The sequence below is a fragment of the Catharus ustulatus genome, chromosome 7 (assembly GCF_009819885.2).
Source record: "Catharus ustulatus isolate bCatUst1 chromosome 7, bCatUst1.pri.v2, whole genome shotgun sequence".
Classification (NCBI taxonomy): Eukaryota; Metazoa; Chordata; class Aves; order Passeriformes; family Turdidae; genus Catharus; species Catharus ustulatus.
This window is the reverse complement of record NC_046227.1, coordinates 2,910,242-3,154,034: the sequence shown is the minus strand read 5'-3', so window position 1 is coordinate 3,154,034 and position 243,793 is coordinate 2,910,242. Positions and strand designations below refer to the sequence as shown.

Here is a 243,793-nt window from a genome sequence, read left to right as displayed (position 1 = left end):
CCTCGTTCTGTGCCAGTTTATCTGCACAAAACCCCAAAGCACATCAATCCCATGGGCTGCTCCACTTATTAATGAGCCCTGCTTTTAGTGAAGAGCAATGACTCAGTCTGCCATAAGTGATAAGATACTCAGCTACTCAAATCTAGCAGATGCTAATGAAAACTGTACCTGCTCTACCTGCTGTGTGAAGTTCTAAGGGCTCTACAGGGCACAGGACCTCCAGCAGCAATGGTTACAGAGAACAGCTCCCCTCCTCTGCAGAAGCAGCTCTTGGTGTAATACACCATCTTCACAGCTGCACTGAGCTCACAGAACAGTGCTTGCATTTACCTGTTGAGATAGGCATGGGATATGCACTTATTCTGCAGCCAAGCTTACGGCACACACCAAAGCTCCATCATTGCAAGCAGGACAAAAACAAACACACAGAACTTATGTACTAACCAACAGCCATCATTCTTATTGTGTGTTATTCCAAGACAGCATTTCTCCATTACAAATTCATAAGCTAAGATACAAAACATTACATAAGTGCACACAGTCAGGGGCATAAGATTCTGACAATAATTTATGAGCCATTATGAGAAATACTTTAACAAATCTGAAATAATCAAACATTGATCCAGTGTAGCCAGCTGCTTAGATACAACTGTGCAAAGTGAAGCACAATTCTTTTGTGATCACTGTTGTTTTCTCTTTAAAGTAACCATGAGAGCAACCATCTAAATTTACAAAAATATTTATTATAATAATTAAGTAAGGATCTCAATGCTAAAAGCCTTCAGAAAATAGAACTGGATTCTAGTTACATGTTTACAAGCATGGATGAGGACAGAAATAAAGCATCAATCTTTTTACAAATAAGTAAATTTTTAGACCAAGATTTTTAAATACAGTGTTCTCAGAAGTGAGCTTCCAGATGAATTCAGGTCATTTGTTTAACTCTGATTTCAACAAAACTTATCCCATGCTAAGAATTTCCAGCAAAATTCAGTTTTAAGAAGTTTTAATAAATGTCACACATCACCTGACATGTCTGCACAGATTCAAATGCATGGAATCCTTTCTATTCAAAACTATAAATTCTGGCCTGGGAAATCTTGATAAATACAGTAGATGTTGATCAATGGATGTTAAACACACCATAAATGGGGTCATGCTCAATTGCTGACAAAGGGCTGGTTCAAATCAAGAAAGCAAAAGGTTTCATTTTGCAAAATCCCAGTTACAAAATGTCAGTGATTATTTATTAAGCATTAAGTTCAATGCAAAAATAAAGCATATTAAATACGCCAAGCACACTTTTCAATCCTCTCCTTCACTGTACATTCATTTATTCCAGCATATCAGTCACCTTAATAACTCACTTAAATGCTCAAAGCTCTCCTGAATCCCAAACAGAAAAGCCAGCTTCAGAGCAATTTGCCAGAGCATCCCAGCTGCCCAAGACTGAAGGGATGCTATCTGCTGTTCACTGGACAGGCAGGAGCTGAAATGCCAGCACACAGTCTATGAGCCAGCTGGAGGGGGCCATCCACACCTTGCCCTGGCGGATTTTGTCTGGCTGGAACTTGGAAGCCACGTCATAGATGACATACTGAGTGCAGAGCCTCTGGTCAGAGGTGGGCTCTGCATGGTAGGCCACGGTGTTGATGGTCTGTGTCACATCACTGTCTGGTTTGGGCTGCCTCAGCAGGACCTGGCCACCTGCTGCCTTCACCAGCTCCAGCAGATCACTCTTCTTGTGCTGTTTGAAAGGTCCCAAAAAATAGAAGTAGCACCCATCAAACAATTTAGGCAGCTGTGTGGAAGGAAAAAAAGCCAAGCATGAATACTTGAATACTTCACAATTGAACAGAGAGGAAAAAAGTGGAAAGGAAAAATCAGAGCATACAAAACCCCTGCAATTTAAAATAACCACCACTGGAAACTAGAGCAGTAACTTCACCTGCAAGGTTCTCCGGGTAAGTATGCAACAAAGAAAAGCTTGTTTATGTGGTAAATTCTTACTTCTGTTTAAATACTTTCCAGCACAACAGGGTTTGAACTATGAGTTAGGAATATTTAGAGCTACTGTTAAAATGCAGTTAATAAATTGTGCAGTGTAATCCAGCAAGTAACCGGGAATGAACCCAGTTAAATGTAAAAAAGGCCCTGAATGGAAACAAATAGTAATAAAACCATTTTTCTTTCAGAACTATGTTCTAAAGCTGAGCAGAGAAGCACATCACTTCCTGTCCCATCAGAGAGTAATACAGTGCAATACAGTGTTCCCCTGACAAGGTTACAGCAACATCTCCCCTAATGGAGAAAAATGACAGCTTTATGGGTGGTTCACAGCTCTTTGGATCACCTTGCACATAATCACATTTTCTGTACAAGACCACATTAAAATTTTACATCTCCTGCACCTTTGCATGTGGCAAAGGGCAGAGCTGCCCAGCCCCAGGTGATTAATCCAGGCTGTGTGGAGCAGTAAAACCCACCAGCTGCTCCCTGTTGAGCCGCCCTCGCCGGGGGCCACCTTGCACCTCGTACTTCTCTTCTTGTTCTCGGACTGAGCTCTGCAGACAGGCTTGGACCCCTACAAAAAACACAGCAAGGCAGGCAAAAGTTAGACACCCTAGGCTTTAAGAGAGGCTTGCATGGCATGTCATTTATGGACTAAGGAGTTGTGCTAAAATAAAATTATTACAGTGAAAAACATGACATTCACAAAGCAGCAAAGCTTAGCAATTTGCTTTTAAAACCTGAAAAAAAAAAATTTACAACAGCGCCTGAAGATGCAAGTGAGATGGTGAGAAGTAATACTGCACTAAAATCAGTGCTATAAACACCAGGAATTATTAGCTCTTCCTCTTACCCTCTAAAGGTCAACCACTTAATGTCAAATGTCCAACTGCTGATGACTGGGAAGCTCACAGGCAGCGTGCGGAGCCAACGCGGCAGTTACGGAATGGACACAATTGCCTGATAAAGAGCAATTACAAGGCAAGCACAGAGCTGCTTCTGAGCAGCCAGGGCCTCAAATAACAAATCAGATGGGATTTCAAGGTCTCCAGGATCAGCACGAACTGGAGATTTATGCTGGGGTTTAACAGTGGCATTTGTTTCTGTTAGCACTGCTGCATAATGAGATTGTCTTTTGGAGTCAACATGTTTTTACCTTGTTTTAAGGGCAGTTATTTTTTCCAGTGGAGAAAGCACTGATGGTAATGCATTGCTAACGTCCATAAAATGCAGTGCCTGACCTCACTCTGGGGAGAGGAATTGCTGTGGTCACCCATTCAAGGATGGAACATTTTGCCTGCACGTACACCTTCCAGTCATTAATAAGAATTGCCCAGGAAAAAGTTTGTGAAGCTGATTTTGAAAATGGTTCCACGAGGATTTACAATGTGGCCAGGGCTGTAACTTTTATAGCACCTCACTCCTTGCACAATTCAGGCAACTTATTTGCACTGGGAAAGTAGGAAACTCACAGTATATAAAAACCATAAACTGAAACAAATCAGAAGAGAACTGGGGGGGGTTGACCCTAAAAAGGGAGAAATCCCAAGGCTATGAAGAGAAATATTACTGACAAAGGCACTTGGATGCCATGGCAGTAAGTAGCCAAAGGACAGGAATATCTAATCTGGAGAGATCTTGGAAGAAACTCGCAGTAATTTGCTGTCAGTTCATACAAACTCACAAAATGCAATGGGAATCCACATTTTAGGAAGTAGAAGTCCTTCAATGTGCTTACATCAAAAAAGATAAACCCCTACAGAAAATTACAAGTGGCTGAATACTGCAGCAAATATCTCCTGTACAAGTATCAGATTGATTATTTGCACTTGTTCATTCCTTCAAGGAAAATTAACATGAACTAGAAGGGCAAACCCAGTCATGGATTTTCCAGAACGGCAACTTACATATTCATTATTGATAACAGCAATGAATACTGATAACTTAATTTCAGTACTCATAACTGGAAAATAAATCTAAAAGCTATTTCACATTTTATTTATTTTAAATCACCACAATTCAACAAGACTTCCTGTGCCAATGTGCCTCTAACTTACACTGTTATTCTTTCCCTCCAAGGAAATACAGATATTAATGGGTGCCAGCCACTTACCATAAAGGAAGAAGTCTCATCTAACGTTAACAACAGAACTGTCCATTCATTAAGAGCATGTTTTATGTCAATCCACCATCAAAAGCTCGATTTCAAGGACTTTCACTACAGACATGAGGTTTTTATACAATAAGTACATCACAAATTGAGCATCCAGTGCCAGCATCAGTAAATGAAGCAAATGTGATACAAAAGTAATAAAAGATTGAATGAATACAAAAGACTACAATGTCTTTTTGAACTGCTGCTTGCCTGAAAAAAAACATGAAGTCAGGGAAGTGACTAATGTTAGTGGAGTGTTGATGTCACAGAATGCAAAATCAGTGAGGTCTGTCTTGCAAACACTCAGCAGTCCATTCCACACTGCCAGGTCCTCCAAGGAGTTCCTTGTCACAGGTAATTACAATCCTCCAGGAGGGCCCCAAGAGAGACTCATCCACCTGTGTCCTGTTCTCACTGTGCCCACAAGAGCACAAGGCAGACAGCTGTTTGCTGGAGAAACTGGAAACATGCAAACAGCCAGGATGCATGATCAGCATTCTTCTTAATTTCAGATTTTCTTTCCCACCTAAAAACAGGCCAGAGCTGTGTCTTAACAGGTTTGTGACACAAAAGCTGTGTTTTCTACATAGCATAAAAAGCCAAGAGCATAAATTCTCAGTGCCCAGATGTTTTCCTTCAATATAAATATTTTAAGAGGTGACACACACAGACACCTCCATGGAGCAACAGACTCTGGGTTTTTTTGGTTATGGAAAAAGAGCACATTTTCAACTAGTGAACATATTTTTCATACAAGATCTAGAAGGAGAGCTTGCTCTGACACATGGGTGTCAGTAGCAACCAGTGTTTGAAGAAGGTGCTTACAACACTGAGGGGAACAGCCAAGGATTATCTATCCATGGAGGAAGAATTCCTGACTAGAAGGAGGAAAGCAAAATAATGTAAGTGATGGAGACCAGTATGGCCTTTAACTGCAGATTTTGTTCAGACTGATTTGTTGCCAAGTGGCTCCTTTCTCCTTCAATGACTCCTGTATGCTACAGAGTTTGTATTAAAGAATTAACTAAGTCAAGTATCAGAACAATAAAAAAAAACAAAAGGGAAACATGTCCCTGTTCTCATATTTGAGATAAAATGACAGAGGGCTCAGGTTCAAGCTGTTTTTCTACCTAATTCAATATTCATTTGCCTAAACAAAAGGTTATTTTCCTTAAACTTTCCTAAAAATTTAGTGTCAAGCCACCACTTGCTCCTAGATCTCTAAATCTCCATGATCACTTCCAGGTGCAGTGAATCCTAACGGATGCAATAGCCAAGTGAGGCTGTCAAAGACAACATAATCAGCTCTGGTTGTGTTATGGTGTCATTTGGAAGCAGCAGGGGTGTGCAAGTTTTACCATTCTTCCAGGAGATGGTACAACCACCACAAGATGATCTAGTACTAAAAATAATAATATCCCAATTTCACACTTGAAAGTAGGGATGCAAGCAGCAGGTTACAGCACACTGCAGGCCCTTCCAACATGGTTAGTTTTTTTTACTGATAGGGATTTTATTTTCTGTGAAAACTGAGTGTTGAGTCCATTCAGTATAGCCCAGGTCTTTTCCTCCAGAAGCATTATTAATTTTAAAGCTGCTAATGTGTAAAAGTGGCTGGATAACAAGACAGTTCCCTTTTAATGGTCTCTTCACAACTCACTATCATCCTGATTAAGAGGACATATAAAAGGAAATAAAACTCCCTACTTTACTCCCAGGTATATCAGTCTCCTACTTTCACAGGAACTTTTCCAGAAGCTCTTCTGACCTTCCATCACTTAAGTCAAAATCCCCCTTTGATTTCAAACAGGAGGCATGTTTAATTGACTCCCAAGAGGTATCAGACTCTGATTTCTTTAGCACCACCCTGAAAAGCCACCAGTGAGAACCTGATGCCAAGGCACCAGTCCAATGAATGGACTGGAAAAAAAAGAGTTGCTGCTATTCTAATTAAAAAAATTACCATGACACCATCTCCCTTCTGAAACTGAGATGGACACCTGAAGTACTTCGGCAAAAAAAACATTCAAATCAGAAGTGAATCTCAGAAGAACAAGGACAGCCCTAAAGAAGGTTTCTGAAAATGGAAGGGAACCTAAACTTTCTTTTGAGAAGACACCTGTAATTTTAGGAGGAGGCAGAGATCAGCACTGTGTTGTTTCCCTCCACACATTAGCAATCTGTGCATTCTTGACCAGCAAGCCTGACTAAAAATCTAGTCTGTTCTGGTCTAACATAAGACCATTCAACTTGCACAGGGTCTCAGCCAATCCTGATTTATTCCTTAACACTGCTGCCAATAGGAATTTTGGACCATCTAAGTTTGAAGCTGTTCAAGTTTGTCAGTGTTCTCTTTCTTAGAGAGAGGAGGGTGATTATTACAACTACACATTAATGGCCCTTTAGTTTAATCTCAGCAGCTGGATCAATCACCCATGAAAGGGCAAGACTTGCATGAATGTAAGTGGCATTTCAGTTCTCAGGGAGCAGAGCTGCCTTGCAGTGCCAAGGTCAGTGTTCAGGCATGGATGGATAAGGCTGGCCTGCCACACCACCACTGTGGGGCCAGATCCTGGGGCACAGGCTCATGCAGAGCTCTGCCCTAGCAATTCAGGGCATCACTAAAGAGCTGATTCCACACTTGCAAGTTTTAGGCATAAACAAGGTCATTTGCACCAAATTTTAGCAAAACCCAAACCTGCATTAAAGTCTCTAGAAAACATGGCAGAAAGTTTTAGCTGAATGCATCTCCATTTAGCTTGGTGCTACCACATTTGGCAAGCAGAGCATTGCTCAGCTCATTTTTTCCCCTCATTAACAAGATCAGTGAAGTATCATTGCTTACACACATCCTGATTACCTCACTGAGCACCTGCCCCCTGCCCTGTCACCTTCCAGGTCAAAAGAGCAAGCAGGTTAACAGGGTTAACTCTAATTGACCTTTGATACAAGTGCAGTGCTAGCACTGGAAATAAAAGAAATCATTATTTGCCAAATTTAAGATCAGAGCCCTCTAATCCTTATTCATGTAAGTCTTATTGGTTTGTAATGAAACTAACTGCATCAGCAGAAACAATTTGAGGAGTATGAAGTACAAAAAAAAAATAACTTGGTTGCCAAGAACAAGTTGTAATCACTCACAGATACCCAGGGGTATCTCTCAGTAACTCAATTAGCCTTAGTGGAGTTTTGTTGGATTTGCATTAATAAAGCAAAGAGCAGCAGGGGTTAGTCCCAAAAATATCTTAGAATGCCTACAAGTAATTTAGGAATACATGATAGCAACAAAGAGGAAATACTACACGTCCAAGATCTAGTAGAGACTGCAACTGATACTTCCTTAGCTCAGCCTCATGGGTTTTAAAACTTACATGCAGACTGAGTAAACCCTGGTGGGATGTTTTTTTTTCCTAGAAAAAGAAGAAATCTGGACTGAAAGCTTTAGGGGAATTTGGCATGGCTGGCTTCAATTTGTTTTCATAAACAGCATTACTGGCCTCAAAGAATTTTTACACTGTCTCTTATATGCTTATAAAGTGACTTCAGACTCACAGATTTCCATGGAGTGAGGTAGAGATCTCCTTGGTGAAACAAGAGCAGTCTGTTTTCTCATGCAAATGACACAAGAGCTGCAGAGACTGAAGTGCATCTGCTTAAGAATGGTAGTTTAGTAGTTAATCCAGGTGATATTTATTGAACACAATGGAACAGATCCTTAGGAAGTCCTGAAACATTCCCAAAAGCTGGGAGCATGTGATTTGAAAATGATTCCTTCACTTGGAGCCCCAGGTGTCCTATCTTCTTTGGGAAAAACCACTGCTGGCTACAGCTGTTTTCTAGAGTGATCAAAGTGAGGCAGCCCTTCCTAAGGTCAGGTTAAATTCCCTCAGGAGGGCTCATCCTCTGGACCCCATCACAGCTTTTTAATAAGTGAGGTTGTATTTCCTGTCCTCTTCCTTACAAAGGGCTTCCTTAATGCAAGGTTTTCTTCAAACCAGAAGCCAGCTGGAACAAAGGGCTCCACAAACATGGAAAACTGAGTGCCTGGATGACACAGAACAGAGGGAGCTTTGGAAACATCAAGGTTTCCTTTTCTTCTAGGCCTTATTTCAAACCAACCCACTTCCAATGTCTGCAGACACCACACTGAAGGTATCCTCATGCCCATCCTCTCATCTGCACACCCCAGCAGCTCCACAGTGTAAAACTGGAGTGCAGAAGTTCTGTCCCTGCTGATTTGAAGCACTGCCCTCAGCTGCACACCCAATACAACCAGAACCTGCACTTTAGAGAGTTCTAGAGCCTCTCAGAGCTTTTGTAGGAGGCAGCTGAAGAAGTTTCCAAGTCCAAAAAGAGCATTAAACACCACTGATCAAAAGTTTTGGGTGTTTCAAGGAGGGAGGACTTTGCTGAGAATCAGCCAGCTACCTAAAAGATGTTTATGCATGAAAGAGAGGCAGTCCAGCCTGAGGAGCAGTCAGCTCAAGCAGCTTTGCACTCCTCTGCTCTCACAGCCTAAACAAGGATGGGCATAGAAAATTCAGAATGATGTTTTCACCTTGAAATGTCAGTCATGCACTCCCCTGGCTCTTCCAGTCAACTCCCTGTTGCTGTGAGTCCTTACAGGAAAAGCAGCTTTTTCTGCCTCCTTATAATGATCAGAGCTGAATCATTGCTGCTGCTCTAGGTAAGCAAAGCAGAGGAAGGAATGAGCAATCAGATGCTTAGAATTCTGCCAGACATTTCACTGCCAGGACTGACACAAGCTTGTTTCAATGCATATCATTACTGAGATCATTTTTCATTCCCTGCTTTAACAGATGACAATAACTTTAAGAAAAAAAACAAGCTGAAAAGCTATTAAAGACTTCTGCAGGTTTTAATTACACTGTTCTATGCTCCACATAAAGCTTAGAGGAAATACAGTGATACTTGAATCTTTGTCTCAGCCCACTTGCAGAAGGATAATGACTCGCCACTTCGTCCCCTATTACCATCCCAGAAATAATAAAGGCAATAAAACAATGAAACCAGTGAAAGATATGGCCAAGGGCAAGGAGCACTGTGGCAACACTGCCTCAATTCAATTCTGTGCTGCCTTGGAAGTGGATGTACTGCTGACAGTGTGTTATATACAGAAAAGGTGGGAAAGCAAGCAGTAACACAAAATTTTTCTTCTGTGAAGATCTAATATTGCTCAGTGGTGACATCCTTTCATCCTAATCTCCCACCTGAAGACAAAAGGGAGTCCAAAACTGAGGATACCTACTTAAATCTTGGCTCTCCAACACTCAGCTGGAAAATTCCACATTAGCTCTCTACCAATATGGAGGGATGCTGGAGATGTGTATGGACACATGGAAACAGGAATATCATAGAATAACCCAAGAGAAGGAAACTGCTTTTTATGAGAGAAAGATTCACAGCCTGCTCTAACAGAAGAGTTAAACAAGAGACTCTCAAATGAAATACTGTTTTTGCAAGCTTGTGCTGTTTTTTAAGAAGTGGTATAATGTGTAGGCTATAAATATAACTTTAGGGATAACAGTCAAATGCAGCTTACCTTGTAGTAAAAAAAATTCAAACACTCCCTTATGCATAGTCAGCATTTCATTAAGTGCCTCACTGAGCTTTGTTTTTTCAAATATTTTAGTGAATTTTTTCAACATGAATTCACTTTAAGTGAATGGTTTAGAACAGTGAACCGTAAACAACTTCCTAAATTTATTACATAACCAGAACATGCACATACTTTTGGAAGTTTATTTGCATCACATTTAGGGAAACTTATCCAAACAGAAGTCAAAAAGCCACGATAAATGGCAATAAAAAGGAAAAGCAAGGACCTCTTTTTCCAAGACAAATGTTTGATCAGCAGGAGTCCCATTATTTGTTATAACAATCTTTAACTTGTAATGACTCTGAAGAAGACTGATAACAGACTGGTGGGAACAGATGGAGTGGTGCTGTTAATTATAGGCACTTAGCTGCATCAGACCCCGTGAGTTATTGCTAGCATTTCTCACTAGGGAGGAGAATCACTCGCTTTTAAGTAGTATGTTGCTTACTAAGCTGGGAGCATTAGCAGTCAGGATTGTACTAATCAGTACCAACAGCATAAAACTCAGCTGTGAAAAAACCCCTTAAAAATATTCCCTGAACAACCCCTGCACTGTGTTGCTTTTTTTTTTTTTCTTTTCCAATCACTTCTAAATATGAAAGTTCTTCCATGAAGATTTCAGTTCAGGTCTCACTAATGAAATCTCCCCTAGCACTCAGAAGTTTTCTAAGCATCTAACTAGCAGGAAGATGAAATGAAATAAAGAAAGCACTTAGGATAGAATGCATGCAAAGCTTCTGAGCTGAGTGAAGGGACTCACCACAGAAACAGAGTCTTTAGTCTTAAAAAGAATTTAAAAAGCATGGAACAAAATGTCTGAAGTCAAATGAACACCCAGAGTCCAGGGTGATGCTGTGCTTTAGTTTGCAGCTTCTGAGGCTTTGCACAGTGTCTTCATAAACATTAGTGACCAGAAAATTCAGAATATTAAAGAATCCTTATGTTCTGATGTTTAGTCACATAGTAGAAAACTGGAATGAAATCTGTCTGCAATGTTTCCATGGGTAATTAACTCATTTGTAGTGTACTTATTAGCTAAAGGGACTTAGCCATAAAGGTCAAGGGGAAGAAGATGGGTTTTGCAACTACTATGAAAGCAGATACTAAGAAATACCAGAATAAATAAATAAAGAACTCCAAATTTAGGGTCTAAGTCCACAGAACAGCTGTATAAAAAAAAGCATGCACTGTATAAACAGAAATTACAGACTCCATGAAACATGACTTGCATGCTGACTTGGGTTAGAAGTTACAATCTTCAACAGAGGAGCTTGTATGTAAACATAAGCTCACTTCCCACAGGCCTTGAGCACATATCCCAAGCAAAGGATCCTCTCAATTTCAAAGCAAACTGCTCATAACAACGACTAGAATTCAATAAAATCCTTCCTTCTCTCCCAGGGTATCTTCCATAATCTCCCAAATCAGTTTTAACATAGCAGTGAAGAAATTCACTCCCCTATTGATACCTAGGCTATGACCTATCCAACACACCTCACAATGAAATGCACTCATTTACCAAGTAGCAGTTATAGTTCATTAAATATATTCAATCAAGTTTCTAGTCATTCATGAGATTTGAAAACAATCTCTTGCACTTTGTGTCAAGATGGCATGGATATTAGGGCAGTTGTAAAAAAAAAAAAAAAAGTTTTTCTGGAATCCCATCTACAATTCCTGGTTAAAAACCCCAAGGAGTCCCACATACTTCATACTTACATTCAAACTTGAGGACCCAACATCCAGTCAGAAGAGCCATCATGCATTTGACAGTAGTTGGCATTGGAACATCAGGGATAACAAGATGAGTTACTAGGAGAAAGATTACATCAGTAAAAACCAAAAGCACAGAAAAGTCAGAACCATGCCTGGCTGAAGAGCCATCAATCATTATTTAAAGACTAAACAGACTATAATAATTTATCAGCCACTCTTTCCACCACAAGGAGGTGATTTTTGAGACTATAAGCCAGTAGTAGAAGAGCTATTACAAATTTTGTGGGTTTCAAAATACCCTTGCTGTGAAAAAGGGAACTCATGGGTTTATAGTTCTGTACTTAAATCTTCAGATGAGGACAGCATTTTTTTTTCAATCCTTTTAGAATTATATTTAACTCTAACAGGAATCTTACTACAGGATCTCACTGCTTTAATACAAAGCTAACAGAACTCCACTCAAAATTCTGGAGTAGTAATCCAGAAGTAAAAGATGGTAGGGGGAAATTACCTTAGCATTTTGCTCACAAGTACTCCAAAGAAAAACTAACAAGAGGGATTAAGATAATGTTCCTGCCCTCAAAGAGGGGAAAAGAACTCCACCAAACCTCATAACTTGAGTTCACCAATCTTAATGGAGAATAGAATCTGAAGGAAGGTAGCATGTGAGAAGACATGTAAATTTTAATCTTCTCTCAAGGCACCATCTGCTCACTTCTGGAGTGTAAAAACTTTACAGGATGTCTCACACTAGCAGAGACCTTAAAGTTGGTAAAAGAGGTGTAAAGAGAAGAGGTCTCTGAGGAGACTTTGGGATTTTAAATAATAGACAATAAACTGCCAAACTGTGACTCCCCCAGAAACTTCTTGCCCTGCTAGCCAGACAAGCTTTATATGTGTTTACATGCAAAACACACCATCACTGCACTCCAGCTACAACTCAGGGATTTCAGAAACTGCACTTCCCAGGAGCAATAAAAAAAATCCTGTTGCAGGTACTATCTTAAATGATGAAGTGCAGAACTGCAGTTACTTATATTTGGACAGAGACATTTCAACAAGACTCCTTACCTCTGCTGTTAAATTCAGTGCACCTCTGGGCCTTCAGGACTGTTGCTAATTTGTTCAGCAATTTCTGCTGCTCTGCACTAAGATTGCTCCCCAGTATACCAAGGGGTCCATTTCTTGGCTGGCTGGAGCTCAGTGCCTGCATGAACAGAAAATTCTGCAATAAGCTGAATATTTGGGGACATAAGGAAAGCAACTTACTGGACAGCTTTCTTTTTCAAGAATAAGCATTTTGAAACACAGTTCATGACAAGCTTAGTGGACAGACAGGGTCCATGAGTAAATCTCCATGTAAAAAAGCAACTCCACAGGAAAAAACTTCCCATTAGAGGTACTTAATTTAGCTTATGCAGGTACCAAAACACCTCATGGATCAGCTTTTCTTCCCTTGCCCTCTTTGGTGCTTTTTAAAGAGCTGGTAGAACACTGTGTAAACAGCCTGGCAAACTGAAGTGTTGAAAGAGAAAAAAAATCCCAATTAAGTAGTAAAACCTCCTACTTTTAGCAAAATATTAACAACAGATATGGGATTGAGTAACCTATATAACAAATATCTGCATTTCCTTTTAGTAAAATGTTCCTAATACTTGGCCCTGTAAGCAACCAATGCTTAAGTGGGATTTTTTATGTGGGTAGTATTAAGGCAAAGTAAGAGGAGCTTTATACAGACATGGGCTGGATACTTCAGTTCCTGGATTTCCCTAAATACTCCAGATTGCATAGCACAGACACAGCTTTGAGATCCAGTTACCCCACAGCCTCAGGCTCTGGATCAAGTCATCCATGTGAGCCAGCAGTCATCCCCTGGCACACACTCACCCCAAGGCAAATGCAAATACTAAAATGGTTTGTTTGGCACAGAGGAGTTACATCTTACATTTGCTGCAGGTGGAAGGAACAGCCACGTTAGTCCTGGTTTAGCTGCAACAGTTTAGTTTTGGCCACTGGGTGCCTTGCTACCCCAATAAAGAGGGATCATTGCAGGCTGTAGAGGCTGGAGTAGATATGGACTGCTTCTATCAGCCAGCTCAGCTTCATCCTCATTCATTAGGAAGCACAAAGCATTTCACAACACAGTAACTTGTAAGGTCTGAGTACCTGGTTACAAGTCCTGAGAAGTCTTTGTCCAAGAGAGGAGAAAAACAAAAAACCCAGAACAAATTGCCAAAAGCTATTTTTTACTGCTGAGCTGATATTTTCATTGTTGGACAAAGGATGATAGTGGAACAGTCTTTTAAAGGCACACAAAAAGCACCTGGAACAAAAAGACTGCTGCATGCAGTTTGGAAAGTAGAACAAATTTAGATATGCAGAAAAACAACATCAATAGCAAAGTTCAAGCACTGATACTTGAGGAATAACACAGGCTCATTCTCCTGTAATAAAACCACATTACAAGAAACATCTTTTGTCTTCCCAGATAAAGCTGCAGCACAGAACTTCATAGCTTGTCAGTGTTCCACATACATCCTAGAAATACTGTCCCAGACAGCTTCCTAGCCTGTTTTAATCTCCATGTAATGTACTGTACTTACATCCCAGCCTTCAATATTTAAAGGAAGAACTCATGGCTTGTTGTTTTGTTAAAAAGCAAAACACAAAAACAAACCCACACAGACATTTACCTCAGAGAGCTGCTTAAGTGAAAATGATTCATTCTTCGCTGGTAACATTAGCACAGATTTCATCTTTTCACTTTCTGCATAGTCCACAGGCCGCAGACCAAATATATTACTGGCAAAACAAGCACAGATGGGTTTAAGTAAATAAAATGTGACTTGATTCTTAACTAACCAGGCATATTAGCTGGGTAGCTTTCCCTCCCACTTTCTTATTAATATGTAATTTCAGCTAAAAGCACAAAGCTGCAAGTAAGAATTGCATCCAAGACAGATGGATACTGAATTACAAGCTGTTGCATTCGGCTGAGGAGTAAGGGATGTTCAGACCAGAATGTTCAGTTAAATAAACCACAGTCCTTATTAGTCTGTTTCAAGATGCACTTTGATATCATTTGCAAGACCCAGAAATTTCAGCTTTAATCTTTCATTGCACTCATATAACCAAGAAATGTATGTTTGGCTTATCCATTTGCCATAAAAGACATGTCAGAAGACTCTGTACTATATTAAACATGGGAGCTTGATGTGGTTGTGCTTTTATGGGAAAAGCTATCTGCCTCCTACTTGGGAATCACAGCCCCTTTGTACTTCCAAAATCTGAGTATGCATCTCATCTCATTTTCCTTCAGTGAGCTGCTCCACAGAACACATTATAGCCAATTCAGTCAGATTTTAGTTGGTTTGCCAATTTTGTTGAAAGCTATTGATTGTAGGTGGCACCTCACAGTTACTAGTTGTGCTTCCAGACTGATTTCCTCTTTTAGCACTCCTCAGACAGAGGTGATTGCTATAAACACAGCAAGCTCAGCCATGGCTTCAATTTCTTCTTCACACGATTTTGCTGCTGCAGGACAGCAGCGAGGGGAAGAGAGCCTGAAATTGCAGAACAGGTATCACTGCCATTAGCAATCAGGAGCCTCTGCCAGCACTCTGGGGAAATACTCTGCTTGCTCTGCCCTTTGTGAGAATAATGGCTCTTGCAGCTGATCCTCTTGTGCCTACCTCACGCAGCTCTGGCCCTCCAAAGGCACAGTAACAGCTCATTATGGAGGGGAAGCTTGTCATGAGAACAAAGCCCTGACTCAGTGTCTGAAAGCTGGCAAGCTTAGTCATCAAACAATGAAACATTTAAAGAGGTCACAAGACCACTGCAGCTTTGAAGAGCTCTCTCTTGGCCTCACATTTCTGTGCAGAGCAGGAATCCAGGAAGCTTGACAGGGAATCCCACATAAGGCCATGACCCAATCCAGCCCAAAGAGCAGCTCAGATTATTAAGTCTCCACTCCGACTGAACTGGGAGGCTTTGGCCAGCGTTAAGCAGAAAGATAAATCTGACCTCAGCATCCTTCTGTGCCCCTGGCTGAGCACTGCTCACTAACACAGACCCTGGGGAAAACAGCAATCCACAAAACCCCCCAGAAAAGAGTCCAGGATGTTATTTTACACTTCTACCAATCCCAAGCTTTTCTGTGCTACTAATGAGCCTTGTGCAGGCATAATACAAACTCTGCAGACTGAAAGATAATTGGTTAAATCTCTGCCCAGCCTGGGAGTTGCAGCCCATTAAATATTGTCATGCTGTTCCTGCTTTGTCATGCATCATCAGGGTAGCTCTTGCCCTTTCTTTAAATAAGGCCAATATTCAACTCAAACTGCTGCAAGATAAAGTTCCTTTGAACAATGCAGCCAGAGGTGGGGGGGAAAGATATATACACATATCATCAAACACCCCAAAAATCCCCTTTAGACTGGCTGGCTGGCCTTTCACTGAGAGCTAAGCAGAGGGAGGAAATCCCTGCATGTCAGTAGTAGAGATTTAGGATTGCTTTTCCCTCCAAAGGCACAGTAAGGTTCTTGACTGTTGGAAAAAACTCATGAATGTTTACCATAGAAAAATACATAGACCATCCCAGTTAAATATAAAACATTTTTTTGCCAATTAAACTGTACCAATACAAGCTCCAGCTCCTCCTTCTGTATTCACTTACGATTTTTTAAACAGTTTTAAGCTTGTTTGAGTTGCTTCTTACTAGAGTGCTGTAATATGCTGTCCCATCACTATGCAGCATTGAAGAATGAAAGGATATTTACTGCATGTTAGGGTGGCACAGTTAAATTGTGACAAACTTTGGAGCTGAGGTCTGAAAAGGAACACCAGCACAAGAGATGGTTTAAGAGTTTAGAATATTTGCAACTAAGCAATTGTTGAGCTTAAGGAGTGAGAAAATGTAGCTGAAACAGGAGAAAAGAGGGTTTACATAATGAAAACCAATACAAGGAACACATCCTAACAACAGATTTTCAAGTAGGATAGTGTTGAAATTTACTTTTCAAAGAGAAGGGATGAAATCCACACTTGTACTTTTTTAGTAAGGCAGAGGAATGGGAAACAGAAGCTTTAAGGAAATGGTGCTCACATCCATCTTTATCCAACCTAGCTGACCAAGGGAAACCATCCACCTTGCTCAGAGTAAAAGAAGAATTTTAATCCAACATTCAAAATCAAATTAGACATGCACATTGCATCCACCTAAGACACCTAACAGTGTTTTCAGAAATACCAATAACTGTGTGTTCCTCCTACAAATCTGGGTTTGTTGGGAATGGGTCCAGTGCACATGGCGAGTTCCACACTCAGCAGGAAGACGCAACTGTTTCTGCTGGAGAGAAATCAGTGAGGTGCTTAAACTGGAATACAAGGTCCCCAAGGCATCCTTCTTTCTACCAGAATGAAAGTGGGCTTTCTGGAAGTTTTTCTAAACATTGAAGAGTCAGATGTACCCTTGGGTGCAAGCAGCCTCCTATTAGGCAGTCATCAAGGTACTGAATAGTCAGTAGGGGGCTGTTAGAGGCAGAACAAATCCAATCCAAGAGCAGGATGGCTGTGCTGAGAACAAAGAGGAGCCCAGTGAAGAGCAACTCAACCAAATCCGAGTATGATTTTCCGTGAAAGGACATAACACTTTGTAATTCTTTGTAATCAGGACTTGTAAGTTGCTCTACACACCAAGTTTGGCCCCAGCCCCACAGAAGAGTTCAGTAGTGAATGGAAATCCTGCAGCCAGGTCTCAGTGCACTGCTCACCAACTCCAACGTGGAAATCTCACTGGCTCAGGGCTCTCCAGGCAGCACCTGGATTTTGAGTGTGCTATGCAGAAACCTTTCCTGAACCTGGCAGAGGGAAGAAAACCTAATCTGTGTAGCCAGAAAGACCATCCAAACAGAGGCAGGATTTTAATTAACCTACTGTCAGCAGGAAGTTCAACATACTGTCTTGCACTTAGGCAGCAAAGACCTGCACTACCTGACTCAGAATAAGGAGACAAAGTTATATCAGTGTCATGGCTCTAATGCCTCCTGGAATGACTGCAGGTTATAATCATTTTTGTCCCTGTGCCATTCATAATTGAGGACCATAGTTTACCCCTTAAGCATTCCCACAGGTTTGTTCAGAGTCAGACTCACAACTACTACACCTAAAAAAATAGAGCAAGATGACAGTTTTTACTAAACTTATTGTGCATGAAGAACTGGCAAGTCAGCCCATTTGAGTGAAAGCATTTAGGAAGTACTGTGAAATTGCAAACGCACAGATCTAATTTTTCAAATCACTTGGCTTGCTGTGAAGCAAAGAAAAAAAAAAAGAGACAGAATTCAAGCATGTTGAAAAAAGCCATAAAAATAAAAATTAGTTATGTGTAGGAGATTAATGCCAAAAAATTAACAGGACCAGTAGGACAATTAATAGGTCCACTGGTCCATATAATATTTTTCATTGGTAGTTTGTATCTCTCCCACTCAGTGAAAACTTCAATGAAGTTGTGGACAACTGAAGTGCCACAACTATTAAATCTCACAGATTTCCAAAAATAAGTTTTGCCAAGGAATAAGGAAATCCCAGGACGAATTTCTGGCAAATGAGGAAGCCCTCATCTGTTCTTGTTTGGTCCAAAAGATATGTGGCTGCTTGCTGTTATATAGAGTTGTTTCTCAGTGCACTACAAATTAACATGAAAGGAGAAAAACACAGCCTGAAAGGCACTTGGAATGTGCCCACTTGATGAGTTTGTGAATATCTGATATCTAAATATGAAATGACAAAGTCTCAGCTCTTTGGATGGGGCTCACCCACTGAGGTCTCTCAGGATAGATCCTACATCCCTCCACAGACCAGTGGATCTTACCTGCCTTTGGACCTGTCAGTCATTACTGCACACCTTTAAAATAAATTTCACCATGCTAAATTTCAAAACTACTGCTCTAAGCAGGCTGTTCAACACAAGCTCTGGTTTTATTCCACTAGATTAACTCTTCAACACACAAGGGACATTAAGACACAAAACTGAGTTAATTCTGCTGTTAAGACAGCAGCAAGACATCAGTCATGTCTGTGAGGTTTCATGCTATATACTTCATGGTGTCCCAAGTAACATTTGAATGCATTTGTCATGTTCACATTTTAGCTTAGCTCAAGTAAAACACTTAAGTAACCACAGTGAACTAATCAAACTTTCCTTCCCACTCCTGTGAGATAAAGAAGGATCACTTTATCCCACCATATTAAGGAGGGCCCTCTCCTTGGCTGAAAGTTAATTCATTGTGAGTCCAAAGAGCCTACAAAAGGACTGGAAAGGGTTTTATACACCAAAGAGAAAAAAAAGTGCACTAAAATTAGTCCAATTTATCCATTTGACAAAATTGATTTGGTATAGTCTTAGCTCACACATTGCACACCTCTCAAGTTAAGGCACTCCTCAAGAAAATAAACCCTGGAGATGCAAGTTCTACTCATCACTGCTTCAATTTCTACTGTAAAAAACCTAAAATAATAAGGTGAAGGTGAGTGTCAAGTACAAAGAGACCAATTATAACAAGCCATAATGAAATGAACTATAATTGCACCATTATGAAGTGATCAGCCTGTTCTCAACTCCTGTTTTTAAAACTGTGGTCTGTTGCTTTCAGGGATCTAGGGAAAAAAAAGTCACTGAAGAAAAACAAGTTTCTTATCAGATGTGATTCCATTATAAGGATACTTGCATCCACTAGGAAAATAGAATTAACTAAACTTTCTATATGCAAGAAGGTTCAAGCCCACTCACCTAGACAAATCCAACCACTGCTTAATTAGGACTCCAACAGGCAGAGGCTGCAAAACCACCCTGGTAAGATTTGCAAAGTCTTGGTCCAGGGAAAGACCACAGCGCCATTCACTGCTGGAAGGTACTGGGGCACAGGAGGGAAGGGAGGCATCCTCAGCAGGCTCACACTGCTCTTGTTTCTATTGTTTCTTGACAGTGTTTGGAAGAGGTCAGCAGAGCAAGCCTGAATACTTTGCTTGTACATCTATTTCTCTGTGGCTCTAATGCTCTCCATAAAAATAGGGGAGGGGAAACACCATCCCCTTTCCATCATCACAGCAATTGCAGCACACAGAGTGGCATTTCAGCCAGAGATAGAGAGCCCAGAGAAGATCTGGAAGCCTCAGTTATTCCAGGAGGGATGGACAGGACTGAATTTGTGCCACAGCACCCAGACAAATCACACAAAGATTAACGGCAGCTAAATTTCTTCTCGGAGATTTTAACTGAACATTATCTGCATTCAGTGAAAAGTTAAAGCAGGGCTTAAGGTTTACATAAACCTCCCCTTCCCTGATTAAAAAGGCTCTGTTTCAACAGAGTCATGCTTGCTCATGTAGAATGAGCTGAAAGATGTTCAGCTTGACCCCAGTTTGTGCGAGCACATGCAGCAGAGACCGAGGCTAAGAGGAGCCCTGCAGAGCCCACTGCTGGCATCTGGAGCCTGGGCTGTGCAAACCCACCAGAGCTGAAACCCTGCCACAACCTGGCAGCAAAGCTGTTGGCTGCGCTGTGCTTTCAGACAACGTGCTCAGTGTGACACAACCAGCTCCTCCTACTCAAGTGGCCTGGAAATCTCTGAAGCTGGCAGCTTTTCCAGGTGCACTGATTCTTGCTGCTTAAGAACAAAGTGAAGATGAGATCCTTGTTTCACTTTTCCATGCTGAAGTCTTGAGAGTTTGTTGCTTTGTTTTGGTTTTTTCTTGTTGTTTTTAAAACTAATATATTCAAGATTAGGACTGTATGAAAAGCCTATGCTTTCCCACAAAGCACCTTAATTCTGTAAGCTTCAAGAGTGTGAATATTGAGAGCTGAAGTCATTAAGCTGAATTTGTTTGTGGCTTCCACAGAAACTTGTATCATGCTAGACTTTAGCCTGTTGTGTTGCTGCACACACACCCCTATAGACAACTCACACTGGACTCAAATTTATACACACAGGCCCTGGCCCAACAACAGCACAACACCCAAAATTACATTTAGTCCCTAGAATACCAACAGGTTGCAGGGTTATTCATAGACAAAGCACCTCCTACATACAAATGCCAAAATCTTCAGGAGACTTAGCTGTATACAAGAGTCAAGTGAAAATACTACTTAGTTTTTTTTTTTAATTAAAAGGTATATCAAGGATTAGTGCTTTGATCTAGAAAGGAAAAAATTTAAATTCCCAAATCTCAGCTTGTGTCAATTTATGAAAACAGAATAAACTGGAGCAAAATGCCTTCTGCTAGCAAGTAGTGTAGTAAAAGTAGAGACAAAAAACAGCTGTAGCAGTTCAAAACTCATCTAGCTCAGCATCTCAGAGCTGACAGCAGCTATAACAAGATGCCAACAGGAAAGTGCAAGATTAGGGTGAGCATATGTTGTTACTTTCCTAGTACAGTCTCCAGTACTCCAGCTATCTGTGACTCAGGCATCCTGAGAAAAGCCAACCGGAAAGGAAACACCTACCTGGAAAAGGAGGATGTAAGCACAGCCGAGCACACATTAACACCCACCCCCTCACCTCATACAAACCACATTCATCACTAGCTGTGCTCCACACTCACTGAACACCCACTCAGGATGTGTGTACTCACACTGCATCCCGGCAGGCGCCGTGCTGGAGCAGCAGCTCCACGATGGCCTGGTGGCCGTTCCTGGCCGCGTCGTGCAGGGGGGAGTCGTTCTGGTAGCCCGTGGTGTTCACCAGCGCCCGGTGCTGCAGCAGCAGCTCCACCACGTCCCTGTGCCCGTGGTTACACGCCTCGTGCTGGGGGAAAAGCCACAGGGGAGACTCAGGGGGAGCACAGCTCACAGCAGGGCTCCTCTCACAGCAGCTCGCTCAGTCCAAGGACACGGCGTCACATTCCTGACAGGAACCAACCTGGGAACCCAGCACTGACAAAAGGAACTGAGAAGAACTGAACAAAGGCCAACTGTGTGCAAATCAGAGCACAGGGAAAGGAACAAAACCCTCCAGATTACAGGCTAGCAGGAGTATTCTGCAGGAGAGGAAGCAGTCATGGTTGAAAAGAAGTTTTTGTTTATTTTCTGTAATTCAATCAAGCAATTTTTTCACTTCACTACTTGATGTATTTCCAAACCACTGAGGATATTAGGAACCCATTAAATACAAACATTGTTTGGAATTGATCATTTTCAAGTTATCCTAGCTATATTTTCTGCATTTGCAGAGTCACAGGCTGATGGATTTTGTGGCCTGCCTTACACCCCAGCCAAGGAGAATGACACCTGGGCAGGTCAGTGGCTGCTGATGAATTCTTTTAACCTTGTTTATCATCCCTTGTTCACTTTGCATAATTCTCTGTCACCTTAATGTGTGTGAAGGGAACTAAAATATGAGAGGAATGGAGGGATGAAGAGAAATCTGCTTAGAAGGCAGATGACAGAAGCTCTCAACACTCACCAGTGGTGTCCAGCCAGCATTATCTTTGATATTGGGATCTGCCCCATTTTTCAGCAGCTGCTCCACAGCTGCTAAGTCACCCTAAGCAGGAAAAAACACATTTAAGAAAAAGTGATGAAGAAAACACACAGATAAAACACAAATCTGAGAGCACCCCAATTATAAATTTAGCTGCAATAAAAATGTAATGATATATGCCTTCCATGTAGATATTGTCAGGGTAACAAAAGCTCAACTGATGTGGAGACCACAGTTAATCATTGCTGCTCATTTAAAACCACCCACACAGACATTTTACACAAATACATATTCCTAGATAAAAACTATGCATGTAACAGAGTTAATTCAACATAACTGGAAAAGTTTGTGCTAACTGCAATCTGTCCACTACCCTCAAACTGCAAGGATTAAAGTCAGGAATGTTTATTGAGGATTTTCTCATACTTCAGACTAGATTTTCTTCAAGCTAATCTAAATAACTGCTGAAAACATAGGTGAAATAAATTAATAAACCAAACATGCTTCTAGAAATTGGTTTTCTGTGAAAGAAAAGGAGCTTTATTCAACACTGCAATTACTACTTTATGTTGAATCTCACTGACTCTTTCTCTGACAATTATCTACCAAAACAGTTTTAATTTGCTTTTTGGAAAAATGCTATATTCAGCTTTTACTGCAGGCAAGGAGGTGTGGAAAGGGTGGAAACTAAAGGCTAAGGAAAAGAGGCTGAATAGAGATGAGGCAAAGGAAGCAAAAGGGCAGAATTTGTGAATCAGAGGTTCTGACACCCTGAAAAACAAAGTTGGTAATAAGATTGGAGCACATCCAGATGCAGCTATAAATAGCAAAGGAGAAGGTGCCTGTGGAAGGCAAGGAGATCTCTGCAGAGCAGGCCTCAATTCTCATTATTTTAGGGAAAATAATGGGGTTTCAAGACATCTGCTGACACTTTGCACCAGGGTACTGAGAAACTGGAATGTGGCTCTTGCCAAGGCCAAGTATACAATACAAAAAAAGATCTGAAGGAGAGAAAATTTAATCCATTCTATATATCAAGTTCAATGCCTTTAAGTAGTGTAAAATCAAGGAATTTCTAGGTGCTACTCACAGCATGACTTAGAAAATGTGAGAGAATATTATATTAAGCTTTAAATACAATAAAACCAAACTTAATCCGATTTTGTTACCAAAAAACTCTTTGAAAAAAATAAAATAGCTTTAATCTTTACTCTTTAAGTTAGAAAAAATATTGAGACAGACTGCTCTGCAAAAATAAATCCAGCAAGCAACAACTGCAAACTCAAAATTCACCGAAATAACGCTGAGGCTCAATGGCTTTACAACCACCCAGCAAAATTCACACATCAGAGATAAATCTCATGCATTACATTCACAACCTGGATGTCCCAGCAAAATGTTACCTTTCAAAGCAATTAAAGGATTCCAGCAGCAGCATATTCTTTATGGCTGCAAGGTAACAGACATCCATCAAAGTTGGGAGGTTACTCAGAGCAGCCAAGACAGCGCTCAGCATTAAGATCCTTCCCGACAGAGAGAACACACAATTATCTATAATGAGCGAGAGCTGAGCTTATCATTTAAAGTTCAGTTTGCAAACATGTTCTGCAAAGGGTTTGACATTTCAGGAGCACTGCTTTAAAGCAGGAAGCACAGCTAATAATTTGTGTGGGCATCAGATACTATCACAGCTTTTCAGATCAGTTCTGTGAGCATTGATTTGTGAAACGTCGCTGTGGCTCCATCAAAGGAAACGCTGCTGGTGAGGACACCAGGACTGACAACATCCCCTGACTTAAAGCCAGGCCCACGTCAAAATTAGCAAATTGGTGTTTTGCTGCTTACAGAAGATAAATATTGTCATCACGTCATCTGTAAATGGAACCCGCTCCCTACAACCAGCACGGAGCACTGAGAGTGACAGCAAGGAGGGAAAGCTGTCATGAGCTGTAAAGTGACTGGATGGGTGCTGCCAATCAGGATTACAAGAGAGATGTTAACAAAACAGAGCCAGGAGATTGGGCCTTTTGTGTCCTCAGAGGCTCTTCTGGCAGTCACCAGAACGTGAAGATTTAGCTAAAAAAGGCAGAAGACGAAATTTCAAGTGGCAGATCATTAACAGACATGTTATCACGTCCCTCCTGCAAGCAGGACCACAATTACAGAATCATTTTGGTTGGAAAAGACCTCTAAGATCATCACATCCAACCATAGATGCCTCTGACATTTGCCTGGATCTTCCATAGTCTGGTAACAGATTTAGATGACAAATCAAGCCAAATAACTGTGATCCAAGAGTGAAAAAAAAAAAAAAAAAAGTGGTTTGGTTATTTTTTACATCGGCCACATCTATCAAAGTTGATGGAAATGCTAACATTCATAAGCTAATAAATGCTTTGCTGAACTCTAAACTAAGAACAAGGAGCATGTAGGTGCAAATCCCAGGCACATACATAACAATCCCATGTCTTCCTTCCACAAGACAGTGGGAGAAACTACACCTATCAGTATGGAATGACTAATTCCAACATGGTTTGACTAACACTGAAATGAATTCTGTACATTAGCAGGAAGATCACCAGTCTCCACTAAGAAGCCATAACCACAAGGAGAGAGCAGTCTGCAGCAGCAGAAGGAACAGAGTTAAGTGGAGACACTTCTCATTCAGAAATGGAGAACAAGGCAAACACCAGGTGGAAAAATGTTCCTACCATTAAGAATTCACAGGCAAGTGTTTATTTTGAAATCTAATTATCAATGAAGGATTACATCCAGCTCTTGAAGAGGCAGGAGCTACTGCAGAATGCAGAATTATCCATTTGGAACAAACAAAGCTCAGGACATTTCATGCTCATAACAAAGCTCAGCTGCAGTGACAAGGCACTAAAGCCACGGTTTGCTCTTCCTCGGCTTTCCCTGGAGCTGGGGAAGGCAGAGAAGCAGGAAAGGCACTGGGGCCATCTGTTGGCAGAGCTGGAGCCGGCGGTGGATGAGACAGAGGAGAGCATTTACACAGCTTTAGCACTTCCTCCTCCCCAACAGAATTTAGTTCCTGCAGCCACACTTGGCACAAGCCCAGAAAACCATCTCTACTTGGCTCACACAAGGTTGTTGGAGGTTTGTTTTTTTCTTTTCCCTCAAGTCCTGACTTTAATATATATGGTTAAAAACTGCAAGTGTCCTATCAAGTCCTATTCTACAGGAGGTTTTTTTCCCCGTTTTGCCCTTTACAATTTCCATTAATCAAGGTATTTTTCACTGAAAAGTCAAATTGCTAAATAAAAACTTATTCTACCAGAAAACATCATCTACCAGTTAATGAGAGAGATCCAACTAATTAGAATAGTACATGAAGATGAAGCTAAAAACTTGTACCACTTCAACCAAATATTTATTATTTACAAATTTAGTCAAGCAATATTTAGGTCAAACAAATGAACCAAAAAGACCCCCTTTCAAACACAATGCCATGTGCTTGTTCAAGCTGTGGGGGAACTAGATTTTTTTACAACTCATAAACGTTCAAGGAGGACAAATATGAATTAAAGAGCTTATAGGAATTTTGAGCTCTTTCCAGGATCCTGCAAGTTTCTCATCTCAATACCCTCCTAATGAATTTTCTACACAGCAGACCATTCCCTAATAACAAACATACAAGAAGTTATGTTTAACTTTTAATAAAAAGAAGACATGCAAGAAGTTACCCAGCCTCAGAAACAAGACAAGTACCAACCAAGCATTATTGGAAAAGAAATGGTAGCTTGTTTCCAGCTTTCCAAATCAGCACTTGGGAAGATGGATTGCTTTGACTCACGGCCAGTTTCCATATTGTCAAGTCCTGCATTTGAAACCATTGCATTATTTCACATTTGCCTTGACCTCCTTTCTCCAGGAGGTGAGATGTCCTTCTGGGACCCATCTCTCAAGCATGACACACACAGATCCAGCACCAAAAGCAGGGAAGTGCACAGCTAACTAGGTCAGACACCTGAAAACAAGATTTAAAAGCCATCCTGATGCTTGCCATCACATGCTCACAAAACCACACCTCTGCTCTCCTTCTTGATGTGTCCTCAACTGCTAACAAAGCAATAGGAGCACTCTCACAGGCTCAGAAGGAATTACTTTACTGTGTTCATTATAATGACCATGAAGCGTTCAGCACAGCAGGCTAGCCAAGGTCCTCTGTTACCCTGCTGTGTTCAGTTCTCTGTCCCTCTCCCTGTGCACAGTTCTGCTGTGCTCTGCCCCATCACTTCCCTTAGCAAAGCAGGAGAAGCTCAGGCACCACCCAGGCCTGAAATGCAGTGCCAAGGAACTGGGGGGTTCTTCTCTCCACAGCAGATTAGGACTCTGCACTAGTGGCCCTGTGCTGTGATTTAATTGCCATGGAAGAGCTGTTCCTGAGAACAATTTGTTCTCTTACTGTAAAAAATTCCCACGTGGAAGGGCTGTGGAATCTCCCACTAGTTCAGGATTTCCAGAGTTGAATGGGTCACATTTTGTATTTTAACTAATTGGGATTTTCACCTTCAACGACTATAAAGATAAACTTGACTGCTGTTTCTACAGGAAGAGTCACATTAATTTTCATTTCACTAAGCTCATCCACACTAGAACCTTTCCTGAGAACCATTTTGACTTCAGTGAAATAATAACTAGTAGTAGTAGTAAATGGGGACAATCCCTTAGAATCATTAGAAACAGCACAACACTCTTACTTTTCATGCCTGCTGATGTTGTTTATGATCTCTTTTAAATAAAAGGGAGAATTCAGTTAGCTTTAATTAACTTCTGGGTATTAGAACCTAACAGCTAATAAAAATAATACAGATTTGTTTTTGTAATTAATGAAGTCCCAGAGAATTAGACTTCATTTTACTCTGAGGGAGGATGGCAGCTACAAGTCTGTTTCCCTTCACACATACGGAAAAACACTACTGGCTGTGAAAACAAGAAAAAAAGTGCCCATAAAACAAAACTAGAAGAGAAATGCTTCTTTCAGAAAAAATAACAATAACTCAGAACTGATATGAAGGAAAAAAAAGGCAAATCAAACCTAAACCCCACACTGAGAATATAGGGATAAAGCCTGGTATTTTCCAAGACCAGTCTGGCAAAATACTTTCAACAGGTCATAAAGGGTCCCTGCAAGTTGAAAGATCATAACCAAGAGATCACTTTCCTTGTGTTATTTTAGTTCCTTTTCAAAGCAAACTTTGGGATCACCCTGAAGCCCTACCTAGCTGCACAAGCCTTTGCTAATGAGCACCTCAATAAATACAGAGCTGCTGGATAAAAACCTCAACAGACCTAATGAGGAACAGAAGCCATTTCCCTTTTCCTCAATAATTATAAACATCAAAAGACAACACCAACAGGAACTCACACACAGGACAGAAAAAGCCCATCCCACTCCCCACACTCCAGCTGGAAGTCAGCTTTTTTTTTGGGTGTACCAATGCTAGTAAGGAGTGCCAGCAACACCACTGAACTTCATGAATCAAAACCACATTTATCCTTTTTGTCTACAGCATGAACTGTTTAATTTTTCCTCATTTATATTTCAAATGCTTTGCAATGAAAAACCACCTTATTGGCATATCAGCAATATGCCAATACTCCAAGTCTCAACAAGGGGCAGGGATGCTGTTTCCTTAGATGAAATACCTGCATTCCACAGAGGCATTATGCACACTGCTGGAAACCATACCTGTGTGGAAACTTGTCAAGGCAGATCCATTTTTTTCAGAACTAGTCACTCATGACTGTATTCATTACAAATTCCCAGAAAATCATGGAAGGGTAATTTGTAAACAGTGTTTTAATAAAGAGGAATATGCAGGACTTATGACAAGAAGTAACAAGAGATCTCTCTTCAAAGCTCTTGAGTCCTGTGAGGACGACGTTTCATTTTCTCCCCCCAAATTCCACATTAATGACATCAAATACAAGACTTGAACTCAGCTCAGCTGACACTTCCATTTAAAAAGGTCTAATGCAGCAGGAGTGGCTTATTAGAATGCCTTTGAAAGAGGACACAGTTATTTATCAAGAACAGCCTCTGTCTCACCAGACAGAAGTGCTGTATAAATGTCAGGTGCTTAAAGAGAAATCAATTCTTCCAGTATATGCAGTTTATTAACCACACAGCATTTGTATTTTCTGATTTAGCACAAAGTACATTTAAATTGCCAGACTACAAACTCTTTGAAACGACCTCTCAGAAGGGAGCTGCCAGGAGTGGCACATGTTTTACCCAGCCTTTACAAGTAAGGGGCAAGGGCAGCCCCTGCAAAGAGCAAAGCCATGAAGCTCAACCACACCAGGAACTGGGTAAGATATTAAGAGCATAATGAGTGATAGCTGTCATTCCAACAATAATATTGATCTAACATGAAACTGAGAACAGCCCAACTCTGTTCCTTCTCTCCAGAGCACAGGGCTCAGCATGGGAATCACAGCAAGCTCGTTCCCCTTGAGCCAACACTTGCACTAGATGGTGGATCTCAACACTTACGTATCAGTTAACTCATGTTTCAGAGTTATAACTCAGATCTTGTCCTGAGTTACCAGCTCAGACTGAACTATCAAGGTCACTCAGTGAGATCTGAAATACTTCCTAAACCCCTTATGACAAATCATAGCTTTCTGGCACACAAGGCCAACACATTGAAATGCTTATCACTTCCTAGAACTCACAGGTGTAACTGACACTGCACTGCTTTGAGTTTCCAAGTGCAATCACCTTTGATCATTCCAACAGTCATTTCTTTATGAAATCACAGAATCAGGTTGGAAACTTCCCAATAAACCTAGAAGAAAGATCACAAAATGAGATTTCCCTCCCTGACATAGGATGTTCTGAACTAACTGGTTTCCAGAATATTTTTGAAACAACATTGTCTTTTTATAAAAGCTGAACTAGAAGATGGTGGTCCTACCTTGATGGAAGCAACATGGAGCAAAGTCTCTCCCTTGTAATTTCTTCTGGCAATTGGGTTGACCCCAGGGGATCTCAACACAGAAGGACTGAGTGCTGTTGCTACTTGACTGCAAGTCTTAGAAGTGGATGGGGTAGAGGGACACTCTGAGAGGGAAGGACTGCTTATTGCTTGAAGGGCTGCAGATCTTGTCTTCATTCCAGTGTCAGTGGGTTTGGATGTAGAGGAGGAAATCTTAACTGGTGTCTGATCAGTGGCTGGGGAGATGGGGGAGCCCTGCAGTGACTCCTCTAGGCCATTGGCCTGCCTGCCTGACTCCCCAGGAATGTTCCCCTCACTTCTCCTTGCTCTTTTGGACTGAGGAGTACCCTGAAGTATGGACTGCTTCCTTCCACGTTTCAAAGGTGTAACTTCATTTGCTATTGACAGCAATGTTTCTGCAGCATTTTTTTCCTTGCTATCTTCTGCAGAGCACACAACCTCACTGTTATCTTTCTTCTCTGAGGATTCTACCTGTGGTGGAACTGCCACATCCTCTGTATTACTGCTGGAGTCAGCTTTCTTTACAGACTCCTGCTGAGATCTTTCTTCAGGACTCTTTGGTTCCTGAGTGCACAGCACTACTGGCTGACTGCAGATGGTCACACACTTTTGCTTGGGAGTCTTCTCCTCAGCTCTTTTCTGCTCAGGTTTCTCTAAGCTCCACTTTTTGTTAATGTCTGCTAGTTGTTTCTTCTTCATCTTCTTACTCTGCTTCTGGGTTGGTCTTTTTGTCGGCTTGGAGGGCTTTTCGTCAGGAGGGGAAGGAAAGAAATCATAAACTGAAGATGTGTCTTGACTAAGGGCACTGCTTTTAGTCTCAGCAGGACTCCTGTTCACCACACATCGAATCTTCCTGCTTCTTGGGCTGAACCACATTTTTATCTGCTCCTTGTTGCTCTTTTTTCCTATGTTTGAGTCAGTCGGTGTGCATGTAACTTCTGCTGAATCTAAGTGCATGAGGAAAGAGTAAAAAAATTATGGAGTACTCTTCAGAACCTCACAAAGCAAGAAAAGATCATAACAACTGCAAGAATTGATGAAGCGTTATTAAATACAATCTGTGAGTGCCTTCATTCCTTCTGAGAAGACACACACAGTGACTTTAAAATCCCTGGCAAGGCCACATGCCGCTCTGGAGCTCAGATCCCAGTGCAGCTACAGCTGTCCATCAGCCAAGTGAGCATCCTGGCAGAGAAACTCCTTCAGCAGCCTGGGTTCACCACACAGAACGTGCTCAGAAGAGCTCAGAGCAGGTCAGAAAGGACAGAAGCTGGTGTTCTCACCGAGCTTTCCTTGGAAACAGGTTTAACAAAGAGGCGTGTGCATACACAAAAGAGCACAGAAACAATTTTCTAAGGAGGTATTTATGGTTCATCCAAAGATGAAAAGGAAAAACAGCTGTAAGCAAGCAAAAACAATATCCTTATAAAAACACCAACATTCTGAGAAATTTTGACTGATTCCACAGACACAGCAGATGAACCAGAGGAATATCTAGAAAATCTGTAAGCAACTGTGTCCTGTCATTTGATCCTTAACTCCAGGTAGCAAATAATTGCAAGGAAGCTAAGCATTTTGATGATCTCAAACATTTCTTTAAGAACATGCAGTGGAGCAATTTTATAAATCATATTAGTAGAGCACATTCCAAAGCAATGACCAGGATGATGGAGGAATATCCTGCACTCCCAGCACACAAAATAACAGCTGAGAACAAGGACTGAGGACATGAATACTGTCCTCAATGGCTTAAGAATAAATTGAGGTGTATGAAGTGTTCTCAAAGTTAGATACTAATTTAATTTGACACAAAAGAACTATAGCAGGGTTTTTACCAATTCCTTCATTCTGAACTGGTGTTATTTTAGGTTATTTGGACAAGTCCTCCAAAGTAAATGCACAACTCATTCTTCCTGCTGCCTCAAACCTCAGGGACTACCACTCACAAAAGTCTTGGTGATTTATAGCAATCAAACACAAAACCAAAATGAATTTTGTTTTTGGGTTTTTTTGAAGCAGCAGTGAGCCCAAGATTAGAAGGGAGGGGAGGGTTTTAAGCGTTTTTAAAATAAACTAAACAAAGTCTCAATTATTAAAAGTGACAGACACTCACTGCAACAATCTATCACTTTCACTTCAGAACATTAAATTTCTATGGCTAATTTATTATCTCCACACTTTCTCTTTTATTTTTGGTGTTGGTAACTACAGCCTGTTTTTCACAGCAAGCTGGGATAAGCTCATAGCAGCAAACACGCTGGTTCTAATCCCTTAGTCACAAAAAAGTGCATTTGAAACTCCACAGAAAAGAGAACTGTGCAGCTAGTAATTCAACACTAAAACAGACATTCACAGCTGTCTTTTAAAGCAGTATTGCAAAGTTAAGTGTTTCCTTACTCTTGATTTCAATTACCCTACTTACCCCTCGAATTAAACCCTGTTACATGTTAGATTTAGCTGGAGGAATATGTAAGCCATCAGAGCAAGTGTCATTAAGGATACAGCTCAAGGCTAGTTAATCAATCATTTAGGCATCTAGAGATAATCACGTATGGAACTGCAGCTATTTGGTTTTCCTCTAAGGCTGGGCTTGGTGCAAACAAGGAAAAAAGCACTGAAATAGAGACTGAAAGCTCAGAACTAGCTAGCATTGAGATCATATCCAATCACATTCTGACAGTAACAGCTAAAAAAAGGAAGAGCTTGATTGCAAAGAGATGCAAAATATAAAACACAAGTTAGTATTTACTCATCTTGCCTTCAGTGTTTACACAAACTAGCAGATCTCCTTGTAAAATATTTACCTTGCTAAAACTATCAGTCATCCCCAAGTAACGAGAAAGAATAAAATCAGCTTGCAGAAGTAATTTGTGCAACAATTTTGCGATGGCCAGAATTCTTTTTGATGTGCAAAGCACAGCAAGACTTTAAAGTCCAAGTGACAAATTCAATCAAAGGCACTGTCCTTCAGAAGTATGATCTAAAGCAGCAGAACACAATGAAGCATTTACACTGGATGTACCACTTCTGGCAGCAGCAAAGCCTGTGAAAAACCCACCACGAGGCTTCCTGAACTGATCTGCTCATTACTGGTTGCTCACTGGTCCGGTTATTAAAAACCTGCTGAAAATGTAACATGCCAAATAAATACTGTCCCAGGAGTGTTCTTCCTCACCTGCAACAACTTGGGGTGTAATAGAGTGTGCTGCATGTTCAGGGACATGATTAAAAGATGCCCACATCGTGACAAAGAGAGCCACCCCACCCAGAGGCCAGCCCTGCACACCCAGGGGAGGAAATTGCATTTCCTGGTTTTCCTTCGACTCTGCTTGCCCCCTCCTCCACTTCCAAAATGTACAAAGTAGGGAGCCAAAGTGACTTGGACAAATTACCCTCCCTGAAAATCAAATCTTTTGATGGACCCAGAGCTGTGAGAGAAAGAAAGAGGGGAGATTGAGCACCAAGAAGCTGAAAGGAAGTTCTTATGATTTAGTAAGTAAATGTTAATTTATATAAAGAGGGTATTATCTGGTGGCTAAGTTCATGCAGTTAAAGTACCTTCAGGGAAAGTTGCTCACAATAAAATCAATCCAAATGAATTCCCTGCTGTCTCTGAGTTTGAAGCCAGAGCTTGGATCTCAACAGGATTGAAAAAAATAACCATTATGATTTTGATTTAATTATCTTTTTGATATGTAAGTGTTCTCCCAAAAATTTTCAGAGAGGCATTTAGACAAGGTAAATCAGTAGAGCATGCCTTACTAATCCTAGATTTTAAGCATCTGCAATAGCAAAAAAAAGTCCACAATAACAGTATTAGAATCTGCCTATAATAAATGCAGTAAATTTAGTCTCCATTACCTATTAATCGTAACATTCAGATACACAATGTGAAAAATGAATTATTCCTAATTTAGAGTTATTTGCACATAATAAGTCCAAGTTTCTCAATGCTGACATTTAATAGAGTTGGATTTCTTAAGTGTTAAAAGGGTTGAGAGTACACAAAACCAGCAGGAAATAGTAAGTGCCTTGCAACTCCATCTCTAAGTTCTGCTGTAGTGCAGTAGCAGGCTAGTACAGGGGGGAAAAAAGGAGCAATTAGAAAATGTGGTTTAGCTATCATTAATCTGCATCAAAGGAACATAATGATGCACATTGTGTGCCTTTCAAATTATTCTCTATTACGGGCTTCAGAACAGAAGTTGAGAAATCTCTTTGACAAACTAGTCCCTTATTAAAAATCAAAGGGAAGAGCTTTGGTACCATCTGTGCAACATTAGTGCCTTCACTGAAGAATGATTATTTTGCAAGTTAAGTATTCAGCACCAAGGGGGAAAGGGAGAAATTCCATCTATTCAAAACCTCATCCTTAGATGTTGTGAAAAATGTCACAGCATCCATGAAATGCAATGTCCTCTGTTACAACAGGAGCTCCACAGCAAGTGTGAAACAAAGTCATGATACTGTAAAGGCTGATTGAAAGCTGATCTGACTGTCCATCAGCATGAGCACAAGCTCAGGAAGCTTTGACCAACACCTGCAAGGTGTAGCTCTGCATGAGAAGAGGGGAGGAAGGCTTTCTGTTTGATGTGCAAGAATGAAGCAGATTGCTACAAAGAATAAGGCAAAAATCAACTATAAATGGTTTGTGATGGCTTTGAAAATTTACATCAATCTCTTCTTTTTAAAGAACATCACACAGAAAAGTCTAAGCATTTAGCACTTCTCTTTCCAAATCATCACTGTAAATCAGCAAACCCAGTGTTCTATGTACCCTCTGCCCATGACTCAAGAAGTCCTCAGGAATTTCCCACCTGTGAAGTGAAGCCCATCATCCCACCAGTGTCAGTTCCCAAGATGTCCTGGACACTGCAGCATGAGAGCTGAAGAGTCTGAGCTGCAGACATCCTGTCTGTGTGTGTTCCACCTTCCCTGTACCCTTAGGAAGGTACAGCACAGGGCAGCCAGGTCAGGCACCTCTCCTCACCTTGCCACGGACTAAGCATGTAAAACCTCTAACAAGTGAATTTGTTTGGACGCTCAGCATTTCCACCTAGAGCTTGAATTTCCCACCTACAATTTGCATTTTCCAGCCAGTTTCAGGTTTGTTGTTTGCCAATTCATCTCCAGCCACCCCAGGAGTGTAATTTGCTGTGTTTCCCTCTAATTTAAAAGGGAAGTATTAGCTGGTTTGTGCAGGTTTTCCTGAATTATTTGCTGCTGCTTCCTACAATGCACATGCTGTTTGGCACAAGCTATTTTTATCCCAATGGAATACAAAGTGAGATCCCTCTCATGTCTGCTGTGGAACCTCAGGGTACAGGGATTTTTGTATTTGAAATATTCAGTGTGAGCTTAACCCTATCCTTTTCAGTCACAGCAGTTCTGTGGGGATTTTTAAAAGAGAAACACACAACTTACTGCATGCACCAGCTCTGTCAGAGACTAAAAACATTACCAGTAGGATGCACTTAGAAATTTCAGCGTCAACAAAGATCTCCAACAGGATTTAAGAGAAGCCACAACTGTCTCAAAACAAGGCATACACAGCAAATGTGCAAAAGGGACATACAACAACTATATGAAAATATTTTTTTCCAATTGCTTCTCTTCTTTTCCTGCACTGAAAGATTGATTTTTCGGTCTATTTCCTTTACTGGAACATAAAGTACAATTTCTGACCTTCTAACACAAAAGAGAAGAAAATATTGTTGACAGAAGTAGAGTGCTGTAAGAACTTGAAAGCAAGTCCTCAACACGAGAAGAGAGCCCATGATTCTCCAAACTCAAACATATTTCACTTTGGATACATGAAGTTCAAGGCAGAACTTAATGTATGCAGACATCTGTGGGAGGTGAGGGATTTACCAGAGATGAGGGACAAAACATCCTGACAAATTTGATCTCAAAATCTCTAAAACTACAATATCCTGTGATTTTCAACCATCTATATTCAAGCAACATGGCTGGTTTGTTCTTAGAGGTGTGCTCATTTACTTATGAATTCAAGCCATTCCTGACACTGAACTATTACCAGCTCAGGAGGATTTTCTCCTAACCTCAGTATCACACATCCAAAAGGCCACTGTGCTAATCCTTAGGAACTGCAAAGACTACAAGTGACAGAAAGGCATCTCCCAAATCATTTCATAAAAAACACTCTTGTAAACTTCTGGTTTGTGTCTGCTTTTAAGTCAAAACAGGGGATGATAAAAAGAACCTCATTTAGCTCTGTGGTCTAGCCATACCAAACAGACTTTATTTTAGAACTATGGGATTACATGTTCTATTCAATTTTTAGTAGTTAAATATCAGACCAATTTTTAAGATTAAATTCATGTCTAAGAGTTCTCCAAAACATCTAAACAGTATCAATAATGCTACCATGTTGTATTTAAAATGTTTTATTTATAGTATCACAAATAGATCCTCTCATAATGATTCTCTTCTGAGTGTGCTTTTAAAAGCCTTCATCACTTAAAATGTTTCCCTGAAATCTTATTTAAGCCATCATTTGTTCTCTATGCTCCAGAAGATTTAATCACCACAGCATTTTATACCTATATAAAATGTATTCCTTTACACTTGGACACAGGCTTCCAGCCTCGTCACTTAAAATCCATTTTGGTGTCAATAAAGAGCTATTCCATAAATGAATGAAGGTGCTGATGGGATTAGACATAGAAAAAGAATCTTTAACTTAGACAAACATATTTGGAAGCAACAATGAAGGAAAAATTTCCTATTCTGTATCTGACAAGTAAATTAATGTTTTCTAAAACTTGGTATTACATAAATGCTCCTGAGCTCCCAGAACACACAATCACCTATGCTTATTTCACTACAGTTTTTCCTACTTTGACAAACAACCTAAAATTTGATAGAGATGAATTCCCAGAGTATGTTCTCTGCAATCTCCTAGCACAGTCAGCAATGACAAAACTTCACTGCAGCAGACTAGCTGATTGTTAGGGACCAGAAAATAAATGAGTTAAGACTTGCTTCCTTCTCCTTTCTAGGCAAGGAATAAAGATAATTTCTCCCATGTGCAAAAACCCTGAACTGAGAATTACAGGGACAGCAGGCACGACTCAGTGCACAGAAACCCAGAGGCAGAAGATATGCATTAATTCTTTAATAGGGCCCCCCAACAGAATGCAGAACATTATACACTGGGGCTCCCATAAGACAGACAACCTGTGCCCCTGTTTTGTGCCACGTGACTCACCAATCTCTCCCACTTTCACCTAATTTTGGAAGATGGATTCTACTGAATTATGGGCTAACCCACCCAGGCAGATTTCTTAGTAAAACAGATTCAAAGAACGAGCAATCCATACAGACAGTTCCTTCAAATCAAATTTTCCAAACGTGATTTGGAACAGGCTCTCGGAATTTTAAGCAGGGCTGCACTGCTGGTTCCCTGCAAAGCCTGAGAGATGAAAGGGGATGGCCTGGGCTGTGCAGGGAGCTGGCTGAGTCTCACCTGAGGTGTCAGTGCCCAGGAGCTGCCGCAGCTTGCTGCAGAGCTGGATCATGTTATCCAGCTGCCGGTTGATCTGCGCGTCCCGCACCCAGGCTGGCATGTGGCACACAGGGCACTCGGTGCCAACACAGTCACTCACACAGCACCTGAAAGGCAGAGGGAAAACCCATTACCCAGTGCAAGTTATCCCTGCACCCACCATCAACCATCACAGCCCAGAGAGAATCTCTGGTTTTAGCAGTGACAAAAGGCCCGCACGAGTCAGTCACAAATGCAGGACAGGACTCGTTTATCATGGCAAGTGACAAGCTGAACATCATTTAGCAGCCCACTTCCACACCTTGTCAGGACAGCCATGAAAAACACTGTGCCTCACAAGCTGATCCAAATTTTCAAAAGCTCCACTGCTGTTTGACTGCAGGTGACAATTAGGTTTCACAGTTACAACTACACATTCTTTTACTTCTGCTATTCTGCAGCCTTCCATTTCTAAACAAGTGCCAGAAAGCCAACCCACAGTAAAGCACAATTTCCACTTTCTCCTAGTTAGTATTGATGCAGTGAACAAGTTTCACCTGTGTGAACATTTCTCTGCATGAGGATCTCCAGGTGCTCAGTGTATTTTATCACTGCTCTCTTTCACTTTCCTTTCTGATGTCAGATGATCATTGTGGGATAGGTGGTGAAACAGATTTACTCTCCCCAAATCAGCCTAAAATCTTTTATTCTTTTTATTACATCTTATGATTTGCCAACTGAACTGCAACATTCAAGGGCCATTGCCACATCTTGTCTCCCATCTATCCTATTAAACAGAGGATAGAGATTCACACAGCCAAGACTGAATCAGTTTCAACAGCCTGAGTTGCCTGACCACTGCTCATGCAAAAATTGCTGCTAGGTGTGTTTTGTGCTTTAAATAGGCTGAGGAACTGCTGTGTTTGGGAGCCTGAAGACAACTCTTGGCTCCAACATATCCTGGATGACATTTGACAAATCACTTGGAGCAAAGGGAAGGGCCAACCAGGTCTGCTCCTCTAGGGAAGCTGGCCTCAGGCTTCCCACCCCTGTAAATGGCAAAGGAAATGCAGAATGAATTTCTTCCCGTAACATCTTTTAATTATGTGCAGCTGTTGGGGCTTTGTAGTCAACTGGTAATGACTGCAGGCAATCTGCAGCTACCCCAGCAAAACTGATCTTGATAAATATCCCTGTGCCTAACAAAACCATGGTGAGGGAGAATGGGTTGTTTTATGTGTGGCATGAGCACAGGGCAGTTCATTAGTTTCAGATCTTTCACTCCACATTTCAAAAGCCAGCTCCAGCCACTTGCCCCAGTCCTCCCTGTGTGTGTTAAACGTCTGTCTTCAGCAGTGAACCAGAATCAGCTCACAATACTTAAACTTGACAGAAATTAATGTTAACAGCAGCTCAAATGTAACAAAATTAAAGTCGGAGTTGAAACTGTTCCTTTAAAAGTTCCAGATACAACAGAACCCAACTCATTTTGTCTTCAGCATTACAAAAAAGTTACTGGAAATTTGTCATACAACAGTTAGACATCAATGAACAATATGCAGGCAAATAACTGAATTGTAACTGAAATAGCAGCAACCTGGACTCACTGGAGAGATTATAAAGGTGTGGCAAACACGCCGTATAATTCTATGTAATTTAGTTTTGAGAATAACTGCAAATACTATTGAAAATACCTACAGTAATTTCACGAATACAAGCCGCACCAATTTGACTAAGATTTTGCTCCTAAACCGGAAATGCGGCTAATAATCAGGAGCGGCTAATACAACCTCAGAAGTGCCTGCCAGAGTGCTGAGCCGAGCAGCTGCAAAGTCGGCATTTTGCGATTGTTACAAATCGCTACTCTGTTGCATCGTGGGTGGAGCCTGGCTCCCTGTAGGCAGCACGGGGGGCGGGGAGAGAGGCGGGAGAGCTCTCTTTCCTCCTCTGCCACAGCCCAGGGGAGAGACGGGGGGGGGGGCCCGGCGCCGCCATTGCCGCGGCCCGGGGAGGAGAGGGGGGACCCGGGCCGCCCCTACCGCGGCCCGGGGAGGGGGGGGGAATCCCGCGCCGCCATTGCCGCGGCCCGGGGAGGAGGGGGGGGACCCGGGCCGCCCCTACCGCGGCCCGGGGAGGGGGGGGGGAAGCCCGCGCCGCCATTGCCGCGGCACGGGGAGGGGGGTGGAAGCCCGCGCCGCCATTGCTGCGGCTCGGGGAGCCGACGGGAGCCCCGCGCAGCCATTGCTGCGGCCCAGGGAGGGGGGGGGGAAGCGCGCGCCGCCATTGCTGCGGCCCAGGGAGGGGGGGGGAAGCGCGCGCCGCCATTGCTGCGGCCCGGGGAGGGGGGAGAAGCGCGCGCCGCCATTGCCGCGGCTCGGGGAGCCGACAGGAGCCCCGCGCAAGCCATTGCTGTGGCCCGGGGAGCCGACGGGAGCCCCACGCAGCCATTGCCGCGGCTCGGGGAGCCGACGGGGTGCTTTGTCCCCGCCCGCCGCCGCCGCGGCAGGAGCGGGGAAACTCCGTCCCTGCCCGCCGCCGGCGCCACGGGCGCGGGAAAGCTCCGTCCCCGCCCGCCGCCGCTGCCGTAGGAGCAGGGGAAGCTCCGTCCCTGCCTGCCACCGCGGGGCAGCGCCGACCCGGGGTGACCGAGCCCAGTGGCAGCGGCGGCCAGCCCCGAGCTGCAGCACCGTGCTGGACCACCTGGCCCCATCAGCGGCCCCTAGCGGGCCGAGCCTGCACAGCCTTAGCTCAGCCAGTAAACCCCGCCCTGCCGCGGTTCTGTTACTAATTGCACGCGGGTCCTCGCTGCGAACGACAAAGCGGCTTATATTCGTGTGCGGCTTATCTATGGACAAAAACCGAAATATTTGCCAACACCCAGAGATGCGGCTTATAGTCAGTGCGGCTTGTATTCGTGAATTTACTGTAATTTGCTTCTAAAGAAATTAATCTGAATTTCCTTAGGCTTATTTAAAAAAATAGCCACTGCCCAAGACTCAGTCATCAAAAGACTGCTAAAAGGTCAGGCACAACAATAACTCAGCTATTAGCAAATAAACTCCTTTTTCTGGAGCAAGAAATAGCTGCTAATGACTTGTATTGTCCCCTTGATGTTTGGAAATTTTTTGTTTAAAAACCCCACTGGGGTTTTTGGTCCATACTGGGGGAAGAGATGCTGAGGACCAGCTACTCCTTAAAAAGCCAGTAAATACTCTGTTTGGATTTTACCTTTCAGGCCTTCAGCACTGTAAGCTCCTATTAGAAAAGTGCAGCTGAAGATGGGAGTGGATACACATCCATGGGGGAGGGAGGGCTTCCTCAGATTTACTGACACAATGACTATGGATTGATTAACAGGGAGCAAAGCTGAGTATCTGTGCCAGCTTACAAGCAGAGGTTAGACACTGTCCTCCTTGTTCACCCTAACAAAAGCAGGATTTTATCAGACTGCTTACACCTGTGCTGTGCACTGTAAGAAGCACGGCAGACCCTCTACTCCCCGTGTGAAGAGCAGTGACAAACAGGGCTGCCAGAAGGTTGGGCACACCACCAGCGACCACCACCACCACCTCAGAAGCACCCTGTTGGCAGAATGCTTCTGATTTAAGTCAGTTTTTTAAGCACTCAGATTATTTGACCAACTCCAAGCCTGGCTATGACAGCGTGTTTGGGTGTGAAAACAGGAACAGGCGCACAGGCAGAGCTGAAGGAGCAAAGCCTTGGGAGGAGGCCAAACCAACAACGAGCAGCACCCAGCTCTCCGGGCAGAGGAAAACCCCTTGGGAACAGGAAACACCTTCCCAAGCTGCTCTGTATTTCTTTATGTGAGGAATAAGGAGCTGAGGAGGATGAGAACTGCCAGTTGTTTTGGAATTTTTCCCCACTACAGGAGGACAATTCCCTCCATCACACCGAAAGTTCCCTTCACACCTGGCCAACACCCTGGGAAGAGCTGGGACCAGGGGGAACCCTGTGCCCCTCAGTCCCGGCACGGCCGTCCCTTCCCACAGCCCGGTACTTACAGGCAGAAGACGTGCTCGCACTGCCCCAGGGACACGGGCTCCCGCAGCACGCCGGCGCTGTGGGCAGAGCAAGGAGAAACGCGGCACTTTTAACACGGCAGGGGCCATGGGGGGAAAGGGTGGGGGGGAAGGAGGACATCCATTACCAGCGGGAGCAGCTCAGCGCCTTCTCCAGCCGTCCCAGCGCGGCGCGCGTGTGGGACCAGGGCTGCGCCATGGGGGGAGCGGCGGGGCAGAGGGGGCTGCTCGGGGCCGGCTGGTTGCCCGAGCGTCCGCGCAGTGCCTCCCTCATCGCTGCCCTCACCAGCCCCGAGCTCGGCCCCGCTGCCCTCAGCGCCCGCCGCCGCCGCTCCGAATCCCCCGCCCGCCGGCACTGCGCAGGCGCGGGGCCCGCGCGCGCTGCCCGCCCCCAGCGTTTCCCGCGCTCCGGGAGCGGGCGGGGCCGCCCGTGAGGGCCGGGCTGGGCGGAGTGCCGGGGGGAGATTGCACGGAGACGAAACGAGCGCTAATGTCTTCGCCTGGGACTCGGTGGGCGAGAGTCTTCAGTAATTATAGAGAAAATAGGGTGTTAATTTCTTCAGCAACGACTAGGTCCGGAAGAAATGGCTTGACAGTCTTGGGGGAAAATGGGTCTTTTTGTCTTTTGTCACCATTCCTGATCCAGGCCCGTGCCATCGGCCTCCTTGCCTGCCTGGGCTCGTGTCCAGCCGCTCCGTGGGCACCCCCAGGGCTTTTCCCGGCTCTCCAGCCCCTGTGCCCCAGCCTGGAGGTGCAGGGGTTATTGTGGCCAAAGGACCCACTTGTCGTTTTTGAGCCTCATGCTGTTGGTCTCAGCCTGTCCAGAGACCACAACAGCATCCAAATGGATCACATCCCCAAACCTGATGCTCCTGTGCACGTCTTTGTGTGTCTAAACATGTCTAAAACAGCGTAACTATCCCCTGCACACATGGGTGGGCACAGCATTGTGGTGCTGAGGGCACCCACCCCTCACATCCAGCACCCAGGCTGGGCACAGCCACTGCCTCAGTTGAAATATTTCATTTTCTTCTCTCTCTTCCATCCATCCATCCATCCATCCATCCATCCATCCATCCACCCATCCATCCACCCATCCGTCAGCTTCCTCTGGCAGAGATACCTCACCAGTCACCATTATTTCAGGTTTCCAAGGTGGTTTTTCCCTCAGCCTGTGTGTCCCCCAGGCCACAGCCCAGTCTCCCCCTTTAGCAGGTTGATGGTTTTTTAGGAGGTGCCTGCACAGAGACGCAGCCCCCGCCGTCCCTCTGCAGCATAATTACTGGAGCACATAAAGCAGTTATAGCAGGGATTTATCACTTTCAGGTAGAAATACTCCTGGCCAAGTAAAAGATAGAGCAGGAATGCCAGGAGCAATTTATAACAGGCTTACTGACATTTCACGTGGAGAAGCTCCGCCAGTGAATAAGCATCAAGCCATAAATCTCGGAGAAAACATGATTAAAGCGAGCGAGTTATTCTTTGAGGGAACTTCATCATGAAAGGACATGGCGGCGTGGAGCTGCAAAATTTGGTTTGGGGCAGTCGTGGAAAACAGCCATCAGAGGGGCATCCCAGCCTTGCCTTATCTAGACAGAAAAAGTTCTACTCAAATGGGTGTTAAATCAGGGCTGAAAGTATTCCTTAATAAGTTATTGATGTCTTCCAAGAGGGAGGTTCTCCAGTTTTCAAGTCACACTCCTCTGCTTTCGTAGCTTGTTCCCTCTGTGGCTCCTGAACACCAGTGATGATATAAATTGTGAATTTTATAATGTTTTTCTTTATTTAGGGAAGGCTAAATATTTATCTTTTTTTTTTTTTACTAATATGAGCCAGAGGTGCAGGGAGGTGAGCTCCACACAGGAATTGTGAAATCTCTCAGCACTTTGGATGACACATCACAGGATGAAGCAGCATCACGCTCTCTGTGTTCATGGTAACTCCAAATCCCTATCCGTGAGAGAGGAGTCCATGGAGAGATTCCTGAAAATTTGTGTGCAAAGAAAGCCTAATTTGATGCTGTTGTAGCTTTAGGAAGGACAGACTTCTCTTGCTGTTTTAAGGGAAGAGACAAGTTTTAGTTTGTGGTACTTTTATTCCCTCTGCACTATTGCTTTCTAGATGAATGCATTAGTTTATCAGATGCTGAGAACTTAAATAAGATAACCAGGGCCGAATTCCCACCTGCTGAATACATTTAAACAGGTTTTTTCTCTGAGGTGTTCAGAGTTTTTCTCCTTCTACTGACTTTTCTGGGGCATGACAACATTCACCACTGTGGTCCCTTACTGAAAACTGCCCAGGTGTATCACAGCTGCCTTAGACAAATAGTGCCAGGAGTGAGAAATGTGTCAGGCAGCTCGTTCATTCATCTTTCTCAGCTTAGAAAAAAGAGAGTGGGAACTGCCACTTGGTGTTTCTACATGGTTTCCCTCCCTGATTCTCATGAGGTAGCAAAAAGCTGAAGATTCTTTAGAGGAAGTCAAGCAAACAATTTCAAGGAGATTTCTTTAAAAGAAAAACAAAACAAAACAAAACAAAAAAAAAAAAGAAGAAAAAACCCAGAGCAAAACAGCAAAACACAACAGTAACAGCTGAATTGTTTCTCTTTTTCTTGGAGATTCTTGCTTAACTAAATCTAGATTTGAGAGCTTTCTTTAATTAAAGCCTCATCCACATTTCAACTTAGAAAAAAATACAACGACAACAAACACAAAGCTTCCAAAAAAAAAAATTAGATGACCTCTGTTCTTTAGGCAAGACTCCTTTGTCCTGAATTCTAGAGAGCTGGTTATTTAAGGAGAGAATGATGTGAACAGCTAAGATGAAGCAGCAGCCTTTGCAGGTGACAGAGAAGCAGGGCAGGGCGGGATGGATGCCACTCGCCGACCCTGGGAGCAGCGCTGTGCGCTGCCATGGGAGCTGCATCAGCACGCTGGGATCCAGCTGTGAAAAGTGTGGCTGTGTCTCTGTAATGGGCTCTTGTTTCCTGGCACTCAGGGAAGCCCTGCTGTGTTAATAACACGGTGTCCCCTCTGCCCACAGCCCTGCACTCCCTGATCCAGCAGCCACAGAGGCGAGCGTGGGAGCGCAACAAAATCCACTCTGTGTGACAAAGCACACCTGGTAAGGGACACGGGTGGGTGTCCCACTGAGCTGGGAGCATGTGTCCAGTCCCTCTGCTGGAATGTAGGAGGGCTCTGCAGAGAGACCTGGAAGAGTTGGATGGATGGGCAGACTCCAATAAAATGAAGTGTAATAAATCCAAGTGCTGAGTCCTGCACTTTGGCCTCCAAGCCCTGCAGTGTCATAGGCTGGGGATGGTGTGGCTGGACAGGGCCCAGGCAGGAAGGGACCTGGGGGTACTGATCAGCAGCTGACTGAACATGAGCCAGCAGTGCCCTGGTGGCCAAGGAGGCCAATGGCCCCTGGCCTGGGTCAGGAATGGTGTGGCCAGCAGGAGCAGGGAGGTGAATTTTCCCCTGTGCTTGGCACTGGTGAGGCCACACCTTGAGTACTGTGTCCAGTTCTGTCCCCTCAGTTTAGGAAGGACCTTGAGACACTTGAGCACGTCCAGAGGAGGCAACGAGACTGGTGAGGGGCTTGGGACACAAACCCTGTGAGGAATGGCTGAGGGAGCTGGGGTTGTTCAGCCTGGAGAAAAGGAGATGCAGGGGTGACCTTACCACTCTCTACAGCTCCCTGAAAGGTGGCTGTGCTCAGCTGGGGGTGGGCTCTTTGTCCAAGAGGAACAAGAGGACAGTCTCGAGTTGTGTCAAGGGAAAATTAGGTTGGATATTAGGAAAAGTTTTTCATGGAAAGAGTGATCAAGTACTGGAATGGTCTGCCCAGGGAGGTGGTGGAGTCACCATCCCTGGATGTGTATAAAAAAAGACTGGATGTGGCACTCGGTGCCATGGTTTAGTTGAGGTGTTAGGGCATGGGTTGGACTCAATGATCTTGGAGGTCTCTTCCAACCCAGTGATTCTGTGAATTCTGTGAATTCTGTTGGATGCTTGCAGGCTCGGATGTGTGTCTGACTGGATCTGAGTGCAATGAGCTGCTTCAGGGCACAGCACCCTCCTTTCCTGCCTTGGGGAAGGCAGAGGTGCCCTGGCCCTGTGCTGCACAAAGAGGAGCTAGTCCCCAAGCCCTGCAATCCAGGTGCTCTTCCCATCCTGTGCATGCACCAACACAGCTGGATGCAGGAGGGGGGTGGCAGCAAGGGACACATTGGCGCACTCATTCCTTTCCTTGGTGGAGCTGGGACAGGGATCTGCTCCCTCACACTGCCAAAACCAGGGTAAACTCCCAAAATAAGCTAAGCCTGTAGTTTTTCCCTTAAGAATGAAGAGTTGCCAGGTGCAACCTTAACATCCTTTTACTTGGCCCATCCTGTGCTCCAAAAACCCAGCTCCCAGCATCTCCCAGTGCGCCAGGGATCCTGAAAGATCGCCAAAGGCCTCACTGCTGAGATGAAATTTTAGCACAATTTGAAACGTTCGGAGCAGGTTACAAACAGCACTTGATCCATAGATCTCTTGAGCCAACCTGGCATTTATGTTCACAAAATATGAGATGCCAATATATACTGTATAGCACAGTAAAGCAGATAAGTGCCTCCTCTTCCTTTCCTCCAGCTGAAATATGTTTAGTGTCTCTCTCAATAAATCCACAGATGCAATAGTTTCCATTGTGCTGAGACATTATGTGGGAATTTACAAACATTTATAACTAAGTTAAACTGAGGCAAAGTGCTGCCCTGGGCAGCCTGCATCTAACAAATACTTGCATTCAAGAAAGATGTAAAAGTCACGAATGATTCAGTCTCCTTAATTTTATAAAGGTTAAGGAGCTGGCGCTCTTAGAAATCTAAGAAATGTCTTCTTCAGCTGTGAATTACTGCAAGCAGTTGGACAGTCAGAAGCAAAAAAAAAAAATGATGGGGGGGAACAGAGGGAAGCAAGAAATATATCTCTAAATTTGGTTTATGCAGTATTTAAAGTACAAGTAAAGCCATTCCAGGCAGTCTGAGGCCCACACACTTTAAAATAAATTTGTTGCATGACAGAAAGGCAGTAAAAGGGTTTCAGCAGTGGTGTGATGGAGTGAGGCGGCGTTTGGGGCGTGCATGAATCAGCAGCTCTGTACCCTGCTGAGGCAAGGCTCATCCTCACCATGCTGGGCTGGAAATGGGATTTCCAAACAAAAAAAGCTGAGCTCTGGAGCCAAACCTGCGCTGAGGGATGGCTCGGCTCCCTGGCTGACGAGGAAGGTAAAAAATCCTTCATTTCAAAGCATTCCCATCTGGTAAAGACCTTTTTATGGAAATACACCACTACCTGATATTTTATTCATTTAGTGTAGCTCCCCAGCTGTTTCTCAACAAATATACAATTATTATGTGATTCATTTTGTAACAGGAAGGAGCATGCAGAGGGAAGCCATTCCATTGAGTTTTGTAAATCAATTGTTTTCCTAGGGGTTTAAAAGAGCCAAAGCTCCATGAAGAGGGGATCCCTCTGCCCTCATCCACCTGAACACAGAGCACATCCTGAAACCTCAGCATCCTGCCAGGAAAGGGTGCTCAGCTCCCATAGCAAGCGCCAGGATGGATCTTCTTCATCAGAAGACTGAAGAAAAAATTGGAGGAGGCGCAGCCTCATCTTTGAATCCCTTGTCTCCCCAAAAGTCTGAATCAAAGGCTTTAACAGGCTCAGTTTGCTGCTCAGGCCACCCCTCTGGTGCCAATTTTGCTTCACACCCAAAGCTCTTTGAGTTCACTGTGGTCGTGGAGGCGTCGGGGGCTGCAGCGCTGGTTTGACACATGTGGGGCTGCTGAGATCACTCAGTGCAGTAATTGATTAGGGCTGTTAGACTACCAAGTTTTGAGATTTCAAATACTGAGGGATTTGATCCCTGAAAGGAAATAATAATAATAATAAAAAAGTCTATTACACTTTCAGACTAAGCAGCACAGTCAGCATTGCATTACACGGCATTAAATTATTCCTTGAGTCTCGATAGCGGGAACATCTGCTGGTGTTAGACATGGCATTTTTAATTAAAGGCAGCAGCAGAGAAGCCTGTGGTTCATTGGTTCTGCTTTCACCGTGTGAATTGCTAAATCCAAAGGGCACTTGTACTAAAGATTTGGTCAGAGCACAAGGTCTGGGCCCAGCACTGCAGAAGCACAGTGGAAAAGCAGCGGAGGTGACAGGTAATTTCCACCTGCCCATCGCCCACCAGGAGATCTCTGTCAATGCCCACATGGGTCAAAACTGCAGGGGATTTTACAAAATTTAAATTACCCTTTTGATTTGGCCAGAAAAGGGATTTCCTGCAGAAAGGCAGGTAACAGAGAACAGCAAAGCACGAGAAAACCCTGTGTCCAACTGGGGACCACATTCACACCTTTGCTGCAGTAACTGCTGATGCTCCCCTGCTCTGGTGCTGGGCTACACAGATGGCACAGACCCTCCCTACCAAGTGGTGCCCCCCAGAGTTTTAAATTCCAAAGGAAAAAAAGGTTTGAACAGGGAATAATTTGCACCCCACATCAGCTGGCCTTCCAAGAATTCTGGTTTTAAGCAGGTCAAGCAAGACCAAAAATCCCCACCAGTCCTGGGATTTGAAGGATTTCAGCATGGCTGGAAAATGCTCAAAGCCCCCAGCAGGGTGGATACATCCAAGACTGAGCCACCCAAAAAACAGCCTTCTTGCCCTTTTCCACCTACCACCACCCCAAGGCAGTCCCACTAACCTGGCTCAGGCTAGGCAGTCTGCTGTGATAGCACCCAGCCTTTCCTCAATCAAATCTGAATTTAAATCTGCAGAGTGCCAGGTCCTGACTCAACCGGGCGGATGGGCAGAGAGGAGGAGCAGGGGGAAATTCTGTGGATGTCAGAGATGTCAGCCCCATGGACACGTGTGGCTGCTTTCCTGTTGGCTCTGAGGGGGCCAGGATTTCCCTCAACAGGCCCCACAGATGGTGTTTGTTTGCTCAGCCACCATAAAAAAAGAAAATATTTGGTGCAATCTGCTAGCAGGCAGAGACAGACATATGGTGGGTGCGAGGCGAGCCTGGATGCTCCAGAAAACACAGACAAGGCTCTGCAGCAGCTTTTAGGTGTTGGATTGCCCTTGAGCTGAGTGGGAGACAAGTCCAAGGAAACCACTGAAGAACCTAGGTGCAGGTTTTGTCCTGCTGTGGCTTGAACCCTCTTACTAGCCTCCCTCTAATTAATCTTACCATACAATCCCTATTGCACTGGAGTTATTACAATTAACCCAGTTTTAATTTATGCAAACCTCAGCTCTGGCTCAACGCTTGGAGAAATTCTCCCTGGTTTGGTGTCTGTTCATCTGGCACACACAAAACAGGTTAAAAATGACAGAGACCATTAAAGGCAATTACTTGCATTTTTAGATGGAGTCAAAGTGCAGGTGCAACATTGCTTTTGTTCTTTTTACCTGTGACTGTCTTTAAATGTATCATTGCAGCTTCAAGGCTAAGGGAGCTCTTTGGGCCACCCCAAAAAATCAAATTATTTTTATTTCCCTTCCAGTTACACTTAGAAATGCAGACTCCAGCATCCCACAAATCTCATTCCCGGTGCTTTTTAAATGTGAAAACCAGAGTTGAGATGCAGATAAAAAAATAAGGAAACCCGTGGAGTTACTGCAGAGATCCATGGATGCAATGGATCCCAGTAGCTGGGAAGTGCCAGCACTGTGCCCTGCACTGGGGCTGCAGGGAGGGCTGGGGGATGGTGAAACAGGTCCAACACCTCCTGCTCTTGCTTTCCCCCTCGGTGATTTACTGTGTCAGCACAAGACAGATTTTGTTGGGCTGCAGCTTGGCCTGAACTGTTGGCAATTCCTCACATGCAGAGCTCCCAGAGCGTTTTCCTGACTTGCATCCTAGCTGGAGGAAACTAAGGAACAAAAGGCACAGCACATCTGTATGTGTTTGCAAGCAAAGTTATGTATTCTGTAAATAGGTGAGGATATTATTTTTTCCGTTCTAATCCATACTAAATCCAAATTAACACGATGGCGGCTCCTGATGATTTATGTTGTTATAGTAAATAACAGCAACTGCACGGCACTTAGCTGATGATTAATGATCCTTATTAACAGTGTGTTCAGCTCAGGTCTGCAGTTTACACTTGCAAACATCAAAGGAGAACTCAGCTTTCCTTCTCTCCTGTATTTTGAGGCCACATTGTAAATCCTGTACCAGCAGCCTCGACAGCTGCATTTTAATCCACAAATAGGATTGCCATAAACTTCCAGAAGAAACAGTGGTGTGATCCCTGAGCCATGGGGGCAGGCCTGGCATCTCCAGCCTCTGCAGGGCTGAGCCAAACTGTGTCAGTGGCTGACAGCACTGCACCCTCCCCTCTGGGTTATCAGGGTCTGTCCTCAAGTGTACCATGCTGCAAGCACGACCCCTATTTTTGTGCTCTGGTTTTCCTGTTACCCCTCCTCTAGCTCCACCTGAGGGAAGCAGGATGTTTTGTGAGCTCCTCTGCCCTCCCAGAGCCAGTGCACATCCCCAGCCCTGCACCCACACTGCCCCATCCTGCTGCTGGGAATCCCCAGCCTGGAGCCACCAAACCCTTTGGACAGACTCCTTTTCCCTGCCCCAGTCTGAAAACAGGCCTGTGGAGATGGAAAAGCCCTGGCACAGACCCTCCTGTTTGCACTAGATGGGTGCAGAGCACCTCTGCATGTCACAGGCTGGGTGCATGGGAAGACATCCCACATCCTAAGGTGATTCCAAGGACTTGTATAACCACACAGGCTGGAGTGCTCCCTCACACAGCCCAAGCCAGGTCACCCTGGAATTCCTGCTTGAGCCAGAGAATGCCAAAGGGGCTGGGAGGGAAGTACCACACAGCAGCTTTGATTTATCAGGATGAGACTGCCCAGGGGAGACACTTGCCTCTCCCATTTCACTTTGTGGGAGAAGTGGTGCTGTATTATTCAGAGCCATTGTATTAGCATCATATATGAGCTGGTTTCAAGCCCTGAAATCACCCTGTGCAGGATATTCACAGTGGAAAAATGACCCCTTATAACATCAAGACTTTCCAAGGGAGCTGTGAAGGTTTCTTGCTCTGACAGGTCACTGCCCTTCACCCAGTAGTGACATTTTCCTGAGGGCCAGCAGAATTACATGGTTCTGGCACATGGATTTCCAGAATGGTTGAAATTTGAATTTGGTCTGAAGCTGTATCCCTCGGCTCTGCTGCCTGCACTGTCAGGAAAGGCAGGGCAGCAGGCATGGAGCAAACTATCCCATTCCTCCCCAGGATCTCCATCCCCTGCAGGCATCTGGGGCCCAGCCCCAGCTGTAGGAGCTTTAAAGGTTGCACATGCTTGTACACTGCCTGGTCCTCAGCCCAAATCCTCCCCATTGCAATGTCATGGTATTCCCTAGTCCTGCCTGATTTTACACATCCCAGTTTATAACCCAGCCCTGAGGAGAAGGAGGGTTCCCCAAACAGCCACCAGGGTGGTTTGTAACAAACATCCCAGCCTTGCCTTTGCTGCCATCCACTGATGTGTGGCAAAGAGCTGGTTATGGGGGGGAAAGCCCCTTGCTGAGTGTGTAATGAGGATGGTCAAATGCTGAATTGTAGAGAGCAGGAGAGGAGAGCCTCAGTGCCCATGCCCTGGGGTGTTCACACAGGGCGTTATCTCAGTGTGAGCTGCCCAGGAGGAATCGCTCTCTTTGCAGCACTGCGCTCCTCGGGGAGGCTTTAATAACTTCTGGGGAGGCTCTGGAGGCTCATAAAGAAATGAATAAAGGAGTCAGGCTGAGCAATGGCTCTCTTCCTCTTTATGGCAAGCCTGGAGCTGCCCTTGTCTGGCTGATCAGGTATGGCTTCGATTCCCTGGGTTCCTGGAGCAGAATGGATTCGGAGGCATTGCTGCTGCTTTGCAGTGATGGATGGGAATGATTATAATTGTTAATCTGATTAAGCCTATGCTCTCAACTTTGGCTCGTTTTACTGACATTGAAGGTACTTAAAGGAACACTTGAGGAGGAGCATGTGGAGATGGATGAAGCACCTGCTTCCATGCACCTCTCAGAATTGATCCCAGGGCTCAGTGTGGTGCAAGCTGATGTGAGCTTGCATTAAAACTGGGTACCTGCGTTATCGACACACAGCAGCCCTCAGGCTTTGTGGTGCAATGGGCAAAGGAGAGTCTCCTCCAGCTTTACTTTTTCTCTTTGGCAGGATTTTAAATAAGAATCTGGGGGAGCAAGGTGTTGTTGCACAGCCTGCTGCTGTGCAGAGCAGTCTGACTATAGGCTTTGACAGGGCATTCAACTAACCCTCCAGAGCAAGGACCATCCTCCAGACTCACAGCTGGCTGCTTTGGGGCTGCCATGATGCTCAAGGTTAAAGGGGGCGAGGTGTTTTGAGTTCTTCTACCTCATGTAACTCCACAGAGATGGCCAAGGGACAGCTAGAAGTGCTCTGGTGTTTCTAGAAATTCTTAATGTTCGCACTGTTAATTTTTTAATGAGTTTTCTTATCAAAGTCAACTCCAATGCTTTAACTTTCACAGTTCCTGGAGGCAGGGTACATTCTGGCACTGGATGAGAGAAATGTTATGTACAAAAAAGTGTGAAAAACTCTTACCTTTTAGAAGCACCTGGATCTTAATTGTTTTCCAGCAATTGTCTGTTGGAGAAAATTGCTCTTACAAAGCTGAGAAAAGTTTCTGTGTTTCTCCTCTGCCTTTCTCCCAGGCCACCCTGGGGGATCTTTCCAGGGGAGGAGCAGAGCACTGTTGGTGATGCAAACCCATGTGCACCTCCTCTGGGACCTCATGGATATGGGTCACCAGGCAGGCTTCAGCTCTGTGCTGCTGGCCCCTCAGCACGTGTGTGTTTGAAACTGCTCTGGTGTAATTAAAGGTACGCTACTAATTGGATGTGCAGCCCTAAGGGGACTCCTTTAATTGCATTTCAATCTGGTTGGTATCATTTTAACTTAAATTCATTGCTGTCTTGTGCAGGAATAACCCAGCTGGGTCTGGTTATGGAGAGGCAGATCATCCTGCTTCCTCCTCCTGTCACACACTAGATGTGCTTCAATTTGTTTGGCTGGCTGGGAAATAGGCAGTACACACTCAAGCAGAGGGCTGGGCAAAAACCCTTCCCCTGACAACCAGGCCATGGAGAGTAGAGGGCTGAAAGTTCACCTTGACCTGCTAATGGAGGTGAGAGCTTCAGTTATTACCCTGGATTTCATCTCATGTGCGTTCCCATAAATTGTCGTGGCAGCCCTTTGTTTTTTTTTCTTTGCCAGTGAAGACCTGAACTCTTTCCAAGTGATGCATCATTTCTACCCAACCTGCCAGTCTAGTGAAAGACTCACTGCTTCCAACTGAAGCAGCTCCATGACTCTTGAGGCTGGGGAGATGCTGGGGCTGTTGCTTTGAGCCTTACAGCTTGTGGGAGCGCTGCCATTTCCTTGTCCCAGCCCCAGCACGGCGCCCTAGGATTGCTTTTCCTCATGAAGGCTTTGCTCCAGAAGGGCTTTCCAGCAGCACTGAGCAATGAAGTGGGGGCTGCATCCCCCAGGATGAGCACTTGGGAGAGAGATCTGGTTCCTCTGTGTCCTTCATCCCAGCCTCAGCCGGTGGGACTCTTCCATTCTGGCACGTGCCACCACCCAGGCTCTGCAGGACTGTACATGGGGCAGCCTCAGCCCCAAAACTCTGACACTCCCTGGGGTGATCTTGTGCATTCTGCAGGACTTTGAGGAGTCAGGTCTGGCTTAAAATGGGCTGCACTGCCCATCATGCTCCCTCCTTCCCAGTGCAGTGTATGTGAGTAGCATGAGGAGCAGAGCCAACAGCAAGAGCTGGCTGTGTCCCTTACTAATGTTGTTCTTATTATTTTAGTGCCATCTTCCTTCTTTCCTCTTCCTGAACAACTAAATTAATTAGAGTGGTTTTTTAAATTTAAATACTGGCATGGAATAATAATTCTGGTGAATTCAATTTTTTTTGTCATTCCCCTGCTGCTTTTCTGTGTTGTGTTCACTTTTAATATGCTGTTGATACTTTGTTAAAGCTATGCAAGATCACAGCTGTTGTCCACAAAAAAAAAAAAAAAAAAAAAAAAGAGTAAAATCATGCTATGTGCTCTTGCCATCCAAAACCCATTTTTCTTTCTCCACCAGCTCACAAAATAACCCTTCCCCTATTAACTGAAGAGACAGATATTTTTCTTGGCTTGTAAAAAGCCAAAAAGCCTCACAGCAGCTTCAGTGAAGCAATGGAAGGAAGCTGAAGCTCCTACAACAGGCTAAGCCCCATTCTGAATGGATCCCACAAATTCTGGATCCCAGGAGTGACTCCTCACAGGCTGCAGGTCCGTGGCACCACCAGCTCCCAAGCTTTAGAGTCACTGAATTTTGTTTACCTGGATGTGTTCATCTGAGCTGTAAAGATATTTTCTGAACTGACCCAGTAGCAAAACCACTCCTGCAGCTCTCATGAAAGGACCAAAAAATCCCATTAGAGACCTTGAATTAATATTTACAATATTTTACTTAACACTAAACAGTTTTCCCCAGCCCCTTTCTGACCCTGCAAAACCAGCCCTCAGTGGTTACTTGCACCAAGATCAGGCAAGTTATTTGCAAGGATCAGGTTGGAGCAGCACCGTGCTCTCATCAACAGCACAAAGTGATAAATGAAGGAGAGCCAGGACAGAGATTTGAATCATTGTCTCCAAGTTTACAACTCAAATTACAAACCTGACTTCAATCAGCCTCGCAGTGCACACCACCAATTCCAAAATTCCTCCTTGACTCCCTGGCCCTGCTTAGTGTCTGCACTGCCTCTCCCTTGTGTGTGTGATGTGCTGGAGCATTTTAAATGGAGCCAGGTTCCAATTACTGCACCAGGGCTGTGTGACCATGCTGGGAGGGCTCCCCTGGCACTGCTGCCTCCATCAGGGCTATTGGGGTGACTTGGCTTGCAAAGCAGGATGTGACCAAAAGTCTGTGTTCTGTCACCATCTGTTGAAACCAGGTGAGGCAGTGTCTTTACCTTTTCCATGGCCCATCCTTCCTCCAGGGAGATATCTTCTGCTAATGGCCCATTGAGTCCCACTGTGTGACTGATAAAATTCCATCATCCCATTGGAAGTTGCTCCAGCCAGGGGGAGGAGCCAAGAATTTCCTACCTAGATAAAAACTGAGATTTGGAACACCAAGACAGCCTTTGTTACATGGGATTCCAGAGGAAAACCAGACCTGTCCACATCATTACTGAACCTCTGGGGGAAAACTGCACCTTCTACAGGAGCACTGCTCCAACTGAACCACATCTGTCACTGCAGGAGGATGCAGCCACCATGGAATGGGACTGCTGCCAACACCCTGACTGACTGATGGGGTGTCAGCTTGGATTCTGACTCTGGCAGTGTTCTGGGTTTGTTTTTTGTAACATTGTATTTCTTTTTTAATTTTCCTAGTAAAGAACTGTTATTCCTATTCCCATGTCTTTACCTGAAAGCTCCTTAATTTCAAAATCATAATAATTCAGAGGAAGAGGGTTTACATTGTCCATTTCAAGAGAGGCTTTTGCCTTTCTTAACAAACACCTGTCTTTCAAGCAAAGACATGGGTGACTGAGGTGACACTGCATTAAAGGAGGAAGGGGAAAAGCTTGTTTCCCCTGGACTGCAGCACTCATCTCTGGCTCCTGCCAGAGGTGACACAGTGCTCAAGGGGCAGCAATCTCAGCTCCCTGCTCAGGCCAGAGGAAGGAGGCAGCTTGGTGGCTCATTTTGAAAGCAGTCACGTAAATCCAAAATTTCTGAGGGGATTCAGAGAGGGCTGGCAGTGGGGGGCACCAAGTATTACACCCATAGGTGAGGATGGGGGAGTGACCCCATCCTTCCCCTGCCCTGTAGACCTTGCTCAAAACCTTTCAGATGCTCATCAGTAGTTTCTCAGTCAGGACTCTATTCCTGGTCACCCCTGGAACCTTTTCAGGGAGACAAAGAGGTGATGGGAGGCATGGAGCTGCTGTTCAGAGGCAGCACAGTACTGGTTTCCAAGGTTTTTGCCTCAGATTTGAGCTTGGAGTGTGTCCCTCTGAAAGGGACAGGATGAACCTGAGGCTCTGCAGGGAAGGGGGATGTTTGTAATGTGGCACGAATGGTAATTCAGCCCCTGGTGACGTTATATACAGCCTCCCTGCCAGATGCTTCCAGCCCCAAATGGCTGTAACTGCTTCTCCACGGGCCTCAGTTAAATTCCCCCCAGTATGGAAGCTCTGCCTTGCTTGGACCCAAACCCACAGATTTGATTGCAAGAGCAGATGGTTTATTTTTACCTGCGAGTGAGAACGGGAGCGTAGATCATGGCCATGACACATTTCACATGGAGCAGATGTTTCTATTAATGCCAGAACTGGGTGGAAATTCAAAGGATGCTTTTTGCTTTTTTTCCCCCCTCAAAACTCTATTTTACACAATTAAATTGCAACTTGCTGAAGTATTCCAATGAATCACTTCCTTTTTTTTTTTTTTCCTGTTTGATTAGTAGGCTGTGAAGGGACAAAAGAATAGTTTTGTATCAGTCTCCCTCAATTACATGTAAAGTACATCTGGACAGAGTCTGAAGATCCATCTTTCATTGGCAGTTGCAAAGCCATCGACATAATAAAATAATACTCTGATTGGTATTACAAGGCTGCATTTAAATCATTGGCATTCATGCTCTGAGTCCTTTGCAGGGAGCACAAGCCCTCCATTAGAGAAAAAGCTTAATTTTATACTGTGATCTGTGTAAGATGTGCAATGAAAATGAGAAAAAAAGAGCTTTTGCAGAGCTGGAGACATAATAATAGAAGCTACAATGGATGTCTGGGCAGCGTTTTCAGTTACTTATAAACTGCAGGTGTCAAATGCATTCTGGAAAGAAGCTGCATCCCAGTTTTAATTACAGTCAGCAGGTTGAGGCATAATTCAAAGCTCAGTAATACTTTGAATCCATAATAAAACTCCTCCTGCCAGCAGTAAGAAGTTTACAGCAAGACCAAGAAGTTTGCAGCAGCTAAACCTTGAACTTCAGTTCAATATCAAGGGTGTTTGGGATTTTTACAAAGTACCTACTCCTTGCACAATTATCACAGCAAACCTTGGCATCACAAAGGTCAGGGTAACAAAGATGTGTCATGGCAGCTTTCATCAAAGGTTCCTTTGACTCAAATTAGTTTGGGGTAAGGGAAAAAAAAAAGAAAAAAGAGAAAAGAAACCACCTGGCTGGAATTGTATGGGTGAACCCAGGTAAGTTGCATGGGCCACCCCAGGTCTCACAAGGTAAGGCTTTATCTGCAGTCTGTTTTACCAGCAACAGCAAGTTTATTGAGCTCAGAGTTGAAGTTCATTTTGTGCTTGAAGGTACATCAATGCCCTGACCCAAACCCGAGTCTTTGGGGCCTTATGCTGATACATATAATAAAGAATCATATTAAACTATTCTATCTATTAATCATTCTGGGGAAAGAGAGCAGGATGTGTGTGGTGGTGTGCTGAACTCAGCTGCTGGGGGCTGCTCCCAGAAGTGGGCAGAGCACTCCCTCAAAGCCAGCAGGCAGTCTTTGAAGCAGGAGCTAATGATGCCTTATTATGTGGGAAAACACAGCTCCGGAGTCAGGGGGCAGCCAGCACTGGGGTTGGGGAGGGAGGTCACTGGAGAGGCAAAGCTGCTGGAGATGGAGGGCTGATGAGCAAGGGGGATGCTCCTGCTTGTACTGTGCTCAGGGAATACAATCTTGTGCAGCAAAGAGCTTCTTCCTGTCAGAGCATTCAGCCAACAGACCTGTACCACCCTCGGCTACACCAGAGCAGCCCTGAACTCCAACCAGGAGAAGGGGGCTCGTGGGGAAATCATCTTCCACTGGGTACCAAGAGCCAGGAACTGCCTGGGACTGGGAACTCACTTGAGGAGTTACACAGAGCTGGAATAAGCTACAGGAACAAACCAAAACCACTGGAAGCACTAACTTATAAAATAGTTGTATTTGTGCTGACATAACCAGATAAGCTCTATGTCATTACCAAAGATGGCCTTTGCAACTGTCAGTACATAACACCTGCATCCTCACAACCCCCCCGGGAGGAGGGGCAAGGCCATGAGCCTCATTTCCCCAGGGGGGAGCCTGTCAAAACCCAGCCACTTTCACTCAGTCACCCAGGATGTCTGCTGCTGAGCAGAGAGTGGAGTGTGGGCTTTCCTCTGTGGCCATGGGGCTGCTTTGTGCTCACACACCCTGCACTGCCCACAGCTCCTCTGCTCCATCACAGCCACGTCTGCTGTAAGCAAACGGCCACGGGCAGCACGGGATGTTGTCTGAATCCTCACAGCCATTACAGTGATCATAAAACAAGAGTTGGGGGGGGAAAGAACCTGTGGAAAGACCAATCTGATTTGTAACCATAGTGCCAGTCTCAAACACCTACCGTGTTCCTAGTGAAATTAATTAAGTGCATATCAAAAAACAAACTACTTTAAGAAAATGGGACTGCTTATCTCCATCACCCTAAAATCACTGAAAACAGGGTTGGAGGGGCTGTCAGGCCTTTTCCCCAGCTTCTATGATCCTGTGTGGGTGGATCCCTTCAATAGATGGAGCTTATGGTGCTAGCTTGGCTACTTGTGTCAGAGCTGTCCAGCGTCACATCAGGACCTGCGTCCGCGCCGTCAGGATCTGCTTGATCTTTAGCAAAGTTGATGAAAACCTGGAAGTTTAAAGGCAAACACTCAGTATGTGACAGCATAAATAATTTATGATGTGAATGAATATAAAAAAGGCATGGCTGTTCGTTTGACTGTGAGCGCTTGGGGATGGATTCACGCTGAATTTGAGAATTGCAAATTGCTGGGCTTCCATGGGCTCATGTAAATAAATGGATGTGCACTCCTCTACTGCAGAATTGACACCCAGGCTCCAAAGGCAGACACTCCTGCACAGAACCTAATTGTCCTGCAGCTCAGGTTCCTGAAGCACCAGTGAGGCAATGCCCATACAGTGGCTCATTTTGATCACACTGTAATACAGTCCCGTTATTACTTCATAAACCCATCTGTCTCTGTATAATTGACATCTGTGCATGCACAACTGCAGAGTGTAGAGAGAGGTGTACAAAATCACAGGGAAGAGCCTTCCTTTCAACAACAGCTAATGAATACAGAAAGGACTCTTACCAGGACACTCCCTGCAATCACATTTGCATATTCACAAATGCAAGCTGTCCTCCTACAAAATTTGAGCTGGGGCTTCCTGTGCTTTGCCTGCCTGTTTCTCTCACAGCTACTGCCCCTTACTGGAACAGCACTGAGGAACTCCCAGACTGCTGTGTCACAATCCACAGCACTACAGGGCTGCAGCTCTGCTCCTCTCTCTGGGACAAACCTAACATTCCAGGTGCTGATGCTCAGCAGGGTGATTTCTTCTGGATAGGCTTTGTGGCAATCTCTTCAGCTGATGTGCTCCCTTATGAGATTTTGCTGCCATTGGGAATGTTCTTCCAAGGGAAAACACAATGAACCCCCAAGCTAAGTTTGGAGTAATGCTAAATGAACTTCCAACCTGAAAAGTGAAATTAAGCTTATTTTCAGTACTGGTAGAAAGCCTGGCCCTGGACTTGGGGGTGATTCATAGTCCTGCCCTTCACCCACACCCACGAGGCTCCTGAAATCAGCAGTGACAGAGGGAAGAACAGGTCCTTTATGCTCCAGGCAGCTTTCTGTGTGTGTTTCCCTAGCACCAGCAGAGGTACCTGGAGGCAGCAGTGCTGATAAAGTACCCCCAGGAGGAATATAGATGGAAATCCCTTTCAAACTGTAGTCTATTGTGTGCAGCAGTCCATTATGTGTTACCATCAGTCTGCTCCCCTGCTAGCAGTTTTAAATGGATGGCCTCACATTTTAATTCCTTACCTCCTCCAACGTTGTCTGACTCACAGAGAAGTGCCTGATGTTGAAGGCTGCTTTGCTGCTTTCCAGGAGATCAAATATATTTGCTACCCCTCCTGCAGAGACTGGGACGTGGTACTCCACCATCCTGAAATGCTGATCCTGTGGGGATAGGAGGGGTGGGGGAAAGCCAAGAGCCAACAGAGCCAACAGCTGTGCCATGGGAGGTTGAAAGGGCAGGGGCTGTGGTGTCCTCTGAATGTTATTGCCTGGTAGTGACCAGTGTTTCCCCACTGCCAGTTCTTGTGGGGGAGCACAACTAAACTGCAAGGCTGGAAGCCCCAGGGTGGCAATAGCATTTCCCAGCTCCAGGTGTGCAGTTTTGATTCATGCAGAGATTGGGTTACAGACAATTCTAACTGATTTGTGACTCAGTTACTCTGGTTTTACAATTACTCACTTACTGCAAGTACTGGAAGCATCTCATTGCACACTGAACCTAAAGGGGGGTTCCATCCATTCCAGGCTTCAGTAGGAAGGGCATTCCCAGGGCAGAGGGTCACCTAACAGCTGCCTTACAGTCACTGCAGCTGTTTGGCTGAAGTTACCTCAGCCAAGAGGAACTGGAGTGCTCCAGCCCTTGGACAGTGTAGCTGAAGGCAGTGACAAGAGAGACTCAGAGCTCAGATCTATGAGCACAGCATGTCACAAGATATCCACCTTGCAAGGATCTCCTTGGTCAGTTTGAAGGGATTTTGAAAGCCTCTCCTGAAAGTATTTGCCCTGCTTACCTTCAGGCATGTGTTTGGGAAGTGTGATTTCATGAACTCTGTCAGCGCCTCAGTGCAAACTGTGCTGCTGTTTAAGTGCATCTTCACAGTGAATCCTCTTCCAAATCTAGGGGAAAAAGAAAATCAGAGTTACCACTGTAGAAAAGAAAAAAAGAGATGAAGAAACTCCTTTGAGAGTGCTGCACAGCCTCTTTGGGGAAATCTAATCCAGACACAGTGCAGCTTGAATGGGGTCAGGGTTGTTAACCTGGAGTGAAACTTAGTAAGGAGCTGAGCTATTGTTATAACTAATAAAACCAAAGCTCAACCCTAAGATGCATTTCTCATTTGTAACAGTAAACAGATTACTTTGGGGGACACATTCTGGCAAGACAGGCTGTGAGGGAGTAGAAAGTGCATTAGTTAACACAGAATTTCAGTGGTGTATAAGGGACATGAACCAGGAGAAATCATTGTTTTGATAACACAGGTCTCATGTTCTGAGCACTCAGAGCTGTAGGTCAGTAGCTCCAGAGACTGTTCAGTAAAAGTGAAATAGGTTCATTTTACTGACCTGCTCTTGATGTGCTGCAAAGAGCCAATGCACTGGAAACTCCCGTTCACCATGATGGCCAGCCTGGTACAGAGGGCTTCACACTCCTCCATGCTGCAAAACCAACCAAGAAACCCCAGTAAGCCATTGAGAATGTATAAAAATATGGTTAAGTAACAGGAGAACATCACTGATCTTCCCTAAAGCATTGTGGGTCTCTGTGGACACCACATTCAGCCACAACAAACCCCCAAACCTGTCACAGCTCAGGGCCCTGAAATTGTGCAAGGACCAGTGGGGAATGTGAGGGATGGGTCTCTCCACACTTCTGCTGACCCCAAAAATGAGGCAGAGCAGCCCAGCCCTACCTGTGGGATGTGAGTATCACTGAGCATTTGTTCTGCACTTCCTCACTGATGATTTTCCAAAGGTGGCGTTTGGCGTTCGGGTCCATCCCAGAGCTCGGCTCATCCTATTGGGAAAGACAGGACTGGATGGAAATCTGCACCCAAAAAGTAAACAAGCCTAGGCTCAGGCAGAAGTTAGTACAGAGGGAATTCCCCCCTCTTCCTATTTGTATTGAGATATTTTATCTCACAAAGCAGCAGGAGCACTGCAGGTGTCAGAAGTAAAGGCAGCAGTGCTGGGCTTGATGGAAGTTGGGACAAGGGATATTTATGTCCACTAGGTATCCAACTTTATACTGGGAATCCTGCTCACAGAGCTCTGCACACAGCAAGTGGGAAAACTGCACAAAAGGCTATGTTTTAGCATGGGGTAAATCCATGGAGGAACTAGAAATTCAGAGTGAAAGACAAGACAGGAAGCCAAACCTAGAAAAGCAGTTATGTTCTAATCCTGAGGGAAGTGGCCCCTTTGCTCTCCTACAGTTTTGGAGCCTTGGATGATGCTATTCTTGCAAGGTAAGCTGATAGAAATAAAAAGCAGGATAGAGCTGGGAATGAGGAGAGTTTAATTGGCAAATATACGGTCTATTTTTACCTCTGGAAGGTGCTGCCAGACTTGCCACTCTTTTATGCCCTCAAATAAAATATGAGTGTTTGCTGGAACCTGAACTTTCCTGTGATGGCTTCTGTTGTCAGGCCAAGCACGGGCACATGGGGAGTGTCCCTTAAGCTGTGCCTGAGGAGGTTTTGTGAGACTGCCCAAGTTCTCCTGCCAGCCCAAGGACCTGCTCCTCCTCCCTCAACAAGGCCCCCATTTCTTACCAGCAGCAGAATGGATGGATTGCCAATGAGAGCCAGGGCAGTTGACAATTTCCTGTTGGTGCCATAGCTGCACATGGAGGTGACTCTGTCCTTGTAGGCCATCAGGTTCAGCCGGTGGAGGAGCTGGAGTACAACCTAGGGAGCAAGAGTTCTGCTTCCACAACATGTCCAGGCCATGGATTACCACACTGAAAGACTAATTTAAAGGCTCCAAATGACAAAAATGCTGCAAGTCAAGCCCCTTGCTACTCACTCCCTTGATGTCCCCCTCTGGGATGCCGTGCAGCCGAGCATAGTAGTACATGTGCTCTTCCACAGTCAGCAGGTCATCCAAGGCATCCTCCTGAGGACAGTAGCCAAAGAGTGACCAGTGGGCCTCACTGATGTCATTCAAGGACCTGTGTAAGGAGGTTGGCACGTCACTGTACACACTGAATTACCAGCACACTCTGGAATCAAACAGAAGGGAGAAAACCCCTTTCTTCTCCTCCCTACCCCCTTCTCCAACCCTTGAAGGAAAATGCAGAGCTCCATCTTTCAGGCCCCCAGATCTGCAGAGGCTGCATGTCCAGAATGTAGCTCTCCAGTTACTGCCAGCACCTCAGGTGGCACAGCTGCCACCAAGCCTACACCTGTTAAAGAAACTTTGAGGTGAGCCCTACTGGTCTCCAGGTCTGGCTTAGAAGTGGGATCACATTGCTGAGGATCTGAGCCTGATCACATTTGCAATGGACTGAAGTGGAACAAACACCTCTGAACAGCAAAATGCAACTCCCTAGGAATCAACCATGACACCTTCAAGGGATGAATTCCCTGCCTTGTTTATTTTTGCTCTGGTTTGAGTGTTTTATTTCAACCTTTCACATTTCTTTTCCTTTGCTACCCAGCCATAAAAACTGCTCTCAGGTTGATTTGCTTCCCCAGAGATCATATCCTCCATACCCAGAATGATCCTGGACCCGCAGCCTTCCGCTGGATGCTCCGATATCCCCTGTCAGCATCTTAAAGATCGTTGTCTTTCCAGCTCCATTCACACCAAGCAAGCCAAAGCACTGGGAAAGAAAAGACAAAATGGAAACCTGCTGTATTTGTAATGCAGAAATATTGCTTTGAGATGGGTGCTCAGTGCACCTTGTCCCTTCTTTCTCTGGCCCCTTGAGCAAGACAAATTGCCAGAGGAACTCAGATCATCCCAGTGCTGTAATGGAGGTTGTTTATGGTGAAATATACTCCAGCTTGTATAGGACCATTTGTTTAATATGGTGAAGAATCAAGAATGTGTCTCCAGTAGAGTCATTCCTTTTACTGTGAGGTGAATTTTGCAGGAGCTCAGGCTCATCTGTGCAAAGCCTCTCCTTGGCAGGGACAGAGCTGCTCATGGGAGTGGGGTGATTGAGGTTGGGCTGGCACTGCTTAAAACCTTCATCAACACAAGGGTTTTGTCACACAGCACTTCCTTAATAAGATGGAGAACTGTCCCCCTGTAGTGTAGTTGCAGTATCTCATGTTAAAATCCACATTTTATTGCTAAGGTTGGAGATAGGCAGCTGTGTGTTGCATCAGCCATCACCATTGTGCTGATAATTACTGTTGTTTTGCCATCATTAGCACAGACCAGCTGATGTGAAAGTCCTCCTGTGCTGGGGATGCACAGCAATCCATGGTTCTTCCCCACCTTGGTTCATACAGGAACAGGATCTGAACAAAGTCTGGGACCACAGCTTCTGCTGGCAGGTGGGGAATGGTGCTCTAAATCCCAACAGCATCAGGGTGAATTTTGCTAGAAGTCAGAGACCTCACTACCAGTCCTGGCTTAGAAAAAATCCTCTGCCATAAAGACTAGCACAGTATCCATGTGAGGATATTGTCCTTTCACCTCAGTAGGACCCAAGCAATTCAAAGGAATCAGGTGCCAAGGAATAATTCCAAGCTTCCCCACATGTCAGGTGCACAGCCTGAGGTAGAATCTGATTCCAGTTTCCTCTGGATCTCAGAGGTGCTCTGTGAACTCCTGTCTTTTCACTTCTCAGGGAGGCAACTGCACTGATATGACCAAAGAATGTTTTTCAATTTGGAGTTAATTTTATGTCCTGATTCATGAAAATGCATGTTCAGCTGAAGTGATTTGTCTTCCCCCATGGGAAAGCACAAGCAGATAAGCCTGACTCACCATCTCCCATGCAGTTCAGGTGAGTAATTTCAGCTGGACACGTTCTGCTGTCTTCATTTACCACCCAGTGACCCCCCCAACACTGCACTGTACAAACAGAGCATGCAGATGTTTTGCTCTGAACAGAGCTCCCTCAAGTCCCAGCCACTTTCCCTCTTTTTAGAGTCTTCAAACTCTTACTTGATGCCCAAATCTACCAGGAGCCTTTTGTCAGTGCTATAAACCCAAGAATCAATAAATGAGGCAAAGAAAGGAAGGGGCTAGAACATCACAAACCATTACAGAAGACAGCAGTGACACAGGAAGGTGCCCACAGCCTTCTCCCCTCGCTCACCTCCCCAGCAGGGATGCCAAGGCTGATGTTTTTCACTGCTGTGATGCGTTTGTGAGGGAGGTGGTAGATCTTGGTGAGGTTCTGGAGCTGCACCACATCGAAGTCAGCTTTGCCAGACTCCACCCGGCTCCTCTCTGCCTGGACATCTCCATCCTCTACAGCCGTGGGTGGCAGAAGGGAGGCTTTGCCATGGACTCTGTCAAACAGGAACCTGGAGGAGGGCACAGAGGGACACCCTCCAGCAACAGCCAACAGCTGGCATAGATCCCAGGCCATGCACACAATACTCAGATACACAGTTTCTATTCTCTCCTGGTATTTGTTCCCACACAGTGTTCTCGTCCTGGTTTTTGCCCCTCTTTTTCAGCAAATATTCTGGCCTGGAGCAGTCCTGCCTTGTGGGCACACTCCTAATGCAGGAGGCAGGCATGTACTCACTCCTCTCTGTGAGCACCCAGGGCAGAGGAGATGGGGAGAGCCCAACTGAGGAGGTTGTCAGTGCAATGACTGCCCTGACCAACAGCTGAGCATCCACCACCAAACCCTGAGCCCAGGGCTGCAGTGCCAGCCAGCACCGACTTCCAGGGGTAAACCACTCTGCAAACTACATCTCTCTAATTAGCAGCACTTCTGCCAAAAAATCTCACTGCACATTCACAAACTGCCCTGGAAATGTATGTGCTTCATAACTGACAGCGACACTGAAAGCAGGGAGCTGTGGCTGGGGCGGGTCCCAGGGAGTGGCTCCAGCTGTTACTTACTCCAGGACGTTGTTCCAGACCCTCTGAATCATCCTGTCGTGAACTGTGAGACGAATGGCAAAGAACACGGTGCCCTGGATGAACATGGCCAGCAGCTTGGACGTGGTCTTGTCCAGCTCAAAGGTTTTGTCAGGGTAGTCCACTCCGTAGGCTTTTAAAAAGCCCAGCAGTGCCTGATCCTGAGACAGTTCAATCAAGCCATAGCCAAAGCAAAATTGTGGGAACAGAAGGAACACATGCCTTAAATTTTCAGCAAGATCATGCAAGCCCTGGAAACAAAAAAAAAACAAAGAGCAGCACAGCCAGTCACTGCTTTTATTCATGGAATAAATTCATAGGTTTTACTGTGGGACTGAAGTGTAACAATTACACTGGGATTTGCCTGTGTCTCAGAGCAGAGATAAATTGAGAGCAAAGAGCTCTGCAGACAGCTCGTTTCACAGGCACAAGGTCATAAAAGTCAACAGGCAGCTCTGAGGTTGTGATCACCCATAGTAAACAGCAGCCAGTTCCCAGGATGGTCCCTGCTGCTGCTCCAGCACCCAGAACCCACCCAGGAGCCAGCGCTGAGTCCTGCCCCTGTGCCCCTCTGATCTGTCCAGCACTGCCTGCTCCCCTGGAGCACTGCCCTGTCTGTTTTCCTTGGACAAACATCTCCATAAAACAAAAGATTTGGCTTTTCTAGACGTAGAAGGGCTTTTCCAGCTAATTCACAGCACATCAGCCCAGTGCAGTCCTACAGCAAAGAACTCTGGTAATTTCTAGCAGAAGGAAGGATTAGTGCACAAAGCAAACTGGAGAGGCACTGAATTAGCATGGAAGGGAACTGATTCCCTGCCACTGGGGCACAGAGGGATGAGAGGTGTTCATAATTGCATATCACTAAAATCCAAGGGTTTGCTGAAGAAACTCTGTCCAGACAAAGAGAAAAATCCAACCCAGCTATTGTGATTGCTCTCCATAAAAAAAGAAATCTAAGTGTAAGGTGTGGGTTTTGCCCCACCCATTCCCAGGGACATCTCAGTTTAAGAGAGGGCTTTACCTAGGGAATCATCACTGTCTCTGGTTGTTTTCCACCCTTGCAGGGAGAAGGTGACTGCATTACAGACTGAAATGACAGACAGCTACTGCTGGATACACTGCAGCATGTCAGACTCAGGGCAGTGACATTCAGCTGTCATTCTCTGAGCTCAGCAACGGTTTGAAGTGTCCATCAACAACTTTTTATCAAGCATCTCCACCCATCTCCTGTCCTTCATCTTCCATCACCAGGGTGGTTATAAAGAGAGTCCTCAGTTTTCTCCCTCTCTTTTCATGTTCTCCCCTCTGTCACCATCATTTCCTTCCTTACTGGGGGTGCAGATTTACAGACAAGCAAGATCCATATGTGACTCATGTCCTGTCTGTAGGGAACCCTGTGAAATCCTGGGACTGTGTCCAGCTGCCACAGACCTGATCAAAGCCACCAAGCCCACAAGAAGCCTCCTGCTGTGTCCCCCCAGGCTCAGTACCAGGGGCACTCCTACCTGGTCCGTGGCCTTTTCCTGGGAGAGCAGGAACACCACAGAGTGAGTGATAATGGTGTTGATGCCGAAGAACAAGTTGACACAGACATAAACAATGAAGGCCATCCCTGTTTCCTTGAAAAACCCAGCCAGCAGGTACATCCAGGAAAATGATGCATATCTATAAATACCAACAGTGCAGAGAAAACCATGGTAACTCAAAGGCTACTTTGAAAACAAACCACTGAAGACATCAGACAACACAGAATCATTGGATGGTTGGAGTTGGAAGAGAGCTTAAAGCCCATCCAGTTCCACCCCCTGCCATGGGCAGGGACACCTGCCACTAGATCAGGCTGCTCCAAGCCCTGTCCAACCTGGCTTTGAACACTTCCAGAGTTGGAACAGAACAGTTCTGTTTTGGCATGTAACTACATTTCCACATTACAGAGGTTAAAGAAAGAAAAAATGCCTTTGTGTCTGTTAGAATTTGGAGAAAAGGTTTATGATACATACTTTGAACATGGAGCCCCACCTGAAAACAAAGAGACTGGGCCTGGAGGATTCAAAGCTAGGAAGTTTGTCTAAGTTTTTCAGAATTGTGCTACTGCTGTTTATTTTGGTCTCTGATACTAAAATGCTCTTGAACTTTGAAGAGGTCAGCAAGCATTTGCTTACAGCTTGGGCTGTTGCTGGGACCTTGAATATTTCTGTATCTTCATGTAGGGTTTGCTTTGAATAAAGCAGGCATGACAACAGTGCTTCACCTCCCTGCTCCTGGAAGGAGCAACTTACTCACTGTTTGTGAAGGGCATGTTGAAGAGAAATTCAACATTTTCCACGTATTTCTCCCCTGGATCTCAGACTGCAGCAGCCTGAAAGATCCAGTTCCTTACCCTGTGCAGTGATATTTAAATAACTAAGCTCCACACTTACCCAAACAGTAATAGCAGAAGAAATACTGCCACTAAGTTACTGTTGTTGCAGAAAGCTGGGATCTGGAAGGCTGAAATAACTCCTACTGAGAGTCCAATAGGGACCATAAAAAGTACCTGCAAAATGATATTAAGAAGATGTTACTAGGACAACAGCTCTGAAACACCTTCCTACAACAATACACAGAAGAAACAATGCCAGGACTGAATCTGGTCCCACAAATGCAGCTTGGTTTTTGTAAGGGAAACCAAACACAGGTGGGCTCTCAATTCTCCCCAGATGAATTGCAGATGAACTCCCACAAAGCCTCTTTGAATAGGCAAAGCCTCAGCAGTGAGGACTGTGGGCAGAAAGTGCCTTTAAAAAAGGTTATGAATGAAAAATACCCCTGTGGGTTTTCTGTTAGCCTTGCAGTCAGACCACTTCATTGTGCCCTGTAAATCTAGTCTTTATAGTGTTGAGTCAAGCCAGAGACCAACCAAACGTCTGCCTGGAGAGCTTCCTCTCTTCCCCAGCTTGGGGATTTAGCAGAATTTACTGGCAGGGATTCACTGAGAAATATCAAGTTGCCGAGAGCGCTGGATTAGTTTCAGCCCGCTGAATCCTGACTGTGCAAGGACTCCGGGGATTTTTCCACAGGCTGATTTACAAACATGCAGTGCTGGAGCGAGGGGCTGGATCGGGCAGGCACGGGCTGCTCCACCCTCCCTGCTGTGCTGCAGGGCTGGGGCTGCACTGCCCAGCCAGGCTGGGGCCACGCTGCCTTGGGATCCTTCCAGCCTCCTGCAGAGATGGGGATCCCTGTGCTGTTGCCTTGGGATCCTTCCAGCCTCCTGCAGGGCAGGGGATCCCTGTGCTGCTGCCTTGGGATCCTTCCAGCCCTCCTGCAGAGATGGGGATCCCTGTGCTGCTGCCTTGGGATCCTTCCAGCCCTCCTGCAGAGATGGGGATCCCTGTACTGCTGCCTTGGGATCTATTCCAGCCCTCCTGCAGAGATGGGGATGCTTGTACTGCTGCCTTGGGATCTTTCCAGCCCTCCTGCAGAGATGGGGATGCTTGTACTGCTGCCTTGGGATCCCTTCCTGCCTCCTGCAGGGCAGGAGATCCCTGTGCTGCTGCCTGCACTCCTCAGCCCCTCCAGGCAGGCATTCTGGCTCATATTCCCCATGGGATTTCAGCCCTTAGTTCCCCCTGCACCAAAGAGGGCCGGTCACCCAAAAGTCCATGAAGATTTCCTGTTTTCAGGAAGTGATGGAATCTCTGGGATTTCAGGCACTTGCAGATCTGCACCAAGAGAAATTTGTGGGATAGGTGGAGCTGGGCAGCACTGCAGCCCAGCTGGCAATGCCAGGCTCAGGAGCTGAGCTTGGCTGCACTGCCCATTCCCTGTGGGAGGGTCTGACACCCTGCACCACAGGGAATGCAGATGACACAAAGCACTTCAGCTACACACATGACATTTTTCCTCTTGGCCCAGCAATGCTTTCCAACAGTGCCATTAGCCCTCTGCACCAGGAGGAAACAACTCCAGGAGGAACAAGGGCACACCTATGCCAGGGAATGCAGCACGGTGCTGGGAGCTCAACAAGGTACATCCATGCAGCACTGTGAAAAGGAACTGCTCAGCTCCTGCAAGGCTGCATTTGTAGCTTTCCTTGGCTTAAAAACTTTATAACATAGACTCTTACACACAGCATTCTGTAATGCTGAGATGGGTTTTTGCCCAGCAGGGTTGTGTCAGCTGTGGGATGCCTGCTGCTGCCCCAGCCAGGGTTCCCAGACTGGCTGTAGCCTCGAGCCCCAAAGCCTCACCCCAGATTTGTGGAGCCTGGGTGACAGCAGACCCAGCCCTGCAAGCTGTCAGAGGAGCAGCTGGCTGCTGGGATGGAAATCAAGCTGCAGCCTGCTCTGTGCTGCTCCCATATAAATGTGCTGGGTGTTTTACACACACTCCAGAGAGCAGGAATGCCTTTGCTTAGCAGAACCCAGTGCTGCAGCTCACATTTAATCGTCCCCAATGCCTTGGAGAACAATTACTACACAACACTCTTGGTAGCAATAAGAAGTCTAGGCAACCAATTTTAAATAAAGAACTTTTTTTCCCCTTGTGCTGTGTGATGCTCCTCCTGGTGCATTTAGGAATGTAGATGATTTACCAGGTCATAAATGAAGTTGGTCACCCAGTAGGTTGTCATCCCAATGCCTGAGATGTGCTGCAGCTGCTTGGCTTTGGTTTGGTGCTCCTTGACCATGTAGAGAGCAAAGCTTGCTGTGGTGATGGAGTAGCCCACCAAAACAGACATGGACACTATGATGTCCAATAAGCTGTTGAGCCTGGGAGAAAAGGAGAGAAAGATGAATTTGGTGAGTGAAAGTGGCAGATTTCCCTCACTGTGAGGCTTGGTCAGAGCTCAAAGGCAATAAGGTCCTGATTCTGGGAGAGCATCTTTTATAATCCTGGAATGGTTTGGGGCTGGAAGGGACCTCAAAGCCCATCCCATTCCACCCTCTGCCATGAGCAGGGACACCTCCCACTATCCCAGGTTGCTCCAAGCCCCATCCAGCCTGGCCTTGGACACTTCCAGTGATGGCCTCACCACTCTCACAGAGAATTTCTTCCTTTCTTTGCTCCCTTTGCTGATGGCAATGAGCAAAAGGGACTCACAGCACTGAGCTGTGTGTGGAAGGGCCATAAAGAAATTATTATTATTATTATTATTATTATTATTATTATTATTATCCTCCAGATCTCCATGAGATCCTGCAGAAAACCATTCACAGGAATCCCCAGCTCTGGTGGCAAGCAGGACTCTATTCATGTATAGAACATAAGCAAGAACAGCTTCATCACTTAGAGAAAGAGCTCCAGTAATTTAGGTTGGTTTATGGTTTCCAATAAGCTGGTTTGCTCCTTCTAAAGCTAAAAATTCAGGCATCAGCCAAATGAATCTTCTTACATTACTTGTTCTTGACTCTGTCCTCCAGGATATGGGTGAGCTGATAAGAAAATACCTAAAAAAAAAAGAGAAAGAAATTGAAAATGTGTCCATTGAAACTTCCTTCATCAGCTCCTGGTATTGACAATAATATAGAAAACTGAGAGAGAAGAAAAGCAGATGAAAGGTGTGTTTCTGCTCTGTCATCTCTGGGTGATCTTGGGCAGAATTTTGAGCATTCTCATTTTTCCTAGGACTTCACTGGGCTGCACAGCAGATCTGAAATCCAAACCTTGGGTCTTGTTCCTGTGGAATCCCATATGATTCTGAAAGCTACAGTCACTTTTGCACCCAGTGTGGCAGTGAGTTAATTCTGAACTATTCTGTCTTTAAAGGCTAGAAAACAAACAAATAAACAAAAATTATTTTGCTCAAAGTTACCAGCAAAAATCTAATTACCACACTGGTAAGCCCCCTGTGATGTTTTTTCCAAAAAAATCAATTAAAAATGGGTTTGTATCAGGCCCAAACTGCAACTGAGAAATTCTCTGCTTATGTACAGCTATCTTCAGATGTGGTTTAAGTTACTCCTTCTCCAAGGAGAACAGCTAGCCCAAAATATCCTAGTATTGTTCACCACAGGGTTTTTGCCATGTCTGGAGGCAATCTGTGCCCACAAAAGCAAAAGGAAGAACACAGAGGGGCTCTGGTGGGCCAGCAGTGCCTTGGCCCCATGAGGATGACAGCCCAGTCTCTATGACTCCACAACCTGAGAAAGGGCTCCCATGTTTATGTCCCTAAAAATGAGGTTCTCAATTCATATTTTGACACCTAAGTAAAAGCCTCAGGGGGTGCTGGCAGACCTCCAGTTGCTGTTAAATCCAGAGATTTTTCCAGACCATGCCACCTGTGGAATTTAAACTCCTCACAGCCAGATGTTAGGAATGATGTGATGAAGAACTGTTCTGGGTAATTTTCTTTAAGAATGGGCACTTTGACAGGGGGACCAGAAGGGAGGAGCCTGAGGGTTTAGCTGACCAAATGCCATACTGAGCAAATGAATTTGAAAGGGAGGATTTAATCAGAAATTAATTTTGGGGGAAAAAAACCCACCCCAACCAAACCTCAGTTTTGTCATCAGTGAGAGAAATGGGATTAAAATCTTAGAGTGGTGATAAAACCATACAAACAGCCAGGAAATGTTTCCCCTCTCCAAAAGGGAGAGAGAGAAAGAAAGATACCACCTGTCTAATCTGTTAATACTTCACTATAAAGCCATTTTCCTTTACTGGAGCTTAGGCTAGAAGTCAAAATTTCCATTTCAATGCTTCCTCCTTTTTTGTTAGCTGGGATTGAGAGAAGAGAAAGCACAATATACATAAGTCAAAAGCTATTATGACTTGCTTAGTGACAGGGTAAAAAGCTTTTTATGTGTTTTTTTAAAAAATACACCCAGTCTAAGTCAAACCTCTAAAGCAGGACTGGCACCTCTTTCTGCCTGCTGAAGTGACAACACACTTTTATCTGGCCATTTCAGTGGTTCTTAAACTGCCATTTATTTGTCACAACAACAACTCGATGGAGCTGCCAGGAATGTACCCCACAGAACATGCCTTCAGTGGTATTGCAGACTGGATTTACTCCACCTCAGGGGAATCAGCCTCATCCATTCATTTTATTTCTCCCCTTCTCTGGCTTGGATGATTAGTGAGAAGCAGAGAATTGTCTGTCTGGTCATTTACTGCTAAGCATTTCTTTCCAAAAACATGTAAGCAGTGGGACAGATGGAACAAAAACTGCTGCTATTCTTTCCCTCTGAAAATTGCTATTTTGCTGGTATAAAACTTTCCCTGAGAAAACTTTCTGGCTGTTCACAAGAACTTCCTGCCTTTGCTCTTGCTACAGCATGTGTTGGGAATACAGAGACAGGGCAAGGAGCTTCACTGCTTAATAATTCAGCTGCTCTGGGATGTTCCTGCCTGGCTGGGGTCTCCTCTCTGCCAGGCTGCAGCTCTGTGATGTGTGAGTTGAGGGCACACTACAAACCACAGAGGGGAATGCCAGGGCCTGTTTGAGGGAGGACAAGGCTCTGGTGTCACTGTCTGTGAGCTGAGCTGGCTGGGAGGGGACTCTTGGTGCAGTGGTGTGAGCTGGGAAGCAACACATGCTGGGATCAGATCTGCTCCTGCTGGAATTCAGGGTGTCACACTCAAAACTTCAGGCCAGATGCCTGGTTCCATCACAGCTCAATTCAGACATGTCCTGTGAGCCAATAGACACTGCCACCTGGCCCTGTGTCACCAGGGACAGCAGCCCTCTGAGGTGAGCAGGGCTAGGACATGGTTTGTCCAAGAAAGTCAATCAGGAGGGTGTGTCTGCACACAATTGCTGCTCTTGAGAGAGCCCAGAAAGCTCTGTGTAAGATTTCTCAATATAAATCTGTCTCTTGTCTCTGCACCTGGCCCTCTCTGGAGGCAGACACACCTACAGACAGGTTTGTGCCCACGCTGCACTTTGAAAGGGGCTGAACTGCAAAGGGAAAGGCAGGTGCCTTGATTTACCAGCAGGAATTTGGGTTGCTGCAGTGTTATCCAGGAGAAGCCATGAGGACCCCAAATGGGCCCTCAGCACTCCTTGGATGTGTGTATGTCAGGTGTCAGAGGAAAACACAGCTGAAAATTACATTTCTCATTTAATCTCACCCTCCGCACTCTCACTCAAACCAGACACACAGATGCCCACACACCCTGGGCTGCTCTCAGCATATTAAAATTTCCTAATCTAACCCTCCTCTGGAGATGACCTAGAGCTTTTCTCTGCATAACTAATGGGCACCTATCAAGAGACAGCCCTTCCAGTGCCACATGAGAGGCAATAAATCAAACAGCAACTGCTGGAATTTCTCAGATGAAGCATTTTATGTAGGAGCTGGGGTCCTCTCTGTCCAGCTCCCCTGAGCCTCTGACTAAGACAAATGAACTTTGTGATTTATTCATGCTTTTCAATTCTGTTTTGAAAGGAATTGCAGAATAAAGAAATGGCCTCATTGAAGTCAAGGTAAGTGCTGTCATTGATTTCAGCAGAACCAGGATATCCCTCCAAAGGGGAGAAGTTATCTGCTTATGTAAAGGGACAATTACCATATCTGGAAGTTTCATTTTTTGGCAAGTTGGCTCGAAGAATGAAGTTGTTCAAGCTGTTCAGATAGGCTGGGAGGCTGTGATAACCCTCAGGATTGTACCACACCTGCACACAATTGAGAAATGGAAACAATTTGGGAGTTATTACTGACAACATGTTGGCTTGTCCTGCTTCACTTGTGCAAACCACCTCAGATTTCAGCCCTGGTGCTTTACAGCATTTTCACTGAGCTGAACCAGAGAAATGGGCATATCAGAATACACCAGCCAGCCCTTGTTATGGTACATACATCCCCTCATGAGATAAAGGTGCTACTAATTGATCTTTTCACCTCTGTATAATAAAATTATGACAGCAGAAAAATTGCCTCCTGCTAGCAAGAGAAGTGAGACCAATAAAGAAGAATGGGGAGAGAAAAGAAAATGAATTGCAAGTCATCTTTGTCATGCCAAGCTACAGATTTCAGAGAGTTTTCAGAGGGTTTTGCTTTCTTTTTTGGAATGCCCATGAACTTGACATCACTTCTCCCGAGTCCTACACTTCCCACAGCAGGATGAGCAGCTGGAGGTTGGTTACCTTAGTCAGTGTTCTGTTGGGGGGCACTGGCCTGATGTCAAACTGCAGATCTGCTGTCAAAGGCAGCCCAAAGCTCCAGCCTCCATACCTGTGTGAAAACCAGAGGGAAATGAATTGTTGCCCTCATCCCAAAGCTCTGATTCCCTTGGATGCCAACATGCCACTGCCCCCCCAGGCAATCCCAGCCTGACTTCAGAGAGCTTATCCCAGTGTGAGGCCAAGCCACCTCTCCTGTGGGAGCCTTTCTTTGGGGGGGGAAACCCCCAGAAGCTTGGCAGCATTGTCACAAAACTGCTGAAAATATCAATTTGAGGAAGATCCTGGAGCCCTGTGGACTCCTGAGCTGTGTGCCTGCCACTCTGGGTTGACCCAAGAGATGAGTAGCTCAGTTTATCAGTGGCAGATGCACACATTTCCTGCCAGCTTTAGTGGCAGGTGACCTGTGCCCCAAGCCTTGCTGTGCAGCTGCCTGGCAAAGCCCAGACCCACCAACAGCTCCCAGAGCCCAAGGAAATGCTCAGACTCTGCTCTCACTGGAACTGATGTGCTCCTTCAAGTGAGACTCTTCAGAGAATCAAACCTGGAGGAAAATCTCTCCCCAGGGCTTACCTCATGACAGGCTGTGTCAGATTTTCCTCTTTTTAAAGATTTCTGAGTCAGACAAAGGCTTGCCTGCAGATCCAGCCCCAGTGTGCCAGGTGATTGACACGCTACCCCCAGGCTATGATCTGCTATGATCACGAAGAGCACTTGCAGAGCCTTTATCTTTTATCCATGATTGCAGGACACTTTAGCTCCTTTCCCCAGGTTAAACCCTCACTGCAGTGCCACCTCTGCAGGCAGAGGGGATGTGAGAGGTGTGGGATGTCCTGCCTTGCTCCCAGCACTGTCCAGCAGGGATGGAGGGGAGTTTGTGCTGTACCTTTTCTGCAGGAAGTCCTTGGTGGTTGCCAGGATGTAAGTCTCCACATCGTGCCCTGTCAGGTTGTAAAGTGTCCGTGTGGAGAAGGTCCTTCTGTGAGGGGGAGTGTAGTTTGTCTGTGGACATGTCTGAGGGGAGACAAGCAAAGAAAAGCTTCAGTGTTTGTGTTTTAACTAAAACCCACCACATTAGCACAAGACTGAGAGCCTGCCATGGCCTGAGCCTCATTCCTGCACAGGCTGCTCCTTCCCAAGCCAGGGTGCACAGACACACTGCACACATCCCTGCACACTGTCCCCAACATATGCAGTGCTTAAAACCAACCTCTGCTTAAATCTACCCTTCAGTTCTACTGGCAGCAGTGGGACCTTGAAATGTGCTTCATGCTATGTAGGAAGATTTTGGCTGAATTAAGGCTGATCCTACTTAGCAGAGTGACTGCACAGAAAACTGCAGAGGGCAAAACAACTCACAGAGCAGAAAACTCTGTGGTGGCCTCAAACTCTCATCTTCCATTTCATAGCAGCTACACTCTACATTTCTGCTTTACTGTCAGTCACTGGAAATGTTTTCCTAGGCTTCAGAGAAACCTTGAATTAGTCCTGAATATATAATTTAACATGCTGAAGGCCAAAGTCACATCAGTGTTTCATGAGGTTGAAGTGTCCTCCCAGACAGCATGTTGGCTGCTTCCTTCAGCTCATCCATAACAAAAGCCCTGGACTCCCCCATTGTGCATCTGTTCATCTGAATACACAAAATAGCTTCCTCCATGCTGAGGAACACCTGCCTGTGCCTGCTGGAGGTGGGAATCAGCTTTGAACATTATCCCAACTTGCTGGAGAAATTATGCCAATACTTTTAATGATGTGAAATTAAGTGTATGTCCAGAAAACTGCAAAAATAGCTGCATTTTAAAGAGTGACTAGAAACGTTCAACTAAGTACATCCTTTCTGTTAAAAGGCATCACATTGTGCTATGAGTTTATTTGCTGTGGAAAAAAAGCTGACAGGTGAACAGCACTGGAGTGAGGAGAGCTCACTGAGCCCAAACTGAGCAGTAAAACTGTAACACCCTTGGGGCAGAATCTGCCTTTTCTCTGTGTGCATGCAAATGTCAGCAGCACCCATATCTGGCCCTGTAATGCTAATTCTATCTACCACTGTAATGCTAATATTATTAATCATTAATATTTAGAACAAGGAGCAGATCTAGACTCTGCATAAAGTTAAATTCTGAAGAGCAAGTAGTAAAAGTAGCTGTGATTTTATATAGTGACCGTGCTTGTACAAGATGAAATCCTCCTCCTGGACACATGCTCACCTCTGTCAAAGGGGACAATCATGCAACACTCAAAACACCATTAAACCTTTTCACACCACGGGGAGCAAGACAGGGATGTTAGAATGTGAATTTTCTGAGGCTGCTGTTTCCTTTCCTGTCCCCAAACTGGTGCAGACAGTGGTTATCCACTGTACAAATTCAACAAGGCCAAAGAGAGACAGGAGGGCTTGGAACACTGAGTCCCCCTTAGCATCATGCCAGCCCATAAAACCGCTCCCAATAATCAAGGTCCCCAATTATCCCCCAAGCCCACTCACTTTTGGCTTTTTCCAAGTTACCTGGATGCCATCTGTGCAGTTGCAGGCAGAATACTTAGTTCTCTGGTTTCCACTGGTAATCCACTGGCCAAGCATGTCCTCTGTTAAACACTGCCTGAAAAGGAACACATTCTCCTCTGAGGCTCTCTGTGCTCAGGTGTACATACGGAGCTAATTGCTGTCATGTTTAATGACAGCAAGGCTGGCAGTTGAGCAGCTCCAGCAGAAAGCAGAGCTTCTTGTCAGCTCTGGGTGGTTCAGGGAATCCCCAGACTCCTGCTGCCTCCCATGCTCCTTGGCAGGGAGCCCTCCCTGCTGCTTCCTGTGCCTGGATTCGCTCAGCTATCAGATGGAATCCAGGCACCACTTCATTCCTACAGTAGACAGTGCAAAGAATTGGCACTCAGAGGCCAAAAGCATCTGAAACCAGCCCAGAAATAAGGGCTATTGTTGTGGCAATCCCTGTGTGCTGCTGTGATGGGCTGTATTGCCTGGGCAGTCACTGCAAACACCCAGGGTAAATATTTGCCTGCACGAGCATCCAAGTCTGCCCGGGATTTTATCACCCTGAGAATTTAACTGCAAAGCCCAAAACAAACCAGCCCTCATGGCACAGCTTCTAAATAGAGGTAACAAATGCTGTGCTGAGAGCTTGCTGTGTGGGCTCACATTATAATTGGAATTATTGGGATGGCAGGGACCACTTCCCAGTGAGGAGAATTGCTCGTTTTCATCCCTGGCGTCCTGCCACCAGCAAAGCTGCTTCCTTATCACTCCTAATAATGCAGGAGTGCAATGCATGAGAATTCTGCCAATGATCAAAGATGGTTATTAAGGCCTAATGGCTAATAGTGTCACACCAATTCTCTTGCAGGTTTGGAGTTCAAGTGGAAAAAACCCCAAGAGCTACTTACGAATTGCTTTCGTTCATGCACGTGTTATCCGTCCCAGGGAAAGCCAGCATCGAAGAAACTAAAGCAGCTGTGGTTTCATTAAAATTCCTAAGATTTAACAAAGAAAAACAGAAAACAGGAAAAGGTTCAAAGAACTTGCACTACCACTGTGCAGAGGAAAACTGTGTTTGAGTGAAACAGGATTTAAGATGTTGAATAATTGAGTATTTGTGGAAGCAGCACTGAAGGACACACAGTATGTGAGGAGCCCTCATAACCTCAGCTACACCAGGGATTTGCTGCCTGCAGATCCAAGCAAGATGCTTTTGGACAATCAAGATTCTCTTTAAGGGGAAAAAGCATCTGCTTGCAATTTGCTTGCAGCCCTGTCTCAATCAGTTCTTTCATCTGTGACATCCACTTGGTTCTGACCATTCAAGAAGACTGTCCTTGGTTCTGCCCCAGCTCTCCAGCAATCATCCAAAAGGAGAAGCAGGGAACATTAGGAACAGAGGACTTGGACATGCAGCTCTGGCTCATTCCCCCATCTAGCAGGACTGAAGTGGAAAGGTATGAGGAATCCTGGGAATAACAACTAGAGCAGATGGCTTTAGAGTTAAATTTTCTATTTCTGACTTAGAGCAGAAAATTACCAGAGAAAGAAAGGAGTTCACAACATAAAAACTGAATGACACCTGTTTTGGAAACAAGATTTTTAAGGAGAATGAAGTAACTCAGTGGTGACATCCTAATGACCCTGGAAAAGCACATGCTCTTCCAATTGCCTGCTGGTCTTGGACCAGCAGGGCCTGGCCAGGAAAGCACATCCTGTGCTAACAGAGGGCAATGCTCACAAGATGGATAGAATTTGATCCCAGAATTGTAATGTTGGAGGCAACTGACATGGGTACCCCATTCCATGCTGGGGGAGGAACATAGATGTATATATTAAGAGAATCCTTTTGGCTGTTACAAGGATGAAGGAAACACCAAGAACATTCCTCAGACATTTCACAGTTAAATCCAAGTGAGAGGTTGCTTTTCTGAAGTTTTCTAGTCTGAGCCAAGCCATCTCCTCAGAGATGTCTCGGGAACAGGGTTTCTCAGTGCTGTCTGCACACCATAATTACGTGTCCTGTGTGTAGGACACTGACTGTGCTCAGAAATAACCCTGAAGGGTATATAGGACCCACAGCTGGTCTGTGGGTTACAGAGGGTTAGTGAATGAGGTTTGTTTTGAGAAGTATTCTTTGACCAAGGCTGTTGGCATGGAGACCAAGAAGAGAAGAAGGAGAGAAGGAGATAACCAGGGGAAAAAAAATCCCGCAGCCATGGAAAGTATTTTTAGAAAGGTCCTGGGAAGAACAGGAATGGAAAAACTTCCCATCAGTGATTGTTATGTTGACTAATTGTGACCAAAGGTGAAAGTGTAAACTGTGTAGAAGGTATAAAAGACAGTGCACTGCTGGAATAAACAGGTAGGAGCCTTCTGAAGTACAGTGTGCCTTCTGTGTGTCACAGTTGCCTCTACAGCGACAGAAGGGTTTGATCTGAACTGAGCGCAGCCGCGGTCCCGAGGAGCAGCACTCACCCAAAGAAGTCTGCCTGGTCAGCCGTGCCATACAGGGAGGGGGACAGCAGCAGCTCGGGGTACTCGGTCTCCTTGGTCCTCAGTGTCCCCAGGCCCATGGCAGCCGTGACAAAGAGCACGGGGAGGATGACCTGGGCGATGAAGCCGCGCACGTCGCGCCGGGTGTGGTGGAACCTCTTGATGAACAGGGCTGAGGTTCTCTTCAGCAGCAGCGGCAAACCCCGCAGGCTCTTGGACCTGATCAGGAGCTGGTCTGGGCACAGAGGATGGCATTTGGTCATGGCTCAGCATTTGTGCAATGGTGACAGCACTCTGGGAGGGCATCTCCCTTCCTGCACACGTTTACAGATGGCAAATCCAAACTACTAAGGTGGAAAAATACAGGATCAGACGTGGGACAGGAAGAGTCATAAGCTCATGTAACACCAGTATTCTGTTAAATTTCAAATGTGTACAAATGACTTCCACTGTGAGAGCTTGCAAGAGGAACACAGGCTTCCAGATGAAATAGGTTATCTACATCCTACCTACCCAGCTGCAACTCACAGAGGAAGCATGTTTTTCTTTTAGATTTGCAAGCTGAATTTTTTTGTAATTTAAAAGGCAGGTCCTCAGAAAAATAAATAACAAAATTAATCCTGAAATAAGAAAACAAGCACAAGCCACTGGGCCTCTTGCATGGACAGGTTTTGTGTTATACTAAAAGCAGAGCCAAATCCTGTGCCAACTATTCTTCTTTATGAAATATTAACCTATGTAATACACCATGAAGCAAATCCTTTACAGTCTTTTTTAAAGGGTGAAACAAAACATTTTAAATTTTACACGAGTGACTGTTTATAGTAACATTTACAGTGCAGGTCAGCTTTGAAAAGTACAAAACTACCTCTGTGTTGTCCCTTGGATGCCTCCCTGACTATAAATAGTGTATTTATAAGTGCAAAACAATGTTTCTAACCCAAGAAAGCACTGCAGCCAGGAATGTCTCATTTTTGGGTTGAGCCACCTTTAGGAGGTCTCAAACCCCCAGGGACAGTGGTGTAGCTTGGTTCTCTTCTGAATTTACCCCACTGTCTGGTCCCTTGGGCTCCTTTGCCAAACTGTAATGTCTGAGGCACAGCAAAAAGCAGCAAGGAGGACCCAGCTCAGAGCTGAGCTGCTTTTCCAACATCCTAAGGGATTTCCACAGAGTTTCTTTCCAATTCTGCTAGTTATGGGGAAATAATCCTCTACATCTATTACAGCAATTACTTTCAGAGGCAGACACTTTTTACTCTTTCACCCACATGCTGTATTTGATTAGATTAAAACCTGGATCAATTTAAAGGAAGGCAGATGCAAACAAAACCCCTTTAGAAATTTATCCTGCCATTCAGACCATTCCAAAGCAGGGGATCTAAAGGACTGATGAGTACTGTATTTCTAAGTGATTTATATGGTTTGTGATTCCTGGCTGGGTGAATTGTGGTTTTCAACAAAGAAAGAAGACAAGGAGCTCAAATCAGTCCATCTTTCAGAGTTTACATCTGCAGTAAATCTGGAATAAACCCTGTAGGTGATTGAGTACCATCTCTTTCTGTGAAGGTGTCTGTGCTCAGAGACATTTCATCAGCACCAGTGTGACCACTGACTCCAGGCAGCTGATGGGGCAGCGCAGCATCTTCTTGCTGGTCCTTCACTACCTCTTTTGTCAGATTGAGAAACACCTAAGGAGCAAGAAAACATGAAGGAAAATTTGTCCAAATTACTCAGTTTACCAAAACAATTACCAGAATCCACTCTCCTGCTTTGTGGCTGTAGTTGGTACAGCAGTTATGTACTGTAATCCTCTTTCTATTCCCTTTGTGCCCCGTGAAAGAAATCAATTTTTTTCCATATAAAATTGTTGTCTAGCTCCTTGTCACCTCCTGTCTCTGTCCTGCTGCAGTAGTGGAAACTCAGACCTGTTTGGAAACTCAAACCTGTCCCCCTTGGATATTCAGCATCAAGCTCCTGACAATCCCACTGCTCCATGCTGGGAGTGCATTCATGGCACCCGAGCTGCGTGTGGGACATGGTGTACAACTTATTCTTGCTGCCTTAGGAAATCACCTTAAAAGAAAGCAAGAAATTCTGAGGAAGGTAACAATCTCCCTCCCTCCCTTCTCTAAGACAAGGGTCATCACTGCTCATCATTAACTTTTTATTTCTGATGCAATTAAATGTGTTTATTTGACCAGAGATTTCCCATGGGCAGAAAGGTGCCTGTGCTACTTTCTCCTTACTCTAACTCCAGTGCTTAATTTTCTGGGTAAAACATCAAAAGGCTGTCAGCAAGGTGAGACAGTGCATTAGAGCATGTATAGATTTACAGATTTATCTACACACACATGTGCACCGAGGTGTAACCCCTTCCTCTCTGCCAGAACCCCCACTAATTCCTAACATGCCCAGAGAGCAGAGCCCCACAGTGCTGTGAAATCAATCTCCATGACATTCCAGCAAATCCAGCAGCTCCTGAGCTCATACCTCTTCCACAGTTGTGTTGGAAATCCCATAGCAACCCAGGTGCAGATCATTCAAGCTGGTGTCCAGAGCTCTGAGAAGGGCCTGGTAGGCTCCTGACACCGTGGACTTGAAGGGAGGAAGCACGTACACGAGCTCTCCACCAATATCCTCCTTGAGATAAGCCTCTGGGAGATAGGACTGGATCAAGGAGGTCACTGCTGTGGTGTCACATTCCTCTATCATGTTCTGAAAAAGGAGGAAAACACTCTGTACTCACTGAAAAGGTTGCAAGGTCAACCTTCCTCCTGCAGGATGTAGCCCAAGTCCTGTCCCAGAGCATAACTGGTAAGAGACCTCAGTCCAGCTATCCAACATGTCAGGGTAAATATCAAAAGCAAATGAAAGTGGGTTTCTGGCTCTTGAAACAGGGACATGTGACACTTCCCCATCTTGGTCCATCCAAAACCTCACAGTTGGGCTGAATCAACCACTTTGCACAGCTAGAGGTTTGTTGCACAACAGAGAACTTAATGTGGCTGCCAGCACAAACTCACTCTTTTTTCCATGAAAAACAGGCCTTTTTGGGTCTTTTTTTCATTTTCTCTGTCTCTGGAAGAGAGGCTGGTCTTTCATGGTATCTGTGTGCTGGGGCTACCAACAGCACTGTAATAAATGCTAGCAAGAGCAGAATTCCCAAATCCTTGCAAGCAGAACACTTTGCCCCAGGCCAAACACTATGGATGGGCTCTTTCCATCTGCTTCATTCCTCTGAACTCCAGAGTTCACATTCTGCACCCAGCCTTGCCTTTAACCTTCAAGGAGACCCTGTTCTTTTTCAACAAAGCACAGCACTGACATTCCTGTTTTCACAAGGGCACAGAGATCACTCAGCTCCTGCCCATAAATCCCTCAACCAGCCCTGATGACTCCCTTGGAGACAGAGCTGCCCAAAGCTCTAGGACCAGCTCAGACACAAACCTTCTTTTTGGTGAGTGTCAGGTGGTAGCCATCCCCAAAGGTTTCCTTGAGGTAGAAAGGTGAGCCACAACATTTGAGCCCTCCATGCTCTAGGAAGGCGATGCGGTCGCTCAGAACTTCTGCTTCATCCAGGTGATGTGTGGAGAGAATGATGGTTCTGCCTGGAAAACACAGCCACCACAGAATGAACACCTGGTTTTATGGCAAAACTGGATTTTAGAAGGATTTGGGTTCTTTTCTTTCCTTTCTCAAAAGCTTCTGTATTTCCCTACACATCAATATACTTGCAGGGGTTCCAGAGCTTCCCCTTGTTCTGGATCAGTCCACAGCCAAGAAGTCCACATTGTTCAACCAATAAAATGAATATTTATAATAATTTTCTTTTATCACATTCTGGTCAGATGTGTCCTTATCTCAAGAATGAGATAGGTGAAAGCCTCGCTGAAGGAGGGGACACAGAGTATCAGGTGAAAATCAACTGCATTTTTTGGTAATTACTAGTGAAATTGGATGAAAGGTAACAAGAGAGATGATTTTTACAGTATTGTAAGCTGTGTTCTATGGTGAAGTTATTTTTTAAATGACACTGTGAATTTACAGAAACCAATCAGGATGCACCCTGCAGAACTGCAAAATCCCAGTCTCCCAAATTTTTTTCTCTCTACCTTCCAAAACCCACAATTCAAACCCACTGGGACCATCTTTGTAAAGTGACACAGATCACCTTTGTCTCTGGGCAACATCTCCTCTCATCACAGTACCTTTCTTATTCTTGGAGATGATTTCCCAAATACTCCTCCGGGAGCAGGGATCCACCCCCGTGGTTGGTTCATCCAGAATCACCACCCTGGATCCCCCCAGGAGAGCAATAGCAATGGATAATTTCCTCTTCATCCCTCCAGACAGGGTCCCAGCCAGCTTGTGACGATGGCTGTACAGCCCAGTCTCCTTCAAAGTCCTGCAAAACAGAGGGAAAACAACTCCCAAAAGCTGTCCTTCAAGCATCTTTTCCAAGCTTGAAAAAAAATCAGTTTTTAAAATCCCCATTAATATCTGTATTCCTGTGGTCCTTGGTTCAGCTGGAATTGCTGAATACATTGTGAGCATTTGGGATGAGTCTCATGGAGAAGAATTTTCAGGGAATCTGAAAATACCTGAAAAAAAAACCTGTAACTGCAAATGAAAACCTGCTCAAGTATGGACTTCTCTGCTGAGTGGTCACAGTGTAGAGTCACCCTGCAGCTCAGTCATTGGGGTTTTAATTTAAAACATTTTTGAGGATGTTTTCAAAGTTTTCATCTGACAAGTCAAGGTTAAAGGCTCAACCCCATCAACTGAGACACCAAGATCCAAACTCCCTGGGATGTTCTGGCTGCTTCATTTCTCTGCAGAACCAATAAAGTCAACATCATCTTTCTGACTGGTTGATTAAATCTCTTTCTGGGGAAAACTGTAAAGCAACAAGGAGTAGACCCTTAGGCCTATAAATTCATCTCCAAATAATTGCCACAGCAACCTGTAAACCCTGTGGAGAAGAATATTGTTTTCTTACAGCTTAGGTATCAATATACTCCTCTAGTCAGAGCAAGGCACCATTTGAACCCCAAGCTGGAGCTGCAACAAGACCTCCAATCCATGATTTTGAGCTTTGCAGGGTCACTGGCACCACCCCACAACAATTTTGACGGCCCTCTCTCCCCTTCTCCCTTCTGCTACTTTTCTACCTCTTCACTTCTTGGTAGAGCTCGTGTTTGCTGCAGTGAGGCACTTTGATGTAGCCATAGAGCAGCAGGTGCTCCTTGGTGGTGAGGTAGTTGAAGAGCACGTTGTGCTGCATGCACACCCCCATGTTCTTCCTGATCACCTCCTGGTCAGTCCTGGTGTCTTTGCCATACACAGTGATCGTGCCCGATGACGTAGGGAACAACCCGGTCAGAATGGATCTGAAGAAAGAAGAAAGGGGAAGTTAGAAAAAGGAGGAAGCCATGGATAATTTTCTCCTCCCAGCCAGACACTACTGTCCACTGTGTCCTGCTGCCCAGCCATGCTCTGGCAGAGCAGAGGCCAGTTAACATCCATGGACATCCTTGTTTCCCTCTGTGGGACTGCAAGGACAAGCTCCAAGCTCACCCTGCCGACTCCTCACCTCTACTTTTACCTGCTCCAGCCTCCCTCTCCCTAGGTCAGACCACTGCATATCCCACACACTCAGGAATGCCCTTGAATTCCAGTTTAATTACTGGGAATTCATATAGTGCAGTTACTCTTTATTCTCTGAGGTTTGCCTGGAGCGTGCAGACAGCCTCATATTGTAACCACAGCTAAGACTGAAAACCACCTCTTCATCTGAGTAATCACAGAGAGCATGGCAACCTGATTTCACTGCCATTATTCATGAGAAATGGGAGAGGACTTCTGCATGAGACACCTCACAGTGGGCAGCACTTTCATCTAGTTCAAGCAAATAATCACCCACCAAGCAAGAGCTGAGTCAAACTCCCTCTGCTCAGAATAACTACCTGCACATTACAGCTCATTTTTGGTGCTGTCCTGCAGGGACTAAAGGGAGAAGATGCATCTCAGACCGCCCTTCACCTTTGCAGAGTTCTTCTCTCTCCTGGGACTTTTAACCATCATTAAAAAGCAGTAACTTGTGACCTTACTCAGGATTTGAAGCCCGTGCTAAGTTTCAGGAAGGTTTTCTACTTTTCTGCATATCACCTTTGCTACACTTTGCAAACAGAATATGAGGTGAATTGATAATAAGCTGAGGTGAAGCACACATCTGTCTTACTGGTTTTGGCTCTTCTGAGGCTTCTATTTATCAGCTTAATGTTGCTTTCAGAGATATGCACATATATATCAGTGGAGAAATCAAGTTCTACAGGTCTGTTTTAGTGCTGTTATCTAACAAGTCAAATAATAATTTATAAACAGCAAGGCTGAAAGGCCAATGCATTAATCCCCTGTCATTCCAGCCCAGCCAACACATGACTCTGTACAGCTGAAGTGTATCTTTATTAAGTTTTCTTGCTAGCATCACTTCAGCTCTGGTGTGTGCACGAGCTCCCCACAGCTTCCAGAACAACCTAACCCCAGGCCATGGAACAAAACACCTGAAGAGCTGCTGAGCTGTGTATCCCAGGTATCTCACCAGATTAAAAAGCATGTTCCTAAGAAGGAAAGGACCTAAAGAATTCTAAGGGATGAAGGAACTCCTGAGGTCATCCCTGATGAAACTGCCTGAGTGATTTTGCCTAGTGAAGAACCTTCCTCAGTCTCCCACTGCTGCACAGCCCCACCTGCCCTCTTGCTCACCCAACCACATCCCACAGGATAAAAAAGAGCAGGATAAATTAAAGGATACACACATGGTTGTAGTTTTCCCAGCTCCATTATGCCCCAGCAGGGAAGTGATATTCCCTTCATAAAAGTTGAGGCTGAGGTTGTCCACTGCAGCTTTGGATCCATAAACCTTTGTTATGCCATGGAGGGAGACTCCCAAGGGGAGGTCAGTGGGCTCTGGTTCCACGTGAGGGTGGGGGGCACCTTTGACAACAAAGAGAAGGGTCAGGGACAGTTACTGCAGTGCAAAAGGCGTTGTTCCACTTATCTCAGAGAAAACCAAAATGCAGCAAAGGCAGGTGCCTTTCAGCCAGGAATACTGAAACATGTCACCAGATCTGCATCATTTTGAGCTCTCTGGGATTTTTCCTTTTTACTTCCGAAGCTTCTAATAACTCCTGACAACAGGCATTAATCACTTCTGAAAAGGTCTCATATTTAGGTGTTTCAGAGCACCTAACTTTATTTATTCTAAGCAAGCACAGAAAATTAGAGGGCATGAAGCAAAACTATGGAGTTATTTTCAGCTGGGTGGAACCAGCAAGCTTTTATGTGTGATCTCAATATTTTACAGGCTAAATATTTAAAGAGATAAGCAAAGAAGCACAAAAGTGCCCTTTGCCAAGTGGAAACCTGTATTTGCTTGCCCAAACAAAAGTGGATTTCTACACAGAGAGACAGGCATGGAAGGTAACTCCCCAACTGCAGTACACACAAGTATGTGTGTGAAAATCAGTACTGACTCCCCACAACAAACAGGAAGAACAAATATAATTTAATAGTGCCAGATCTCCATTCATGTGAGTACCAGCTTTCAATTTTTCCTTTGCTGCAAAATAACTCTCAATGTTGTGTTCTGAGTATGGTGGCCCTTTACAAATTTGTCTTTGTTTACCCAAAATATAAGTTATTATTGCTACCCCCATCTAGTATCCACATACATATCTTATTGGGGAGGGTGACTTCTTTCCTCAACATCAGCTTGGAGAAGAGCAGGCCTCTTTGTTTCTCATTCCAGAAGGGCAGGTAGCTGTTGTATTCAATCCAGTAAGATGGAAGCAGTGGGAAGTACCAGGGAGCAGCCATGCCATATCTACCTGCAGGAACAGGAGTCTCATTCAGGTATCTGCTCCTCAGGAAATGCCATGGTTGGGGGGCACTCAAAATAGCAAAAATTAACTTCACAGAGATATCTTGATATGCTCATGCACTAGCAGGACTTGGTAGAGACTTTTTGTGATTGGCACAATAGGAAGCACTCACTAATTTGTTATTCTGAGTAACTCCATAGCTGGAGGCAGGAGAACTTTATATTTTCCACTGGGTAGATTTCTGTATGCCAGTGGACTGCTTCATTAGGTGGGGAAGAAAAGCAAAAGACAAATGTACTGGCTCTTGCCAAAGGCAGGAATTACTTTTTGAAACCAAATGATGTAAGTAACACAGCTCGAAATCAGTCAGCTGACAGATGCAGTCTAACATGCTCCCCTCTCACCCTCCAGACTGCAATCACACCCTTCTGTGTCTTTGGCTTCATCTTCTTCAGGAGACCCACCTGAATAGGCTGAGACCCACCATATGATAGGCTGAGAAACCCGAATTCCTCCTTGCTCTGCTCTCCCTCAGTGCCATTAATAGGCTCAGACATCCACAAAGTTGTGCTCCCTTTGTCTGGGACAGAGTGTGTGCACTGCCTCGCTGCCTCAGCCAGCTCTGTGTTCATTGCTCTCCAAAAGAGATGCTACAGCACCACCCTCAATGCTTTGCATCCTTACCTGGGAAAACATTCCTTATGTACCAGCCCAGGATGAAGTAAATGAAGGAGTCTATCAGAATGAGCCAGCACATCCAGCCAAAGGAAGTGTTGTCTCCAATCATTGGGGACTTGTACATGTTGTCCCACTGCAATCCTGCAGAGAGGAATTGAGAAATACAATCAGAATCCATCTCAGCCAGTGAAATATTCCCCCCCAGGAGAGCTCAAAGCCTGGCTTTGTCTGCCATAAACTCACCTATGCCCTGTGCCTCATAGCGAGCAATGTATTGACTTGCATAACTGAAGGCAGTTGGAGACAACAGACTCTGGGGAATAAACAAAATTGAAAACAAGGAACATTTGAATTAATCTCAAAGAGAAGTCAGGTCAGTCAACCGATCAGGTACCTCACTGGGTTATTCCAACAGCCAGAAAAATGAGTGTTGGGTTTGTTTTGCTCCCAGCAGTCACAAGGAGCACTGGACCAGGCCTGTGATGAAAGTGCTGAAATGTCTCCTTAGAGCTTGACTTTCTTTTGCTTCCACAACTTCCTCCCTCATACAGGGCTCTATTTTAGGCTTTTGAAATACAGCAGTGCTTGAGAATTACCTCATGGAGCTATGCGGTTAATTATTTTACCATTTGCATTAATAGATGCCATCTCCTGAATTTAGTGACTCAAAGAAAACGAGTCGGGCTTCTGGAACCTAACACCTACCTACTTTGTCCCTTGGTAAGAAACAAAGCTTTACATCTTCTCCCATGTGTAGGAATTGAGACACAGGAAGCCAAAGGATGGTGTGAGGCAGCAATGAGCAGAGCCAGCCCTGCTACCCAAACCCCTCACTGAGACAGCCTGGTTTTTCAGAGCAGGTGAAAGCAGCCCATTTTCCTGTGCAATTCCAAAGGGAAAAGCACATAGCTCAAACTACTGGGATTCAGCTGGCAGGTGGGAACTCACTCAAATTCCACAGGTAGTGCCTTCAGTTATGGGACCCAGCTAATTCCAGGTGTCCCTCAAATGAACCATGGCCAACTCTCCATCCACACATGTCAACACCCACCGATGGAATTCAGCAAGGCACCCAACTCCTCTGTGTTTGGGACATGACACACGGTAAGAGCTGGAGTGCCTCCACACAATTCCTGGAAATATGGAGCAGCAGAACTCACCAGGAGACTCTTGACAGAGAAGCTCAAGTGGTTCTCGATGACGAGCAGCACGATGAAGGGGAAGAAGGTGAGGATGTACACCAGGCTGCCCACCAGGGCCGCGATGTTGGTGTTGTTGAAGAAAACGCTGATGAAGTAGCTCATGGCTATGATGGACAGGCTGTAGTCCATCAGGTACAGGAACAGGAGAGCTGTGTCTGTTTTGGGAAGGATCTCACCCACTTTCAGCACAACAATGAGGAAGGTGACAGTAATCAGGAGGAAGATGGCACACTCAATGAACCAGGCGATGAAATGGCTGCTGGCATTGACGCCCATCATCTTCATGTACTGCAGAGAGGAAGGTAAAAGTAACAATCACAAGTGGCATTTGAGAGAAATTAAGAGATCTTTCTGCTGATATTGAATGATTTCACAAGCTCCAAAGCAGCTTCTGGCCTTGTGCATTTTCTAAAGCCTTTTGGTTATTTTTTAAAATAATGACAATTATTTGGCTTAAGCTTAAAAGCTCTCAAATGTCTTTGAAACCCCAAGACAACACGTAACAGCTAAATTACTATGGTTAAAAAGAAGAAATATTAATTTATATTAGCTGATGATTAATTCCCCATACTTGCATAAAACTGTACATTGGTATTGATAAGTCCAGAAGAAACTACAGGTGCTGGTGTCTTCTTGTGGATTTTTACACAGCTAAAACAATTAGTGATGCCCTGGTCCTTGGAGAAAATGGTTGCCTAAATTAGAGAGGGGGGATGCCAGGGAGAACACACTGGGGTTCATTCATTTTCCACCTCATCACAGGTCAGAGTGTCCTTTCTTGGAAGGGTTTTTGGTGAATCAGTATTTGTTTCCATGGTGTTGGATAAAACACAAATCTGCTCAAAGCTTTTGTTGCTTGCTGAAGCTTAGTTTGACAAAAGTCCTTTGCTGTTCATCTCTGTTGACAGTGATCACACTGAAAACCTGAGTTAATTTAATAAATTCCCAATGTCTCAATGTCATTTCTTTTCCAGCAAGCAACCTGAATGAAGAACTTCATTTCAGAGGAGCTGATGTAATATGTAGCACCTTCTGAAATATTAAGTATAATAACTTCAAGGATAGGAAATAAGTCACTTTTCATGTCTTTGTCCCCAGTAGATATGACTCAAAGTCAATTTTTAGAGAGCTTTAAATCTTCAGAAACCCTGTAATTTTGTGAGGTGCCCACGTTTCCTGTGTTCAGCACTGCAAAGCAATATTCCCTCCACTTGAAGGGCAAACACCCTGCACTTCCATGGCTTGGAGCTTGGTTATAATGTCAGAATTCACACACTGCAGGTCACCTAACATACCTAACAATAGGTATCCAGAATATTTTCCTTAATGCTTGTTTTGCTCCATTTAATATTGAACATCAGACACACTAACCACGAATAAAGAAAATCTGTTTAGAATTCTGCACGCCCCAGAAAGTTTCCCCGTACCTCATAAAGCCTCAGATCTTTCTCCTGAACAAGTGTTTTAACAAAATCAGCTATAAACAGCACCCAGGCAGCCATCAGAGCAAATGGAAGAGAGTAGGTCACGCTGGTTAAGAACCTGTAAAAGGCAAAAGCAGGCTTTAGCTGAATGCTAAATGTTCTGAGGATTAAGGCTTTATACAAGATAATATTTTTCAGAACAATACTCTGGCACAGGAAAAGACATGCTTATATTTCAAAATGTGGAGTAAAATTAATAATTACAAAAAAGAGACTCCTTTGCCATTGCATTGGATTTTCTATTCATCAAACTCCTGACTGCTCAGAATCTTTTTATTTTTTTTAAGTTGCAGAGGGATTTCCTTGCTCAGCAGCACAACTGGCAGGAGCAGGAAGAGCCATGGGCAGTGGCATCTCCTGGCTCTCTGATGGGCTGCATTCCATTTGGAAACATCCCAGCAACCAGCCATAATTTCCAGTTCTGCTCACAGATATAATGGCCAAATTTCATGATCAGGCCATATTTCCTGGTGTTGGAGTCTAGACGTGGGTGTTTTCCTACAGACTGTCTGTTCTACCACCCCACAGGAGAGGCACTGCAGATCCAGGTTACATTTCTTGGCTCCTCACTTTAATTAAAACTTTCTTCCAGTGCCAAATGCATAAATAAAAAACCCCAAAATCAGTGGCCAACAATAAATTTCTCCTTTTGCCATGGAAAGCAAGCTTTTATAGCAGGAGATTCCCTTCATTGCATCTGCAGTGCTTATGCTTTCCTTCTTGATTTCTACACCTGGCTTAAAACTCTGAATCAGTGTTATTCCTGGAATAATGTACAATAACAGTGAGAAATTAACATTACATTTGTTTTTTATTTTTTTTTACCTGTAAAGCAGAAAATTTCCTATAAACCAGCATTTTAGGAAATGCTTCCATGCAAATGAAGCCTTATTTATAAAGAACCAGGAAAGGCTCCTAAAAATTTAGCAGAGCCCAACACCTTTTGTGTACTGGTTTGTATACAGATATATATTTTCCCTTTTTCTCTACAGGATGATACCTATGCAATAACAATTGATAAGCAGGCATTTTGTGATGATTTCTGCTGGATGCAAATCCAAAGCCTTGAGGTATTTTAATAATTGAGCAAACACGTCCCTCTGAACCTGGGCTGGGGAGGGAAACCCAAAGGCAAGAGGGTTTTCCCAGCAGCCCAAGAAGAAAAAGGAGCAGACAGGACTGGAGTCAGTGCTTCCAGCAGCCAGTTAATCACTGCACAAAAGTCTCTCTCAGCAATAAGCCAGGAATTTGCTGCAGAAGTGGGTTTGGATGCTTCCTGTCTGTGTCCTGCTGGGCACCTCATATGCTGCTGCCCTGAGGAGAGGTTATAGGTCTCCAGATCTCTTCATTGACAGCTGGCACTGGTCTGCTGTGGTCCCTAAATGATATTTTATAGCTCCAAAAAATATTTTGGCTCATGCAGTTGGCATGGATGTTTTTTCAGTAGGAAAAGCCCTAGGTCCAGCCTATCCTTTTGCTCCAAGGTAAACCCTCAGTCAGGGCACAGTGACCTTCCCATGTATCAATACTTCCTGCTGAACATCCTCCAGTGCTCCCTGATGGACACTGAAATCCCTTCCTTTTTTTTTTTTCACACAGTTTGACCACTGTAAAGCCCATAAGCCTTTTTCCCCCCCATAAATCCATTTTCTAAGTTCTGCTGCATTGTCTGCAGGTGAATACCTGCAGAACAAGTCAAGAGTCATATTTGACCCAAGTTCTGCCAACTCTCAACCCCACTATGTGTAATAAAACAGGGACAGGGAATTTTACCTGCTGTAAAACCTACAGTTACCACCACAATCCAGATATAAAGAGACCACAGAAAACAAAAGTTAGGAGAACTAAACAGACCTTCTTAGAGTTCAAAATTCCCTCTTTTGTTGAAACCTAGAGAAAAAACCCAACTGAACAGAATTAAATTACAGTAATTTCACGATTATAAGCCGCACCTTATTATAAGCCGCACATTACAATACAGAGTGTGATAAAAGGTGTCTATTCTATCGCCATCTGTTGAGGGTGGGGGCAGTGATCCTTATCTCCACAGGAGATATTCTGCTAATGAGCCATCCATTGAAACCAGGCAGGACATTGTTCTTTATCTTTTCACACCCCATCCTTCCTCCAGCCAGTCATTTTCTGCTAATGGCCATTGAGTCCCACTGTGGGACTGATAAAATTACTGCATCCCATTGGAAGTTGCTCCCGCCAGGGGGAAGAGCCCAACATTTCTTACCAAGACAAAACAGAGGTTTTGGGACACTAAGGGAGCCCCTTTCTCCACTGGACTCCAGAGGAAAACCGGATTTCTCCACATCACCACTGGACCTCCAGAGGGAAACTGCACCTTGTACAGGAGCACTGCTCCAACTGAGCCACATCTGTCACTGCAGGAGGATGCAGCCACCATGGAATGGGACTGTTACCAACACCCTGCCTGACAGGGTGTCAGGTTGTACTCTGACTTTGTCAGGGTTTGGGGTTTGTTTCTTTGTAGTACTGTATTTCTGTTTTAATTTCCCTACTACAGAACTGTTATTCCTAATTCCCATATCTTTGCCTGAAAGCCCCTTGATTTCAAAATTATAATAATTTGGAGGGAGGGGGTTTACATTCTCCATTTCAAAGAGAAACTCCTGCCTTTCTCAGCAGACACCTGTCCTCCAAACTAAAACAGCAACTTTTCGTTCTTTGTCCATATATAAGCTGCACCTGACTATAAGCCGCACTTCAGGTTCAGACCAAAATTTTAGTCAAAATGGTGTGGCTTATAATTGTGAAATTACTGTGTAAGCACAGCTGGTGAACTCCACCAGACAGGATGAGCTGACACAAAACATGAAGCGAAAAGCCACCCAAACTCACATATCCTTGTTGTAGCAGGGGTAAGGCATGGCCTGGACCTGCACAGCAATTTCCTCTGGTTTCTTGCCAGTCTGCAGCTCGATAATGGCCCTTTCAATGCTGTCCTGGATGTAGATGAAGGCCCGGCTGTAAATCTGGCTCTGGGAGGTGGAGTTGTGCGGGCCCACGGTCCAGATGCGCTCCCGGATCCTGTTGGTGGTTTGGGTTATCCTGCTGCTCATCCTGATGGTGTAGTTGAGCACAGGAGGGAGGGACAGGCCCCCATGCACTGAGTGTGGAGAGCTTGAAGGTAGCTTGAAAATGATACCTGGGAAAAGAAAGGGAAAGGGCTTGTTTTGGAGCTGGCAGCATGGCAGCAGCACACACAGATGTGTAGGAACTCCTCATTTTTACAAGGCTTCCTCTCAGTTTTTCTATCCACAATGTTTTTTCCTGATTATTCTATATATAAAACATATGATAGAATGGAGGACAAACAGAGAAGAAAACTGCCACTACAGGAAAGGACAAATATTACCAGGTTTTGAAGTTCCAAGAGAAGCAGTTTCTATCCACTCCTCAATTATGAAGTATAAAACCAAACAGGATTTATGAGTAAATCTCAATTGAGGACCTTCTTTAAATATTAAGATACATTAATGACAAATGTAAGTTCCTATTTCCTGCTCCCTCCACCCCTCTCTGCAGTCTGATCCCACAAAGGGGAAAAGTATGATTGAGAAGAGCCACTACACCATTATGGTGCTTGGCTGGAATATCTCAAGTGATTTATGACCCTGTAATAAATTGAACTGTCTCATATTTGGACTTGAGGATCTTAAAGGTCTTTTCCAACCTGAATGATTCTCTGATATCTTTCTTGATTAAAGCACCTTTTCCCGTGGAAGCTTGAAAGTGCCTGCACAAAGGTCACCTTGGGGCAGTGGGATTTTATTCAAAGTGAGAATTAATCAAGAGAAATCACCAGGTGACCACAGTAAGGGAAGAGGAGGTATGAAAAGGAGGTCTCAGTGTGCAGGTCCCACACACACTTGCCCCAAATCAACTGCAGTGTGGTGGGATCTGAGACCACAACAGTTGTGCTGAAAAACCAAATATTTTATGCTGCATTCCCACACTGCATCAGGTGAAATTTAACTGACAGGGGGATTTGGGACTGTCACATACTTGCAAACAGCTCATTCTTCAGGAAGAGCTCCTTAGCCACAGCTTCCATCTGATCCAGGTCCTGCACTGCTTGGACGCGGTTGAAGGAGACGCAGGAGGACACGTTCACAGCCAGGGCAGCCAAAGTGTTCAGCTGATCCACAATGTCAGCATTGTTCTGCAGCTCCAGCCGGATATCATCTAGGAAAAAACCCACAAACCAGCCTTCCAGCATCACTGCACCCAGCAAAAAACCCATTCCATCATTCCACTCCTTCACACTGATGATGACACCAGAAAGCAGGAAAGGAAACAACTCCAACCCCATCACACTAAATAAGAAGTGTGAAATACATTCCTGCACTCAGCAATGCAATGAAGGCATCCTGTTGACCCAGTTTTTATGTTAATCATTTGTATGAGTTTGCCTTTGGGAGGATGCCAGCAATGGGATGTGACAGCCATCCCAAATTGAAGTCCCCACTAACCTGCTCATGGTGCTCACCATTCCTTCCACACCCTCTGTGGTTTAGGATGTAATCAACTCGCCTGTTGAGCTGCCGTGTCTCAGGGGAGGATGTGCTTTACCCAAGCACATCAAGGCAGAGCTGTGTGTGCTGTGCTGATGTGTGGACTGAACCTGCTGCTGCAGTTAATAAAGATGCTGCTGTTTGCTGGCAGGTTTCAAAGGTGGCTGCATAATGCAAGGTAACTAATATGAAACAGCTGCTGCAGGCTTTATGGGGAGTTAAGGCAGGAGCTGCTGCTCATGAATAACACAGGGGTCATCACCAACTGGATGTAAATGACTGCAACAGACCATAATCACTCTTGGCTGCTGCTGGGCTTCGCTGGCACAGTCCAAATTTATGGTGACAAGCCTGGCCACTCACTGCAAAAGCAGGTAGGGACAGCAAGGCCAGTCAGGTAGGGACTGTGATCCCCATGTGCACTCACAGGGGATGTACCCACCACCACTGTTACTGGTGATTCTTACAGTGCACAGCAGCAAATGTCACCTTGAAGGGCCTTGCAAGCCCACCAGAGAACAGCAAACTGCAGCAGAGCATCTCCTGCATTGATGCCTCTGGCTCCATCAGCCTGGGTACATTTATCTGATCCCTGGCTATTCTGCTCTGGAGAACTTTTCATCTGAGCGTCGCTGCGATGCAAAGGAGCTCTCCACGTTTTCCAGCAGTCCCAGGTAGCTCATTTGAAATCATAATTACGGCTAAACAGTGTCCTCCAGTGGCCACACACCGCGGCAAAGCCTCCCATCCCTCCACCCCTTAGCACCCAGGAGAAACATCTCTTCACACCAACACTTAGCTCTCTAAGAGTCTTTTCCCTGCAAGATTTCTGGATCACACCTGGGATTGCCTTCCCCTGTAGCCTCCACATGGGCCAGAGGAGAGCTGACTAGGGGATGGCTGCATCTGGCTGGCTCTGGAGCTCCCAGACCTGAAGTACAATAAGGAAGAGGGCAGCACATCTGGACACACTTACCCAGCTCATTTATCTGACTCAGGAGCTCAGCTGCATCCAAATCCACCATCAGCTTGATAAAAACCTGCACAAAGGGATTCTGCAGGGCATTCTGTCAACAAGCAGAGAAAGACAAAGTATCACTTTGACCAGAAGCTTTTGAGCTCACTCATTGTGTATTTCTAAAATACAATGGAGCAGCTGCCTTCACTGAGCATTTGTACAGCCCCTTCCCTACTCCCTTCACTCTGTATCAGCATGGGCAAATGCCAGCAATGAGAATGTCACAGAGAGCTCCAAGTCAGTGCTTCTTTGAGTCAGGAAAGGATGCCTACTGAGTCTCCACCAGGCATTAGAGTCCCATAAAAAAAAAAAATCATGGATAATTTTAGTTATTCCAAAAGTAAATTTCCCTGGTGCCTGTTTTAAGTCTTGTGAACACAGCCAGAGCACAACATGTAGCCAACCAAAACTTGATTTGGAGATCAGCACAGGTTTTTTGTTTGGCTGAATATTTCATTATCCCACCAATGACTGCAATCAGCAGAGAATATTTAATTTCACTTTTGCATATTTCACTCTGGATTTTCTCTTGCTGCCATGGGAATTAGAACGAATTCCAGCCCCTAAAATTAACTGCTAGTGCTTTTGGGTTCCAGGGATCTCGTTTTTGTAAAAAAAGGAGGCAATTTTTACTACAGAGAATGGGAAACAAGTGTGTGTAACATTACAGTCTACTGCTTTCTGTATCCAAGCAAGGCTAGGCTTCTTAGGAGGGGGAAAAAGAAATTTTGTTGACATTCACTGAGGTACAAAACATCTTCTAGCTCTTATGTGTGTACCCAGAACCACATGGTTATTAAGGACACTGTTTCATTTTCTGAAAAAGTCATTTCTTGCCTGTCTTGGCTGGCTGGATCACTCCATCAAGCAGAAAGTTAATTTACAAACTGAAGAGTGCTCCCTGCTCATCTTAGCCCTCCAGCAGGTCCCAGCATGGCCAGGGTCAGGGAGCATTTTACAAACAGCTTATTTGGGAAAGAGAATTTGCAGGGAAAGGTGACTCAGGAGCATCTCTATTAAGGGAACAGGCAGGCACAGAAACTGTGAAGTCCAGGACACCCTGAGAGGGGTCTCCCCAGCTGACCTGAGATGTCCCTGCATCCCCAGTTTACTTCAGTGAACAAACCCATCCTCCCAGTTCCCTCCTGGCAAGAGACAGAGGGGAAGTCATACCTTGATCATTGGAACAGTCTGGTTTAACTTAGTCAGTGAATTCATGATGACAGGAGACTGGTCCAGCCACTCCTGGGACTTCAGGGCTAACTCAGCCATATGCTCCAGGGTTGCATTCGACTACAAAAGAAGCCCACAACATACAAGGATTAATTTACTCATTACCTTACAGATTTTAACCAATAAGCAAATTGATAAAACAGCTGAGACCAAATTTGTTTTCCTTAGGATTTTTCCTAGCATCTTATTCTTTGGCAAAATACTCCTTAGCACACTGAATTTTTGCAAGTGCTTAAAAATATTGTATTTATAGCATGTCTTGAATTTCTGCTTTCCACCTACCACTGGTCTGCCTGTGAACAAGTATTGGTTACAGCATTTGTCCCAGGAGACACATCTCTCCTACTGGCTGAAAATATGGGGGTGAAACTTCATAAACTGAAGGCCTTAAACAATTGTCCTATAAATATTAGACCAACAGGAGCCTCTGGAGGGAAGATTCAATCAAAGACAAAAGATGACTCATATGGCCAGCAAAGCAAGCATGAAATGATAATTTGATTAATACTCCAAATAGTGAGAAAGCAGCCCTCTGCCTCCCAGGGAAACAAGCCAGTGCTAGATAAATTCTATCCCTTTGGAGTGGGTGCATCCTGATGTCCTGGAACAGAGCCATACCTTTCCCATGATTGCTCGAGTTTCTGGGGTGTCTGGTGTGAAAAGGATCTTCCCAAGCACCATTGGTTTTAAGAAAGACCAAATCAAAGCTCCAGTTGGGGTCTTGACCAGGTCCAGGTAAAAGGATAAGCAAAACGGGGCTGCAAGGGGAGAAAAGCAAACAAATTGCACAGAGAACAAACAGACCAGACACAAGAAAGCTACCAGTGTGTTTTTTCTCCCATCTGCCCAGTTTGTTGCTGTGGCCAGTGAATGACTTCAGGGCCCTGTTCACTGACTGATTTAATGCATCTTGACAAAAGCAATCCACCCCCAAGATCTCCTGTTGCTGAACTCAAGACAACAAGAGTCTCGCTGTTCGAGCCAACATTATCTGCTCGAAGGTTAAATGGAGTTTTGTGAACTCAGAGGAGCTAATAATGTCAGTACAGTCAGAAAAACTACACATCAAGAAAAAGCAGTGACCTGTCAAGCCCTAGGACCAGATCATCAACAAATGGGAGACAGTGCAGTGTCAAGCACTGCTCTGCTGCACAGGCAGTTTTCCCTTTGAACATTTATGGAAATAAACCACCAATAATTAGGGCAGTGCAGATCTTCAGCTACCATAAATAATGAGCACTTACAGCCCTCAGAGACATATGGAGAATAGCTCAGCATTAGATCTGTCTGGAAATAGCAGAGTTCAGCTTTGAAACGTTTGTGCCCTAGGGAAAAGCCAGACTTACTGGAATCCTGAGGAATCCCATATTTCCTCATCAGCTTTTGGACATGGGCATCCTCTGCATGAGAACTGTTGCTCACAGGGTCTCCAAAGTCTGGAAGCAACGACTCAAAAAACAGGGGTGTGATCTCCTGGTTGCAGAGGACTTTTGACATAGATTTAAAAGTGCCATGTGTTATCCTGAAGTTGTTTGGTTTAAACAACGCCTGCAGAAAAGACAAAACACAAACAAATCCTGCATGCTGAAAGCACCCCACTTGGAGAGAAATAACAGAATGAGAAGGAAAGGACTGAACATTTTTATGCTGCTTTCTTATGAGAAGTCTGCCTTTATAAAAAAAGGAAAAAAATAGGAAAAATGGAAATAATGCATTTTTATTATGACAGAGGTGGCACATTTATTTCCAGGTATGACAGCCAATGTGGGAAGTGCCTACAATGTGTGCAGAGAAATTCCCATTATAATGTGTGCCTGGTGACATTCACACACCTGGGTTATAGCACAGATTTGTCACATGGATGTGTGCACATCACTGTCCCCATCCAGTCGATGGCTGCACGTGGCTCTGCAATGTGCAGGCAGAATGATGACCAGGAACAATTCCTGTCACTTGTGTTCTCCTGGACCATGGATCAGAGATGGATTGGACACTGTGCTGGATGAAGGCAGTGCACCCTGGAGTTACTGCAGCTGTCAGAGCAGTAATGGGTTTGTACTGAATGCTTTGGGCAGTCTCGAGGCTTTGGGTGTGATCTAATGCACACTAAAGCTAAGCTGGTTTTTTGCTGCTGACTTTGGTGGCTTTGCCTTTAGTGTGTAGCTCTCTAGCTGTTTTCAGCTGATCCTTCCAGCTGATTTCAGCTGATCCTGTTTTGCTGAGGTCCTCCCTCCTTCAAGACATTCTTGCTCCAAGTGTTTCTCCCACAGCATGTGCTCCCCACTCACGAGCACATGATGGTCCCACTGCTCCAAATCAAAACTCTCCCAGGAAGGCAACACAGAAACACAGAATGGTTTGGGTTGGAAGGGACCATAAAGATCACCTCATTCCAACCTCCTGCCATGGGCAGGGACACCTGCAGAAGCCCCATCTAGCCTGGCCTTGAACACTTCCAGAAGGAAGTTTGATGGAGCTGTTTCTCAGAACACTGTTGCTTTGAAACAGAATCTATGGTTTAATGCACCCATGGCTTTTAGGATAAGAAATTATCCTAGTGGAAACCATTTCAGTGGTATTTTGCCTCAAGAGCACATGCAGGCTACACATACCTTAGTCAGTGGCGTTTTCCTGGACTGTCGGAGGTTTTTCAGGGAATGAATAGCTTGAAGCAATGGATCAATGCCAGATTCAACCTGGTGTCTGAAATATTTCATTTTTGTCAGAAGGCCTAGCATCTTGTCCATGGGTTTCTGAAGTTCCTTGGGGAAAAACATCTGCAAGAGGCAGGAAGGAAATCAATTATGATCAGCATGAATGTGCATGCACAGGCAGGCACACGCCCAGATTGTGTCAAGTCAAACATGAGCACTGTGGGGTTTTCAGGAGGCCTTACAGAGTGGGTGTCCCATGGGAAATGAACTCCTAAATCCCCAAGCACTTTTGCAAACCATTCCCCTGAACATTACATAATCTAATAGTGTCTTTTCAAACACCTACAGTTGGGCAATACGTGTCACCTACTGGCTGGGATATGATCAAATCTCTCATTTCACAGGTGTCAAACACCACCAGTGACTTTTGACCTGAGCCCAAATTCATTGGCATTGGCATTTAACAACTTTTTCTGCCCAAGATCACTCCTGTGTTTTTAAATATGTGCTCACTATTCTCTGTGAATGTTTTCTTAGATGCTGTTTCTATATTTGGGGGGAAATTTGAATGATTTAATAACTTTTTAGTTACAAATAGATAGGGAAAATAGACCTTACAGGACATTTTCCAGGGCTTCCCTTTTCAAAGAATCACAAAATTTAGCTCAGTACCTTATTTTTGGGTCAGCTGGGAGTGTTCAAGAGGTTGTGACAGCACATAAAGGATACTAGCAGATAGGGAGGCATTTAGAGTAGGTCCAGTGCCTTTAAATGAGGTTTGCTGCTTTACACCAGCTGGGATTCTCATTTATATCCACGCTGTCACAGCATGGATATGCAATAAAAATTGCTGCATGAGCAAAGCCTGATCTTTGGCTTGTGTAAATCAGTGTAGCTTCTGGCCACTGCAGTGATATTTTATAACCTTTCAGTCACCATGTGCAGCAAGGACTGTAGAAAGCACTCTGAAAATCCAGCACTAACCTTGTAGAAGAAATTGTAAATGTCCAAGTGTCTCAACAGGGTGACCCCAAGGAGGTAGGTCCTGCGAGTCCTCTCTGGCACAGGGAGGCTGCACAACTCCTGCAGCACCACCTGCAGCTGTGGGTCAGTGGGATGGGCACTGCAGGACTCCAGCTGCAGCACCTGAGAGATGAGCTGGGTGTGCACAAAGGGAAAAGAGAAATGTTAGGGGTGCACTGCACACTCCACCATGAGTGGATTAATCTTGCCTGGTTGCTGTTCTTTCCACAGTGCCATATTTCAACCACCCAAGAAGCAGAAAATGCCTGCCCATTACTCCCACTCCCAGGGACAAATCCTAAGGACTGTGTTTTACTACCCAGCTTGCACAGTAGTAAAAGCTTTTGTGGCATCAATTTCTCATTGACTGATGCATGTGAAGTTTGGAAAAGAGCATGCTCTTTGGAGCCCAGTCCAGACAAGATGGCTGGGAAGGGAAAAAGCATCTGGAGCTCTGCTTGCAGGAGCAGGAGGTTGAGGAAGGGAAGCTCATCTCTCATCTGGGAGGGTATTTTTGGACTCTGAGTGCTCTCACACGTTGTGGGTACAAATGTGCTTTTCCACCTGGACTGGGACAACTCCTCAGTGACCAGGACCTGACTAAAAACCCTGCTCAGCCCCCACTAGTGTGTCCCAGAGAGCTGTGCCCTGCTCTGGATCAGAACCATCCCTCTCCAGGCTCCTGCCTGCTGCCCAGCTCCTGGGGACAGCCAAAGGGACCATATGGCTCCCAGCCTCCAGTGGCTGGACTGACAACAGTGATGCTCCTCCTGCATTCCTGGTGGCTGTTCCAATCCATAACATGCTTTGCTGTCTGTCCCTGTGGGGTCATCTGTGCTGTCACACACCCAGTGACCTGCTTAGCTGCATTCACTAACAAATTACTGTTTTAATGGTCTGAGCAGTAGAAAGCAATAAGTTCTCCCAAAAGGATAACAGCAAGCTCACCTGACTGCTGTTTTCTGGGAAGGATGCTTCCAGAAGAGCATCAATGCTGGCTGTGGACATTCCTGTTGTGTTTCTGAGGTCCTCTTTGAGCTGATCCACATTTTTAAACACATCTCTCAACTTTTCTGGAACAAACAGTCAAAGAACAATTGATGTAACAGCACTCTCCAGACACACAGAAAATCTCAAGCACCCAGAGAAGACTTGATGTGAAGTATAGAAGTGTGGTACCTCACTGCTAAGAAAAAAAAGCCAAAAAAACTTGGAACACACAGTCATTACTGTCTACATTTTACAGTCTGGTTTGTGGGCTGAAGCTATCACATCTCTGGACAGCAAAATTTGCTCAGATGGAAAGATGTGGTGCTTTCTTTGTAAATAAACAAACCACACTTTATTTGAACAGTTTCTAGAACTGCCCCAGATAAAGGATCCCAAGGTCAGGGTGTATGGTTATTTCATTAATATCACTTCTTCCTGGCAGCTAGGCAATTCTTGGGATTTCCAGCAGAAAGTGTGGTACCAGTGGTGATGCTCACCAACATTGTAAGGAAATTCAGAAGAGTACCTTGCTTGTTTGAGTCAGTCAAACCCTCAGTCATGTTCAACACGGAATTCAAAGTAGCCATATACTGAGGAATCTCTTGAAAGAAAGCAATTTCTGGTACATTTTCTTGAAGCCTGAATTGGAAAAACAAAGCAACAAACAAAACTGAGAATATAAAGAGCAGGCAAGAAGTCATTTCATAAAGAGAATACAAAAACAGTCTAGCTCAGAGGGAGAGCCTCACCACTTCAGCTGTGCCTGGATGTCTGTGGCATCCCCAATGAGTACATTCTGGAGCTCCTGGGAGATCCTCCTGTGGCTCAGTACATTGGTCACAAGCTGGCTGCTCAGCTCAGCAGCACGGAGGAGCTGCTCCTGAGACTGGCCTTGCTCACACAGCTCCCCAAAGGGAACCTCAGGGAGGTGGCAGAGCTGCTGGATTGACTTCAAGCTCTCGTAGTCACACAGAAGTGCTGTCAGATCCCGCAGGCGAGAGATCTTCAAAAGACGTATTGAAAAAAGGAAGACAAATGCACAAACACCAGTTAGATGACAGAATGATAAAAGGCAAGCTTTAAAGAGTCTAGCTGTCCCTTTCTATCTCTCCTCAGAACTAGGATTTAAAAAACTATATATATTTAGTTCATTTAAAAGGTCTCCAATAGAAAAGCTTGTGACAATCATTGTGTGAGCTTCTGGCAGACCTGGCTGGATTTAATAAACCTTGCAAACCTTAACATGCCATTTCCCCTGCCCAACACACTCAGACAGCAATACTCCATTGGACTTGCCTGTTTACTAATTAATCTTCTCAGAGACCAAATAAATCTATCTTGCACAACAGGTTTAGCCTTTCAGATACCACCTGGTCATCCTACTGCAGCACAGGAAAGAGACTTGGCCACAAGTCAGAGCTTCCTCATCTGCCAACCCCTGTAAAATTATAGTCCTTTGCTATTATGGGCTTCCCTCTTGTCTGACATCATTATTTACATTATCAGGCTCTTATGGGAAGAATTATTTTCAGGATTATGCCTTTAAGTACCTGTCACACTGAGGCTCATCATATTATTGTTACAGATATACTACACAGCAACAACATTGCACAGTGCTGTATTTTTTAAAAAGGACTTTTAAATGCTATTTCTCATATGAAGCAATACACTTAAGGGCATGCATGCTATTAGTGCAGTCATGAATGCATGGGCTAAGAAGCATTTTATTCAAATGAGGCACTGCCAAAGCCAAAGCTGGTGAGAGAAGTCCAGGAATCAATAGTGGTGCTTAATCTCAGAAGCCATTCTGGTGTTGTGAGATATTTGGGGCCAGAGGAGCATGTGGGGACTTGACTCCAGCCACACTGGTGCTGGTACAGCTCCTCAGGCACAGCATTAACCCAGTTAGTCATGCATCTAACTGCCAATTAGGAGTGCACAATTCCATGGATTTTCAGCAGAGCAGGGGTATCTAATCCCTATCTGCTCCTCTGAGAACTCCTCCCTACTTCCTCCTCAAGTGAAGCTGAGGCATCCCACAAAGATCTCAGCTCTGCAAGCTGCTTCAGTAAGTCTCAATATACTGAATTTTAAAACTACTGGTGCACTGAGGAATGTGGTGGCACTGGCCACCTCTGCAGAGCTCATCCTTCTGGGATGGCTGGTGGAGAACAGAGCCATCCTATCCAGCTTGTGGGAGAACAGGAACAGCTCCACCTTCTCTGAAAAATGGGCGTACACTCAGTAGGGACAGATAAAAGAACAAGTTCCTCAACCCAGTTTACAGGTGACCTTCAAATATAGGCAGCAGGCAGAATATAGAGTTTTAGTCCTATTTTTTTATCAGCTGTTCTCTTAAGAAAACTTTTTTCCATACACTGTTTTTCAAAACCACCATTGCACATTCATGTATCACTGCGGGATGTCCTTCAAGTCAGCATTTTAAGCAGACTCACTTTTAGCTTCAGGAGCTCTGGTATGGATGAATGTTTCTCAGAGGTATTATTTTGCATAAAAGAGTCCTTTTTCAGATGAGTTTGCTTCAAAAGCAGTGTGATGTTTTCTGTTCAGGGGGAAAAAAACAATAGTTACTCCAGACAAAAATGCCACAAATTTCACAGATGGGAATATCAGTTCAGCACTGTTATTCTGAGGCCAACTGAGCATTGCTACTTTCCACCAAACTCTCATGGCTGAGGACCTCTAAAATCACAGAGCAAGGCCTAAAATGTAATCTGGGTTATAATGGATTGAGTTCAAGTAGGTGCTCTGTTCCTAGTGAAATCCATCCCACCCTGGTAACAGCTGCACAGGTAAAACCTCTCAGGTGTTACAACAAGCACAAATGATGAGTATCTATGTGAAATACCATGTTAACTCTCAGAAATAGCTGCTGTCATATTACAGCTACATAAAGCTGTGAAGGGAAAGAGGTTTCTGTGGGTAAGATTGCTTTGTGTGAGTGTCAGCAACCTGTCATCACAGCGAGAAGAGGAAATGTGCCTTCTGGAGAGACTGGGATGGAAACTCATAATCACAACACGACATAACTCAAACAGAACCCCAGCCTGGCTTCCCCAGCTCTCACAGCTCCAGTTAATCACCAGCAGATAAAACCATATAGCACCATTCCTTCCCACCATTAGACAAAACACAGGCAGGACACATTGCAGCTGAGGCCCTCAAAGTTAATGAAATCATGATCACCTGTCAATTCTCCATCTTCATCTTCCATGGCCTTTATTAAACACATCAGGTAAGGGTTATAGCTGTTATTCGCTGTCACCTGCAAGATGGTGTTCTCAAATTCTGAAAACAGAAATCTGAAAAATAAGATAGGAATTTAAATCAGCTTCCCTTTCAAAAACAAGGTATATATTAGTGAGCAACCTGTCAGCTGTGAGTGCTGTTCCTTGGCAGAGTAAACAAGAATTCCAGATGAAAGCCATCTCTCCTAAGTGGGTACCCTCCCAGTTTTATTCCTTCAGTTCTTTTTGCTGTTATTTCCCAAAGCTGTCATTCACTCTCAAAATAAGAAAACACACTTGAAAAGTTCAGATCTATGTGATGGATGCATTACATAGATGGAAAGGCACACCTAAGGGAGATTGAGGATCAAAAATTAGAGAGCCATCCCACAAAGGAAGATTTTCCAAAGAGCCTAACATGGGTGGTGAGACTCCTTCAGGACTCTGCTCCACTGAGCATTGGTACATGTCAACACACAGAATTTTTGTAAGTCTGACTTTTAGCTGTACTTTCAGCTCAAGGAGAAGTTTCCTCTTCTTCACTTTAACCCACATTATACCTTGTGTCCTAAATTACAGGCTTAGATTGTTCCACTGGAAGAAAATTCCATACTTCTCATGCTGAATGAGAATGATGGTCACAACCCACCCATGGAATTACAGAACTCAAACTCACTGTGTGATCAAGCTGGTTGGGGACAGAGTGTGGTCACTCAGGGTCCAAGGCAGGGTCTTGTTGTAAAGGGTTTCTGCCACAACAGTGAAGTGATGAGCAACGATATCAATCACACTGTTAAAACTGGTTTTGTTGGAGAGAAAAGCTGAGCTGGAACTTATATTGAATTCATTCAGCAGGCCAGAGATGTTCAGCCCCTTGAGAATGTAGAGGGAGGCTTCTGTGATTTCTAGAGCTGACAGATCCCTGGCAGAGTTGCTTGCCACTGCTTCCAGCAGCCTTGCAAGGGAAGCTCCTTCTGTTGGATTCCTTTTGGTGCTGAGGAAGCTGTGAAACACATCCCAGACACTTGTGTAATAACTGCCTTCAGTGAGGTGGAAGGTGCCCTGGAGCCTCTGCAGGAGGTCCTGGAGCTCATCCTGTGCCACCCTGAAGAGCATGGCCAGGTTATTCCAGCCTGCAGAGCTGGCAGAGGAGTTCAAGAAGCTCAGCACTGTTTCATTCAGGGCAGGAAGGAGCAGGTTCCAAAGCTGGGATGGGGACACATCACCCACATCCTGGGCTGGGATGGGGCACGAGGCATCACCCTGCACCAGCCCCTCTGTGGCTGCACTCAGGGCTCTCAACTTCTCCTGGAACCATGAGTTTCCCAGCTCAGAGACCACATTGAACTTGGAAAGCAAACTCAGAGAAAAGTGCAGAGCTCGGCTGAGGCACGACAGCTCCTTGAAGAATCGCTCCCTGCTGTTGTTGTAGGCAGCAGCAAACTCTGGGGACACTTTCAGGTCTCTTATGGCCAGCTGGAACATCCTGGGAAAGCTGTCATTGCTGCCTGTCCCACCATCCATGCCCAAGGAATCCAAGAGGGGCTTGCAGGGGCTCCTGGCTGAGGCCTCCCTTAGAGTGGCATTTTCAAACAGCACCTCAAGGGCTACATTGAGCAGATCTTCAAAGGAGCAGTTCTGGAGAGTCCTATAGCCAGTGCTGCTCTTGTCAAGGAAAGGACCCAAGGCTAAATGAAGGAACTCCCAAATTTTTGCCTGCAGTGAGGTATTGTGCTGTGAAGGAGACTGGCTGAACTCCTGCAGCAGCAAACGTGAGAAATTATAGACAATGTCCATTTTTTCCTCAAATGTTTTGTTTAAGTTGGTGTCATGAAGAACTTCCATTCCTGCTCTCCAAATTTCCATCAGTCTCTGGGTATAGTTACTGTAAGAATCAAGTAAAAGGCTGATAGACTGAAGCTCTCTGATGTCATACCTTCTCTGCAAACCTTTCAAAGATGAGATACCCCTCTGCATGGCCTGCAAGTACATGGAGATGTTGGTTCCCCTGCAGTCTTCTTCATCATACAGCTCAAAGATGGAGGAAGTAAAGTTTAGCAGCTGCTCCAGTTCCTTACTGAAAGGAAGACTCAAGTCATTTCTCATCAGATTTAGCAGATTTTGCAGCATGTCCAGAAGTGACTGGGCAGTGAGACTGTCTGTACTATTCCAGTTCAATGACTGGAGACCCTCAGCAATGTGCCAGAAAGCACCAAGTTCATTTTCCAGCTTTCCAGGAGGGAGTTTCTGCATTAGTTCAGACAAAGAAGAGATCAGCAGATAATGATCACTGGTATTCACCTTTTCCATGGCACCAAGAAGCTGCTCAAGGGACAAAAGGTGCTCTGCAAAATTTTCAGAAGTTCCAGGGGTCAACAAGAAGTCAGCAAATAATGATGACACTTTTTCATTTGTGCTGAGATAATTTTCAATGTCTTCAAGCGAGATTGCATCGAGTGCAATCATTTTGACAACTTCCCATGCATTCTCTGTATTAAAATGAGTCCTGTTTAAAATTATCTCATTCCAAATCACTGCAGCCATAGTCAGAACATCTTGATTTTCTTTTCCATAGGGATCAGAGTAGAACAATCCTTCACTACCCCCTTCATAGAGAGGAAGTATTTCCTGAAATATTCTTTCCAAGTCCAGTGTGCTGTCTGTGGCAGAAGTTGAACTGAAAAGGAGTTTTAATGAACTATACAAATCACCCAGATCTGAGGATTTAATTGCTTCAGTAGAATTATGAAAGATCTGATGCACCAGCGCCTTTCCAGGAGCTACCCCAAAGTCCACGAGGATTAGAGCTTTCTTCATGACTTGCAGGAGTTCCACATATTCAGCCACTTCTGTGAGGCTCCATTTGGAGGTGAGCAGGCTGCCAGTGGCACGCCACAGCCGGGAGAAGTGTCCCCACTCGGGCTGGCTGGAGGCAGCTCTGCCCACCTGCAGCAGCTCATAGAGACTGCTGCTCCTCGTGGAAGCAGGAGGTGACAGATGGGAAAGCACAGGCAGCCCCTCCCAGCTGGCAGAGGAGTTCAGGGAGCTCAGCACTGTTTCATTCAGGGCAGGAAGGAGCAGGTTCCAAAGCTGGGATGGGGACACATCACCCACATCCTGGGCTGGGATGGGGCACGAGGCATCACCCTGCACCAACCCCTCTGTGGCTGCACTCAGGGCTCTCAACTTCTCCTGGAGCCACGAGTTTCCCAGCTCAGAGACCACATTGAACTTGGAAAGGACACTCAGAGAAAAGTGCAGAGCTCGGCTGAGGCACGACAGCTCCTTGAAGAATCGCTCCCTGCTGTTGTTGTAGGCAGCAGCAAACTCTGGGGACACTTTCAGGTCTCTTATGGCCAGCTGGAACATCCTGGGAAAGCTGTCATTGCTGCCTGTCCCACCATCCATGCCCAAGGAATCCAAGAGAGGCTTGCAGGGGCTCCTGGCTGAGGCCTCCCTTAGAGTGGCATTTTCAAACAGCACCTCAAGGGCTACATTGAGCAGATCTTCAAAGGAGCAGTTCTGGAATGTCCGATAGCCAGTGCTGCTCTTGTCAAGGAAAGGACCCAAGGCTAAATGAAGGAACTCCCAAATTTTTGCCTGCAGTGAGGCATTGTGCTGTGAGGGAGTCTGGCTGAACTCCTGCAGTAGAAGATGTGTTAAATTATAGATGGGGTTAATGATGTCTTCACTGGAACTTTCATTGGCACTTGTATAATGAAGGATTTTCATTCCTGTTCTCACAAGTTCAGACAAGCTCTCCAAGGTTTTATTGTTAAAATTAAAGAAAAGATCTATAGATTTTAATGTGCTGACATTATAATTCAGCTGTAAGTCTTTTAATATGTACAATGTCTTTTGGATGGCTTGAGTGACTTGTGAGATATTGGCTACTCCAGAGCTTTCCCCAAACTCTTTAAACACGGCTGTTATAAATTCTGACAGCTGATCCAACTCTTCACTGAAGACACCACTTGATTTATTATTCAGCTTTTGCAAATGGCTGTCTAACACCTCCAAGAACTGCCCATAGGCAACCATGGCTGAGTTATTCCACTTCATGGATCTCAGCTTCTCCCCAAGGCGCCAGTACACATTCAACTCATCCCACCAGGCTTCACCCATGGACTTCTCTACAGCCCTCATCAGCTCAAACACAGGCAGCAGGAGGTACTGATAACCTACATTCACACCTGTCCTTTTATAAAGCATCCTCTGCAGAGCTAGGAGTTGCTCTGGGAAGTTTCTATAGGACTCAGGCTCAAGCAGATCATCAGAAAACACAGATGGGATTTCTTGCATTCCACTCAAAAGGTCTCTGAGACTTTCCAGAAGTGATGGCATGCTTGTGGAGAGCAACGTTTTGAGAACATCCTTAGTTTGCAATGTACTAAAATTAGAATTATTTAGGAGAGCTGGATTCCAAAGCATTGTAGCTAATTTTAAAGCCCTCTGAATTTCTTGCCGCTGGGTCGTTGTATTGAAAATGGAAGTCCCAATAAAGTCACTCTGTAATTGCGGTGATGTGAAGTTATAGATTTCATCAATTATTTCCTTATTATATGGTTCCTTTAATTTATTATCATGATGTGGATTCATTCCCAGTTCAAGAAATGCATACAATTTCTGTAATGTTTCATTCTTCAAATTTCTGAATAGATTTAAGCTTTTTAATTCACTTCTATTCATTTTTTCCTCAAAGCCTTTTAAACGATGTAGATGCTTTTGTATGGCTTCTAAATCATCTGAATTAATGGATCTCTTGGAGTGCTTTCCACCAATCTCTGGTGACTTTATTTTTCTGGAGGGGAACAAAAAAGTGTTTTAGTGAATATGAAATCAATGCAAGTGGAAATGTAAAGTGATTTAGAGCAAAGATCATAGATTTGAATTACACTGTTAGTAATATCCCTTTGGCTAATGTCTCACCTCAGAACTTCCTCCAATTCAGCTACTAAAGTGTGATCATCTTCCCAGTGAACAAAGGAATTACAAATAAATCTGGTCACCCAACTTCTTTCTTTATCTACAACAAAAATGTGAAAAGCACATTAGTAAAGATGTAATTCTGGAATGTGAGAAGTGCTATAATGGCAAATCAATCCATGATAACATGCACACATGAAGTTAGGCTCCTACCACAAGCCACAATATACTGGTTACAAATCAGAGTGCTCTTTTGGAGTGTGACTCTTCCTGGCCTTCTGAGGGAAGTGAGGATGCTGCTTGGCATCCTAGAAATTACTTAGTGTGCTGAAATCATTCAGGAGCAATTCAGTGCTCCTGTGATCTGGATGCTCCCAGAGGTCTCCTCCTGCTTTAGGAGCATTTGCTGTCAGTAATGCAGAGTAAGGTGGCCAAGTATTTATTATGGTTTATTTCCCTTCATTTAGAGGTGCTTTTTTGCTGCTCACACATAAGCTCAGTCTGTAGCACCATTTATTCTCCCACCACCATTTACACTCATCTTGATATCCCTGTGTGTCCAGTCCCCTCACCAGCCACTTTCCATGTTTTCCCTACTTGCACACCTCATCTTCTTTCCCACCTCAAATTCCACAATCTCCACAGAACAAGTAGAGAAGGGACAGCAATCCCCATCTGTCCCTTACAGCATTTAGCTGTTCCTTTTCCCTTGCCTGACCACAGATCCCCAGTTAGAGGGGGGTATCCAGGATTATCTCTGCTAGGAGGGACAGGGATTTAAAGGAAAGGCTCATCTGGATGTAAACAGCTCATTGTGCAGCCCAGCCCCAGCCCCTGCCTTGATACATTGAGCTGTGTTTGACAGAGTCTACAACCAGAGGCAGATTTTGACATCACCCCCCAAAAAAGCAAATCAAGGTAAAACATTACTGCTCCCCATTTCCACTGAGGTTGCAAACTCATGTTAATTCATTGTCTACTGACAAGCCCAAGCCTTTTTACTTTTCCATTTGAAATGAGGCACTTTATTCACATTTGTAAAAAGCTGAAGGAAGAATTCTTTATGCTGAGCCCTGAACAGTGTGCAATCTGTATGGTTACTTATTAGCCTGCAGTTTGCTTCTCCTCAGCACCACAGGTTTTCAGCAGAGATATGACTCAATGGAGGAGTCTTACCTTGCTCCAAGCAGTTCAGGGAATGTGGAGAATCTGCAACCCCATTCTGAACAGTTTTGAATCTATCATCACTCACAAGAGATGCAGAGACATTCTGAGCTGCCACCACACCACTAAAGGAGGGGGGAAAAAGGAAAATAAATTGTGGTTACAGGTTTATGAGAAGAGATAAAATAAATGTTCTAATATGAAACAGCTGGAATACAGCCTATCATTCTTAAAATGTCTGACAGACAAGACACCTATATTTTTAAATATTTGTTTGATCATGCACAAGATACAAACACCAGGGGCTTTGATGGGAAAGCCATGGTGGTGTATTAGCACAAACACATGTGTGGCACTCATTAGGTGCGCTTTTTCAGAGTTGTGTAAAATCTACAGGCCACTAAAATCCAGCCAGCAGGTCTCAGAAAACACCCAGGTGACACACCAGCCACGTGATTCACTGCTGCAGGGAAATTTCCTCCTAAAAAAACCCCAAGAACCAAGGAGATAAGGCTCCAGGGAGAGCAGGGATCCCAGGGGGAAAAACATCCGTGGAAAGAAGAAGCAATCACAAATAACTGTTGCCATTTCCAATTCTCCTTCTTCCCTTTTTTATACTGTAATAGCCAGGCTCACAGGGAAGCAAGGAGTGTTTTTCAGTCCCAGGAAGGAACAAGCTGATAATCAGGCATATTGTATCACAGAGGAACTCATTTAAAGGACTGCCTGCTCAGGTGTGCAGCTTACTGAAAACTTCACTGTGATTATTAGTCCCTCTTTTTTTTTGGCTCCTATATAAAGAGCAGCCTTCACTGTAGGTGTGGGGTCACTGAAATGCACCATCTCTTTCTCACCTGCCTGAAGCTGTGCAGGTGATACACAAAGAAGCTGGCTGGGCTGATCTCAGTATATGAATAAATACATACTGATCTGTGGGAACAAACTGCTGCTGAGAACAGAGCACCGGGGATCTCGTCTCTCCTAATTTAACATAATGTCTCCATGCAGGCTTCGTGGGCTTGGTGCTCATCATTTTCATTCTGCAGATGTGCTTGTAAGAGTCTTACAGGGGAAGAAACTCAGTTATAAATGACATATTTAGCTGAGCAATGGCAGAGCCAAGGAGGAGGCAGGCACAGGCTTGCCAAAAATGGATGCATATCACGCAGATCAGAAGGCAGCAAACATGGAAACAAGTGTTGTTGCTGCCCTTTTATTTCAGTCTTGCAGGGCTTCTGCAGACTTGGGCTGTGGAGAAAAAGCTCAGCTTATGTGCTTAGCTGAAAAACTATCTTACAGCAAACAAACAGGAACATTTGTGAAATCAGTCTGCAAAACAGGTTTCTGTGTGTAATAAGATTTGCTGCTAAATTTTCTATAGGATTCATGACTTGGAAGTTACTGTTTCACACTGGTGGTGTTTATCACTTGGTAAATACAGATTCCACAATGGGCAAAAGTTCTTTTCTTCTGTACCTTCATATTTCTACAACAACAACAACAAAAAATTCCCTGTACAGCACTTCTTTAGGAGTTCAGTCTTGCCTGAGTAAGAGACGTGGCCAGGCTGGCTAACATGTGCTTTTGTAAGCATCATTAAAAGTACTATTTGTGCAATCTCTTTGCAATAACTCTTTACTCATGCATTTACAGTGCCAGATGCCAGGCATAAAAGCACTGCACAGTTCTGGTGATGAAATTCCATGTCTGTCTTTGTCATGCCTATGATAACTTCACCCAGCTCTGCAGCTGGAGAGCAAAGCAGAGCAGCACAGTATTAATTCTCCCTGGGCACTCCAACAGGGCTTGTTCTCAGGCTGGCTTCTGCAAGCCAGTAAATGCAAACAAATGTAATAATCCTGTGACTGGAACAGCAGCATGAACAAAAGCTTCTGAATAAAATTACAATTCTTGCCACACTGCTGCTGACTCCTCTAAGGATAAGGCCATTACAGCTTACACATGGGTCTCACAATGCAGCATGGAAAATTACCTTGATATTAAATGTGCAGGTTTTTAAGTGCCTCAGCAACACACCAGTGATCAAAAGTGAGTCCCTCTCACTGGGTGCAATCAAAGTGGTAAAGCTTCAACTTCTTTTGACACCTTAACCCAACTGCTCGTGTATGCAAGTAAAAAAACAAAAAGCAGACTGCAGACATTCAGTTTCTTGGTGTCCTCTATGTACTGTAACAATTGGACTGTCCAGAATATTTTATAGCAGGGTCAGTCACACATCCAGAAGATGACTTGGAAGAGAGTCCCTTAATCTTGTGTAACTCAAGTCTTCTGGAGATCAGGGAGAGCTTAGCCAAACCACAGCCCTGGAAAGGGATTTGAAGGCTAAGCCCATGTAAGACTTTTGTATTGTCCTAGGTGTGAACTGCATAAAATATTTCAGTACAGTTAAATAATGCAGTTAAGCCAGCTCTGTTTTTCATATAACCACTGAGCTAGTACATAACTGGCACTTTCTTCTTCAAGTCAGATGTGGTAAATACTGGTAAAAAACCAGGCTCCCTCTCTTCTCTGCTTTCTTGGGACCAGTCTTGAAAGATTAAACCAGCAGTAGATTAGTTAATCAATTTTAAAAAACAATATTATGGCTCCCCTACAAGTGCTTGAGGTGTTCCAAAGCAACCTGAACTTGGCTCTGTGCTTTTCTGGAATAAAAGCAGCTGGCTGCTTTCTTTATCCAGCCAAGAGAGATTTTCTTCCACCAAAGGCAGTGGCTGTGACTCACCGGCTTTTCAATCGGCACAAGGGCATGACAGTGCCTCAGAGCAGGCTGGGAGAAAACTCAAGAGTTTATATCAAGTTCCCATTGAAAGAATGACACAAGAGTCACTGAAAAACAACACACTGCTCACAGTCCACACACACCTTTTGAGATGCATTAGCATGGAGCTGCATCATTCCCCAAACAAACCATGCTTTTAAGGTAACATCCCTCTTTAAAGAGAAGAGGTGATGTCCTTAGAGGTCAGCACACAAACCCACCAGATTTCAGTGCTTCTCCTGCCATTTTCTCTGTTTTACCTGCTTGGATTCTGAAGGAACACAATTATGTCTCGCAGCTGCATGTTGTCCTGGAACACATCTGGGGCCAGTAAGAGCAGGTGCCACAGGGAGGTGTCATTCTGCACTTGGGAGACGAGCATCAGAAATGAGACAATTTCCTTGACAAAGGTCTCCTGGTACTGTGGGTTATGCTGCACCTTAACAAATAAAAATGTAAGAAATTATTTAAGAACCAGAAGAAATTATTTAATAACCAGAAGCCTTGCTGCTGGGGGGTCCTTTTATGTTTTTCAGCTGGCACTGCACTTGCATGCAAGTCTGCAAACAATACATTCAAAGGACAGGCAATAACTGAGAGAGTGACTGTGCTTTACCTTCATACCCCAGGTTGTACAATAAATTCTCTGTTCAGACAAGCCCTACAATTCACAATGTCCTAAAGAGTCCAAAGACTAGCAATACAAGAAAATTAATATCAATCCTAACCTTGGGAAAAAAAAAAAAAAAGAAGAAGAAGAAGAAGAAAGCTTTATCTTTAAAGGATTAATTTGCTTTAATTATATTGCTTGCCCAAAGACAAGTACTGCTTCAATCGTGAATTGTTGGATCAGACACACGAGTCACTGGATGAAGTTATACTGCTGAGGTAATACACAATTAAATTTATTGTCTTCCCAGGGCTTAAACATTCTTATTTACATCACATCCTCACGCTGTTCCATTGACCTGCCACTGCAGAAGGGCAAACAAAGAGGAGAAGCAAGGCCTAGGCAAGTGAGAACCCTTAGTGGCCATGAGCTGGTGGCTGGATGATGCTTGGCTTTCCACTCAGCTTGGAGGTCTTAGGGCTAACCCCATGCATAAGAATTAACTCAGCCTCACTGTGCCAGGCTTGCACTTAAGCACAGAGAGGAAGGAGCAACTCCTGCCCACGAGGGGCTGTGCTGCAGCTCCAAACCCTGCCTGACATGTGTGAACTGCCACAGCTTCCCAGGGAAGGTCCCAGTCACTCACCTGGGAGAGCTGTGTCCTGAACTCCTGGGCAAACGACTCCAGAAGTGATGAGTTGGTGGAGCAGAAGGTGTGGTGGATGTTGGCTGCCATGCTCCCTCCCGCGGCACCGGGATGTGCCAGGTACCGCGACAGGACCTGGCACAGCAGGGCCCTGAGGCTCCCTGCAGTGGAGTGCTGGGGCTGCTTCTGAAAGGACAACAAAACATTCAGGGTGGCTGCAAAGCAACACTGTATTTGGGATGGCTCTAATTGCAGTGATGAGACTTTTTTTAAGGGATAGCAGGAACATCTGAAAAGCAATGTGGTTATAGCACTGGAACGTAGACAGAATTCTAACAGCTGAACAGTGTCACTACAACCCCTCAAATTCCTCATCTATTACAAACAGAAATGTGTGTATAAGTGTTTGTAGGCCTTGACACCAAAACACAAAAGCAGTGTCCATTACACTGTAACAAATTTATATTACAAAGGAACAGATTCTATAAATATATCTATGCAATAAACACATAGCAGCTCTGATGCCACTGCAGGACTATCATGGACAAATAAATCCTTGAATACCAAAGCCTGGGACATTGTATCTTTATTTCATAAGAAAGAAAATATACTGCAAACATCTTAACTCACACAAGTTCTGAACAAAGTATCTCAGGGTATTTATATTTTGTATTTCATAGTATGGAATTTCAAGGTTTGGTTGGTTTCTGCCTAGAGGATAAGAAACTCCCCACAAAGCTTAAAAATCCACCCACAGTCACTGCTTCCAAAATAAAGGAAATATAACATAATAGGGGAGATCCTAAAGCAATAACAGCTGTGTTTTGGTACTTTGAGCTTCTAATTCTTTTAATATGAGGATAGACAAATGTTCACACTCAGCTATTATGCAAATACAGACTTACCTTCCCAAAACTGAGGATCTTGTTGAACACGTGGGTTTTGGAAGTCAAGTTGGATGGTGATGAAACATTCTGAAGGTTTTTCTCTCCATGAGATGCCAAGTCCCCAAATGCTGCAATAACAGTTTGAAACACTGTATTTTACTTATGTATTTTAAAACCTCTTTTCTACATCAAACCAGGACACAGGACAGCTACCTACAGCTTTGGGTGCATTATTAATCTGTTTCCAAAGGTACAGCCAGGGGCATCCTGTAAGTACTTTAGGGTTTTTTCTGATATAATTAAATTCTGGATGACACTGTAACTTATTATATGGGGCCATGACTTATCATTTTAATTTTTTTTTTAAAATAAAATGTAGAACTGAGTTCCTCCCTGGCCACCAGCATGAGTCAATAGTTCCCATAACTGTTCACTGATTTACTTTTCCCCTCCCCACGCCTCTGCACTTGGTCCCCTTTGCATTCTGCCTTTTTCTGTCTGTGCACCACAGAGGGTGCTGGCAGGAATGCTAATTGGAACAGTGAATGGCTGAGGCAGAACAGGCAAATGCAAATCTGTAATCATTCATTTCATCCTGAGCTCCCTGAAGAAAGGACTATCCATCATGATGGCTTGTGGACTGTACCAGTCATTACCATCAATAAATAAAAATTATAATGATTTTATGGAAACTTTCAGACTGAAAGTTCCTTCAGGAAAGAGAATCACATCAGAGGAGAACATCACCAATAATAAATATCCACTCTGGCAACTTATTTGCTGGATAACCGTGGATAAAAAAGCATTTGGAAAAAATCATAAGCTGTTTATGGAGAATTTGTGGGTAGTAAAAGGGCAATATTCCACAAATAGCCAGGTCTCTAATTAATGTCCAATCAATCTGTGATCTTGCATTGCTCCTGTGAAGCACAACCATTTAATCCTGGTTTCTTGGCCAAATTCCAAAGTCTTTTCTACAGACAGCTACTTGTACTTGTTCCCAAGTATTTACACTAATGTCATGGCCACAGTCATATGCCTCTATGAAACACATAAATAATTTCAGCAGTGCTCTAGGAATTGCAGCTCTGTCCAGGCAACTTCAAAAGATCAGCCTTCAAGAAGCAGAACTTCCCAGAGCAGAGAGTAACTTACCCAGTGAAGCATTCCTGCTTTCAGGAACCTTTGCACTCCATGGTGATGGCTGCCTGTCCTTGGCTACACTGGATGAGCTCCTGTGCTTGCTGGGGAAAAGAAGACAAGAAGAAAAAAAAAAAGAAAAAAAAAAAAACATGAGACACCTGTAACAACTGCCAGAATTTCTTATCATTAACTTAGAATGTGTCTGTGGCTGGATTTCATGGCAGGTGTGTCAAAATCTGGGTTATGCAAAAGCCTGGTTCCTTCTGGAGGCCTGGCATGTATTTGGGGAAGCAAAAGTACAGAACTCCATGGCTATAAAGTGCATGGCCTTACCAAGAAATCCTTCCAGACAACAGGACCTTACTCATCCTTCCCAAACATTCCACTCCAGAAGAAAAGGATGGAAGAAGTAATTGCTGAGCTTGGTTTTGGACTTGGTTCCTTTTATTAAGAGAAATTTCTGCCAACCATATCATGCACATTTTAGCAAATGCCTCTGAGGAACAGAATCAAAGGTGAGAACCTTGCCCATTTTCTCTGCTGACCTCTGGTTATGCACAGTTTTAGGGCAAGTTATAAAACAGTTTAACAAGAGCTTCAGTGAGTTGCACAATGGGAGAAGAGAAAAACAGCCTGGATTAACTGAATATTACAAAACAATATATCCAGGTAGTGAAGGGCCATAGTGCAAACACTTTGTGACAAACTCACCAATGAGGGATCCTGTATCTGAGGCAGAGCCACACCTATCCATTTGGAGCCTTCTCCTTCCCAATCTTTTCCTGAGGTTTTAGACTCTGCTGCATCCTGCTAGTTTTGCTGAGGCTATTTAATAGTTGGTGTTTGTCCTTGTAGAACACACCAAGGCTGACACTGACCATACAAGGGTGGGTATGGCCACAGATCTGTAATGATACCCCCCACAGACAACCTCAAGCATCAAGAGTGGTCAAGATGCTTGTTAATGACTCATGTTCTTGATATAAAAGTTGGCCAAATCCTTTGATTTCATTTGGCAGGAAAAACCACTTATTTCCTAAATAGCTTTTCAGAAACCAAAAGCAGAAAGCAAGGAGGATTTGTAGCTATTGAAACCCATGGAAGACCTCCAGCTCTGGCACAAGTAGCTCCCATTTCTTCATTTCAATACCCCCAAATGAACCATTGTTTAATATGCCCAGGGAAAAACAATGACACTGAGGAACAGAGCTGTGAATCCAGGCATCCAGTCTCCATGGGGCTTTGTCTTCCCTCCTTTCTTCTGCTTCATGACCTTGAATTTGATTAGGATTCACCTTGTGCCACATCCTTAGTCATCTTTCCCACCCATGGAGAGATTCTGATCACTGACTCGGCCTTGGAAATTACTCCCTCTGCATTAAGGAGGATCCTTAAGGAGCCACCGACCTCAGGACTGCCTGATGTGCTCTCTGGTGGGGCCAATTTTAGTTCTTCAGGCTCTCAAGCTCTGGCCAAGGGGGATTTTGAGATTCTTACTATGGAGCAGCCTCTCACCTGAAAACAGGTGCCATTTTGAGATGCCCAGATATTTAGCTCTCCAGGAACCAGCCAGGCCTCAGAGTGGCATGTTCCCCAGGGGTCTGCCAGAACTGGGCAGCCAAGATGTAAAAACCACCTAGAAACCACCCTGGCTGGCATGCCTCAAAACAAATGCTACTTGGCTTCAACTGAAACATCAAGAAATTGAAGTGGTCCCACTGAACATTTCCATTTCAGCAAACTGACATTCCAACAAAAGTACCCAGCCAGCTCCATGCTGCAAATCTCTGTGCCTTTGTGGGCAAAAATTGTTTCTGCATTTTCATGTGTTGCCCAACACATTTGATGGCCTGCAGAGAGGACACCCATTCTGGCTGGCACCTGGAGGACCTGCTCAAGGAGCAGTTGCTCCAGAACTAACATCCAAACTTCCAGCCAAAGCATCCTGGACTGATCCCTCTCAATGGCAGATCAGCATTCTGGGCTGCTCTGGGGGCAAGTCTTACCACTGACCTGACCCACAGCTGTGCAAAAAAATGTTCCTTTGCTTTGATCTGGGTGAGCTGAAGGGCTTTTCTCAGTGAGCAGAATTCCCTTCAGTAGAAGATTCAAGCATGAGTCAGTGGACACATTCCTTCCCTAGTGTGGTTATTTCTGAAGTGTCCACTTGCAGCTGATATTCTCTTTTCTAAGTGTCAGACATCTGTTAGAACAGGCAGTTGAGGTGTATCTGCTGTGGACAAACTTGTGCATACACACAGACACGCATGGCTGTTCCCTCCCCCTCAAAACAGGCTTTGTTTTACAGCTCCTAACACCTGGATATATTCAGATTTCCTTACAGTCTGAGGGATGAGATGTCATTAAGGCTTGGCAGCAGATCTTCTGGTGTGTATGGTGTGCCCTTACACCTGGCATCAGAGTCACACAGCACGGTTTGCAGGAACGGGAAGAAGCCTGCGCTGGGGAGGTTTCGGGGTGCAAGATAACCTGGAGGAAGAAAGAGAGAGGAAATGCCATTATGATGATGAGGACATGCACTTTTTGGTCAAATGTTTCTGTCATTTCTGTCTATTTTCCCTTTCTAAACAGACTCTCAGTTTCACTGGGGCTCCTTTCACTGACTCCACCCTGGCAGTATCATCTGCCAAGGCCCACAAGCACCTCCTCAACACTCACAAAGCCATCACAGGCTATTTAATCATACAATGGTTTGGCTTGGAAGAAATCTTGAAGGCTGTCCAGTTCCAACGTGCCTGCCATGGGCAGGGACACCTCCCACCAGAACCAATTGCTCAGGGTCCCAGTTAATAGGAAGAAGAGCCAAGCTATTTGTTCATAGGATACCTGCCAGTCCTGAAGCAACTGCAGACTTCCCCCTTTCACTCCAAAATCCAAGAACAGGCAAGAAATGACAAAAATCCCCCAGATTAAGAAATCCTAATTGTCTTTTAAAAATAAAGTAAAAGTAGGCACATGGCCAGAGTAACCTGAAACATCCATGAGAACACATTCTCCAAAACTTGTTGGATTGGTTTCTACACAATGCCACAATCTTTATTTCCAAGCCAGGCTGTTAAAACAGGGCTATATCTCAGCTTTTACCACAGGAAGGGGCAATGGATCCAGGACTTTTGTGGATCCTTTTCATTTGTGCAGAACTGCCCTGGGAAAGCAGAGGAGCAATCCATCACCATGCATCCTCCCAGCTCAGAGCAGCTCCAGCACCATCTGCCTAGTGACCTGGGATGCTGGCAGCCAGTGCTGAGGGATGAGATCTGTGTCCCTGTCTCCTGTTTCTGCAGACATGGAGTGGACCTGAGCAATGAGACACTGGAGTGTTTTATGTGCCACTTGCCCCTGCTGCTCGCTGCCAGCCCGCAGAGTTCATGGCTGCCCTTCCTCTCAGAGACAAACGCTCTCATAAATCTCCAAACTCTTTTGCTGGATCACAGCAACATATTATTTAAAATAATCATTTGGAAAATTACCTGGCAAAGGACATTGCTATTATTTCTGCTGTGGAAAGGAGCCAGATTTGCTGAAGGCCTGCGGGCAGGTTTGTGGTAATTGATTACCTTGCTCTTCAATCTTCAAAGATGACCTGAGACTCTCACCCAGGCACAGCTTTATCTCTCACCCTTCCAACAAGGACACAGTACCACAGCTTTACAACATTTATTCCCTATAGTAGTGGTCAACCCCCAGAAGCTCCCAGAGGGCTTGGCAGGGGTAGGTGGAGTCCACAGCTGTTGGTCTCCTCGATGGAGACTGGATTTTCCTGAGCTTTCCTCAGCACAGCTGTCACTGCATTTTTGGGTCAGCACACAAGAGCTCACGGTTTAGCATAGGAGTCCCTGCTGCTTTGGGCAAAACAGCAACCAGCACAGAGGCTCTGAGACCTGCAGAGGTCCAGGCACCCACTTTGATGGTGGTGTGATTCTCTTGCACACCTCAGTGGAGAGTTAGGAGTACAAGAGAAAATTAAAGGACATGGATACCTGCCAGAGGAGAAGGCTCCCTGGAGTGGGAAGCTTCCCCCAACACTCCCTGCATGCCTCAAGCCACATCAGGAGTTAACCCCTCCCTCCCTCCTTCCCTCAGGAGTTACACAGCTGGCTGAACCAGCTCCTGGTATCCACAGGGCACCATGGGCAGCAAAAGAGCTCCCTTATCCCTACAGGCAGAACTTCTGGTGTTGGGGCCACAGGACCAAGTATCCACCCCTCTAAAGGTGGTGTAGGGTAAATGATCTGCTGTCCATGAGTGAAACTTTAAAGCAGTGAACTTTAATCTGAAGCATCCTTGTGCGAGTATCCCTGCTGTGTCTGTGGTGTTTGCCCTTTGGGATCACCAATTACAGCCCTGCACAGCGTTGTGCACTTTCATCTTCCTTCTGATCTCCCACACCCTCATTCCCATGCAGGGCACTGACTTGCACACCAATCCAAAAATGCACACCACAGACCTCACTGGATCAATGTCCCTCCCAAAACCAAGCTTCAAAGATGTGGGGAGCCATGAGGCCTGGGATGGAGGGCATAGCCACAATGATGTGTAGGAGCTCCACCCTTCACTGCCCTCCACATCTACCAAACACCACACAGCCAGGAGCCAAGCTCATGTCTCTAGTCAGGAGCAGTGTAACTCCTCAGGGGGAGGATGAATGGGGAACACAAGGATGGGTCAGGGGAGCACTGGTCTTCTCCAGAGACATGGGAGATGCTTACAGAGGTGATTAAGCAAGAGATCCTGATGAATCTCCAGATCAGAGGAAGACTCTTCCTTGCGGTACAAGTAGCAGTAACAAATTCTAGGACTGGACTCAAAGGTGGCACACTTTGAACTAAATGGGCAATTAAACAATCAGCTGCTCTATCACAAGTGAAGTGTTCAGCATCAGAACACAGCGATGGTATCAGTTCTTTCTTGTCTTTTGAAACAGCAGCCCCAAATATACAGAGCCAGGAACTTGTGACCTGAAGTTTGGAAGTGCTGCCCCTCGTGGTGGTGGCACAATGCCTGTGAAGACATTGTTGTCCTGTGAGGCTGAGGCACTCAGTGAGGCTCTGCCAACTCCCAGCAGATGCTGAGCAGTTTGCTGGCAGCTGGGTGCAGCCAAGGGGCCTGACCCATCCCTGAGTCACTGCAAGTGTCAGCCAGTGTAACCCCACGATGCCCTTGGCACAGAGGCAGTGGCAATGCCAGGAGGACTCTTCTGGAAGAGGCTGAGAGCAGTTAGAGAATTCAGGAAGTTTTCTGACACAGAAAAATCCAAAAAGTCTGGGCCAGATTCCCATGTGGTGTAAGTTAGACCCACACTGGTTCTCAGCCCTGCATCCTGCAAGGAAGGAACTAACTGATGGCAAGGTGAGTGATGAGATGAATGCTCTCCCTGCTGCATCCCCTTTCTCTTTGTGAGATGTGACCCCACAGAGCCACTGTGCCCTGCCCACCCAGGTGAATTCCCTGCTGGCCCTGTAACCACTGCATGGTGGCCAGGGAGGAGCTGCTTCAGGAGAATCCCTAATGACCTGTCCTGCCCTGGCTGAGGTTTATCCCGCACACCAGTGACATCAGTGCACAATGTCAGCACCAGCTAGGGAATGTGACAGAAGGAGAGCTGTACCTGCTCTGCAGATTTTAAAGGACAGTCTTTCCATGGTGATAATTCACAGTTTGAAGTGTAACACCCCCACTAGAGACTTTTGCAGTTTTGCATTTCTACTATTGGGAATCCCTTAGTCTTCCACAGGCAGCTTCCTCACCCACTCAAACCTCAAATCCAAGCCCCAACTTTATGATCCCATATCACACACTAGAGCAGATCCACAACTCATGACAATTTTTTTTTTCAATCTTCCCACTGCCTTTAGCTTTAAACCTCTTAATTTTCTAAAACTACTATTTCCCTTGAAGGGTCCCACTACCAGTGCCTGTGAGTCAAGGGGGAGAAATCACTGCAGCCACTGCTGCCACATGTCTGAACTGAGAGATCACCCTCTCATATTTCTGGCCAAATTGACACCTCTGCAACCAAAATCCAAGCCCAGATCTGTGTCCTGTTAGCAAAGAGTGACTCTGGGTCTGCCAGCAGCAGAACCCCAAGCACAGAGGCTTTTACTGTGTTTTCTGACAGAGAGTTTTGATTTTCTACCCCCACTTAGAGAAGGGCTCCAAAACTGAAGGAAAAAGGCATCCCAAAGGGCAGAGGAGGCCAAGGGCTCAGTGCTGCAGGTTCTCCCTGTTCAGTAACATCTAACCAGGCCAGCCACATCTCCAAGAGCTGGCAAGAAACAAGGCATGCAGAGCAGTAATAATAAACATAAGATACCAATTAATGCACACATGCCACTGGAAATTCTGGCTTTCCCCCATTTGCTCTCATTAAGAATTAAAAAAAAGAAAATTAATTTCTCCTGTTTTTTCCAGCACACTTCCCTTCATAATGAGCAAAACATTTTGTTTTCTTCAGGTAAAGGTGCTTGGTATAATAACAATGAGAAATGTCAGAGTGTTTCTAAATGTCATACAAGAGGGATGAAAATGACTTTTTCACTATGGTCTGTAAGATTAATTGAAACTGACCCAAATGTTTAAACCTAAATGGACCATGTTTCACCTTGCCACCTTGATTTTGCTGCTTCCACTGCACTGAGGTTTGTGGCATTTGCATTATAGCTGAGTCCAGCCATTTGCTGATCCAGCCAGGAATTCAGCAGATCATGCACAGCACCATGAACACAGCTGAGTTTTTCTGGTTTCTACCCACCCCTAGTTTAGTGTCTTATTACCACCACTGCTTGGGCATGAAAAAATCCTCTTGCCTCCAGAATTCACACTCTCTGACACTTCCCATGCTCCAAGTCCTTCCAACTTCCTCCCATAGTTGGTTAAAAATCCATACAAACCTCAACTCTGCCACTGTTGGAAGAATGGAGGCACTAATGAGCAAATGGCTTCATTAGGAAATATTGTGTTTAATTGAAAATGCATTCAATCATTGCCAAATCATATGAGGTGGCATCATAACTGGGAGTTTTCAGCTAGAGAAAAGGTGGCCAAAAAGTGGCTTGATAAAGAAATAAATAAAGTTAGGAATCAGTGATTAAAAGGGCGAGAAAATGATCACCCCTCACAACACTGGGACAACAAAACACAGTGACATCAGGACATAACCAGCAAACAGGGCTGAAAATACCTTTTTGTAACAAATACCAAAATGTTGTAGGACTTACTGCTATGGGATAAAGCAGACATTGATTTCAAAAGAATTAGACAAATTCACAAAAATAGATTTGTCAGTGGCTACTAAATATGATCACTTGGATTAAACCCCTTCAGCTTCTGGCTGAAGAAAACTTAAACCTTCCAGGATTTTGGTAGTGGGGGGAAGACTCTGTGCTGTCTTGAAATCATCTCTGAGCAGTAGGAGTCTAACCCAGAGCAGAAAAAGACCCCAAGCTGTTTATCAGCTGTGATCCATATTTATCTCTTGAGTCACAAAAACTTCTAGCAAAAATATTTCCTGCCCTGGTGACCTCCTCCCAACTTTCTATGCCAAATGTTTTGCTGTGTTTGTGTACACACAACCTTCTGGCTTCCCTTCTAGTCTTTCTCATTGACACACAGCATCACTTTAAACTTTATTACTCTCCTTTTTTCAACAGCCAAAAAGACAAAAGTGCCTGTTTCATGACATGGTAAAGATTCTGTTTCCTTCAACCACATGCAACCGCCCATTTCCAGCTTTGTTCACATCTCTTTATCAGTAACAACTTAAGCTGCCTATTTTTTTATTTTTTACAAATCTTTATGCTAGGACTTTGAATCTCTCTCCAAAAATGAAACCAAATTATCAAATCTATGGGATGAGATTAATTTTTAAGCAGGGTACTTTTTACACATGAATACCCAGCTGGCTTATGCCTTACCTATTAAAGCAGAATATTTAATTGCCCTGGCACTTCCATTGCTGTGACATTTCAGTGCATTTTTTTTTCTAATATCTAATCTGACCCTCCTCTGGGATAATTTAAGAGCATTTCCTCTCATCTTTTCACTTGAGACATGGCAGAACAGACTGATCCTCACCTCACTGCAGCCTCCTTTTGCATCTCCTGATTTTTGAAATGAAAGCTCAGCAGCATCCCAGATAAACCCACTCAAGCCCCCTGGACACCCAGTGTGGCTGGGTGAGATTCAAAACCTTGCATTTTTTTATCTTTACAGCAATAGGATCCTTGTTTTCTCCTTATGTCCTCAGCTGCCTGCCTAGGACACTGCAATCAAGGCAGCAGACAACTCACAGCCAGACTCCTCCCTCCCTCCCTCTGTGGCATCCGAGGAAGAAACATTTCATTTCATTGCCCAATTCTTCCCCCAAGCACTTCAGGCTCTGCAATAAGACCAGCCCAGAGCAGACAGCATCTACTTCCATGCTTATTAAGACTGGGCAAGCTGGTTTTGCTCGCCCACAGACCTTCCACTTCCACCTCCTTATTTAATAAAAATCAGCACTTGGATCTGATTGCGTCGGTACATGGACCCATCAGGGAGAACATAAAAAGCAGAGAGCATAAAAATCACAAAGGAGCCAAAGAGCAGCAGGTGTAAAGGGAGGAGAAAGAACCTCCAAGCCAAAGACAGGAACAAAGGAGAGGAGGTGGAACCTGGAACCCTTGGAAAAGGTATTGCAAACTCTGGGCAAGGTGGGGAAATGACAGAGCTGCTGTCTGCACCACAGGGCAGAGCTGAGGGGGTTGACAGTGCTAGGAAGGGATGCTCCACTGCCTGAAGCACAAACACACCAGGAGAAAGCAGCAACTGCACACAAGCCCTTTTCCTAGAGGGCTTTTTTAAAGCAGTATTTAATTCAGACAAGGTTAACCTGGCCTTGTAACACAGCCAGGTTGATCTTGTCTGTATGAGCAGCAGGGGACTACCCAAACAGGACCTAAGGAGAGAGTCAGGACACTTCCCAGCAAGAAACTGGAACTTAAAAGCTTAAATCCATATCTAGACTCTTATAAAAGCACCTGCACAAAAATAGTGTTTACCCAACCAACATCTTTCAATGCTGAGGGCCTCCAAAGCCCAGGTTTAGATTCTTTAAACAAAAGTGACCTCCTTTCCAGAAACAGGCATCAACAACTGCTAATTTCAGTCTAAGCCAAGCTGCTCAGCACCTTTGGAAAAACACTTCTGCCCATTTAGATCCCAGCACCTGGATTGAGATGTTTCAGGAAGTCAATTAGAATTAAGTGACCGCCCCAAGGCCCTGCTTCAATGGGGAAGGAAAAAGCACAGTGGAAAAATCAGGAGTTCCCAGCTCCAACTCTGAACTTCCCTCAGTCACACCCCAGAAGGGGGAAGAGTCTGTGGAAAGAAAGGGAAGCACTACAAACATCACAGTGCTCCTTCAAGCAATTGATCTCCAAGACAAGGGGAAGACAAGGAGCTGTATGGCTGGGCACTGCTTCTGCATGCAAGGAGATCAGTGTAGATGTCTATTCCAGCAAATGTGGGGTTAATTAATATACCACACCCCCTTCAGCTCTGGTTTAATGAAACAGAGGGTTATATGGCAGACTGCTCCCCAGCTCAACAGAACGAAACAAAACATTCATACCAAAGCCAGGGACTTGAGGCATTTTCCTAATCACTGCAGATGGGCACTGCCCAAAACCTGATGTGCAGAAAAGGGGGAAAACAGAAAAGAAGGGGAGGAAAATGAGGCAGTGTAAAGGAAAACACAAGGAATGGGGCTGCTCCACTACAGGCAAGTGGTGGAGGAGAGCCTGATGTGTGCTTGTCTGTGTGTAGATAGGCTGAACCCTGGGGGTGGATTGTGACTTGTATAAATACCCATGATTTATCCAAATGAATGGAGTGGCCTGTGCAGCTGAGCTGTCCTCCCAACTCCCTATAATTAGCATGGGAACCTATTAATTTTTCCACATTACTGGGAAAAGAGATGAGTACAGGTGCCTCCAACTAAGAGGCAAATTCCTATAAAGTACAGCCTGTTTTCAGAATTTTCTCACCTCCAGGTGAGATACCTTCCAAGGCATTGGAGATCTCTGCTCAGGGGATCATCCTGATTTTTCCAGCCAGTTCTGGACCTGTTCAAACCCTACCTACCCATCATGGTAAGACTGAACAGGATGCAGCTCAGAGAGTGTGCCTGTCCTGGGCCTTCCTTCTCCCAGGAGCCAAGAATGAGAGCAGAGTATCTGTTCCTACAGTGTTGTGTCACACAGCTCTGGCTCTAAGCTAGACCAAACAGCTGTGCTGGTACTGAGCAATTCTGATGACATTCCCCCAGGATATTGGCTGCAAAGAGTGGAGGACTCTGCTAAATCTCTCTCTAACAAAGTTCTCAGAGTGAATGCAATGCACCCTTGCAGGCATCTCCACAACGCTGGGGAAATCTGGGTGGAAATTCTGGGCAGAGGTGAAGGGTGGAAAGCGTTTCACTGGGAAAAGTTCTGCCAACGAATTCCCTGGCAGAATTTGGTGGATTTAAGAGCAGACCCAAGAGCACAGCTACTTTCCATGAAGAAGAACGGTGTGTGAATGAGGGATGGGTTTCACAGCCCAGCTGTCCCTGGGAGTGCCTTAGGAGCAGAGCCGGGGTCTGACAGCAGTGAGGTTTGTCCCACATCCTCCCCACAGCCCAGCTGAGCAGGGATAAACACACCCAAGAGAGCTCCTGCCGGGAATACTGATGAGCAGGGGAGAGGAGGCCAGCAGGAAAGGGAGAAATCGGGCGGGGAGGGTGTGACAGGGTGTGACAGCTCGTTAAAGCAAGGAGCGTAATTGGGCTGCTCTGCAGAGCGAGTGGGCTGAGCCCTGAGGGACAGATTCTATCTCGTACACAATTCCCATACCTTGCTGAAACCTGTAGGATGGAAAGGGACTCCTGTCCCTGCTCTAGAGAACAGGTGATACAGGTACAAAATGATGATACCATCAAACCCAGAGGCTTTCACCTGCAGGCTTGCAGTCCAGTCTCCTATTCCACACATACACATCCCAATGCCTCCTAGCAAAGACAAAGGCTGAAATAAAAAAGGTCAAAAGTCACAACTGCAATGTGAATAGCAAGTTGGATGGGGATCTTGTTTGTAAGACTCTGGGATCATCACAGAAACTGAGTATGCATAGAGTGAAATCTCGTCTTCATTTCTCCTGACAACAATCTCTGCTCACCTGGCAACACATCATCCAACAGAATCCCTGAATAAAGAAGCGAGATTGGTTTTTTTCCTGCTAGATACAAGATGCTTTAGTTGTGAAGAAAATGATTTATCAGATTTCAGCTCCTTGTTTTCCTCAGTTCTTAGTTCTCCTATGAGCACCTCTTGAGTGGTGACATTTATTTGGCATGTCATTTCCCTCTGAAGCTCAGCCTGGCACAAGCTCCCCTCGCATTAAGTGCTACACAAAATAATTCAGCACAAGCAGCTTGCTCCTGCAAGAAACCCTTGCCATTTGTTCACCCTTGACTGATATTTGCCAGGTAATTTCTCTACATAATCCTCCATCTATTCAATGTGTATTAGCTGCCCTTCAGAAGAAATTACTGTCTCGAATTTGAGCTGTTTTAATTGAAAAAAAAAAAAAAAAAAAGATTTCATGATACTTGCATGGTCCTGAATACACAAGAGAAGCTTACAGAGTGGGATTTTCTGTGGGGTTATCTCTAAGGCTCCAAACCTCAGCATCTGAGTAGCTTATTCCACCTCTGTGCCATTGATTCTGTGCTTCCTGACTTTTGTCTACCTGCAATAATCTCTTGACAGCAGAACTGGAAACAGCTTCTTGTCACTACTTAATGATTCTGTCTTAAGGCAGGCACTGGTACTCAGCATAAGGTGAATTTTATGAATAAAATGAATCAAATCCTCTCCTGTAATAGTTTTCCTAGATGTGTCCACCCCCGCCTGCTCTGCTATCAAAAAGCAAGGTTCCCAAGTGATTTCTCTTTTGCTTTTCAAGCAAGAAGTTTGATACATTTTTCCCAGTTGTCAAAAAAAAAAAAGAGTAATTGTCAAGCAACTGTTCTTATTTAACTATAATAGCAGCAGAAACTGGCTGTTTGATGCTCTGCTAGCATCCTTCTCTATTCCCTCGGGATTCTTAGATGGTCTCTGAACATCTGGATGACAAGAATACACCAAAACCCATTATTTTCCAGCAAAAAAACCTCTCTTGCAGTAGAGAGGTCCTATCATCCACTTCTAAGAGAGACAGACGCCTACTCACATGCTGAGACTTGTACTAAAATAAAAGGGGAAGGGGAGCTCATCCAAAGATACTGCCCAAGCTCCCCCTTTCCTGCAAAGCACAACTGATGGTGCTACTTGCAGTTCATAAGATTATTCCTGTTAATTCATTAAGGCAGAGATGTGATCATCCCGAGCAAAACCGCTCCAAATAAATGTAGATTCAAACTAATAACCATGTCAAATAAAAGAATAAATATTTCCCCATCCAGATGGGCTCTCTTGACATCCAACTTATCTGATTTATTGGGGACAGGAAGTACAACTGATGGGGCAGCGTGGGAGGTCCTGGCAAAAATCTGGGGTTTTCACAAAGTACAGCGTGTCCTGTCTTGCCTGCTCCAACTGGATCAAGGGAATTCAGGACAACTTGGAATATATAACATGCTTAAAGAGGTCTTTTGCTGACAGTAGATGGGCTTGAGGTTAAAAAATGATCCCAACACATCAAGAATGTCCTTTCCCATTAAAGAATCCTATGATACTTTCAGGAAGAACTTGCTCTGGCTCTCCATCCCTGCCTGCAGAAGGAGGTACACAATGCTTCACTGGGATTAGGCTGGAAACCCTCTGCAACAAGCACTATCCTAATTGCATGTCTGGTACTTGTCACAATGTGCTCCTTTCTCACCCCTCACAGAGGAATGAGTTTCTAACCAGAGAATCACACCTGTCACTCACCAGGGTGAACGTTCCCAGTGTTCAGAGGCAGATCCCTGCCAATATGGGATAGCTACAAACATTGGCAGCCAACTGCTTGTCTCCTCTGCTGCCAGTCACTGTCTCCTCTCCTCCTCCATCAGTCTCCCTGCCCCAAATTCAAATCCCCAGCCTTGCCTATGCCAGCCCCACGTGGGCCATCCATGGTGGTGTTGAAAATCTTTAAGGTCCCTTCAAGCCAAACCATTCTATGGCTCTATCATTTGATTCAACCCAAAACTAACACTGTGAAAGATAAAAAAGCTCCCAACTGAACTCCTTCCTCTGCTTTACTCTGTAACTTCATGAACAAATGTGCCCAGTGCTGGGACATGCTTCTGATGGTGGCAAGGACTCAGTGACCAGCAGCAGTGCTGTAGAGCAGACCCAAGTGCAGCCCTGCTCTGGGATGGACGCTTCCTGACCCAAGGAGCAAGGCTTGCAAGCAGAACCAGCAAAACACCCATTTGACCCCCAACAACTACTGACCCACCCAAGGAGCTGCTGTTTTTATTGTTTTTATTCCAAGGGGCTCACATGCACCAGCAGGTCCCAGGAGCCAAGTTATCACTCTTCAAACTGAGCCTTAGCAGCCAGATCCTTTAATGTGAACTTTATTTTAATGTGCATGTTTTGCCTGTGACATGCACAAGGTAAAACCTTTCATGTTGACCAATCTCATGTTTGCACCTCACCTCTCTAATCACACTTGCCCTTACTCATTTTACTGAGTAAGCTCTTCCCCTCTTTTCCCTCAGTTTATCCTGGAAATTCATATTGCTGTCTACACAGCAGTATGTGAATAAATCTTGATGAGACAGTTCTTTAAGGTTATTTTCTAATTAAAAAGCTAATTTGGAAAAAAAAAAAAAAGAGTGAAAACAACCTCAGAGGAGCACACCCATTTTATTTACAGTGTAAGGCATCCCAGGAAATCTCCACTGGAAACTACATGGAGCCAAATTTGGAAAAGTAACAAAACACATCACATGAACACATCAGTCACTGAAATGAGAACTCAACCCCACAGACATAAAAACAAGCCAGTTACTTACAGTTTTGCTGTGGTTCTGGAGGGAATTTGAGACGGATAATGGCCAAGATTATGAAAACAACCACAGGCCAGGAAATTAAAACAAACGACCATACCTATAAAAGAGCAATGAAAATATATCGGTTATGTTTGTGCCATTGATGTTACCCTGAGCCTGGCTGGAATGAACAAGCAGTGCCCTAAGTGAGTTACAAGGTGCACTGTAAATCACACCGCTCTTGGCATGCATAAATCCAAGCATTATCTATTCAGGAAGAAAAACTACCGGGGATTTTAAGAGCAAATAACAAGGCTGGAAGCAGCACAAGGTTTCAGTTTGGCTGATAATTATGGGGGACAGTGTTTACCCAGCTTTGAGACACTGCTGTGTCACAGTAAAGGCATGCTGGGAAGCACCAACCAAAAGATAAAGCAGCTGCAGTGTGAAAGCTTGGTTTCCCTTTCAATGAAATTATGGGTAAATAGGACTTTGATTGAACTATACCCCAAAATTAAAGTGTCTGACAAGCTTACAGCATTTTTCCCCAAAAAATTTATCTGTCTTTCACAACCAGTGGATGCTCATGGTAGAGCTGGAAGGAAGGATTTTCACAGTGGTCATTCACAAGATGTGGAGCTCAAGCATGGTAAAGGAAGGGGTTTGTGGAGTTGTGCAAACAGCCTAGAGAACACACATCCCAGCCTAGAGAACACACATCCGAACACCTATCATCAAGGAAAAAACTTTTATAAGAGCTTCTGACCCCAGCACCCAAATCCCTGGCACCTTTCCATCTCCAGACTCTAGCAGTCCATACAGATGAGCTGAGATGATTCCCAGAATGGTTTTGGTTAAAAGGACCTTAAAGCTGATACAGTTCCACTATCCCAGCTTGCTCTAAGCCCCGTCCAACCTGGCCTTGGGCACTTCCAAGGATGGGGCAGCCACAGCTTCTCTGGGCAATCTGTGCCAGGGCCTCAGAACCTTCACAGGGAAGAATGTCTTCCATATATCTAACTTAAGGTGGAAGAGAAATTGTGAAATATTGCCCTAATGTATTGAATGTACACATGTACACGTACAGAACTCTTGGCTCTGACATGAGGGTTGCCCCTTTCAATGGACAAGAATTAAGTAAACACTAGAATTAATCATCTAGTGTAGTAAACCTATCTACGGGAGGATGCCCAAAATCTTAAAATATAAACCTTGGTGTTTTGGGAGCTAGGAAATTGTAATTATTCAGATAATCCCCTGCTTTTGCACTAACTGGTGAGCTGGCTCCCATGTTTACTAGATTAAGATTTTTCCATCCATCAGTAGTTAAGCTGAAACTACTCTGTGCTACAAAATTGCTGTTCTATCTTCATGCCAGTTTTTAGAACTGCAAAGATGCCTTTCTTCAAAATAATCCCGTTTTTCATCGTTATGTTGCTATTTTTTTCAGATCAGCACATATTACCCAAAGCTGTTTTTCCAAAGTAATTCCAACCTATAACTGTGTTTTCATTTCCTGTAACACTCACTGGAACATAAAGCCAAACAGACAAACAAATCCTGGAGAGCAGTTCAGCTTAAAGATGGTTGTTCTACAGCAACTCCGTCCCTATCGTCCCTGGGGAGGTGACTCAGGCTTGGAAGCAGGAGCAAATTCATGCCCCAAAATAGGCAAGTGACAGACATCAAACCACAAGGCACCTCCCCACACACCCCTTCAGAGGATGCTCCTATAATTTCAGCATTCAGTCACATTTTAGCCTAGACAGACAGTACCCTTCCTGCTTTTCCAACTCCTAACAAGATCCAGCACTGACACTGACATATTTTAGTAATTTTTTATATCAGATGCTTTCCCTATAATCAGTCTCCAAACATGCAGTTTAACTGTGATTAATTCTCATGCAAATGGCATTATTAATGTGTCCTCCTTGTTTAGCACCACACAGGCTAAAGTAAAATTATGGGGTAACAGCACAGAAACTGATATTAGTCAGAAGCTGCCTAAAGGAAGGGCTGGACATCTGTCACATTCCTGGGACAATAAATGAATACTGATTGTTCCTACTCAGGAAAATCGTTGTCCCTCCCCATTTTGAGCTACAATGGTGCTTATACTCCCCACTTTCCAGACATGTCTTCTCTCAGTATCTCTGTTCTGTGACTTAATTGGATTTAATAGTAGCTGGGCACATCAGTTGCAACATCACAGCATTGCCACTGTCCCAGGCATTTCTAGTGAACAAAAACAAGACAACCATCCTGGCCAAACTGCTTGCAGGTGGAACATGTTGACTGGAATGGAACCAAAACCAACCTCAGTCTGGCTCTTGGGACATTGAGAACTGGGATGTAGGTTGCATAATCCCTTAGTTGCTGGATTATTTCACTGCTAAAAGTTGATTTAATCTCTCAGAGCTTACTTAGGATCTCTGGGTGAGTGCACATTTTCTCTCCCCCTTCTGCCTCTGTTTAAATAATGAAGTGCAACATGCAAGAGACACCAATGTCTCCAGTTCCCTTTGGCACTCAGGCCCGACTTTGCTCCCAAAAAGATCAGAGTTTAGCTCCTTACACCCTCCTCAGTCTGAGCAAGCTCTCTAATTTGAAGCAGGAGAGGGAAATTAAGGAGGGCTGCAAGGCATGCCTGTCATAAAATAGTCAGCAGTGGCCAGATTTTTATTTTAATTGACATTTCAGTTCTACAGAGTTGATATTTCAACTCCATAGGAAACCAGAATTACAGCAAGTCAGACTGTGGTCAGAAGCCCAGGGAGGGCTTAGGTGGCATTTACTCTGGGTACACAAGAGCTAAAAAGGGACCCAAACCTTCTGCTTTTAATGAGGCTGTTACAATTTCTCTTGAGAAATTAGAGGTAATTTATTGGGATTCTTCTGCACCTCAGGAAAAGTGTATTTTACAGCAGTGAAGAATCCTCTAAGGCACACAGCATACCCACAGGAGTCAGAGGCACTCAGCACCTCTCTGAATCAGGCTCCACAACCAAGAGACAGGGCAGGGTAAGCTGGAACAGGCCTTGCAAAAGCACACACTCACCCAAGGCCTTTCACTTCACCCTCACATCACATCCTCCATGGACATTTCCCTTTGGTCAGCACTTCCTGTGCCTGCCAAGGTTTCCACTCCACCAAGGCAAGTTTAAACCCCACCATGTTTGGGTTACTGGAGCACAGGTTATGGTGGCTTCTGCTGAAAATACACACACAGCTGTACCAAAACTAGACTAGGACAAAACTACTCTGCCTGGCCATGCAATGCCTCCCAAAGGAACATTTGCTCCCTGATGCTGCTGCAGCTCACTCTCTGGACATTGCTGGCTATGGTTCATCTTTTGGACAGAAAGATCTTTGGGGTGTTTGATTTGCAACACACTGGACTGCAGTGGAAACCTATCCTACCTGCATCTCTCAGAGCCACTTTTTTTGTTATCCATCCTTTACAAATGGCTCTGTGTAAGGGCAGCCCCATCATCCAAATCCCAGGGGCTCCTCAGAGGTTGTACCTTTACAAATGGCTCTAAGGGCAGCCCCATCACCCAAATCCCAGGGGTTCCTCAGAGGTTGTACCTTTACAAATGGCTCTAAGGGCAGCCCCATCACCCAAATCCCAGGGGTTCCTCAGAGGCTGTACACCAGCCACAGGGTCTGCTCACACGGCAGCAGGTACAGAACTGCAGTCTGCCCATGAATCCTGCATGGTTTATTTGCACAGACATTGTACTGAGGGAACAAGAGAGGTGTCATCCTGGTACTCAATCTGGACTCCTGAGCCTTCATGCATGAGCTTCCCACAAAACTCACTTTCACTTCTGTGCCATTTCTGCTTCTACCACCACCCTCCCATTCTGACAGCACAGCCTTCCTCTCTGCAGTGCCCCTTTTGCTCCTCAGCTCCTGGTGTCTCCAGGTTCCCCCTCCTGCACTCCTCTGCTCCCACACTCACCAGCTGCCTCTTGACACTCAGCCAGTTCTTCCAGAGCAGGATCCTGAGGTGCTGAGAGAGCGCAGCCATCCTTGGCTCACCCGACCGAAAGCGAGGGGGCTGCGTGTTCCTCCTCCCCGCGCTTAGGAGGCAAAAGTGGAGGCTCTAACCCCAAAGGGCACCCAGTGTCCAAAATCCAGGCCTCTGCCTCTTCCCCACAGCATAGCTCTGAAGCAGCTACTTCATCCACTTGTGGCTGCTGTACTCCCAGGAACTGTGGCTCTTGTCCTCACAGCAATAGCTCCTAGCAAATTCAACAGGTTCTTCCTCTCCGGGCGGGCGGGCAGATGCAGCAGCCTGCCTCCACTTGTGTTAATTACAATATCCAGCCTCTCCTGGATGCTCCCTGTCCAAGCCCTAACCGATAAAATGGATAGCATTCCAAAAAGATGCTGCTGCTTAAACAAAAGGTGATGCATGCCTCCTCCTCCCCATGATGAAACTCCCTGTCTGCCCACACACCGCTCCTGCTGGAGAGGTGTCATCAGCGGCACAGTTCGGCCACTTGCCAGGCCAGTCTGACTTCCCCGAGTTTACAGGGAATGGGAAGAAAGCAGCCACAGCCACAGCATGCATCTTCCTTCTGATTTGGAATTAGGGGGGTTTGAATACTTCTCAATGTCTCAATTAGACCTACCCATCCAAGTAAATTAAATGAAAGAGGTGAAAGGTGTTCTAACTGTTTGGCTTCCTGCATCTTCCCTTTCCTCCAGGAAATCAGTCCTGGGGTTCTCACTGACTGATTTCCATGAAATGCACCAAATCCCCCGAGAATGGATCAGATTTCATAACATTTCAGAGCAGGAGTGTGGTTTGGATGCTCATTATTCAACTAATCATTGAATTCCCCAAGCCAGTGGTACCTAAAAACAACAGCCAGAGATGAAAGAGAAAAGGGAGGTACAGAGGGAAGCAATGACAGCACAGGGAGCTGCTCATTGCACAAAAGGACCAGCATAAATCTGAAATATGTATTTGTCTGATGGGCTCTGGTCAGCTGGAAGAGCTCTGGTTCCCCTTGGGTATCTGGCAGCACCAAAACCATCCTTGAAGCACTTGGCAAGCAATGGAAGACATCACTGTTCTCAGCATATTCCACAAAAGACATCCAAAAACCATTCCTGTACATGGCATTTCTTTCAGCCACAAACCAACTTTGGGCCTCAAAAATGAAAACATCTTGAAGGAGTCCTTGCCAAACTCCACCCAGGGAGCGGAGTGGAGGTGGCAGCAAAGGAGTTTTGATCCAAGGGTTGCTGAAAGCACCAAGAGGAAGAGAGAGATGTGGTGCTTGGTGAAGGGAAACAGCTTCTCTGGATTGGTGAAGAAGCACTGCAAAGATGGGAATGGCAACAGATCCAGAACAGTCCCTGCCCCACATACCTCAGTCTAAATAGATTGGACATTCCAACAGTGGGAGTGAAGCTGGAGCTAAAATTAACCTAAAAGGCTTTCCTGGTATAGTTTTAATAGCAATGGAAAGAAAAAGAAATGTCTAACCTTCCAGCTCTACATTCTTTCTTTTTTTTCCCCTCTACTAAATAGCCTTAGGAGGGAGAGGGATCTCATTTGGGTCTGGGAGTTAAGAACAAGCACTGCTGCTTGGGACACTGCTCTAGTTCAGCTGCACATAGGAGGCACAGCCAGATTCACTGCATTTGGCCCAAACATGATTTGCAGACTTCATTCACTTCCTCTCTAGGGCTGAAAAAAGAAATCCAAATAAAGATAATTCTGCTCTGAGGGGGTAAGAAAGAAGAAATTTATAATTTCACCATTCACTGCTTTGCCAAGGTCTTCTAAGGCAAGTGTCTGATTGCTTCTTTTTGGTATTCAGTCTAACAACTGTTTCAAAAGAGCACTATGATTTGGATAATAATTTTCCCAAGCAAATGCACATCCTTACTTCCTTTGTGAACTGAGTCAACAAACATTCCCCTTGGGAAGTACCCAAAGGATAATTTGTTCGAGATCACCACTGTAAAATCAGAATAACTCAATGTCAGTTGGCTCTCAGAGCACCTGCATTCAACTCCCCAAACACCACAGCATTCCCATTCCAGAAGACAAGATGAGGACTTTATTAAACCATTATACTCTTCTGCTTTTTAATTCCTTTACTTAATAATTCCTGCAGATGGTACAGGAGGCTGTGGACAAAGTGACCAGAGCAGGAACAGGTCCCAGTGTGCCAATGTGAAAATAGCCAGGGGGCAAAGGAGGGAAAGGCCAAATTCTTCCCTCTCCTAATACATCCTCAGTTGGTTTATTCTTCTAGTTGAACAACTAGGGCTCTTCTGGGCTGGAGGGCAAACCCACTGAGGGTTGGTTCAGATCACTGAGAAGAAAAGCAGCATCTGTTTCTGTGCCCATGGAGCCGAGGAAGCTCTCAGGAGAGCTCTGAACTGTGATTTTATCCAATGCAAATGATTCATTCCCTGTTACTGCAGCAGTGGCTACAGCTCACATCACCCTGCAGGGGCTGCAGCTTCCACACAGACTCGCCCCACACAGCAGAACTCACAAACAGACCTTTCCTTGGGATGCTCTGTCAAGTGGAGGAGTTTTTATTTCAGTAGCAATGAATGCGTTTGTACTTCCCAAGCATGCCCAGTTACCTCTGTGAGAAATGAAAACTGAGGCAAGTGATGCAAGACAGAATAAAGCCCACGAGTGAATGATCTGCAAGAGTGCTGGAAATACTCTTGCAGGAGGACATGTCCTTATGGGTCCTGACGTGTCAGGGCTGGCAGCTGTGAGTGCCACAGGCAGCAGCAAAGATCCATGAGCAGAGAAAACTGCACAGGGGTGCTGTGCTGGGGGCTCTCTGCAGCCCTAACAGCATGGGGATGTGAAGAAATGGCCACACTCACCATTCATGTTTCACTGGTTTCTTGGCCAAAATGACACAGCACCATAACATGCAGCTGTCTGCTCCTCAACACTCCTGGCTGTGAAATAAAAGGGGAGCTGGATCAAATCTGACAGAGCAGATTATTTACCCCCTTGAAGTCAGTGCCAGTCTCTGTCCATGGAAATATTGAAAAATAAATGTGGATGTGGCATTTGGGGATGTGGTTCTGAGGTGAACATGGTGGTGGCTGGATAAATACTTGGACTTTGAGGTCTTTTCCAACCTCACCAATTCCATTATTCTGACATCACATGCCCTTGCAGCACCAAGGAAGGAAAAATTTAAAAGTCTATAACCAATTTAAAGCCCTGCCTCCCTCACAGGTGGAGCAGCAGTTGCCTGAGGACTTGCCAGCATTAGGCAACAGAGTGCACAGCATTGGATGATGCTGCAGTGGTGTAAGACAAACTGAAACACCACGTGAGAAATGGCAAAAAAAGGCTTTTGTTGGGCAGCCCACGGCATTCCCCAGGAGAGGCTGCACGCACTCTCTGGGAATTGCTCCTAGTTCCTTCCAGTGGCATGGCAGGAGGCTGGAAATGCAAATTCCTACACATTTCCTGGGTGCTTGAGTTCAGGCACAAGACATGGTTTTGAGAGAGATGCTCACTCAGCATTTTTAAAACACCTTCAGAACACTCAGAACTAAAACAGGCAGCACTATTTTTGGTCACTATGAAACTGCAGATGATATGGCACCACCACAGCAGCCACTCTGCCACCAAACACATTTCCACTATTTACTGGTGATTTTTTTCCCCCCTATTAAAATGCATTTGCAAAGGAGCCCCTGCTGGAAACAGTTTTCCCTCAGTGGTCTGTCACTGTCTTCAATACAGGGGTTTTATCACACAGGGCCTGCTCCAAAGAGGTCAAGGAGAACTGTGCAGCTGATTTTTGGCTCAAAATTCTTGGATATTAACTCCTTATTCCTGCAAAGCAGCCTTGTTTCCAGGAAGAAGCCCCCAGACCAAGCAGAGCTTTGGCATACTCTGATATCAGAGCAGATAAGCATGAAAATAAATTTCATTTTAGCCCAAGTCCAAGCTTCCTGCAAATGAATTAGAGGCATGACAAGCTGAAACATTTGGGACAGGATTTGCAGAAGAGCTCATCATTGGGGTTTTTCTTCTTAAGCTCTGCTGGAGCAGATTTAGGAAAGGGAAATTGAACTTTGGATTTTAAAGCCATGGTGCCTCTGTTCAGAAGTGCCCTTGTCCCAGCCAGGCTTTCACCCCACTCCCTTGCTCCCAAGGTCACCTTCAGCCACATCTGGTGCTAGCAAACCTACAGGTGCATGAATCATTTCCCACCACGCCCAGCACTGAGGGCTGGATTTGTGAGGCTCCCACACTCACACCCACCTTGGCACAGTGCTGCTCGCAGGCTTCACACTCCCCCTTCCCAGTGGTTACAAACTCCTGTGATCCCATGGACCTGCAACACTGGATCAAGATTAAAAGTTAGTCAGCAAGCACTTGTGGGCACAAAATGAGCAGTGAAAGGCAGCTGCTGCTGGTAGATCCTGGCACTAACAACCCCAGTTTGGTCTCTCCCTGGCACAGCAGAGCCACCCCCACTCCATTCCTGCTCTTCAATTTAGCCCAGCAATGCACACTTCTTCAGAGAGTGTAACAAAGCCACCAGCTTGGGGTCTGTTGTGCTCACACAGTTATGGGTGGGGCCTGCTTCATCAAAACCCTTCCTCAAAATCCTTATTCTTGGGGTCAGGGCCCAACTCCCAACCTACACAAACCCACTGAATCCCAAAGCTGCAGCAAGTGGCTGATATGGGAGTTTCATTGGGATGTGTTTTAACCCTTCCTTCAGATCATTAGCAATGTTAAACCCAGATCTGATGCCAACAAGAGATGGCTACCAGTGTCCAAATCCTGACATTGCTCATTTATCATTCTTGGTGCTTTCAGCTGGTTTCCAATCTGCCAGCAATGCTCCTGTCCCATCACGTGAGCCTGGACAGCTGACAGATGGACTAATTGGGGATCACACTATTCTGCTAACAAGGTCAAAGCAAGGTCACTGGGAAAAATAGATTTGTCTTTGCAAAGAACATTTGGTATTTCCAAGGCTGGGCACAACTTGTGCTTTCCAAACCAAAGTGTCAGCAAAGCTGCCCAAAAAAGCTCCAATAAAACAGCTTCCAAGAGGCCCAGGAACAGACTGTGAGGATAAGGAAACACAGAGGCAGGATGCGCTGGGGACAACAGCTGTTCTGTATGCAATGAAAATATATTTCCTGAAAGATTAAAATTGTATCAAATTAAAAATTAACTATATTTGCACATCAAAGGAAGTGAAATCCTCAGTCGTGTGGATTTAGCAAAGGTTTTTTTCTATGTTCTGTAATGCAGTGGTTTGACCCAATATGCATAGTAATGCAAAACAGAGGAAAAAACGTATTTTTTATTATATTATGGGATAATAAAACACCTGCTTAAAGGTTTGCTCAGATTTAGCAGCTGAGTTGTGAGCAGTGTTTGTTCCCCCCATAGCTGGAGTGCATTCACACATGATCCTTCCCACATGGACTCTGTAAAACAAGCACAGGGCTCCCAGCCCAGGCACTATCATATTCTTTCTCTACTACCTGGTTGCACATTTCAGTGAAGAATCTACCTGTTGGAACCCTGGAAACTGAGAGTTTTTGGCTTTCTGTGCTAACAAGCACTGACCCCCCAAGAAAACTCAGCTTTCGACCTGAGGCCGTGGAAAAAGCTTCAAAATTGAGCAATAAAGCTAAAATCACATGTGTGCAATTTGATAAAAGTATGTATTATCACATGGTAGAAAACTTAGAATTTAAAGTTTCAAAATATAGTAATACATAAAAAGCAAAATAAAACTTTTAGGGTGAAAGTTTTGTCTGTCTTCTTCATAGGTCTAGTAGTACTTCTGTAATTAAATTAAAAATTCAGCATTGCAAGCCACGGATAATTAGTTATTAAATTAAAAGTAAAAACAATTTAAGTGTCCATCCTTAATTTAACAGTTTGGCCTTAAAATGCCTTGTAGAAAAAAAATACATTGCCATTTTTAGCTTATTAGCTAAAAATACTGTAAAACTCACTGTAATATAAATAAGAATTAATAAACATCTAAATCCAAACTGTCAAACTTTCAATCTCAACTCTAACAAAAAAAAGAAAACTAAAATGCAGTATCTACAGATCATTTCTGTGGGATTTATCCACCAACAGGCTCGGGAGCTGTGGGGCAGGGCAGAAGGAGCCCCACAAGCTCAATGTCTAGAAGCAAACAGCAATCTGAGAGCACAGTCTGAGGACGTGGAGCCACCACACTCCTGCTTAATGGGTTTCTAGGGTGACTATCCATCACCAAGTCACCTGGGTGTTATTACAAAAGCAGCTAATTAAAACCACACCCTGAGATCTAAACGAGCATAGGGAGTGCTGATGAGTAATGACAAGTTACACAAGGCCTGTCAGCCTCCTGGAGCTGGGAACTTGCTTGCTGTAGAGAAAAATATGTGTTGTAATAATCCCTCCCAAGCACCACAGTGATGGAGGAGCACAGACAGGAGCACAGGAGGCCTTGCTTCATTCACAGAAGAGCTGCTTCATTCCTAGCAAAGGAAAGGTGAAAGATCTCTTTTCCCTCTTCAGGTCATAGATAACAGGCAGCTGTCCCAAAAGAGGGTTTGGTTCTCTGACTCCCACGGTGGAGATGGGCAAGGACTCTGCACTCAGCCTGGGAGAGAGTGCTCACCCCTCCTTTCCCTAAGGACTGTAGCACCAGGCACTCTTCCCAGGAGGAATCAGCCTGCTCCTTCAGGAAGTGCAGTGCACAGGAGAAGGGCTCATTCTAAGGCCTGCATTTCCAAACCTGTGTGTGCCTGAGCACAAGGCACGGGGCCTGATCCTTGGAGGCATGGAACAGAGGCAGCTCCTGGAGGGGCTGTAGGATGTGCTGTAAGCTGTACTGTCACCCAGCTGGACCTGCACACTCTGAGTTTGCAGTCCCCCTCTCCCTGCCACCTTACACATCCTCACTGGGGCTTCCATGATCTGCCCTTACCTTGGGAGGTGTCCTGTAAGATGCACGTCCTTGGATGCCCAAGCAGACAGACCCCACTCCAGATTTATTCCTCAGAGAGCTGACTCATGCTGCAGTTCCATTTTTCAAACAGAAATTATATCAGGATGAAATTTTGAATTGATATTGGGACTTTGCTGTCACATGGAACAGACAAAGAGGAGAAATTAAACTCCAGTACTGCTGGATGGGTTTGCACAGCAAGTCCAGCAGCTTCTGGATAGCCACAGATGGTCAATCACACCCAAAGCAAGCCTTGGTGGGGACAGAGTGGTGCAGCATGCAGGATCTCCTCAGCAGGTCAGACAGGTCCTGTTTGTGCTGGTCCTACTCCATGTGCACTGTAAAGCTGAAAGGCAAGTTGTCTACAGCCAGGACCTCTGAATGTCTGGCAAGCCTGGCAGACCCCTCTGATTATTAGCAAGGTTGTTTGGTCACTGTATTTTGGACTCCTCAGCCTAAAGTCCAAGATATCACAAATATCTTGCTGGGATTTTCAGCTTCTGGCCAGAATTCCTCTTACTGCCAACCTGGATGTCTGAAAATCTCCAAAAAGTGGCATTGTTTGTTACTTCTTGACTTCTTTTCCTTGTCCCCCAAAAATTTCTGTCCAAAAAAGCTTCTACATGATAAAGACCCCTTCTAAAATACCCCTCAAACCCATCCCAAAGGATGAGTGTCCTTTTGGATGCCATTACAACTACCACAATCAGAATTGCAGGCATCAGTACCAGTTATAGGAGAGGAGCACAGCACAGACATTGTGCCTGTGTGTGGAGATGAACACCTTTGGGCAGGAAGTTACAAAGGGCCCTTTGTCTACAAAGGGCCTCAAACAGCTTTATTATTTATGGATAGTATAATTATTTAGAGTCCAAAGATCTGCCCATTTTTCTCAGCTTGTTTCAACAAAGATCAAAGGAAGATTCACCAGTGTCTTCCTCTGCATTGCCAGAGGGTAATAATAACAACAGCAATTGGGGCTCTTTGCAGTCAAAATGCTTATAAAAAACCTTTTCTAATTATTTAATAATGAGACACTTGATGATGCACTGGAAGCAACATTCATTGCCTCCAAGAACAGTGAAGTAGCATCAGATGTCTGCTTGAGGAAAAAATGCCATGGAAGAGGGTGCCCTCTGTAGACACTAATCCATGTAAGCCCTGGGAAGGAGCCAACTGATGCCTGTCTTTCCAAACCTAATTCCAAGTCAGCCTGTGATAGATACATACCTGTGTCTCACTAGAAGTGGGTGAGCAAGGCTCAGTTTTGCCATCCTGACAACTGCAAGACAACATTAAGGACTACTGAGGGCAAATGGGATTGTGTATTTATCTGGGATATAACTTCTCCTAGAAGTTAAACCAGAGGATGAATCTGGAGATAACATTCAGCAGCAGGCAGATGATACAGCAAGGCATGAACCTCCTCACCACTTCAGGCTGTTTGACTGGTGTGAAGAGACCTGAAGTGCAAAAGTAACATAACATGTAACAGCAGAAACCAGCAAATAACAGATAATTGTCTCCTTTTGGAAACATTCTTCCTCTCAGCCCATGAACAGCAAACTGGGGACTCCATGATACCTCTTCATTGTAGAATCAACAATATACCTCCTGCATTTACATGAAGCAAATTAGGCACTGATTAATTTGGAACAAGGGTGGGCTAGCAATGGGACTAAATCCTGCAAGCAATTCTGTGCTGCAGGACTATTTTCAGATTGCTTGGGGCACAAAGGCTGCCCAGGAGCTCATCACTTGGAGGCAGGCAGAAGCCTGGGGCCCCATCAGTGTAAAACTCTGCATTCCTATGCCACTGGGATTTCTGGAGTCTCCCCCAGTCCCATATGTTAATGCCTATTGGATACAACTAATATTTTGGGACAGTGAGGTTATCTTCAATTCCATGGGAAAGTTGATGAAAACCATCATTTAAAACGTGCTTATCAAGCACTGGTTAAACAATGGGCTTGGGAAGGGAGAGAGAGTTTGGGAAAAAAGCTCTCCTGCATGTAAGAACATGGAATAACTCCCATACATACACACAGCTACACACTGTGGTGTGAGAGCACAGGGAGTTTCAGCATTAGCTTGCCTTGAGTCTTGAAGAGTGCCTATATTTGCTTTGGTTCTTAAAGGGACACAGAGCTGTGGCTGCAATGTTTGGAGTTCACTAGGAGCTGAGCTGTAATGGTGTGTCATCTCCATGGACATATTTCCACATTTCCTCAGTTTTCCTTGGAGTATGAGCAGGGCAAACTCAAATCTGCCTGCAAAATGCCTGGAAGAAACCATCTTAAAATTTATAGGCCTTACAAAACCCAAGGTTTAAATAACCCATTTCTACAGTCATTTATACACACGCTTAACTCCACTGACAATTGCAAAGTGGAACAGCTCCCCACAAATGGGAAGAAAAGCCTGTGGAAAAAATCCCTGCAGGACTGGGACACCAGGCAGTGGGAGCCAGAGGCCTCTCCTGGATGGCAGGGAGGCTCTTGGCACGCTGTGGGTGCAATGCAAAGCACCACCAAAGTCAAACCTTAATATAAACATTGGTTAGAACTATTTCATTATTCAGGTCTCAGGAAAGCTGGGGAGTCAAACCGCTCCTTTGTTAGAGGAGAAAATGTGAAAACCTCACACTGCCTTTTTCCTGGACTGGATGTTATGAACTCCCAGACAAGACACTGTATTATACATTGGCTTTGAGACTTTTTTTTCCTTCAGTTTCCAGAATCACAGAATCATAGAATGACCTGGGTTGGAAGGGATCTTAAAGATGATCTCATTGTAAGTCCCTGCCAAGGCAAGGGACCACTTCCCTGCTTCCCCTAGATCAGGTATTCAGAGGATGCACAACAAGCTTCTCTTGCAGTTATTTTTTTTTAGCAAAGGCAACAATCAACAGCTCTAAACCCAATTCCAGTGGCAGCTCTGTTCAAGTTTCAAAAAGCTCTCATGTTCTGTGTGTCAGTGGGTGTGCACATTTTCCTTTAGTATGGCTACAACACTGCTTTTGCAGGGCTACATTTAATTTTTTCCTTTTTAATCTCCAAGGCAGTTATCTCTGACAGTGAGGGTGTCACAGGACAACATCTCTTGCAGGGATTGCACAAATAAGCCTCCAACCTCTTGCCTTAACAAGCTACGCGACCCAGTGATGTTCAGCGCGGCACTCCTTGTGTTTTATTGCTGGCTCCAAAGATTTGTTTTGAGCCTCTTTCAGTGCCAAAGGTCTTTATTGCTAAACAGCCCTTGCTGTTGAGAAATATGTGAATTTAATGTGCTCATACTGGAATGCCTGCTTGGAAGGTCGTGGAAATTCAACTTAAAACTGCAATCATCTCTTTCTTCTGCTCTTTTTCATTCTGTCCCTGAGTTTTCCCTTTGCTGTTTGTAAACCACTTCCTGAGCTGGCTCCCTGTCGCAGTTCTTAACGAAGCAGGCAGTCACCTCAGTGCTGCTCAGGCACATGAAAGGGATGATCTGGAGGAGGAAGGGGCAGTGGCAATAAAAGCAGCATCCTGCTTGTGCTGCTCTGACAAGATGTGAACGAGTTCCATTCATCCCGGCCATTTTATTAATAATCAAAATCCATCCACAGAAGAAAGCCGTGCTAGCAACACTTTCCTTGGCTGTTTGGCAAGATGCCTGTGGGGAGAACATGGAAGAATCTTAAGGAGATGAGCACCAAAGCCTATCCTGGACTATTTCATAGCTGGAAGAGGTCAAGGAAGGCTTCTGGAGGGCTGGTCTTTGGAGAGGAAATAGAAATCAGGCTTTTGAACACTCTGCATCAAAGCTCTCTTGCCTGTGCCACTGTTGCCTCTGTACCTAGGAAACAAAAAGCTTCCATGACAGCTACCAGAACTTACATGAGTGGAGCTCTCCTACTGTACTGATAGAGAAGTTCTAAGTATGAAAATGTGCCTGGGAGTTTTTAAACAAGTCTGGCACCTTTCACATTGTTTTTCAGCAAGCACTCTCCACTTCCAGCAGGAGCTCTGACAGTTTACTGGGAGCAAATCCTGCACTGTAGTCTGAAAGTATGTTTGCAGTTTTATGCTCTCAGGTATTTCAGTTTTCTCCCTGATGTTTGTGGTGCTGGGATCTGGGATATAAATGAGAATACTTCTTTACTTGAAGCAAAAGATTAATTTGCAGCTCTCACAAGTGAAAAGAAAAGCTGAAAACCATGGACTCTAAAAAGCCATGATAATCAGAAAGGCCATCACAATTGAGCAGTTTGGGGTAGTGACTCTTTAATTGTGGGTTGTCCCTCTGATTGTTGCACATGAGAAATCTGATTCTAAGAGTTATGGTCCCATGGTCAGTGAAGAGAAGCACACAAATTAGTTAAGATATCCAGTTAATTCTCTGAATCTGATCACCAAATATTGCATAAACTGCTCTCAAACAAGTTACAGATTCAGCATTTGGCAGCCTCTGAGAAACCTATTGTCTAATGGGCTGTTCAGGGTGACCCCAAATAGACAAAACTAATCTAATAAGGTGTTCATTATGTATCATTTACAGCTTGTGCAAGTGTCAGCCCAGAACTCAGAACCACACCTGACCTTTTAATAGACACGTTTATCTAACCACCACTTTCTAGCAGGCTGTGCTGTAAAGCAGCTTAGCTTCTCTCCTGGTGACTGATGGAAATATCCCTCCTCCCCTCCAGCTCTGAGCATCCTGCTCCATTAATGCTCCACAGCTCTTATCACACCTCCTCACTGCTGCTGCTGTGATGAAGGGCAGGAGGTGCATTGTGTCTGCTGGGCCCTCTCTGAACATCTCTATTGCAGGTACAGGCCATTAGAAAGGGAACACAAAAAGCACCAAGCACAGAAGCAGTGGGGAGGTGAGAGGAGGTGGTGTCTCTGGCAGGTCAGGGGTGCTGGGATGGCCCATGCACGTCAAAGCCCAGGGATCAACATGAGACCTGTGCCAGGGTCAGGGCCCTGACTCACAGGCACTGACGCAAACCACAGCTGGTAAAATGTCACTGCCTGTTCTGCCCCTGCAGCCCAGGTGACACCCAGCAGGGAACAGCAGCACCCCTGTGCCAGCACTGCAGCACAGCCCTAGCACACAGACAGCAGCCAGCCTGAAATCAGGAGCTGGGAACACGGGGATGTGTCACCCTTGGGGGAAGCTTTGTCAGCAGCTGGGACTCCTCAGCCCAGGCTGGGGGGCCATCACAGTGCAGTGAGTTCAAGATGCTTCAACACCATTAGAACTGATCTCAACAGCAAAAGGGGTTTGCAGATGGACAAGTGGCACACCAGTTTCCTGGGAAAGAAATCATCCCACTGCCTGCAACACTGACTCCTGAGCCAGGGCAGCAAAGCATGAAGTCAGGATCTCAGTTTGCAAATACCCAGCAGCTCCAAAAATCTCAGGGCCTGTTCACAGCTGCTGCACATGGTTTAAGAAGTTCCTCTTTTAAGGCTTTGAGGGGGTGCTCAAGGTATCTTCCCCGCTGTGGAGGAAGACAGAACTCACCAATCTGGTGAGACCCCAGCTGCAGAGCTGCTTCCAGCCCTGGGGGCCCAGCACAGGAAAGAGCTGGAGATGTTAGAGCCAGTCCTGAGGAAGCACCAGGATGGTCAGAGGGATGGAGCAGCTCTGCTGTGGGGAAAGCTGGGAGAACTGGGATTGCTCAGCCTGATTTCAGCCTTCCAATGGCTGAAGGAGCTGACAACAGAAATGAAGAGACTATTTACAAGGGCCTGGAGTGACTGGACAAGGGGGAACAGCTTCCCACTGACAGAGAGCAGGTTTAGATCAGATGTTAGGAACAAATTCTTACCTGTGAGGGTGGGGAGGCCCTGACACAGGGTGCCCAGAGAAGCTGTGGCTGCCCCATCCCTGGAAGTGTCCAAGGCCAGGTTGACTGGGGCTTGGAGCAGCCTGGGATAGTGGAAGGTGTCTCTGCCCATGGCAAAGGGTGCAACTGGATGATCCTTATGGTCCCTTCCAACTCCAAACATTCCATGGTTCTACCTCAAACCCAGGGCAAAACTAGAGCCATTCATCTGAAGTGATGCTATGAGGTGCTCCCACTGCCTGTTTTGAACTCCATGGTCTCCTGCATCACCTTTCCAGGGCTCTCCCTGGCCCTGTCTGCCTGCCTTTACCTTGGCTGCTCTGAGAGGTGACAGTCAACTCAGTCCTAAGTGTGCTAACCAAGAGAGACACAGCATCATAACCAGCTCTATCTCTGGCACATTAGAGACCAGCCCACATAGGCTGGGGATGTTTATTATGGAAGGTCTTTTCCTTTGGGGTACAGTTTCCTCTCCCTTGAATCAATGATCGTTTGTTACATTAATTCAGAGACAGAAATCAGCTACGCTGCATTCATGCTCTCTAATTGTCCAGCCGGAAAAATCGATGCTTTTATTGAATTAGCCAGTTGCCACAGCAAGTTTTCTTTGATTTCTATGGTTCCCAGGGATCAATAGGAGTCTGTCATTGCCTCTAAGTGGAGCAAAGTCAGAGCCCAAGTCACGTGGCGGGATGACAACATAAATCTTCCCGCAGAGTTCTGTGCACCAGGCGGATACAGGGCTGCTCGGCAATTTGCAGAAAAAACACCTCCAACGATTTCCTCCCCTGCCTCAGCCACTGCTCCCAGCTCCTAACTCCACCCCTGTTTATCAGTTCTCATCTCTCAGACTTCCTATCCTCTCTTTTCCTGCGTCCTTATCGGGTTATTCTGTGCCGTAGGCAGCACCTCCTGCTGCTGTCCCCGTATTGTCTTAGGTGCAGGTGTCTGTGCCAGAAACATCTTTCCCTGACAAACCCAAGGACTCCCCAGGACTCCCTTCCCTGTGCTGTTGGCAGTAAGTCATCTTTAATCCATCTGCTGGTCCAAAATACTTCTTTTGGTTTGGGTTGTGTTGGGTTTTTTTTTGTTTTCTTTTTTTTACAGAAAGGTAATTTCGTTGCTCTTTTCCAGCCTTCCCATAAAAATGGCCATTTTTTATCAGCACAGCTGGCTGGGAAAAATGACTCATACATAAATTACCTCTTTTACTGCCTTCCTTCCCTTTGTCAGCCCTTCTGCTGTCAGCTACATGGGACAGGACCATTATTCTTCAGTGTTTAGCAAACACTCTACACATAATGGGCGATACTGTAAACAAATGAAAATCAGACCTGAAATCAAATGCAGGCTGACTGACAGGACTTTTGTGAAGCCCTCTGAGCTTTGCAGGGGTTTAATCAGCTGTGCTGCACTGTTACAGGGCTCTGCCAATGGCTCTGCCTTCCTGCCATGCTTAGGCAGGATCCCAGGGGGATGGCCAGGAAATCAGGTCTTTAACTCCGCTACCCGTGGCACAGTCAGGTTGATTAAGAACGATCGGTGCCTTCCAGGCTGAGAAGAACCCTGTGACTTGTGACTGGCATGAAATGATGGATAGCCCAGCACTTATTGCCTAATCAGAATTTCTTCCAGGGAAACTGGGGAAAGTGATAGAAATTAATGCTAAGGAATGGCAGGCTGTGAGAGATGTCAAAACTGATGGGGGAAACTTCCCAAGACAAGTTGGCCCCTTTTTAGTGAGGGCAGAAGCTCATAAAAACCCTGTGCAAATAAATTTCGGTCATGCTGTAGAAAAGAGAACACAGGGAAAAGCAAGGATTGTAAAAGATGACTAAGTGCAAATCTGAACATGAGTGAAAATCAGGGGGGAACAGAAAAGCAAGTTCAGAGGGCTGCAGTATTTCAGTTCCCAAGAAATGAGCAGCAAAACTGCTGCATGGCATGACACAGCTCAAAGTGGGGCATCACACCACTATGAATAGTATTACATGGAATTATTTGTAGGAGAAACAGCAATGCTTTCACAGGACCAACAGTGGGAAGCTTGTGAATATACATGTGTTGGGAGTGGGTATTGTTTGTGTGCTATTGCCTACCCCAAACATTCATAACTTTCAAGTTAGGCTCAGGAAACTGCAAAAGTTGTTTGAAAATTGATGGGTTTATAAAAACACTCCATACATTCTAAATGTTTCTCTCCTAGTTTTCAACCTTCATGGTTTATTTCTGTTGTGCAAGGGTAGAGTCTGTGAAGAAAAGAGCCACCGTCTTTCCAGATGGGATGATGCTGATAACCCAGGAAAATGCAGAACAGTGGGTCAGCAAAGGGAGGTTTTGGCAGGCAAATGTCAAACCTGAACAAAAATACAGGATGTGAAGAATTAACCATCGTTTCCCCAAACCATTAGACCCAAATCTCTAACATTAAACTCTTTCACATTATTCAATCATGTTCTTAATTCCTACTCCTGGTTGTGCTCCTTGCCATGGTTTATGGCATCAGTGGAATTTGATGCTGCCTAACACTGGGATTTCAGTCCCTTGCAGTGGTTAATCTAGAAAAGAATTTCCCATATTCTATTTGAAGGATTTTTATCTGACCCACTGGATTAAGCTGCCTCTTGCCTGGAGAAATAGCTCTCCTCCCCATGTGTTTGTTATGATGCTGACGTGTGCTCGTGAGATGAGTTAAAAAGAGTCTGTTCCCAGGTCTGACAAGGTGTGTATTTATGTGGAAAACAGTGTAAATAAAACCAACCAACCAAAAAGTCCTACTTTCCAGCTCTCCAGAAATGTTGCCTACTGTCAGCAGAATTTTATGTTTTGGGAATTCTGTCCCCAGCATGTTTGCTTCTTTTCATTTAGGCAATAAAACACAGCAATACAAACTGAAGTGTGACCCTGTCCTTATTTGTCACCCAAGTCTTAACAGAGAATGAGATGAGGTCATAATTACGTGATTGATGATAGTATCATTAATTAAAAAGCAGGGCTGGAGAAGACATTAGTTAGGCAAATTGAAGAGAGTCAATTGGAAGTCTGGAGCTGTGTTTTGCAGGAAGTCCCATTAAATTCCCTCTGGCTCTGCTGCCTTGGCCTGAGTCTCAGGCTCAGTTTTTACCACCAACCTCCTACCAGGCTGAAATTGTCACCCCCATGTGCCTGCTAATTTAACTCAGGAAAACAGCTCCACGCAATTAAAGCTCCAGTGGCTCCAGAGCCACTGAGCACAGATGGGCACAGGGACACAGTTTCCACACCTGAAATGCATGGAGGAGGAAAAGGTGGAGGAAAAGGTGGAGGAAAGCTGCACCAAGCAGAGCCAACGCTGATCCTGCCCTCGCCCCAAGAGAGCCAGGACTCATCAGGACATGAGGCATGAGCAGCACCACTGCAGCTCCAGGTTAATTAGTACCTGCCTCAGCTCTGCCTAATGAGGGGTGGTGTTTGCCATCCCCATCTTGAAGGCTGCCTGCTGCTTCCAGGTGGATTTGCCACATGAACACGGGCGCTCTGTGCCCAGGACTGATGGAACTCAGTCCTGCCCAGGGCTTTTCACCAAGAGATTTCAACTGAGAGCAGGTTTTTCATGCAGGGAAACACCAACACCCCACACTGAATTTGCACAGGCTTATCATAACCTTGCATTTCCCAATTCCCAAAGAGCTGTACTAAGGTGGCTCAAAATATTAATGGAACCCGGTTAATGGAACAGAAGCTACATAATTAAATCCTACTTTCCTGAAAAGTAGTATCTGGAAAATGGCAGTGTTTATTCTAGGACCTGGAAATGGTCACTTTAAGGCATCCTGAACAACTTCAAATACTTGGTTTTGATTGAGGTGAAAAATTAAAAGGCTTGATTTAATGTTTTCTGGGGGGAAAACCCCCTTCTTTTTCTAGCCATAAAATATCAGGAAGATGATTTTGAAAAGACAGAATTTGTCCTGTTGTGACTTGAGACTCTTAGCAAGGAAGGTCAGAACAGAAAGGAGCCACAACTGATTTTGAATGCAGGGCATACAAGATAAGAGAATTTCCAGAAAGCACAAGAAACTCCTGGAAAATCCAAAGCCATTGGGTTTTGAATACAGAGAAGAGACAACATTTATTTCCAATTATTTGCCCCCACAATTCTTCATTAAAATGCCATCTGTGTTTCTAAGGTCAAAATGCAGTTACTTGGGAGGGGGGGAAAAAGGGAAGGAACAAAATTACTCTTACTGAAAAAAAGTCACTCTTTTAATCTGCTATTAAAATTAGACTGTGTAAAATCAGCAAAATCTGAAAATGGATGTTTTGCTGCAACTAACCCCATCTGCCAGCTAGAGACTGCTCCAAGCCTTGCTGGCTGTGGCACTGCCTGCTGAGTGATGCTGGCCATGCCTCTTCCCACCACTCTGTCTCTCTTCCCATCCTCCTATTTAGCCATGATTTCTATTCAGCTCACAGGGTCTTGCGGCAAGCCCTGTTTTTATCCTGGATCCCGGCTCTCCCGAGTCTGGATCTCAGTTAGCTCTAATGGAACAGATAAATAACCACCTATGGCTGTCTTTCCAGGAGTGCCACCTTTGGCAAGCTGCTGTATTTTCAGGCATTGCAGGAAAATGGCAGCTCTGCCTGTGTTTGCTGTCAGTGTGCTGTGTGCCTGACAGTGCTCCCGTGGTCCCCCAGGCTCGCAGCATTCCCTTCCCTCTAAGCCAGCTCCTGATGTCAGACAGAAGGATGAGTCCCATGCAGTGATGGGGGTTGTGCCTAAACCCTCCAGAGCCAACATGGGCTTGTCTCCCACTCAAGGAAATCACTGTTTCCTCCCTGCCTGGAGTCTCTCTCTTCTCCAGAAAACGTGTCAAGGGTTTTGTGAACCAGGGATGACTGGGGCTGGATTGCTATGCAAAATCACTCAGTTCCTTCCTAAGCTGCTGCAGGCTCTCTCACCAGGCTTCACCGATTTCCAGATGCTGCTCAACTACCAGAGCCATGACTCTCTTTGCATTTTGTACTAAGGAAAGCTCCTCATTTAGGATTTTTGCTTTGCTTTTCACCTTGCTTTGCTTTTTGTTGTAGATCTAGAAGAGATGGTGCCTGGTGGACAGTAAAACTATGTCACCTATCGCTCCAGGCTCTCGCCGGGACACAGAACACCCCGCCCATTTCATCATCTCCCAGATCCTGTTGGAGCAAATTCCAGCTATCTGGGGAACCACAATGAATTAACATGCAAATTGAAACCTAAGCCAAGATTCATGTCACTGTCATCTTTATGTATTAGACCGTAGATCATGAAAGGATTATGCTCCAGCTGGCTAATTAAGTAAACATGAAGCAAACGAGGGTAGCAGACAGGGGTCTGGGTGGAGGCAGGAAATTTCCCCTGTGAAGATGGGCAGGTTTGTTAGGGGTAGTTTCAAAATGCACAAATGACAACAACAGACCAACAATGGGACTTCGAGGTGTCCAAGTACTGCACAGATACCCACTTCCTCTGCCTCAGAGAGCAGCAAACACAGGGGCTGTGAGATGAGACAGGGATGGAGGACAAAGCTTCTCTCTGCCCTCTGTGAGGCCAGGGTCTTCCAACAGGTTTTGCCAGCACGGGTCCCAGCCCAGACCTCAGTGCTCTAAGGCAGCTTCAGCTGGCTTTGCTCCACACTCATCCAGGGAAGCTGTACTCCAAACATGGGGAACTTAGCCAGAATCCCTGCTGAAAAACCAAAGTGCCGTTCCTTACAGAGGCATCTTTGATGGTTCCAGCCTGATGCCAGCACAAAACCAGCTCCGTTTTAACTGTCCTAGCGCGCTCTAGTGGGAGCCGCTTCCCTGCGCATTTGGCAGCATCCCGGCAGCATCCCGGCAGGACAGCTCTCCCGGCAGCAGCCCTCCACTCAGCGATACAACACCGGCGTCCAAAGAGCTGGGGGCAAAGGGAGACACCGATGAATCTGGGATTTCAATTTCGGAGACACCAATGAATCTGGGATTTCAATTTCGGAGACACCAATGAATTTGGGATTTCAATTTCCCAGAGAAGCTGTGGCTGCCCCTGGATCCCTGGAAGTGTTCAAGACCAGGATGGGGCTTGTAACAAGCTGGGATAATGGAAGGTGTCCCTGGGATGGGATGAGCTTTGAGGTCCCTTCCAAACCATTTTGGGATCCCATGGTGCTGTGAAAAGGTAAAGCAGCCTCTTATTTGTGGATAAAGTTATTTTTTCACACCTACACCAAAAATACCCAACCTAAATATTTCTTCCTCTTTTCTTTTCTCTGGGAATTCTTCCTTTCACACAAATAGCCTGACAAGGCAAGGAACCTCAAAGTGGATGGAATTTTTATTTTTACTGCAAGCCCCATATTTGCAATTGCAAACACCTCTTCAGCCACAGCCTACATGTGGGGTTCAGGTCATAGAGTAGGCACTGAGTCACCAACAAGAGAAACTATTTCTTACTTTTTTGGTAATATTTTTCCTTCTATGCTTGGATAGGAACCAGCCTCTGGGAGGAAAGGAATGGGAGCATTCAGAAAATAAATTGTCCTTCAGTTTATGCACCTTTGGGTCTCATTCATAATCCAGAGCATTAGGAGAATAACTCAGGCTGAAATCTGCAATATTTATTCTATTACAAGGAAATTGGTTCTTTTGCAGGAAAAGCATGAGACATTGATATCACAGGTTTGGGAAAACCCACCACTGGTGTTGGTGAGTGAAGAGGGGATGTAACCTTCACACCCCAGGACAGATTGAACGTGCAGGGCTCTTTGGTGTCTCTGAACTCCAGCTAAAGGCTCAGTGTCACTTCAGCAGCTCCATGGGACCCTGAGCAGGGATTTACAGTGACAGCTGACAGCTGGCACGCCACGGATGTGATTTAACTGGGACCTCCGAGGAATACAGTAAAACAAAAGCTGCTCCAAGCTGATAAGGGCTGAAAAAACCCCTCAAAATGCATCAGGGCTCCTGAGCCTCTCTGTTATTGTGGAACACTCCTGGCCTGTTCATCAGCTCAGTGCTGAAGCTGTCCCAGAGTTAACTCATAGCGAGTGGCACAGGCAGTGTGATGCAGCTCTTGAACAAGGTTCAACAGAACAACACTTAGCAGCTTTTTTTTCTCCTGGAATACACCAAGAAGATTTTACCCTGAAGTTTTCATGAACCCTGAGAGCAAAAGGCAGACAAACCAGAAGCATGTATACATATAGCAGTAACCCTTGAGAAGCAGCCTGGATTCAATTCCACTGTCACCTTTGGTGTTGTGCAGCATCTGAGACAGGCACTTGAAGCCTCCAGGAGACCTTTGCAGTAAGCAATCCCATAATACTGAGTAAGGGGCATAGATTAGTGCTTGCAAGACTCTGGTCTTTGGGAGACTGGAGAAACTGAGGCCCAGTGCCTGGCAAACAGCATCCTCAAGGGAGATAGCAGATATCAGAACAATATTGCTTAAATAACTTAAATAACTGCCAGGGAAGAAAACAGGAGTTTGAGCAGGACTGAGATGTACATCATGCTGAATGCCACAATCTTTGCTTGAGGGCAACACAGAGCATGGCAGAGGCAAGAGGTTGTTGAGGAAAGGCATGGGGAGAGATGTAAATGGAAGCAGGGCCTGGTTAAGGAAGATAAGCTTGCTATGATGGGGAATTTCAAAGCTGAGGACTGTGTTCACACAGGCAGAGTTGCCCACAGTGACCTCTTCCCAAAGCAGCCTTGTGATGATGAGACACCTTTCCTGGGGTCAGACAGACCTGGATCAGAGCACTGGTGTAATGCTCACCACTTGTGACCTTCCTCTCTGAAGCCCCACACAAGGCCAGCCACAGACATCCTACTTTTTGTCTGGTTCTTCCTCCCCACCCTCTGCTAGCCCACAGGCAGCTGAAGGTAGTTGGAGAATCCTACCTTGTTTGCTTCCTACCCTAACAAATTAATCAGCAGCCAAACTGACTTGTTTTTCTACACTCTTGTTGGTCTGCTGTATGAAAAAAACCCAACAGTGGAAAACAGACTCACAACAGAGTCTCAGAGCCAAGCTGAAAAGCACTGCTTGCTCCCTACAGCCTAAAGAGAAGGGAATCTAGGGTATTGTCCAAACACCAGCAACACCATCTCTTTTGTGTGCCTCTATTCAGCTTCTTCCTCTTTTTGCTTCTCCTTATTAACACAGCAGAGCACAGTGCTTATTAAGCCTGATTTTTCTTTCTTGGATGTAGGCCCTAGTGTGATTTAGAAATAACCTTAATGTGGTATTTGTAATTCTAGCATTTACCTCTTCCCATTATTTTCAATATGATGTTACTGCATTCTTGGCTCAGGACAAGCTTCTGTAACACTTTAAAACACCAGGAAAAAGCTCCAGTGAGACCTCATTCCTATTGAATAAATGATGGGACATGAGCTGAGCACAGGATATTTGAATATCCTTTAAACATCACCAAAACCAATTAAAATTAAGCTCTATAAAGCAAAACTAAATCTCTGGGGGGACAGACTGCCTGATTTCTCTGCAAATCCATCCCCAAATCAGGACATATCAATCACATCCAAATCCAGACACTCCTCTAGCACACAGCCAGAACATTCCTTCTCGGATGCAGAATCACAGAATGGTTTGGGCTGGAAAGGACCTTAAAGATCATCCAGTTCCAATCCCCTGCCATGGGCAGGGAAACCCCCCCATCCCAGGCTGCTCCAAGCCTCATCCAACCTGGCCTTGGACACTTCCAGGAATCCAGGGACAGCCACAGCTTCTCTGGGCAACCTGAGCCAGGGCACCACTGCCCTCACAGGGAAGAATTTTTTCCCCACTATCCAATCTAACCATGCTCTCTACCAGTCTGACCCCATCTCCCATTGTCCAGTCACCCCAGGCCCTTGTAAAGAGTCTCTCCCCCTCTCTCTTGCCAGCTCCTTCAGGCACTGGAAGGCCACAATTAGGTCACCCCAAAGCCTTCTCCAGGGTGAACAATCCCAATTCTCATCCTTCCCTCACAGCAGAGGTGCTCCATCCCTCTGATCATGTTGGTGACCTCCTTTGAACTGGCTCCAACAGCTCCATGTCCTTCCTGTCCTGGGGCAGGGTTTAAGCCCAAACCACCCCCTGGCACTCCTGTGCAAACAGAAACCTCACCTCAGGTGCCAAGGGACAACGAACTGCTGGACAGGCAACAGAGCCAATTATTGACTCTGATAATGTCCCTCCCCTGTTTGTCTGAAGGCAGCAGCATCTCTGTCCTTGTGCACAGGCTGACAGGAATACACAGTATTCCACCCTGCTGGAACAGTTTCTCTCTGATGTTGGATAAAAATGCAGTGCTCTGTCAAATTGTTCATTTGCTCATACATTAATCATCACCAAAACCCACCTCAGCCGTACTCCTCGCACAACTTTTATTCTCTCCAAGGTGTGTATTTTCATAATGATAGTGCTCATGCACCACTTAACAGTATATTTTCATTTGGCCCCAGCCACCCTCCTGAGCAGTAATTTATTACTGCTTGTCACTAGCTGCTACTGAGAGTAATACACACTCTGGGTTTATTCAGTGTGTTTGGTATTTCTGGCTTGACTCTTCCTCACACAGACAATACTGCCCAAGCCCAGAGACTCACAAATCAAAGCAGCCAAGTGTCTGGGCCTTCCAGCTGCACTTGCACTTCCCACCTTTTTGCCTGTAAGAGCTAGAAACTTCCATTTATTCCTTTTTTAATGGGAGTGGAGAGCCTAACGCAGTCTGAGTGCTCTGGGAGCTGCAGGTGTACCATGACCACCTGTGTGGCCGATGAAAACGTGACAGAAGCGGGCAGGGATGCTGCCTGCCTGTGCTGGCATTATTGCTGGTTCAGTATTAGCAGCTGGGGCCAGGCCTTGTGCTGCAAATTAACTGCAGGGCACTCTGCTCACACAGCAGGGCTGTCCCAGTGCTGCAGCTGAGCCTTTAACCAGTTAAAGCAAACATGTCCAAGTGGTTTCTTTGCCATGTTATCGAGTGCTACCTGTGAAACACAGGCCAGCAGGAAAACAAGCAAAGCTCTTTTGCAAGGGGTATCAGGGAATCTGGAGGCTCACAGAGGTAAATAAGCTCTCCCTGAGAGCTCCCATTAATTAAAACATAAATAAAGCACCATTTTACTGTTTGCAAATGTATTTTTACCTCAGACTTGGTAAATTAGTGTTTTGCCTGTGCCCGTGTGGAAGCTCTGCGAGAGGAGTTTTCCAGAGATGAAAATCCCGTGAGTACTCCTGGAAAAAAAGGAATGCTCCTTACTGCACCACCTTGCACTGCCATGAGCTACTGCCCTATCCGCACCTCAATTTTCACCTGTGTGGTAAGCTGGGTTCCCCACCACCGACAATCCTGTATCTGTGTGGGCACATGCCAACTCCCATCTGTGTGTGTCTGTGTGTTTGCTGCACCCGTGCCGTGCCCACACACGCACCGAGCACATGTGCAGCGGGAGCAGCCGCTCGCACACACATCCCCACCCTTCAGGGCATCCTCATCCTCCAGGGCACCCCGAGGCCACGAGTGTGCCCCACACTCCACGTGCCCGCCCCGCTGCATTCCCCGCCCCGCCCGGGCCGCCCCCTCCGGCTCCCGCCCCCGTGCGCCCAAATCCCGCCGGCCGCCGCCGCTCGTCCTTTCCGTGCCTCCGCGCCCTCCTGCACCCACCGACGGCGCCATGGCCGCGCGGCAGCAGCTCGGTAACCGGGGCGGGCGGTGGCCGCGGGGAGGGTGTCCCTGAGGGGCTGGGGGGGCCTGCCCCGCAATGGCGGCCGGTTCGCCTCGGCGGGGCGGCCCCGGAAGGCGCCTCAGCGCTGGTTCCCGCGCGGGGGGCCGCGGAAGGGCCGGCGCTCTCGGTGTGCCCCGGGCCCCTGGCCCTCGTTCCCGGGGAGGCCATCGGGCCCTGAGGCCGTGCCCTGCGCCTGAGGGTTCTTCTCCCGAGCAGAACCGCGAGGCTGCGGTGCTCCCCTTCCCCGCGCCACATACACTCCTAAACTACGCAGCTTATCAAAGCTTCGCTCGCTTAATCGCGTGGTTTTCTCTGTCCTGCTGTTCAAACCCACACACTCGTGCTCTTCCCTGCCAGCTTTACTCAGCGTCTCTGACAAGACCAACCTGGTGGAATTCGCGAAGAGCCTGAATGCGCTTGGCCTGGGTTTAATTGCCTCCGGAGGAACAGCCAAGTCCCTGAGGGATGCTGGCTTGCCTGTCAGGTACACGCACTCCCCTGTACATCACCACCAAAAATGCTCTTTTGGGCCCCGAGGTTACTTAAATTATTTTCTCTGTGAACAAAAGTGAGTGAAACCTGGTCTGGAAGCACCTTAAAAAAAAAAAAAAACAAACTGCCCCAAAGCAAACTTCAGAACCTTTTTGTCCAGGGGCCTGAGGGAGGCTGAGGAGCTTTTTGTTTGGATTCCTTGTCTGCCTTGAGCCAGCTTTATTTCCATGGGGCAATCTGTTACCTTGATGTTCATAATCTGCCCCGAGTGCTCCTCACAGCCAGGTGAAAGCTGATCTTTGCCTGGTCTGGACAGCACTGATGTGTCAGGAACATGCTGAAGCTCGCTGGTGTTCATTGGTCACAAATAATTTTCCCAGCACAATCACTTAATACAGATGGAACCTTTAAGTGTTGGAAAAAGGTCACGTACAGTCACTGGTCATGATTCTGGGAAAATTTTTTCTGGTTTCTTCAATGTTGTGATTTTTAAAAACAGCTTTGGCCAAATAAAAATATGTTTCAGTGTAGTGATGAAAAAAGAAAATGTCAATTGCTTGGCAGGGCAGGTGGCTGTGACTCTGTTTTTGCTCCCTCTGAATGCAGTGTTTGGCCCCTGGGACCCATCAGCACGAATCTGCATCACCCCCAGATGTTAGCCAGCACTTGGTTGTGTCTCTCCAACTTGTTTCCTTGGCTGTGCTGTCAGTGAAGCCTGAAGCAAAGGATGCTCAGATATCCCCTCCCCTCATTATTGTTATTACTACCCTAAACAGTCACAAGGAGTGGTGAAGCTAAGCTGGGAGGAAAAGCACCTCGTCTTGGCCTTCCATTCTCTCTATAAACCATTTTGGCTTGGGGTTTGCTGATTTTGGTTATTCCAGTGTATGCAAGAAATAACTATACTGCTTAGTAGGGAGTGACACATGAACTCTGTTTCCATTAATGGGAAAAGCAGTTGTTGCCCCTGTGGCATAGTGGGGTTTTGTAGTGGAATCTGCACTTTTTTTGGTTTGGGTCATCCAGCCTCTAGGTAAAGTCAGTGTGGCACATCTGTTACTGTGCTGTTTTCTTCTTGGCCAGAGATGTTTCAGACCTGACTGGCTTCCCCGAGATGCTGGGTGGGCGTGTGAAAACCCTTCATCCTGCAGTCCATGCTGGTATGTTCCTAATCCATCTTTCAGCCTAAAAGAGGGCAGGGAGGGTGGGAGGAAGGAGTTGACAGATGCCTTTTTAAAGGGTTGTCTGGAAGAACCGAGTAATGAGAGCAGATTTGCTCCAGGAGAGGAGAGGTGAAAAGCCACGGGGTGCAGAAGTGCAGGGTGGCTGAATGACCTCCTTGTTGCTGTGCTGGTGTCTCTGCAGTTAGCAGAACTCTCTCCCCGGGGCTGGAAGTAACAGAGCTGCTCTGTAAATGCCTCTGCAGAGTCAGCTGCAGACAGGCTTGGCCAGGGAGCTCCACGGAGTTTAACCTGTGGGTGTAGCACATGTAACAACAACAGTGTAGCTGTAGGGGTGATTTCTGCATGCTCTGATATTCTCTGACTCCTCTTCAGCAGGGAGGGTCTCTGATAACTGGGCTGCTGCTCATTAATCCATCTGCTCTTTCATCTCCTGTCACTGTGCTTGAGGTACCTCAAGTGGAACCTGTTGCCCATCATACCTGAGTGCTGGAGACAATCTCCTGTGGCCCTGAACACAGGACTGTGCTGTTCCTCACACTGTGCCAGCCTGTCACCCTCATGGTTCTCTGAGTTCCCAGACCCCACCAGCCACCTGCACTGCTCATTCATTCTCTCTTGCTTCCCTTGTCTCATAGGGCAGGTGCCCTTTTTCTCTCCTGTGAAGTCCTTGCTGATGGTTTCAGTGTTTCAAGGGTAGCAGCTGAGAAGGAAAGTACATTGTTGAGGTTGCTGGTCAGGGTTTGGAATACTCTAGGATTTAGCACTGGGGGAAGAACACCTGTTAGTGTGGAATTTGAACAGCCAAAGACTCTGTAAAGTGTAATAAAGGAGCAGGGGCTGAGGGTGCTGTGTGAACTAAAACAGAACTGTTAAGATAAAAGGGCTCTAAGGATAAAAACACAGTGTGAAGGGAGATGTTGAATTAAAAACTTGGTGATTTAATTCTTTTTTGATTAAGATGCACTGTTTTTGTAACTAGGCATCTTGGCCCGCAATATTCCAGAGGACAATGCTGATATGAAGAAACAGGATTTCAGCCTTGTCAGGTAAATGTTGGGGAACTTGATGCAATCCATCAGTAATCAAAAACCAACAGCAGAGCCCAGTCAACACCAAGGAAGGGGAGCAGTAGGGATTGTCACCTCTACACACCAGCAGATCTTCTTTCTTCACCTGGCAGGACATACTATGTATTTAAAAATAAAATTTCCTACAGGCACCTCTTTACTACTTGTAGTAAGAGAAAACTAAAACAAGAAAGTTACGTTGTGGTTTCCCCAAGGAACTCAGAGGTCTGAATTTCTTCTGGTTCCCTGGGAATTCTGACACGTTACACACAGCGTAGAGCCACGTTACACGTGCTGCAGAGTTGAGTTCAGTACTTCTGAAGCTGGCTCGTCTCCCCTCAGGTTGGTTCCACGTGTCTGATCAGATGGCAATTCCCGATTTTGAAATGCTTGCTTAGTAAATATACCCTTTGAAATTTGCATAATGTTTACTAAGTTTCAACACATAAATAAAGAATAGACATGGAAAATGGGTCAGGAACACAGCGTTTGTTCAGACAGAAAACACACACAGATAAGAGACAGAAAACTTAAACTTTGAGAGCCTGTCTTGGGAGCAAGTGAGCTGCATCCAGAAGCTGAAGTGACATAGTAACAAAGTTTGTGCGCTAAAGTACCAAAGTTTGGCGTTTATTTTCAGTTTTTGTTAGAATGTATTTGCTTAGTTCAGTCATGCAGGGCAGCTGGGGGCTGTGTGTAACTAACTGATGTTAACATCCAGCTACTGCTTGTGAATAACCAGTTGTACGTCAGGGAGTAGCTCCTGCTTCAGAAAGAGCTGGACATAGCAAATTGTAGGTGTAGCCAGGGTGGGAGGTACAGTATGACTGTGGGCCAGAATGCATCTGGAGTTTTAAAATTGCTTTTAGAAAACTGATGGATGGATTTCTGGGCTGAATTTGAAAACCTGAAATTTAAAACCACAGGAATCCTCTTAGATGGCTCAGCAGTGGTGGCTCTTCAGAGCATGCTGCATATTAAAGCAGGCTCTGCTGAATTGCAGGGGGAATAATGTACCCTTACATCAGTGACTTATGGTGCACTTGCATCCAGACTGGTAATTTGGATTCAGATTCTCTTGCAAAAAGCAGAAGTAACTGATCCTCAGCAGGACTGCCTTTGCATAGTTGCATAAAATTTGCATATCTGAGTCAATGAAGGAAAGCCTGATGTTGATTGTCTTGGTTTGCACAGATAAAAGCATTAGCAGTTTTAAAGTCCACAGATTCCTGATGGTTTGCAACAGGTCAGGAGCATGAACGGATGGGGGGAAGGGAGTGTTGTGAACAGAAGAGACAATAAAAAACATTGTAGGAAATTCAGAGACATGGGGGGTTCTGAAAGCCATACTGGAAGCTTATCATCCCTTCTGCTGGAGTTCACAAGGATTGGGAACAAAGGAATGTTCTAAGCTGGACGCAAGGGTGCTCCTCACAGCACTTCTATACCTCAGTGTTCGATACCTTCATGTACTCAGATCAAGAGAGTGAATTAATTCTCTTGGATTAAAAACCCTGTTTGTGAAGGTCAGAACAAATCCCTCCTTTCACTGCAGTTCCTGTGCCTCTGGTAGGATGGGACAGGCAAGTTATTACATCATGCTTGCTGGAATACAGACCTGCTTCTAGATCAGATGGGAAAACTAATTCCAGTAAGGTCCGGTCTTTGCTTGAGAGGGAAAAGTCGATTTTCTCCCCTGCTTTCATGTGCTACAGAGGCTTTTATGGCATTTGGGCTGCACATTCAGGTTTCATAGATTGTTGGTATTTTGAAAGTCCAGAAGGTGACATGTAGGTCATTTTCTGCTCTTGGAAAAGTTGTGGAAAATTAGATTGACTGTACTTTGTTGGAATGGACCTTTCTTGGGTGCTCACTCTCTTTTGAGAATTGGTGCATGCCCATTTTCAGTATTGCTGAGAGCCCACTGTGAATTCCTTTGAAGTGGCTCAGGTTGTGCACAAAAATCACTAACTTAGGCACATGTGTTTAAAGAAGCACTTCCTTTATTCTGGTTGCTGTAAACTGTGGTTCTGGCATTGTTTGATACACAGAGTTCAGCTGAATGCCACAATGCCCTGTACCATCACTTGCCCTTGGGCTGAGCATCACTCTTGACCACAGGGTTTTATGCTGATCTGAGAGACAAGACCATAAAATCACTAGTGATATCTTGTGCTTGCCAAGCCCAGTTTGGCTCTGCTGTTTCTTGGTGAATAACCCAGTTTTCCCCCTCAATTCTCAGAGTTGTGGTGTGCAACCTGTACCCCTTTGTGAAGACCGTGTCTTCCCCTGGTGTGACTGTACAGGATGCAGTGGAGAAGATTGATATTGGTAAGTTCACGGGAGAGCAAATCTGCTTTCCAGGCAGACTCTGTGCTTCTGAGTGGTCTCAGTTCTTCTCTTTTTGTTTGGTGGTCTTTGCACACCTGTAGAGGAAGTCTGCTCAAGAGCTCAGGAGCTGCAAGCAGCAGGCTGAAGGCATAGTTGGGTAAGCCTTGTTGCTTTAAAGCAATTATAATGGCAATAACAGGCTGGCAAGGCATGCTGCATGGGGGATAAGTCATGCACTGCCCTAAAGAAGGAGCCTGAGAGCCCTGCTAGAAAGGGTCAGGTGGACCATGCTTCCTGCTGAAACATGGAGAGCAGACTAAACCTCTTCTGCAGCCTGACAGTGTAATAGAAATTTAAAAAACACGAGCTTTGGAGAGCACAGCTGAGCCACTGCAAGTGCTCTGGGGATGGGTGAGACCTTCACTGCAGGAACCCATTAGAAGAAAAGGGGTTGGTCTGAATATGTGGGAGAGTACTCAGGACCTGAGCTGGGAAGCATGGACACCTGCATTAGCATGTTTTCTCTTGCTACTAGTTATTAACCCCCAAAGGCTTGCTGTGCCTTCTCTGCAGCATCTCTGCTTGGCAGCCTGTGAGCAGCACAGGCACAGTTCTATGCCATGTGGTTGGATTGGGATTGGATTTTCTTGCAGTAGTTTAGTCCAAATGATGCCCAGCAGAGCTCTCTATTAAATGTTTTATGGAGTAATACTTGCTCTGCATGAAACAATGCCAGCCTCTACTTTTCCTTTGCAGCAGCCTAGAATCTTGTATGATTTAAAGAGTTGCAATGGCAGTGCAGTCAGACTGAAGGGAGAAGCGAGGCATTTTATCTCACACAGAGGACCTGGACAAGATTCATTATTATTTGCAGAGACAATTTGGAACCTCTGTTGTGTGGCAGCGTGAAAGCAAATCTTCCTGCAGACCCAGTGTGCAGAGGATGGTGGTTAAGCCATGTGTGGGGACAGCCATCTTCCTTGGGATGTGGCTGTGCTGTTGGAAGACATTCCTGTCCCAGTTCTCATCCTGTTCCCTCACCCCTGCAGCTTTGCCTGGGTCTGCCAAGCCCAGTCAGTGTGCAGATTGAGTCAAACTCACCAGCCTTGAGCATACTGAAGAGCACTCTCACCCCTCTCTGTGCTGGAAGGAGGGGACACATTCACCCAGCACAAAGGATTGATGGCGCACATCCCCTCCTTGTCTCAGCCCTATCTGGCTGTGCTGTGTCCAGGAGGGAAGTGCTCCATGCCTGTGCCCCTCTCTTGCAGGGGGAGTGGCCTTGCTGCGGGCGGCTGCCAAGAACCATGCCCGTGTGACAGTGCTGTGTGACCCTGCAGACTACGCTGCAGTAGCAAAAGAGATGGCAGCATCAAGGGACAAAGACACTGCCATGGAAACCCGGCGGCTGCTGGCACTCAAGGTTGGTCGCGTCTTCCTGCCGTGAAGGGCTCGTGTTTCAAGAGGTTCTTTACCTCTTTGAGCCCCAAATTCTCTGTTTCTAAGTTGTCAGGTGTCCCCCTTTGTGTCCCCAGGCCTTCACCCACACTGCTCAGTATGATGCAGCCATCTCTGACTACTTTAGGAAGGAGTACAGCAAGGGAGTGTCACAGCTGCCCCTGAGGTATGGCATGAATCCTCACCAGAGTCCTGCACAGCTCTACACCACGAGTCCCAAACTGCCCCTGACAGGTGAGCCTTGGCTGGGCTGGCCCAGGGGGAGCTCTGGGATCGGTGGGAATGGAGGTGTTGGAAACGTCTTTGAAAAAACTAAAAGGCTCTCTTGTACCTTAGTCCAGGGGGTGGCCAGCTGTGTCTTCACAGCTGCTTTATTACTGAGTGGCACTAACTTTGCAGTTAAAAGTTGAGCTGTGTGAGACAGGAAATCTGCTTTGTTGAGCCCCACAAGACCAATTGCAGCTCCCTGCTCTCTGTTGCTGCAAGATTGTGTGTTCAGGATGCTTTGAACAGATTTATGTAGTGTACTTTCTGCTGGACATTAGATCCAGATTTTGAAAAGGAAAACCTCATCATCCTTTTAAGATGCTTTTCTACTTGCAATTTTCTTTGTTTAGTATCTTCCCCATTTTTTTGTGTGACTATTTACTCTGCCTGGAAACCAATCTGGTTTTTTTCAGGTCTGAATTGGTTTTGTTCCTTTTTTTGTCTTTCTTTCTTTGATGGATTTGAGCAGAGGGTTATTACTTTGGGTTTGTAGAATGCTGCTGATGGTGGTGGCAGGAAGGGTTACTAGCCCCACTTGCAAATTTGGGGCGGGTTTGGTGTGTCTCTGCCATTTTACAGGGTGTGCCACAGCGTTGTAGTGAGGGAAACCCCTGTTTTGGAGGGGAAGTCTCCCCTCTCTCTCTTGAGACTGCTTACAATGTGTGCAGGCATTGTCCTGCTGAATAAGCAGTGAAGCTTTGTGTTGCAGTGTTTTCCCCATTTCATCTCTGGGACTTCCTAGGAAGCTTTTCCATTCCTGGACCAGGAGTTGATTTGCATGCAAGTCTGCCTCCCAATATGGCAGCAGAACAATGCTATGCTCACTCCTCCTGGATGTGGATTATTGTTAAAAAGATATTTTCTCCTCCAGTCTCCTGAAATGCTCACAGTGGTGCCATGTCAGTACAAGCACCACTTCTTTCAGGGCCAGAGCAAAAGGTTTTGAGACCAGACTTTTAAATAGCCTTTACTCTTGGTGTGGATTTCTGGGCACTCCACCAGTTGCTGAGGAGCCAGGGTCATTGAACAAGACGAGTTTGCAGTGATTGGAGTGTGCTCTGGGAGAAGCCCTTTGTGCAGAGGGGTTTGCCTGCTCTAACGTGTCCATGTGCTGTGTTTGCAGTGGTCAATGGCTCTCCCGGCTTCATCAACCTCTGCGACGCCCTCAACGCCTGGCAGCTGGTGAAGGAGCTGAAGCAGGCGCTGGGCATTCCTGCCGCAGCCTCCTTCAAGCACGTCAGTCCCGCAGGTAGGGCGGGACGGGCTGCCCTCCCCCGGCGGTGTGGGCAGGTCCTGGGGCAGGCGCCGGCAGCTGCAGTGCCCTGGCTCGTGTTTCCCACTAGGTGCTGCTGTTGGAGTTCCGCTCAGCGAGGAGGAGGCCCAAGTGTGCATGGTGCACGACTTCCACAAGACCCTGACGCCCTTGGCCTCTGCCTACGCCCGGAGCAGAGGTGAGGGCTCCAAATAACCACGGCAAACAAGGCTGTCCAAAGAGCTGAGCTCGGGGCTCAACACCTGAGCAGCATCCTCAGCTCTTCCCTGCTCCTCCCTTTGCACCACACTGCTCCTCCAGAGAGGTTTTCTCCATGAGGATCTTCCTGATTGCTTTCCAGTAGAGCAGCCCTTGTGTACTGCTTCAGAGAGCTAAAACCACTTTGGATTCTGTTCCTTGGTGGATACAGAAGACCTGTAAGATGATATATTTTTACATTTCAATTTGTATGTGCACACACACCCAGATATATATGGGACTTTGACACAGCCGTGTTGCTAGCACACTCACCATTGGGGTTCTCAGGAATATTTGACTTGAATAGAGATGTTTCTGTCTGGTATTTGATGGGGATTTTTTAAAAGCTTCTTTACTGCAGAGCTCACAAAAAGCTAAAAAAGCAAACAAAACCAGTTTCCTCTGCTTAGCTGAGATACTTTGCTACATCTCTCATTTTCCATGGCATTCCTAGAAAATCTGCACAGATTACCAAAAATGAGGCAGACTTGGTAAGGAGCACATTGGCTTGGGTTCATTCTTCACAGACCACCTTTGAATGTTGCTCTCACAAAACCATTGCATGATTGCTGGAAAAAATATACCCATAGAATGGCAGGGACAGAAGAATTGACCTTGCTGAATAACGGAGCATTTGTGATGGGAATTGATTTCACCTTGGCTATGCCATTAAATAGAAAATACTTATTTTAAAACCGAAGAAGAAAAAAGTTGCTACATTTCTGGGTCTGCTTTCTTGCAGGAAAAGCCAGGTGGGGACATAGCCATCTAAAAGCTTTCCTCTTTTTCCAACTGTCTTCCATCTAAAATCTTTCTGTGTGATTCTTGCCTCTCCTTGTCCTCTTGCCACCAAGGGTTACAGCTGAGCTGCTTGCAGTGCTGGAGGTAGTCATTACAGAGTTAGAGTTTTGACAGAGGCAGTGAAGAAGGAGGAATATCTGAACTCTGGGAATATATAAAGGTCCATGTGTTTGAGGTAGGATTTTTCATCCTTGTTGCTTTTATGGCCTCTTTTTTGGTTATTTTTGCTATGGTATTAAATTCTTAGCTCTCACAGCAATTGACTGAACTGTAGGAGTGAAGAGTTTTCTTTGTGCTGTAGTTGGATAAATGAGTAAAATCAGGATTTTTCAGGTGCTGATCGGATGTCCTCTTTTGGTGACTTCATTGCCCTGTCTGATATCTGCGACGTGGCTACTGCCAAGATCATCTCCAGAGAGGTCAGTGACAGCAGCAGATCATTCCAGGCTATCAGGGGGAATCATTTCAGATGCAGCCATTGGTTTGTAGCAGCCTTTGTGTTGGAAAATGACCCATTTTACCAGGAAGACTTTTACTGGGCCATTTGTGCAACCCTCTGATCTGGAGTGCAGAATTTACACCAGTCTTTTTAATTTTTTTCTTTTTCCCTACCAATTAACACTTGGCTGGGTGCTGGAGCCTGTGAAATAGCAGAGTTGGCAACGCTGCTCTCCACAAGATGATTGCAAGCCTCTGGAAAGGAGCCCTGGTTAGGCTGTCAAGTGAAAGATTGGAATGCTGATGGCCAGCCCCTTGCCCAAGGCAGGAATTTGGAAATGGGTTGCTACCTGCCACTTACGTGTAGGCTCAACCCTTCCCAACCTGTGCTTTTTAGAATTACAGATTCTAGTGGGAGGTGTGCTTGTCCACAACAGGAGGATGGAGTGAGGTGTCTTTTTCCAAACCAAACCATTCTGTGATTTCATGATGCCAAACAAATGGAAGAGCATGGTTTGTGAGGGTAACATTTGGTACAGTGCTGCTGAAAACGGAAAAAAACCTCACCCACACTGTAAAGCACAAATGTCAATGTTGTGTATCTGTTCATAGCACTGATGAATGTAAATTCTCAGTTTCCATGCTGTTAACAGCTCTTTTTCCAGGGCTTTTGCCTCCTCGGGAGTGTCACTGTTGAAATAAGGATATATTGGATTTTAAGCCACATTTACTGTTAGGGCTGAGAAGTGGGGATGTCATGGTCAAGCTGTTTCCCCCTGGAGGAGGAGATTAGGTATTAGTTCCATTCTGATTAGAGGGATGTGGGGTGCTTTTCACTAACTTCTGCCAAGAGCTCACAATACTCTGCTGGTTTTTGTTTGCAGGACTGAAACCCATACTGTAAAACAGTGCTTTTGCAGACAGACCCAAGGAGAGGGAGGGGTGTCTTCAGTGCAGGAAATGGCTGGTGGGGCTTTCAGGCTTAGCCCCCTGCTTCATTTTTCTTTTGTGGAAGATGAAATCTCTGTGTGTTGCAGGTATCTGATGGTGTGGTGGCTCCTGGCTATGAGGAAGAAGCTCTGAAAATCCTTTCCAAAAAGAAGAATGGTGCTTACTGTGTCCTCCAGGTCTGTCCCCCTGCTGTACTCCAGTTCAGGACTACCCCAGTCAGGGCTGAAGCTGGAAGCACAGACATTCTGGGCCTGAGATGATGCACCTTCACATGCTGCAGCCAGCATGCTTGTCAAGGAATAGCAATATTTTGTGGTCAAGTCAGTGTCAGGTTGCCTTCCTAGTTTCTGCAGTGATTGTTGGGACTCCAAAAATCACCCAGTTTTGCTGAACATGACTCATGGATCACAGATTGCTGTCAGATCCTATTTCTGCTGCCTCGGAGAGACAAATGAGCAGTGAACGTCACTACAGCATCACAAAAAGAAAATCCAAGGCTTAGCTGAAGTTGCAATTGTAGTACAGGTGCCAGGGGAACTGGAGAAGATGGCTCAGGAGCTTGAGGCAAGAAAGAATGAAATTGCAGACAGTCTTGGCAGCTGATTGCCTCCTGGAATTCAATTAACTTTGCGAGGATGAGGTCATAGTGGTGAAGCCTGTATCTTCAGGGCTGAATGCAGAGCAGTGCTAAGGAAAGTTGGTCTGAAACATTTTAGTGGATTAGGAAAAGCACATAAAGCATGTGTTCAGAGCTGGCCACCTTAGTCTGGGCTGTTTCCTGTCTGAAACCTCAGCTAGGGCTCCCGAAATTCTGAATAAGGCCATGCACGGGTGGACCTGAGTGCAGTGTCAGTTCCAGTTAACCTGATCCCTGTGCTGGTATAAATTAATTGTGCTTCCAGCTTGGATGGAGATGTGCCCCAAGAGGGCAGCTCTGGAAAGAATCACATTCACTATTCCTTTGAATGCCACAGAGGGCTGGGAGTCGTAGCTTGAGGCAAGTGGGAAGCAGCTCCAGATATTCCTGCCTTCCTCTGGAAGACTCTGTGTGTGTGCATATTTTTCCCCTTTGTGTGGAAACTGGAGGACTGTAGGTTTTGGTCTAGAAGTTTTATTGGCCTGTTTTTGGCTTTCAGATGGATCCCCACTATGAGCCTGATGACCTGGAGGTCCGAACCCTCTATGGCCTGAACTTGATGCAGAAGAGGAACAACGCGGTCATCGACCGGTCGCTGTTCAAGAACATTGTCACCAAGAACAAAAACGTGAGTGTGGGACATAAGTGAGCCTAAAGACACGTGGAATGAATGAACTGCTGTGCCTTCATCAAGGAATTTACCACTGGGCAATTTGAAGAGCTCCTAAAATATTTTAATGAGGTTTGACTGGCTCTTACCAAACAATGGAGCAGACTTTCTGGACCTAATATACTTGGGTAAATCAAGATGGCTTTCCTTTGTTTGGATTCCTTGGATAAATAAGAGGAGCTGGATGTTTCCCATTATCTCAGACTACCACAATATTTGTAAATACTCTTTGTAAACAAGAAACTACCATGTGCAATGTTTTGTGCTGAGACAGCCATGTGCTAAGGATCCATCACATCTGACTCATTGTTTACATCACCCTTTTGTGTGCATGCTGTTGTATAAACTCTGGCCTGGCTGCTATTGCTCAGCAACTGGAGCCCACATCACCAAAAAGTTTTCGGTGATTTATTTGTGTCTGATCTCATTCTCATTTAAAAAACAGACATTAATGAACACATGGGCTCAGAAGCAAGTTCAGATATTGAAGTAATAAAAATCGTTTTCATAAATTAGGAATGGAACTTAAAAATAATAGAGATTTTGGGAGCTGTTCTAATTATTGTGGTCCTGGTTTCTGCTTATGAGCACATCTGATGACAGTAAATGCAGAGGAGTTTTCAGGCCAGTGATGGAACCCACTGAGATTGAGCCTTACTCCTGAGAGTTGAGAGATCAGCTGCCAAACCAATCATTTATGGGTTTTAATCTAAACAAAACTGGCTGGCAATTGAAGCAAACAGGGTGGTTTTAGCTCCCCTGTTTCCCCTGTGTGTGATTGAGTAGCTGTGATGGCAGGGGGTGTACATGGCTGCTGACAGTGCTGCTCTGTTCCAGCTGCCCGAGGCTGCTGTGCGAGACCTGATTGTGGCCAGCATCGCTGTCAAGTACACCCAGTCCAACTCTGTGTGCTATGCCAAGGATGGCCAGGTGGGTATCTGCAGCAGGGCTTTCCACCCCACTGCTCACAAGCAGGCGTGCAAAACCCTGCAGCACACAGGGAGCTGCTGAGCAGGGCCAGAGGAGCTGCCCTCCTCTGTGCAGTTGTTTCTCAAGAGGCTGCTTCAAAATCTTGCTGTCATGTTTTTGTGGTAGGGCTGGGTCTTTTGTTGGTGGGGTTAGAAAAGCTCTTACATGCTTCTGCACTGAGCCTTGAGACATTTCTTTCTAACTACTCTGTTCTTTCACATCATTTTTCTCAGGGAGTGTTGTAATTGGTGTAGAGCCTTAGGAAATTACAGTAGGTTTCTCAGCTGGATTCTGACTGTGCAAATGCTTCTTTATTTTCACTTTTTCCTGTTATTCCTGATTATATTTTTTTTACTAAGCTGATGATGGATGCTGGAATTTATAGGGACATTATCAAATGTGTAATTGAGATTGTGGTCACACTGTGGTTTTGTGCTAGGAAGGACCTTAAAGCCCATCTCATTCCACCCCCTGGAGTGGGGTGGGAGCCCCATCCAGGGAATACTTCCAGGGATGGAGCAGCCACAGCTTCTCTGGGCAACCTGTGCCAGGGCCTTACCACCCTCACAGGGAAGAATTTCTTTCTGGTATCTAACCTAAACTTCTCCTCTTTCAGTTTGAATTTTGAATTTTAAAAAGGTCTGTTCTTTCCAAGTTATCACCAGGTGTTCAGCCTAAATAGTTTATCTAAAAGTTGGTGTAAATGTATTGAAAGTTGTGTTGTCCAACGCAGATCATTCTTGTAATGGTGCTGTTTAACTGGCTCTTTGCCCTCCATGGAAGTTTTTCAGTAGACCTGGATTACTTTAAAAAAATACAGGGGATGTTTTTGAGCTTTGGTACATCATAAATCAGCAAAATGGATCAAAGAGTGAACCCTACAGGTAGAGACTGAGCTGCAGTGCTCTCCTTGCCTTGGCAGTGATGTGTGTTTGTCGGGTTGTTGGTACATCCTCAGAACGCTGCAGTGCTGTCTCACAGGAATTCCTGGGGTCCTGTGCTGTGTGCTTCCTCAGATGATGTCTCTGGACAGACAGCATTTGTCTTTTATTCTGCTTTATCTTGGGGTTTTTTCTTTTAAGTGATTCCCTGCACACAGCAGTGTTAGATCTCAGAGCCCCAGAACAAAGGTGTCACTGTCTTTGCTCCTTTCCCCTCATCACAGCAGCAATTTCCAATTTCCCCGGTTCTTTTGCAAGTCTGGGCTGAGCATGGTGCTGCAGATGTTTGTGTGGTAATGGATGTACCATATGGAAGGGGAGGGCAGGAGGGAGCAGGGATTCCCAGCCTGGGCAGGCAGGGATTCAGCTGGCCAGGCTGCAGAGCTGGCTTGCAGATTTTCATGTGGAAAGCACCTTCCACATTGCTACACTCTGCTCTTCCAGGATCTGACCTTGTTTGGTTATGTGAGCCAAGCCTGGGAAGTCCAGCTTGCTTTCAGTCCCATTGCTTTTGGTTTTCCAGGGGTTATTTCAGCCTCACAGCATCTCTCAGAAATAAGGATGCCTAGGAAGACTGTGGTGTGTGAGACATGCAGAATGTTTAACAGAGTGGCACCACTGGTTCAGGAGTGATCAGCCCCTCCAAGCAAGGTAGCTGTGTTAGTGCATTCCAGGAAAGCCTGCAGTGGGAAGCATTTCTGGACCTGAGTGTCACTTAATTTGCAGGAAGCCAGCTGCCACTAATTGCAATAAACACTTCCACTTGTTCTGGCTGACTTTCAGCTTGTACCACGTTGATTTACACTTGATTTAATGACACCATCATGTTTTAAATTAGCAGTTTAAAATTATTCTTTCTTTATTCTCTGTACAGTGGCATAAAACAAACCTGTTCATTTACCTTATGCTTTCCCAGTGACTTCACTGCTTTGTTTGTCTTCCCAATGGTCAAGTCCTTTATTAGATTTTTATATTTCCAAACATCTTTTTAAGGTTTTTGTTTTCATTCATTATCCAGGGTAAATCTGAGTAAACCCAGACCAGTCTGGATCATTTTGCAAGAATCCTTTGGGCATTATCCATCTTATCCACTCTGTGCTGTTGCACAGCTTTCCAGCTATGGAGTGTGCTTGGACTCTCTCTGTGAACCCAAAGTGTTTTCAGTCAAGTAATTCTTAATTTTCACCCAATCTTTTTTTCTATTAAGTGATATATTTTAATTTTTTTCCTACTCACCCTGTGCTGCTGTCTCCTTTCACTGCTCACACTTCATAGGCTCTGCTTAAGCACTTTTGGATTCCCAGGAGATTAGGCTCTGAAAGAAACATAATTAATTTTTGTGTAGGAAAGGGGGGGAATGTCTCCTTTGTGGAGGATTTTGAGGTTTTGCCTGTGTTTTTGTGTGGGGGGAAGGGCACTATGTGGGGTGTAGGAAGAAGGATTTTATGAAGTGAAAAAGGCAGGGAATAGGTACAGGCCAGTGTGAGGAGAGATGCAGGTACAAGTCTAGAGGTTGCATTATTAAGCAGAAGCTCAACCTACTGATTCCTCTTTTTTAGACTAGAAATTCCAGGCTGGATTGAGGAAATCTTCCCCAACAGTGTTCCATCAAAACCTGTGCTTTTAAAAAAGGCTTTTAAAAAACAGTGGCTTGAACCTGTGTTAGAGATAAACCTCTGTAAATGTGGGGATGTTTGTGAAGAATTTATGGGCTGCATCACTTTGATCAACTGAAGTACAAAGTCCCTGCCATTTTGGAGTTGTTAAATACAAGCCAAAATTTAGTTATTCATCTCTTGATAAAATTTAGGTCACCAAAAAAGTAAAAGGTGGATCACAGAGGAAAGGAAAAGGCTCCTTTAGAAAGGGTCTTGGATGCTGACAGGTAGCAGAGCACCCTGTTCCATCACAGGAGTGCCAGGCTACAGCTCTCAAGGACATGATGAAGATGGAGACACCATTCTGTCTTGGAAAGAACAGAGGACATCACAAATATTAGAAACTTGGCAATGTTTCATGGTATTTTGGTCCCTGCTAGTAGCAGTCAGTCTGGGGTACTCTCCAACATCTGCATCCCCAGCTAAAAATTCCTGCTAGTCCCACTCTGAAGGGCTGGGAGGCAGTTCCTGGTGTGCTGTGGGACACAGCCAGCCCTCTCCTTTGTGCAGGCAGGGAGGATAAACCTCTGTGGCAGTGATAACACACAATGTGCAGCTGCTGTCGAGCTCCTTTGTGGTCCAGGGTCCCCTGCAAGTTGAAGTGGATGGGTTGAGAGCAGAGGTTGGACATGAGCAGTGTTTGTCAGGGGGAGGTGCCACTGAGCTGTAACAAACCTTGCATCTGTTCAGTGTTTGTGCTACCACCAATGTCCCTGTGGGTTTATTATGCACTGATGACTTCAGTTATGGCTCAGCAGATTATATCTGGTAGCAGCCCAAGCCTCCCAAGCCTTTCATTTGCTCCTTGGGGGAATCCAGGATCCAGCAGAATGTTTTATGGTTCTGGTAAGAAGTGAAGTCACCATGTCTTGATGAATGGGAAGACAAATGAGTCATTCCTTTGAGGGCAGCCTGCAACTTACAGCTTTACCATCTGTCCCAATGTGAGCTGGGAACTCTGAGGCACTGGCCAGCACCTCAGCCTCAGCACTGTGTCCCTGGAGAACAGTCTGGGGAAGAGCTCAGCTGTGGTTGAGCAGGAAATGATGGGACAGACTTGCTTTTTGTGGGGGTTGAAATGGCAGGAGCTCTCTGTAGGAAGCGGGACCCACTCTGTAGGAAGCTGGACAGAAGTTACCAGCCCTGGTGGCTGGGTCTGGCTGCAGAAGCTGGGCCAGTGCTGTATTTTCATTTCCTTGAGATAAAGCTGCTGTGTGGATTTTGCTTATCTGTTAGAGATCAAGCACAAGTGCTATTAAATAGGGTTAGCAGCAGCTATTTCAAACAGCCTGGATTGTGGCAGAGGGCAGCATAGGAGATGTGTGGCAGCTCCAGGGCCTTAACATTTAATGGAATGTGAGGGTGCCACTGGCCAGCATTCCTGAGGGAGCAGTGGGTTTAGCTCCTTATCAGCCTTGCCAGACAAGCTGCTCCTCATGCACATGTGGTTATGGTGTGTGTGCCTGACTCAGCACAGGGATGATGGTGTTGTGTGACCTGGGCTCAGATATTAACACTGACTGAAGTGGCCCTTCCCAGAAGAGGCAGGGAGCCATAATTGTATTACTCTCCTGAAGTGAAGGGTTTGACTCTGATGGCTGGGGCTGTTACTTAGAGGGGTGAAAGAATGTCAGTGTTCTGAGCATGACTGTCAGCTCAGAAGAGCTGTAGAAGTTAGCAGTGCAGACAGAATAAACAATTCACAGGATCAGGAATGCAAGCATTTCCCCCACTAATTCCCTACACTTCCTCAGCTTGGGTGAGAGCAGCTGAGCTGGGGAGGTGTTTGTGACAGCCTGTCTGCATGCAGAGTGGCTCTGATCCCTGTGTGTCACCCTGTGCCGCAGGTGATCGGGATCGGCGCGGGGCAGCAGTCCCGCATCCACTGCACGCGCCTGGCTGGGGACAAGGCCAACCACTGGTGGCTGCGGCACCACCCCCGCGTGCTGGCCATGAAGTTCAAGGCGGGAGTGAAGAGAGCCGAGATCTCCAACGCCATCGATCAGTATGTCACCGACACCATCGGAGAGGTGAGGGCTACCCGGGCTCCCCCTGCAGCACAGCTCCTGCCAGAGCAGCTCTGTGTGCTGGATTGCCCCTGCTGTGTTGGCATGTGTGACTCCAAACAGCTGGGGGATCCTGGGCCCAGCACGGTGGTCCCACAAGGTCCCCTGGCAAAGTGTCCTGATTTGCTTCTCCCATAGTGCACCCACAGCCCCGGGAGCTGGAGCCTGCTCTGTGCCTCAGTGAGCAGCTTGGCTTCAGCTCCTGGTTCTTCCCAGCAGTGAGGATGGGTTAAAGCTGCAGCTGATGTTCCAGTTCTCCCTGCCCTGTCAGTGGCACCTTCTCACACAGAGCTGTTTGTGTGACCCTTTGGGTTCTCAGAATCCCTCTGACCTCCCCGTTACAGGCCATAGTGAGACAACAAAATTGTATATCCTTTTAAAGTATCAGGAGCCAAGAGCTGGATTAAGGACTTTGTGAATCACCTTGTGAGCAGTTGCTTGTTTAAAGGGGTAAGAACTGGATCAGTTGTTGTTTCAGAAGGTGAATCATAAACTGAACTGCTCTTGGTCGTGAGTTAATGCCAGATGCCTGCTGGTATTAATGGAGCAGCACACTGCAGGCAGAGCATCTTGGAATTCAGGAGGGAGAGAAAGAATCCCCTCAGGTCCTGTGGTGAGGAGAGGGAAGGAGTTAAAAGGAGCAAAAAGAGCTGCTGGTGGTGGTGGTGTGTTTTAAACAGTTCCCAGCAGCAGAGTCATGGAGCAGAAAGCCCAGGATCAGAGGGAGGCCACTGCTCATCCCCCTGGGAGCTGTGTGCTCTGGGGCTGAGCTGGCTTCTCGTGCCTGCAGGATGAGGACCTGGTGAAGTGGCAGGCCATGTTTGAAGAGGTGCCCAAGCAGCTGACAGAAGCAGAGAAGAAGCAGTGGATTGCCAAGCTGTCTGCTGTGTCGCTCAGCTCCGATGCCTTCTTCCCTTTTAGGGATAACGTGGACAGAGCCAAGCGGGTGAGCTCATGGCAGGGCCAGGAGGTTGGGGTGACTCCAGGGGAACAAATGGCTGTGCAGCCTGAGCTTTTCATTTTGTGTGCACTGCTGAGCAAAACCCCTGCACAAGGATAGCAGATCTGGGAAGGATGTTCCTGTGGTTACTGCTCCCACATGATCATTTTAGGGTTCATAAAAGAGAGAACTTCCCGCTCCCTTAAGGAGCAGCTTTGGGGATGGGAGCTTTTCTTCAGTGGGATGTGGATGAAGGGCTGGCACTGCCAGCTCCTTCTGGGGGTGATTTTGTGTTCCCACCCTCTGATCCTTGTACTGCTCCCTGTCTGTGCAGAGTGGAGTGCAGTTCATCGCCGCCCCGTCGGGCTCGGCTGCCGACGACGTCGTGATCGAGGCCTGCAACGAGCTGGGGATCACCCTCATCCACACCAACCTCCGTCTGTTCCACCACTGAGCCCTCTCTGGGCCCTGCCTCACCAGCAGCCAGCCCCCAGTGTCACTGGTGTAACTGGGAGGCTCCTGCAGCCTGTCCTTAGCCAGCATTGCTCGCTCTGTGAAAAGGCCTTTCTCCGTGTTCAGGGAGAAGGAAGTGGTACAAGTTGGCTTCCAGTGTAGAAATTCAGTGTCTTTTGCAAATAAACTTACAGTTGTTAGCTGTGTGCTGTGTGGTCCCTGTCACCCAAATTCTGTGTCCTCAGGTAAAAGGTTCATTTTGGAGGTAGGTTTTATGGTCCAGACTGTACTCATTCATTAGATGGGCTGTGGAGTGGTGTGAAAGCCTGGCTTCTGCTCAGCTTCTGGTGGAACTGGTAAAGATGTGTGTTGTCCTTAACTGAGTTGGGTTGGTGGGGCTTTTTTGGAGTCAGCAGGTACTTCAACTCCATTATCCTCTTCCCTGGGAGGAGAGGGGAGCAGGTCCTTTGCAGGAGGCACTCTGGGGTTTGGTGCTCTGAATCCTGTCCCACACTCTGTGCTCTGGCAGTGTTAAGTTGTTTTTCCAAGGTAGAAGAGCCACTGACAGGCCTGTCTCCACACTGGGAGCAGAGCAGAGTTCACTGGCTGGAATGGGGAAAGTGGCTGGAGCCACTTCCCTTCTCTGATGTCTGCAGTTTGCATTAAGCAGATTGGAACTTAAGTTTGGGAAAAGACAAAGTGAGACTCTGGAGCACAGAGAAGTGAAGGATGAGCCCAGACAGATTTTTGCTGGCCATCACTGTGCTTATTCCAAGGGCATTTTCCCTTTTTGGTTCCATTTTATAGAATCAGTTCAGTTTTGCCCAGGAGCAGCCCAGAGTTTTTCAATAAACACTTCTGTGGGCTCAGCTCTCAGCTGGTGCAGAGCAGGGAGTGTACACATGTGCCCTTGGATCAAGCAGGGTTGCCCAGATGGGAGATGGACCTGGGAGAGGGGAAATTTGGGATGTGCTGCTGACTTGCTGTGACTGGCCATGTCTTTTGTTTTACCTGATTGTTTGATCCAGACTGGTTCAAATGCAGCAATGCAAAGAGACACTTCCTAGGTGAGTTGTTTAAGATACCACAATCCACACACTGGTGTTCCTTTAGCACTGTCATTCCATCTGCCCCTGCTCCAGCCTCAAAGGGAGCAGACTCCTCTCTTTCCTGATCTCTACAGAGGATTATTTTGTCTTTCCTGATCTCTAGAGTGAATTATTTATTTCCAACTGACTGGATTAGACAGGACAAGATAGAGAGCATTCTACTTTTTTGGTACAGATTAAGACACCAATCCAAAATAATTCTCCATTTCTTCCTGGCTGCCCCTTTGCTGTGCTAACCCAAACCCTGGACTCTGTGTTCTGTGCTGTTGCTTCCCATGAATTGTCATTGCCTGGAGTTTTACTTTAAAAGTTGGGGTTTGGGACACAATATTCCTTACATGTCTTCTCTGTCCCTCTGTTGTTTTTTATGGCACAGACCCTGCTGTGAGACTCTCTGGGGAATCTCTCTATCCATTCTTTACCTGCATCTTCTACAGCACTGGCTAAAACAGACTGGCAGTAAGAATCTGGCAGCTCCTGTTCTGTGTATTCCCCTGATCCTTTTTTTGCTGTCCTTGGGGCACTGTTTTCCTGAAGGAAGTTAATAGGTACTGATCTTCCAGGTGAGATCTGCACATAGGAAATGTCTACCTCAGCTGCTCCCCCTCTAGGACAGCACCTGTCTGCTGTCCTGCTTGTGCTGCATGACTTCTACACAACATGTCAGCACCAGAGGGGTGGTTGTGCCTCCTGCTGTGCCTGTGGTAAGGTAAAAGCATAGGCAGGAGTTGTCAGAGGGAGGAAATTGCATTGTTTAATGTCCCAAACAGGATTTGATAATTCTGCCTCACTTGAGTGGATAAAAACCCCTGGTCTGGTTGCAGGTGAGAGGTGACTTCACAGGGATGGCTCTGGGAATGGCTTGGCCCCTTCCCCCTGAAGGAAGCTTCCTCTGGAGCTGTGAGAGTGGTTGTAGGGAAGGGCTGTGGTGGGCTCAGGGTGTCCCTCTTGAAGCCTGCTGATCTATCTGCTTCTGCCTTGGATGGTTGCAGGGATTAAAAGTGAACTGTGAGCTCTGCTTGGAGTCTGTTTCCCAGAAGGAAGGGGATGTAGGGAATCTCCCTTCAGCTGATGTGTTGTGAGGAGCAGCTACTGTCAGGCTGGTATTTGCACTGTCACTGTGTGGCACCTTTCCCCTGGCAGGTCCTGTGCTGGCAGGACAACAGCTCCCAAAATGTGGAAGTGAATGGAGAGCAGGGAGAAATCATTCTGGGCCTTGGCAAGCAGTAACAGAGGGTTGATGGTTTTTTTTTTTTTTTTTGATTCAGCCACCAAGGGACTTTTCCCTGGAGTAGAGAGGCCTGATTCTGGTTGTTCCTGGGCTCTACCCAAAGCTGAGCAGACAAGCTAAAATGTGTCTCCTCTTCTGGAAAAGAACTACCAAGGGTTTAAATAACTGTGAGCACCATGTGCTTTAAGGCACAGACAAACCTCTCCAGGGAGCTTGGGAAAAAGTGTGTTTAAATGATTTTATCTTGAACTGCTCCTTCTGGGCAGGGGAGCAGTTTGCTGCTGGTACAAGAGATGAGACAGAGAAGGTGGGCTGTGACTCCTCTTCAGTGTGTTGGTAAAGTGAATTATTTAGTGACAAAGTGACTATGAAAGTATTGTTGCAGAGTTCTTCTCTGGTCCAAAATATGCAGCCCTCACTTGGGAAAAACAATCTAATGGGAAATTACTCCTATGTGTCTAGGCCAGTTTCAGTTTTCAGGTTTTTTAGGGAGTGTTTGGCTTTTGAACACTGGTGGGGTAGAAGTGACTGCTGCTGCACTCCTCCTAGTCTTGTCAGAAGTTCTGGGTGCTCTGTAGATAGCAATCCCTGACAGCACTGCCACATGTCAAGAAGCCAAACCATGTTTTCATGTGATGCTTTATTGGGTCCAGAGAATCTCAGTGCCTGGAGCAGTACAGTGCGTGTGCAGCTGAGGGGAGGGAGCTGAGCAATCCTGACAGGACCTGTCCTGTCCTGTTTGCAAAGGCTGTACAGGTCCTGGCAGCGCAAGCAAAGGGACTCACTGCTGGCTTGGTTCACTCTAATCAAGACTGACTTTGTAAAAGGGTTGTGAGGAGCATTTTGTTTACCTCCCTCCCCACCATGAGGTAGAAGCACAAGAGACAAGAAAGGGCCCTGTGCCTGTAACACCTGGGCTTAGACCCAGCTGGTGCCTGGCTCCTGCTGGGTTTTGAAGCTTTGAATACATTCAACTACACAGGTTTGGGTGGCCTCGCTAATTCTGGTAACTCAGCCACTGAAAGCTTATTTAAATGTGGGTGTGGAACCACCTCTAGCTCAATTCATGTGCAAAGCAGGGGCTGTTTGCCTTTCCCTCCCTTCCCCTGCTGCCCCAAAGCACTGTGCCTCCTGCCCATGCCATACCTACCCACTGTCTGCGCTCTATGGGGGCAGGGGTGCAGCTGGAAGCTTTTAATTAACAAACTGCTCTAGCAATATCCTCTCCAGGTTTACTTCACTCTTCTCTGGGATGTTTGTTCCATCTCGTGTCAAGGCAATGTTACTCCAGCTCTGAATCATCCCGCTCAGAATGAGCCACCTCAGAATAATCCAGCTGAGAATAATCATCTTCATCCTAAATTCCATGGCAGCAAAGAGAATCACTTAAACTATATGTCTGGTTTGTAAATCTTTTTATTAAAAGAGTTGGTTTTTTTTCTTTTCCACAGTAGTAAAGCTTTGGCACTTACAGTATAAAAATAATCACTGATCATAATTACACCAAATTCCTCTTTTGTCAACTGCATACTAAGTGTCTTCCATACCTGTTATTCCCATATAAAAACACTTGAAGGTCAAGGGGAACAAAACTGATAAATAACAGTATGAGATATAAAGATACAGCTAGAAAAATACTAGGATCATCAAGAAAGAATTAGGACTGTGCATATTTTAAATATCACAGTGATTGGATTTGCAGTTCCTATCTTATTGCTGGCTGCACGCTTATGTGAAAGCAGAAGTGTTTGGTGGACTTTCCTATCCCTAAACCTCAGTATTGCTGTACTCAAATGTTCTTGCATAGCACGGGAACCTTGAATTTCTACACCCTCCCTCCCCCTCAGTATTTTGATCCCCCACCAAATTTGTGGATTTACAACCTCTGCCCCTCCTCCCCCTTTCTTTTTTTCTTTTTTGCCCCATTTAAATTTGAAAATATTGACTGGAATTCAACACTTTGAGCAAAACCAAGACAATCGCTATCAATCATGAGAAAAGTCTGAAACACTCCAAGAGTGGCGCTTGGAGAAGCTGTGAGTTGAGCTTAAGCTGGGAAAATGGCTCCAGAGCAGGAGGCCATTCTCACTAGATGCAGTTTTGCTAGCATCACTCCAGTTTGGATGGTAATCGTGGCACATAGGGATTTATACTTTGGTTTGTCTGTTGCCATGGCCGCAAGAAGTCTTGCTCGATGTTACTTTCCCCGTGGATGTTGTGTGTCTGCCTGTACATCTAGGGGCATGAAACACTCAATGGGGCAGTTGACGTTCTGTCGGGAGGGAAGGAAATCAGTTAGAGCTGCGTCCTGGGTGCGGTTTGTGCCGGGAGCTGCGTTTCCCAGCACAAAGCACACAGCTGGAAATCACTCCATGCACTACTGCCTCAGAGCATGCATGAGGCCCTGCTGGGACTGGGGCACTGCCAGTGTGTGTGGAGGTGAGCTCAAGCAGGTGTGTGTGCACTGGGGGCCTTCATGCACTACTGGGGAGCACGAACCCGCACGCTGCTCCAGCCCTGCAGCGACCCCGCCACCTGTGCCAGAATCATACCGCGATGGGGCAGACAAGGAAAGTTGTACTCACAGTGTTGGTGGCCTGGTGGTACCTCTGTGTGAACTGGGTGTAGGTGTGGCCAGCAGAGCCTTCGGGGGCCACCTCCACGCTGGGCCTGCGGCAGTTGTCACAGCGCCAGCCCTGCGGGGACACAACGGGCCTGTCAGTGCCATGGCCAAGGAGCTGCAGGGCTCACAGAACCCCAGGCTGAGCCTAATGCTCATCCCATTCCACCCTGCCCTCAGCAGAGACACCTTCCACTCTCCCAGGCTGCTCCAAGCCCCATCCAACCTGGCCTGGAACACTGCCAGGGATGGGGCAGCCACAGTTTCCCTTGACAACCTGTGCCTCAGCACCTCAGAACCCAGAAGCCTGAGAGTTTATTGTTCTGTGCTTTCTGGCACTGACCCCCAGGAGAACACTGCTTTTAACTTGAGGCCTTGGAGAAGGCTTCCAAATTTAAGTGATGAAGTCACAAGTGTGTAATTAAAATAGAAGTGTGTAATTTCACATAGTGAAAAGATTTGAACTTGAGGTTTTAGAATATAGCAACAGGTATAGGACAAGATAGAAGTTCCTAGGAGTTGTCTCTTTTCTCCTTCTTCTTCAAGCTTTCAGGTAGCCTTTAGTTAAATAAAAAATCCTGCAGTGTAGCTCACACGTGTTTAATTAAGTCAAAAATATAAATGATATAGGTGTTAGCTTTTAATTAGACTATATAGCTTTAAAAATACTTACAACTAACTAGACTCACCTCCATTTTGCTTGCTTTTACCTAGTAGCTAAAAGTGTTACAGAACACTGTACTTTAAATAAAATTTAATAAACAACCAAGTCCAAACAAAAAAATCCATCTCCTTTGTGTTTTAATCCTAACTCTTGAGTAAAAGCAAAAAAAATCCCAAAAAAAAGTAAAAACAAGCACCCTCACAGGGAAGGATTTCTTCCCAATACCCAATCCATCCTTCAGCTTATAGCCATTAATTCATGATCATTCATACATGAGGTTGCTCCTGTGTTACACCACGCAGGCACTGATGCAAGTACTTCAGTTCTCCTAATTATTTCCTAATTATTTTTTGTCTTGTATGTGTCTGCTTTGGCCCCTTCCATGAGCTGAAACCCAGCAGCCTGAGCAGTGCAGCCCAGCACAGCCTCCCCTGTCCAGAACACAACACATCCCTCCTGCTCACCTGCTGTCCTCCGTAGCAAGTGCAGGAGCAGATGGCCCCAAAGTACTCCTTCTGCCACTGCTCCCCAACGTGGTACATCTTCCCATCGTCATAGCACGTGGTCTCATCTGTGGAGGCACAGCCAGAGCTCAGGTGCAGGGCTTAGGCTTGGCTTTAAGCATTCTCAAAGCAGCCTGGTGATCAGAAGGGGAGCCTGGGGAAGCATGCTCCCTTTGTCTGACCAGAGGCTCCCTGACTGGCAGGGGAACATCAGACCTGTTCACAGCCCTGCAGACACTTTAATCTACAGCAGGGGGGTATTTTCCTGACAAGAGCAATGCAGTTAAGTCACAGTGTGAAGGCCAGAGGAGCCTGAGGTGACAGGCCCTGCAGAAATCCACCCCTCTGAGAGCAGTGACATGTCCCAGTGATATGTCCCTGTCCCTGGTGTACAGCTCCAGGGCCAGAGGCAGACAGGTGCTCGGTGTGCTCTGACCTGACTAACAAAAGGTTTTCTTCTTTTCAGGCTCAGGAATGTGAGAATTATGGCTTCATCTCTTGTGAGAACAGACTGAAGCTGTCACCAGTTCAGCCTGAATCTGACACACTGGTAATATTCTTGTCCCCCTGGCAGGACAGAGCTGAGATGTTGAGACTTCCTGAATGAGACTCAGACTAACAGCACAAACACACTTACGAGGTTCACACTTGAATTCTCCTTTTCCATTCCCAAGGCAGGTGCAGCTCATCATCTGACCATTCTCTCCTTGCCTGTCCCACTTCTCCCCAATCTTGTAGTTAACTCCATTGTCATGGCACCACTCTGGAGAAGGCAGAGGAACAAGAATCAGGATTATTCCACATGCAGCAGGAGGAAAACAACTTGGCATTGTCTCAGGAAAGGCAGGAAAAAGAATCTTCTCAGCTCATCTAAGTCCCAAGGAGGAAATGGGTTCAGCTCCTGCAATTTTTAACAGCTGAAGGCTGTTTCAGCTCTGGGAAATGTGTAAAAGTTCTTGGGGGGAAAAAAGTCAGATGTGACACAGAGTGGGGAGAGGAGGTCTGGTTCATAGGAGGTGAAAAGAAATGAAAAGGAATTTAATAGATGTGGGGCAGGAAAGGAGAAAAAATATTTAAATGCTCTTTTTTGTGCTAATACCCAGCATAAAATTTACCACAATCTCATAAGACACAATGGGTAAGCCATGTGTATCAAATAATGAAATATAAATATTAATCCTGTAAAATAAGCATCTTTTGCTGTAAAATGAGGTGCCTTTACATAGACTCCTCTGAATCCATGCAAATTGCAAAAATACTCTTTGCTGAGCTTATTTCACAATTTAAAAGCCTAATTTCAATTAGCTGGGTATGTGTTGTGTTAAACTGCTCAATCACAGACTTTTGTTCCATTCCCTTACGTCAAGTTGGATATTTTTCCATGTAAACCACAGCTCTGCAAAGAATAAAACTTAATGCCCTGGGCAGAAGTGTTAGAAAATTAGAAAACTGGTTTTGCAAGCTGCTTTGCAAAGGCTGCCTGCAATGCAGATCAGATTTATTGTAATACCAGCACTGGCTGTAATACCCATTGAAATTCACACTTTCCCATATTACCTAGACATGTCTGGCAAGGTAAAAAAGCCTCTTATCAATGCAATATTGATTGTTGCTGATGGCAATTCTAGATTAGCTGCACAGCTCTGAGAAGTTTTCCATCACTTCTCATGATGCAAAACACCGCTTTGGTTTAAGGACTTCAGATCCTGCCTTCATTTGCATCATGTTTGGAGCAGGCTGATTCTGTCAAACATGGCACTGGTGCTGGGGGAGAGTGGGGATGGTTAACAGCAAGCTACTCACTAGAAGAGTCACATCTGAAATGGCCACTGCCAAAGCCTAAACACTGGCACCAGAGCTTAAAGCCAGTTTCAGATAAGCGCTCCCATTCCTCGCCAATGGAATAGAAGGAGCCAGTGTAAGTATCAAAGCAGGTGTCGTCAGCTGGCTGGTTTAATCCTTCAGACACTGCAACAAAAAGAGAAGAAACAGGCATCACACACAGCAATGGCAACTGCTGAAAGACAGAATGATTTTCAGTGAACACACTTTTTCTTCTTGTAATATCCTTCAGTAATGGAGCTACCCCATGGGCATATACTTGATAGTTGTCAGCAGCCCAGCTCCTGTGATTTATTTTCCATTTGCATGTGTCAGAGCAGTTGAATGATAAAAAAACTGACATGAAGGCTATTTTCATTTTGATTTGCCAAGTTTCAAGCAAGTGTGAGGTTTTGAATTTGCTGCTGGTGAGCAACAACCCGACTCTGCCTGTTTTCAGGACAGAATGTGCTGCAAGATGCTGAGGAACAGTGGAGGGTTGGTAGCTGCACATACACTTTTTTGGGGTTGTGGGTCATGGCAGGGGGATGGGAGAAGGAGAGCAGACCCTGTTGTAGGGCAGTGATTTGTCACTTTTGGTGTGTGCCTTGGCTGGTGGGTGCTTTAACCCTCTCATCAGGGTTAAGAGCTGATGGTCCAGTCTATGACAGATACAAGGTACCAGTGATTGTGACTCCCTTGGAGCACAGCAAATACCAGATCTCTCTTGGGGCATTGTGGCGTGTCTGGAGCCTCAAAGCACTTTTCTCTGTGTTTACACAGCAGCTCAGGACAGCTTCTCATCCCACCATCAGTGTGTGTCAGTTATCCAAAACCACAGGACCTCACAAATGACTTGTCCCAGTATCCTGCTATGAACTGTCCTTGTCAGAAGTTTCCTTTCTGACCTGTTGTCAAGTTTGGGCACCAGGTAGGTTACCGTGAGTAAGGGAAATGAGGCAGGGGCTGCACAGGTTCAGCCAGACTTCCTAAGGCTATTCCTTACCAGTATTGCCAACTGTGACCACCTCCTCCAGCACCTTCTGCCTCCGGTGATCCTTCAGGGCTTCCACTATGATGTTGTAGGTGGCCCCTCTTGTAAGACCCTTGAGTGTGGCACTAGAGGAAGTGCCAGGAACCCTGAACTGCAACAAGAGACAAGGCCAGGTCACCAGAAAGGTGGGAGGGAATACCCTTTAAGTGTTACCTCTCTCATAAGAAAGACAGGATGTTTAGGATGACCCCTATACATGATGGAACCAGACCACTCCCCTTAGATACTCTGACAACTTCCAACAATACCAAGTTAGACTTGGCTACTCTGGGCTATGGATCATGGGGGGTTAGTTTTGCCATTTCAAGGAAACCAAGGGAGACATAGGAAGAGTGTTGTAGCTTGGAGAAGCAGTACCTCCATCTTTGAAACTCCTACTCAACATGCTGCCCCCTTCCCAGGTGAAATGTCACTGCTGACAGCATTTCAAAGTTTTCTGGTTTTGCAGTTTTATCCTGAAGGTTTTTCCATAAAGGACATGAGGGAGGCTTTCACCCATCCTGATCTCAGCTGTGTGTTAAACAGACTCCAGGCTAATTCCTGCTGCTCCCTCAGCACAGCAAAGGGACTGGGGCCCTGAGAGACTCTGCTGCCCCAGGTGAGGCTACACCCTGTAGTAATTATGTCAAGATGGACATGACTGGCACCAACATCAGTCTTTTAATAAAAGCTTTTCATGCCTTCTCTCCTTAGACTTCTCTCAGGCAATTCCACACAGCACTGACTCCTTTCCTCATAGGCAGCTCTGCTGACTCCTTCTCTCCTCTCTACAAGTTTCCTTCTGCATGACTGGCTAACCCCAAGCTGCCCCTTAACTGGCCACCTAACCCTGTCTGTCCCTCACACAGCATCTTCTCAACTTGTGTGTCCCTTGCACAACCACAAGTCCCTTCCTCCTCACAGCACTGCCAGCACACTCCAGCCCAAACTAACTGCAGCAACACTCTGAGTTTCAAGCTCCAACTGCAACTTACTCTTAACCAGCTGACCCACTCTTTTATAACTCGTTGGACAGGCAAGGCTGTCTCCACTTCTCAGCAATCAGTGCAGCTGTAATTCATTGAGGAAAATTGCCTTGTGCACAATCCTTACAACCTGTCTTCCATGAGAACACAGTCTGCTGGGACAGTTACCTGCAGCGTGTCCTCGTCCTGGCTGACGGGCTGGCAGGAGATGATGTACTCAGAGCTCTCCAGCAGTGGTCTCCAGGAGATGGTGGTGTGAGAAAGCGCCTCCTGGCCCGTGTCGTTGCGCCGGGGCCCGCGGGAGTGCGGGTACGAGGGCTCCACGATGATGGGCACCTGGTAGCCCGGGATCTCGATGGCTTCATCCACGCTGGGCAGCGGGCGCCTGGATCCCGGCCTCAGGGGGGTGGCTGTGGTGGGTCCAGGCCGCCTGTAGCCGTGCTCCTCGAGGAAGACTTGCTGGCCCTGGTGTCCCACGGTCTGAGGGTGCCCCGAGGAGCCTGGCAGCTGGATCCCATTGCCATTGTCATACCTATTGTTGGTGAGGTAAGGGGTCTCCTCGTCGATGGAAGGCACGTCCAGGATGTCGGGCTGGTTGGGGTGTGGTCTGCTGATCAACGTGGGGAGCTCATCTGGCCAAAGGAAGGTTAGAGGCCATAAATATTAGCAGTTACCCCAAGATGCAACACCTTTATGACCTTGCAGTGATTTCACAAGAAATGTGTTGGTATGAAATTTTCAAACAGCTGAGTGATACTTTTGAACACTGCAACCCAAAGAAGCCACCAGCACTGCTCAAATTGAGAAGGAATTACTATAAGAGATAGTTGCAGGTTAATTTAAGAAGAATCACTGGTGAGCAGGAAGAAACTTGCTCCTTGATCATATTTGGATCTCCAGCTGGTATTCTGCTTGCTGGAGGTATCTCAATCTTGTACTGTGAAAGCTGCAAAGTAAGAGGAATGCAACAGGCAACAAATTGAATGGATTCTACATTTGATGCCATCAAGTGTCAGACAGTAATGTTAACCCTGACTTAATTATCCATTAGGTACCCAAGCAAGAATCCAGCATCAAGTACACTGCTCTGTTGCTAGTGTTCAAACACCAGTAAATGTGATTAATACGAATTTAGAAGTGTCCTGCCTCCTTGGAAATGAAAATCTCCTGTTGGCACACAACAATCCAGAGCTTTGTTTACCTGTCCTTTTTCTGCCAACCAGTGGTTCACTCTTCTGATTGTTCTTCACAGCAATGATGTAGATGATGTATTCAGTGCCAGGTTCCAAACCTAAGGAGGAAGGAAGGACACAGAACTATCTGAGACTTATGAGTTGCTTTTCTTTTACGATTATGTGTGAGAAGGGAGCATGAGAGGTAGGTATAGCTACAATATCAGGTATGTGCATTTCACACCTGAGGTTTTCAGGACAGTGAAGAGAGTTCAACCTCCTGCTCCTCAGAGCAAGTTTGCAGTCTGACCATGTCAGCTGGGATCATGGACCCAAACATAAGAGATCTTTAGCACGTGTGACTGGTGGGGTGCCAGAATCAGGGGCTTTTCTTCCTTGAAAGGACAGCAGTAGTGGTGACAGTGGAAACAAGAACTGAACTGTTCATATGTGGTGGTTGCTCTGATCAGTGAAGTGGAACGTGTTTGTAGGACAGGTGTGCTTATAGCACTACTCTCTAGTACTGGAACTCACAATAAAGGAACACAATTTTCTCTGTCTACTAGCTAATCATCAACACAATTTATAATTAGGCCTTCCCCCACTGTCTCCCTTGAAATTCAAGTGTTTCAGGTGAAGAGCTCCCAGACAAAACAGGGTTACCAGTGATGGTAGCCTCGGTGGTGCCGGGCCGGGGGCGAGGCAGGACCTCCTTGACTGGTGAGCCAGGTTTCTCATATCTGATGATGTAGCCAGTGATCTTGGCTCGGGGAGGCTGCCAGGTGACCAGCAGGGAGTTGCTCGTGGTTGTAAGGAAGTGCAGGTTAGAAGGAGCATCGATAGCTGGGTGGAAACAAAAGGGTTTACCAAGTCAAATGCAGAAAAGACCAGCATATTCTTCACCTGACTGACACCCTTCTCAAACCTACTGCTGTAAGCCACAGGGAATATTAAATGTGATCAGATACAGACAACTCCTAACTGGCCACACGTGACTACTGTGTGTTAACATGAGCAAAAAGGTCAGACAAGATCATTACCAGTGGAGGCATCCAGTACCACTGGGGAGCTGCGTGCGTTCTCGTTCAGAGTGTACAGGTAGATCTTGTAGTCAGTACCCGGCTGCAAGCCTAAAACAAAGGTGAAACACAAATGTTAGCTAAGACGGCCATCAGGTCTTTCAACAACCTCTTCTTGGAGCCTAGTCTTGATGCCTTGGATATTTTTTCCCACCTTTTATTCCTGTAGTATTTCTCATCAAGGATATTCAATTCCAAAACAAGAACCCAGTGTATTTTCTGATATGACCCTGCAACTGCAGAAGCCCTCACCTACCAGTGATAGTGTAACTCCTGAATTCAGGGCTGATGGTCCTCTGGATGGGGTTCTGGCCACCTGCAGGGACAGCTTCCACCAGGAAGCCAGTGATGGTCTCAGTCTTGGTCCTCCAGGTAATGGTGATGGTTGTCTCAGTGACATCTGTCACCCGGGGCCTGCGAGGGGGACTCACATCTGCACCACAAGGAAAGGGGTTCTGTCAGCACAGTGGGGACTGGGAATCTCATCAGCCAAGTGCTGCTGAAGCCTGGGATGGAGCAGGCTCCTGGCCTCTGTGCCCAAACAGCACTGAGTGGTCATTTGGGGAGGGCCACCACTTACTTTCAAGAGTTGTGACCACCCCCTGGGCTGGTCTGCTGGTCAGGGAGTCCTTCAGGGCATACACACTCACTTCATACTTGGTTGCTACCTAGAGTGGACAGTTATACCACATCATGAGCAGGACCCAGCACAGGGGGAAACACTCCTGCCCTCAGTCAGTGTTGGGTGGAGCCATGTTTCTCAGTCACCACTTAATGAAACCTCAAAATAAATCAGGGAAGGATTGATGGGATAATTCTAATTATTTCCAGCTATAATAAAAGAGTAGGCATGGACACTGTGCACATGTGCACATTTGGGAGCAGAAGAAATCCTGGAAGAAGCTTATTTATCACCACTCATTTTAGAACCTGTGCTTCAAAGCTGATTCTTCAGAGAAACTAATTTCCCTCCTATTTTTCCCAGGGTTAATGGATGCCATTTGCTATGATAAAGAATAAAATAATGTGAATAAAAGAGAATTGTGAAAGTAACAGCATGGAGGGTTTTGTCCTTGGCTGCATCAGACCATGGGTCCACTTAGATTAGAATGTTTTTAAGGCTCATTTTGGAAAATTATTCATAAAACTCCTTAAAAACAGATCAGTAGCTTTTTACGATCACAGGAATCATAAAAGCAGTTATTCTCAGCCTTCTCCAGTTCAGGAACTCCTGAAATGTTTCCAGTGGAGAAGATGGCTAATAGCAAATTTTAGCCTACTCACAAAAGGCTTGCATTTTTAACTTCTATTTTGCAGATATCTTAAAAATAGGCAATAGACTGCCAGAGCTCCCATATCACAGCTTGAAATCTCTGCGTTAGATCACTTTATCTGACCTCTTTTGTGAAAGATGAGTAAAAGCATTTTGCTGGGCTACTTTTGATTGTGAACTAGGTAATCTGCATTTGATTAGGCATCCAGTCTCTCTGTGCTAGATGAGGAAGGGGGTAGAATGCAGCTTCAGCAGGCCAAATACTTGCGTTTTAAAAAAGCTACAGTATTGAGTAGCTGCAGTCTGACTTGCCATGAGCTTCAGAGCCAGACCCCTTAGGAGCTGTAATGATCTGCTCCAACTGAAGCTCCTGACATAGCAATCTGAAATTTCTTAAAAAATCTCCTTCCCACAACACAAAGAAAAAAGTTACCATCAAGCCAGACACGACTGCGGATGTGCTGTCTGGAGAAAGGTTGATTTCTTTCATAGGACCAGTCTTTTCTTTGGGGTTCACTCTGACCCTGTAGCCGGTGAGGCGAACGTTGGGTGCATTCCAGTTGATGGTGAGACTGGTGGGAGTCACCTGAGTAAACCTCAGGTTTGTGGGAGGTGGAATTGCTGCAAAAATCCAGATTGGCACAGTTACTTTAAAAAAAAGACAGTCTTGGATAAGACAATATTCTCTCCTGAACACATGACAGGTTTAGGCCAGGAAAGTGGAGTGCCTTGTGCAAACACAGGCATTAAAGCACTGTGGGAGGGGACATGTTATTCAGGAGGAGATTCTCAAACCTACAGTAACACTTTACAGCAGAAATAAGGAGATAGTGAGGCTTCAACCCTGAAGTTCAGTAAGCAATGACATTTGCTATGATAAAAGGTAAAGGCTTAGGAAGGTGCTTACATCTCTAGTAGGCCAGTCTGTTTTAATTATTCTACCAGTCTCTGTTTTTCATCACACAGCTCCTGGTTTAGCCCTGCTCCACTGGCCCCTGTCTGTTCATTTCAGAAATACAATGGATGATTTACACAAGTAAGTAGGGAAGCAGGCTCAGGAATTGCAGAGAATATATAAAAACACTGCAAATGGAGAGGGGAAGCATTTTACAGCCACTTACACAGCGAGCAAGGCAATGGAAAAGCAGAGCTGTGGTGGCCATAAGGCTCATTACACAAGGGCCTGTTCAGGAGCTAACACACCCACTATCCTTACAAACAAATGCTTGCCTAAAAAAAGGAGTGCCCATTGAAATATTTTCTTGCCTTACTGTTGGTAAGCCTGGGGCTGTAAACAAAGCAAAGATATACCTGAGCACAGTGTCCACTGTGGCACATTGCTGTCAAAGCTTTCCAGTTTTACAAAGTGGAAATACAGGATAATTCTTCCTTCTGGCTTTGCTCAGAGCTCAATCTGAAGCCCATGAGAGTCAGTGGAAATTCTTGAATGACTTCAAATCCATTTTTGAACAGCCCACAAAAGGTAAACCACAGAGGGTGGGTTTGAAAAAGTATTGTATTTGCATTTCTGGCAGGTAGTCAGCCAGTTCCATCATTACATCACTTGGCTCCAGTTTAGCACAGCAGATCTATACACTAGGACCCACTGAATTCATTCCACCCCTGGAATTAAAGTGCCAACTTCTCAGCCACAAATGAATGAGATACCTTTATTACACAGGTGCTACCTGCCTTTGTAATAAAGTCACATCTGGTAATGCTGGAAGCTTGCAATGGATCCCATATTGCTGGAAGCAATGTTCAGCTCATTCCTTGCAATAATTTTCCTTTTTCATCAAGGAATTTTCAATGCATGGAATTGTAGCTGCATCAGCCTGGCACAGAAGGGACTCTCCTGTGGAGGTGATGGGGGTGCAGGGTGTGGGCATGCAGTGGGCTGTGGTGCCTAGGGCAGTGCCAGTGAGGGATCTGCAGGCTCTGTGAGACCTGAGGGTTCAGCAATCTCCCAGCCCTTCCTGCTGATCTTTGGTTCCAACAGCAAGGTCCCTATGGCATGAAAGCTGCCCTCATCTCTGCTGTTGGTCACTACCTGTGCTTTCAGGTACCTCAAACCTTGAAGGTAAGACAAGAGCGTTGTGAGAGTGCTCACCATGGATCAGGCTCCTTGAGCTGGGACAAGACACCACCAGACACCACTCCCTCCTTTCTCTAGGATCTGCTCCTGCACTCCTGCTCTCTTGCCTGCCTTCCCTGATGTGTATGCAGGTTGCCTCTGCTGGCAGGCAGCTCTCTGGCCCCAGCTAAGTCATCCCTCAGGAGCAATCCCATCCCCTGGGCTGCCCCTGGGGCTGTCCCGGCGCGCAGCACCAGCTGCACATGGAAGCACACTTTACCCCTCGGGGCTGCTGCCATGGCCTGCTGGGGGTGGTGGAGCTGTACCTGTGGACTGGGTCCCAGTGAGGGGCAGGCTCTCCATGTCATCGTAAATGGCAACGATATTGATAGTGTACTCAGAACCTGGCCTGAGGCCATGCAGCTCAGCAGTGTCTTCTTCGCCACCTGGGGCCGGCAATAGCTCATGGATTCCATCCTCAGGGCTTGAGTAGGTCACCCTGTACCTGGTGACTTGCCCCTGAGGGCTTTCCCAAGCAATTTTGATGGAATCAACATCCACCTCAGTGAATGTTAGTCCTTTAGGGCGGTCAATGTCTGTTAGGCAAATTAACGGGAAGAGGTTAAGTGATAAAAAGCAGGTTGTGGGTGAGGAAAATAAAAAGCATTTCCATTACATGCAAAGCGGTTTTCAGTTCGGCGTGGCAAGGGGGCAATGGATTCTCCTCTGTGCTGCACCTTGCACACATGCTTACATCCCTAAGCCTGAGTTTGCAGGTGCCAGGCAGCAGGAAGGCAATCTTGGCTTTGTTGTAACCAACTCAAAGCAGCCAGGACACCAAATCTCACCTATTTTTGAGTCCCCACGGCACCAAAACCCTTTTCACACAACTCTAGTAGCATTAAGCTGCCTTAAAAGTGGACAAGAGAAAAAAAGAAATGGGAATGTTAAGACCCATTTCTCCCATGTAAATGGTTGCTAGAGCCAAAGGCAGCCAGAGAACCCACCTGGCTCTGTAAGTTTGGGTTCTTTGAAACCCAAGTTTATAAGTTTGGTACTTGCTGTTCAATACTGTGAGCTGCTGTGCAAAGTGCCAGTCCAAGGAGAATCCATCCCACTATTTTCTTTCATAAATTAATATCCAATTAACACACTCATCAAGAAAGCAAAATTACTCAGCATATGATACTGTAAAATCAGTTAGAAACAAACTTTTCAGTTTTGTATTGAGTGCACAGGGAATGTCCACAGATGCAACTGGGTGATATGCACACCTCCCAATTAAACCAGCTCACAGGATTTGCCTGGCAAGGTGGGAGATCAGAGCAGGGGAAGTGAGCATTGTTGCTCAGAAGTCTGGAGTGGCTATCACAGAAATACAGCCATTTGTTATATAAAATGGGAAGATATAGCATATGATTTTTATATTGGATCAAAATCATGCTTTTCTAAAAGGCTTCATCATTTGCCACATTGTTTTAGTCCTCAATTTTCTAAATGGCAAAGGTGATTTTTGTCCAGGAATTTGTTAGTTTGAATGTGGGCTCTTCACTCATCTCTGCAAAGCTCTGCAGAAGTTCTCTGCAGTGTTTGGGGCTGTCATAGTTTTGAATACAAGCTTGAGCAGGGGGATAAGAATCACATAAATCCCTATCCCAGAGGTATCCCTCAAAAGCACTTTCCCTCAAACAGTTCCAAGGTCCCTCTTGTGTCCCCTCTGTGACCAGAGCATGACTGCTGTTTTGTACACGGCACCTCAGTCCTGCAATCATTTTTCTTTTGGAGTGCTTCATCCCAATCTCTTGGTATAACCCATGTGGATTCCCTTACTCCCTCTCACAGGGCAAGTGCTCCCAAGCCCAGTCCGGTCCCTTAACAGCAATCACCTTTGCCACCTAGCTGCACACAGAGGAGATCCTGGCACATTTTATCCATTGATTGATGGCAAACAAAACCCCAAAGGACTTTGTGGCTTTAGTGAAAGAAAATAAGAAGCGCAGCACTTTCAGGGGGCAGGAAATTGCATTTTGGCAGAGTTTGAGGCAGAGGGACTGTGGTTTTGCCAGCATCTGCAGTTAAGGTGCATGGTACTTCTCACAGGGCAGACCACCTCACACTCTCCTGGAGACCCTGGCTTTTGCTTTCCCTGGGAAGGTGGTGGTAGGTTCAGACATCACTAGAAAACACATGTTTGTTCCCATGAAGTGAAATACGTACTGGTGACAGCTGTCTGAACCAAGGGCTGGCTCTCCCCGTTCTGATTCTGAGCAATGACACTGACCACGTACTCCACTGTGGGCTGCAGACCTTCAATAGTGACTTGAGTTTGATCTGGCAGGAAAGAACACCATCAGTCAGAAAGAACAGCACAAAAATTGCAGAGAACTGCCCTCAAAGTAGCCTTGAATGAATGGCCTGTCTGTTGCCATAAATGTCATTAAAACAAGGTGGGACTGACAAATTAAAATTGCCTTTAAATTGCACCATGCTTCTCTGGCAGTGCTCAACTGCAATTTGTACCTGCTCCAAGACTCCACAGCTGAAAGGGCAGGTTAGCACAGTGGGCAGAACAAAGTACAGGGAAGCCAGCTTTCATCATTTTTTAGGGTAATACTGATCATCAACTCAGCTGCATCACAAGCATTCCCAAGTGCTCTGATGATCCCACAAAATGCAGTTTTCCTGAGAGCTGACACAGCTCACAGGATCTACAGGTACTACACTACAGACCTGCAGTGTATGTGACAGAACCCATGCTGTGACTAAGAGTCATGCTATAGGACTTCCAGAAGGATTTCAGAGCAAGTTTTGCTGGATGCTAGAAAATCAAATGAAATCTTTGAAATGCAGGTGCTCTTCACGCACACTGAGGCTGCCAAGAACAAACTTTTGCAATACACTGGTGTCAAAGAAATATGAAGCTTTGGGGGCAAAAATATGCCTTAGCTCATCTGTCCTGGATAAGACAGAACTGAAAATCAGCAGGATGGCAAAAAAAGGGTACAAGCAGAGCAGGATTTCAGTGGTCACATCTTGCATTCTTTACAGATCCAGTGAAGGATGCCATGACTCTTACCTGCAGGGACATTTTTCGTTTTTGAGGGCCCACGTCCGTCCTTGGGGGCAGCAGTCACACGATACCCTGTGACTGGGGATGTTGAAGGGAGCCATCTGATGCTGATACTGTTGTCCTGGACATCAGTGACTTGCATCTGGGATGGTGTGTCTATTTCTGGGCAACAAAAATCATTTTTCTCAGTATGTTGGTACAGGAAACCATCCCCCCACTGCTGTGTCCTGGCTGAATTTTATTCTGCATGGCTTGGAAGAAAAAACACACGTTGCTATTTATTTGTCTCTCATGCTAGCCCAGAGCAAAAAAGCCTTAACCATGATGTGTGGGTGAGTGATCTCATATCAATGTTAGTTGAGGATTTTTGTTGTTTTAAAGGCTACTAAATGCCTTTATCTGCAGCTGCAGCAGGTGTAGGATTAGGTTACATCCAAATCAGGAGTGAGACAACAGTGTTGGCATTAGAAAGTTAGGTCTCATCAGGATCCCAATCTGACAGTGAAGCACTGGAGTTAAGCCAGCAGTGACCCCACGTTATGAGAGCCCAACAGGATTTCCACTCTGCAATGAGCAGTTGAGCATTGCTTTTATCCCCATCTGGACTCCACAGGGTATCCCTTCTCCAAGTCCTTCTGGGCCATATCAGTTATCATGCTGGGCCACCAGGACACAAAGCTTCACTGAAACTGATGGCCTTGGAGCCCACGGCTTCTAAAAGAAACTGGGGATCAGTGATACACATTTATGGGGGAAAGCCAACACAAAGCTGTGGGGGTTTTGTCTTGTTTGGTTCCATCAGGTCTCACCTGTTCTGTAGGTGACAGTGACTGGCTTGCTGCTGGCAGGGCTGTCTCCACGGCCAGTTACAGCATACACAGTGATGGTGTATTCAACACCAGGCTTGATGCCAGTGATGGTGGCAGTAGACACAGTGCCAGGTACTGTGAACTCCTGTACTGGGCTGCTTCCACCTAGGAAGAGTAGGTTAAGAAAGAAACGTGATGGTTCTGTAAAGCATACATTTAAAATCTCTACAAAATCCAGGACAATCTTGTATGCACCAAGCTGAAGACCCTGCTGATTTCAGTGATTGGTGGATCAAGGTTGTTTTGGCCATTTCAAGGAAAAGAATGAAATATGTACACAGAACCACTCCTAAAATTATTGCAAAACTCCAGATGCTCTTTCTTTTAGGTTGACAAAATACGATTTGCTCTTTTTTAAAAAAGGCACCAATATGTCTGCTACAGCCTAAGGTGCCTTTGCTTTCTAATGGCCTCAGAACAGAGTTTCTGGTCTGTGACCAGCTGCAGCAACCTGCCCTCACCTGTTTCACCGTAAGTGATCCGGTAGTATCTCACTGTCACTGCAGGAGCATCCCAGGAAATCTTGAGGCTAGTTGGACTGGTAGGGGTGACTTCCAGGTCCCTTGGAACATCAGACACTAGAAAAACAGAGAATTGAGAAGGGAGTTTAAACACAGTTGTACATCAGCTACATACTCCACTTATACCATGCTCCTGTGCTACTCATCCGTGCGTCTTTTGGCTCAGGGCATATTCCTCTCCAAAGAGATGTATCTGGTTAAAAACCACATGGCACTGGACTGGATTTAATGACAATAGTTCTGCTGGCCTCTGAAACACCTGAAAGCAGCATGGGTCCTCCCACCTATTTTTAAATCAAGCCCTACCTCAGTACATAGGCATTTCCTCATGAGTGAAGCTGGTAGGGGAGATGTGATTTAACAGCAACTACTTTGCTAGAGAACACTCCAAACCCAGCATTCCCTCCAGGCTCACCTGTTGTTTGCTGGCCAACCAAGGGCAGGCTCTCCTCCCTGCCATTGACAGCGATGATGCTGACCACGTACTCAGTGCCTGGCAGCAGGTTGGTGAGGGTGATGGAGTTCCTGGAGGGGGGCACACGTTCCTCCTTGGGCCGGACCCCGCCCTGCTCGGGCTGGTAGCGGATCCTGTAGCCCGTGATGGTGGCACGAGGAGCGATCCAGTGGACCGTGAAGGAGTTCGCAGTTATATCCGAGAAGTCCAGGCCAGTGGGGGAATCCAGACCTGTGTGGTTCAAGAGACACAAGGCTGAGCTCAACCAAGCTGCTTAGCATCATCACAGGGAAAAAAAAAAAATACATGCCATTAATTAATTCTTAAAGGATGGTATTAACCACTGAGAAGGAGTTTGCGGTTACAGCCAAGAAGGCGAGACCAGCTGGGGAATCCAGGCCTGTGTGGTTCAACAGACACAAGGCTGAGCTCAACCAAGCTCTTGGCATCATCACAGGGGGAAAAACAATTAAGCCCCATTAATGAATTCTTAAAGGATTGGCACTAATCACATGTGCATCCAAGTACCTGTTTTCTGGATTCCATACAAAGGTGCACTCTCATGCTGCTCAGCAACGCTGTAGACTTTCACCAGATATTCAGTGCCAGGGAGCAGGTCTGTGGAGTTGAAGAACAGGAATTTGGGCATGTTTCTTTGCTTACATCAAGAAGTTAATCAACCTCCACAATTTTATCTGTGTTTCTTAGGAGACAATCAAGTTTTGGTTGATGGAAGGTCTGAGCCTCCAGGACAATCAAAAGTTTAAATCAGTTATTTTTGTGGCATTATGGCTCCTTGCAGCCTGAAGGAGCATGATATCCTATGTCATTGCTTCATTAGTTTGTGGAGATTGACTAGAAGCAATTACTTTTTACAGGGTCCCTTCTAGTTATCTACTAGTTTAGTTATGCACTAGGCCAAAACTGTAGCTGATCTAAGCTGAAATAGGGCCAAGGGTTTCTAACACAGCTGTTCTAACCCAGACAAGCTCTAGATTTAGTTCTTTATTCTGAAAACAGGTCTTGTCTCTCACCTAACCAACCAGATTCTCAGAGAGAGGAAAAAAAAAAACCAACTATAAATCCAACACAACTTTTACCCCAAAAATTAACATCAGCTTTTGGAAATTTCCCACATTTTGCTGCCATGTCCTGTAAGGTTCCAAAACAGGATATGTTTTCTGGTCTGAGATTACAAAGTCAAATGACCTTTTGCATATTCTGATCCTCTCCCTGAACCTCTGCACTGCAAGTCCTTGACACTATTGGCAAACCAGGCAAACAACATGTATTTACTGTTAATGCCTAACCAGGCTGCAAATCAATGCAATTGCCTCATAGCCTGATTCATCACTGTCCTTGGATTGATAGGAAAAAACTTGCCTGTGGTTTGGCTTTAACTTGGGTAAAGCTAGAGGCCAAACCCTATTTGGTGTGAATTTGTATGAGGTTACTTGTCACTTTAGATCAGCTGAGAATTTGGCCAGCCACACTTAATTTTTTTTTTTTGCCTCATCTTGTGTCATGGACATTCTCACACTCTACAACTACTTGAAAGGAGGTTGTAGCAAGGTGGAGGTCAGTCTCTTCTCCCAGGTAACAAGTGATGGGACAAGAAAAGACAAGCTGCACTAGGAGAGGTTGAGGAGGTTGGATATCAGGAAAAATCTCTTCACTGAAAGGTTGGTCAGGTGTGGAGTCACCACCTCTGAAAGTGTTCAGGGGGTGTGTGGATTGCCACTTGGTGGTGAGCACGGTGGTGCTGGGTTGATGCTTCAACTCAACAACCTTGGAGGTGTTTTCTCTTAGTAATCTTACAATTTTATGATGAGGGGCTTCTTATGTTTGACTTCTGCAGGTAACCCACTTACTTGTTAAGATGACCATGTTGTCTGAGGGTGAGACTGTCACCTCTGCAACATCTTCCTCCTTCCTGGCAGGGGAGTAGCGCACCAGGAAACCGCTCAGCACGATGGAGGTCGGGGCAGTCCAAGTCACCCTCATGGTGTCAGGCCCCACGTTGGTGAAGCGCAGGTCCGTGGGAGGAGGCACAGCTACACAGCAAAGAACAAACTGACCTCAGTTCTCAGATTCACATCCATCAAGATGTCTGCTCAGGGAATCAATCACCAGAGAAAGTATCTCATGCACAACAGACTACAGCATCAGACTCATGCAAACAGACTTTTAAACTACATTTGGTTCTACTACAGTTAGGAGAAAAATGTGTCTGCACTGCTGTCAGGCTGCTTTAACCTCTTAGCAATTCCTGATATGTTAAATGTACCCCACGGGGCTAATTTAAAAACAAGGTAGCAAGTTTCAGTAATGTGCTTCTAACAGCTGGATTTTGTATTACAGATGTGGTGCCAAGAGAGGTTTAAAGTTGCCATACAGCAGCTTACAGATGGAAAAGTAATCTCATCTAGAATCCATACATGCACACACAGGAGGGGAGAGGGTATATCACTAATTTCCTATGACTCTACTTCTACTGGTGTCGAAGGATTTACAGCCTCAGGACTTTCAAACACAACAGGATTTCATGCAAGAACCAGTTTCCAGCTCGCCTTCAGCCCATGCACTACAGAGACCCTTGACGGTGTGGCATGGCTGTCACTGGCATGTACTCAGGGAGTGCTGTCTATCCTTTGGGGCATTGTGGAAAGAGTGGGGCCACCATGGAAATGGGCTGCTGGAAGCTCCAACAGCTGTCAGGGCTGGAGGGTGTCTGCTGATCTGCTCTGCCCTTCAGCACTCCTAGTTTGGGGAATCACAGTTTTAAAGTCTGGCGAACACAAAGCTCATGTTTCAGGCTCTTGGATCCAACTGGATCCTGGAAATCTGAATAGCAGAAGGTGAATGAGCCTGGCAAGTCTGCAGTCATTCATGGTATTAAAATGCCTCCAATTCAAAAATGAGCAGCCCCACATCCATCCCCAGCTGCCATCTGGGGAAAGGAGCCAGCTGGGTCTGTCAGGCTTCCCCGCAGCGAGCAGCTCAATTCCTCTTTGGACAAAGCCCCAGCACCCGGACAGCCAGTGACAGCCAGTGACACCACCCACGTCACAGAACACAGAAGTTTTCAAAATTCACCCGTTTGCTGTGTCAGAGTGGTAGGGGCGCTCTCTCCGCCATTAATGAGTGTGATTACACTGATGTCGTAATCAATGCCCGGCTCCAAGCCTGTCACTGTGTAGTATCCTACTGAGGAGTCCACAAAATCTTCAAAAATAGGGACACTTTCTCCTGCTGCAACTACTGTGATGCGGTACCCAATAATGGTGGAGGCATTTAACGGGGTCCACCTCAGGCCGATGCTCGAGTCAGTTATGTCAACAAAGCTTAGGTCAGTGAGCTGGGGCACCTCTAATGAGTTAAAGAGCAAATGGGAGAGGCAGAGACACACAGAGGCAAAAGGAAGACAAGGGAGAAAAAAGCAGTGTTCATCACTATTAACATCGACAGAACTTCGGAAGCAATTGCGGTGATATGCACAATTTCTCGTGGGGTCCGGGGGAAAAGGAAGGATTTTTGTGGGTGTTTTTTGTTGTGTTTTTGCTTTTGCTGTTTTCAGTTTGTTTTCTTGTATTTACCCTTTAATGCAGTCTCCAGCTGCTTCCCTGGGCAGACAGAAGCTGAAACCCCAATCCCCTCAGAAGCTGAAACCCCAATCCCTCTTTAGACATATAATTTTCCAAGAGCCCTACAAGAAGCACTTAACTTGCAGCAAATTTACTTTGAGCAATGATAAGCCATTAAGACCCTTCATTTTCTGACAAAAATAGAAGCACAAAAAACACAGCCCTTTGGTTTTTATGCAGGTAAATGACAAGAGAGCAAAGCTTACTAAATAAAATAAACTAAATTTACTAAATAAATAAAACAACAACTCTGAAACAATAGTTGATTGACCATCTAAAATCAAGGTTTTGTTCAAAAGGTGAATTTAACTTTTATCACTGGGATCACAAAAATATCAGCTCATTTGAAGGGGCTAAATCAGACCCTCAGCTGGTGAGAACCTCCACGAAGTACCAGGGTAGATCATCCACTGTCTGAACTATTTACACTGCACTTGGAAGAAAGCCTCAAATCCCTTCATGGCTTGAGGATCTGGCCCAGAATTTCTCAAGTTCTACTTACCAACTAACTGCTGCAATATTTGCGCTAAAACCAAATGATGTGGAACAGTAAGTAATAGAACACTTCCTTGGAAACAGGGTAAATGGTTAAAAATTACCTTTAGACGGTATTAATTCTGAACATCCCCAAATTCAGAGGTTATGCCCAGCACATGATGTGCCCAAGAGCCTGACATACATGGCTAAAATTGTTCAAAATCTCAAATTTTAGCCACTGAATAGGAATGCTCTTTAATGACCTTTTAGATGCTGCCTAAATTTCTGTAGGGAAAATAAGCACAGCTGTGACTGTTTTCCCTATTGATATTATTCCATTAGCAGAGGTGCTCATTTCCTGCATGCTAGGACCAGCAGAACTGGGCAGGGAATGGGGAATTTTTAGATGCATCTTTAATTGACAATTGCCAAACCTTCAGTTGCTCAAGCCAATAAACTGATATTGATTTAAGCCACAAGATTTGGCTGTGTAAATTTATCAGGGTGATCCTGAAATCAGTGGGAACAAATGGATGCTCTTCCTCACTCAGGATCAGACATCAGTGAGTCAAAGATACAGGACTCTGTATCCATTCTGTTCATTACAAGTTAGTTTGAAAAGAAATTACAGGACAGAATTGTTGCTTTAATGATCATGGTCATGTTATATTTTGATGTCCCTCTTGGAAAACACTTATTTTACAGAATAGGTACCAAAAAAAAGCCACTTTTCTGTAAAATAATTGTTTATCCATATGGAATGCATGTACCATATCACCTTTAAAGAGTTGTAAAAGCCAGACACATACATTCTTAGCTTTCCTCCACCAGAAGATGGTGAAGGGCTAAAGCTATTCCTGCATAACTATGCAGCATCACAGCATTAGTTCACCCCAGGGGGCACACAGCACTTCAGTGAAGCACAGAAATTTTAAAGCAGTGTTACAAGAGCAAGCAAACATAGTGGCTAGCATCATCTCAGAGCAGAAACAAAAACAAACAAAGCCCTCACAAAGGAAAATTAAACACAACTGTTCGGGGAAGTGCGTATTATTTTTGCTGTGGTGGCTCCAAAGGCAGTTTGTGCAGTCCCCACAGATGTCATGTGAGGTGGCACACACCACTCTGTGTCTCAAGTGCTACAGTGGTGGACCTTTCCATCTTGGCTTTCCTCTCCATTGCGCTCCAGTCATCTTCTGCCAATACTGCTGCCAGAATTTCTCCTGTGCTCACTTCCCACTCATACCTCTGTTCACCCACTTCCTGTTCCCACCAGCTGTGCTCCAGATGCTGGGGCACTTCAGGGCTAAGTTAAATCCCTGCTGCTGCCCAGCTCAGTGCACTGAAACAGCAGATCCATGTGCAGGCCACCAGCCTGTGACACGCAACTGCCCATGCAGAGAAGTACACGGATGTAAGAAGTTCTGTCACGTGTTGGAACGTGGTTATTCCACTTCTAGAGACTAAATGTGACTTCTAAGCCCTCTACCATCAAACCCATACAAGTTCTGCAATGCAGAGCTCTTGGGCTCAGCCATTTGTACTTGGACAGCTGCTGAAATTGCTGCTCATCCTTTTGTTACCTGGTGTGATGGTTTCTGAGATGGGGATGCTCTCCTGGTCATCCTTGACAGTGTAGACGCTGACGTTGTACTCCACGCCAGGGTTGAGGTTCTCAAAGGTGCAGGTGGTCTGATCTGCACCCACCACCTCCTCCAGAGTAGAGCCCTGCTGCCCATCAGTGGGAGCAGTGGTCACACGGTACCCACTGATGCCTGAAATACAGAGGACAGAGTCAAGAATCTCCTGCTGGACCCACTTACACCAGTCCTCAGTGCAACAGCTGAAGCAAACATGACATTTTACAAGTGGTTTTTCCAACCTGAGCCCAGCAGGAAACAGGTTTCTTTGTCAAGCTGCTCAAAATGAGTTTCCTTGGAGCTAGCCATGTCACACTCATAGCATTTCTGTTCCCTTTGAGACCTCACCAAACTGAAAATCTCAGGAGTTTTGAGAGGAGCTTCTCTCAGGACTCCGTCAGGAAAAGATTCAGTTACCAACAAAGGTTTTCAAAAACTTTCAATCCACCTTTTATGGGAATCAATTGTGCAGCTCCCAGGAGCTATTGCAGAAGAAGAGATCATACTGAGCATTGTAAGAACTTCCACGCTCACTTTCCATAGCAAAAACTCATTTGTCACTTCCAGAAATCCTTGTAGTCCATTCTACTTTCCCTCCCTCAGACTATTTTTCAACTGGAGATACTTGAAGAAACCCTTCAAATCCTTAAAATAGCTGAAATATCTAACATTCATGATCCAAAATAACATTTTACACAGAATGTAAATCATTAGGAGTCCCACGGCAAGTTGCAGTTAACTGTGAATTATATCCTTAAATACATCTAGCAGTACATATATTTTTCTTTAAAATAATCAACAGAAAATTTCCCACCAAACTGCAAGGCACCACAGAAGAAGTGTTAGCATTCTGCTACAAGAGGAGGTTTGAGCACAGAGTGAGTTCACATGGTTACCTGGAGATGTGCTTCTCTCCCAAGAGACTACCAGGATGCCAGTGTCAGGACTGGACTTCAGGCGCAGGCTGGTTGGTGGAGCCAGTGCTGCAAGTGTTCAGACAAATGGTCACTGAGAATCATGCTGGCTGCCCCAGCATCCTTCTCCCCAACCTCTGGAATCAGCCAAAAATACTGCCCAAAGCTGTGGCCCTGCGTTGCATGAGGCAGTGCTACTAATGCACCTATGCATCAAAAAGAAAACCCGGACCACGACAGGGAGGCAACACCAGCGCTGCCTCCCAGAAGGCAGTGGGGAGTGGAAGGAGGAATGATGGTGGAAAAGCAAGTGCCATACGTGTAGTGACTCTCCTGATGATGGGGGTCTCTCTCTCCTGGCCATCCATGAGCACTGTGAGGCTGTAGGTGTACTCCACACCAGGGGTGAGCCCGGAGATGACGATGCTGCCGGAGTCCGAGATCACCTCCCGAGGAGCCTCTCCGCCCTGGCTTGGGCGCACTCCCAGCTGCAGGGGAGAGAGGTTTGCTTTTCAGCCACAGCCTCTCAGCACCCTGACTGATCACCCAACAGCAGCACTATGGGCCCTTGTGTGAACTCCAGCTGTTAGTCCTGTAACTTGTGGTCTAGATATCCCACTAGACCTGAAGCCCCCTGACTGCACTGACCTCTGTCATCTAAACCCGCTCCCTGTAAGCAACAGGGCCTTTGTACCTGTCCTCTTTGTACTGCCCTCTTCACCACAGGCCACAGGAAATTGCTTTGATCTGCCCTACCCTCCACAGTGAAGCAAGAGGAAAAACCAACATGGGATTAGCTGCTCCTACCTTGAAACCAATCCGTGGAGCAGGTGTCCAGGTGATGACAATAGAGGTCTCAGTCACTTCTGTGTTGAAAGGAGGAACAGAGCCAGCAGGTTGATCTGTGGAGTGAATTGACCAGAGATGAAGTCTACCTGCTGTGATGGCTCCAAACAGTTTGAAAACCTGACCTACAGCAGCACAAATAGCCAGAGGCATGAAATGAGTGCTGAACTAGATCACTTTGGAAAATCCAGTGATTTGGGAAGGATCTGACAGGTAATTTTTGTCTGCTGCTGGGCTTGACAGACACAGTATGCAAGTAGTACAATCATAGCCAGAGCTTTTGTTCCTGACAAAACCAAAAATATTCAAGTGGGTGCATGATCCTCTATGCATCCAGCCCCAAGAATTTGGGGAATCCTGTTTTTTGGCATGACATCTGAAGTGTTCCTCAAAACTCAGTTGTTTTTTGATACACCATATGCTTTCCAGTCAGCAAAATACCACACCCCTGTCTGTCACCCACCTGTCCCAGCAAGGCCCATCTCATCCCTCACCAATCTTATGAAGTCAGCAGAAAGCCAGTCTGAGGTATCTGTGGTCTCACTGATATCTGTCAGAAGCATCACACAGAAGCCAAAGCCTTTGTGCATGCCAGAATCAGCCTAAATAACAACACCGAGTTTAATCTGAAATGGCCTTGTTAGTAATGTTATTAATGAAGAGGCTTGGTTAATCAAATCTATGGTCTCAAAATCTATAGTCTGAAACTGGTTTCATTCAGACAAGCCAGAATTTGAAGCCAATATTAAACCCAAGATACCAAAACATGTTCTAATTGAGGAGTATTTATAGACAAGACTGTCAGCAAAAAGTACCTTGCCAATGTCAACAATGTTACTCTGATTAAAAGTTTGAGCCCTTATTTTAGTTTTACATTGTTCTAAAAGAAACCACATTCTCTTTTGAAAAGAGGATGTGGTTCTGGGCTTGGGTGGCTTTGAGTTTTGCTAGTTTATATGATGGCATCATCATTATTTAAACACTGAAGCTATTTTTTCTTTTTAGAAGTATGTGGAGGTTGTTACAGATCTCCCTTTCCTTCCAAAATTTGCTTAATACTTCTTCCAAACCAGCATCACAAATACAGATGCAAAATATAATAAAAAGACAGAAGATCATGTTTGTGTAACTGCAGTTGAGCTGCCTTAGATGGTATCTCTGGGCTTGAGAAATGACTGCTTTCAGTTTTATGTAAGTACCAGACTAATTATTCCTTGCCCATTTTAAGAAGTTGTATGTTTTCCTTGATTTGTCATGCCAAAACCAAGCAATTAGGAAGATCAAATAAAATTAAATTTCTCTGACATCCAGTTAAGCAAAAAGTGAGGTACCAGTAGGAAGTTTTCCCTCTTGCTTTTAATCACCAGGAAAGCTGAAATGTATTTTACTAAAAGCTTTTTGATGCAAATAACTCTTTTTCCTGCCAACGAGGTTCAGAAAGAACAACAAGGAGCATTTCCCAAGCCGTTGGAACGCTACTTCAAAAGTCTGCTCCGTAAATCAACTCACAATAGGCACTTTGAGCACAAGTTCTGAAGAAAGGCCAGGGTAAAAAGGAAGAGGAGGATGTGATGTGTCTCACTCACAAGTGGTGAAGACGCCGGTCTCTCTGTTGCTCTGCAGGTCGCCTTTAACCGCCACGAGGTACACGGTGTATTCTGTGCCAGGCTGCAGGTTCCTCAGCAGGTACTTGGTGGCGGAGGGCCCCACGTTGTGGGTGCGGGGCTGCCCTCCCCGGGTGGGCCCCACTGTCAGCTTGTAGCCCGTTATCACGGCACGGGGCCGCGTCCACAGCACCAGCACCGAGTGCTCCGTGGTGTTGAGGAACCGCAGGTTGGTCGGGGCATCGAGCTCTGGGGAGGCAAAGCACAACAGCCATCAGCTTCCCAGCTGAATCTCCACTGTACCCCTACTCCCAAACCATGGGCCTGCATTCCTGATGTACTGTCTGAGGGCAACTGTAGAGAGGATGTGGGACCATGTCTTAGGTTGCAATGCAGCATGTAACCAAAAGTTTGTATTCTATCACCATCTGTTAAACCAGGTGGAGCAGTGATCCTTATCTCTGTAGGAGATATCCTCTGCTAATGGGCCAGATGTTAAAACTAGGTGGGGGAACATCCTTTATCTTTTCCACAACCCATCCTTCCTCCAGGGAGGTATCTCCTGTTAACGGGCCATTGAGTCCCACTGTGTGACTGATAAAATCACATCATCCCACTGGGAGATGCTCCAGCCAGGGGGAGGAGCCAAGAATTTCCTACCTAGATAAAAACTGAGATTTGGGACACCAAGACAGCCTTTGTTACATGGGATTCCAGAGGAAAACCAGACCTTTCCACTCATCACTGAACCTCTGGAGGAAAACTGCACCTTGTACAGGAGCACTGCTTCAACTGAACCACATCTGTCACTGCAGGAGGATGCAGCCACCATTGAATGGGACTGCTGCCAACACCCTGCCTGACTGATGGGGTGGTTGTATTCTGACTCTGGCAGTGTTTTGTTGTTTTGTAGTACTGTATTTCTATTTTAATTTTTCCTAGTAAAGAACTGTCATTCCTATTCCCATATCTTTGCCTGAAAATCCCTTAATTTCAAAATTGTAATAATTTGGAGGGAGGGGGGTTTACATTTTCCATTCCAAAACAAAACTCCTGCCCTTTCTTAGCAGACACCTGTCTTTCAAACCAAGACAGACAATGAGAGAGCTGGAAAGTTATTTCACTTCTACATCCATGCCTCAGTGCCATCCATTAATACACTGAGACAGGCAGACCTGAGTGCTCTGGGCTGAACTGATTTGGGTCGCTGCCATCTCTGCATCCCATGGGGAAGGCAGCCTAAAGGTTGAGACAAGACAGATGACCCCAACACACTCAGGAATTTCAAGTTTCTCATGAGTGCTGAGCATTTTTTAAAAACCAGCTCAGTTTAGACTTGTCAGTGTAAGCACAGAAACCTAATTTTAGCCCTTTTCCATGAAAAAGATTTATTCTTTTAAATCCTTGCCCAGTCCTCTCAAAATCCCTTCCCAAAATAAACCACCCTCAGTTTGTCATTTGAATGTCAAAATAAGTAATAGTCAGCGACTTTCTGCAGAAAACCAGTTCCTAGATCTACTGAAAAATATTCACATCATGGAACCGACCATACAACAATTCCAAGCATGCTCGCGTCTGCCCTGGGATTTGGAACAGCTCTTACCAAGCATGCTCCCCTTTTTATCAGTGCCCCTGGGAAGCTGCTGAAGCTGATAACCCAGATAACTACATAAACAAGAAGCTGAGGCAGCACAGCTCCTTCACTGGAGTCACAGTGACTGGTGGAGATGTCACCGCCTTTGGCTGAGGCAAGGTGAGGCTCTGGAGGGGAATTTGCCCCCACAGCAGGCAGCACTGGCTGCAGCAAGGAGCCCACAGTGCTCACATGGCAAGGCTCCCCACCTTTTCTAGGTCCTAACCATATGTTGAAATTAAGAGCAGTGAAGTGCTCTTTTTTGCTGGCACATGCTTTTTTCTCCTTCTGGAGAAGCAATTTTGGTGGAAAAAATTAATGTTTTCATCACTCTCTCAGTGATTCAGTGGGAAAATGCTTTTGTCCTTTTTGTTTTCTCCATTTTTAAGGAGGGAGGAAAAAGGAAGTAAGGTCTTCCTTCTTCTACCACTGGAAAAAACTGGGGAGAACTCAAAAAGAAAAAGGACGAGTGTGACCCTGCTTAAGCCCATCAGGCTGAAAGTCAACTTTATCCCTTGCTGGTACTTAGATCTGGGCTAAGTCTCATCTGAAAAAAGACTGCATCTTCCTTAAATGTGTAGCCTAAAGTCAGTTCCTTTCTGCAGAGTTTAATTTGCCATCTCTATTAGGCTTTTATCACTTCCTCTCCCCATACTAGAGGACAAAGGGGAAGATTTAAAAGCCACACACACACACTTGGAGTTTATTTGTAGACTGCTTTTTAACAGAAGGCCAAAAAGAGAATCACATTTACACCGTGGGAAGAGACTTTTGCTGCGGGGTTTTCCTTGGGAACTCTGAATGATTTCTGTTTCCCAGGATTTTCGATTACAGGATGCAATTTATGGGAATAGTTTCTGCAATGTGGTTTAGGCAAAGCAGTTAAGCAGATGATCACAGCCTATGGAAAATGATTCCAGACATTTGTGACTGGCACTGTGCTGTCTGAATTAAATGTCTATACTCCAATGTACACCTCTGTGTGGCATTTCAGAGGAACCCTACACCTAGCTCAGGCTCCTCAAAACAACCACAAAAAATTACAGATCTAGCTGGGAACTGAGCCCTTCTTGTTCTAAAAGCTTCCAAGAGAGTTCAGATTCCTAAGTCGCATCCTCGCTTTTGAAAGCCTCACTTGAAAGAGGAGGGAAGGTGCTCACACCATCTGTGCTGTGCTCAAATTAGACACCTATGGCAGAGGATGGACATAAGGATCCCATTCTCCCTGCACAGTCAATGGACAGGCACTATTCACTGTTCATAATTTTATGGATGGAAGTAAGGGTATTTCTCAAACAGCGTGGTTATAGTCACAGATTATCCCATTTCCTTTCCTTCCCTCTCAAATTACTAAGAGCCAGGCTGGCTTTTCAGAAGTTGCTCTTATTTACTAAAAAGTATCAGAAAAGCAGCAGATGCACATAGCTGAATTTAGTCCCTTTGAATAAAGTGACCCAGCCAAAGAACACCACAAACACCCACTCACCCTTCTATTGCCCAATAAACAGGATCTGATCAAACAAACCATGTCCTATGTTCTGTCTGATCCGCTCCTCTTGCACCAAAAATGGAGATAACCACCCACATACAGATAAAGCTCCTACTCTTCCATCTGAAAACCTACATCATGCCCAGCTACTGCTCCTCTCTCTTCTCTGCACTGCTAAAAAGCAGAAAACAATGCCTGACAAAGTGCATTCTCCCTCACAGAGGCAGAGGTGCTGCACTGGCACTAGATCATTAGCAATCAGGTTCTGAGGGATCCTGCATGATCCTTCCTTGCATGTGCAGGCACAACTGCTCCTGCTGCCATGGGAGCCAGACAGGTGTGGAGCTGTCAGAAGGGAGATGGGGACTTTCAGAGGAATCTCTGCAAGGCTTCTAAGTCATACTGAAATCTGCCCTAAGGCACTAGCAAAAAAAACAAAAATTATAAAAACCACGGCTGTGATCTGTGCTGTAAAAGAACTGCAGGGTCCATCATTTCTCAGTCAGTAATAAAAAAAGTTGAATTCCAGCCATACAAAATTGTTTTAAAGCACCATGAGACTTAAACTCCCATTGCAAAGCCCTGGAGGAGGATAAATCTGCTGAAGAGATCATTGTTAGAATGAATGAATTCCCAGCCCTGTCATCCTACTGATGGGATACCTCCTGGGCTAGAACTGTTGCACTTCAAGTGCTCTGTTTATACATTTCTCCAAGCAACAGAGAAATACGCACTTTAAAAGGCTGAAAAAAAAGCAGAGAGGAAAGACACTTACTGGTGGTTTGCTCTCCAGTCAAAGGTTTGCTCTCCCTGCCCTGGTTTACAGCAAAGATCTTGAAGAGATAGGTTGTTCCTGGGATCAGTTCAGTGACTTCAGCAAAAGAGTTCCTGATGATGGGCAGTCTCTGGCCGTGCTGGCCAGGGCGGTTGACAGGGATCACCTCCACCCGATAGCCGGTCACTTGGCTCTGGGGTGGGGTCCACATGATGGTGATCTTGATGTCAGAAACCTCCACAAACTGCAGATCTCTGGGGGAAGGCACTTCATCTGAAAGCACAGGGGTACAGCAATTGTCAGAGGGAGTCCTCAGCAGGAGAAGGAAAAAAAGTGAATTTTGCTTGAATAACGGTTAGCCCAAGAATATTTACTGAACTGAAAAGTCAGGGTAACCTCACTGTAAACATGCCTACACACATTCCCAGACAATATTCAAGCAGACTGCAATTCCAAACACCACTATCTACTTTAAAGTATACTATGTCTTCAGAAGGTATCTTGCTGTGACAGAAAGAGAACTGATAGAACAGATGTAATATGCTACAGAACTTCAAGTGTATGCAGAACCAAAGCCTGAGGGGAAAAAATGTACTCCAGGGGCTGGAAACAGTAACCTCCTTCTAAAATTAAAAGGGAGGGGTTTTCAAAACCCACAGCATGTTCTGAATGTCTATGATTAACTTAAATCCACCTTTTATAATTAAACAAGTACAGGGCTGATCTGGCCTTACTATAGTCAAATGTAATATGCAGTTCCCTCAGTGCTGGGCCACAGTACTGCACCCTTGAATTCCTGTGTTTAAATTAAGTTTCTTGAGACTAGGACTGATACTGCCCTAAGGTTAACCAGTGCACATTTTTGGAAGATGCAGATGCCAAACCATAAAATCATTGAGCTGAATTCATTCCTGGCTAATTCCCATTTGCAAACACGTGCTTGCAACATGCAGGACCATGAAATTCCACTGCTTACCACATCAAATCCCAATTCTTTCACTAGCCCTTCTTTTGGTTTGCTTATTCAGTCCAACTGGATACTTAAAGAACCCCGAAACCAGAAGTTTTTTAAATGCTGAGTGCCTCAAGTTTAGATCCCATGGTGTTGTTTTGGCACATCAGCCAATGCTGAGCAATCTCCCATCCCCATTGACTGCAAAGGAAAATAATGGGTAGGACTAGAAGTGAGAGGAAAAAGTCAGGTGGTGGTGTCTGAGTACCTAACCCTGAACACCTGCAAGCCAAGTGCTGGGGCAAAATGATGCACCAGGCCCTTCAGAGGATTTCTTAGCAGAATCCCCCCTAAAATAACTTGAGAAAGTGATCTCTCTTCTGCAGACAATACAAGATCTGCCTGTAGTCCAATCCCTAGGAACTGCAACCCTTTCAATGCACAGTGGTGTGTTGACTGTGTCAATGAGTATGATTTTACTACAGAACTTCAATACCAGTGAAACTTAAAACTCAAATGCACAAAACCATAACCGAGTTCATGAAGCACTCACTGAGCTAGCCACAGACATCTCAGTGAATGAAACCCAGAAGATGAGCATTACCTGTGCGTGGCACCCCAGTGGTTTCCTGCTGGATGAAGACAGGAGTGCTCTCCTGGTTTTCTTCCACAGCATAGATGCTGATGTTGTACTGAACCCCTGGCATCAGGTCACTGAGTGTCACGGAGGTGGCAGTGTCAGGCAGGGTGAGCTCTGTGCTGCTGCCTTCCACAGAGGGTACGTAGACAATCCTGTAGCCTGAAGCAAGAGAAGTATGTCATCCTCAGCACAAACAGCACAAGGAATGCTAGAAATGAGGGCTGAACTCATCTCTCTACTGAGCTTTGATAAAAATAGTGCTGAACTTCAGCAGGACCCTGTGGCCTGCCTGTGCTCACGTCCCATCTACGGACCACACACTCACACCACCTTCCAAAGCACAATCTGACCTGGGTTAGAATATCTGAGGTCTGACATGTGGATTTAGGCTTGTACTGTTCTCATGCTCATTATGGGATGGTCTGGATGACAGATACAAATATAAGGTCTTGGGGCTTGTTTTTATTTAACACAAATCCAGAAGGAATTGTTTTGCATCCAGCCTTCTGCATTGCTCAGTTCAGCCACTGAAGCCAAGGAAATGCTGAACTGCCCACGTGCTTTCCAGCTGGTCTCTCCCACCACACAGAATTCTGCACTACCTTTGTCCAAGAGTTATATTTCATTTCCCTTTTCACCTACATTTCAGATTCTACCAATAATGCAGAGTAAGTGCACTCCAGCAGGACAAACCTGTGATTGGAGCCTGTGGTCTGCTCCACCTGATGACAATGGATGTGTCATCCACACTTTCCACTGCGTGCTCAGGTGGGGCATCAGGAGCTGTTCAAAAGAATAAACAGAGCAGGACATCAAGTGTGAGGATAAGTGGTAATAAAAAATTCTTGAGCAAACAGAAACAACAGCTTTCAAAGTGCAGCAACAGCCAGCCACAGATACCTGTAGTCTGTGAAGTAGATAGGATCAGATTCTGCTCTCCTTCTTCAGAGATCTGATAGACATTAACAATATACTTGCGACCAGGAAGCAAGTCAGGGATGTTGACAGAAGTGGCTGTGCTTGGAAGATCTGAGGAAGGCAAGAGAGAAAAATTTGTTTTAGCAATTCCACCTTCTTGCTTTCTCTCCAAATTAAATAACTGAGAAGTCTGTTCTAATCTGGGCTGAAGCACAGTCTTTCTGCAATAAAACAACAGTTTCTCTGCACTGTCTTTGGTTCATCTCAGAACAGTTGTGTGGAGAGCTGGGACCAGCAACCAAGGGCAGCTTGGATATATATCCCCAGTGTGGGATATTGCAGGGCAGCTTGGGCAGCAGCCCCCTGCACACTGTAGCCATCTCAACTGAATACTCATTTCATACCCTGACTGTTGAACTTTCAATACAGAAATATATGGAAAAACTTTCACATGAGTAAGTTCTGTGGAGACACTGACTCATGAGTGAAGAAGAATAACATTATAAGGGCTGATGAACTTCTCTCCCTTCTCCCAGATGTCCACCTACATGCCAGATGCAGGAAATTCCCCAAGAAACAGCCCCTCGTTGGCCAGACTGAAGCTAAGCATCTTAGGGGAAACTGGGAATTGCCTTTCAATCTGCATGTAAACCTCTGTCTGTGGACAGATGAGCTCCGGAGCTGCCTCACAGCACAGCTCAGCTGTCTGGGCAGAAAGGAAGGTGGTGACAGTGATGTCAGTCCCCACAAAAGCCACTTCTGCTCAGTGTCCAAGCCTGTAAGGTCAGGGGAGCAACAGTCCAGGGAGAATTATTAGGGCAGGAGATTGCTGTTCTTTTTGTCATGTTCTTCTACCATTCTCATGTCCCAGTAACTATTATAACCACAATATTTGAGGTGAGATATTGCTATTACCAGGAAATTAGGAAAAAGAAGCTAAAATGAAATTACATGTAATGGTGCCATGGGCTCTACAGTAAATGTTGGAAAAACAGTTTCAATTCCTTTGTCTGAGTCCAGTGCCTTTAACCAGCTAAATTGTCATATTACCAAAGATGAGGCTGATCCAAACAAAACAACTGACAGAGCAGACTGGAACATGAGATATCCATGAGATAAAAGCAGTCAAGAGAGGGCATTTGGGAAAGATTTCTCTCTGTCTATTCTGACAGAAGGACAAAGGTATGCCAAAGGAAATTAGCCAGGAGGTAGGTTCAAAAAACAAATTTGGTTTTCTTCTCATCTGCACTGCTGCTCACTTCAGGATGCTGTGGAAGCCAGTAACTTTACATGATTGTAAATGGAAAAAAAAATGGAGCAAATTCATGGAGAAGAAAAGAATAATTTTATCTACTACTCATCCACCACTCCTGACTCAGGCAGTTTTCCTCTGCAGAACTCTGGGACAGCATTCTGAGAGGATATTGATATTTACTTGCCTTCTTCTCTTACAGCTATTAATGGAGAAAAGAACAATTAACTAATCGAGTTTTTAATCCGAGCCGGTCCTGCCACTGTCAAACCCTAAGTGAATCCCACTGAAAGACAGGGAGATGCTCACTGTTCACACCAGCTCTACTGACTGTGAGCAATGCTTTGGTGTGGCACACTCACCAAGATACTGTGGCTCGTCACCCTCCTCGCTCAGCTCGTACTCAACACGGAATCCAGAAACGGTGTCAGAAGCAGAAACCCAGGAGACAACAAAGCTGTTGGATGTGATTTCAGTGACAGATTCTGAAGTAGCAACCACGGGAGGAAGAAGAGTTGTCTCTCCTGAAACAGTGTTGCCTACAAGAAAGAAGAAAGAGGCTGCATGAAGCATCACTACTTCTGTGTTAACTGGGATGCACAAAACAGGGAGGTGGGTGAAGGAGATGAGGTTTCCCTGGATGTGCCCCTGCTCAGCTCACTTGTCACTGCTGTGGTGCTGGTTGTGGTAAAATCGAAGCGGGTGACTTCTTTGTGGCCATACTGCTGGACACTGATGAGCTGTCCCTCATAGATCACACCAGGCTTCAGGCCTGAGATGGTGTAGGAGTTCCTGTGGCCAGGGATGGTGGCTTCCTTCCACTGCCTTCCTGAGTTTTTCTGCAAGAAAAAGGACACTCAGATAGTGAGAGACTCCCTAGGCTCTAGTGTCCTAACCTGCTGTTTGGTTACTAACTCACTGTAATATTCAAATCAAAGGAGATGAGAAGAGTATGGGTAAGAGTAAGAAACAGGACCACTGGCCTTGAGTTATTAGGTTTTACAGGGGTAAACTTAAAACAACCTAGCTATGAACTCTACCCTTTAAAAGGAGTATTATTTGTTATAAATTGAACTCATTCCTTCATCAAAAGCACAGTTAGGCATGAAGTAGTGGCTGGAAAATATACATTTGAAGGCTGATCATAATAACAGTCTAAGCCATCATCTGAAAACAATATACAGAGAAGTTCTTCCCTTCTACCCTGTGTTTGAACTCTATGGGAAGCTTTAAAATAATGCTCCATCCTCTGAGGTTTGTACTCCAGTGCTTTAAAGTCCATTTCATTCAGGCCTTCATCCAAGATACACTGAAGTCAGTAAAAGACTTGAGTGCCTTGAATGGCTTTGGATCAGGGCCTTTATTGTTCTCTTAATAACAGGCAGCATTGAGGTACTAATGCTCTTAATCACTAAGTGGTCTTTTGTGAAGCTGTACTCAGGGGAGCTGGAACACAGCTCATCTGTGTTGGTTAAACCAAATCATTTCTCACAGAGGCATCAGCCAACAAGCAGTGGTTAAGCAGTTTTGGTTTATACTTTGGAGAAGATGGGAGTGACTGTTTATTTAATCCTACATTAAGTTGTTTATGACTCCATATCCTACTCGTTTTTACCTCCTCGTTAATAGAATAAAACGTATCCCAGTAGTCTCTGGATATGCACATGTTACTAAAACTGCATTTCTTTGGATGAAGAAGTTTCCATAAGGATTTACATTCCTAAGGTAAGGAGGGATATAAACTTGTCTGCTGTACTAGTGCTTTGTTTAATAAAATACTTCATGAACTCAGCAACCAGTGAAGTTTGGGCAAGAAAACATTAAGTGTTTATACAGCACTGGCTCTCCTTGACGCTCAAGAGTAGCTCTTGACCTCAACAGGACAAAAACACTGAATAAGCAACTCAAGCCTGCTGAAATTGTGTCAGCCACTTCTTCCAGACACCAGAAAAAGCCCAATGAAGTACTCTTGATGAACAAATGATGACAAATGTGGCACTCACCGGTCTCCAGCGCAAGATGTACTGGGTGATGTGAGATCGTTCAGGAGCATTCCACTGGATGGGATGGGAGTTGGGCTGATTTGTACTCTCTGTGATGATCACCTGAACAGGTCCAGTTGACCCTGAAAAAAAACAATACAGTTTTAACATACTGGAGATGTTGTGGAGACATCAAAAAGCAAGAAAGCTGCATGGCTCACGTAGTATTTCTATACATGGGAAATCAGTTTTATTGTCTTTCTATCCTTAATGCTTCATTGCTACCTAGAAAACCAGTGAAGAATAAAATCTGTGAGGGAGTTAATGTGCACTGCTTGGGTCCATTTCCTGTAAGCTATCAATGAAACAGAAAATGGGAGAGGTCTAGTACAGAAAAAAAGTCTGCAAAGCAAACTCTTGCTGTTCAAAGAAATGAGGGAAATTTCTCAGCAAATAACTGTTTTCATCATAAATATCTTCTGCAGTGGCAGCAGGGAAGCTGATAAAAACTATCTGCCAAATCCAGGTCTAATCATGCAGCATGATGAGAGAAAATTTCTGATCTGACAGCGAATACACCCTGAAAAGATACACTAATCTTCTACTATTTTACTAAATTTCTTAATCAGTTCATTCGAAACACTGAATTTTCGTGACTCTGTGGAGGACTCCACATCCACAGATGAGACTTTTCTTCTGCACATAAACCCTACCAGAAGGGTTGGTGGAAGTCCTGAGACAAAACAGACTCACGAATTGATGAAAATACAAGTTCTGCAGCACTCTAATGCTTAAGGTTACTGATTGCATTGAGCTAGGCTCAGGCCCATCTCCTCCAACAAGCTCCCAATAGAGAAGGACAGGTTTTGTGATCCCATGGTTCTCCTTTCACTCCCTCCCAGCCCCACTGGTGAGATTTCACTGAACACTCAGCAGCACTGTGCTGATGTTAGTTCTCAGAAAATCCCAGCAAAGAGATCCCTGGAATCTGCAGGAAAGTATTTTAGCCATTAAATAGCTGCACCCTCATCCTGTTCCCAACATTTCTAATAATAATTTATTTGGACAACTATGTAACATATATACTTGTTCCCCATTTAATGGGATTTCTAGAAAAACAAACCTGTGCCCACAGGCAGAAAATTTCAAAGCTCACCTAACCCCAAACCTACATTCAGAAACATTAGATTTGGTTTATTTACACATTTTCAGTCGCTCTTGTGTCTAAAGCAGCCCAAAGCCCTGGTCTCCAGGCTGGAGGCATGCATATTTCACATAGCTCAGGGAGATGTTTGTTTAAGCAGTCCAACAGGAGCAAATGAAGCTCAGCAAGCCTTAATACTTCATCTTATTCAGATTAAGACAGGCAGTTGCAACCTTAAACAGGAAAGCAGAGAGGTTCCCCTTATGCTCTGTTCAGGGAACTGAAGCTGAACAACCAACAAACAGGCATTGCCCATCGCTATAAAGAGTTCCTGGAATTGCCTGGACAAACAAGAGTACAAATATTTAATTTTTTCGGGGAACTGATCAGGAAAAACGTTTCATCCCATGATGGATTTTGTTTCTGTAATGAGTGGAAAAGGAAGAACTACACATATGAGTTTCAGGCAATACAAGCTGAAGGTCACACGAGTGATATCACTAAATACCAAGAAGCAATGTAAACCCAAATTGTTGTGTGCACTGAGGGTCATTTTCTGAATTAACCCTGGCCTCAGGAATAGCTGCAAACAGCTTGGGTTGTCTTTACAACCCCCTGACACTTGCCTGTGTCTGCCAAGGGACAGGGAGAATCTGCTCTGTTTTAAAAGGAAACCAAAAGGCATTAGGTTCAGAAACCTGAACAGGTGAGGGGTGGAAAGCTTGCTTTCCTCAGGTTTTACTCAGCAGATGAGCTCATTTTGTGTTGGGTTTCTTACCTGGGTAGGTCTGCAGAGGTTGGCAGTGCCATTCTCCAATGCCACGACCATAGCAATAGCACTGGTATCTGACCCCATGGACATACTTCTCCCACGAGTCTCCAATTTGGTAGAAGGTTCGGGTTTCTGAGTCCTGGCACTGGTCTGAAAGCACGAGAGAGACAGTTCACCACTGCCTGTTACTGAAACCACAGTGAAATATCTACACAAAAGACTAAGTCCCAAAAGATTTTTGCACAAAAATGCAACACCAAGGTTTATTTGCAAATACAGGTACAAAAAGGCATAGTGGCAACAGAACTTGAATCTCAAATCAAGGTTCTTAATATAGCACTGCATGTATTAGGTTGGATATTAGGGGGCTAATTCAACTGAGATGCATTTCAGTGGGGTGCTCCTTCTAGAAAGAATTTGATCCACTCTGGAGCTCAGTTCTGCCCTGGCCAAGTGAGTTCATCTCTCATCCAAAGCTAAACCATGCTGCTCTCAAGGAGATCAAAGGCAAACACTCCTCCTGCCTTCAGCAGAATTCATTTACGCTTTAATAGTCCCCAGAATGTTTTTATTTTCAGCAGAATCTTTCCAGATTTACCACTGTATAAACCAAAGGGGGACAGATCAGATCCTGAAATCAGCTTAAACAGTGTAAATACAGCACAGTACAGCACTCACTTTCTACACTGACAACTGCATGTATGCCTGGCTCCACGGAAATTTCCAGAGAGAACAAGCATTATGCTTGGATAAATAAGAGCTTTGTTTAGAGAGAGTCAACAAAATTAAAACTTTAATTGCACCTATAGACATAGTTGAAATCATCCCTCCACGCCTTCCTTCAAACCAGTAATTTTCAGGAGCTTCACAATCTGTGTTCCTTGAGTAAACACGTGCAGATACTACTGTAGATAAACCAGAGCCTCCCAACTAGTAATTTCTAATACATTTTCTTGGCAGTGGTTTGGAGCTCTCTTGTACTTAGTAACTGCAAACCAAACAGCCAGGTCTTATCTTCCAATCAAGGTTTGCTAGGGAAGGGGGGGAGGCGGAAGACATGAAATCTCATTTCTACAGAGAACCATGATGGTTTTAGCTCACCTCCAGAGCACTATTAACATGTGTTCTCATCCTGAGCTTTCCCTCTTTGCTAGAACAAAGGGCAGCCAAAAAATCCGTTCAGTCCAAGGTAAGTTAATATATGCTGGTGCTCCTTCCTCAGTTCAGGGAGAAAAGTCCACAAGATTTTAGAATAGACAAAGGCAAGAAAACTGATCCTAGCATCAGTGCCCAGCTGCACATTTTATCAGTGTTCAGGCTGAGAGCCCTGCTAAGCGGACAGCTCAGGCACCACAATCCAGCCAAATCACCACAGCCTGGGGCTAACTGCCCTGCTACCACAACCTGCTGCATCTGACAGCATATGCTTGCCAGTCATGGCTCCTCTGTGGTGGGTGTAATAACCCAAGCACATGTCCTTATATTAACAAATGCCCTTTCACTTACCCTCCAGCAATTGCAGTCCTGCTTCTCTTTTTATTTTTATACAATTCAGGACAGAAAGTGGACAAAGACTGGGCCCAAACTCCCACAGCAGTTTCTCCATACCACAGCCAGTTTGTACAGAGCCACAAAGGCTGTTTGGCAGGAGGGGACAGTGGTGACTCACCGACAGGATCACACTTCCATCTCCCCCGGCCCTGGCCAAAGCAGGTGCAGTTCAGCATGTGCCCCTCGTCGTGGCGCTTGTGGAAGGTCTGGTTCACGTCATAGGTGATGCCATCCACAATGCACTGGTCTGGGGAGAGAGTAGAGTTTATCAGCAATAGGTCTAAGCTTTATGACAGAACCCTTCTGTCTGGAACATCATTCCCTCTGCTTGATCAGACACAGACTGACCATGACCAGCTCCATCCAAGCCAGCAAGCAACCCTCCTGCAATCTGTGATGCTCACAGTGCTGCATACACACCCCTGTTCCCGAGTTCATCTATCAGCACTGTGCAAATAAGCAACACTTGCAGAAAAGAGGTCTGTAGGACACCATGCAGACACAGAACTGCCTTGTTGTTCTTTCAGACAGATTCCACATGTGAACAAAAATCCAAACCACCACATTGACTCTCCAACCATCTCCTCTGAGGAACATTTCAGCTGAAAATCCTCAGCCTCAAATCACTGCAACTACACAAGGAAAAAAGGACTGCTCCAAATTTATGAAGATACAATGAAGAAGGACAGCCATCCTCATGATGTTATTCTGCTGGGTATCTCTGCAATCCTCTGCAGTAATCTGAAGGCAGAGGCAGATCGTGTACACACACAAGATGCTGCTGGTGCCTACTAGTCTACTCATCCCTCATAACACAGTAACCAGACCCCATGCTTTAGTACAATGGTATCACTCTGTTAGGTTCAGTGTCCATCTGGGATCTGGCTCAGAATTCCTAAAGCCAGTCTAATCACAGCAAGGAGTAGAAAGACAAAACAAACATGAAAACAAGCCCAGAAGGAAGTTGTTTTGTTAAGTGGGACCCAAGAGACCCAAGTTCAGGTCCGGAGTCAATCCTGGACCAGCTGTCCTTGGGGAAGCAAGTCCATGATTCCCATGATTTCATTCCCCATGGTATTTTCCCACACCATGGGCAGAGCATCAGGATAAACCAAGGAGCACACAGAACTCTCCTGCAGGCACCAAGGTCTGGCTGCTGTGTTTAAACAACTCTACTCAGATAACCTTTGCCTTTTGAAAAAGCAAATTACCTCTACCCTCTCATCATCAAGAAAGACCACTTCAACTCCAGAAGAGAACTGCAGAGAGCTAGCTGTGTAAGTGGAAACAGGACTTGCACAGACCAGAACTTTGAGCAGTGCCTTCTGCTGAAGGGAACACATTAAAAAAAAAAAACCCTTCCAAAGCCCTTGAGTGAGCCCTTCCCTATAAATTATATCCCATTTCAGCAGTGGTGTTAAAGAGTCCTTTCTTGGCCTCCTGACAGCAACCCCCCTGCCTTTTCCAGACATGAAGCCAATGCTGTGAGCTAGCTGTAGGATGATCAAATGTCTGTGCTTTTAAGTCTTCTTTTTTTGGTATTGCTTAAGTACTTCTCACTTGGATCACTTACACAAATGAGTAAATAAATAAGAGTAATCTCCATGCTTTCCTGCCAGCTTTTCATATAGATTAGCCAGCACAAGGCTAATCCAGCACAGAGGAATTGAAAATTTCGCTGCAGAACAATAAAATAGAACAGCTCTGCTTTCAAACTTCAGACTAGTCTGAGTTTTGTCTGTTCTTGATGCGGAGAGGTGCCTATACTGAACTCCCTGTAAAGACACAGCAGTGCCAATTCCTAAATGCAGGCAAAAAGAGAGAGAGATACCATGATCAAGATAATCAAGGTTTGCTTCTGCTTGAGAGCCTGTAAAAGCTGGAACATGCATTTCCAGTACATAAACAAGACAAGAACTTCACAGCTCCTCTAATCCTCTTCCTACCCCAAAGTGTAAACTGCAGTTCTTGAGTGTGGGCTCAAGCCCACAATGACAGAAAAGAATATAAATTTCTCCCACTTAAGACTGAAGTGGTGGTATCAACATGACAATCAGTACCTCTGAGCTGTGAATAGGCAATGCAGGTCCACTCTCCACGGCCATTTCCTACACAAGTACATCTCATCATGTGGCCCATGTCATGCTGCTTATCCCACTGGTCCCCAACACGGTACATGACACCATCATTGGTTGTGCAGATTTCTTCATGGGCTGCATGAGAAGAAAGCAAGAGAATATTTATGAAGCCAGAATTTACAAGATCTTGAAGATTGAGACCATTTGCAATACCCCTTCATACTAGGCAGTGGTTTCTGCATCTTAACAAGGAAATTTTAGGCACACACTCAAATTTAGGTTCTCCAGCAGATCTACACCAGTTTGCACCAGCTGAAGAGCATGCCTACCACTGGTTTGTAATAAAGAAGTAATGAAAATTGCCTTTTCCTGGCACTACCTAAATCTCTGCCAGAGGTGGTCAACGGGAAAAAAAAAAAAAGAAACCAAAACAGAACTTCAGATTTGCCTTAAAGGGCTTGGGGCTGAGACACAGCTCATTAGAAGTCATCAGGATCTGATCAAGGACAGAGAGGTCTTCACTTTCCAGCTCAAAGAACCACATACAGGTGTTCCATAAACCCTTTATGGCTCTCAGCCTTACCAGCCATGGGGCAGAACCCAAACTTCTGGTCAGCATCGTAGTTCTCAGTGGTTCCACACCACTTCATGTTGTCCCTCCGTCCCTCAGAAGTGCAGTCAGTGTAGTTGCGGTTGTTGTACAGGAAGGGGAAGTGGCACAGAGCACCATTGGAATTGCCACCACGAGTCTGAACCAAAACTGTATAAAAAATGGAAAGAACAGATGCAAATGCAGCCTGCACTCTCAGCATGCATGGAAGAGCTTGCAAAACAAACCACCAGCACTACTTTTTCCCACGTGTGCCCTGTATATAATCCACAGGCCTCTTTTCTTGGCTTTAATTAATTCAGATGTGAAAACATAAGCTTTGCACAAGGTCAGTTCAGTTCAAGCTCTGCTCTGGAATGAGCTGCAGAGCCAGCCATGGGAATTCCCAGGAAACAGGGAAAACCAAAGCTTACTGTATCTGGGAAGTAGCTTTGTAGATCCCTTCTCCCAAGGCCCAGGGAATGATATAAACTCAGAGCTCTCAGCATACCTGTATTATCTCACTGAAGCTATTTCCCAGTGGTGCCCAGCTCTGAGGGAAACCTTCACCCTCAGGAAAGGGTTACAGTTCAGTTATGTACAACAGGACAAGCCAAAACCTCTCCGCAGGCTGGAAGCTTCATGTTTTGCAAGCAGCAGTGGAAAGAGGGCTGTAATCTACCTGAACTAATCACCTCTTGAGCAACTCTGCTTTACAAATACTGGAGAAAAAGACGTTTACTGAGATTTTTCTGTATCACATTTCTCTTTTCCACAGTGTATCACAAGAAGCCTCTCTAAAACATGAATATGTGCATGGACAGGGACAGTGTTTGGGTGTTTTTTTGGGGGGTTAGTTAGTTTGTTTTTTAAAAAAGAAAGTATTATATGCCCTACAAGAAAAAGGCTTGACTTTTATTGTGAAAAAAACAACCGAAGTAGAACAGAATTTTTTTTAAGTGTCTGTGCAGTGAAAGAAGCAGTATTTTCACGTGGGAACATGAAATATTCTTTCCAAGGTCAGATCCCAAGAAGCTGCCTGGATGCTGCTCCATGGATGTCTGACAGGCATTCCAGGAAGTACAACCACAAAGGTGGGTAGATCTGTGCTGTGAAGGGAACACTGACCAGCCACAGACAAGAGGGAATGCTGCTGCCTTAGTCATGCCCCAGCTCTTGATCAGTGACCACAAATCACATGAAGATCACTGCTATATATGGCAGCCAGGATGGAGGGAGTGACAGGACTGCACAGACTGTACTCCATGGATATCCTCCTCTTTGCAGCCTAATAAGGGCATTGCTTGAAGCAATTCACCCGAGCAAAGCCAAAGATAAGCATCCTTTGGGCCAAAGCTCCACCATGACCAGGTACTCCCATTCTAAGGTCAGCCCAGAGGACAGACAACAGGACTCAAAGGGAGTATCTGCAGCACCCTCCAAAGATGCAAAGAGCACACAAGTACTCTGTCATCAGGCAGCCCTCCATTCACAGCACTGCCTTGAGTCCTTCCAGACTGCTGGAACTGATCAGGCAGCCTGTTCCTGTGAGCTCTGCTCCTTCCTCTATCCCTACACCAGGGCCACATGCACGTGAAGACCCTCTGAGAAGAACTCACCGTTCTGCTGGGTACAGAAGGAGTATCTCCTGTCCTGTTCGAAGTTGGAAGTGGTGCTGCACCAGAAGTGCCCATCTGTGCGGCCTTCAGTGGTGCAGGAATAGAAAGTCCTTCCATCATAGGTGAAAGGCAGCACACAGGGCTCTCCATCAGAATTGCCACCATACGTTTGGGTCACGGCTTCAAAAAGAAAATCACAGCATTACACTGAGGTTTTAAGCAATCCCCAAATCTCAGGGCTCTAAAACAGCAACCAAGTCACCGGCTGCTGGGAACCCACAGTGACTGCCATGGAGCCAGGCCAATACACACCAACACACAGCTCCACAGCTGTGGCATTCTTTTACATTCTTTTCCAAACATATATTATTGCAGCTACATTTGAATAAAGTTATTAATGTTGCTCCCCAAGGGTTCTGTTTCCCCTCTGCACGTTATATATAGCTCACTGGGAAACGTTCCTGCCCTAAAGAACCAGGCTTCAAATAACCAAACCCTTTCTTCCCTCCTTGCACCTTTCTTCAGAGGACATTTCTGACACGCACACAAAGGGAAATTAAGCCACAGAACCTCAGTGGAGCGAGCAGGCACTATACCCCAACTCATACCTATCTCCTGGCAGCTGACTCCGTTGCCCAGGCAGGTGCAGAGCATTTGCTGGCTGCCCTGTGTCTTGAGCCACTGCATGCCCACGGAGTAGACGACGCCGTTGTCGGTGATGCACTGGCCGTAGGGCTGGGGCTGGGGCTGCTGGGGCTGGTACAGCGCCATCTGCACGTTGGTGATGCTGGGGGAGCCAGAGTCTGCAGCACAGCACAAGGGACATGTGGCACACAAAGCTCAGCAGCAGAAGGCTGCCATTAAATGCTGAGATAATAAAAACCTCAGGCACTCCATCAGAGGACTCTTAAGCTTCCCGAGACGCAGCTAATTATTCCACTTAGCAAATTTCAAAATTAGAAGAACAACTCCCCCTTTCTGCTAATGACAGCCTCGAGTTTCCAACCCTGCAGAATGGCTTTTAAAAGGATTTAGAAACTGTTTTTCATAAGAATTCTTTATAAAACAATTTTTAAAAAATTTAATTGAAGGAAATGTTGAATGGAAACGTTGAATCAAGATCAGTGACCAGAGAATAAAAGCACAAAGAAATACAAGAAAATAGGGAGATAAGGCAAAAAGGATTAATTTTGAATTTTTCATTGAAAAGCAAGAAGAATAAACTTAAAATGTATTATTTTACTCGGAAATTTTTAAATTTTGAATGAAAGTGTTTGGCACATTATTATTTGGAATAATACTGAGAGACAAAGAGGTTTCTTGTTGTCTACATCATAAAAATGTTTGCCACATTTTTCCCACAGGAACCTCCACAAATTCAGCTCTGCTGAAATAGGGGAAGTAATAATGGAAACAATATACTGGCACCCTTGGAGTGTTACACATTTTGAAGTTTAGACCTTCTGAGAGTTTTAAGTTAACCTGATGGTACCAAACAGTTAAAGGTCATTTATCAAGAAAAATTTAGTGCAGGCACTGCAGGAAAACAGAAGTTCTACATTGCATTCACTGATAAGAAACCTAGATCCTTAAAATGACGAAAAAAAAAAAAAAGCATTTAGGAGCTGAAGATTTAAACCTTGGGCACAAAAAATAATGCTGCCTGTAAACAAGGCAGTATTTCACACCAAAATTACAAGCTATCTCATGCACACGTATTAAACAGCATTGTATACATTCCTTGACATTTTTGGGTTTTTTAAGCTCAACCATTAGTAGGTGTATTTATCATGTCAAAGAAACCAGATGGTCCCAGTGGGGTTTAAATAAAGGACATTTCAAGAGAGTTACCCTGAGGGGAATACATAAAGTTCAAACATTAACTCAAGAGTACCACGCTCCCAAGGCAAAGATAGTTCCTGTGGATGCAGGGCCCTGCATGTGATTTACTGCCCTGGGATTCTGCAGGCAATCCCATCTGTACGTGCCAGCCCCATTTGTGCTTGGAAACAAGGTACCAATTAATCTTATCTCCACACACACACACAAACAGGGAGCATCTTCTGAACTCTGACCCTCTTTGCTGATCTTTCCCAGACAAGACTCTGAAATACTTGAATTAGGATGGAACAAGCCAACTTCAAGTCCTAACCTGTCAAAACGTGGCATTCCTCTTCCCCCTCCCTCTGTTCCATGCCATGATGTCCCCCTTACCAGTGCTGGTGGTGTGCAGGGCCGTGTGTCTCTCACATTTCCATTCTCCTCTGCCATTCCCAGTGCAGACACACTGCAGCAAGTTCCCACGGTTATCCTTCTTGCTCCAGTTGTCTCCAATCCTGTAGGAAGTCTTGGTGTCGTGGTCATTGCAGCGATCTGCGGGAGGAACGTGACTCTCAGCTGGGCCTGCACTGGGTGGCTCCACTGGGCACTTTCCAGCACCCCACCACCAGTTCCATCAAAGCTCATCCTTTAAAGCCTGGACTAAAGGCCCACCTCATTCTCTGGAGCCCATTATTGCAACTCCTACATAAAGCCTGTGCTAAACTGCACAGGCTGAGAGTATCCCAAAATCCTGGCACTTTACCCTAAGGAAATATTTCCATTCATTTTCAGAACTGTGTTTTCACTTTGCAGCCATTGTCAAAATGAGTTACTTTCTAAAGCCATCCTAAACCCATTCTGTCTAGCACACACCTTTAAAGCCAAACTTGTTTTAATGACCCTTTTTTTTTTTTTTCTTTTAAGGGAAAAAAAACCAGGAGTCTTTGTAGCTTGGTCATTTCTTACTATACCAGGGAACAGTTCAAGTTCAGGGCTCTCTCTCATCTGAAAGGGACTAAAACCTGTTTCAGGGCAACACATAACCCCACTTCTTCCAAAAGAAGCCTGCACAAAGCTGCAGTGAAGTGAATACAAGCTGCTCAAGTAATACCAGGAGTACCAGACTTCCTAAATCTCTTTAATAACCCACAGCCCCCGATGAATTGAGCAAACGGGTTCAAAGGATAGCACAACAAACTACTTTTGTCTGGATGCCAGATCCACATGGATTAACTAGTTCTTCTTCCATTACAACATTTTACCTTCTTATTCAAGGGAAACTTGATACAGCGGCTCAAATATAATCACAGATCAATGAACACAGATTTATGAAGAACTGTGGAAGGACCTATCCATTAAGCCAGATTGCCACTGAGAGAGCACATGAGATAGAAAATGAATGTAGAAAACCTGTTTCTGATTCACACTGCTAGAATGGTCAGAAATTGAGCATTTGCCAGAAGTGTGGTAAATTGGTGAGGTATTCATCATGCAATTTTGCAAATGTGAAAAAAATGTGTCTTACGGACATTTTTCTCAATGAAAAGCTGAAATGTCACTGAAGCAAACAGCTGTGATTCTGGAAAATGCTGGCCATAAAAGATACATAATAGCAGCACACACTTGAAGTGTAATGCCATTTTGTGGGCTAGAGGTATCATTTTATATACATAAATTTGAATTTCTCTATTCAAATGTAATTGGAAAACAAAATGAAAAATGAACAGGTCCTTATATTGCAATTTCCCCCATGACACAACAGCACAGACCTGAGTTATGGAAAGAAAGCTACTGCCAAATACATTTTATTAGTAATAGTAAGTCCTCTAAAATTCAAAAACAACACATTCTGTTTTATTCATTCCCATTTGACAGCTAATGATTTTTCCCCATATGTCTTTAACAGACTTAATATTGTCAAGGCTGGGCTGATTTTTGTATCTTATTTCTTGACCAAGTCTCTCCAGATCTTCCATTTTAATCTCAACCCTCCTTACAGGTCTGCTGTTTATATCAGCAAAAATCCATTACTTGTGTGCCCCAAGGCAACTGAATATGAGGCAATTGAAAGGCCTCAGAAGAGTTTCTCAAACCTTGCATAACCAAGGCATAAGGTACAAAGTTAAATTTTCTTGAGGCAACTGGTGTAAACCTGAGACAGAAGTAAGTGCTGTGGTGGAGCTAACAGGACTGCAATAGAAGGTCAATAAACAAGCAAGATTTTGGGTTCAAAAAGTCCTGTTTGCTCTGTAAATACAAATAAAATGGAGTATTTACGGTAATGTCCCTCAATGATGCAAAAACTTTTTTTAAAAATCACCTGTGACACTGGAGTGGGAAAAGTGATAGGGGAGATGGTAGAGGAGGCAAAACAAACCCTGGTTTAGCTAACACAAATTACTTAGTAATAGAAAGAAAGAAGTAAGAAAATACTTTAATCTTGCAGATCCTGCTGTTGGAAAGGGTATTTGACTTAAAAATCCCCTGATTGTCCCTCAGAAGGCTCTTTGAAAGCACAAAAACGGACATCCTAGGCTAAACCCTCTGCTATTTCATGGGCCAAGTGACTTCCCAGACTTCCTGGGAGAAGCCTGGCTGTGGCTCAGCTGACATACAGATTTCTCTCCATGAGATGAAATCCCCAAATAATCCAGCCAATTATGCCCAGCTCTGTGGAGTGTTCCCAGATGGGGCAGCCACACAGGCCTCTCTCCCTGCTTCTGCTTCCCGCCATTTCTCAGGGGACGGGTGCCCCTCACAAACTACTGTTATTACACAGGGCAGGCGGAGGAATAACCTTCTTTTCCCATGCAGGATGAAAAAATAAACAAAGTCAGATAGATAAAGCGGAGCAGCTGGCAGCTGCCAGGCTGGCACTTACTTCTGGAGGTGCAGGTGATGCGGCCGCTGCCCTCGCCGAGGCAGGTGCAGTCCACCATCATCCAGCCCTGGTATGGCTTCTCCCAGGTCTCTCCCACCACGTAGGACGTCCCGGCCGTGTTGTCGTAGCATCGCTCGGCTGTGAGGGGAAAGCAGCTCAGAGCCCACCCAGGCCATTCCCACAAAGGAGACAAGGCCCACAGGCCCTGACTGCGCTGAGGGAGAAGGAAGGAGCGGCCACTCACCCACAGGCTTGCAGGTCCACTCGCCCTTGCCGTTGCCCAGGCACACGCACTCCAGCATGTAGCCACCTGTTTCGTGGGGCCGGCGCCATGTATCGCCGATCTTGTAGGACTGGCCGCCCTCATGGCAGCGATCTGGGGTGAGAGACAGGAGCTGAGGTGAGGGACACACCATGGTGGCAACAAGGTAAGGGCTATGTGGCCTGGGGCAAATGCAGTCAGCTGGGGTAAGGGGTAGCAAGGAGCAGGAGGGACACTGAGGAGAATGAGAGGGGACATCAGCCTGTAAAATGGCGCTCAGTGTTTTGCACTGGCACACATTTTCTGTTGGTGCCTGCCCTTTTCTGTACTTCCAAGGCCTTGTCCTCTTCCCTCAGCTAACTAACTTCTCCATGTTCCAAACCACAGCCAAAGCCTGGCTGGTGAAAAGGGAATGCCAGGGAGTGACAAGGGGCTGTTTCTCCCTCAGACCCTGCTCTCAGGCTGAGGGCTGGTGAGGGAGGGCTTGCCTCCATCTTGTTTGAGGCAATTCCACTTGGGCTTCTCTGCGGCCATTCATGAGGGACACAGCGGCCAGGACAGCACAGGGAGGATAAGGAGGTGCTTGGTGTGACAGCCCAGTGGGAAATCAGAGCTCTTTTGGGGTTTGGAAAGCCTGCCCTGAAAAGGCAGATTCCAGCCCATCAGTGCTCCACAGCTCCGAGGCATCCACGCTGAGGCGGGGCAGCGTGGTGCAGGGCAGTTTGCAAACACAGCATTTTTTTCTTTGGAAAATCCAAGAAAATTTTTAAAAAGAAAGAAAAAACACCCATATCCCATCATTTATTAAGAGCTGGTAAAGTGTTTTGTGGGCTCATTTATGAAGGTAGGGAATCTCAGAGCCCTGAAGATTGATCCAAAGCCAGTTGCAGTCAGTGAGACTCTCCAGTGAGCTCTAAACCAGGCTGATGATGAGGAAACAAGGCTGCTCCTACACTCGCAATTTCCTTACTGACTCTTTTTCTTACAACACTTATCATCCCTGCCCAATAAAATGCCATTAAATTCAGAAGGGCTCCAGCTATACTTGTTAGATTTAATGCATTATTTTTTTCCCATGTTACAATGATGGCTGGTTTCTGAGTCCGCTGTGGCAACACCACTAGGATCTGCATGTGTCTCTTAAACGAGAAACTAGATACTTTTAACAGCAAGACTTTTCTCAAAAGGTACCTCAGAGACTTTGAAATCTCAGTGTAAAAATCCTGACACACAGCAATCTTCCTCTGTACTCACAGAAAGTCCAATTATGAACTAAAGGGAAATTGTGAACAATTCAGTGACTCAATAAGGAAAGGATTTTCAGACAGAGACGTGAAAGGGGAGCTGGGGAGAAAAGACTAAGGGAAGAGAGGGAAAAGCAAAAGGAAAGTATGGCTCAGGCTAGTGAAAAAAGAGGTGCAGAAACATGTTAAGCTGCTGTCTGGATATCAAATGCCAGTTCCCTTACAGACAAGTGTTCAATGACATTTTTGGAGGATGAAGGACTGGCTCTCAGGTAGCATTCATTTATTATCATTTATTCTGGTAGTCCCATTAATGCTGATGTTAATGCTGGTGTTATTTTGACTCAGACTTGCACAGAAGACTTTTTTTCCCAGTCAAAAAATTACTTTTATAATTGTACCTGTGAAGATCTCACACTCTTGTACATCATAAATTACTAGCCTGTATGGTTGGACACTAACAGTAATTTCTGACTTCTGTTTTCTCACATAGCAGGTTACCTCAAATAAAAGAGGAGTTTGGTTGTGCAAATGTATGTACATAGGGCAAGGACTTAGTTCCAAAGTTTTAGAGAGCTTTGGATTAAACCCCACACAACTGTAGCTAATAGGCACGGGGAATATTGTGTATATTGCTCTGGAAAATATGACAGTAAGGAACAATAGCTCTAGGAATAGGCTCTCAGTTACATACTGGCAATGGTGCAGCTGATTCTCCCACGTCCAGCTCCAATGCAAGTACAGTCCCAGATCATGGAGTCCTTGGGGCGCTCATAGGTCTCCCCGACCCGGTAAGTGGATCCAGTGTATTTGTCAAAGCAGGTCTCTTCAGCTACGAGGGAGACATAAAATTAAATAATCACCTTCATGTAACCACACCAGTGAGATGTTCAGTCAATAGAAACATATTCCTGGGGAAAAATGCCTATCAGTCTCCTCTTTCCTCATGGGACAAAACAGCAGAGGAAGTTGGGTGAGATTTGCCCCCTCAAGGCCCCCATGACACTCAACAACCTCAATAACCTCTTCTTCCCTCCCTCAGGGAGCCAGGAGTTGCACATGGCAGGTGTGCCTGAAAGGATCAATCCCAGCTGTTTGAAGACAGCAGCAGAGAAGACAGGAGGGAGCAAACAACCCTTGGAAACTGTGCTTTGTCATGCTAATCCTCCTCAAAAATTGAGTAGATTAACCCCAAATTCTGCAGCAGTCCCACCAAAGTCAACAGCAAAGTTTGCTACTTGTGTATTGCTCACACTCCTGCATAGGTTAGTGATGACAGAGCATCAGTGCTGGCACCAGACTCAAGATGTGAAGCAGAACAACTTTCTTCACTGATGGGCAGCTAAAGCTCACTGTGGCATAAGGAAAATTTCCTATTGGACTTTGAAACCGTAAAACTCAGGAATCTCTGCAGGGGAAGGAAAAGTAGATTGAACTCTCTTTTACAGAGTAAGGGGACTGAGTACTCTTTAAAACACTCCAGCCATGAGGCAGGCAGCACAGAAACCTTGCAGAACAGATGGCTGAGATGCTCACATCTGTCCTACAAGAGCACTGTCAGCCAGGAACCAGTTTTTCATCTCTTCTATCTCCAGAGCAACATAAAGGAATTATGGCAAACCAGCGGCTTCAGACCAATAAATACAGATAGAGTGCATCTGATAAACTGAACTACACCCAATCCTGGAGAGTACATCCTCCAGCAGACCTTGCATTTGAACTTCTTTCTGCTCACTAAACTTTTCCTGCACAGACTAAACAATCTCATTTTACACTCAATTATAGAAAGCTCACAGCACGGCTGGGAGGCTGTGGAAAGTTGTAAGTTGAAATATTTTTAAACAAGCTGACGACACCGCACAACTATGAAAAGTTGGGGTGAAGCAATCAAACAGAGCAGAGCCAGAGCTGCAAAGTGACTCCAGATTTGAACTTCCCCATGCGAGTCCAGGAGTCAGTTCAGTTCATTATAAAGAAGAGGTTGGCTCCAAAATTAATGTTTAGATCCAATCCTCCAGAGAGATGAGTGATGTTTGGCTCAGGGTTCTGGTGGCAGGCCCATCACTAATGAAAAGCATTTCTTAAAATCCCAAGCCAGATCTTCAGGGTAATTGAGTGTAGATCCCATTACTGACCCTAAGCACCAAACTCCAGCGGAAAACCTGGGCTGCCAGCCCTAACTCGTATAAGGCTTGGCTCACTCGGCACCAAAAGCCGCGCTGGGGTCTCGATGCAGACAAAAGGGGCCACCAACTTACGTTCGGGCTTGCTCTCGCAGTTGAACCCTCGGCTCCCACCGTAGCAGGTACAGACCAGAGTGTTCCCCAGGTAAGTGCGCTCCCACTGCTGGTTTATCTGATAGTACCGTCCATTGTCATAGCAGGTCTCTGGGGGGAGAGGAGGAGGAATGGGGATGCAGAAGGGGAAGAGAATGCAAAGTTCGGCGTTCCCGAGGGCAGCAGCCGGGAGCGAAGGGGCGCGGGGCGCACACGTGTGCGGCTCCGCCGAGCCGAGGGCCGGCTCAGGGGTCACACCAAGCCCCTCGGGGCCACCGGCGCTGCCGTGCCCAGCCCCGTGCCCTGCCCTACCCTGCGGTACTCACGCTTTCCCTGCGCGGCGCTGCCCTGCGGCAGCGAGGTGGTTTGGGTCTGCGCCTGCCGCCGGCTCTTGCCGCCGGCTCCGCGTCGCTGTCCCCCCGCCGCCGCGGCCCCCAGGCAGAGGGCGAGCAGCGCCAGCCGCCACATGGTGCGGCCCGGCATCCTGGCACGGCTGGGCACGGCTCGGCTCGGCACGGACAGCCCGACGGACGGCACGGCGCCGCTGCCCCGGCGCTATATAGGGCGGGCTGGGCGGGAGGAGGCGGCCGCCGCCGCCCCAGCGCCCATTGGCCCGGGCGCCGCCGGGGGCCGGGCGGGGGCCGCCACCGCCCCGCCGAGCCCCGCCGGGGTGGGAGGCCCGGCCCCCCTCAAGCACGGCGGCCGTGCCATTTTGTAGAACATCTGGCTGAACAAAATGGCTTTTTTTGAGGGGAGAGGCAAACTTTTCTTTTTTTTTTTTTTTTTCCCTTGGAGCAGCGCTGCCTGTAAGCGGATACTGCTCCGTTCGGGAGGAGTAATGTTCTGCACAGGGGAGAAGGTGAGGTGTAACATACGGGTTGGAAATAGAAACCCCGAGTGATGTTTTATCTACTGCTGGCAACTCAAGGTTAAAAGCTTTCACACCTCACTTGGAAAAATCGGTGTCATTGCATTCCATTCAAAATAAATTTAACACCCTCTTTCTTTGACTTTATTTCTTGCTTTCCAAAATCAACTCTGAGAACAAAAGAAAAGTGAAAAAAAGAAATACTAGTTGTTGAACCTTTATTAAGTAGAAGGGTTCTTCAGTGTGATCCCCTAATGTAACCCTGCTGTACACAAATTTTGTCAACCTCTTCCATCTGTCTTCTTCCCATGAGCATCTCCGCTGCTCTGGGGGAGTTTCTTTTCCCTAGTTTGAGGGAATACTAGCAGAGAGTGTCACAGTGAGTGTCTCTCAGGCTGCCAGTGAACAAAGCCCAGTGCATTCCCCATTCTGGTACCAGCACCCAAGTTCAGATCATACAGGAAGGTTGTGTTGATAACCATTTTCATGCTTCTCACACATACTTTGTCTTGGTAAAGGGGTTGTTAATCTAAAAAGTCTGCTGGAGTTCCTCATGTATAAAATCAACTCTGGGTGTGTGAAGTAGCCTACAGTGTTTCCAGACATCTTTCAGGTGAACATCCACAGCTCTCCATGAGAGTTCTCCATGCACGCTGAGCACCACGCTCTAGTTCCAGTTCCTGCAAGCCCACCGTGCTCTCTTTACTGACGTGCAAGCAGTAATATCACTCTGGGGATGAAGACTCAGTAGGCAGAGCACTGATCCAGAGCGTGCTCGGTTCCAGGAAAACACGTAGTTGTGATGTCAGGTATCTGTTTTCAAGGAAATTTCCTCTGGATGAGGAGTGCCCACAGATACATTTACACAAGCTACTCTGCTGAAAACTTACTGGAAATTGAAACCTGACCTGGCAATTAAGGTGAGCTGTGGTGAGCTAATTCCCGCCTTTCCTAATTTTTATTTTTAGATCCCCTGCACTGCCATTTTTAAAATTTATCTGGGTTTTTTGAGTCACTGGACACACATTATCCCTCATAATATTCACAGAACTAAAGTGGCCGCAGCAAGGGAGAGTATTAGCTTTTGAAGTGGGACACAGCATCATAAGCCAGCAAATATCCAGTTTCTTGAAATGAGAACCTGCTTTCAGAAACTGTTCCTGCTTTTCTGAGACCTAAGATATGACGTGTCATCCTCAAATTCCATCTCACATTCCACCTTATGTCTGGAATTCTCTGATAAAAGCCAAGTGAAAAGCACATAATCAGAAAATGTTGCTGTTTGAGCGCTGGATGAACTTTACCTAGCCTGCTCCAAAGGAGCAATTACTGAGTAGAAATCAGTGGAAAAGAGGAGTTTCCAGCCTAGGAAACACATACATGCAGTGAGGAGGCAACTTGAGGTCATTTTTCCAGTAACTGAGTATAAAGCCAATGAGTGTGTGAACAGATCCTGCTGCTGATACAAGCTGCTAATTAAGCTCAATTGGCATGGAAAAGGAAAGGGTTATGAGAAGTCTTCAAGGACAGCAGGGTTATGATATGTAAAATTTGCTCAGGGAAACCTGCTTAAATGTAAGAGCTAAGTACCTAAGGAACAGGATGTAGTGGAATACACAAACATGAGAAAGACATAATCTGCTTTTAGCAATTATTTGCAAGTGGCATATAAAAGGTTCATGTATCAAGTATAGTTCCCATGAAGGTTAAATTACTGACATTGACCTTATTTCTGTCTATTTTAAGTCCAGTTCACTGCACTGTACTTTGGTCTTCAAAGGCAGTGTAAGTATTTACACAAACTGAAAATTTTATTGTCTGAAATTTGAATTAGAAAAGACAGGGTCAGCAAGCATGTGACTAATGCTTTCCACAGAATTAGTACAAATGTAAGATCCTTGTTTGAGAAAACATTACTGGGAGCACACAAAACAAAATTATGATTTCCAGTAATGTTCAAATTAGTTTTTTGCCATCATTTACAAGTTGGCAGAAACAGTCTTACAAGTAGTATTTCAAGATGATTTGGAACAGCCTGGTTTATTTTTTAAAGGAATCTCTGACAGTAATTACGACACAAGCAGTAGTAATTATTATATTGCATGTTGTTAAACTTTGTGAGATGTCTCTCATTTATTTCAGGAAATGGATGTAGCTCCATTGTCTGCCCCTCTGTCAGTTTGTCCCTCAAGCTAACAGGAAATGAAAGGAAGATTCACCTGAAGTCTTCCTTCAGATGACATCAGTTTGAATTTATAAACCACCCGTTCATGGGTTCTGCATCCAAATAAGGATTAGGAATGTCCCAAACCTCTGCTTTAGCCATTGGTATTCTGATTCATGTTCTTGGTCTATTCAAATTTTTTTCCTGCTGAAATCCTACCTTTTTGACTCTTGGCTAGGACAGGCACATACCCTTATAAGGTTCTCCTGACTTTTGTTGCTCCATTGTATTGCTCTGCAGATAAACCTCTCCACTTGCTTTCCTTCACTGCATACACTTGTGGGGAGCCACACATGTGGGGAGCATGGTCTGTCCTTGTAGCCATTCTTCAGCAAATTCCAACAGCAAAGAGAGGATGAATCAGTACATAAAGGACCAATCCAAGGCACTTGGTATTCTATAAGCAACCTTAGAAAAAAAAATGGCCACTCGAACTTAATTATCTCCTTCTAAAATTATTGCTTATGAGGAAAAAGAATCATGAAGAGAAAAGGTCAGGATTCCTCTCCTTGACATAGGGAGACCATTAAACACTTCCTGCAGTTCCCAAATATTTTGCAAGAACCCCTGTTGCGAGCTGAAAATTTCTGAATCATCACAATTTCAAGTCTGTGGTTTTTGTTAGGTCACAGCAAAATTCACTTCAAGGCTGCTGAGGCTCGAGTGCACAGTGCTTCATTCACTGCTGAGTGTCTCATCCAGGAATCCGGAACATCGCTCTTGAAATGAAGTCCATTCCTTCTGCCCGTTAGCTGCAACTTCAGCGAGACGTAACTTTACGCCGGCTCTCAGCACAGGAATGAATTTCATCGGGTATAAATGCTCCCTGACAGGACATTAATTGCATCTTTGGCACTCTCCGTGGAAATTCCTTCTCTTCTCCCTCCTCCCCAGTCGTTCCCAACGAGTTGTTCGGTGTCATGAGCACAGAAAAATGCATTTCCTTTCTCTAGCTGTCCCTGGATTAGGATATTTAGCTTGGTCTACCCAAATTGTGGTAGTTTGCAGCCACAGCTCTTGTTTTGCATTAGAGTCTGCAGTACTGTCAGCCCCAGGCGTTTAACCCTCATGAGCCACTCCCTGCAAAATCAGGGGAGCAGCTTTGGCGGGCAAGGGGGAAGAGATTTCCATTCTTTCCCTGTTAGAGGAGTTCTCCCGGGGCTTTCAGGTTGTTTTTTCCCCTGACTTTCAATGAGGTGTTTACATCACATACTAGTGATTTAAGAACAGAAACCGAGACCCTGACATGTTTCCTGTTGCCAAAACATTAACAAAAATGAGAACTCTCATTAGACCCACGACAATGGGAATTGGCAGGCAAGTGACATGGGACAGTCCCTCATTCCCAGTGAAGCTTCTGGATGGGCAGCACCAGCTTCAAAGAGCTGCAAACGTGTTCTCCATCACATTTAGATATGTTGGGCAGAAACTTTCACAGATGCCTGAATCTTAGTGTTGCCCTAAATCCTTTAGATGGCCCATCCTGATGCCCCTCCAAGGAGTTCTGCAGCACTTCTGGGAACTCTCAGGCCGGCTCTGGAAGTCTGAGTCAGTGTTTCAGGATGGGTCACAAGCACTGCTGACCAGGACTGTGGGACCTGGCTTGGTGTCCCATACCAAGCACAATGGGGCTAGCTCTTGAAAAATGTTATTTTAGGTAGACTTGGAACTATTTTGTCTCAAGGGCTGTTCCATCTCCCAGATGATGTCTGCCCTGCTCACATTCTGTTGGCTGTTTTTATTTAGTCATTACGGGTTTCTAACAATAATTTGACTTTTGACTAATAAAGGGTTTTCATCTTTTAATGAAAAGGCAGCAGTCAGTTGTGTCCATTTTGTTAGGATCACTTGCATCTCCCTCAAAGCCCAGAGCTGAAACCCTCCCTTTTTCCACAGCACTTTTAAAAGTACTAAAGTGAAGTGAAATAACAGTGATATCACCACCAGCAGCATGAGGTGAACTTGGCTACAAACCCTGGTATATTTGAGTGCAATTCCTTTTATTCTCTCCCAGTGAATTTTGCAAACCACACCGAGTCTTCTTTGGTTTTAGGCAGGCCTGGTTAATCCAGAAATAAATGCTAGTGCTGGTTTGAGCTTGGCTTGCTGTAAGGAAGTTGAATACACTGAGCAAGCAAACAGCCACATATTATGATGATTATAGGGGAGTGCATAAGGGGTTGAAATTGAGAGTCACAAAGGGCTGAACTGAGCCAGGAGCATCCAGAAGGGAAATGTTTTGGCTCCAAGCTGCAGTTTGTCCCATTTCTTTCTTACCCCTTCCACCCAGCAGGACACAGAGCCAAGGAGTGTGGATAGTTCTTTGCTGCCAGTTTTGAAGGGGTTTTCTTTTTTCATGTTTCCTTCTTCTTCTTTTACTGTAAGTAATCTGATTTTTTGGCTGCATTCTGAGAGATGAGAGAAGCTCTCACTTTCACTTGTTTTTCAGCCCTGCCCAGAAGTTCTCATTGGCCTCCTGCTCTATACTTTCCAGCTTCTGGGGTAGAGCTTGAGTCTTCTCCCTGTCTTCATTCTCACTTTCTTCTTCTTGCTTTTCCACCCTCTGCCTTCCGGTAGTCCAGGCCAGCAAGATGTTCCCTGGTTTCTGCTGTATTTGTTTTAACTTGGCTGTTTCTATGGCCCAGCAGTAGTGTCACTTCTCCTGTGGGACTCTGACAAGTCTTTCTCTTCTGTGGATGGGAATCCAGCCCAGAGAGAGGCCCAGAATAAGGCAGAAGGGCTCTTTCTGACTTATTCGAACCCTCTGTGGAGGCTGAGCTTCTAGCAAGAAATTGTAATAAAGCAGGCTGGATTTTCATTCTGTGTCAGTCTATCAACTCATAATTAGTCTGAAGCCAGGCCTCTTACAGGTATGATTCCTAACTGGAGAGCTTGGCCAAGAGACAGTTTTGGTTTTTATAGGCATCAGTATTGAAAAGAGTTTTTTCCTCCCATCACTTCCATTGGAAACCTCTCATGAGAGTCAGGCTGGCAAATGGAGCTGTCTTAGTCCTAATGTCTCATTGCTTAACTGTTTCTGAGGTGCCTTTGTGTTACCTTCTAGTTGTGCTTGGGTTCATTTTGGTTGAAAGCTGGGCCTTATGGCAAAGACTTCCTATACTGACTCAGAAAATTTCTACTCTGTCATTAATACTTTGAATTCCTTCTTTACTTTCAACTTCTGATTATAGTGGGTTGTACTTTTTTTTATTTTTTCTGGTATGCAAAACCAATAATAGTCTGCATATGTTTTTCAATTCTGGTCCTTGTTCTGGTTTTGGGGTTTGTTTGCATTCTGGACTGGCTTGGAGCTCATATTTTCAGTTGGTAGTGAGCTACCTATCTATAAAATCATAGAGATTGGGAGCTTTCCAAGAGCTGCTACTCACTTCATTTACCTTTCTGACAGCATTTGTAGAGTTTGCAGTGTCCTCACTCTTGAGATGATGAATTACTGTAGTAACAATAAATATACATGGTTTTCATGGACCATTTTACTTACAGTAATTTCACAATTATAAGCCGCATGTTACAATACAGGGTGTGATAAAAGGTCTCTGTTCTATCACCAGCTGTTGAGGGTGGGGGCAGTGATCCTTATCTCTGTGGGAGATATTATCTGCTAATGGGCCATCCATTGAAACCAGGCAGGGCATTGTTCTTTATCTTTTCACAACCCATCCTTCCTCCAGCGAGTCATTTTCTGCTCATGGCCATTGAGTCCCACTGTGGGACTGATAAAATTACTGCATCCCATTGGGAGTTGCTCCAGCCAGGGGGAAGAGCCCAACATTTCTTACCAAGATAAAAACAGAGGTTTTGGGACACTAAGGGAGCCCCTTTCTCCACTGGACTCCAGAGGAAAACCGGATTTCTCCACATCACCACTGGACCTCTGGAAGGAAACTGCACCTTGTACAGGAGCACTGCTCCAACTGAGCCACATCTGTCACTGCAGGAGGATGCAGCCACCATTTAATGGGACTGCTGCCAACACCCTGCCTGACAGGGTGTCAGGTTGTACTCTGACTTTGTCAGGGTTTGGAGTTTGTTTCTTTGTAGTACTGTATTTCTATTTTAATTTCCCTAGTAAAGAACTGTTATTCCTAATTCCTATATTTTTGACTGAAAGCCCCTTGATTTCAAAATTATAGTAATTTGGAGGGAGGGGGTTTATATTCTCCGTTTCAAAGAGAAGCTCCTGCCTTTCTCAGCAGACACCTGTCCTCCTAAAACAGCAACTTTTAGTTCTTTGTCCATATATAAGCCGCACCTGATTATGAGCTGCACTTTGGGTTTGGACCAAAATTTTAGTCAAAATGGTGCAGCTTATAATAGTGAAATTACTGTAATTCTTTCTGCCAAGTACTCTGATATAGCCACAGCAAAGGAGTTTGTGTGGAAGTGAAATCTTTATCACCAATAGGATTCAGCCATGATGTGTGGGGATTGGCTTAGCTAGAGATGCTGTAAGAGGTTTTCCACTGGGACATCACAAGTGAAAACAAGTCAGTTTGCCTGGAACAAGGAGCCATGCCCATATTCCAGGAATCTGTTTCATTACTTCCAAATGTTTACACACTGATTTAAAGCTTCAAAGTGTTTTGCAGGAAAGCTGGTGATTCAGACACATCTCTTGTCCTGCAGAATTCTCCTCTCAAGATCAGCCAGCACCTTCACAGTTTGGCCTACTCTTTCTTGGCTACACTTTTCCTGTAATCACATGGCAGCAGTGGCCAGGCAGGTACTTAGGCATGTAATGGAGGGAAAACTAAATCTCTTACTTTACAATAAGGTGGTTGCAGTCCAGCCTCATGAACTAAGCAAAAAACCCCACAATTTTTTCTTAAAAGGAGCAGAATTTCAGCCTGTTAGCAGGATGATCAAAAGTAATGATTATAATTTCCATAGATATGAAACAGAGAAGAAAAAAAGCATTTTGGAGAGAAAAGAAAAAAAAAGCCTGAATAGTTTGACACTGTCTGAAGAGGAACATTTCTCTTTATGTCCATGATAGCTTCTGGAAACACCAAAAAAGCTGAACATCATTCTTAAGTGAAGTAGGAAGTGTTTCAAAGATGCATCATATCTTGTGGTCATATGCTAAAAACAAATATCCCAAAGCTCTTGATGATGCATCTGGTGTTTGTACTGATTGAATATGTCCCAAGCCAGCTATATTTATTGGAGGCACATTTTTGCTTAGGCAGGTCATGCAGAGATTGAAGTAAACATTACCTAAATACGTATCATCAGACTGGGGTATTAATCTGGCAGGATTAGTATAAACCCACTTGCTGTCCATTCCACATCTGAAAGATTTATAGGGGAAGGTAGAAGCTTCAGAGTCTGGAGATATACATTGCTTCTGCATCTGATTATAGTCTCCAGATTTATATGCAATGTGGAAAGAGGTCGTAGCTCACTTTCCAGGAACAACATTCATATTTTCCATAGAGTGTATTAGTATAAAGTGAAGATTACATGCTCATAAAATGAAGGGAAAGTTTTGACAGAAGGTCTCTTCAATTAATTTACAGTCAAAAATCTCATGTGTAGTATTGAAAATTAGTGCTACACAAAGAATTTATCTCCTGGCGGACTCGTCCTTCTCCCTTTTTTCAAATTTTGTTTCAGTGGTGTGCAGGGACATAGAAATGGAAGGCTGCAAAGGGCCTGTATAAGTCTCATTTCTTTAGAAAAAAATTTCCTGAAATATAAATATTAAAAATCATGTTTTTTCCTCTATCAAATAAAACATCCTGAGACATTTCTTATAGGGAAGACAAAGTGAGGAAGAGAGACACATACCTTTGATAGGAATTTTTATAGAAGATGGAGCATCTGCTCACAGGAAAGAAATCTTTAAGACAACAGAATTCAAAAGTCAGTGTTGTTTTACCAGCATTGTTGTAAAATGACTCTCTGTTAGAGCTTTGAGCTCTGGTTTAAGCCCCCCTGAAATGTAGGGGACTCAGGCTGGCCTAAGGACATCCACCTCCCATGTGTTTATGAGCTAAGACTGACTGACAGGCCAGGTCCCAGAGACTTGGGAGCCTGAATCTCATTGGAAGACAGGCAATTTTGGTGTCCTAGTGCCTGAGTCCACACAGCCCTGTCATTTATGTCCCTGGCTCCTGTAGAAGCAGTGTCTGGTGGAAATCTTGCCAATGGGAAGCAGATCAGCTGGGGGAAGCACGGTTAGGCCAGAGGCAGCTCAAGTCACGGAATTCCTCGCTGTTGTTGGCTCCCAGCTTGGAGATCTGTGAGGGTTTGCAGCTGAAAGGCTCACACTCTGACCCTGCAAAGACCAATTAAAGTGTGTGCTTACCTGTTGTGGTTATTCCACTATTTGATTTAGCTCAGCTGTCACCTGAATAAAGGCAGGCGTGTGCTTTGTCTGTGCAGAGCTCGCTCCCTGCACCTCTGTGAGCAGCGTTGGGATACCTTGGTATCCTCAGCCTTGCCACTGGGAAAGTCTGTATGAATAAACTGCATGACAGGGTCATAAATTACAGGTAGAGTAGAGCAAATCTTGGCAGCAGATCACAGCTGCTGTGGCAGACACATGAGGAGAGAAGCAAAGGAAGACTAATATTTAAGAGGAAGGCAGAAATTTTACCGCTAGACTTTGTTCCATTGAAATGAGACCGTTTCTGACCTCGGTTTCCTTGGGAGCAGGCTCAGTCTCCTAATTTCTGTTTAATGTTTTTCTTTTTGTGTCAACTCTCAGGGAAGGATTGATGCTTTAAGACCATTAGAAATTCTTCCCTTTTTATAGAAAAGCAAAACTCAAAACCATAAAGTGATGCTGATTTTGAAGCAGGCCAGAACAATCTCACAAAAGCATTCATACTGTCCATGCCCATCTCCAATCCATGGACTGCAGCTCTATCCCTAAATTTGTGTGTCAGCCTTCACAGGATGTGGGCCTAAATATTCTTTCCACATCCAGTGTCCTTCACAAACTCTAAGCACCGTTACTGTGTAAAATTAATTTTTTTTCTTTGAAGTTTCATACGCCTATAACAGTCTTATAAGTGTGTTTGAAAAGTGTGGTGTGACTTTAAGATACGCTTGGAAAACCTTCAAACAATTACAAATATGCACACCAAAAAATCTGTGCTTGGATGAGGTAATCCACAAGAGGGTTTCCAGTTGGCCTTTTGAAAACCAAGTATTTTATATATAAATGTCAATGTTAATTAAAAATCAACACAGAACAGGAAATAAAAACCCATAATGCTGTATTGGTTGTGATCTGAATACACTGATTAGGTATTTCTAAGAGTTTGCTCCTACTCTTGGAAGCAGTCAAGCTTTTTAAAAGAAACAAACAGATATGCACCCACTGGAGGATGCAGCCCACCAGATGATTTCATACTGAAATGAACACGTGGAGAAGAATTTTGAAAGACATTGTGGTCCTTGCTCAGTGCCTGGTTATTAATTAAAATGGAGCGTCCTAATCCTTTTGGCATCTGGAAAAATCCCTCCCATGATTTAAGCATATTGGCCCTGGAGAGCTGTGTAGGTTCATCCCATGAATCAGTGAGACCTCATGAGTTAATATTTTTGTGTTTATGCTCTTAGTTGGCTTTTATGAGTGGTACTAAATGGCTTTTTAGATCCGCTTCTCAGATACACAAAATGTGCCTTCCAACACTGCTGCTTACAGCCAAGCTGCAGGAGGAAGAGGAAATGGCCTGAGCTTAATCCATCCTCAGGACAATCTTAAAATGATTAATTTGTGGTTGTCCTCGAGTGCCACACAGCAGGTTTCAGTGCTACCAAGTTCTTCCAGAAATCTGTTTATTTACTGGTGCTGCATACATTACTGCTTTTTTTAGGGATGAAACCAGGCACACTTACACCTTGCTGGTGGGGCACACACTTGGAAAAATTTTGCAAGTCACAGCACTTTAAATCAGGGATCATATGGAGATAAAATTAACATTAAAACTATGCCCCATAGTGTGTTCAGTGCTATGCACATCATTTATTTTTACAAGTGCACAGGGACACTGCAGGCATGCCTCAGCTAAGGGTGGCTGCTTACATCTTTAAGTCCTTCTAGGTGAAATTCTCTCCTAAATGGTATAATATAAATAAACTGAACTACATGCAGCTCCATGGAAGGTAACACTTTCTGGTGTTCAAATACCATGCTGGATATCAGTCACTGATTTGTTTTGCCTTATTGAAAGAAGAAACTTCCTTTACAAAACTGGTTTTTGATACTGATTTTAAATCCAAGCATAACTTCAGG

General features: G+C 45.3%; 4 protein-coding genes across 7 annotated transcripts; 1 reads left to right on the top strand and 3 right to left on the bottom strand.

Annotated features, from left to right (window-relative positions):
• Positions 1 to 723: 723 nt before the first annotated feature.
• Positions 724 to 40,789, bottom strand: BARD1 (BRCA1 associated RING domain 1). The gene is made up of 11 exons (XM_033064689.1): positions 40,644 to 40,789; positions 40,498 to 40,554; positions 36,458 to 36,603; positions 28,927 to 29,915; positions 21,965 to 22,045; positions 21,135 to 21,307; positions 14,195 to 14,303; positions 12,573 to 12,708; positions 11,505 to 11,597; positions 2,487 to 2,584; positions 724 to 1,801 (listed from the first exon to the last, which is right to left on the bottom strand). Exons 1-11 carry the CDS (start codon positions 40,787 to 40,789, stop codon positions 1,472 to 1,474), a joined length of 2,358 nt encoding a protein of 785 aa, XP_032920580.1. The 3' UTR covers positions 724 to 1,471.
• A 14,187-nt stretch (positions 40,790 to 54,976) lies between these two features.
• Positions 54,977 to 134,583, bottom strand: ABCA12 (ATP binding cassette subfamily A member 12). Its single transcript, XM_033065322.1, has 54 exons — positions 134,515 to 134,583; positions 130,575 to 130,668; positions 118,873 to 119,020; positions 116,543 to 116,631; positions 115,406 to 115,515; positions 114,501 to 114,686; positions 113,505 to 113,683; positions 110,478 to 110,590; positions 109,305 to 109,401; positions 105,052 to 109,176; positions 104,335 to 104,450; positions 103,584 to 103,690; positions 101,877 to 102,130; positions 101,654 to 101,766; positions 101,086 to 101,210; positions 100,099 to 100,272; positions 99,073 to 99,237; positions 97,807 to 98,008; positions 97,079 to 97,218; positions 96,401 to 96,520; positions 95,186 to 95,276; positions 93,701 to 93,880; positions 92,534 to 92,840; positions 89,609 to 89,723; positions 88,140 to 88,469; positions 87,223 to 87,292; positions 86,986 to 87,120; positions 86,152 to 86,307; positions 85,237 to 85,414; positions 83,590 to 83,808; positions 82,627 to 82,823; positions 81,866 to 82,026; positions 80,909 to 81,133; positions 79,968 to 80,106; positions 78,401 to 78,653; positions 76,831 to 76,917; positions 75,938 to 76,031; positions 74,315 to 74,442; positions 73,393 to 73,480; positions 72,816 to 72,921; positions 69,697 to 69,751; positions 68,896 to 69,073; positions 66,740 to 66,855; positions 65,825 to 65,984; positions 64,299 to 64,567; positions 63,538 to 63,748; positions 61,976 to 62,085; positions 61,287 to 61,431; positions 61,034 to 61,168; positions 60,173 to 60,276; positions 59,826 to 59,918; positions 59,273 to 59,378; positions 58,506 to 58,643; positions 54,977 to 57,304 (listed from the first exon to the last, which is right to left on the bottom strand). The coding sequence occupies exons 1-54, from the start codon at positions 134,581 to 134,583 to the stop codon at positions 57,185 to 57,187; spliced, it is 11,925 nt and encodes a 3,974-aa protein (XP_032921213.1). The 3' UTR covers positions 54,977 to 57,184.
• A 23,395-nt stretch (positions 134,584 to 157,978) lies between these two features.
• ATIC (5-aminoimidazole-4-carboxamide ribonucleotide formyltransferase/IMP cyclohydrolase) lies at positions 157,979 to 177,150 on the top strand. Its single transcript, XM_033065140.2, has 16 exons — positions 157,979 to 158,088; positions 158,475 to 158,601; positions 159,693 to 159,769; positions 160,773 to 160,839; positions 163,103 to 163,191; positions 164,463 to 164,614; positions 164,727 to 164,883; positions 166,040 to 166,165; positions 166,260 to 166,367; positions 167,561 to 167,646; positions 168,703 to 168,792; positions 169,753 to 169,881; positions 170,761 to 170,853; positions 175,339 to 175,521; positions 176,348 to 176,503; positions 176,832 to 177,150. Exons 1-16 carry the CDS (start codon positions 158,067 to 158,069, stop codon positions 176,949 to 176,951), a joined length of 1,782 nt encoding a protein of 593 aa, XP_032921031.1. The 5' UTR covers positions 157,979 to 158,066; the 3' UTR covers positions 176,952 to 177,150.
• Positions 177,151 to 180,688: 3,538 nt separating this feature from the next.
• FN1 (fibronectin 1) lies at positions 180,689 to 232,940 on the bottom strand. 4 transcript variants are annotated; one of them, XM_033064603.2, is made up of 46 exons: positions 232,759 to 232,940; positions 232,415 to 232,543; positions 230,851 to 230,988; positions 228,895 to 229,026; positions 228,651 to 228,788; positions 226,163 to 226,321; positions 224,557 to 224,751; positions 223,949 to 224,128; positions 222,324 to 222,500; positions 221,723 to 221,875; positions 219,781 to 219,909; positions 218,118 to 218,261; positions 216,217 to 216,338; positions 214,875 to 215,052; positions 214,576 to 214,752; positions 212,944 to 213,072; positions 212,737 to 212,826; positions 212,008 to 212,202; positions 210,452 to 210,724; positions 206,537 to 206,803; positions 204,912 to 205,006; positions 204,424 to 204,592; positions 204,087 to 204,173; positions 203,134 to 203,325; positions 200,526 to 200,798; positions 199,301 to 199,483; positions 197,958 to 198,047; positions 197,391 to 197,660; positions 196,916 to 197,032; positions 196,395 to 196,559; positions 195,592 to 195,747; positions 194,733 to 194,846; positions 192,842 to 193,111; positions 190,875 to 191,062; positions 189,749 to 189,836; positions 189,425 to 189,601; positions 189,130 to 189,219; positions 188,753 to 188,932; positions 188,119 to 188,208; positions 187,086 to 187,549; positions 185,905 to 186,043; positions 184,881 to 185,045; positions 183,715 to 183,840; positions 183,039 to 183,145; positions 181,876 to 181,986; positions 180,689 to 181,562 (listed from the first exon to the last, which is right to left on the bottom strand). In XM_033064603.2, the coding sequence occupies exons 1-46, from the start codon at positions 232,913 to 232,915 to the stop codon at positions 181,488 to 181,490; spliced, it is 7,443 nt and encodes a 2,480-aa protein (XP_032920494.1). In that variant the 5' UTR covers positions 232,916 to 232,940; the 3' UTR covers positions 180,689 to 181,487. The 4 variants fall into 4 exon arrangements, with proteins under 4 accessions (XP_032920494.1, XP_032920495.1, XP_032920496.1 ...); XM_033064604.1 differs by lacking the exon at positions 192,842 to 193,111 and having other exon boundaries at positions 232,759 to 232,934; XM_033064605.1 differs by lacking the exon at positions 200,526 to 200,798 and having other exon boundaries at positions 232,759 to 232,934.
• Positions 232,941 to 243,793: the final 10,853 nt, after the last annotated feature.

Excerpts from the sequence above, each read along its gene's own strand:
- BARD1 (XM_033064689.1), bottom strand. The coding sequence starts at position 40,789 with ATGAGGGAGGCACTGCGCGGACGCTCGGGCAACCAGCCGGCCCCGAGC. Across the intron at positions 29,916-36,457 it reads CCTGGGCACTGACACCTCAG|ATTCAGCAGAAGTTACATGC; the intron begins GTGAGACTCAGC and ends TCATGCACTTAG. Across the intron at positions 22,046-28,926 it reads TCCATGTTGCTTCCATCAAG|GGTGACTTAGCAGCTGTGGA; the intron begins GTAGGACCACCA and ends TTTCCTGCTTAG.
- ABCA12 (XM_033065322.1), bottom strand. The coding sequence starts at position 134,583 with ATGGCTGCGCTCTCTCAGCACCTCAGGATCCTGCTCTGGAAGAACTGG. Across the intron at positions 95,277-96,400 it reads AGACTGTTCCAATGATCAAG|AATGCCCTGCAGAATCCCTT; the intron begins GTATGACTTCCC and ends GCTTGTTGACAG. Across the intron at positions 63,749-64,298 it reads GTCTGGAACAACGTCCTGGA|GTTCCTGTTTGACAGAGTCC; the intron begins GTAAGTAACAGC and ends GCCCTCCTCCAG.
- ATIC (XM_033065140.2), top strand. The coding sequence starts at position 158,067 with ATGGCCGCGCGGCAGCAGCTCG. Across the intron at positions 158,089-158,474 it reads GGCCGCGCGGCAGCAGCTCG|CTTTACTCAGCGTCTCTGAC; the intron begins GTAACCGGGGCG and ends CTTCCCTGCCAG. Across the intron at positions 159,770-160,772 it reads TCATCCTGCAGTCCATGCTG|GCATCTTGGCCCGCAATATT; the intron begins GTATGTTCCTAA and ends TTTTGTAACTAG.
- FN1 (XM_033064603.2), bottom strand. The coding sequence starts at position 232,915 with ATGCCGGGCCGCACCATGTGGCGGCTGGCGCTGCTCGCCCTCTGCCTG. Across the intron at positions 224,129-224,556 it reads AGTCAGCTGCCAGGAGATAG|CCGTGACCCAAACGTATGGT; the intron begins GTATGAGTTGGG and ends TTCTTTTTGAAG. Across the intron at positions 196,560-196,915 it reads GATCACTTACGGTGAAACAG|GTGGAAGCAGCCCAGTACAG; the intron begins GTGAGGGCAGGT and ends TACTCTTCCTAG.